The sequence below is a fragment of the Crinia signifera genome, chromosome 9 (genome assembly GCF_055691185.1).
Source record: "Crinia signifera chromosome 9, ASM5569118v1, whole genome shotgun sequence".
NCBI classification, from domain to species: Eukaryota; Metazoa; Chordata; class Amphibia; order Anura; family Myobatrachidae; genus Crinia; species Crinia signifera.
Window position 1 is genome coordinate 134,224,549 of NC_139225.1, and position 220,941 is coordinate 134,445,489.

Here is a 220,941-nt window from a genome sequence, read left to right on the forward strand (position 1 = left end):
TTTTTTTTTGAATTTCGACACAGTCGACATGGACACTGAAACATAGCACCGTGTCCCCTCGCATTCGGGCACACTATGCACCTTTTGACTTCCCCACGTCGACCTTCAGTTATGTCGACCTAGTGGTGTCGACCTAATGCTTGTCGACCTAGTTACTGGAATCCTAGTGACCATATCCCATGCTCACATCCATTTGCAAATCCCTAAACATGGAAGAAGCACCTTCCATCTAAGTAAGTGTAATCTGCTACAGAGCCAGGCTGGAAGTGGTCATCGCTGATGTCAGAGACCGACCCTAAAAACAACCTAGGCACGCCTGAAAACGCTATGTCTCCACCCCTAAATGATGGCTTCCCGTCAATCTAACTGTGACTGCTGTGCGTACCAAAATTCTATTGCATATGCACAATGCGCATGAGCCGTTGTTTGTTAATTGGCTGGATGAATTCCCTAAATAGCGCCCCATGATGAATTAGGCCCAATGAGCAGTGTGAAAACTTAAATCCACTCCTGGAACAGGCGTCTGATGGAATGTGGCCGGCCCCTAAGTCTTCATATGCACAAACAGAGATGTGTAAGAAGATGACTCTCTCTGTCTCTCTCTCTGCCTAGTCTTGGAGCTGGTCCCCAGTGTACCACTGTAGGTATCTCTTGGTTTTATGTAAGACTGTATTACACAGAATAGTATTCACACCTACTGTATACGTCTTTGTTTGCTGTCTCCTTAATCTTTTATATTTTATGTGTTTCTATTGTTTGCTGTCTCTTTTCCCCTTTCATTTTACATTAATGTCTATTGACATCTGTTTACTCTTTATGTATGTATATATGTATTATTTATTACTTTATGTAGATTATCTCTTGCCGTCTTTTTATGTCGGTGTCTTGATGCATTGGTACTGTCTCCTATCTGTCCACTCTGTGTTTTCCTCCTGCCCCCTCCTCCAATGTCTGCCTCCCCCTCTCCAGCTCCCATCTCTCCGCCCTCTCATTATCTGTACAGTTCCTCAGCATCCCAGTGACGCAGGAATGAAAGGAGAAAACATCACATTGGTAGGAGCAGCATCAGGACCCTAATCCGACCATAAAGATAAGAGATCAGAGGACCCAGTATCAGGACACAAAGCCTCTGTCACAGAGCATTGTCTAGGAGCTGCATCAGGTAAAATCAGGACCAAGGACAGCATCCTTTATCAGAGCAAGGCCTGGGTGAGTCTGCTCGCTACCTACTGGAGACTGTCCAGGCTATGCCTAGTATGTACATACACAGGTCTGCAGCACCGTCTATGGTAGACACGTTCTATCTATCTATCTATCTATCTATCTATCTATCTATCTATCTATCTATCTATCTATCTATCTATTGTGCATGTTTATTTATACTGTAGCTGTATATACAAGTATCTCACACACACACACACACACACACACACACACACACGTACTACAGCCATAATACAGGAGAAGGTGCAGACAGTTATGCTGACACACCAGATGCACAGAGATTTATACACATGAATGTTTGCATAGGGACATACAGTTATACATATGGTTAGGTATGAATTGTAGTAATCACAGTATGCTATACACATAGATAACTATATATATAGAGGGGTAGGTACTGTGAGATATCTGTGTATACAGAGGGGTAGGTATGCTGAGATATCTGTGTATATAGAGGGGTAGGTATACTGAGATAGCGGTGTATATAGAGGGGTAGGTACGCTGAGATATCTGTGTATATAGAGGGGTAGGTATGCTGAGATAGCGGTGTATATAGAGGGGTAGGTACTCTGAGATATCTGTGTATACAGAGGGGTAGGTACCCAGAGATATATGTGTATAGTGGGGTAGGTACTCTGAGATATCTGTGTATATAGAGGGGTAGGTACTCTGAGGTATCTGTGTATATAGAGGGGTAGGTACTGTGAGAATCTGTGTATACAGAGGGGTAGGTACTGTGAGATATCTGTGTATATAGAGGGGTAGGTACTTAGAGATATCTGTGTATATAGAGGGGTAGGTACTCTGAGATATCTGTGTATATAGAGGGGTAGGTACTGTGAGAAATCTGTGTATACAGAGGGGTAGGTACTGTGAGATATCTGTGTATATAGAGGGGTCGGTACTTAGAGATATCTGTGTATATAGAGGGGTAGGTACTCTGAGATATCTGTGTATATAGAGGGGTAGGTACTGTGAGATATCTGTGTATACAGAGGGGTAGGTACTGTGAGATATCTGTGTATATAGAGGGGTAGGTACTCTGAGATATCTGTGTATACAGAGAGGTAGGTACTCTGAGATATCTGTGTATACAGAGGGGTAGGTACTCTGAGATCTGTGTATATAGAGGGGTAGGTACTCTGAGATATCTGTGTATATAGAGGGGTAGGTACTCTGAGATATCTGTGTATACAGAGGGGTAGGTACTCTGAGATATCTGTGTATATATAGAGGTAGGTACGCTGAGATATCTGTGTATACAGAGGGGTAGGTACTCTGAGATCTGTGTATATAGAGGGGTAGGTACTCTGAGATATCTGTGTATAGAGTGGTAGGTACTCTGAGATATCTGTGTATACAGAGGGGTAGGTACTCTGAGATATCTGTGTATACAGAGAGGTAGGTACCTAGAGATATCTGTGTATACAGAGAGGTAGGTACCTAGAGATATCTGTGTATATAGAGGGTAGGTACTCTAAGATATCTGTGTATACAGAGGGGTAGGTACTCTGAGATATCTGTGTATATAGAGGGGTAGGTACGCTGAGATATCTGTGTATAGAGGGGTAGGTACTCTGGGATATCTGTGTATACAGAGGGGTAGGTACTCTGAGATATATGTGTATTCAGAGGGGTAGGTACTCTGAGATATCTGTGTATATAGAGGGGCAGATACTCTGAGATATCTGTGTATATAGAGGGGTAGGTACTCTGAGATATCTGTGTATACAGAGGGGTAGGTACTCTGAGATATCTGTGTATATAGAGGAGTAGGTACTCTGAGATATCTGTGTATATAGAGGGGTAGATATGCAGAGATATCTGTGTATATAGAGGGGTAGGTACACTGAGATATCTGTGTATACAGAGGGGTAGGTACGCTGGGATATCTGTGTAAAGAGGGGTAGGAACTTTGAGATATCTGTGTATACAGAGGGGTAGGTACTCTGAGATATCTGTGTATACAGAGGGGTAGGTACTCTGAGATATCTGTGTATACAGAGGGGTAGGTACTCTGAGATATCTGTGTATAGTGAAGTAGGTACTCTGAGATATCTGTGTATGGAGGGGTAGGTAGTCTGAGATATCTGTGTATATCGAAGGGTAGGTACTCTGAGATAACTATGTATACAGGGAGGTAGGTACTATGAGATATCTGTGTATAGAGGGGTAGGTACTCTGAGATATCTGTGTATATAGAGGGGTAGGTACACTGAGGTAATTGCAAAAGAGTAGGTACTCTGAGATAACTATGTATACAGGGGTGTAGGTACTCTGAGATATCTGTGTATATAGAGGGGTAGGTATGCTGAGATATCTGTGTATATAGAGAGGTAGGTACACTGAAATATCTGTGTATATAGAGGGGTAGGTACTCTGAGATATCTTTGTATATAGTGAGGTAGGTACACTGAAATATATGTGTATATAGAGGGGTAGGTATGCTAAGATATCTGTGTATACAGAGGGGTAGTTACCTAGAGATATCTGTGTATACAGAGGGCTAAGTACTTAGAGATATCTGTGTATACAGAGGGGTAGGTACTCTGAGATATCTGTGTATATAGAGAGGTAGGTATGCTGAGATAACTGCAAAAGAGTAGGTACTCTGAGATAACTATGTATGTATACAGGGGGGTAGGTACACCAATATAATGGTACACATAGGGTAAGACACATAACTGGCGTTGCAGTGGCTAGGAGTTAGAGGTTTGTATTGTTTCTAATTTACAGTGAGGGAATATAGGGGCCTAATTCAGTATGGACCATTAATCTGAGGAAAAGCACCTGACTGCGGGCAGTACGCCGGCTACAAAGAAAAAAACGCACCGTGCCAAATTGCAAATGCATTGCGAATAGCGATATTTCTGCAGATCCACTCGCAAATCCTGAGATATCAAAGCACACTTTCCATCTGAGGCGCTGACATCAGAGACCCTCCCCCAAACGCCTGGGCACACCTGCATTTTTCCAAACACACCCAAAAAACACCATGTTTCCAGCGAGAAATGCAGAATTCCTGGGAATCAAACTGCAACTACTATGCGATTGGAAGTTTTTTCCCAAATTACGGCAGATGCAGTCGTTGTATAATTGGGCGAACTGCGAATTCAGCTATTAAATGATCCATGCTGGGTAGGCCCAAGGAAACATCCGTTACCACCCACAAACGGCAGCTTCCTGTCAGTCACGTTGCTAAGGGGAATGAAAATAGTTTGATGACTGATTATTGTTCCTGTTTGGCCTTGCGCATGCGCCCAATGATCTGTACACATGTGCAGCAGTGATAAGGTCTGGTATAGGGTCATACTACACAGGCAGACAGGTGTGCGGAGTATTACACAGACAGGCAGGTGTGTGGGGTATTACACAGGTGGGCAGGTGTGTGGAGTATTACACAGACAGGCAGGTGTGTGGGGTATTACACAGACAGGTAGGTGTGTGGGGTATTACACAGGTGGGCAGGTGTGCGGAGTATTACACAGACAGGCAGGTGTGTGGGGTATTACACAGACAGGCAGGTGTGTGGGGTATTACACAGGTGGGCAGGTGTGTGGAGTATTACACAGACAGGCAGGTGTGTGGGGTATTACACAGACGGGCAGGTGTGTGGGGTATTACACAGACAGGCAAGTGTGCGGGGTATTACACAGGCGGGTAGGTGTGTGGAGTATTACACAGACAGGCAGGTGTGCGGAGTATTACACAGACAGGCAGGTGTGTGGGGTATTACACAGACAGGCAGGTGTGTGGGGTATTACACAGGTGGGCAGGTGTGTGGGGTATTACACAGACGAGCAGGTGTGCGGGGTATTACACAGACGGGCAGTTGTACGGGTATTACACAGACGGGCAGGTGTGCGGAGTATTACACAGACAGGCAGGTGTGTGGGGTATTACACAGGTGGGCAGGTGTGTGGAGTATTACACAGACTGGCAGGTGTGTGGGGTATTACACAGACAGGTAGGTGTGCGGAGTATTACACAGACAGGCAGGTGTGTGGGGTATTACACAGACAGGCAGGTGTGTGGGGTATTACACAGGTGGGCAGGTGTGTGGAGTATTACACAGATAGGCAGGTGTGTGGAGTATTACACAGATGGGCAGGTGTGTGGAGTATTACACAGACGGGCATGTGTGTGGAGTATTACACAGGTGGGCAGGTGTGTGGGGTATTACACAGACGGGCAGGTGTGTGGAGTATTACACAGGTGGGCAGGTGTGTGGAGTATTACACAGGTGGGCAGGTGTGTGGAGTATTACACAGGTGGGCAGGTGTGTGGGGTATTACACAGGTGGGCAGGTGTGTGGAGTATTACACAGACAGGCAGGTGTGTGGGGTATTACACAGGTGGGCAGGTGTGTGGAGTATTACACAGACAGGCAAGTGTGCGGGGTATTACACAGGCGGGTAGGTGTGTGGAGTATTACACAGACAGGCAGGTGTGCGGATTATTACACAGACAGGCAGGTGTGTGGGGTATTATACAGGTGGGCAGGTGTGTGGGGTATTACACAGACAGGCAGGTGTGTGGGGTATTACACAGACGGGCAGTTGTACGGGTATTACACAGACGGGCAGGTGTGTGGAGTATTACACAGACGAGCAGGTGTGCCGGGTATTACACAGACGGGCAGTTGTACGGGTATTACACAGACGGGCAGGTGTGCTGAGTATTACACAGACAGGCAGGTGTGTGGGGTATTACACAGGTGGGCAGGTGTGTGGGGTATTACACAGACGGGCAGTTGTGCGGTGTATTACACAGGCGGGCAGGTGTGCGGTGTATTACACAGGCGGGCAGGTGTGTGGGGTATTACACAGACGGGCAGGTGTGCGGGGTATTACACAGACGGGCAGTTGTACGGGTATTACACAGACGGGCAGGTGTGTGGGTTATTACACAGGTGGGCAGGTGTGTGGGGTATTACACAGACGGGCAGGTGTGCGGAGTATTACACAGACAGGCAGGTGTGTGGGGTATTACACAGGTGGGCAGGTGTGTGGGGTATTACACAGACGGGCAGGTGTGCGGTGTATTACACAGGCGGGCAGGTGTGTGGGGTATTACACAGACGGGCAGGTGTGCGGGGTATTACACAGACGGGCAGTTGTACAGGTATTACACAGACGGGCAGGTGTGTGGGGTATTACACAGGTGGGCAGGTGTGTGGGGTATTACACAGACGGGCAGGTGTGCGGGGTATTACACAGACAGGCAGGTGTGTGGGGTATTATACAGGTGGGCAGGTGTGCGGGGTATTACACAGACGGGCAGGTGTGCGGGGTATTACACAGACGGGCAGTTGTACGGGTATTACACAGACGGGCAGGTATGCGGGGTATTACACAGATGGGCAGTTGTACGGGTATTACACAGACGGCAGGTGTGCGGGGGATTACACAGATGGGCAGGTGTGCGGGGGATTACACAGATGGGCAGGTGTGTGGGGTATTACACAGACGGGCAGGTGTGTGGGGTATTACACAGGTGGGCAGGTGTGTGGAGTATTACACAGGCGGGCAGGTGTGTGGAGTTTTACACAGACAGGCAGGTGTGCGGGGTATTACAGAGGTGGGCAGGTGTGCGGGGTATTACACAGGTGGGCAGGTGTGCAGGGTATTACACAGGTGGGCAGGCGTGCGGGGGTTTACACAGATGGGCAGGTGTGTGGGGTATTACACAGACGGGCAGGTGTGTGGGGTATTACACAGGTGGGCAGGTGTGTGGAGTATTACACAGGCGGGCAGGTGTGTGGAGTTTTACACAGACGGGCAGGTGTGCATGGTATTACACAGGTGGGCAGGTGTGCATGGTATTACACAGGTGGGCAGGTGTGCATGGTATTACACAGGTGGGCAGGTGTGCGTGGTATTACACAGGTGGGCAGGTGGGCGGGGTATTACACAGGTGGGCAGGTGTGTGGAGTATTACACAGGTGGGCAGGTATGTGGAGTTTTACACAGACGGGCAGGTGTGTGGAGTTTTACACAGACGGGCAGGTGTGCGTGGTATTACACAGGTGGGCAGGTGTGCGGGGTATTACACAGGTGGGCAGGTGTGCAGAGTATTACACAGGTGGGCAGGTGTGTGGGGTATTACACAGGCGGGTAGGTGTGTGGAGTATTACACAGGTGGGCAGGTGTGTGGGGTATTACACAGGTGGGCAGGTGTGCGGGGTATTACACAGGCGGGCAGGTGTGCGGGGTATTACAGAGGTGGGCAGGTGTGCGGGGTATTACACAGGTGGGCAGGTGTGCAGGGTATTACACAGGTGGGCAGGCGTGCGGGGGTTTACACAGATGGGCAGGTGTGCGGGGTATTACAGAGGTGGGCAGGTGTGTGGGGTATTACAGAGGTGGGCAGGTGTGTGGGGTATTACAGAGGTGGGCAGGTGTATGGGGTATTACACAGGTGGGCAGGTGTGCGGGGTATTACACAGGTGGGCAGGGGTGCGGGGTATTACACAGGCGGGCAGGTGTGCGGTGTATTACACAGGCGGGCAGGTGTGTGGAGTATTACACAGACGGGCAGCTGTGCGGGGTATTACACAGGTGGGCAGGTGTGTGGGGTATTATACAGACCGGCGGGTGTGCGGGGTATTACACAGGCGGGTAGGTGTGCTGGGTATTACACAGACGGGCAGCTGTGCGGGGTATTACACAGGTGGGCAGGTGTGTGGGGTATTATACAGACAGGCGGGTGTGCGGGGTATTACACAGGCGGGTAGGTGTGCGGGGTATTACACAGGCGGGTAGGTGTGTGGGGTATTACACAGGCGGGCAGGTTTGCGGGGTATTACACAGGCGGGTAGGTGTGTGGAGTATTACACAGACAGGCAGGTGTGCGGGGTATTACAGAGGCGGGTAGGTGTGTGGAGTACTACACAGACAGGCAGGTGTGCGGTGTATTACACAGGTGGGCAGGTGTGTGGGGTATTATACAGACAGGCGGGTGTGCGGGGTATTACACAGGTGGGTAGGTGTGTGGAGTATTACACAGACAGGCAGGTGTGCAGGGTATTATACAGGTGGGCAGGTGTGTGGAGCATTACACAGATAGGCAGGTGTGCTGGGTATTACACAGGCGGGTAGGTGTGTGGAGTATTACACAGACAGGCAGGTGTGCAGGGTATTACACAGGCGGGTAGGTGTGCGGGGTATTACACAGATAGGCAGGTGTGCTGGGTATTACACAGACAGGCAGGTGTATGGAGTATTACACAGATAGGCAGGTGTGCTGGGTATTACACAGGCGGGTAGGTGTGTGGAGTATTACACAGATAGGCAGGTGTGCTGGGTATTACACAGGCGGGTAGGTGTGTGGAGTATTACACAGACAGGCAGGTGTGTGGGGTATTACACAGGCGGGTAGGTGTGCGGGGTATTATACAGGTGGGTAGGTGTGTGGAGTATTACACAGACAGGCAGGTGTGCGGGGTATTATACAGGCGGGTAGGTGTGTGGAGTATTACACAGACAGGCAGGTGTGCGGGGTATTACACAGGCTGGTAGGTGTGCGGGGTATTATACAGGTGGGTAGGTGTGTGGAGTATTACACAGACAGGCAGGTGTGCGGGGTATTATACAGGCGGGTAGGTGTGTGGAGTATTACACAGACAGGCAGGTGTGCGGGGTATTACACAGGCTGGTAGGTGTGCGGGGTATTATATAGGCGGGTAGGTGTGTGGAGTATTACACAGACAGGCAGGTGTGCGGGGTATTAGCCAGTCTCTAATTGCCATGTTACTGTATGTCTTTGAAATATAACAGTTATGAGTCAATTGCCTGATTTGGTTGGTACTTTATCACTATCTCCTGTTCTCCATCCTAATCTCTCTGTCTTCCATTACCTGTGTATTCCTCCTCTGTGCTGACCTCCCGGTCTGTGTCTCCTACTCTCTGTCCTCCTCTCTCTCTCCCATCACCTATGTATTCATGTGGCTCTGCCTCTGTGCTGACCTCCCGGTCTGTGTCTCCTACTCTCTGTCCTCCTCTCTCTCTCCCATCACCTATGTATTCCTGTGGCTCTGCCTCTGCGCTGGTCTCCCAGTGTCTCCTATTCGCCATCCTACTCTCTCTGTCTCCCATCTCCTGTGTATTCCTGTGCTTCTGCTTCTGTGCTGCCCTCCCCATCTGTGTCTCCTGTTCTCCGTCCTCCACTCTCTGTCTCCCATCTCCTGTGTATTTCTGTGGCTCTGCCTCTGTGCTGGTCTCCTAGTGTCTCCTTTTATCCATTCTCCTCTATCTCCCATCTCCTGTGTATTCCTGTGGCTCTGCCTCTGTGTTGGCCTTCCTGTCTGTCTCGTGTTCTCTATCCTCCTCTCTCTGTCTCCCATCTCCTGTGTATTCCTGTGCCTCTGCCTCTCTGCTGTTTTCCCAGTGTCTCCTGTTCTACATCCTCCTCTCGCTGTCTCCCATCACCTGTGTATTCCAGTGCATTACTGTGCCTCTGCCTCTGTACTGTGCTGGTCTCCCTGTCTGTGTCTCCTGTTCTCCATCCTCCTCTCTCTGTCTCCCATCACCTGTGTATACCTGTGCATTACTGTGCCTCTGCCTCTGTACTGTGCTGGTCTCCCTGTCTGTGTCTCCTGTTCTCCATCCTCCTCTCTGTCTCCCACCACCTGTGTATTCCCGTGGCTCTGCCTCTCTGCTGTTCTCCCAGTGTCTCCTATTCTCCATCCTACTCTCTCTGGGCCAGATTCTCTAAGCTTCAAAAGTGATAAAATAGAGAGTGATAAACAGCCAGCCAATCAGCTCCTGTCTGACATTTTATCACTTTTGAAGCTTATGCCCCTTTCCCACTGCAGCCTTAAAACGGTATATTGCCGATTTTTTAGGGCAAAATACCGTTTAAGGCTGCAGTGGGAAAGCACCAGAGTTGAAATACCGTTTAAAGTTAAACGGTATTTCAACCCGTTTTCAAAGCAGAGTCCTACACGGTTAAATAACGTTTAAGAGGCAGTGGGAATGCCTCTTAAACGTTATTTAGCCTCCAGGCAGTCCCAGTGCCTGATGAAACCTAGTAGATCGCACTTTGTGCATGTGTAATGATTGCACGTGCATACTAATGAGCCGCTAATTACATATGCGCATATGTAATGAGCGGCTCATTAGTATGCACGTGCACTCATTACATATGCGAAAAGTGAGAACTACTAGGTCTCATCAGGCACTGGGACTGCCTGTACCCCGCATGGACCCTGCAATGACCCCCGCTGCCTCCCCACTGCCCACAGGTAAGTACAAGGGGAGGGGAGGTGGGGGCACAGGGCAGGTACGGGGGGTTAGGCACTATTTACACTGAGGGGGGGGGATTAGGCACTCTTTACACTGGGGGAAGGGGGGGGGGTTAGGCACTGTACATTATACACGTTTCACTGCAATGGGAATGGTACTTAAATGGTATTTAAAACGGTAATCTGCTGCAGTGGGAATGCTAATACCGTTTTAAATACCATTTAAGATTACCAGTACTTTAAACTGGTCTGCAGTGGGAAAGCAGCATCAGAGAATCTGTGCCTCTGCCTTTGTGCTGTGCTGGCCTCCCTGTCTGTATCTCCTGTTCTCCATCCTCCCATCTGTGTCCCTATCCTTTGCATTACTGTGCCTCTGCCTCTGTGCTGTGCTGGCCTCCCTGTCTGTATCTCCTGTTCTCCATCCTCCCATCTGTGTCCCTATCCTGTGCATTACTGTGCCTCTGTGCTGTGCTGTGCTGGCCTCCCTGTCTGTGTCTCCTGTTCTCCATCCTCCTCTCTGTGTCCCTATCCTGTGCATTACTGTGCCTCTGCCTCTGTGCTGGCCTCCCTGTCTGTGTCTCCTGTTCTCCATCCGCCTCTCTGTGTCCCTATCCTGTGCATTACTGTGCCTCTGTGCTGTTCTGGCCTCCCTTTCTGTGTCTCCTGTTCTCTATCCTCCTCTCTCTGTGTCCCTATCCTGTGCATTACTGTGCCTCTGCCTCTGTGCTGGCCTCCCTGTCTTTGTCTCCTGTTCTCCATTCTCCTCTCTGTGTCCCTATCATGTGCATTACTGTGCCTCTGCCTCTGTGCTGGCCTCCCTGTCTGTGTCTCCTGTTCTACATCCTCCTCTCTGTGTCCCAATCCTGTGCATTACTGTGCCTCTGCCTCTGTGCTGGCCTCCCTGTCTTTGCCTCCTGTTCTACACCCTCCTCTCTTTGTCCCTATCCTGTGCATTACTGTGCCTCTGCCTCTGTGCTGGCCTCCCTGTCTGTGTCTCCTGTTCTACATCCTCCTCTCTGTGTCCCTATCCTGTGCATTACTGTGCCTCTGCCTCTGTGCTGTGCTGGCCTCCCTGTCTGTGTCTCCTGTTCTCCATCCTCCTCTCTGTGTCCCTATCCTGTGCAGTACTGTGCCTCTGCCTCTGTGCTGGCCTCCCTGTCTGTGTCTCCTGTTCTACATCCTCCTCTCTGTGTCCCTATCCTGTGCATTACTGTGCCTCTGCCTCTGTGCTGTGCTGGCCTCCCTGCCTGTGTCTCCTGTTCTCCATCCTCCTCTCTGTCTCCGTATCCTGTGCATTAATGTGCCTCTGCCTCTGTGCTGGCCTCCCTGTCTGTGTCTCCTGTTCTCCATCCTCCTCTCTGTGTCCCTATCCTGTGCATTACTGTGCCTCTGCCTCTGTTCTGGCCTCCCTGTCTGTGTCTCCTGTTCTCCATCCTCCTCTCTCTGTGTCCATATCCTGTGCATTACTGTGCCTCTGCCTCTGTGCTGGCCTCCCTGTCTGTGTCTCCTGTTGTCCATCCGCCTCTCTGTGTCCCTATCCTGTGCATTACTGTGCTTCTGCCTCTGTGCTGTGCTGGCCTCCCTGTCTGTGTCTCTTATACTCCAGTTGAATTTTCTCAAATCCTCCATGTTCCAGCTCATCCTCAGCCAATATTTCTCCTATTCTGCATGGTCACTTCTTGTTCCCCTGTTCTCTCTCCTGAGTTGTATTTGTTATTCTCAAGGTCTGCTCTTTACTCGTCTGTCACTTACCAAAGTGCCTGACATCACTTACATCCCCAACACCCATCTTGGCCTTTCCATCTATAGAGCCCCTTCTGTGTCCCTGACCACCCCTGCAGTCCTGGACTGTGGCCTTGGGACATATCCAGGCACAACCTTCCCTGGAATAATCCAGCATTCTGAAAAGAGAATATAATGGACCCTGGCTGGGAGCCCAGCTCAGTCCCACCTCTCCGACAGTAGAGCTTTGTCTGTCTGATAGAATTAACATCTGCAATTCACATTAATTGAGCTTCTCGCTGCAGCATTGCATGTGATGAATTCCTGTCATTGTACCGGTCTGCTGTAGAATTGTGTGTTTATTGCCAGTCATAATAGTGGGTTGTACTGGGACTGGTTCAGAGAGGCCTTTTTTAAATCATCTTGGTCTGTACTGGGATTGTATGACTGTTCCACATGGTGCTTCTTATAGTCATACTGGTCTGTACTGGGATTGTATGACTGTTCCACAGAGTTCTTCTTATAGTCATACTGGTCTGTACTGGGAATGTATGACTGTTCCACATGGTGCTTCTTATAATCATACTGGTCTGTACTGGGATTGTATGACTGTTCCACATGGTGCTTCTTATAATCATACTGGTCTGTACTGGGATTGTATGACTGTTCCACAGAGTTCTTCTTATAATCATACTGGTCTGTACTGGGATTGTATGACTGTTCCACAGGGTGCTTCTTATAATCATACTGGTCTGTACTGGGATTGTATGACCGATCCACATGGTGCTTCTTATAATCATACTGGTCTGTACTGGGATTGTATGACTGTTCCACAGAGTTCTTCTTATAATCATACTGGTCTGTACTGGGATTGTATGACTGTTCCACATGGTGCTTCTTATAATCATACTGGTCTGTACTGGGAATGTATGACCGATCCACATGGTGCTTCTTATAATCATACTGGTCTGTACTGGGATTGTATGACTGTTCCACAGAGTTCTTCTTATAATCATACTGGTCTGTACTGGGAATGTATGACTGTTCCACATGGTGCTTCTCATAATCATACTGGTCTGTACTGGGATTGTATGACTGTTCCACAGAGTTCTTCTTATAATCATACTGGTCTGTACTGGGAATGTATGACTGTTCCACATGGTGCTTCTCATAATCATACTGGTCTGTACTGGGATTGTATGACTGTTCCACAGAGTGCTTCTTATAATCATACTAGTCTGTACTGGGAATGTATGACGGATCCACAGGGTGCTTCTTATAATCATACTGGTCTGTACTGGGATTGTATGACTGTTCCACAGAGTGCTTCTTTTAATCATACTGGTCTGTACTGGGATTGTATGACTGTTCCACATGGTGCTTCTTATAGTCATACTGGTCTGTACTGGGATTATATGACTGTTCCACAGAGTTCTTCTTATAATCATACTGGTCTGTACTGGGATTGTATGACCGTTCCACAGAGTGCTTCTTACAATCATATTGGTCTTTACTGGGAATGTATGACTGATCCACATGGTGCTTCTTATAATCATACTGGTCTGTGCTGGGAATGTATGACTGATCCACAGAGTGTCTTACTGTAATGATACTGGTGTGTACTGGGATTGTATGAATAATCCACAAAGTGCCTTACTATAATAATACTGGTATGCACTGGGATTGTATGAATGATCCACAGAGTGCCTTACTGCAATGATACTGGTCTGTACTGGGATTGTATGAAAGATCCAAAGAGTGTCTTACTACAATGATACTGGTCTGTACTGGGACTGTATGACTGATCCACAGAGTGCCTTACTGTAATGATCCTGGTCTGTACTGGGATTGTATGACTTATCCACAGAGTGCCTTACTGCAATGATCCTGGTATGTAATGGGATTGTATGAATGATCCACAGAGTGCCTTATTGCAATGATCCTGGTATGTAATGGGATTGTATGACTGATCCACAGAGTGCCTTAGTGTAATGATACTTGTCTATACTGGGATTGTATGAATGATCCGGTGTGCCTTACTATAATGATCCTGGTCTGTACTGGGATTGAATGACTGATCCACAGAGTGCCTTACTGCAATGATACTGCCCTATACTGGGACTGTCTGACTGATCCACAGAGTGCCTTACTGCAATGATACTGCCCTATACTGGGACTGTCTGACTGATCCACAGAGTGCCTTACTGTAATGATACAGGTCTGTACTAGGAATGTATGAATGATCCACAGAGTGCCTTACTGCAATGGTCCTGGTATGTACTGGGATTGTATGAATGATCCACAGAGTGCCTTACTGTAATGACCAGAGACAAAAAGGGAAATCAGTCGCACAGGAGCGTATATTTTTTAAACATTAAGGGTGTGGCCCCCATACTCCATATTTATGTTGATATACTATTATCGTGATGGGGGTGTGCTACCACTGGACATTAGATAATACAATTGAAGAGATACTAGAGGAATGTCACTTTTATGGTGCACCAAGAAGAGTAACTAGTTAAAATGTAACCTTTATTGTATTCATTGTTAAAAAATGTTGCGAAATAAAAACACATGAAGACATACAAATGTACACACAGACATGGGAATAAAAAGGATATGAATCCTCACTCAGTGGGGCCCCAGAATTGTAGTATGTAGTTTTGGGGACTTCAATACTTGTCTGTATAAGAGGCCACGCCCACTTTTAAAAGAGGCCATGCCGGTTTTACAAAGCCATGCCCACTTTTCTGGGAGTGCACGCGCCGAAGGTGAGTGGGGGGATCTCCAGGAATCGAAGATGCCTGAGGTGGCAACCCTAGCTGTAGTGCACAAGCAGAAGAGGATTGTTGTATGATCCACATATTACCTTACTGTACTGTGTAGGTCTAGTCCAGAGAGTGTCTTCTAATCATACTGGTCTATATTGGGATTGTATGACTAATCCGCAAAGTGCCATCATATAATCATACTGGTCTGTACTGGGATTATATGACTGATCCACAGAATGCCTAACTCTAATGTTACTGGTCTGTACTGGGAATGTATGATTGATCTGCAGAGTGCCTTATTATAATCATACTGGTCTGTACTGGGATTGTATGACTGATCTGCAGAGAGCCTTCTTATAATCATACTGGTCTGGCATTGCCCTCCGAATCAAGCTCCGATAGTATCGCATTCCGGAGCTTTGTAAATATGGCAATGCAACCAAATCTCCTGAAATTGCAGTTTATGATTTTGGTCTGCATTTTCCTTTTAGTTCATCCCGCGCCATAGAGCGAGAGCCTGAGTTTCAAGAATGATGCTTCGGAACCCATCATTTGAGTAAGAGGAGTCAGAGTAACTGCTGTGAGGGGCATTTATACCCCTTTCACACCAGCCTGAATTCCCAGGTTGCAAGGTTCCTGGGAAAATGTACCGAATTCAGGCCGGTTTGAAAGGTACTTACCCGGCATCCCAACTTGCTTCCATCCAGGCAGCGGGATCCGGGGAGTGGGGATCCGGCAGCGGTGGCTGAGAGCTTGTAGCGCTATTTGCCGGGCAGCAGTCATTTCAAAGTTTTATCAAATTCTCCCGCCCCTTCCGGATCCCTGCAGTCTAGACCCCGAACCCCGCCACCAGGACCCCGCTGCCCCCTCACACCAGAAAATGCAGGGCATAGGCCGGTGTGAAAGGGGCCAACCTGGGAATGTCCCGGCATGATCCAGGGACCATATTCCCAGGTAAATCCCTGCATTTTCTGGTGTGAAAAGGGTATTAGAGATCACAGTGCAGCCAGGCCTGGTGCTGTGTCGGCCTAACATGCCAGTGAGCCAAGAGTTAAACACATTCTCTATCCTCTAAGTGGCATCTCATGGAGGAATGGGTGATAAGAGACTACACCAATGAGTACCAAGTGCTGCAGGCTACTGAGAGTAAGAGGACAGAGATTCCCTGTAAGTGAGGCACTATTGTCTGTTGTAGAAGGATTCTCATAGTTTGGGATTGGGATTGGCGGGATCCTGGGATTTGGCCCCAAAATTGCCATGATTTCAATCCTGGGATTTCAGTAGAAGACTGCGCATGCACCCGCTCAGAAGCTGCCCGGCTACTCCCATCCCTGGCTCTGCGCAGCGTATCATGGTCAGAGGTCACGTTGCACAGCCACACTACCCACCTGTCTCCCGCCCGGCTCCTGGATGCTCTGGGTCGACGGCCGCACCCGCCCGGCTCCTTGCCCCACCTCCATATGTAAGTAAATATGCAGAGTGCAGGGCAGGAGACAGGGGGGGTCAAAGGGGACACCTGTATTGGGCCTCAAGCTTGTGAGGGGCCCCAAGGTTCTGAGGTGCTCATGGGCTGTAAGCATAGCTGCCGCAGTGCAGTGCCTAGCAATGGTTTATAAAAGCACCCCCCTGGTTCCTGTAAGGGTACTTATTCGGACCCTCCTCCGGTATTAGTGGATATTAATTATGTTTCTTTTGTAACAATTATAAAACACATTCAATATGCAGCATACTAAAAATGTTTTTCTCAAGCGGGCAGGGTTAGGAGGGCCCGCCAGAGATATCATTGTACCAGGCCCCAAGATTTCTGTTGCCGGCCCTGGCAGAGTGGCTGGGGATTTTTTTTTTATTGGGGAAGCCAATCCCAGGATCCAGGGAATACTGAGATTTAAAGATATTCAAACCCGTATCCCGGGATTGAACAAATGTCCCAGGATTGGCTTCCCTAGATAATACAACCCCAATTAGAGAGAGTGGCACCTCGGGGCTGTGCTGCAGCTAGTAATGTAATAGTATTGATTCTTCAGCTCATCAGAGAGATGGCCTGTCATCCTGTCATTAATCAAATGCAAATGTTCTGCACTAGGATGCCTGCCAATGCCGTGCCAGCTGTACTGTGTGCCAGCTCCCCATGTCATTTCCTGGCTTATACATCTGCATGTGCTGGAAATCCTGTCTGACTAAGATATCCTGGGGGGTGATTCAGTAGATTGGCCGTAAAAATATAGTCATTCAATAGGACGAGCATAAATGGTCGACATCATTTTTTTTTGTCTGTAATTTAGTATCTTTCACCATATCTAAGGCAGGTTATTGAAAACGTGTACCAGCTCCTTGCCAGCCACGTTCCGGGCAAGCTTGCTATTTCCAACCGTCCATGTAGATGGTAAAAAATGAAAAGGCTAAAATTATTTTTTTTTGTACTAAAAAAACAAAACCTATGTCAACATTTTAACCTGTTGACCTTACCATCGAAGTTTTTTTTTGACTGTGCGGGGGCTTGCGAGCGGATTTATAAGTGTACACCTTCATTCGCACCATAGCGAGGGGATTCAGACGTTCAGAGGGGCGAGTTAACTTGCTCGCTAGGCTCGTAATAAGCACAGCCTAACGAGCAGGTCTAAATAGGGCACAGTATACATGAGGAGAGTAACGTACAATATACATGACGGGAGTACTGTACAGTATACATGATGAGAGTAACGTACAATATACATGACGGGAGTACTGTACAGTATACATGAGGAGAGTAACGTACAATATACATGACGGGAGTACTGTACAGTATACATGAGGAGAGTAACGTACAATATACATGACGGGAGTACTGTACAGTATACATGATGAGAGTAACGTACAATATACATGACGGGAGTACTGTACAGTATACATGAGGAGAGTAACGTACAATATACATGACGGGAGTACTGTACAGTATACATGAGGAGAGTAACGTACAATATACATGACGGGAGTACTGTACAGTATACATGAGGAGAGTAACGTACAGTATACATGATGGGAGTACTGTACAGTATACATGACGGGAGTACTGTACAGTATACATGAGGAGAGTAACGTACAATATACATGACGGGAGTACTGTACAGTATACATGAGGAGAGTAACGTACAATATACATGATGGGAGTACTGTACAGTATACATGACGGGAGTACTGTACAGTATACATGACATGACAAGAGTAACGTAGAATATACATGACAGGATTACAGTACAGTATACATGACGGGAGTACTGTACAGTATACATGATGAGAGTAACATACAAAATACATGACGGGAGTACTGTACAGTATACATGAGGAGAGTAACGTACAATATACATGACGGGAGTACTGTACAGTATACATGAGGAGAGTAACGTACAATATACATGACGGGAGTACTGTACAGTATACATGAGGAGAGTAACGTACAATATACATGATGGGAGTACTGTACAGTATACATGACGGGAGTACTGTACAGTATACATGACATGACAAGAGTAACGTAGAATATACATGACAGGATTACAGTACAGTATACATGATGGGAGTACTGTACAGTATACATGATGGGAGTACTGTACAATATACATGACAGGAGTACTGTACAGTATACATGACGGGAGTACTGTACAGTATACATGACGGTAGTAATGTACAGTATACATGATGGGAGTACTGTACAGTATACATGATGGGAGTACTGTACAATATACATGACGGGAGTACTGTACCGTATACATGACGGGAGTACTGTACAGTATACATGACGGGAGTACTGTACAGTATACATGAGGAGAGTAATGTACAATATACATGACGGGAGTACTGTACAGTATACATGAGGAGAGTAACGTACAATATACATGATGGGAGTACTGTACAGTATACATGACGGGAGTACTGTACAGTATACACGACGGTAGTAATGTACAGTATACATGATGGGAGTACTGTACAGTATACATGATGGGAGTACTGTACAATATACATGACGGGAGTACTGTACAATATACATGACGGGAGTACTGTACAGTATACATGACGGTAGTAATGTACAGTATACATGACGGGAGTACTGTACAGTATACATGACGGGAGAACTGTACAGTATACATGACGGGAGTACTGTACAGTATACATGACAGGAGTACTGTACAGTATACATGACGGGAGTACTGCACAGTACACATGACAGGAGTACTGTACAGTATACATGAAGGGAGTACTGTACAATATACATGACAGGAGTGACTTACAATGGGACTAACTCAGCTCCGATTGCTAATTAGTGAATTTGCAAATTCAGCATTTACTGAAAGAAAGAATAAATGCCCATTGCAAAATTGCGAATGCACCTTGGCATACCTGTGTTTTCATCCACAGAGTGCCTTACTGCGGTGATACTGGTATGTACTGGGACTGTATGACTAATCCACAGAGTCCCTTACTCCAATTATACTGGTCAGTAGTGGGACTGTATGACTGATCCACAGAGTGCCTTACTACGGTGATACTGGTCTGTACTGGGACTGTGTGACTAATCCACAGAGTGCCTTACTGCGGTGATACTGATCTGTACTGGGACTGTATGACTGATCCACAGAGTCCCTTACTCCAATTATACTGGTCAGTACTGGGACTGTATGACTGATCCACAGAGTGCCTTACTGCGGTGATACTGATCTGTACTGGGACTGTATGACTGATCCACAGAGTGCCTTACTGCGGTGATACTGATCTGTACTGGGACTGTATGACTGATCCACAGTGTCCCTTACTGCAATGATACTGGTCAGTACTGGGACTGTATGACTGATCCACAGAGTGCCTTACTGTAATGATACTAGTCTGTACTGGGATTCAATGACTAATCCACAGAGTTCCTTACTGTAATGAGACTGGTATGTTCTGGGACTGTATGACTGATCAGCACTGTGCCTTATTTTAATGATACTGGTCTGTACTGGGATTGAATGACTGATCCGCAGAGTGCTTTACTGTAATGATACTGGTATGCACTGGGACTGTATGACTGATCTGCGGAGAGCCTTACTGGAATGATACTGGTCTGGACTGGGATTAATTGACTGATCCACAGAGTGCCTTACTGTAATGATACTGGTATTTACTGGGACTGTATGACTGAACAGCAGAGTGCCTTATTGTAATGATACTGGTCTGTACTGGGATTGTTTGACTGATCCACAGAGTGCTTTACTGTAATGATACTGGTACTGTATGTACTGGGACTGTATGACTGATCAGCAGAGTGCCTTATTGTAATGATACAGGTCTGTACTGGGATTGTATGACTGATCCACAGAGTGCCTTACTGTAATGATACTGGTATGTACTGGGACTGTATGACTGATCAGCAGAGTGCCTTATTGTAATGATACTGTTCTGTACTGGGCTTGTATGACTGATCCACAGAGTCCCTTACTGCAATGATACTGGTCAGTACTGGGACTGTATGACTGATCCACAGAGTGCCTTACTACAATGATACTGGTCTGTACTGGGACTGTTTGACCGATCCACAGAGTGCCTTACTGTAATGATACTGGTCTGTACTGGGATTGTATGACTAATCTGCATAGTGCCTTACTGTTATGATACTGGTATGTACTGGGATTGTATGACTAATCAGAAGAGTGCCTTATTGTAATGATACTGGTTTGTACTGGGATTGTATGACTGATCCACAGAGTGCTTTACTGCAATGATACTGGTACTGTATGTACTGGGACTTTATGACTTATCCGCAGAGTGCCTTACAATAAAGATACTGGTCTATACTGGGATTGTATGACTGAACCGCAAAGTGCCTTACTGCAATGATACTGGCCTATACTGGGACTGTATGACTGATCCACAGAGTGCCTTACTGTAATGATACTGGTCAGTACTGGGACTGTATGACTGATCCACAGAGTGCCTTACTACAATGATACTGCCCTATACTGGGACTGTCTGACTGATCCACAGAGTGCCTTAATGTAATGATACTGGTCTGTACTGGAAATGTAAGACGGATCCAGAGTGCCTTACTGAAATGATACTGGTCTGTACTGGGATTGTATGACTGAACCGCAAAGTGCCTTACTGCAATGATACTGGCCTATACTGGGACTGTATGACTGATTCACAGAGTGCCTTACTGCAATGATACTGGTCAGTACTTGGATTGTATGACTGATCCACAGAGTGCCTTACTGTAATGATACTGGTGTCTACTGGGACTGTATGACTGATCCACAGAGTGCCTTACTGCTCTGATACTGGTCTGTACTGGGACTGAATGACTGATCCACAGAGTGCCTTACTATTATGATACGGGTCTGTACTGGGACTGTAGTAGTAGTAGTACGTTTATTTATAAGGCACCACAAAGTGTCTGCAGCGCCGTACATAGCAAACAAAAAACAAATTCCAAGGTAACGTACAGGGTATGTTGATAAAATACAGCATAAATAGGGGTATAGCTGGTAGAACTAAAATCAGCATCAGTTCTGAAGTAGGTGTGGAAATTGTCGAGGAGACTGAAGATGAAGTAGAGGAAGGGAAGAACCAGGCAGGAGCACTGGTGAGGTAAAGAGGTAGGGTGAGTACATGAGGAAGGAGGGCCCTACTCATAAGAGTTAACAGACTAAAAGGAGGTGGGTGGACGAACGAAAAACAATAGGATAAGTAGGAACGGATGGAGGAGTAGGGTAGGCAGGATAGGAGGAGAAAAAGAGGTTAGGAGGAGGAGGGATAGGCTAAACGGAAGAAGTGGGTTTTGAGGGAGTGCTTGAAGGAGGTAAGGGAATCAGAAAGCCTGATGGGTGGCGGGGGGTTGTTCCAGTGCAGGGGGCAGCGCGAGAGAAGTCTTGGACATGGGAGTGGGAGGAGGTGATTAGGTGAGAGATCAGTCGGTAGTCGGCGGTGGAGCGAAGAGGACAGTAGGGAGTGTGGATAGTGATCAGTGAAGAGAGGTAAGGAGCGGTGCAGGAGGAGAGAGCCTTGTAGGTCGTGGTGAGCAGTTTAAAGCGAACCCGGAAAGGAATGGGGAGCCAGTGAAGATATAGACAGAGGGGGGAGGTGGAGGTAGAGCGGCGGGAGAGGAAGATGAGCCTAGCAGCAGCGTTAAGAATGGGTTGGAGAGGGGCGAGGCGGGCGAGAGGTAGCTCAGAGAGAAGGAGGTTGCAGTAGTCAAGGCGGGAGATGACTAGAGAGTGAATGAGAATTTTGGTCGCGTCAGTGGAAAGGAATGGTCTGATGCCCAAGATTTTGCAGAGGTTAAAGCAGCAAGACTGTGAGAGAGCACGAATGTGGGGGGGTTAAAGAGAGGGAGGAGTCAATGATGACACCGAGACAGCGCGTTTGGTCGATGGAGGTGATCTCGGTTTCACCAAAGCTGATGGAGATAGTGGGAGAAGAGGGGATGTTCGGGAGATGGAAGATTAGAAGTTCAGTTTTAGCCATGTTTAGTTTCAGGAAGTGTTGGGTCATCCAGGCTGAGATGGCCGTGAGGCATTCAGAGACTTTGGACAGGAGTGATGGGGATAGGTCGGGGGAGGAGAGAAGGATTAGGGTATCATCAGCATAAAGGTGGTAATGGAAGCCATAGGAGCTGATGAGGGTGCCCAGAGAGGTGGTGTAGAAGGAGAAGAGGAGAGGGCCAAGGACTGACCCTTGGGGAACACCGACTGGCTGCGGGGTAGTAGGAGAGGAGATGCTCGGAATGGAGATGGAGAAGGAGCGATGCCAAAGGAGCGGAGGGTGTTGAGCAGGAGAGGGTGGTCAACAATGTCAAAGGCAGCCGACACATCAAGCTGGATGAGGATAGAGAAGAGGCCTTTGGATTTAGCCGATAGTAGATCGTTAGTGACTTGGTCAGGGCAGTTTCAGTGGAATGTAAAGGGCGGAACCTGGATTGGAGGGGGTCTAGAATGGAGTTATCAGTAAGGTGGCTTAGGAGAAGATTATAGGCCAGATGTTCTAGGAGCTTGGAGGCAAAAGGGAGGAGGGAGATGGGCATGTAGTTGGACGGAGAGTTGGGGTCCAGATTTGATTTTTTGAGAATTGGGGAGACAAGAGCGTGTTTGAAGGAGGAGGGGAAGATCCCAGAGGATAGGGAAAGATTAAAGAGGTGAGCCAGGTGAGAGCAGACCGACTGACTGAGACGACGTATAATATTGGAGGGGATAGGATCGAGAGCGGGCAGGTGGAGGGAGAAGCGGATTGAAGGATAGAATGGACTTCAGCGGCAGTGGTGGGGTAAAATGAAGACAGGGGTGGGAAGGAGGGGAGTGGAGATGTAGGAGGGGAGGAGGGAGAGGGTGAGGTCATGGCAGCAGTGATGGCAGTCCTGAGAGAGGAGATTTTGGTTGAAAAGTAGGTAGCAAAATAAGCGGCTACGATGGAGGACGGAAGAGCTGGAGGAGGGGGGAAGAGCAAGGAGTTGAAGGTGGCAAAGAGCCTGCGGGGGTTGGATGATTGGGAAAGGATGAGGGACTTAAAGTAGGATTCATTGGCCAGAGCAAGGGCAGAGCTGAAGGAGGAAAGAATGAATTTGAAATGGAGATAATCTGCGAGGGAGCGTGATTTCTTCCAGAAGCACTCAGCAGTGCGAGAGCACTTTTTAAGGAATCGGGTGATAGGCAAGTGCCATGGTTGGTGGTTGGAGCATCAAAGGGGGATAGAGGAGGGAGGGCAGGCAGAGTCCAATGCCGAAGATACTGTAGGGTGTCATTATAGAGGGAGGCGGCGAGGTTTGGGCATGACATGGCGGCGATTGGGGCGAGAAGAGGACACAGTGTGTCTGAGAAGGCAGCAATATCAAGTGTGTTGACGTTATGCTGTGGGACAATGCGCTTGGGAGGGGGGGTGGGAGAGGGGGAAGCAGTGAGTGAGAAAGAGATGAGGTGATGGTCAGAAAGAGGAAAAGCTAAGATAGTGTAGTCAGTAAGGGAACAAGAGCGTAGTCAGTAAGGGAACAAGAGCGGGAGAAGACGAGATCAAGGTAGTGTCCTTGGATGTGGGTGGGAGAAGTAGTCTACTGAGATAGGCCAAGAGAGGAGCAGAGAGAGAGGAGTTTGGAGGTACTAGGATCGACAGGGTTATCCAAGGGGATATTAAAGTCACTAAGAATGACAGAAGGAAGGTCAGAGGAGAGGAAGTGTGGAAGCCAGGCGGTGAAGTTGTCAAGAAATTGGGAGATAGGGCCAGGGGGACGGTAGATTGCAGCGACACGGAGGTGGTAGGGGTGGTACAGATGGATGGAGTGAGACTCAAAGGAGGAGAAGAGGAGAGAGGGTTCAGGGTGAATGACACTATAGTTGCAGGAGGCTGAGAGGAGAAAACCCACACCGCCACCTTGGCGACCGTCGGGCCTGGGGATGTGAGAGAAAGAGAAGCCACCATGGTAGAGAGCAGTGATAGCAAGGAGGTGGAATGTGCTAGAGATGAAAAGGTCATGGATGGCAGGTAGTTTGTTGCAGATGGATCTGGTGTTCCATAGGGCACAGGAAAGAGGGGGGTGGGTTCTGTATTTATGTGGATAAGGTTTTTGGGATTGCAGGAGCAAGGGGGGGTCCTTGGGAGGGTGGGGGAGCGGGGCCGAGGGGTCAGGATAGGTATGGGATGGGAGGGGGGAGGAGCGGTAGGAGAAAGTGAAGTTGAGAGATTAAAAGCCATAAGGACCAGAGGTTAGTTAAAGCAGACAGAGAGCAGGGATTTGGGAAGACAGACAGCGTCTGTAGTAGATTGCGAGGATATGGTAGATAACAGAGTGAGATAGCTTGGGATATGAAAGAGGAGAGAAGGTAACAGACAAGAAACAGCTGTCAGAGAGGAGACAAGTGGGTAAAATCAGGTTCATTGAGTAATACAATTAAGTATGAAACAACAACAAGTGAGAGGATGAAAGGAACAGAGAAGTGAGACAAATGTGAGCAGGCGTGAAGAGGGAAACAGTGCAATAAATGAATGGCAAAGATAAGAGAAAGTAACAGTGAATGAGAAAAAAGAAATACAATGTTGGATGAAATATAGATAAAATGAATTAAGTGTTAAAATTAAGCAACAGGTTACAATAAGATAAAAGGAAGATACATATTTCACAATAAAATAGAATATGAAAATTTAGACTTTTGTGTGCAAACTCACCTTTTTCTGTATTCTAACTCACCAGCTTCTGTTTCCAACTCACAAGTCACTTATGTATTCAAGCTTCACTTTAGTCTGCAAGCTTCTCTCTCAATGAGACTGTATGACTGATCCACAGAGTCCCTTACTGCAATGATGCTGGTCTGTACTGGGAATGTATGACGGATCCAGAGTGCCTTACTACAATGATACTGGTCTGTTTTGGGACTGTATGACTGATCCACAGAGTGCCTTAATGTAATGATTCAGGTCTGTACTGGGATTGTATGACTGATCAACGGAGACTCTTACTGGAATGATACTGGTCTGGACTGGGATTAATTGACTGATCCACAGAATGCCTTACTGTAATGATACTGGTCTGTACTGGGATTGTATGACTGATCCACAGAGTGCCTTACTGTAATGATACTGGTATGTACTGGGATTGTATGACTAATCTGCAGAGTGCCTTACTGTAATGATACTGGTATGTACTGGGACTGTATGACTGACCAGCAGAATGCCTTATTGTAATGATACTGGTCTGTACTGGGATTGTATGATGGATCCACAGAGTGCTTTACTGTAATGATACTGGTATGTACTGGGATTGTATGATTGATCTACAGAGCGCCTTACTGTAATGATACTGGTATGTACTGGGACTGTATGACTGATCAGCAGAGTGCCTTATTGTAACAATACTGGTCTGTACTGGGATTGTTTGACTGATCCACAGAGTGCTTTACTGTAATTATACTGGTATGTCCCTGGACTGTATGACTGATCAGCAGAGTGCTTTACTGTAATGATACTGGTACTGTATGTACTGGGACTGTGGGCGGGATGTACTAACGGGAAAATGCGGTAAAACACCCGTTTTACCGCATTTTCCTATGTATCAATACCCGTCCACCCGTTTTCGCAAGGGATACCCTATAGAAGCCTATGGGCTTCTTTCGCCGCCCGCCGTCCGCGCGCCCACCCCCTCCCATCCTCCTTTGATCTCCTCCTCCCCTTGGTGTCACAGCCGGCAGGATATCCGGCTTCAGGGGGGAGGAGGAGACACAGGGGGACGCTGGCAGCCGCTGGGAGGTGACAGAGACCCCCGCAGCCCACATCACAGGTATCGCGGGGGTCTCCGTTACCGCAGCCCGATGCTGGCCGCATATATTAGTACATATGCGGTAGCATCGCGGCGGCTGCCGTGCGAAGGGCGGAGATGTATGTTGATACATCCCGCCCTGTATGACTGATCCACAGAGTGCCTTACTGTAATGATACTGGTTTGTACTGGGATTGTTTGACTGATCTACAGAGTGCCTTACGATAATGATACTGGTCTTACTGGGAATGTATGACTGAACCTCAAAGTGCCTTACTGCAATGATACTGGCCTATACTGGGACTGTATGACTGATCCACAGAGTGCCTTACTACAATGATACTGGTCAGTTCTGGGGATGTATGACTGATCCACAGAGTGCCTTACTGCAATGATACTGGTCTGTTCTGGGACTGTATGACTGATCCACAGCGTGCCTTAATGTAATGATACTGGTCTGTACTGGGATTGTGTGATTGATCCACGGAATGCCTTACTGTAATGATACTGATCTGTACTGGGAATGTATGACTAATCAACAGAGTGCCTTACTGCAATGATACTGGTCAGTTCTGGGGATGTATGATTGATCCGCAGAGTGCCTTACTACAATGATACTGGCCTATACTGGGACTTTATGACTGATCCACAGAGTGCCTTAATGTAATGATACTGGTCTGTACTGGGATTGTGTGACTGATCCACAGAGTGCCTTACTGCAATGATACTGGTCTGTTCTGGGACTATACGACTGATCAGCAGAGTGCCTTACTGGAATGATACTGGTCTGGAATGGGATTAATTGACTGATCCACAGAATGACTTACTGTAATGAAACTGGTCTGTACTGGGATTGTATGACTCATCCACAGAGTGCCTTACTGTAATGATGCTGGTCTGTACTGGGATTGTATAACTGATCAACAGAGTGCTTTACTGTAATGATACTGGTATGTACTGGGACTGTATGACTGATCCACAGAGTGCCTTACTACAATGATACTGGTCTGTTCTGGGGATGTATGACTGATCCGCAGAGTGCCTTACTGCAATGATACTGGTGTCTACTGGGACTGTATGACTGATCCACAGAGTGCCCTTCTAAAATGATATGGGTCTGTACTGGGACTGTATGACTGATCCACAGAGTCCCTTACTGTAATGATGCTGGTCTGTATTGGGAATGTATAATGGATCCAGAGTGCCTTACTACAATGATACTGGTCTGTACTGGGATTGTATGACTCATCCACAGAGTGCCTTACTGTAATGATGCTGGTCTGTACTGGGATTGTATGACTGATCAGCAGAGTGCTTTACTGTAATGATACTGGTATGTACTGGGACTGTATGACTGATCCACAGAGTGCCTTACTACAATGATACTGGTCTGTTCTGGGACTATACGACTGATCAGCAGAGTGCCTTATTTTAATGATACTGGTCTGTACTGGGATTGTATGACTGATCAGCAGAGTGCCTTACTGGAATGATACTGGTCTGGAATGGGATTAATTGACTGATCCACAGAATGACTTACTGTAATGAAACTGGTCTGTACTGGGATTGTATGACTCATCCACAGAGTGCCTTACTGTAATGATGCTGGTCTGTACTGGGATTGTATAACTGATCAACAGAGTGCTTTACTGTAATGATACTGGTATGTACTGGGACTGTATGACTGATCCACAGAGTGCCTTACTACAATGATACTGGTCTGTTCTGGGGATGTATGACTGATCCGCAGAGTGCCTTACTGCAATGATACTGGTGTCTACTGGGACTGTATGACTGATCCACAGAGTGCCCTTCTAAAATGATATGGGTCTGTACTGGGACTGTATGACTGATCCACAGAGTCCCTTACTGTAATGATGCTGGTCTGTATTGGGAATGTATAATGGATCCAGAGTGCCTTACTACAATGATACTGGTATGTATTGGGAATGTATGACTGATCCACAGAGTGCCTTACTGTAATGATACTGGTCTGTACTGGGACTGTATGACTGATCCACAGAGTGCCTTAATGTAATGATACTGGTCTGTACTGGGATTGTGTGACTGATCCACAGAATGCCTTACTGCAATGATACTGGTCTGTTCTGGGATAGTATGACTGATCAGCAGAGTTCCTTATTGTAATGATACTGGCCTATACTTGGACTGTATGACTGATCCACAGAGTGCCTTAATGTAATGATACTGGTCTGTACTGGGATTGTGTGACTGATCCACAGAGTGCCTTACTGCAATGATACTGGTCTGTTCTAGGACTGTATGACTGATCAGCAGAGTGCCTTATTGTAATGATACTGGTCTGTACTGGGATTGTATGACTGATCAGCAGAGTGCCTTACTGGAATGATACTGGTCTGGAATGGGATTAATTGACTGATCCACAGAATGACTTACTGTAATGATACTGGTCTGTACTGGGATTGTATGACTCATCCACAGAGTGCCTTACTGTAATGATGCTGGTCTGTACTGGGATTGTATGACTGATCAGCAGAGTGCTTTACTGTAATGATACTGGTATGTACTGGGACTGTATGACTGATCCACAGAGTGCCTTACTACAATGATACTGGTCTGTTCTGGGGATGTATGACTGATCCGCAGAGTGCCTTACTGCAATGCTACTGGTGTCTACTGGGACTCTATGACTGATTCACAGAGTGCCCTACTACAATTATATGGGTCTGTACTGGGACTGTATGACTGATCCACAGAGTCCCTTACTGTAATGATGCTGGTCTGTATTGGGAATGTATGACGGATCCAGAGTGCCTTACTACAATGATACTGGTCTGTATTGGGACTGTATGACTGATCCACAGAGTGCCTTACTGTAATGATACTGGTCTGTACTGGGACTGTATGACTGATCCACAGAGTGCCTTAATGTAATGATACTGGTCTGTACTGGGATTGTGTGACTGATCCACAGAATGCCTTACTGCAATGATACTGGTCTGTTCTGGGACTGTATGACTGATCAGCAGAGTTCCTTATTGTAATGATACTGGCCTATACTTGGACTGTATGACTGATCCACAGAGTGCCTTAATGTAATGATACTGGTCTGTACTGGGATTGTGTGACTGATCCACAGAGTGCCTTACTGCAATGATACTGGTCTGTTCTAGGACTGTATGACTGATCAGCAGAGTGCCTTATTGTAATGATACTGGTCTGTACTGAGATTGTATGACTGATCAGCAGAGTGCCTTACTGGAATGATACTGGTCTGGAATGGGATTAATTGACTGATCCACAGAATGACTTACTGTAATGATACTGGTCTGTACTGGGATTGTATGACTCATCCACAGAGTGCCTTACTGTAATGATGCTGGTCTGTACTGGGATTGTATGACTGATCAGCAGAGTGCTTTACTGTAATGATACTGGTATGTACTGGGACTGTATGACTGATCCACAGAGTGCCTTACTACAATGATACTGTTCTGTTCTGGATATTTATGACTGATCCGCAGAGTGCCTTACTGCAATGCTACTGGTGTCTACTGGGACTGAATGACTGATCCACAGAGTGCCCTACTACAATTATATGGGTCTGTACTGGGACTGTATGACTGATCCACAGAGTCCCTTACTGTAATGATGCTGGTCTGTATTGGGAATGTATGACGGATCCAGAGTGCCTTACTACAATGATACTGGTCTGTATTGGGACTTTATGTCTGATCCACAGAGTGCCTTACTGTAATGATACAGGTCTGTACTGGGATTGTATGACTGATCCACAGATTGCCTTACTGTAATGATACTGGTATGTACTGGGACTGTATGACTGATCGGAAGAATGCTTTACTGTAATGATACTGGTACTGTATGTACTGGGACTGTATGACTGATCCACAGAGTGCCTTACTGTAATGGTACTGGTTTGTACTGGGATTGGTTGACTGATCTGCAGAGTGCCTTACTGTAATGATGCTGGTATGTACTGGGACTGTATGACTGATCAGCAGAATGCTTTACTGCAGAGGTCCTCAAACTTTTTTGCTCTGGGACCCCATCAGACAATAAATATAATTACGGGACCCCAGAAAGTTACTGCAGAATGTCATATAACATGTGTAGTCATCAGAGAGCACCTGCATGGCAGCATTGTGGAGGCATAAAATGATGGGAGGAGTCTAAAATAAACAATTCAACAGATTTTTTAATAATTGCAACCCCATACTGAGAAGGTCGGGACCCACTTGGGGGTCAGGACCCACAGTTTGAGAACCGCTGCTTTACTGTAATGATACTGGTACTGTATGTACTGGGACTGTATGACTGATCCACAGAGTGCCTTACTGTAATGGTACTGGTTTGTACTGGGATTGGTTGACTGATCTGCAGAGTGCCTTACAGTAATGATACTGGTCTATACTGGGAATGTATGACTGAACCTCAAAGTGCCTTACTGAAATGATACTGGTCTATACTGGGACTGTATGACTGATCCACAGGGTGCCTTACTGCAATGATACTGGTCAGTACTTGCACTGTATGACTGAACCACAGAGTGCCTTACTACAATGATACTGGCCTATACTGGGACTGTATGACTGATCCACAGAGTGCCTTAATGTAATGATACTGGTCTGTACTGGGATTGTGTGACGGATCCACAGAGTGCCTTACTGCAATTATACTGGTCTGTTCTTGGACTGTATGACTGATCCACCGAGTGCCTTACTGAAATGATACTGGTCTGTACTGGGATTGTATGACTGATCAACAGAGTGCTTTACTGTAATGATACTGGTATGTACTGGGACTGTATGACTTATCCATAGAGTGCCTTACTACAATGATACTGGTCTGTTCTGGGGATGTATGACTGATCCTCAGAGTGCCTTACTGCAATGATACTGGTGTCTACTGGGACTGTATGACTGATCCACAGAGCACCCTACTACAATGATATGGGTCTGTACTGGGACTGTATGACTGATCCACAGAGTCCCTTACTGTAATGATGCTGGTCTGTATTGGGAATGTATAATGGATCCAGAGTGCCTTACTACAATGATACTGGTCTGTATTGGGACTTTATGACTGATCCACAGAGTGCCTTAATGTAATGATACTGGTCTGTACTGGGATTGTGTGACTGATCCACAGAGTGCCTTACTGCAATGATACTGGTCTGTTCTGGGACTATACGACTGATCAGCAGAGTGCCTTATTTTAATGATACTGGTCTGTACTGGGATTGTATGACTGATCAGCAGAGTGCCTTACTGGAATGATACTGGTCTGGAATGGGATTAATTGACTGATCCACAGAGTGCCTTAATGTAATGATACTGGTCTGTACTGGGATTGTGTGACTGATCCACAGAGTGCCTTACTGCAATGATACTGGTCTGTTCTAGGACTGTATGACTGATCAGCAGAGTGCCTTATTGTAATGATACTGGTCTGTACTGGGATTGTATGACTGATCAGCAGAGTGCCTTACTGGAATGATACTGGTCTGGAATGGGATTAATTGACTGATCCACAGAATGACTTACTGTAATGATACTGGTCTGTACTGGGATTGTATGACTCATCCACAGAGTGCCTTACTGTAATGATGCTGGTCTGTACTGGGATTGTATGACTGATCAGCAGAGTGCTTTACTGTAATGATACTGGTATGTACTGGGACTGTATGACTGATCCACAGAGTGCCTTACTACAATGATACTGGTCTGTTCTGGGGATGTATGACTGATCCGCAGAGTGCCTTACTGCAATGCTACTGGTGTCTACTGGGACTCTATGACTGATTCACAGAGTGCCCTACTACAATTATATGGGTCTGTACTGGGACTGTATGACTGATCCACAGAGTCCCTTACTGTAATGATGCTGGTCTGTATTGGGAATGTATGACGGATCCAGAGTGCCTTACTACAATGATACTGGTCTGTATTGGGACTGTATGACTGATCCACAGAGTGCCTTACTGTAATGATACTGGTCTGTACTGGGACTGTATGACTGATCCACAGAGTGCCTTAATGTAATGATACTGGTCTGTACTGGGATTGTGTGACTGATCCACAGAATGCCTTACTGCAATGATACTGGTCTGTTCTGGGACTGTATGACTGATCAGCAGAGTTCCTTATTGTAATGATACTGGCCTATACTTGGACTGTATGACTGATCCACAGAGTGCCTTAATGTAATGATACTGGTCTGTACTGGGATTGTGTGACTGATCCACAGAGTGCCTTACTGCAATGATACTGGTCTGTTCTAGGACTGTATGACTGATCAGCAGAGTGCCTTATTGTAATGATACTGGTCTGTACTGGGATTGTATGACTGATCAGCAGAGTGCCTTACTGGAATGATACTGGTCTGGAATGGGATTAATTGACTGATCCACAGAATGACTTACTGTAATGATACTGGTCTGTACTGGGATTGTATGACTCATCCAGAGTGCCTTACTGTAATGATGCTGGTCTGTACTGGGATTGTATGACTGATCAGCAGAGTGCTTTACTGTAATGATACTGGTATGTACTGGGACTGTATGACTGATCCACAGAGTGCCTTACTACAATGATACTGTTCTGTTCTGAATATGTATGACTGATCCGCAGAGTGCCTTACTGCAATGCTACTGGTGTCTACTGGGACTGTATGACTGATCCACAGAGTGCCCTACTACAATTATATGGGTCTGTACTGGGACTGTATGACTGATCCACAGAGTCCCTTACTGTAATGATGCTGGTCTGTATTGGGAATGTATGACGGATCCAGAGTGCCTTACTACAATGATACTGGTCTGTATTGGGACTTTATGTCTGATCCACAGAGTGCCTTACTGTAATGATACAGGTCTGTACTGGGATTGTATGACTGATCCACAGATTGCCTTACTGTAATGATACTGGTATGTACTGGGACTGTATGACTGATCGGAAGAATGCTTTACTGTAATGTTACTGGTACTGTATGTACTGGGACTGTATGACTGATCCACAGAGTGCCTTACTGTAATGGTACTGGTTTGTACTGGGATTGGTTGACTGATCTGCAGAGTGCCTTACTGTAATGATGCTGGTATGTACTGGGACTGTATGACTGATCAGCAGAATGCTTTACTGCAGAGGTCCTCAAACTTTTTTGCTCTGGGACCCCATCAGACAATAAATATAATTACGGGACCCCAGAAAGTTACTGCAGAAGGTCATATAACATGTGTAGTCATCAGAGAGCACCTGCATGGCAGCATTGTGGAGGCATAAAATGATGGGAGGAGTCTAAAATAAACAATTCAACAGATTTTTTAATAATTGCAACCCCATACTGAGAAGGTCGGGACCCACTTGGGGGTCAGGACCCACAGTTTGAGAACCGCTGCTTTACTGTAATGATACTGGTACTGTATGTACTGGGACTGTATGACTGATCCACAGAGTGCCTTACTGTAATGGTACTGGTTTGTACTGGGATTGGTTGACTGATCTGCAGAGTGCCTTACAGTAATGATACTGGTCTATACTGGGAATGTATGACTGAACCTCAAAGTGCCTTACTGAAATGATACTGGTCTATACTGGGACTGTATGACTGATCCACAGGGTGCCTTACTGCAATGATACTGGTCAGTACTTGCACTGTATGACTGAACCACAGAGTGCCTTACTACAATGATACTGGCCTATACTGGGACTGTATGACTGATCCACAGAGTGCCTTAATGTAATGATACTGGTCTGTACTGGGATTGTGTGACGGATCCACAGAGTGCCTTACTGCAATTATACTGGTCTGTTCTTGGACTGTATGACTGATCCACCGAGTGCCTTACTGAAATGATACTGGTCTGTACTGGGATTGTATGACTGATCAACAGAGTGCTTTACTGTAATGATACTGGTATGTACTGGGACTGTATGACTTATCCATAGAGTGCCTTACTACAATGATACTGGTCTGTTCTGGGGATGTATGACTGATCCGCAGAGTGCCTTACTGCAATGATACTGGTGTCTACTGGGACTGTATGACTGATCCACAGAGCACCCTACTACAATGATATGGGTCTGTACTGGGACTGTATGACTGATCCACAGAGTCCCTTACTGTAATGATGCTGGTCTGTATTGGGAATGTATGACGGATCCAGAGTGCCTTACTACAATGATACTGGTCTGTATTGGGACTGTCTGACTGATCCACAGAGTGCCTTACTGTATCGATACAGGTCTGTACTGGGATTGTATGACTGATCCACAGAGTGCCTTACTGTAATGATACTGGTATGTACTGGGACTGTATGACTGATCAGCAGAATGCCTTATTGTAATGATACTGGTGTGTACTGGGATTGTATGACTGATCCACAGAGTGCTTTACTGTAATGATACTGGTATGTACTGGGACTGTATGACTGATCCACAGAGTGCCTTACTGGAATGATACTGGTCTGGACTGGGATTAATTGACTGATCCACAGAATGCTTTACTGTAATGATACAGGTCTGTACTGGGATTGTATGAGTGATCAGCAGAGTGCTTTACTGTAATGATACTGGTATGTACTGGGACTAGTATAGGTGGAAAGAGGGTAGGGATTGTCACAGGTGTGGTGCACCAAAGAAGAAATTAATAAATTGACTCTTAAAACATACCTTTTAATAGGTTCATTTAAAACTGCGAAATATACAAACTAACATAGAACATTAAACAGTGAGTACAGTGATTTTAAAAGATGCACGTGCGGTATTTGCCCGCAGTACCTCCTATCTAATGGATCACCTCTCCTAATTAGGAGAGGTGATCCATTAGATAGGAGGTACTGCGGGCAAATACCGCACGTGCATCTTTTAAAATCACTGTACTCACTGTTTAATGTTCTATGTTAGTTTGTATATTTCGCAGTTTTAAATGAACCTATTAAAAGGTATGTTTTAAGAGTCAATTTATTAATTTCTTCTTTGGTGCACCACACCTGTGACAATCCCTACCCTCTTTCCACCTATACTTTGCTCAAAATTGTCCGTGGTTGCACACCCCTGTGTCTATAACTGATACCACTACCAATACTTACAGGGGGCCTATCTCAACATTGTAGATCTATATTTTTAGTCTTGTGCGATTGAACCCCCAAAAAACCCGTTCTCGATGTACTGGGACTAGAAAGACAAGATTTGTAAATTTCCTAAATGAGCCACCTGGTGGGGTGCAGCTCTAATGACACCGAGAAAACTTTCACCAAAGTTTAAGATATACAGAAAAAACAATGATGGTGTCACACTGGGCGATCGCACACACAAATGAAGAAACACTGTCTTACACAAATATTTTCTATGGAAGAGGATTCGGAAATGAGTCCAGATGATATTCTGAAACAACTCAGAAAAAGACAAAAATAGTGCAGACGGTATGGTCACCATAGGTATTTAAATTTTTGGTACTCTTTACCTAGCACGGCGCCCACGATTTTGATCGTGGGCATCGCAGGTAAAAAAATCGCGGGCATCGGGGGCATTGAATGCACTAAAAATCGGGTGCGACGCGACCGACGCGATGCCCGCGATTTCCCATAGGGAACAATGTTAAATTTCTCAAATGACCCGATTTTACTGTTCAATGCCTCAATTGACCCGATTTTTCCATAGGAAACAATGTTAAATGGCCCACAGAGGCCAAATAGCCACCCTGAAGTGTGAAATGGCCACCCGAATTGTTAACGCCACCCCACGATCAACGTCAACCCGAAGCGTGGCGAGCGCAGCGAGGCCGCGAGGGGCGGCGGTACGCGTCCTACGACCTTTTCATACCCCCACTATCCACGTCGGCGTGGAGTTGAGAATAGAACAGTGTGGCGAGCACAGCGTGCCCCGCGAGGGGACGCGGATACCTTCACAGGTAAACGCGTCCCTTCGCGGGCTTCACAGGTATCCGCGTCCCCTCGCGGGGCTCGGTGGCTCGCTGCGCTCGCCACACTATTCTATTCTCGACTCCACGCCGACGTGGATAGTGGGGGTATGAAAAGGTCGTAGAACGCGTACCGCTGCACTCGCCACGCTTCGGGTTCACATTGATCGTGGGGTGGCGTTAACAATTGTGGGGGCCATTTCACACTTTAGGGTGCCTATTTGGCCTCTGTGGGCCATTTAACATTGTTTCCTATGGAAAAATCGGGTCAATTGAGGCATTGAACAGGAAAATCGGGTCAATTGAGACATTTAACATTGTTCCCTATGGGAAATCGCGGGCATCGCGTCAGTCGCGTCGCACCCGATTTTTTAGTGCATTCAATGCCCGCGATGGGCGCCGTGCTAGGTAAAGAGTACCAAATTTTTTTTAGCCCACTTACATAGTTGTAGGTTTTATTTAGGCACAATGGGGACACTGAGGTTCTGCATAGATCCCTCTGATACTGATGGTAGGGTTCAGGAGTTACCTAGAACTTAGAAGGCATATATAGTGCAACACTGTATAGTTAAAAATATACACTTTTATTACAGGTTTACACTCACATTAACAAACTAAAGATAGGCATATAACACCACAGCGGGTGTATCACACAGGAAGGTGGATATCAGCCACGGATAATACTTGCTGCTAGCTTGATCTGGGGATGCCGGCTCCTCCAAGACAGGAGATGATAAAGACAGCCAAACTGGATCCAAAGCTTCTTCCACAGGGTCCAGTAAGGTGGTGTCTTAAGCTTGTACTGGGACTGTATGACTGATCAGCAGAGTGCCTTATTGTAATGATACTGGTCTGTACTGGGACTGTATGACTGATCCACAGAGTGCCTTACAATAATGATACTGGTCTATACTGGGATTGTATGACTGAACCGCAAAGTGCCTTAATGTAATGATTCTGGTCTGTACTGGGATTGTGTGACTGATCCGCAGAGTGCTTTACTACAATGATACTGGTCAGTACTGGGACTGTATGACTGATCCACAGAGTGCCTTTGTATAATGGTACTGGTTTGTACTGGGACTGTATGACTTATCCAGAGTGCTTTCCTACAATGATACTGGTCTGTATTGGGACTGTATGACTAATCCACAAAGTGCCTTACTGCAATTATACTGGTCTGTGTAACAAGGCGGGTACGTGCGTATGGTGGTGGGGGGCTGAACTCTCAGGCGGGACCGTTGTTTACGATGGCCACGGCGCACCCTACACTGACTCTATTGACCTTCTCGGGCAGGTGACCTTAGACTGTGGGTTGTTAGGCTTCTCCTGTAGTCACTGCGTTAAAGGAGCGAGTTAAGCCTGCTCCAACCCCGATGCAACCAGATTTTACATGATGACAAGTTTACGGGGACCGCCAGATATAGTGCCAAGAGGAGATCTAACTAACTGGCACTATCTGGGAGGAAAACCCTACCTGGCCGCACCAGGCCAAGGACAGGGAGTGTGAACCAGTCACAGACACCAGGTTCGGATGGCCCGGGATGCCACCAAACAAAATACGCCAAAGTAAATACTGGATCCTCAATAACCTGCGGTACCCCAAAACACGCGTATACCCACAACTGTGGGCCTCTCCACACCTGGGGGAGCTGGACCAAAAGTAGACACGAAGTAACAAAGTAAACAGGGCAACTTGCCCACAGTAATAAAGAGAGAACTATTGAAGCTTGCCAGAACTAAGTATATAAATAAGGAACAGATCCAGGCTCCACTGGAGCACTTACGTGACCTGAACTGGACTCTGAGCTGCACCAGATGGACAAATTCAGGCTTGGAAGGACTGACAGGACCGGACAGGACAGCGACGTAGATAAGGACAGGATCAGACTAGAACAGACCAAGACAGAACCAATACTGCAGCAAGGCCAGGACACACTGCAGAATGCAATATCACCGATGGGGCTTATCTGGGCCAGATTCCTTAAAAGACATACTCTGGCCAATCAGAGCCCTTACTGCAATGTTTACGGTCTCCAATCAGCCCCGCCGGGAAGTCGCCCCCCTATAATTAATACTATCCTGGCCAAGCACCACCTGGCATCCCCTGGTGTGGCTGGAAAGCTCAGCACACGTGGTTAACGGCAGCCACGGCACTGAAGGGGTTAACCCTCTGTGCTGCCGCGCCATCATGGACAAAGGGCGCTTGGCACCAAATTCAAATGTGCTAGGCGCTGCTGGTTTAAAACATATGCCTCTTTAGTCGCTGTATATGTTACATGGCCGCCGCGGCACCGGTTCCCCTCCAGGGGTCGCGGACAGGCCTATGTGCCCACCTCTGGGACCACCTGGGAGCAGGAGGCTGCTGGACCCCGGAAGCCACGGCGGGCAGGGAGGGTCTCGGAAGATGCTGCCCGGCTTACCTATATGCCGCAGCTCCGGGCCATCTACAGGGAGCTGCTGCAGGACAGGGAGCCGGGGGTGGACGGGTGCTGCCGCTGGGAGTTCGGGCCCTCTGGCTCCCGGCATGCGGTGTCAGCAGGGGGGTGCGGTGGCATCAGTGTGCTGCAGCCCCGGGTCAACTCCAGCGGCTGCAGCAAGAGGGACTGTTAACCCCTGGTGTGCTGGGGGCAGGAGGCGGTGGTAGTGCCCCGCTGCTTCCAGGTGATGGGGGGGGGGGGCTGGGGAGGGAGAGAAGCCCCAGGTGCTGGGGGGGGGGACGACCTGTGTGCAGGCTGGGAGCATGGGATAGCCAGCTTCCAGCGCGGAGAAAGGAGCCCCTGCAGCCAAGATGGCTTTAATTGGGCTGCAGGATTAAGGGAGCCCAGTGCTGAGCACTGGACACAGTGTAAAACAAATATATGGTAAATGTACTTAAAATGTGCTGTGTGGCTTTTGGAGCCTGTGCAGTGCACAGGCTCAGTGTGTACAATGTAACACACGTGTGCTTTAAATGTATTTAAAGGAAAAGTGCACTTACTGTAACTGCTGTGTCCCAGGGGGATCCAGAATCCTGTGTGGGCTGCTGGGTTCCCCCCAGTCTTTACCCCAAACACGGAATGCTTTCCCAGACAGCCTCCAAGCTGGGAGCTGCAGGGAAGGTAGCAGGGAACATCAGCTTTCTAACAAGCTGAGTGATTCCCTGGAGCTCCATGGGGCTCTCCTTCAGCGGGCAGGAGACCCGGACAGGGGATCAGGGCTGCCCATCTCTGGAGCTCACATCTGGGCTAGAGTTGTTCAGCTGGTCCCCTGGCAGGCTCCTGGAAGTATGTTTTGGAGGGAAACCTTCCCCCTAGCCAGACAGACCGGCACCTGGGTGGTACCTGGCCCCCCAGGTGGGCTGTGGCGCAGAGGAGTAATCACTCCCCTCTGTCCATAGGGGTGAATCCAGAGTGTGCATGTGCCCAGCACATGCATGTCTCTGGCACCTAAGCTGATTGGTTGAAGACCACACGGTGGGCCTACCCCCTGTGATAATGTGTATTGGAGTAGCATAAAAAAGGGGCTGCTGCCCTGTGTAGAATTGTACTTCTGCCTGACTTCAATGCTGTAACATCTGTATGCTGTGCCTCCTATGGATAGGAGAGGGCTGTTTTAAGAGCTTATATTTGAGCAAATAATCCATCTATTGCCTCAAGATGACCACTTTCATCTTGCGACCAACAGAATTACTGCAATAATTCCATTCTCCAGCTGTTCAGGGTACAAGGGTCCAGCATCCTCCCAGTTCCTCTCTGCCAGCTACCGATGCAGAGGTCTGGTCCGTGACCAGTGGGGAACCAACTGATGCCAGTCGGGGGGGGGGGATGTGTGTAAGCAGCGTGTCGACGCACACACTCCTGCAGGTAGTACTCAGGTGCCAGCGTTTGGGCCTGGGGAGGTATCCGTGGTCCCAGATGCCACATAGTAGGAGTCTGGTGGTTGCAGCGATATCACCGCACACTGCGTAGTGGGCGTAGTCAGTATCAGGCGGTTACTGATGGTAACAGGGAATCCCCTATTGGCCAGGTCCCGAGAGACCAGGAACCGCTATCTGTGGACCCGAAGGGCGTAGCCAGAGTGTAAGGGCAGGCGTCCGGTCACACCAGGTTGCTAGGCAACCGCCGGGTGACATGGCCTGAGTATTCACAGAGTCCCCTGGCCGGGCGGAAGTGATGCAATCCAGCCGGGCGGACGTGACATTCCCAGAGTTGGCACTGCCGGGCGGAAGTCCCCGGGCCACCCTGCTCAGGGCACCGGGACTCTGCTGCGGCGGTGCCACAGCAGCTCTACTGACAATCTGTACTGGGAATGAATGACTGATCCACAGAGTGCCTTACTGTAATGATACTGGTTTGACTGGGAATGTATGACTGATCCGCAGAGTGCCTTACAATAATGATACTGGTCTATACTGGGAATGTATGACTGATCCACAGAGTGCCTTACTATAATAATACTGGTCTGGACTGGGATTACTTGACAGATCCACAGAGAACCTTACTTACTTACTAATATGGGACCCGATATTTGGGTTTAAAGAGCTTCCTATACAATTTTAAAATCGCGTCGAATCGCATGCCATTACAATGGCATGCGATGCGACGTGATGACACCCGATTTCATATTGTGCAGCCACCCTGATGGCTGATTACTATGTAAAATGCACCCAAACACCCGATTTTTAATAGTGCACCCATCCTGATGGGTAATTATTATGTCAAAAGCCCTCCCATCGTTAACGCCACCCCACTATCAACGCCAACCCGAAGCGTGGCGAGTGCAGCGAGCCCGCAAGGGGCGGCGGTACGCGTCCTCCGATCTTTTCATACCCCCACTATCCACATCGTCGTGGAGTTGACTTTAGATAGTGTGGCGAGCCTGAAGCGTCGCGAGCGGACGCTGAATACATGTGAAGTAATAAGTGTCCCCTCGCGGGGCTCGCTGCGCTCGCCACACTTCGGGCTCGGTGGCTCGCTGCGCTCACTACACTATATAAAATCAACTCCACACTGACGTGTATAGTGCGGGTATGAAAAGGTCGGAGGACACGTACCGCCACCCCTCGCGGGCTCGCTGCGCTCGCCACGCTTCGGGTTGGCATTGATAGTGGGGTGGCGTTAAGAATGGGGGGGCATTTGACATAATAATTGCCCATCAGGGTGGGTGTACAATTAAAAATCGGGTGTTTGGGTGCATTTAACATAGTAATCAGCCATCAGGGTGGCTGTACAATAAAAAATTGGGTCAGATCGCATCGCATGCGATCTGGTCGCATGCGATGCGACACGATCTGATAGACCCGATTACATAAGATTAAAATCGGTGGCGCCGTGCTAGGAAACAAGTACCTACTGGTCTGTTCTGTGGATGTAGACTGATCCACAGAATGCCTTACTACAATGATAGTCTACTGGGACTGTATGACTGGTTCACATAGTGCCTTATTGTAATGGTACTGGTCTGTACTGGGATTGTATGACTGATCCACAGAGTATCTTACTAAAATGATACTGGTCTTGGACTGTATGACTGATCCAAAGAATGCCTTACTGGTCTTTACTGTGAATGCATGACTAGGGTGGCCAATCCCGGGATCGGGAATATCCAGAGATTTGGCCTAAAAAACACCGGGATTTGAATCCCGGGATTGGACCTTCCAATCCTGGGATTCCGGGATTAGATGCGCATGCGCATATCTGATGCCGGGCAGCGCCTGAGCGAGTGCTCAGATGCTGCCCAGGAGTTCCCGATCCCCGGCCTGAAGTCTGAAGCGGGTATTGGCAGTCCCACCTGCACAGCGTGACTTCTGACCGTCACTGGGATTGTGTGACTGATCCACATAGTGCCTTACTGCAATGATACTGGTCAGTACTGGGACTGTATGACTGATCCACAGAGTGCCTTACTACAATGACACTGGCCTATACTCGAACTGTATGACTGATCCACAGAGTGCCTTAATGTTATGATACTGCTCTGTACTGTGCATGCATTACTGATCCATAGAGTCCCTTACTGCAATGATACTGGTCTGTCCTGGGACTGTATGACAGATCCACCGTTTGCCTTACTGTTAGGATACTGGTATGTACTGGGACTTTATACAGTAACTGATCCACAGAGTGCCTTACTGTAATGATGCTGGTCTGTACTGGGAATGTATGACTGATCCGGTGTGCCTTATTACAATGATACTGGTTTGTACTGGGACTGTATAACTGATCCACAGAGTGCCTTGCTGCAATGATACTGGTCAGTACTGGGACTGTATGATTAATCCACAGAGTGCCTTACTGCAATGATTCTGGTCTATATTGGGACTGTATGACTGATCCATGGAGTGCCTTACCTCAATGATACTGGTCTGTATGACTGATCCACAGAGTGCCTTACTGTAATGATACTGGTCTGTACTGTGAATGCATTACTGATCCATAGAGTCCCTTACTGCAATGATACTGGTCTGTCCTAGGACTGTATGACTGATCCACAGATTGCCTTACTGTTATGATTCTGGTCTGTACTGGGACTTTATACAGTAACTAATCCACAGATTGCCTTACTATAATGATACTGGTCTATACTGGGATTGTGTGACTGATCCACAGAGTGCCTTACTGCAATGATACTGGTCAGTACTGGGACTGTATGACTGATCCACAGAGTGCCTTACTACAATGATACTGGCCTATACTGGAACTGTATGACTGATCCACAGAGTTCCTTAATGTAATGATACTGCTCTGTACTGTGAATGCATTACTGATCCATAGAGTCCCTTACTGCAATGATACTGGTCTGTCCTGGGACTGTATGACTGATCCACAGATTGCCTTACTGTTAGGATACTGGTAAGTACTGGGACTTTATACAGTAACTGATCCACAGAGTGCCTTACTGTAATGATGCTGGTCTGTACTGGGAATGTATGACTGATCCAGTGTGCCTTATTACAATGATACTGGTTTGTACTGGGACTGTATGACTGATCCACAGAGTGCCTTACTGTAATGATACTGGTCTGTACTGGGAATGTATGACTAATCCACAGAGTCCCTTACTGCAATGATACTGGTCAGTACTGGGACTGTATGACTAATCCACAGAGTGCCTTACTGCAATGATTCTGGTCTATATTGGGACTGTATTACTGATCCATGGAGTGCCTTACCTCAATGATACTGGTCTGTATGACTGATCCACAGTGTGCCTTACTACAATGATACTGGCCTATACTGGGACTGTATGACTGATCCACAGAGTGCCTTAATGTAATGAAACTGCTCTGTACTGTGAATGCATTACTGATCCATAGAGTCCCTTACTGCAATGATACTGGTCTGTCCTGGGACTGTTTAACTGATCCACAGATTGCCTTACTGTTATGATACTGGTATGTACTGGGACTTTATACAGTAACTGATCCACAGAGTGCCTTACTGTAATGATGCTGGTCTGTACTGGGAATGTATGACTGATCCAGTGTGCCTTATTACAATGATACTGGTGGTTTGTACTGGGACTGTATAACTGATCCACAGAGTGCCTTACTGTTATGATACTGGTCTGTACTGGGATTGTATGACTGATCCACAAAGTGCCTTTATGATACTGTTATGACTCATGTGTGAACCCTAAGCCCTAACCGCTTTTTAGAAAGGTCATGACAGACCCTACACTGACCCTGTTAAATTCCCCAGAGATGACTGACACTTGCTATGCTATGTTTCACCTTTAATAGCCATGTCGGAGGGGCGATTTATGTCCACCCCAACTCCAGTGCCACCAGGTCTTACATTAGACAAGGTGCCAGAAATCTCTGGAGAAGAACAAGAGGAGAAACTAACTAAAGGTAACCTAACCAAGGTAAATAATAGCAAGAAGTAATGGCACCACTGCCACAAACAAGAAAGAAAGTAATTTAGTTGCAAAAGTGATTCATTCACAACACATAGGCAACCCAGTCGCACAAGTAGGAAACGAAAGCAACCTAGTTGCATACACCTTAAATATATCTCCACACAAAAGCATGATATAACAACACACGAAATGCATAATATAACACCACACGAAAAGAACAATGAGATAATGCCCAAACGGGACTCACGGGTATACCCAGATAAACAGACTGGAACTGATGAAGGGGACAAACTGAGAACAAGACCAGACACTGGCCAGTATTCAATGAGAAATTTTCTCCGTGCATGGCGAGAGATTTTTTCTCTCGCCATGCACTCTCCGTGTTCCGGAGCCTCCTGCTCCCCCTATTCAACGTGTTAAAGACTCGCCGCCACTCGCGGCGAGTCTTAACCCCTGCAGCGGACGAGCGTCCGCGGCAGGGAGCTGTCAGGGAGCCGGGGGACGTAGCAGCCAAGAGAGATTAAAGTCTCTCTTGGCTGCTGCAGGGGATATGGGGAGGGGAGCAGGGCTCCCCTGGACCCAGGCAGCACAGGCTGCCCCCCCTATAGCCAGCGGGGGACCCAGTATTCACTGTACCCGAACGTGCATCGGGTGCAGTGAATATATGAATATCTAATGAGCGGCTCGAGCGCTCCGGCCCCCTGCTGGCTGCACTGTGTAAAAAAAAAAAAAAAAAAAATGTAAAAAAATATTTTTTTTAAAATTAAATATATATTCATGTGCTATAGGCACATGAATAAAAATAACATGGCCCTTCACAGAAAAAAAAACCTGATTTTTTGACACCAAAATTAAAAAAAACACCCTTTTAGTTTAAAAGTTCACATTCCTGCTCTCCATCAAAAGATGGAGAATTTCTACACGGAGAGAGACGGCGAGAATCACTTAGAAAGACGGAGAATATTTCACATTGAATAGGGTGGCTCGCCTTTGGAGAAAAAAAACCTCTCTCCACCGCGTGAAAAGCACAAACTCTCCAGAAATCACAGCGAATTTTTCTCATTGAATACTGGCCACTGTCAGAATCCACACTGGAACAGGCAAGAGGCCAGTGATCTAGCGAACAAGAAGCTGGAAGCTGCCTGCATGAACAGGGTAACCGGCCTAGGACATAGGACACAGGCAAGGACACAGGATCCTGATGGAAGCTGTAAACTAGAAGCTATAACTGGCATCAGGGTATGGGTCTGCTGTTAGTATCATGGGAGCAAGAACCAATCAGAATTGCTGGAGAGGAACAAGCCTCCTGAAGCACAGATTCCCTGCAGGTGAGCTGCAAGGACCTAAGGAGATGAGCTAATTATGCAACAGTCTTGTGCACAGAGCAATACCCATACAAGAACATGAGAGCCCTGGAATGTTCACAGAAATACAACATATAAATATAACACAGGAATGAGCCACAGCGGTGGATCATAACAGATACTATGATGTCTGTACTGGAATTAAATGACTGATCCACAGAGTGCCTTACTATAATGATACTGGGATTGTGTGACTGATACACAGAGTGCCTTACTGCAATGATACTGGCCTATACTGGGACTGTATGACTAATCCACATAGTGCCTTAATGTAATGATACTGGTCTGTACTGGGATTGATACTGGTCTGTACTGGGATTGTGTGACTGATCTACAGAGTGCCTTACTGCATTGATATTGGTCTGTACTGGGATTGTATTACCGACCCACAGAGTGCCTACTGTAATGATATTGGTCTGTACTGGGATTGTGTGACTGATCCACAGAGTACCTTGCTGCAATGATATTGGTCTGTACTGGGATTGTATGACTGATCCACAGAGTACCTTGCTGCAATGATATTGGTCTGTACTGAGACTGTATGACTGATCCACAGAGTGCCTTACTACAATGATAGTGGTCTGTACTGGGAATGTATGACTGATCCACAGAGTGCCTTACTACATTGATACTGGTCTGTACTGGGACTGTATGACTGATCCACAGAGTGCCTTACAACAATGATATTGGTCTATACTGGCATTGTGTGACTGATACACAAAGTCCCTTACTGCAATGATACTGGTCCACAAAGTGCATTACTGAAATGATACTGGTCTGTACTGGGATTTTGTGACTGATCCACAAAGTGCCTTAAAGAGATGATAATGGTCAGTACTGGGACTGTATAACTCAACCGCAGAGTTCATTAATATAATGATACTGGTCTGTACTGGTATTGCATGACTAATCCACAAAGTGCGTTACTGTAATGACACTGGTCTGTACAGGATTGTGTGACTGATACATAGAGTGCATTACTGGAATGATACTGGTTTGGCTGGAAATATATAACCAATCCACAAAGTGCCATACTGCAATGATACTGGTCTGTACTGAAATTGTATGACTGATCCACAGAGGCAGTGCCTTAATGTGATGATACTGGTCTGTACTGGGATTGAGTGACTGATCCATAGGGGTGCCGGACGGGGTCCCGACAGTCGGGATCCCGACAGGCATTTACCCGACGTCGGGATCCCAACTGTCAAAACACAGATAGCCGGGTTCCCGACGGCCACCTGCTATTTTGCCTTGTGGGGGTCCACGACCCCCATAGAGGGAGAATAGAGTAGGTGGCTCGCATCGTGTAGCGAACCACCGTGCCCGCAGCGTGGTGAGTGCAGCACGGGGCTTAGTTGGGCTCACCATGCTGTCTGGGTCCGGCCAGTCGGGAACCCGACGTTGGGCTAATGACTGTCGGGATCCCGACTGTCGGACCCTGTACCACACCCGATCCATAGAGTGCCTTATTTCAATGTTACTGGTCTGTATTGGGACTGTATGACTCATCAACAGAGTGCCTTCTGCAATGATACTGGTCTGTACTGGGAATGTATGACTGATCCACTGAGTGCCTTATTGTAATGATACTGGTCTGTACTGGGAATGTATGACTGATCCACATAGTGCCTTATTGTAATGATACTGGTCTGTACTGGGACTGTATGACTCATCAACAGAGTGCCTTCTGCAATGATACTGGTCTGTACTGGGAATGTATGACTGATCCACAGAGTGCCTTACTGTAATGATACTGGTCTGTACTGGGATTGTATGACTCATCAACAGAGTGCCTTCTGCAATGATACTGGTCTGTACTGGGAATGTATGACTGATCCACTGAGTGCCTTATTGTAATGATACTGGTCTGTACTGGGAATGTATGACTGATCCACAGAGTGCCTTACTGTAATAATACTGGTTTATACTGGACATGTATGACTGATCCACAGAGTGCCTTATTGTAATGATACTGGTCTGTACTGGGACTGTATGACTCATCAACAGAGTGCCTTCTGCAATGATACTGGTCTGTACTGGGAATGTATGACTGAACCACTGAGTGCCTTATTGTAATGATACTGGTCTGTACTGGGAATGTATGACTGATCCACATAGTGCCTTATTGTAATGATACTGGTCTGTACTGGGACTGTATGACTCATCAACAAAGTGCCTTCTGCAATGATACTGGTCTGTACTGGGAATGTATGACTGATCCACAGAGTGCCTTACTGTAATGATACTGGTCTGTACTGGGATTGTATGACTCATCAACAGAGTGCCTTCTGCAATGATACTGGTCTGTACTGGGAATGTATGACTGATCCACATAGTGCCTTATTGTAATGATACTGGTCTGTACTGGGACTGTATGACTCATCAACAGAGTGCCTTCTGCAATGATACTGGTCTGTACTGGGAATGTATGACTGATCCACTGAGTGCCTTATTGTAATGATACTGGTCTGTACTGGGAATGTATGACTGATCCACATAGTGCCTTATTGTAATGATACTGGTCTGTACTGGGACTGTATGACTCATCAACAGAGTGCCTTCTGCAATGATACTGGTCTGTACTGGGAATGTATGACTGATCCATAGAGTGCCTTACTGTAATGATACTGGTCTGTACTGGGATTGTATGACTCATCAACAGAGTGCCTTCTGCAATGATACTGGTCTGTACTGGGAATGTATGACTGATCCACATAGTGCCTTATTGTAATGATACTGGTCTGTACTGGGACTGTATGACTCATCAACAGAGTGCCTTCTGCAATGATACTGGTCTGTACTGGGAATGTATGACTGATCCACTGAGTGCCTTATTGTAATGATACTGGTCTGTACTGGGAATGTATGACTGATCCACATAGTGCCTTATTGTAATGATACTGGTCTGTACTGGGACTGTATGACTCATCAACAGAGTGCCTTCTGCAATGATCCTGGTCTGTACTGGGAATGTATGACTGATCCACAGAGTGCCTTACTGTAATGATACTGGTCTGTACTGGGAATGTATGACTGATCCACATAGTGCCTTATTGTAATGATACTGGTCTGTACTGGGACTGTATGACTGATCAACAGATTGCCTTCTGCAATGATACTGGTCTGTACTGGGAATGTATGACTGATCCACAGAGTGCCTTATTGTAATGATACTGGTCTGTACTGGGACTGTATGACTCATCAACAGAGTGCCTTCTGCAATGATACTGGTCTGTACTGGGAATGTATGACTGATCCACTGAGTGCCTTATTGTAATGATACTGGTCTGTACTGGGAATGTATGACTGATCCACATAGTGCCTTATTGTAATGATACTGGTCTGTACTGGGACTGTATGACTCATCAACAGAGTGCCTTCTGCAATGATACTGGTCTGTACTGGGAATGTATGACTGATCCACAGAGTGCCTTACTGTAATGATACTGGTCTGTACTGGGATTGTATGACTCATCAACAGAGTGCCTTCTGCAATGATACTGGTCTGTACTGGGAATGTATGACTGATCCACATAGTGCCTTATTGTAATGATACTGGTCTGTACTGGGAATGTATGACTGATCCACAGAGTGCCTTATTGTAATGATACTGGTCTGTACTGGGACTGTATGACTCATCAACAGAGTGCCTTCTGCAATGATACTGGTCTGTACTGGGAATGTATGACTGATCCACTGAGTGCCTTATTGTAATGATACTGGTCTGTACTGGGAATGTATGACTGATCCACATAGTGCCTTATTGTAATGATACTGGTCTGTACTGGGACTGTATGACTCATCAACAGAGTGCCTTCTGCAATGATACTGGTCTGTACTGGGAATGTATGACTGATCCACAGAGTGCCTTACTGTAATGATACTGGTCTGTACTGGGAATGTATGACTGATCCACAGAGTGCCTTATTGTAATGATACTGGTCTGTACTGGGACTGTATGACTGATCAACAGATTGCCTTCTGCAATGATACTGGTCTGTACTGGGAATGTATGACTGATCCACAGAGTGCCTTATTGTAATGATACTGGTCTGTACTGGGAATGTATGACTGATCCACAGAGTGCCTTATTGTAATGATACTGGTCTGTACTGGGACTGTATGACTGATCAACAGATTGCCTTCTGCAATGATACTGGTCTGTACTGGGAATGTATGACTGATCCACAGAGTGCCTTATTGTAATGATACTGGTCTGTACTGGGACTGTATGACTGATCAACAGAGTGCCTTACTGTAATGATACTTGTTTATACTGGACATGTATGACTGATGCACAGAGTGCCTTACTGTCATGATACTGGTCTGTAATGGGATTGTATGATGGATCCCCAGAGTGCCTTATTGCAATGTTTCTGGTCTATACTGGGACTGTATGACTGATCCACAGGGTACCTTACTGTAATGATACTGGTTTACACTGGACATGTATGACTGATCTACAGAGTGCCTTACTGTAATGATACTGGTCTGTACTGGGGTTATATTACTGATCTGCAGATTGCCTCATTGTAATGTTAGTTACTGGTCTGTGTTGGGACTTGGTTTGACTGATCCACAGAGTGCCTCATTTTACTGTTACTGGTCTGTACTGGGATCATTTGACTGATGCACAGAGTGCCTTACTGTCATGATACTGGTCTGTAATGGGATTGTATGATGGATCCCCAGAGTGCCTTATTGCAATGTTTCTGGTCTATACTGGGACTGTATGACTGATCCACAGGGTGCCTTACTGTAATGATACTGGTCTGTACTGGGGTTATATTACTGATCTGCAGATTGCCTCATTGTAATGTTAGTTACTGGTCTGTGTTGGGACTGTTTGACTGATCCACAGAGTGCCTCATTTTACTGTTACTGGTCTGTACTGGGATCATATGACTGATGCACAGAGTGCCTTAGTGTAATGACTTGTAATGGTATTATTCTGTGCTGGCATTGATGCTGGTCTTTAATGGGATTCCACAGATTGCTTTTTTGTATCTATACTGGTCTGCACAGGAATTATATGACCGCACCACAGAGCTATGTATTGGACTGGTACTGTCCAGAACACAGAATATAGGACTCATCAGTAGAATGGCTTATTATGGTATTATTCTATGCTGGCACTGATATTGGCCTGTACTGGGATTGTATGATCTGTACTGGCCTGCCCAGGGACTATAACACTGAACACCATTGTACAGTACCTTACTGCACTGATAGTCCATAATGGTAAGTTTTGGGCTCACCGATGTTCTTTTCTGTGCTCTCCATTATGTCTTATTTTTTTTTTTTTCATTCGGTTGATTAAAACAGAATTATGACCAGGGAGGATACTCCCGATTGTGCCCCGGAGGAGAACCAGCATCCCCTTGAGTTCCAAAGTCCCATCCTAGAGAAACGGAAAAGGCCAGTGGTTCACCCCTCAGCCCCGGCTCCGCTTCCTAAGGATTATGGTAAAACCATGTGAAACACAAGAAAATTGACATTCCGCCTGCTGTGAATCACGCTGACAGCTACGTCAGATATCGATTGTTTCTCTGTGACAGCTATTAATCCCGTTTCTTTCTCTCCTACCCTCCTATCCCCACTGCAGCGTTCACATTCTTTGACCCCAATGACCCTGCGTGCCAGGAAATCTTATTTGATCCCCAAACTAGCGTTCCGGAACTGTTTGCAATCATCAGACAATGGGTTCCACAAGTCCAGCACAAGATCGATGTTATCGGCAGCGAGGTATGTTCTGTGCGATCATTGGCTAAGGTTGGGTGTGGAGAAAGCCCTCTCTTAATTAGCAGTAGTTAGTACATTGAGCTTCACACTGTATGTACAGGGACAGGCAGGATGGTGCTCCTGGCTCATAATGGGGCGTGCTCCCTTAGTTGCGCCATATTCTAAAATGGACAGGGAGCTAAATTTGAATCTCCTGCCCAAGGACAGGGCTTTTGCAGATGCTGATGGCAGTGATGTTGGCTTCTCTTGTGCAGAGGGCATAGGAAGTGGGACGTCCCATATGTGCGCCGGTCTCAGAACGCCAAAGGCGTTCTCATAGCAGGAATCAGTCAGAATTGCAGCGAATTAGATGAACAAATGGTTCAGAACCTGGAATTGTGGAGTGTGTAGGGAATTATGGGCCGCATCTTTGGTTACAGTGGATCTGAGAAGATATGCTAGAGCCAGAGGAGCCGTCTTACGTAAAGAGACGTCCACTGGTGACTTCTCAGATTCGGCGTTTGCTTCCAGTGCAGCATTGGTTGTACATTGGGAATATTGGTCTCTCCATCAGTCCTGTGACCAACCCTATGGTTGCTTAGAATGACCGCCTTCCCTGAGATGCCGGGGCTGGAAGCACTGCACCGTGGACTGACATAGGGGTGTATTTTGGTCCAGGGAGGTATGAAAATTGTTTCAAATTAACTGGAACAATGTTGAGACAGTGCTGTAGTTTGGGGATGGAGTAAATATGGACTAATGTTAGTATATATTGTATTTGTAGCTTGGTAACAGATAGGAGCTTGGTAAAACTTACACTATTAACACCATCTAATGGAAAGGGGCCTACAAAGGCTTTAAGTATTGGGTATCTTTGGTGGGACCCAGGACCCATATGTTTGGGGTCTGGGTAGAAATATGATGTATGTTTTTAACGTTACTTCAGTCTCCAAACCCGGTGCACCATCAGACTTTTTTCCCCACTCAGTATGTGCCTCCGATAAGCAGAAGTAAAACATCTACAATTGACAACGTGGTGTTGCTAGGTTACTGCGACATTTGTACATCGGAGGGCCTGATTCAGAGTTAATTGCAAGAGGAGCAAAATCTTTCACGGATGGGCAAAATCATGGGCCTGATTCAGACCTAGGGACAAATGTAATAGGGTGTGAGAATCACATAGTGAGAGATTTTTCAATTTTTTTTAAAGTGGCAATCAATTACATGGCAAAATCAACCTGGTTTTTCAGTGTAAATGATTGCCGCTTTAAAAAGAATGAAAAGACTCTCCCAAAATCTCTCACTTTCTGATTCTCACGCCTGATCACTGCTGGGTGGTTTTGCAGCGCCCTGCAATCAGCTAGCCATCGCCCATACAGAAATATACTGAGGTTCTCCTTATGCAAAAACAAGGTAATTAAGTTGTACTTTACAGATCACCTTGGACCTTATTCTGGTTCACTCTCAGATGCAAATTCTCAGATGGACAAAACCATGTGCGCTGCAGGTGGGGCAGATGTAACATGTGCAGGGAGAATTAGATTTGGGTGAATTATTTTGTTTCTGTGCAGGGAAAATACTGACTGCTTTATTTCTACACTGCAATATAGATCTCACTTTGAAAAAAAAAAACGCCCAAATCTAATTCTCTTTGCCCATGTTATATCTGCCCCACCTGCAGTGCACATGGTTTTGTCCATTTGAGAAAGAATTTGCCTCTGAGAGTGAAGAAGAACAAGGCCCCTTATGAGGTTAACACATAATCTCTATGCTTACATCAATCTTACAGAAAATGTACTTAATTTATGTCCATAAAGGTATCTTTGGGCACCCAGGACACCTCCTGTGTTCAATTATTCCATATTCATCAAGTGCTTACATACAGTATGTACTTACTTACATGGATTTGCTGAGTATCCTCCTATAAAGGTTTCTTTTCAGTGTGGTTTCCTCAATGGTAAAGAAACATCACTACCACACGTTGTGGACAACTCAGATAATTATAGTATGCTGTAAGCAGGTATTTGCTGCGTCTGTGACGCAACTAAGATGCAAAGTTTAAAAATAAATATGGTATTCTATTCCTCCCGGAGTATCTACGGTAGCGCCACATGGCATAAAGAAGCCCAATATGTGAGGACATATCTGGAGAAGGATGTGGATAAGGCCTGTACATTTTGACTTTATAAAGATATTAGTTGATGCTGATACAACTGTATATCGGAGTTCATATGTTAGCATAACATATACAGTATATGAGCTATTAGATAAACGGGTACTTAGTCTGCTGAAGACCTGGTGGGATTATTATCCTAGTGACCTCCATTTCTCTGACAGATCTTGAACAGGGGCGGTCACGTGAATGACAGGGATGGACTTACAGATATGACCCTTTTACACTACGCGTGCAAAGCTGGAGCACATGGTGTGGGTAATGTATCAGCCATCTGTGTACTCTGTGCTCTAGGGCCTGAGTTTGCTGGAGGTGGGGGATGCCGGACGATCCCAGGTGTTTTTGTTAAAGCGGCAATCACTTCCAAGCCAAAACCATGCCATGTAAATGAGTGACGCTTTAAAAAAAAAAAAAAAAAAATCTGAGATCGTCCAACAATCCCTCCAGCAAACCCAGACCCTAGTACATATGCCCCACAGTATGTAATGTATGAGTAGATTGGGTTCCGGATGATCGGTCAACCGTTAATAGATCGACCCATGTGGTCGTCATGCCTTAGATCGACAGATAGGAAAGGTTGACATGGTCAAAAGGTTGACATGTAAAAGTTCCACAGGGGTTAAGGTTTACAAGCGCTAATGGTCAGCTGGACAATAGTCGACCTATACATATGTTTTTGTTTGTTTCATTTATTTCACCTTTGTCATCATTTACCATCCATGGTCTACAATTGGTAACGGTGTGCGGTTGTTAGGTCGACAGTCATTACGTTGACCGCTATTGGTTGACACATGAAAAAGGTCAACATACATTAGGTCAGCATGGGTTTTTCGGTACTCTTTACCTAGAAGGGCGCCCATCGCGGCCATCGCATGCACTAAAAAATCGCATGCGATGCGACCAACGCAATGCCCGCGATTTCCCATAGGGAACAATGTTAAATGTCCCAATTGACCCGATTTTCCTGTTCAATGTCCCAATTGACCCGATTTTCCATTGGAAACAATGTTAAATGGCCCACAGAGCCCAAATAGGCACCCTGAAGTGTGAAATGGCCCCCACAATTGTTAACGCCACCCCACGATCAACGTCAACCCGAAGCGTGGCGAGCGCAGCGAGCCCGCGAGGGGCGCCGGTACGCGTCCTACGACCTTTTCATACCCCCACTATCCACGTCGGCGTGGAGTTGAGAATAGAAAGTGTGGCGAGCGCAGCGAGCCACCGAGCCTGAAGCGTGGCGAGCGCAGCGAGCCCCGCGAGGGGACGCGAACACCTTCACAGGTATACGCGTCCCCTTGCGGGCTTCACAGCTGTCCGCGTCCCCTCGCGGGGCTCACTGCGCTTGCCACGCTTCGGGCACGGTGGCTCGCTGCGCTCGCCACACTTTCTATTCTCAACTCCACGCCGACGTGGATAGTGGGGGTATGAAAAGGTCGTAGGACGCGTACAGCCGCCCCTCGCGGGCTCGCTGCGCTCGCCACGCTTCGGGTTGACGTTGATCGTGGGGTGGCGTTAACAATTGTGGGGGCCATTTCACACTTCAGGGTGCCTATTTGGGCTCTGTGGGCCATTTAACATTGTTTCCTATGGAAAATCGGGTCAATTGGGACATTGAACAGGAAAATCGGGTCAATTGGGACATTTAACATTGTTCCCTATGGGAAATCGTGGTCATCGCGTCGGTCGCATCGCATGCAATTTTTTGGTCGCATGCGATGCGACCGACGCGATTTTTTTTTCCTAACGATGCCCATGATAAAAATCGTGGGCGCCCTTCTAGGTAAAGAGTACCGGTTTTTCATGTTTTTTTTTTTTTTTAAAGGACTTGTTCATACTTTACCATCGCAGCGGACATGGATGGGGAATATAATAGAGTGCCGAGCGCAGTGAAGCACTATGCCCAAAGCATGGCAAGTGCACTTATACGGTGTCCACGTCGATCTACGTCATCATAGACACAAAAACATGTAAACATGTTTTTTGACACATTCCCCAAAAACGGGACGTTCCCGCGCTTAGTGGGACAGTTGGGAGGTATGCCTTTTGGCATGTCTACCTTTTTCATGTCAACCCATTGACCCTGTCAACCTTTTTTCCAGTCGACTTACTGCATGTTGGCCTTATGACGTCAACCTATAGATGGGTGACCTATTTCTGGTTATCCTAATGATCCACAACCAGTATATTTTTCCCTATCCGCATGAGCAAAGCCTGCTGTTACAGTATATAACATGGCATTCTGTGATATATTGGGGGACAAAGATTGGAGAAAGTGTCCGTACCAGCCAATCAGCTTCTGCCATTTTACAGGAAGTGCTTGAAATATGAGAGTTACAGTAGGGGATGACTGGTTGGTAAATCTCTCCTATTGGGCCAGATGTATCAAGCTTCAAAAAATGATACAATGGAGAGTTATAAACAGCCAGACAATCAGCTCCTAACTGTCATGCTACAGGCTGGGTTTGAAATATGACAGGTAGGAGCTGATTGGTTGGTTGTTTATCACTCTCCACTTTATCACTTCTTGGAGCTTGATACATCTGCAGCCAAGAACCAAGCAAGTTTAGAGAATTTTTTTTTTTTTTAATAATTGGATACGAAAACATTGAAAGTTTTTAGAGCACCGTGCGATGTGTGCTCCCGCGGGCATCACATTGCACAGTACAAAAAATATGTGCTGCACATACTTTTGTACTGCCCTCGCATTGCATGCAAAACGTATGCCTTGCGATGCGATCCAGACCATAACGGGTGCGATCATCGCATTGTGTATGGGCACCTTAAGTTTCATTTGTTCAGGTGGCGCATGGTCCCTCACACTGCTGTAATCTCTGCACTCAGGGGACCCTGCGGCTGCCGTCCGTCTGACCAATCAGCTTCTCCTACTGGGGGCAGATGTTACTCTGCGCAGCCGCTGGACCAACATGAACGCCCTGCACTACGCGGCCTATTTTGATGTCCCCGAACTTTTACGCATCTTACTCAAAGCATCAAAACCTAAAGGTGAGAAAATGGTGCAGGTAATTTACAGTATCCATTATAATGGGAAGGCGCCTACAGATGCAGGAGAAATAATTGGGAGCAGTATAATTTTACTGATATTCGTAGAGGAGGGAGCAGGGCTGTTATATGGGATGCTGCAAGGACTTATACTACCAAGATGCTAAATATGATAGATGGGGGAGCGTGTAAGGACTTACAATTAGATGCAGAGAGTAATTACATCTTACCCCTATATTTTCTCTTCTTTTTAGTGCTAAATTCCACCTGCGGTGATTTCAACCATGGTACAGCTCTGCACATTGCTGCCTCTAATCTCTGTCTGGGATCTGTGAAATGTCTGCTGGAACATGGAGCCAATCCGTCCGTCAGGGTGAGACACCTCTGACTGTCTCCTCTTCTGCTACCGTAAACCAGATCCGGATTAAGCCTTCGGGGGACCCGGGGCACTTTAGAAAGGGAGGCCCCCTCCTACCTACTTGTCATTACTGGCCGCAAACTCCATGGGAGAATATTACACTGTCAAAACGCGCAGTATAAACTTGGTCAATGGTCAACTGCAGGGGGGGGTATTAATGTGTGTATGTATATATATATATATATACATATATCTCCTATATATTTGGCTACATCTGTCACTCAAAGTGGGTGTCTGTGTCTATAACGCTCTGTTCCTGGACTTTCCTCTTAATGTGTGATTGCCTTCATCTGTGCTGAACACCTTTCTGAGAAATTAACCTGTTTAAAACAGGTGATGGCAATCATACATTAAGGGGAAGTCTAGAAACAGAGCATTGTGTCCCTCCTGGAGAGGGTCATGTTGGGAGGTATGTGACAGCCTTCATCTGTGCTGAACACCTTTCTGAGAAATTAACCTGTTTAAAACAGGTGATGGCAATCATACATTAAGGGGAAGTCTAGAAACAGAGCATTGTGTCCCTCCTGGAGAGGGTCATGTTGGGAGGTATGTGACAGAGAACCAGCCCAGGAGCCCACAGACAGTGCCAGACACCCACTGCCTTCCCATGTTGCCCAGCACTGCTACTCCACAGCCAACAGGTGAGCGACCCCCTCCCGCGATTTGCGGCAAAACCTCCCCCCCCGCGCGCCCCCCCCTCCCGCGATTCGCGGCAAAAACACCCGCTCCCCCGCGACCCCCCCTACCGCGATTCGCAGCAAAAACACCCCCGCGACCCGCCCTCCCGCAATTCGCGGCACCCAACCCCGCGACCCCCCCCCCCTCCCGCAATTCGCGGCACCCCCCGTGATTCGCGGCAGCTCCAGAATTAAATTGCACATGGAAAACACTGACATGGCTATGGTCGACAATGAAAAAGGTTGACATGAGTTTTTTCATTTTTTTTTTCATTTTTTTAATATTTTCATATTCATTCTCATGTGTCGACATGGACACCAATGAAGTGCCACACTTATGTCAACATTTACATGTGTTGACCTTTCTGTGTTGATTTTTTTTTGTGGCGATTTGCGTCACCCCCCCCCCACCCCCACAACCCCCACAACCCCCACTCCCGCGATTCACGGCACACACACACACCTCCCCCGCGATTCTCGGCACCCCACCCCGTGACCCCCCCTCCCGTGATTCACGGCACACCGCCGCGACCCCCCCTCCCATGATTCGCCGCAACCCCCGCCCCGTAACCCCCCCTCCCGCGATTCGCGGCACCCACCCCCGCGACCCCCCCTCCCACAATTCGCGGCACCCCCCCGCGATTCGCGGCAGCTCCAGAATTAAATTGCACATGGAAAACACTGACATGGCTATGGTCGACAATGAAAAAGGTTGACATGAGTTTTTGAAGTTTTTTTTTTTCATTTTTTAAATGTTTTTATATTCATTCTCATGTGTCGACATGGACACCAATGAAGTGCCACACTTATGTCAACATTTACATGTGTTGACCTTTCTGTGTTGATTTTTTCTTGTGGCGATTCGCGTCACCCCCCCCCCACCCCCCCGCAACCCCCACTCCCGCGATTCACGGCACACACACACCGCCCCGCGATTCTTGGCACCCCACCCCGTGACCCCCCCTCCCGTGATTCACGGCACACCCCCTGCGACCCCCCTACCATGATTCGCCGCAACCCCCGCCCCCATAACCCCCCTCCCGCGATTTGCGGCAACCCACCCCGCGACCCCCCTCCCGCGATTCTCTGCAATCCCTCCCCTCCCGCGATTCGCAGCATCCACCCCCCCACAACCCCCCTCCTGCAATTCGCGGCACCCCCCGCGACCCCCCCTCCTGCAATTCGCGGCACCCTCCGCGACCCCCCCTCCCGCGATTCGCGGACACCTAAGTTGCAATACAGGGCATCTTTCATACAATTCTAACCATATTTCTCATATACAAACGTTCACAAATTAAGGGGGCGCAGCCCCTTACGACGGTGTGAAGAGCGCCCGTAGGGCGCGATGAATCACCTAGTACATACATATACACTTACCACTTGAAAAGCCTGTGTTTGTCCCTCTGTACCTTACTCTGTAGGAGCCCTGACAGGCTCAGCGCTGCCTCTGTTTAAAAACCCTCCCATGACAAGGCAGCTGCTGCTGCTGCTCTCCTTTATGGGCCTGAGAAGCAAATGATGAGCTCCACCAAGCAGAGCTCAGCACAAGCCTCTGACCTCTTGTGTGCAAAGTCTTATGGGACTTAGTCAACTCCCAGTAATGCAGTGCACACTTGTGCAGTCAGTGTGCCTTGGCTCCTGCTGCTCAACACCATTAATCATTGTCACATTGGCAGATAGGTGAAGCTGCAGCACTACCCCCACTCCATGCACAAAACCCACTATAATCTGGCCCTGCTGTAAACGCATTTGCTGAATCATGGGAAATGGGGCTACCATAGCGAGTGACATGACCCTGGCTAGTACTCAGGGGCCTATCCAGACCCGTTTGTTAGGGTCCGAATTCAACCCCTTCCCGATGCTCGCGGTATGTGTGTTAGCCAACCTCGGGAGCGATTGGCTTGCTCGAGAAGGGGAAGAAAGTGGGCGGCAGCAGGCTAGCAACCAGGTTTGAATCAGGCCCTCAGTTACCATAAGGTGCAGGAACTGTTCTGTGTCAGTGTTACATAAAAGTGGTCATGTCACTATATCCTGGCATCGCATAGCGACAGCGAGGGAGCGTACAGCGAGGGAGCGTGCAGCTTGCCCCTATCCTCCGGGCACGGACGTGTGATTGGTGCTCTACATAAAGGCGTGACATCCCGCTCTCTTCCCTTTACAGAACAGTAAGGGCCAGGTCCCAGCGGAGGTGGTTCCCGACCCCATGGATATGGGTCTAGACAAGGCCGAGTCTGCCATGGTTGCTAAGGAACTGAAGCAGCTGCTGCAAGATGCCGTGCCCTTGACTTGCAACCTGCCCAAGGTCACTCTGCCAAACTACGACAACATCCCTGGTAACTTAATGCTGGCATCGCTGGGGCTGCGGCTTGGTGACCGGGTGCTGCTGGATGCAGAAAAGGTACACATCTCGGCTACTGCGATACATAGTGATATACTGTATGGCAGCTTAGATTTCTCCTGATACAAGTACAGTATTAATCTATTCACCTCTATTCCCTGTACATAGGCTGGCACACTACGCTTTTGTGGCACCACCGAATTTGCCAGTGGGCAGTGGGTTGGTGTGGAGATGGATGAGCCAGAAGGGAAGAATGACGGCAGCGTTGGAGGTGTCCATTACTTTATCTGTCCCCCCAAACATGGTGAGTAATACCCCTTTTACACCAAAATCCCTGGTCAGACCCTGGTCTTTGAACACGGGAGTTTCCAGGGTTGGACCCAGCTTCCTACCCCATTTACACAGCACTGTGACCCAGGTCAGACCCAGGTCTGCGCCGTTTACACTGAACCTGGGTCAGCCATGCTTTTCTCTATGGATGACATTAAAAATGTCCATTTTAGGACTGATAAACTGCCATCCAACCTTCCTTCAATGATTTAAAATTAAAAGACATGACTAGTTAGCATTGAAAAAAGTTGGTTTGTTTACATAAAATATTTTTCAAAAAGTTTTATTCAGTGCTTAAGCCCACATAGTGGTATAAAAGTGCAACATCACCCATGTACTCCACCCCCCGCCCCCCCCCCCCCCCCCACCCCCCAAAAAAAATAACATAGATGATACTGCATCCAATTATGATTTCTGTGTGCACTGCCTGTATCCTTCCTGGCTGCTGTCTTTTGACACTGCAGCGCACTGTGGAAAGGCGTCCAGCACTTCTGGTATCCTTTCAGCACTACCCGGATGTCCCAACCTGGGTTGGGACCATTTACACCGCCCACGACCCAGGTCCAACCAGTGTTCAACCCTGGTCAGGACCTGTGTAGGAGACCAGTGTTACTGGACCTGGGTTGGCCCCTTTTACACCAACGCTGACCTGGGTCCGACCTTGGTTTTGCCTTGGTGTAAAAGTGGTATAACCAATACAACCCATCCTGGGTGTGCGACTAATCAGGGCCATCATGTAACTTTATATAGGAGAAGTCTTTAGCAGAATATGAGCGGCCCACGGATACCGCCCAGTCAGAGAGGCTCCAGAGGTGGGGCTGGTAGGCTATTTGGCTCCCAACAAATTAACCCTAGAATGTCTGTGTGTGCGTGTACATGTGGTAGGGAATATAGATTGTAAGCTCCACTGGGACAGGGACTGATGTGTGCTGTGGAATATATGTGAATAACTGGTAATAATAATAGATAACTAATAAATGTACACGCTGCTTTCCCACAATCCATAATCTTCTCCTGTCCCCAAACACTGTATGGATCTGTTCTAGGCACGTTCTTTCTTATTCAAAATACTTTTTTAAATCCTCTTTTTTTCTTCTTGCTCATGTATTGCAGTATACATCCTTCATTAGAACATACCTTATTAGCATACATCCTTCATTAGAACATACCTTATTAGCATACATCCTTCATTAGAACATACCTTATTAGCATACATCCTTCATTAGAACATACCTTATTAGGATGTTTTACATTAAATCAGTTTAAAGGTGCCCACACACGCACCGATCCCGGCGGTGCGATGCTATACGATGGGGTGCGCGCTCCCGCGGCACCCCATCGCACAGTACAAAAAGTATGTGCTGCACATACTTTTTGTACTAGCTTTTTCTAGCATAGCATCGCATGCACATCGTATGCACAAGGCATACGATGCGATGCTATGTGTGCTAGTTAAGCCCACAACGCACGCCGGGATCGGTGCGTGTGTGAGCACCTTAACGCAGTCTATAAAAGAGTGAACACCGTTTGGATTGTTCCGATGCTGATTGATTGTGTCACTGTGTATGGTTTGTATTTCTCATCCTCAGTGTTGCGGTAACTTTCTCCTTTATGACTTTACTTTCTGTCATTTCTAGGAGTATTTGCTTCTGTGTCCAAGATCAGTAAAGCTCCAGGTCAGACCCCGTCCTCTGTAACTTCCACCCCAAACACCCCACGTATGGACTTCTCCAGAGTAACTGGCAAAGGGAGAAAGGAGAAAAAAGGTGTGTTCATGCTACTACAGCCCCGCCAATGCGAATCCCACCCTATGTAACAAAATCAAATAAACATTACAGATGTGTCCACATACACCGATCCTCTATGTGCTACAATAGGAAGCACAAGCAGCTTCTGCTGATTAAAGTGATATGCAGCTTTGATGACTGCCACTATATCTGCATAAGAAATGGAATGTTACATTTGTATGCAGATACTCTGCAGTCCCACACAGAATATAGGCATGCCACATATCATTTTAATCAGCAGAAGGTGCTCTGTTTTCTCTGTTTTCTGATAGAATGCCTGGCGCTACCAAATCACTCCACTAGAAGGGCTGCTTGATGGAAAAGGAGGTTAGATGTATGTGGACACATCTGTATACTGGAAAATTAAAATAATCACTGCTAGCAGTTTCTTATTTTCCTATATATTGCTGTACCATTAGTGGCTGGCAGCACTTGCTGTACCCTTGGCGGACGGCAGCACTTGCTGTACCCTTTGCAGCAGCAATTGCTGTACCATTGGTGGTGGGCAGCACTTCCTGTACCATTGGTGGTGGGCAGCACTTACTGTACAGTTGGTGGTGGGCAGCACTTACTGTACAGTTGGTGGTGGGCAGCACTTCCTGTACCGTTGGCGGTGGGCAGCACTTCCTGTACCATTGGTGGTGGGCAGCATTTTCTGTACTCTTGGCGGTGGGCAGCACTTCCTGTACCGTTGGCGGTGGGCAGCACTTCCTGTACCGTTGGCGGTGGGCAGCACTTCCTGTACCATTGGCGGTGGGCAGCACTTTCTGTACCATTGGTGGTGGGCAGCATTTCCTGTACTGTTGGCGGTGGGCAGCGCTTCTTGTACTGTTGGCGGTGGGCAGCACTTATTTCTCTCTGTTTTATGTGGTCACTAGCAGCAATGCAAAAGAAGTCTGTGAATGCGAGAAGCCTGGACAGAGATGGTCTGAATATTGACCTGGGGGACCAAGTGCTTGTGGCTGGGCAGAAACAGGGGATTGTACGGTTCTATGGCAAGACAGACTTTGCTCCAGGTAAGTTCTATATTGTACTATTGTAATTCCTACACCGTTCACCTGATTTGGATGTAAATCCCCTCAAATTAAATCTGAAAGTCTGCAGTTAAAGCACATCTTGTTTGGTTCATTTCATATCCATTGTGGTGGTGTATAGAGCCCAAAATATGAGAATTGTGTCGATGTCCCAAGATTTATGGACCTGACTGTAAATGGCCTTCTCTTTATTGTCTTTATTTGATCACCTATTTCTGTTGGTCAGGATACTGGTTTGGAATTGAACTTGAAAAAAACACAGGAAAACATGACGGTTCTGTGTTCGGTGTCCGGTATTTCACCTGCTCCCCAAAATATGGAGTATTTGCTCCGCCCTCCAGGGTTCAGAGGTGAGATAGTTTGTACAGTTATCAGATCAACATAAAACGTCCAATGACTCTAAAGGTGCCCATACACGTTACAATTATTGTATACAATATTGTACACTATATTGCATCTCATCGCATCTCGGTTTTGCGATAAGATCTAGTACAAAAAGTATGTGCTGCACATACTTTTTGTACTAGATCTCATCGCAAAACCGAGATTCGATGAGAGGCGATATTGTATACAATATTGTATCCAATAATTGTAACGTGTATGGGCACCTTTAAGCCCTGTACACAATGAGTTTTTAAAAGGCATAGTTTAAAAACTCATCTAGTGCGTATGCTCAATATCGTTAATGATGCATGCTCCCATCCATTGTTAACGACCCCCCCTTGTCTATGCATCCAGCACAATTTGACAATTTTGTCAGCAACTGCAGGCACTGCAGGGGGATCCGTGGTGACGTCACATAACAATGTTGTTAAACGGTATCGTTCAGTGCGTATGCGCTATATCGTTTGCCCAGCGGTGCCACTAATTGGTTAGAGGATTGCCACATTGGAATGATAGTCATCACTAAGAAGTCTGATAAGAGAACTATTGTGTGATAAGTACACCATTCCTTCTGTTGCAGGCTCGGGGGTCCAAAAGAGCCACAAGTGGACAGCAGTGGTGTGAAAAAAGTGCACCAAGTTACTAGTAGGTATACCGTTTTTGAATCTCTAGTGTGTGGTTTGTACAACAAGTGTCTGCACATATACAGGAATATGGATAACCTGTGCTGGGCAGGGTGAGACGATGGCATAGACACTAAGGACCTTATTCTGGTTCAGGCGGCCAAACGTACGTACGTTCCGTATCAGCGTACGTTTCCCGTACGTGGAAAGTCCACCCACAAAACATCCGCATACGGACGGCCACAAAGACCGACAAAGGAGAGTGGCGTACACATGAGCGTACGCTACCGCACACGGACGGATCTCCTCTTAGGCACCGACAACTGGCGTACAACAGAGCGTACGCCACCGTTTACGGACGTCTCTCGTCCGTTTTCCCCACCGACATCTTTCGGCAATCTGAGGGTACGCCACCGTGCACGCTGGCATACCCTTCACATATTTGTCCCTCATAATCTAGCCTTTCAACTATAATTAAGGCAATTAAATGATTTATTCTAATTGTTATTCAATTATTGTTTTATGTTACCTCAATTGTCTACCTTAATGAACACCCTAATAAAAATACATCCTTGTAGCTGTTAGATGTGGTTTATGTATTTTTATCATAAATACAAAAACTATGTTTGTATTAGAGTGAAAAGGTTGACACATGTCGACTTGTGTAGATTGAGTGTGCTGCTGTTTAAAGTATATGAAAACACTAACTGAATGTGTGTAAATGGTTTCCAAATAACTACCTTAGCATATATAAGCAGGTCTTAAAAAGCATCTTAACTAAAATGAAACCAACCTTTAAATGTAGAGAAGTGTAGAAAGATATGCTTCCAATGTGTTTGAGGGCTGTGTGTGGCTTGCAGGTAGTGAAATAATGGTTTGGACTTAATAGGCTGCAGCATTGCTTATTACATTCAGGTGTATGTGTTTGAGTAGTAATCAGCGTTAATTAGCAGACCTAGGCGTCCGCTCTCATGCGTTATCTGTAGGGGTGGTCTGAGGTGGCGGTTGGCGGCTGCCTGTTTTGTGTCCGAAATGAATGGTGCTTTCGCCGATCGAGCGGTAGTAGCACCGTACATTTTTTGTGCACACCCCCATGTACGCCCATGTTTACGCCCAGTTTCCCTCATTATTTCGGCCGCTCCCCTCAACACGCCCATATGCCACCCACAATGACCGTACTCTTGCGGACAGGTTTTTTCGCACGGAAAGACCCGTCCGTGAGCATTGTGGAGTCGTCGCGCCTGCGCATTACGGAAGGTACGTATGCGCAGATAAAAAAAAAAACAGGAACGTACGCTTACGGCCCAGCCGCCCGAACCAGAATAAACCCCTAAGGGAGGCCACAGAGGTTTATAAAACATATATAACAGAGGTGGAAGAGAAAGGATACTTACAGAACCGGAGGAGACTGTAAGATCATAGAGATTGGGTAGGCAGGCTGATTGCACAAATACGTCCGGAGCAGGGGCGCGCCGAAATTTTCGGGGGGGGGGGGGGGGGGGCGTGGCCTATACTCGCGGCTCCCCCGCGAGGCCACGCCCCCATTTTGCCGCTATGGGGGCATGACCCAGAGGCTCTGTGAGCCTCTAGCCATGCCCCCAGCCCCCTGGCTGCGGGAATAGACGCTGTGCGCATGCGCACAGCGTTTATTCCCCGCTGCTTAGCAGCTGACAGGGGGGACTCCCAACAGCCCCCCCACACCGCGGGACACTGCCGCCCGCGGGTGGGACAGCGGGACAGGCCCTGACAATCGGGACTGTCCCGATAAAATCAGGACTGTTGGGAGGTATGCAGCATGTGCTGGGCTAGAGAGAGGCTGTGCTGCGGGGCAGCCTGTCCCCTCTCTTCTAACTGCCCGGCTCCCTGAAACGGCAGCAGGCCCGGGTAAAAGTACCCGCCCCCCTCCCTCTCAATGCCATTGTGTATGTACAACAAAGATACTGTAATATGTGCTATATTTAATCTCAAAATCATTTCTATACATAGTGACGCAACCAAAGCGTAACTTCAACACCGTACGGACACCGAAAGAGATGGCTTCGGAAAATTCTATCTCCAGGTATTGTTCGGCCAATAAGTTATTATATACTGTATACAGCTTCCCAATATTAGGCCTCATTCATCTAGAGATGCAAATAGCCGTAGGTCGCGATTAGGGTATTTCCATCAGACTGCGATTGTGCGCACATGCCAGTGCTCATGGCCACAGGGCGGCAATGCTGCGTTTTTAGGGCAGACTTGTCACGCACAGCTGCTGCTACCCAAAAGATGGTGCCACTACCTTTATTATTCCAGCGCATTGCTGAATAGCAAAGTGTTCGCATATTACGGAAGTGTTCGTATATCAGGGAAGTGTTCGCATATCAGGGAAGTGTTCGCATATCAGGGAAGTGTTCGCATATCAGGGAAGCGTTCGCATATCAGGGAAGCGTTCGCATATCAGGGAAGCGTTCGCATATCAGGGAAGCGTTCGCATATCAGGGAAGTGTTCGCATATCAGGGGGAAGCGTTCGCATATCAGGGAAGTGTTCGCATATCAGGGAAGTGTTCGCATATCAGGAAAGTGTTCGCATATCAGGGAAGTGTTCGCATATCAGGAAAGTGTTCGCATATCAGGGAAGTGTTCGCATATCAGGGAAGTGTTCGCATATCAGGGAAGTGTTCGCATATCAGGGAAGTGTTCGCATATCAGGGAAGTGTTCGCATATTAGGGAAGCGTTCGCATATCAGGGAAGCGTTCGCATATCAGGGAAGTGTTCGCATATCAGGGAAGTGTTCGCATATCAGGGAAGTGTTCGCATATCAGGGAAGTGTTCGCATATCAGGGAAGTGTTCGCATATCAGGGAAGTGTTCGCATATCAGGGAAGTGTTCGCATATTAGGGAAGCGTTCGCATATCAGGGAAGCGTTCGCATATCAGGGAAGTGTTCGCATATCAGGGAAGTGTTCGCATATTAGGGAAGTGTTCGCATATCAGGGAAGTGTTCGCATATCAGGGAAGTGTTCGCATATCAGGGAAGTGTTCGCATATCAGGGATGCGTTCGCATATTAGGGAAGCGTTCGCATATCAGGGAAGTGTTCGCATATCAGGGAAGTGTTCGCATATCAGGGAAGTGTTCGCATATCAGGGAAGTGTTCGCATATTAGGGATGCGTTCGCATATTAGGGAAGCGTTCGCATATTAGGGAAGTGTTCGCATATCAGGGAAGTGTTCGTATATCAGGGAAGTGTTCGCATATTAGGGAAGCGTTCGCATATCAGGGAAGTGTTCGCATATCAGGGAAGTGTTCGCATATCAGGGAAGTGTTCGCATATTAGGGATGCGTTCGCATATTAGGGAAGCGTTCGCATATTAGGGAAGTGTTCGCATATCAGGGAAGTGTTCGCATATCAGGGAAGTGTTCGCATATCAGGGAAGTGTTCGCATATCAGGGAAGTGTTCGCATATTAGGGATGCGTTCGCATATTAGGGAAGCGTTCGCATATTAGGGAAGTGTTCGCATATCAGGGAAGTGTTCGTATATCAGGGAAGTGTTCGCATATTAGGGAAGCGTTCGCATATCAGGGAAGCGTTCGCATATCAGGGAAGTGTTCGCATATCAGGGAAGTGTTCGCATATTAGGGATGCGTTCGCATATTAGGGAAGCGTTCGCATATTAGGGAAGTGTTCGCATATCAGGGAAGTGTTCGTATATCAGGGAAGTGTTCGCATATTAGGGAAGCGTTCGCATATCAGGGAAGTGTTCGCATATCAGGGAATCGTTCACATATCAGGGAATCGTTCGCATATCAGGGAAGTGTTCGCATATCAGGAAAGTGTTTGCATATTAGGGAAGTGTTTGCATATTAGGGAAGTGTTCGCATATCAGGGAAGTGTTCGCATATCAGGAAAGTGTTTGCATATTAGGGAAGTGTTCGCATATTAGGGAAGTGTTCGCATATCAGGGAAGTGTTTGCATATCAGGAAAGTGTTCGCATATCAGGGAAGTGTTCGCATATCAGGGAAGTGTTCGCATATCAGGGAAGTGTTCGCATATTAGGAAAGCGTTCGCATATTAGGAAAGCGTTCGCATATCAGGGAAGTGTTCGCATATCAGGGAAGTGTTCGCATATTAGGGAAGTGTTCGCATATTAGGGAAGCGTTTGCAAATTAGGGAAGCGTTCGCATATTAGCAATGTGATTGCAGGTTTTTGCATTCACATTGCAGGCACCGTGTCTATTCCCAATCCCAGTCAACGTGGATGGTAAATCAAGCAAAAGTTGAAAAAAGTGAAAGAAAACAAAAAAACTTGCGTTGACCATCGCCATGTTCACCTTTGACCCTTGATCAGGGAAGTGTTCGCATATTAGGGAAGCGTTCGCATATCAGGGAAGTGTTCGCATATCAGGGAAGCGTTCACATATTAGGGAAGTGTTCGCATATCAGGAAAGTGTTTGCATATTAGGGAAGTGTTCGCATATCAGGGAAGTGTTCGCATATCAGGGAAGTGTTCGCATATCAGGAAAGTGTTTGCATATTAGGGAAGTGTTCGCATATCAGGGAAGTGTTCGTATATCAGGGAAGTGTTCGCATATTAGGGAAGCGTTCGCATATCAGGGAAGTGTTCGCATATCAGGGAAGCGTTCACATATTAGGGAAGTGTTCGCATATCAGGAAAGTGTTTGCATATTAGGGAAGTGTTCGCATATCAGGGAAGTGTTCGCATATCAGGGAAGTGTTCGCATATCAGGAAAGTGTTCGCATATTAGGGAAGCGTTCGCATATCAGGGAAGTGTTCGCATATCAGGGAAGCGTTCACATATTAGGGAAGTGTTCGCATATCAGGGAAGTGTTTGCATATCAGGAAAGTGTTCACATATCAGGGAAGTGTTCGCATATCAGGGAAGTGTTCGCATATCAGGGAAGTGTTCGCATATTTGGAAAGCGTTCGCATATCAGGGAAGTGTTCGCATATCAGGGAAGTGTTCGCATATCAGGGAAGTGTTCGCATATTAGGGAAGTGTTCGCATATTAGGGAAGCGTTCGCAAATTAGGGAAGCGTTCGCATATTAGCAATGTGATTGCAGGTTTTTGCATTCACATTGCAGGCACCGTGTCTATTCCCAATCCCAGTCAACGTGGATGGTAAATCAAGCAAAAGTTGAAAAAAGTGAAAGAAAACAAAAAAACTTGCGTTGACTATCGCCATGTTCACCTTTGACCCTGATGACCTTTTGAGTCTGGGACCTAATGCCGACATAAACTCAGCCTTCCCATTGTTGACCTAATGCTTGTGTCGACTTTTCAACCCTGTGGACCTTAGCCACGTCGACGTATTTCATGTGTGTCCCGTCGACCTTTAGTGGTTGACCTAATGCATGCACCTAGTGACCCGTTTGGTTTGAATTCAATTAGCATTATTGGCCAACCTGGGACCCAGTTTTTTTTTCTTTTACGACCATGTCAGTTCCACATTTAGATGGTTGTAGAACCAAAAGTCCTATTATATAAATGTCCTATTCTGGTTCCTAATGATGATACTTATTAAAGGCTGAGACAAACAGACACGGGAAGCTGTATTATAGAAAACTAGTAAATCTTTCAACCTAAACTGAAATGTGTTGACTAAGTGATGTCCACTGTTCTGCTCTGTTCTCTCTCAATGGTGTGTGCTCTCTCTCTCTGTAATCCTTCATTTCCATCTCTGCTCTCCCCCCCAGGTTGCTGTTCTGCTGTTGGTTTCCTTGGCTGCTCCGGGCTGAGATGCAATCTTAACCCTCTCTTCCACCAGCCCTGCAACTTCGAAACCCTGTCATTTGGAGCCACAGACTGCCTCCTCCTTCTGTCTGTGTCCCGACTCCCCAGTGCCTTGTCCAATGTTCCTCTGATACAGAGTCCCCTCTGTGTGTCACTGTCCCATTCAGTGCAGAAGATATTCCCGGAGGAGGGGGTGAGAACTGTCCTGCTTCATTCTGGTGAACGTTCTTTACTTCTTACTCACTTCTCTGCCAGAACCTTCTACTGAACAGATGGCGCTGGCACCACCAGTACCCTCTCTAACTGCCATTTATTCTCTTTTAACTTACAAGGGACTACACCCACAAAATCTTGCTCCTGCCGCTCCACAACATCGATCAAACCCCTACTGATAGACAGTTCCACTAAGTATGTGATGGAACCATCGACTCATACTCTTAAGTCCACCTAGCTGAAACTAGATCATAGAGGCCTGGCCAAACCTCAGAATCTAGTTTGATCTATCCCCTGGCACCGCACATGTGCCAAATACATGCGTCCTCTTTTACAATCGTGTGGATGTGTTCAGAACAATGTCCACGGTCCTCTAAGGGTATCGTTCGTTTTTTTTTTCAGTTAGAACAGAAACTAAGAACATATAAAAGACCAGGGTTGGGAAAGAATGATAGGAAGACGATAGATAAATTGTGCGACTGGCGGAATCCTCTGCACACAGCGACGCTGCCACTTTGTGAGCTGAACCTGTGTGTGTCCGAGCATGAGATCCGGCTACTAAGAATTAGCAACATCCCTACTGAGAAGAATGGGCCACTATGATCTTAGGGAATGTACAGTAACACACCATTCCCTATGTCACCTATCAGTACTGAGCCTGACCTCTTATGTGATTATATCTGGGGAAGTTGTAGAACATGCCAGATATATAGATAAACCTGGAACTGTGCCTGAGTGGGATGACGGTCCAAATGCAGGCACATTCCGTTGAGGTCAGCAGACTTTGCAAGCGCGGTAGAAAACAATAGCAGGCGCTAGCAGGCCTATGCACACTGATGGATACTGAGAGAGCAGATGGATGAATCCATCCGTGGTGATGATATCAAGAAGGTGGCTGGTGCCCCCAAACTCAGAATAAGGTCCTCTACTTCTAAATAACATGTTGTGTTTGCACAATCGCTATGTAATACAGGTCTTTCCATTGAAGACTCCCACATCTGTTTAGGACTCCATTATCCATATGCACAGGCTGTGGCCTTTAATATACAGGGTTACAGTCGGTTGGTCGACCAAAAGATGGTCGACAGTCATTAGGTCAACACCACTAGGTCGACATACTGCAAGGTTGACAGGGGTCTAGGTCGACATGGGACAAGGTCAACAGGTCATTAGGTTGACACAAGCATTAGGTCGACATGGTCTAGGTCGACAGTCACAAGGTCGATGTGGGGTTTTTCACTGTTTTTTTGAGCCGACATATGCCGACAGGCGGTATTTCATGCCCTACCATCCACTAGTGTGTAGTGGGAGAATAAAATAGTGTGCTGAGCGCAGCAAGGCACTGTGCCAGAAGCATGGCGAGTGCAGCACGGTGCACTTAAAACTGTGTCCATGTCAACGGTGTCAACATAAAAAATAGTGAAAAACCCGGTACTTGTTTCCTAGCACAGCCACAATCGTGGGGATCGTGTACCTTTAAGTTAAGGTACACGATCCCCACGATGGACCCGATTTCCTTTGAAATCAGGTCCATTTTGCCGGCAAAGGTACAAAATCGGGGGCATCGCGTCGGTTGGGACCATTAACATTGGTCCCGACGCGACCGACGCGATGCCCCCGATTTTGTCATAGGCTTCAATGTTAAAATATTTTTTAACATTGAAATCGTGAGCATCGCGTCGGTCTTGTGCCATTATAATGGCACAAGATGAGATGGACTTGATTAAGTCCATCTCACATTGAAAAAAATTTGAAAAATGTGAAATGGGCCAATATGACCCATTTCACATTATATATGGCCCCGTCGTCACCCCACGATAGACGCCAACCCGAAGCGTGGCGAGCGCAGCGAGCCCGCGAGGGGCGGTGGTGCGCGTCCTCCGACCTTTTCATTCCCCTACTATCCACGTCGGCGTGGAGTTGAGAATATATAGTGTGGCGAGCGCAGCGAGCCACCGAGCCCGAAGCGTGGCGAGCGGACGCGTATACCTGTGAAGTTATACGCGTCGCCACGCTTCGGGCTCGGTGGCTCACTGCGCTCGCCACACTATATATTCTCAACTCCACGCCGACGTGGATAGTAGGGGAATGAAAAGGTCGGAGGACGCGCACCGCCGCCCCTCGCTGCGCTCGCCACGCTTCGGGTTGGCGTATATCGTGGTGGGGTTTACGTAGTAAAATTTGGGGGTCTAGGGAATATTTTACATTGAATTCAATGTAAAATCGGGTCCCAGGGACCCGATTTACATTTGATTCAATCAAAAAATCGGGTCGGTCGCGTCGATCGCATCGCATGCGACCAAATCGCATGCAATGCGATCAACGCGATTTTTCCGACATGGCCACCCCGATGTAAATCGGTGTGACCGTGCTAGGAAACAAGTACCAAAAACCCCATGTCAAACTTTTTACTGTTGACCTAGGACCATGTTGACCAAGACCATGTCCACCTAATGACCTGTCAACCTTGTCCAATGTCGACCTAAACCCCTGTTGATCGTGCAGTATGTCGACCTAGTGGTGTCAACCTAATGACTGCCGACCATCTTTAAGTCCACCATACATTCCATACCCTAATATTATGTGACTTTACAGAGACATAAGACTCCTAATGGATGGTGAGGGATATTAATCACAGAATCACAAGTCACCTGAATGTTATTTTGTTCTTTCTCTATCATCTTCTATGTAATCTGTGATGTCTCACCCGGTCTCTAGTAATCTATGATGTCATTATGTTTCTCAGTTATTCCATAATCTTGTGCATTATGTCTCAGTATCCCTCTATTCTATCTCTAGTCTGTGACGTCTTGATGTGTTTTTTTGTTGTTTTTTTTTGTGTCTAGCCATGTGTGTCACATTCTCTTCTGGTCATCGTGTTTCTAGTCACTGTTGTCTCAGTCTCTTCCCATTGTTCTGCTGTACATCTTCATACCTACAGTCTATTCTTTCTGCCTCTCTTCCTAGAATTCTGTCCTGCACCTGTGATCTCTCTCTCGTGTGTACAGTGGCACTGGCTAGATATCCATCTCTGTAGCCTTCCTGTCCATTGTCTGTCTCAGTTTATAACATCCTTTCTCTATTATCTCTATTATTGGTGTCCTGTCCTTTATTTAGTCAGTGGCTTTCCTAAGCATCCAGTCTGTAATGTCTCATTGTCTCTCCATCATAATGGTTCGATATATCACAGGCATCTTATACCTAGTCAGTGAATATTTTGATTTCTTCCCATAATCTCTTTGATGTTTCTATCACCCTGTGTCTTCTCTGTGATGTTCCTATCACCCTGTGTCTTCTCTTTGATGATCCTATCATCCTGTGTCTTCTCTGTGATTTTCCTATCATCCTGTGTCTTTTTGTGACATTCCCATCATCCTGTGTCTTCTCTTTGATGTTCCTATCATCCTGTGTCTTCTCTGTGATGTTTCTATCATCCTGTGTCTTCTCTGTAATGTTCCTATCATCCTGTGTCTTCTCTGTAATGTTCCTATCATCCTGTGTCTTCTCTGTGATGTTCCTATTATCCAGTATCTTCTCTGTGATGTTCCTTTCATCCTGTGTCTTCTCTGTGATGTTCCTTTCATCCTGTGTCTTTTTGTGACATTCCCATCATCCTGTGTCTTCTCTGTGATGTTCCTTTCATCCTGTGTCTTCTCTGTGATGTTCCTATTATCCAGTGTCTTCTCTGTGATGTTCCTTTCATCCCGTGTCTTCTCTGTGATGTTCCTATTATCCTGTGTCTTCTCTGTGATGTTCCTTTCATCCTGTGTTTTCTCTGTGATGTTCCTTTCATCCTGTGTTTTCTCTGTGATGTTCCTTTCATCCTGTGTTTTCTTTGCGATGTTCCTATCATCCTGTGTCTTCTCTGTGATGTTCCTATCACCCTGTGTCTTCTCTTTGATGTTCCTATCATCCTGTGTCTTCTCTGTGATTTTCCTATCACCCTGTGTCTTCTCTGTGATGTTCCTATCATCCTGTGTCTTCTCTGTGATGTTCCTATCATCCTGTGTCTTGTCTGTGATGTTCCTATCACCCTGTGTTTTCTCTGATGTTCCTATCATCCTGTGTCTTCTCTGTGATGTTCCTATCACCCTGTGTCTTCTCTGTGATGTTCCTATCACCCTGTGTCTTCTCTGTGATGTTCCTATCATCCTGTGTCTTCTCTGTGATGTTCCTATCACCCTGTGTCTTCTCTGTGATGTTCCTATCATCCTGTGTCTTCTCTGAGATGTTCCTATCACCCTGTGTCTTCTCTGAGATGTTCCTATCATCCTGTGTCTTCTCTGTGATGTTTCTATCATCCTGTGTCTTCTCTGAGATGTTCCTATCACCCTGTGTCTTCTCTGAGATGTTCCTATCATCCTGTGTCTACTCTGTTATGTTCCTATCATCCTGTGTCTTCTCTGTGATGTTCCTATCATCCTGTGTCTTCTCTGTGATGTTTCCATCATCCTGTGTCTTGTCTCTAAGGTCCATATCACCATGTTTTATCTGTGATGTCCCTATCACCCTGTGCCTTATCTATCATATTTCTATAATTCTCTAGCTACTCTGTCATATTCCGATTATTCCGATTCTACTCTGAGATGTTTTTGTTCACCCTATGCCCTGAGATATCCCCATAATCTTGGATCTACTCTGAGATGTTTTTGTGCACCCTATCCCCTTAGATACCCCTATAATCCTGGTTCTACGCTGAGATGATACCATCATCCTTTGTCTATTCTGTGATGTTCATATCATTCTGTGTCTACTCTGAAATGTTTCTGTATCTTCTGTGTGATGCCCACTGTGAGATGTTCTTATCATCCTGTATCCTCTCCGTGTTTTTATCACCATCACTTGTATTCTCTGCCAAAGTGTGTGATAGCTTGGTATCTCTGTATAATTCTGTATCTAGTGTGTGATAGCTTGGTATCTTCCTATCATCCTGCCTCTAGTTAATGATAGTTCAGTATCTTTATATCATCCTGGACCTAGTGTGTGATAGCTTGGTATCTTCGCATAATTCTGTATCTAGTGTGTAATAGCTAAGTATCTTCTTACCATCCTGACCCTAGTGTGTGTTAGCTTGGTATCTTCTGATCATCCTGTATCTAGTCTGTGATAGCTCAATATCTTTCTATCATGCTGACCCTACTGTGTGATCATATGGTATTTCCCAGCACCCTATACAGTATCTAGTCTGTGATAGCTCAGTATCTTTTATTAGTCTGTCCCAACTATGTGATGGCTCAGTATCTTCTAACAGCCTGTCCCTACTATGTGATAGCTCAGTATCTTTCTATCAGACTGTCCCTACTATGTGATAGCTCAGTATCTTCTATCAGTCTGTGCCTACTATGAGATAGCTCAGTATCTTCTATCAGTCTGCCCCTACTATGTGATAGCTCAGAGTCTTCTATCAGTCTCTCCCTACTATGTGATGGCTCGGTATCTTCTAACAGCCTGTCCCTACTATGTGATGGCTCAGTATCTTCTATCAGCCTGTCCCTACTATGTGATAGCTCAGTATCTTCTATCAACCTGTCCCTACTATGTGATAGCTCAGTATCTTCTATCAGACTGTCCCTACTATGTGATAGCTCAGTATCTTCTATCAGTCTGTCCCTACTATGGGATAGCTCAGTATCTTCTATCAGCCTGTCCCTACTATGTGATAGCTCAGTATCTTCTATCAACCTGTCCCTACTATGTGATAGCTCAGTTTCTTCTATCAGTCTGTCCCTACTATGTGATAGCTCAGTATCTCCTATCAGCCTGTCCATACTATGTTATAACTCAGTATCTTTTATCAACCTGTTCCTACTATGTGATAGCTCAGTATCTTCTATCAGCCTGTCCCTACTATGTGATAGTTCATTATCTTTCTATCAGCCTGTCCCTATGTGATAGCTCAGTATCTTCTATCAGTCTGTCCCTACTATGTGATGGCTCAGTATCTTCTATCAGTCTGTCCCTACTATGTGATAGCTCAGTATCTTCTATCAGCCTGTCCCTACTATGTGATAGCTTAGTATCTTCTATCAACCTGTCCCTACTATGTGGTAGTTCATTATCTTTCTATCAGCCTGTCCCTACTATGTGATAGCTCAGTATCTTCTATCAGCCTGTCCCTACTATGTGATAGCTCAGTATCTTCTATCAGTCTGTCCCTACTATGTGATAGCTCAGTAGCTTCTATCAGCCTGTCCCTACTATGTGATAGCTCAGTATCTTCTATCAACCTGTCCCTACTATGTGATAGCTTAGTATCTTCTATCAACCTGTCCCTACTATGTGATACCTCAGTATCTTCTATCAGCCTGTCCTTACTATGTGATAGTTCATTATCTTTCTATCAGCCTGTGTCTATTATGTGATAGCTCAGTATCTTCTATCAGTCTGTACCTACTATGTGATAGCTCAGTATCTTCTATCAGTCTGTCCCTACTATGTGATAGCTCAGTAACTTCTATCAGTCTGTCCCTACTATGTGATAGCTCAGAGTCTTCTATCAGTCTGTCCCTACTTTGTGATACCTCAGTATCTTCTATCAGCCTGTCCCTACTATGTGATAGTTCATTATCTTTCTATTAGCCTGTCCCTACTATGTGATAGCTCAGTAACTTCTATCAGTCTGTCCCTACTATGTGATGGCTTAGTATCTTCTATCAGCCTGTCCCTATGTGATAGCTCAGTATCTTCTATCAGACTGTCCCTACTATGTGATAGCTCAGTATCTTCTATCAGCCTGTCCCTACTATGTGATAGCTCAGTATCTTCCTATCAGCCTCTCCCTACTATGTGATAGCTCAGTATCTTTAGATCAGCCTGTCCCTACTATGTGATAGCTCAGTATCTTCTATCAACCTGTCCCTACTATGTTATAGCTCAGTATCTTCTATCAACCTGTCCCTACTATGTGATCGCTCAATATCTTCTATCAACCTGTCCCTGCTATGTGATAGCTCAGTATCTTCTATCAGTCTGTCCCTGCTATGTGATAGCTCAGTATCTTCTATCAGCCTGTCCCTACTATGTGATAGCTCAGTTTCTTCTGTCAGCCTGTGTCTATTATGTGATAGCTCAGTATCTTCTATCAGCCTGTGTCTACTATGTGATAGCTCAGTAACTTCCTATCATTTTGTATCTCTTCTGTAATAGCTTGGTATCTTCCTATCAGTATATAACCCTAGTCCGTGATAGTTCAGTATCTTTCTACCAGTCTAACTCTAGTGTGGTATAGCTTGGTATCTTCCTATCATACTGATCCTAGTCTGTGATAGCTCTGTATATTGTGATAATTTTGGTCCTAGTCTGCGAAAGTCGGTATCTTTTTTTTATCATGCTGGCCTACTGTGTGATAGGTTGGTATCTTGCTAACATCCTGTAACTAGTTTGTGATAGCTCAGTATTTTCCTATAATCCTGGCCCTAGTCTGTGATAGCTCAATGTCCTCCTATCATATGGAAGCTAGTATGTGATAGCTCAGTACCTTCCTATCATGCTGGCCCTATTCTGTGATAACTCAGTATACTTCTATCATTCAGGTCCTAGTCTGTGATAGCTCAGTATCCTTCTATCATACAGGCCCTAGTCTGTGATAGCTCAGTACCTTTCTATCCTACAGGCCCTAGTCTGTGATAGCGCAGTATCCTTCTATCATACAGTCCCTAGTCCAAAGGTTCACAAACTGTGTGACTAGGCACCCTGGGGTGCCTCAGGACACTTGCAGGGGTGCCTTGGGTTGGTGGTCCAGGATCAATTCATATTATTAATGGTCAATGTAACAGGCAAAACCAGTGCTGGTGGCTGCCAATCATAATATATGTGGACAAACAGGAGCAAATCCTGTCCCTCACCACATAACTGTGACATATAAACACAATGCACTTCATTTAATATTTTTTTCTAAATTTCTCAATAAGAAACATTTGGCCTAGGGGTGCCTTGAAAACATTTCTATGCTCTAGGGCGCCATGATTCAAAAAAGTGTGGGAACTACTGCCCTAGTCTGTGATAGCTCAGTATCCTTCTATCATACTGGCCCTACTCTGTGATAGCTCAGTATCCTTCTATCATACAGTCCCTAGTCTGTGATAGCTCACTATCCTTCTATCATACAGTCCCTAGTCTGTGATAGCTCAGTATCCTTCTATCATACAGTCCCTAGTCTGTGATAGCTCAGTATCCTTCTATCATACAGGCCCTAGTGTGTGATAGCGCAGTATCCTATGATACAGGACCTAGTCTGTGATAGCTCAGTATCCTTCTATCATACAGGCCCTAGTCTGTGATAGCTCAGTATCCTTCTATCATACAGTCCCTAGTCTGTGATAGCTCAGTATCCTTATATCATACAATCCCTAGTCTGTGATAGCTCAGTATCCTTCTATCATACAGGCCCTAGTCCGTGATAGCTCAGTATCCTTCTATCATACAGTCCCTAATCTGTGATAGCTCAGTATCCTTCTATCATACAGGCCCTAGTCTGTGATAGCTCAGTATCCTTCTATCATACAGTCCCTAGTCTGTGATAGCTCAGTATCCTTCTATCATACAGTCCCTAGTCTGTGAAAGCTCAGTATCCTTCTATCAAACAGTACTCAGTCTGTGATAGCTCAGTGTCCTTCTATCATACAGGCCCTAGTCTATAGCTCAGTATCCTTCTATCATACAGGCCCTAGTCTGTGATAGCTCATTATCCTTCTATCATAGAGGCACTAGTCTATAGCTCAGTATCCTTCTATCATACAGGCCCTAGTCTGTGATAGCTCAGTATCCTTCTATCATACAGGCCCTAGTCTATGGCTCAGTATCCTTCTATCGTACAGGCCCTAGTCTGTGATAGCTAAGTATCTTACTAGCATCCTGACTCAAGTCTTCCTATCATCCTTTTTCTCATTTCTGTTTTTGTGTCTTAGTTGCAATAACTCCACCCCCTAGTACGTGAGTGGGGCAATGCCCTGAGTCCTGCGCAGCGTGTGTTGTTCTGAAGACACTCCGCACTGAACTGGCCTAAATGACCCTATGTCCCCATACATAACTTACTGGCTACTGCATGCAGCCCCATCCCCTGTACATAGACCGGGGTATTCTGTATGCGGTGAGTGATGAGTATCTCTTTACATTATGCTAAGTATCAGCTAGCACAACCCGTCTGGGGTTCAGTGGGTTATTCCGAATGCAGGGAGGATCTTACACAGCCAACAGATGGCAACTTATATGACATGCAATATATGGTTACTTTGGGAATATAAGGACCTACATACAGTAAACATTACATACACAGTGGTAGTGATCTGTATAGTTATATATATATATTCATGCAGTTAGAGTGACTACCTGTGTACAGATATGGAATCAGTTACGTATATAGGTATATAGGACACCTTTGTGTATTTATATATAACCCCCCCCCCCCCCCCCAGGGCATACGTCACTAATCCGTCATATAGCAGATCCCACATATTCTCTATACTGGAGCCTGATCCTGTAATCCTGTGTAACATTGTGTGATCTGCCTGTAACTTGTGCTCTTACTAACCCTGTATATGGGACATGTGGATGTATGTCAGATAATAAACTGATTGAAATATTCATCTTTGTCACAAGTTTTTATTTTACAAGTTACAAATTAATTTGTATTTTTATTTCTCACAGTTATAGAACCGTGGTTCGTACGGGTCCGAATTAGGCCCTTTCCCCGATGTTCGGGGTCTGCGAATACGCAAACCCCCAGGAGCGAACGGCTCACAATCGCTGAGCCGTTTGCGCGAGGAGGGAAGGAAGGGGAGTGAACAGGAGCCGGCAGCAGGAGAACACCCACCGTTTTTTGGGGGTCCCCATTAAAATGCTGGGGGTTCCCCTGGGAATACAGGCATGACGATGCCTGTGTGTGGCAGGCAGCTGATGTCATCATGTCACATGACGTCAGTACCCGCTCCCAGTTCGGACTACTGCAGGCATCTGAAAAGTAAGTAAGCTTTTCAGAGCGTCAGTAATACATTGTGGTGATACTAAATTTATGTTGTTACCATCGGAAATCTGGTGGCTTTGGGGAGTAAATTGCAAATATTTTGGGATAAATGAGCCCCGAAGAGAAACTGACCCTCTAATTGGGACAGAGGGTTTTACACCATCCGCCCCCTGCTGGCAGCATTGTGGTTTTCCCTGTTCTTTTCAGCAGTGTCATCTGCTACCACCTACTGGCTGCAAGAAATATCACAGCTGTAATTATATCACAGCGACAGAATATGGTTCGCTTATGTCAGTCATATCCAAACTACGGGCCTCCAGCTGTTGTGAAACTACAAGTCCCATCATGCCTTGCCACAGTTTTGCTATTAGGGAATGATACAACTATGGCAAGGCATGCTGGGATGTTTAGTTTCACAAAAGCTGGAGGGCCACAGTGTGGCTTATGTGACTGTGAGCACAGACGGAGCGGCCAATCCAGGTAAGCATTAAAGGGGCATACACACGGAGCAATTTTGAGCTGTTTTTTAAGCAATCTGACTAGATTGCTTAGAACAGATCTCTCTGTGTGTATGCCCCTGAGAGGTGATGATGAGCTTGCTTGTTAAGTCAATGCATGCAGTCAAAATGTAGTCAGGTGACTGCAAATCTCTCTGTGTGAACAGAATGAGAGATAGTGATTGCAAAAACTACTTAGCAAAATTGCCTAGCACACATCTCTACATGTGTATGTGCCTATACACTTGCCAATCAGCTGTTTCATATATACGTGCCCTGTCATACAACAGGGCAGCAGCAGGCTCTATAATACCAGGCCCCTCAGTGAGGTATTAATCTCCTTACTAAACTACTGACATTTCTCAGTTATAAAGGAAATGTGGTGCTTGTATAAAAATAGGCTCCAATGTATAAATAATATGCAGAAGTCAGAGTTACCCGGAATCGCAGAAATAGTGGCACATATGTCTCTGGCCGCATCGCCAGACCTCAGCACCACTGATATGATGTGGCAGGACTTTACCACAGCACTGATTAAACTCTCTGACCTCCTATATCAGTGACATATAGAAGTGATGTAAGAGAGCCAAACTTCCTCTAGTCAACACAATGTCATAAAAAAACATCACTTACTTATTATAGGGATGGCCATTGACCATTGTTGGCTATCAAGGTGCACAGCGCTTCGTCTGGGATGTGAGCTAGGCCACAGTAGCTAATGGCATCTTCCAATGGCATTGATTAGCCCACAGTAGTCTAAAGCTGGGTACACATATGTACAATTTCATTTTTCTTGCGACCGTTCGATCGACCGAATACACGTTCGGCCGTCCAAAACATACGACCGATCTGCGCGTACACATATGTACAATTTTACTTGCGACGTCCGATGTACTCCCGTCCAAACAATCGCAAGAAAAAGATTGTACCACCGTACACACTCTCCCGATCTGGCTATTTGCACGATAAAAATGTACACAACATTATCATAATGGGCTGGATTAAAAGAGCATACCATCTATCTATCTATCTATCTATCTATCTATCTATCTATCTATCTATCTATCTATCTATCTATCTATCTTCTATAACTATATCTGTCAGGAATGCACACACAACGATTATTTATTTCAAAAGGAATGCACACACAACGAATATTCTTTAACAGCATGGCGCGGAAAGTACGGGGGAGAAGACTTCCTGTTGTTTACATGCTGCGCTGATGGAGGGATGACGCAGCTAGTCAACACCCACATGGGCGTGCTGCTTTTGGGAGGAATGATCGCAGGAACGGGCTGCATATCGATCGAACGTGCGTACACATGTCACTTTTCTTTCGATATGGAGCCGTCCTGTCGGAAGAATATTAAGCAGCAAAGAACCTGCGACCGACCGACCGTGGACGGCCAAGAGCGTTTTTGGCCGTTTATCGATCGCAACGAAGGGATCGGGACTGCGTACACATATATACAATCGAACGGCCGTTCGTCCGCAGATTGGAAGAACGGCCCGACGATTGTACATATGTGTACCCAGCTTAAGAGTTACTGCGGTGGTTCCCATATTAAGTGTCTCAGGACATATGCAGGGGTGCGAGCGGTTGATTATCCAGTACCAAATTGTTTTTATGGCATAGTTGCCATTCTGCAGGAGTCTCCCTGCAATAACAACAATCTCCCTCTCTCCCTCATTAGTCTAGCAATCTCCCTCATGTCACCTAGCCCACAATACACTGTTACATTTTTGAGGGAAAAAGGAATGAGAGATAGAAAAATTTACATTGAATCATCAGCACCATTTCCCAGCACTTTACCAAGTATAGTATCTCTTACTAACTGCTTTGGGGCTCATCTACATTTGTATATACTGTAAGTCATTTTAAAAGATTCCCCTCAGATGTAGCAGTACACACCCACGCTGCTAGGTGCCACGTTCACAATCTCTTTTCACAATCTCTCCATATATGGAACTAGCCACGCCCTTTGGGTGGATCATGACACGCCCCCTCAATGGGGTGCTTTGCAAAATTCTACTACCAACTATAATCTCCTTGAAACTAGTGCTCAAAAGTAGGTAAGTATGATTTATGGTCAATGTGATTGGCAGGTTTTGCTTTGTCATATAATATATGGACAAGCAGAAGCACAACCCTGTGCCCCGCCGCAGCACTGAATGACAGGTAAGCACAATTTACTTCATTGACTAATCTTTGCTGAAGTTCTCAATAAGAGATTATAATACTTTAATGTGCTGCGATTTAACCCCTTGATTGCCAATATCATACCTCCCAACTGTCCCGTTCACGGGATCGTCACGGTTTTTGGGGACTTTCCCGCATCCCTCCCGGGGCTGGCATTCTCCCGCCGTGGGGGGCAGTTGGGAGTCCCGCAGGGGCGTAACTAGACCTTTCTTGGCCCCATAGCAAAATTTAGAATGGGGCCCCCCCTCGTTATTGCAGATATGCTTCCGAGTAGTGTACAAAATGGGAATTTAGAAGTGGGGAAATGAAAATAGGATCATCCTAGGTATCCCTTTTACGTGCTCTCCTTTGTGTCTGGTTACATGTGTCTCTCTCCTTTAAATTACCCATATGCAACTCGCTCCCTACCACCCTTTCAGCCCCTTCTTGCCTCTCAACTCCTCCACTTCTCACTAAGGGCCAGATGAATCAAGCTTCAAAAAGTGATAAAATGGAGAGTGATAAACAGCCAGCCAATCCGCTCCTACCTGTCATGTTACAGACTGGGTTTGAAAAATAACAGGTAGGAACTGATTGGCTGGTTGTTTATCACTCTCCATTTTGAAGCTTGATAAATCTGGCCGTAAATACCTCCACCCCTTCACCCCCTACTTAATTCTTCCTCTCTAACCCCTAGTCTTATCCTCAGCGCTTTTCTCACCCACTTCTTTTGAAATAGTGTGCAATACCAGGACAGATACACACTGCGTTACACAATGTCACACCCACTGTCACACATGGCATGCACCAACTGTCACACACACTGTCAGTCACACATACAAGTTACTTTTACTGTCACACACTGAATGCACCTACTGTCACACACACATACACACAATGTGCTCACTGCAGGTCCCCAGCGTTGTATCCGGACACATCTTGCGGAAGCTATGCAGATGTCAGGGTGGCCGGGGTCTCTAAGCACGGCTCCGCTCCTCTGTGTGTGCAGCTCCAGGTGCAGCTTCCGTTGGCTGTCAGCGGCAGAGCCGGCAGTCACTGCTACATCAGGGGGGTGATGGTGGATATCGCACTGGGTTCCAGTGCTGCTGGTGCGGTTGAACTAAGTGGGGAACGGCGCATGTGGGAAGTGTGACTATGCCCTGCCCCACTTCCAGCGTTGCTTCTGTTCTACACTACAGAATCAGATTAATCTGCAGCGCAGCCGCACAGAAGCTAGGCACCCTGCAGCATTTGAAACATGGTGTTTAAAAAAATGGAAGAGGGTGCAGGGGATGATCTGCTTGACCGGGCCCCCCCAAGATGCCCGGCAGGCGGACCCCATAGCAGTTGCATCCCCTGCACCCTCTGTAGATATGCCACTGGAGTTCCGTCCCCCCGTCCCCTGTGAATAGATGCTGTGTGCATGCGCACAGCGTCTATCCTTGCCAGTGGCGTAACTACCTTTTATGCGCCCCCCCGCCGCTAAAATATCGGCGCCCCCCCTTGCCCTCCCCCTCCCCTCGGCGCACCCCCCCCCCCCGATGCTCTTACCTGCCCGGCCAAATCTGCAGTCACGGTCCCGTCGCCTGCTGCTGCTATAATGAAAACGGACTCTTAGAAAATGGCTGCCCCATACTGCAGACAGAAAACTGTCTGCAGTATGGGGGCAGCCATTTTCTAAGAGTCCGTTTTCATTATAGCAGCAGGAGCCGGTGCCGGGAGACGGAGAGACGGCGACGGGACCATGAAGGCAGGCAAGACAGCAGCGGGTAACTATAGCCCCGCAGACCCCGGCGCCCACATGTTCTCTGCGCCTCCCCGCCACCGCGGGGGCTGCGGAGCTATAGCTACGCCACTGATCCTTGCAGCCTGACGGGCTGGGAACATAGCTAGTAGCTCCCAAAGCCGCTAGCCATGCCCCCAAAGTGGAGAAAACTGGGGGTGTGACCTCGCGACAATAGGCCACGCCCCCTGCCTCCGGCGCGCTCAGCATCCCTCCTGGCTCGGACAGAATGTTGGGAGGAATGCCAATATCTCTGTGAGAGATGAGCAAAATATCCACTAAAAATGCCAGCGTCGCTACTTTACATATTTGATTCTGTGTGTGTGTGTGTGTGTGTGTATATATGTGTATATATATATATATTTATTTTATACACACACACATATATATATATATATATATATATATATATATATATATATATATATATATAGGCACGCCATACTTGCATTCCCTTTTTTTTTTTTTTTTTAATGGAAGGGGGCACCAAACTCCAACTTTCCTCCATGGGACTTCAATGAAGTAACTTATTCCCCTGAACCGGAGGATCACTCAGACAGCCGATGCTCAGGCTACGTCTCCCAATATGCTAAAATAGAATATTTTGTTTGTATTTTGTGTGTTATTCCTGCACTTTCCCATGACACATAACACTGTGATTACATCTCTGCACATCAGCTTGTTACTTCCCTGTTCTGACCCCACACACTATCGTTACTCCTCCGTCCTGTCCTACAACTCTCTCTCTTTCTGCTGTGAAGTCAGTGATGTGTTCTGGAGAGTACCAGTAACCGGTACCGTTGCGTCTGTCTGGGAAACAGATGGTAACACAAGACTGAGCTTTCAGGAAACTGTGAAGGGCTTTTGATCTACCAATCAGAGCGCAGAGCTTGCAGTCTCACCGACTGCCTGTGAAACTTGCTTACGTGCACTGTGTACGATGGATGTTCAGGGGAGGCTGGATATCTCCAACCGAGACCCCCAGGATGTGTATGAGCTGATACACCGACTGGGCAGTGGGAGCTATGGGGAAGTGTTTAAGGTAAGAATATCAGGCTCTTACTGTATACTGTGTTTCTGAGCAAATATCCCTTTTCTCATTGAGTATGGAGGATGTAAGCCTTCATCTTATTTAGCATCAGTAACTGCACGGTACCATCTGCTGCATGCAGTGCAGCCATCAGGGGGGGACTGTGGGGACTCCAGGCCCAGGCCCAGACAGAAAGGGGGCCCAGGACTAGAGTTTATAAAGTTTCATCAACAACATTCACATTTCCCTTGAAGCAATGTAGAGGTTGAGTAGGTCGGCCAGTGCTGCAGACACAGGTCTCACCAGCCATTCTAGGTGTTCGAGAAAGGGAAGGGCCCGGGGGGTCCTGCTTGTTTTGTCAGTTCCGGGCCCCACAATTTCTGGTGGCAGCCCTGGATGCATGCATTGGTGATTTCGCTGTCTTGAGCTTAAGTGCTTTCTCGTGTTCTGGGGAACTTCACTGTTGTAGAACGTGCTATGGTTCTAGGCTCCCCTCACCCTCATTCTCCCAGGAAGCCGTCTTATACCCTGACTGGGAATTACTCTCATCATGATGCATAAAAGGCATCTATAGACACACAACTATTGGGTATAATATGACCAATACCCCACAGTGTCCGCAATGCTGCCCCTACAACCTGAAGCCAATCGCCGCTCATGGGCGCCATATGCATGGGGTGCTCGCAGTGAGACAACAAGGGGAGAGCCATAGGCGAGCTGGAAGGGACACCCTTTCCTGGCAATAAGAGCCCCTGACTAGAAGTTCTGTGATCGCACTTTCCTTTCTTTGCAGGGCCTGAGCTGCACTTGTGGTTACTAGTTGAGCTCTTTGCAGCCTCAGTCTCTGCTAGGATGTTATTATCTTATCAGTAGATTATCTTATAAATGCCTGTATCCGGACTGGCTATTGGGCTGATTCAGAGTTGTACATAAACCCCCTGGCTTACGCAATGCTGATGTTTACCGATTGGTGAATACACACTGGATCCGACCTGGGCATGTGCCAATCTCTGTCTGTGATCTCGCTCGCGGTGCCCCAAAGTGAAGCGTGATTGATAATCTGCAACCGTTTGGGGTTATGGCGGCAGGGACCGTTATACAAAAGGAGGCGGGTCATCCCATTTTGTAGGCGTGCTGCGTTCAGGGCCTGTGTCTTCCAATCCAGATATCCTGGCCCAGCAAGCCTGGAGCTCACAACTATCTTAAGTAACCTGAAGGATTCTCAGATGGATGATGGGCACTGAGCCCTCTGTGCATTCACGATGTAGTTATGCCGCCAGAGAGAGACGATACTGCATCCTGCCAGCCCCGGGAGCTGCAGCCAAATAGACCGTGCAGGTGGAGAATAGTGAGCACTTTCTTGCCTGCATAGTCCATTCGGCCGGGCGATAGTGACACTGCGGGACCGTGCATCGCTATACACTGCTGTGTACATGGGGCAATTCAGTCATACCTTCTAGGCAATTTTGATGATCTAGTCAAAATTGCCTGGAAGAATCAGGCTTAGGTACCGACGGTAAGTCAGTATCTCCTAGCATACCTCCCAACAGTCCCGATTTTAGCGGGACAGTCCCGATTATCAGGGCCTGTCCCGCTGTCCCACCCACGGGCGGCAGTGTCCCGCGGTGTGGGGGGGCTGTTGGGAGTCCCCCCTGTCAGCTGCTAAGCAGCGGGGAATAAACGCTGTGCACACGTGCACAGCGTCTATTCCTGCAGCCAGGGGGCTGGGGGCATGGCTAGAGGCTCACAAAGCCTCTGGGTCATGCCCCCATAGCGGCAAAATGGGGGCGTGGCCTCGCGTGAGAGCCGCGCGTATAGGCCACGCCCCCAAATAAGGCCACACCTCCGAAAATTTAGGCGCGCCTGCGGCGCACAGCAGAAGCATCCCACCTGCTGAACTGGCAAAGTTGGGAGGTATGTCCTAGCATAGATAGACTGTGCAGGCAAGGCAATATAGACTAGACAAGGGGTAGCCAACTCCAGTCCTCGAAAGCTAGCAACAGTTCACATTTTCCAGACAACCAAGCTGCTGCACAGGTGCACTCATTACTGACTGACACATTTTAAAAGATCCACAGGTGGAACTAATTACTTCACTTGTGATTCTGTGAGGAGATCTGGAAAACATTAACTGTTGGTAGCTCTCAAGGACTGGAGTTGGCTACCTCGGGAATAGATCATAGACCAGTGTTTCCCAATGCTGGTGCCCAAGTATCCCCCAACAGGGCATGTTTTCCAGGTCACCCGGCAGGTGCACAGGTGCACTCATTATTCAGACACATTTTAGAAGAGACACTGGTGCATCTAATTATTTCACGTGTGATTCTGTGAGGAGACCTGGAAAACGTGCACTGTTGGGGGTCCCTGAGGACCAGCGTTGGGAACCACTGTCATAAACTATCAATAGTTAGACAAAATCTCTTAGTCAAAATTGGCCATTAGCCAATATCTCACCGTGTGTACAGGGGCCTACACACGAGGCAACACTGCTGAGCAATCTGAGAAATGTAGATCGCTCAATGAGTATGCACACATAGAATAGTGCGGATCTCTGCAGGTGTCAGATGGTTGCAGTAAGTGGGGTCCACAAGATCACAGCATAATTACACCTTGATGCAGATGGGGATGTTATATTAGGTTTCATGGCTCTTGCAGGTGCTGGTCTGACATCCACAGGGACCCGCATAGGTTTGTGGATATATATAATATGTATATATATATATATTGAAAACATATTGTGGTTAGCAGGCCACAGAGAACATATCTTATTGGCCAGGCTGAGGTAAGGTCACCCATCTGGAGAGCTGTGTGAGTAGTCTGGCCACCTGCCGGCTGCGAGCTGCCTGCCCCCGTCCACGCTGTGCTCTGTGGCTTCCTGTGCTTGTACATGTCACAGGTGCGTGCAGCATCCTCTGGGCTTCCTGTAAGAGTGCTCGCTCTGCACGCCCTTTCTCATAGTAACTACTGCAATGCTGGCTTGTGTGGAAGGTCCAGCGCTGGCCCTGCTCTCTGTGCTATGGGGCCGAATCAGTCCCATTCGGCTGGGGCTGAATTCGGCCCCTATCAGACGGTGGTGGGTCTGTGCATGCGCGTATATGCACACGTGCAGCCCCCTGCGAGGGTCACACTCACTGAGGCATTTGTACACTAAGGGGAGGGCCAGGGGTAAGCCGCAGGGAAACGGCCAGCATTTAACGGGCGCCCACATGAAACTGCTGGGGGTTATCCGCTGGGAACGCAGGGTGGTGATGCCTGCATGACATCACATGATCACATGATGTCAGCGCACGCCCCTTTTCGGCAGATAGCGACTATTATTAACGAAGGCAGGATAAATCATACAATGGGGAGTGACTATTGAATGATTTCTCCATGCTAGCAAAGGGATTCGGGTGCAGGGAGGGGGGGGGGGGGGGGGGGGGGGGGCAATCGTCCTGCCGGTGCTCGCTTGCCAAGCGAGCCAACTTGAATCAGGCCCTATGTTTGTCTCATATAGCAATGACTAACCACAATGGAGGGGCATTACTTATCTTCCCATACCAAGACGCTCATCCTGAGTGGGCCGCAGCCACGTCTTTATGCTAATGATGATCTTCCTATTGGGACCCCCATCGACAGTGGCACTAATGTCTCTCCGTATTTAGATGCACCATGGCTTGCAGCTTATACTAGCCCTGTGGGTGGTCAGTTTCTCAGTCTTGTGTCAATGCCACTAAGTCTTTTGACGCAACTGCTGTCAATGACATGCCCATGTCTGGATAGACCCCACCCCCACCATTACCACTACCACCGCCGCCGCCACACCCGTTACCTCCCAGGAACGGACACTGAGATACACTCTCCCTGCATCCAAATACGTTCTGCATCCCTGAGTGGTAAATATAGGGGTACAAGCGCAGCGCTACTGGGACACGTGCAGAATTAAAGCACCGTCCATTTGTGTGTGACATCACCACTGCATCCACCTCTGAATCAGGCACATTGTATTTCCAGAACATCAAATGGAATTTCTCTAGTTGTTTATTTATTTGACCAAAGCTTAGGTGTCCGGAGCCATCTTTCTATAGGTACCGGAAAGAGGAGCAAGAGGCCGGCATCCCCCCTCCCCACACCTACCCAAATTGTATGAGAGGCGCCAATCAATGTATGAACCAGAATCCGTGGTTGGAGGAAAAGCGGTCAGCTGATCACTGGGAACATTGCTGTGCTCAGTAGCCAGATATGGAGGATGTGTTGTTCACAGAGGGTACACTTTGGCACAGCAACCTCTAATGCTGGGTACACACTGGCTGAAACACTGTATAGGCCTTTCAACTGATCACCCTATATATCGCTCGTCCTTCCGCCAGTGTGTCCAGCAACATGTCTGTGTGAACAACCTCGTTCGCTGACATATTGCATCTGTTGTGTAGCACCGCCATTGGCTGACATATGTAAATATATATGGGTGCATCGTGCTGTGTGTATGGGCGTATGGGCGATCCGCCGTCTGACCGTACACCCACAGCTCAACTGGGCACAGAGATGGGGTGTGCCAGCGCTGGCTGAATAATTAGAAAGACCAGACGGTATCTCAAAAATATAACAAATTTAATTTACATATATAAAAAATATAGCGCACCACTCACTCCCTTTTCTTGTTATTCAACTGGGCACAGGGCCGTCTTAACAGCAGTGTGGGCCCCTGGATAAAAGCGAAGCACTGGGGCCCTTACCCATTCTCCCCTCCTAGGGGTGGGGGTGCTATCAGCAGCAGCTTTGATGTCCCACGGGTGGCAGGGGGTGCTCTATCTTCCACTCAACATGTAGGACCTGGAGCCGTAACTTCTGCTAATTACTCCTTTACTGCACAGGTGGTGGGAGGGAGAACACTAACGTGTGGAAGGGGGCACTGAGCTGAATGAAGGGTCCCTTGTAAATGACTTCCAGGGAGGTAGGAAGTGTTTTATAATGGAGTGGGCTTAATATTCGTCATTTTCCGGTGGAAGGGCAGCTTGTTTGACTGCAGATATTGCCATTATCTGGAAATAGATTTCTTAGCCTTTAATACTATAAAAACCTAGAGTCCCAACTTTCAGGAGGTGCTGGGAACCTGGGGAACAGAGATCAGGAGCCAGAGCAATCCATTGACAAAAATATAAAACTGTACACCAGACGTTTGGAGCTGGAGCAGGGACCGGCTGCTGGAAGGCTGATATCTCTGGTTCTGGGCATGATAGAGACATGCCGCTAGTGTCGACAGAAAGGGAAGAGTCCCAGCTTTTGGAATATACTCTCAGAAAAACTCTAAGTCAGAGAGAACCTGAGAAATAGGACTGGGAATTGCAATTAACAGGTCGGATGTGGATTGCTGCTTTGAAGTTGGATATCTCCAGTTCCCCCCGGCCGAATTTCAAAATTCTGGTATCCTTGGAAAAAGGGGATCCTCATCTATCAGCATAGTGCCCTTATACACCTGGGGCCTCTGGGCAAGTGCCCATTAAGCCCATAGGAAAAGACGGCCCTGACTGGGCATGACATCACAACTGATTAGGCAGTGTGAATGCAAACAACACTGCCCGATCCGTCTGCAGATTCAGGGCGGTATTCAATGTGAATACCTGCAAGGTGCAGCGAATCCTTTTTAGGATTCGCTGCACATTCGCCACGTTCCGGAGCCAGCGGGCTCCGGTATTCAACGTGTCAGGGGCTCGCTGCCCCTGACAGGCGAATATGAGCTCCTGCGGCGAATGCCGCAGGGAGCCTGAGGACGGTGGCAGGCAGAGAGATGGAAGTCTCTCTGCCTGCCCCTGAACGTTTGTGGGGGGCAGGTGGGCTCCCCGGGTGCCAGGCAGCACAGGCTACCCCCCGGGGGTGCCAGCAGGGGAGCGTATATTTACTACACACGATCGTAACGATCGAGTGCAGTGAATATATGAATATGTAATGAGCGGCTCGGCTCCGGCGCCCCCTGCTGGCTGCTGTGTAAAAAAATATATATATTTTTTTAAATTAAATATATATTCATGTGCTTACAGCACATGAATAAAAAAAGCATGCCCCTCCTCAGAATAAAATTCCTGATTTTTAGACACCAAATGTAAAAAACAAAACACTTTATTTTAAAAGTTCACATTCCACTTCTCCATAAAAGGATAGCGATTGCTACTCGGTGAATCATGGCGAAAAAAACCTTCAAATGTATTCGCCATGTGGTCATTGAATAGGGTGATTCACCGTTTTTGTCAAAAATTCGCCAAACAGCACAAATTCGCCATAAAAACATGGCGAATCAGGCTCATTGAATACCGCCCACAGTATCTATATGTGTATTCCCAGACTCACGGTATCAATCCTTTTACTTCTTGCACATTTCGCCCTTCTGCACGATTCATTCCACCAGCTGTAGACTGTGATGACCACAACCTTGTACTTTTCCTCCATGGTAGTTTCCAATAACCAGCAGCCTAGAGGTATATCATGGGTCATTTCTTGCTGTCAGGTGAACCCTTGTCCAGTTATGTGTATACATTGTTGAAGCACAGGCACTCTGTGCTGCTTCTATCGTTATAATAGAATATGGTGGGCACGAAGAGCCAGAGTCTGCATAAAGTGCAACCTCCTACCTTATGTGCTTCTACTGTAGCCATATTTACTGTGTTACAGAACTGCACACACATTATGCCATACTTAGCTCCCGATGTGAGACACCCAGATGCCTGCACGATACTACTGTGCTACTGCACTAACATCAGTGAGTTTCCAATACTGCTGTGTGCATTACACTGTGTTTCTGCTGATAACAGTAAAGCCAGTTACTTGATTAAAGACTTAGGGGGATATTTAGCATACTTACTACGGCTCCTGGAATGGCCGGGAGTCTCCTGAAAATTGGGTGGCTGCAGAAATATGTAGCCTAGCGAACCGGTCTGAATGAGGCCCTAATGCTTATTAAATATCCCCCACACTGTGTAATCTAACAGTCAATTTTACAACCACTGTTGTGACCAACAACCCGATAGATACATGCCAAGCATGACCCATTCCAGGAGGCACACAATGCTCTGCTCCTGCACTTCCCTCTTAGGGGGTATTCAATCCCACCAGTAACAGTCTGAAATGTCGAGCATTTGTTTTTCTTGTTTTGCTTGACTGAAAATTTAGCTTGACAAGTCGAGTTCTCCCCTAGAGAGGAGAGTGGCAATTGTGTCAGAGATAGGCTCCATTTTTTTAGTCAATGTTGTTAAAAACCCAAATTCTCCTATAAAAACCATTTCCATATCGGCAGACTGCACAATGCTGGCATCTCCCTGAAGTCTCAGTACAGGAGTGAGAGCGCTGAGGTAAACAGAGTGCATTGTGGGAGAAGTAAACAAAAGTATGGCAACAAAAACATTGAATCCTGGGTAGTTCTACCCCAGCATGGATACAAGAGACCTAAACATAGGTGTTTGGTCAAACCAGAAGTAGGCACAAATAGACATGTATACAGAAGACTTTCAATGGGCAAAATCCAGCACAGTAAACATGAAAGGTGAGCAGAAAAAAGTGTTTTATGGCAAATGGAATAATTTAAACAAATGCGTAATAATACAAGTTGAAAACTGATTCTGACAACGGAATAAAGCATACCATATAAACATGCAGCAAATGGAAAATGAAACAAAAGAGGAATAGGTACTTGTTTCCTAGCACGGTGCCAATCGTGGTTCATCACATGCCTTAAGTTAAGGTACTTAAGGCATGCGATGGACGCGATGGACCCGATTTTCTTACATTTACAATCGCGTTGATAGTGTCCTTCGCGGACCCTAAATAGGGAACAATGTTAAAATAATTTGAAAGTCAAAAACGGGTTGATCGCGTCGGGCCCGCAATGTGATCAACGCGATCAACCCGATTTTACATAGGTGACAATGTAAAATGGGCCAATATGGCCCATTTCACATTGAATATGTGTAAAAAGTATGGGTAAGGCCCCCCAATTTTAACGCCACCCCGGTATTGACGCAAACCCGAAGCGTGGCGAGCGGCGGCGGTACACGTCCTCCAACCTTTTCATACCCCTACTATCCATGTCGGCGTGGAGTTGTGAATAGAAAGTGTGGCGAGCGCAGCGAGCCACCGAGCCCGAAGCATGGCGAGCGCAGTGAACGCCGCGAGGGGACGTGGACACCTGTGAAGCCCGCGATGGGATGCGTATACCTGTAAAGGTATCCGCGTCCCCTCGAGGGGCTCACTGCGCTCACCATGCTTCGGGCTCGGTGGCTCGCTGCGCTCGCCACACTTTCTATTCTCAAATCCACGCCGACGTGGATAGTAGGGGTATGAAAAGGTCGGAGGACGCGTACCGCCGCCCCTCGTGGGCTCGCTGCGCTCGCCACGCTTCGGGTTGGCGTCAATACCGGGGTGGCGTTAACAATGGGGGGCATTTGAAACATGAGGGGGGGGGTTTCTATGGAAATGGGGTGTTTTGGGGCATTTTACATTAAAATCAATGCAAAATCTGGTCGCAGGGACCATTTTACATTGATTACAATGACACGATTTTTCCGACCCGATGCTTACAATCAAAATCGGTGGCGCCGTTCTAGGAAACAAGTACCGAGGAGTATTTAGCAAAATATCACAAAGACAGAAGTCAAGATAAGCACTACAAACATTAGGATATGCAACAAGATAAAATCCCCTGTCACGACAGAAAAAAATGTCGAGTTAATTTTGAGGGAAGAGTGATTTCATTCGAGGTCAGGTGTACTCTTTGAGATTGAATAGGCTGCAGGAATTATTTTAACAGATTTTACCCAAAATAATCAGAATCATCTTTATTGGCCAGGTATACTTGCGTATGCTTGGAGTTTTTTTGTGGTAACAGTGCAGCATCAAGCAGGGAACACAAGGGGGGGTGGGAAGAGAGGCATAAACATACATCACATACATTTCACATATATCTAGAACAGTTCGAGTTAGTATTTAGTATTTGGTACGTTCAATACGGTTTAGTTGGTGGACAGCTATTGGGAAGAAGCCTTTTGTAGTTCTTGTCGTCTTTGCTGGGATGGACCTAAAACGTCTGCCTGACGGAAGGGGTTCAAACAGGTTGTGGCCAGGGTGTAGCTTGTCCGCCAAGATCTTTCCTGCACGCTTATTGACCCTGGCTAGGTATAGTTCTTGGACAGTGGGGAGCTCCGCCCCAATGATCTTTTCTGCCATCCTCACCACTCTTTGCAACCTTCGTCTGTCATTCTCGTTTGCTCCTCCGAACCAGATTGTGATCGAGGAGCAAAGGACAGACTCTACTATGGCGGTGTAGAAGATGAGCAGCTGCTCCTGCGGGCAGGGGCGAATTTAGGGGTCAGGCCGCCCCTAGGCACAACATTTTTGTGTCCCCCCCCCTATTTTAATGTAATCATATATGTATATACATTGTTATTTATATATTTCATAAAAATGTAACTGTAGCCCACCTTAATATTTTTTTAAGCACTCTGGACTGCTCACTGTACGGAGGACCCGGAGGGAGGGAGGCACTTATTAGTACAGTGATTAGCACAGTGTCTCTGTCAGTCTCTCTCCGGCTCACACACTGTGACTGACTGACTGCAGGGAGGATCTGCGCGCCGCTCAGCTGCTGGATACACAGCAGCCAATAGACTGTGTGTGTGTGTAGAGTAGCCAATGGGCGGGAGCCGGCAGCAGTGAGCCTGAGCCATTTCTGGACGTGCAGGGGGACCGTCAGACCCAGCCACTAAGCGGTGATGTAATGTGCATGGCAGAGTGGGTGGGCAGTGGTGGGTGACAAGCGGCGCTGCCAGCGACATATGATAATTCATTTCTGCGGTGCTCGTCACTCGCCGCTGCCCACATGCTGTGCCATGCTGCTATTTAACAGAATGTCAGCCTGCCTGCCGCCCCTTAATTGGTGCCGCCCTGAGGCCGGTGCCTCACTGGCCTAGGCACAAATCCGGCCCTGCCTGCGGGATATTGAATTTCTTGAGTTGCCTCAGGAAGAACAACCGCTGCTGAGCCTTCTTGACAGTTGTAATGATGATAACTCGACAAGTCGAGAAATGTTCAACTTGACAGTCGAGGAAACCAAAAACCAAATCAGGAGAGCTCTGCTTGACAAGTCGAGAAAACTAGACAATGAATAGGCGACCTCATAAAAAACCATCCTCTCGTCGAGAAAACAACAAAGCTCGTCAAAAATAACAAGCTCAACAGACATTGAATACCCCCCTTAATGTATGATTGCCATCACCTGTGTTGAACTGGTTAATTGATAAGAAAAGTGCTTCAACACAGGTGACGGCAATCATACATTAGAAAGGGAAGTGCAGGAGCAGAGCATTGTGTCCCTCCTGGAGAGGGTCATCTTGGGAGGTATGATTAAATATAAACCAATGGAGTATATTAGATTTAAACTACTAGTGTAATAATAATGTCTGGGTACTGATTACAGCTCCACCTAATTGAAATAAAACTATTTTATAAAGCTTTCTTATTGTGGAACAAAGACAACTTAAACCAGTGGTTCCTTACACAGAATCACAGGTGACATAATTAGCTCCACCTGTGATATTTTAAAATGTGTCAGTGAATAATGAGTGCACCTGCCGGGTGTCATGGAAAAGGTGCACTGTTGGGGGTACTTGAGGGCCGAGGTTGATAACCACTGACTTAAACAACCTTAGGAAACACCCAGAGAAAAATGGAATCTAGAAATTAGCTTATCCCATGCAGGAAAAGCAGCAGACTGCGTACTACTTACACACTGGGATAGGACTCCGGAGGACTCTGTGTATTAGAGGCCCATCTATGACGGATCGCATGTTCAATGCAATATGGGCGGGGTCATACTGCCAAGGATCGCATTGTAATATGCAATCCTATTGGCGGCAGTCATAAAGCTGGGATCTGTTTCTGCCGGCTGCCAGGGGCTCTGTGTATACGTGGTCAGCTAGGCCACGCTCCACAGTGGCAACATCCGGCAAAGTTTCTGGGGAACCTTTCTGCCTGGCCTTAAGGGGAGTAGTCCATAGGCGGTAGCTGCGGGTAAGGCAGGGTTGGGGGATGGCGGGCTTTATTTTACCGGGGGGGGGGGGGGGGGGGGGGGGCGCTGTTTATAGTTACGCCACTGCCTACAAAGTACATTTCTTTGCTCTTGTGCACGACTGCATCAGATAAGTCTGCACAATCTGACCCTGCTTGGGGAAAGGGTGGAGGTATCGATGGCCTCTGTTTCTCAGCACTGAGGCATATCATTGTGAAGGAGGGATGAAGCCAGGATCTATGTCCAACAGAAGAGATTTCCTGGTTTTTTTGTTGTTGCTGCGATGGTCAATTTACACAACCCCACGAGTTATGCAAATTGATGCTGGCTTTGCATGTCCCGTGCTGCTGCTGCAGTGATCTCCTGTGTCCTGTGCTGCTGATGCTGGAATCTCGTGTCCTGTGCTGCTGATGCCGGGATATTCTGACCTGTGCAGCTTATGCTGGGATAGCCTGTCCTGTGTTGCTGATGCTGGGATCTCCTGTCCTGTGCTGCTGATGCTGGGATCTCGTGTCCCGTGTTGATGATGCCGGGATCTCCTGACCTGTGCAGCTTATGCTGGGATCGCCTGTCCTGTGCTGCTGATGCTGGGATCTCCTGTCCCGTGCTGTGGATGCTGGGATCCTGTGTCCTGTGCAGCTGATGGCGGGTTCTCCTGTCCCGTGTTGCTGATGGCAGGTTCTTCTGTCCTGTACAGCTGTTGTTGGGATCTCTTGTCCTGTGCTGCTGATGGCGGGTTCTCGTGTCCCGTGCTGCTGATGGCGTGTTCTCCTGTCCCGTGCTGCTGATGGCGTGTTCTCCTGTCCCGTGCTGCTGACGGCGTGTTCTTCTGTCCAGTGCTGCTGATGGTGTGTTCTCCTGTCCCGTGCTGCTGATGGCGTGTTCTCCTGTCCCATGCTGCTGATGGCGTGTTCTCTTGTCCAGTGCAGCTGATGGTGTGTTCTCCTGTCCTGTGTTGCTGATGGCGGGTTCTCCTGTCCCATGCTGCTGATGGTGTGTTCTCCTGACCCGTGCTGCTGATGGTGTGTTCTCCTGTCCTGTGCTGCTGATGGTGGGTTCTCCTGTCCCGTGCTGCTGATGGCGTGTTCTCTTGTCCCGTGCTGCTTATGGCGTGTTCTCCTGTCTCGTGCTGCTGATGGCGTGTTCTCCTGTCCTGTGCTGCTGATGGCGTGTTCTCTTGTCCCGTGCTGCTGATGGCATGTTCTCCTGTCCCGTGCTGCTGATGGCGTGTTCTTCTGTCCCGTGCTGCTGATGGTGTGTTCTCCTGTCCCATGCTGCTGATGGCGTGTTCTCCTGTCCCGTGCTGCTGATGGCGTGTTCTCTTGTCCTGTGCAGCTGATGGCGGGTTCTTCTGTCCAGTGCTGCTGATGGCGTGTTCTCTTGTCCTGTGCAGCTGATGGTGTGTTCTCCTGTCCTGTGCTGCTGATGCTGGGATCTCCTGTCCCGTGCTGCTGATGGCGTGTTCTCCTGTCCTGTGCTGCTGATGGCGTGTTCTCTTCTCCCGTGCTGCTGATGGCGTGTTCTCCTGTCCCGTGCTGCTGATGGCGTGTTCTCCTGACCCGTGCTGCTGATGGCGTGTTCTTCTGTCCCGTGCTGCTGATGGTGTGTTCTCCTGTCCCGTGCTGCTGATGGCGTGTTCTCCTGTCCCGTGCTGCTGATGGCGTGTTCTCTTGTCCTGTGCAGCTGATGTCGGGTTCTCCTGTCCCGTGCTGCTGATGCTGGGATCTCCTGTCCCATGCAGCTGATGGCGAGTTCTCCTGTCCCGTGCTGCTGATGGTGTGTTCTTCTGTCCGTGCTGCTGATGGCGTGTTCTCTTGTCCCGTGCTGCTGATAGTGTGTTCTTCTGTCCCGTGCTGCTGATGGCGTGTTCTCTTGTCTCGTGCAGCTGATGGCGGGTTCTCTTGTTCCGTGCTGCTGATGCTGGGATCTCCTGTCCTGTGCAGCTGATGGTGGGTTCTCTTGTCCCGTGCTGCTGATGGTGTGTTCTCCTGTCCTGTGCTGCTGATGGTGTGTTCTTCTGTCCCGTGCTGCTGATAGCGGGTTCTCTTGTTCCGTGCTGCTGATGGCGTGTTCTCCTGTCCCGTGCTGCTGATGGCATGTTCTCCTGTCCCGTGCTGCTGATGGCTGATTCTAGTGTCCCGTGCTGCTGATGGCGGGTTCTCCTGTCCTGTGTTGCTGATGGCGTGTTTTCCTGTCCCGTGCTGCTGATGGTGGTTTCTCGTGTCCCGTGCTGCTGATGGTGGTTTCTCGTGTCCCGTGCTGCTGATGGTGGTTTCTCGTGTCCCTTGCTGCTGATGGTGTGTTCTTCTGTCCCGTGCTGCTGATTGTGGACTCTCGTGTCCCGTGCTGCTGATGGTGTGTTCTCCTGTCCTGTGTTGCTGATGGTGGGTTCTCCTGTCCCATGCTGCTGATGGTGTGTTCTCCTGTCCTGTGTTGCTGATGGCGTGTTCTCCTGACCCGTGCTGCTGATGGCGGGTTCTCCTGTCCCGTGCTGCTGATGGCGTGTTCTCCTGTCTCGTGCTGCTGATGGTGTGTTCTCCTGACCCGTGCTGCTGATGGTGTGTTCTCCTGTCTCGTGCTGCTGATGGTGTGTTCTCCTGTCCTGTGCTGCTGATGCTGGGATCTCCTGTCCTGTGCTGCTGATGGTGTGTTCTGCTGTCCTGTGCTGCTGATGGCGGGTTCTTCTGTCCCGTGCTGCTGATGGGGGGTCTCCTGTCCCGTGCTGCTGATGGCGTGTTCTTCTGTCCCGTGCTGCTGATGGCTGGTTCTCCTGTCCCGTGTTGCTGCTGATGACCATGCAGGTTTACTAGATTCTAATTCTCTCTATCTTGTTATATCTGGTTCTTTGCTGTATATTGGGGCTAATTATAAGCCAGCTAAGAGCATTGTGGATGACTTGTCCGGACAGGATTCTATTACGGGATTGACCCAGGTTGTTAATGTTAGGTACGGCAAAAATATGCAGGGGGGGGGTGCACACACGGGGCACTAGCTGGGAGATTTTGACTAAGCGATTTTGGTTAGTCAATATCGGGATGTCACTGCCACAGACAAGCCAGGGGACATTCCCAGCAGCAGCCCGTGCGTACAGCCGAATAGACACTGCAGTGTCTATTTGGGTGGGTGATAGTGACGCTGGGGTGCCGCACATCACTATCGCCCATGTGTACACAAGGGGCGATTCAGGCAAACCTTCTAAGCAATTTTGACAATGTAGTAAAGTTCGCTTAGCAGAATCACCCCGTGTGTACACCCCTTAACTTGGTGTTTGCTTGACATGAATTGCCGGACACAGACCTGGGTGATATTAGATAAACCCCATAGATGGGGCTGTACTCTCCTTAGTGTGCTGACAAATCTGTACTGTAGTTAAATATGGGCTAATGCCATCTACAAGCCAAGCTTTTTAGAAAGGAATTAATGTAAGAAAGCCCTGTATCACTGTTCCATAGAACACTATATGGACAGTGGTCTTCTAAGGTACTTGGTGGAGATATCCCTGATATCAGGCATTCAGGGCATAATAAATGCCAGTGTAACTTCAATTTGCCAGCATTATGGGAAAACGAGTACTTTCACAGGACCTGGAAAGGCTACTTGTAGCTGGTAGATGTCTGTATGCCAGCAGAAGGGCAATTAAGTGACTGGTGAGGAAGGCGGCATACAACAATACAGCATAATAATAGGGGGGGTTTACCCACAGAGGAAGGAGACCCGTGCCAGCAGGATTCACTGCCACCCTGTGCCAGCCCTACCCATCGCATGTAATGTTATGCCAGGGGGCTGCCAGCATGAGAATACAGAGTTGCCCAGACACTCAGAGCACGGCTGCAGTAGTGCCATTGGCTACAGGGTTCTGTTCCAAGCACCATGCCGGCCAGATGTAGGGACTATGATGGAGCGGGGAACCCGCCCTACGGCCCTGCACCTGGGTATAGGTAAGAAAGCTTGGAGTCTCACCATCCAGGGTGTGCCAGTGCCCCCTAATGGTCGGCAACGTCAGGAGAGGTCGGCCTGGACAAATAACTGCATTGGATGTTACTGTATATTACATTGTGTTATAGGCCTGCATGTGTTCTATGCACAGCAATATATTTATAACCGTTCTGCAGAAATGATTCCGACCCTGCAGCATGTTCATCAGAACCCACAGGTCACCCCTCCTACACATAGGGTTCCCCATATGCGGTTTGTAAAAAGCAGAGGCGGTTTCACTTCTTCCATTTGGTAATTACATACAGAAGCTGACATTTAAATGTTGCTGCCGTTATCTTGAAATTCAGATTTACATGCATGATTTTACATCTCACAAAACAGGCAGAACTAAATTTAGAGAGCTATATATATATATATATATATATATATATATATATATATATATATATATATATATATATATATATATATTTAGCAACAATACCCCTAATTTGCGCTCAAAATTACTGTATGAGCAAGGCCACCTTATTCACTAAGGACCCTGTAAGGGAGGGACCCACAGACATTAAAATGGCAACAGTAGTGATGGGGAGAGTATAAGTGACCTTATAGTATGTTCCCCACTTAGATCATATGATACAAATTTCAAATAAAATATGTCACATCAATATATTTATTAAAAACAATAAAATTCATCTGGATGCTGGTAAACAATTTCAGCTTCAGAGTGATTGTTGTTCATATTTGACAACATTGAAAGCACAAAATATAATGCGTTTCGTCCCAAAGAGACGTCATCAGGGGTAAATCTAAAATCATAGAGTACATAGTTTAAAATATACAATACAACTTAAAATACAAAAAAAAAAGTTTGTGACATTTCTTTACAGAAAGTAGGAACAAGCTGAGAAACATTACAGAACTTGTATATATACTGTATTGCATATTCATCATGTCTAGGAAGGAAAGAGAATCAGAATACACAATTGACGCTTGTTCCTTTACTTTGTCATCCTCAACTCGTACAACTTATCTGTTGGCACAATTCTAATTCTCCCTATTTGTAACCTTGAACTTATGAAGGAAACTGATGTTTATACAACCTGTCTGTGTGGATTAGACATAAACCTAAGAATTACCCCCAAAGAAGTATCTTAAAGATGAAACGCGTAGGATACATAAACGATTCATTAGGAGAACCTGTGAATCGAGAAAATACTTCTCTTCCAATAAGGGTGATATTTAGATTTACTGAAGTAATGTATTGTATGACAAAATGTCTGTTGCTGTTTAAATTTAGCATTTTTATAAATTCTGAATGATTTTTTTAAAATCATTTATAATTTTGTAGGAAATATATTGAGACCAATCTATCGAAGCACGTCCTTTTAGACAACTAAACACTATGTATATGATCCAGGACCACCACAAAGGGAAGTAAACTCAGCACTGCAGCTGAAGCAAAAATGGACTTTAATGCTCCCACAATGTTTTGGGGCTACAAGCACCCTGTCATCAGGAGGACAAAGAACGTTATACATATTAAAAGAAAAAACTCATTCAATTCATTTTTTTAAAGTGGCAATAATCTAAAATGTAAAAAACATACTTACCTGGCAGGAGAGATACCATGATCATGAAGGTAGTTCTCCCAGGGTTCTGTGCTAACCCCTGCAATTTTCCCAAATGCGGGAAACTCAACTGTCTAATTAGGGATAGTGAGGGACTGCATTCGTGCTTTTCCCTGAAAAAAAAAAAAGTAGAAACCAACCGGGAATCACACCACTGCCCAAGGGTAGATTTCCTACTAAATCCACGAGGCACATTCCTAAAAGTGGCACTTGCTGGGGATGGCACAGCAGGCTGATGAGGCCAGATGATTCTTTTCTTGTTATTACAATTATTTTATATATATATTTTATTTGCAACTGACAGGAGTAGGCTGCAAATTGTGGTGCAGGTGGTGGCGAGATGAGGTTGGGGCTCATTGGCGGACAGAAAGCATTGGGACTGACATGATGGGGGGTGACCAATAATGTGCCTGGGGGTGGCCTAACCTCTAAGTTCAAAGTTGTATTTCCCCTACATATGCACAGTTCATTATTAATGTCAATGAATGATCCATAAGTGATTAATACCCAAGTGATTAATACTTACATTACTCATTCATCGCAGTTGCATAGGAAAAAAATTGCACCTTACATGGCTGCCAACAGTAAAACTGATTAGTCAGTAATGTGACTGACTTTTTAAGAAATGTTGCCACTTCAATTGAGGGACTTTTACATCATTCTCTGCCCTAGAGAACACATTTAAAGTTCAGTTCTATGGTACATTGATCCTGATTCAGACCTGTTCGCTAGGCTGCATGTAATCGCACCCTAGTGAACAGGTAAATGCCGTCCCCCTGCCATGCGAATCCCCAAAAGTTTTTATGGGGACACCCATAAAATGCTGTGCATTCCCGTGCTGCCACCCCCTGCCTGCCCTCTTCCCTCCCTTTACTGAGCGAACACCTTGCCGAGTGTGATATTCGCCAAAGGCCTTCACAAAGATGTTCACCATCGAAAACGGGGCCAAATTCAGTCTTGAATAGACTGAAGGAGGGAAGTATAGAGGAGGGAAGTATGTTACCCGGCCATGTTGTGGTCTGCAAAACTATTGTCTTCTTTCTTGTTCACTCTATTGTGTGACAGGACTTTGGTATAATTTGCCTACATTCATAATGTTGACATGGTCGTAATCTCATACCTACTTTTATCGTTAGCCCGGAGAGGAAACACTTATCTCCACTTTGGGGGACAGGGACAGAGCCCAACGTCACCAATGGGAAAAATTCAGCAAAATTATGTGATTTGCATAATTTTAGCCCCGCCCCTTCCCCAAAGAGCCCCAATTGCCAGTGTTTGACCAGTGGAGGAGGGGAATGCGGGTGTGTTTGGGGGCAAGTGGGATACTAGCCCACATTTACAGGGAGCCAGAGGGGCCTCTGATTTTCAGGAGCCTCCTGGCCATTCCAGGATGGTAGGCATAATGTTGACGACTTTAGAATTGATAAACCTGGTGCAGATGGAAAACAGCCATTTCCACATGTTCTAAAGACAGAATTAATTTGGTAAGTTGATGACATTTTCATATGTCAACTATTTACTTGTGTAGAACTTTTATCACTTTCGCACTAATGCACGTCCAACTTATTTGGTTGAGATATATTTATCATCTCATGTCTCTGATTATTTCCCTTACCTGACTGCGCATCATTCTGCACTCTTACATCTGCAGGCCAGGAACAAGGCGACCGGGGAATTGGCCGCAGTGAAAATTGTCAAAGAGGAGTCCGGTAAGTCCCATCCTTTCCGATCGAATAAATACAACGTGTCTCTAACACTTACACACAGACACTGTCACTTTAATAAGCAGATGTAGGGGTCTATTTATGAAATGCTGATAATGTCTGGGGTTTTTTTTGCCGGATAAAGGCTCTACCACCGCATTGTAGCTCTTATCAAGAGGTTGACCAGTTTGCGATGCTTACTGACATCACCATAGCTTACTGACATCACCATAGCCTAAATGAGGATGGCTACCTTAGTCAATTAACCCAAGCTGTGACAACAAGCTGAACCCCAAACTAACGTCATCTCAGAATTAAGCTTTCGTATATTCTTTATGTCAATAGGAAAAGCGGCCTAACTGGCCAGCTGGCTCTCCTGGCAAATGCCAGAAGGGGCAATGACCCGATCCAGGCACATGATGGCCTAGCCAAGTAGCTCTGCCACACCTCTGTGACTCCAAGCACGCCACCCACCGTGATCAGGGTTGCCAGATCATCCCTTTAATAAGTGCACATATGAATTGTACAGGTTCCTGACTGCTCATCAGAGGTAATTACAGCTGGTATTGTTGGGAGGTGTCAGAGTAAATTAATGTCAGGATGCCAGCGCCTGTCTCCTGGGGTCAGTGAACTTGAGCAATCCTCCTGGTGTAGTACATACACTGCACTTTGCCTGCGGTACACTGTAGCTTGTTATATGCTAATGATGTGTGCACTAAAATCAGTATTCATGCTATTATCAGATGTGTAAAACCTACAGCCCACATCTTTTAATGAGTTTATTCATTTCTTCACAGGAAACTAGTAGATGTAAGAGGATATCACTATAGATGTACTTACAAGTATGTGATCTGCTGATTTGTGATGATGTAGGCAGATAACCAGGAGAACCTTTCCCAGTGACCTGAAAGAAGTGATTATTGCTGGGTTTAGTCTCTGGCTAGAAAACTCCACATAAGCGTCTATCTAGCTGCTGAATCACGCAACTGACAAAGCGCAGCCCCAACCCAACAATTAGGGATTGCAAGTAGGGAAGCCAATCCCGGGGCATTTTTCCAATCCCGGGGCATTTTTTCAATCCCGGGTTTCAGGTTTGAAAAATGCTCAATCCCGGGATTCCTGGGATCCCGGGATTTTCTTCCCTAGTTAAAAAAAAAAACGGCACGACTGCCCCGCATATTCACTTACATGGGCAGGTGTGGCCGGGAGCTGGGCGGGCGAATGAGTGGGCAGTGCCTCCATGAAGAGTGCAGGTGGTGACAGTGAGGAGGGCAGACAGTGTGGCTGGGGAGCGGAGTGGCATGCGGCTGACAACTTGGAGAGCGAGCAATTCGGGAGGAGGGGGCTGAGCAATGGAGGACGGAAAATGCGGCGGGGGTCTGAGCGGCCTGTGCAGCATGACCTCTTACACGTCACCTTCCGCAGAGCCACACAGTTGTGCACAGGGGAAGCCAGGAATCGCTGCCCGGCATAAAGACTGAAAGTCCAATCCCGGGATTGAAATCCCAGCAATTTTGGCCCCAAATCCCAGGATCCCGACGATCCTGGACACCCTAATTGCAAGATCCCTCTCAGGCAGTTAGCCCATATATTGAAGGTTTGTAAACTACGACTGCAGATCTTGCTTCATTCCATCCACGTAAAAAACTATGGAGATGGCTGCTATGAGGGCTGGTGATCAGGAAGCAGGAGATATCCTTTCCATAGTGATACGTTTATTAAAAATACAAAAACAACAGGTTCTGTATATGCAAAGGACAGAATTATGTGATGCACAAGCCCATTGGCAACATTCAGTTGAGCGCCCTTGTTGCACCAAGAGAGTTTGGCTTTACCCGCGCAAAACAGCTGAAACCAACTACAGCAATGGGTGCAACGCAAAAATATGCATTCAGTGCACAGACAGGTCACTTTTTACTCATTTAAGCTCGACTTACCCATAAGCTTATAACCCAAAACTTATTTTTAATACATTTAAATCCCTTCTCAACCCTTCCTCACCCAAGCCACCAGCCACTATCCATGCACAAGATCTTGCTTCCTACTTCAGGGACAAGATTGACAAGATCCGAGACAAATTGGTATGTTCCAACTCAGTCAGTGATCTGTTCAATTACCCTCTGGCACATTTACTTAATTTGATCCCACAAATGAAGATGAAGTATCTGCACTTTTCTCTTCCTCCCACTCTACTACCTCTCCTCTTGACCCTATAACCTCACAAATAAGTAAATCCTTGTCTCCTATACTCATCCCAACCTTAACTAAAATCTGTAACCTCTCTCTACTGGTATCTTCCTTTGTTGTTCATACATGCAGTTATTACTCAGATTCTGAAGAAACACTATTCTGACCCAAGCTCTCTCTCAAAATATCGTCCCATCTGTCAGCTTCCATGGACCTCCAAACTACTTGAAAGACTTGCCTACTCTCACCTCACACACTTTCTTAACTCGCACAACTTCTTGGACCCACTTCAGTCAGGCTTTCGTTCCCAACACTCCACAGAGACAGCACTGACTGAAGTTGTGAATGATCTGGTCACTGCTAAGTCTAAAAGCCATTACTCACTAGTTATTCTCCTAGATCTCTCTGCTGCTTTTGACACCTGTTGACCACTCTCTTCTCATACAAACACTACAATCCCTAGGTCTTAAAGACACAGCTCTCTCTATCTAATCGCTCCTGTAGTGATTCCACCTCCTCTTCGCTATCATTTGGAGTACCTCAGGGTTCAGTCTTAGGTCCTATGCGTTTCTCAATCTATACATCATCTCTTCACAATCAAGCTCACTGCCTGGGTGTCATCCTTGACTCTGAACTTTACTTTGTTCCTCATATTGTTCCTCATATTCAATCTGTCAATCTGTCTCAAAATCATGTCACGTGCACCTAAAAAACATATTAAAAATTCACCCTTACCTTACACAAGACACTGCAAAAACTCGAATCTATGCTCTCATCATCTCACACATTAATTATTGCAATAGTCTCCTTATTGGCCTTCCCCAATACAGGCTCTCACCACTACAATCCATCATGAATGTAGCTGCGAGGCTAATCTACCTAGCTAGACGTTCATCGTCTCCAAAGCTACTCTGTCAGTCACTTCATTGGTTACCTGTATTCTACCTTGTTCAATACAAAATCTTTTACTTACACACAAAGCCATAAACCAAAGCCATAAACCAAACTGCACCAACAAACATCTCTTCCATTATCTCAAAACATTTTCCAACCTGACCTCTTCGCTCCTCACAAGATCTGCGTCTCTCATCCACACTCGTTACTCACTCTCATTCCCGATTGCAGGACTTTCTTCGGGCTGCACCCACTCTGTGTAATGCTCTCCCAAGCACAATAAGACTCTCCTCCCAGCTCCAAACCTATAAGCGTTCCCTGAAAACTCACCTCTTCAGGCAAGATTATCAAATTCCAGAACCAGCCACTTAACCTTCATATACCATTCCAATCCAATCACATCCCCACTGTACAGGCCACACATATCCTCTCACATTTTCCATCCTCCTGACCCCTGGCCAAACTGCTGGGTCACCGTATCTTACAGCACACCAGGAACCTTTGCATTCTGGTGGACTTTATGCAATAAAGAATATCTATCCTTGTGTATCAATGCCTATTTTCCTATAGATTGTAAGCTTGCGAGCAGGGCCCTACCTTTTGAATGTCTGCAAATACAATAAAGCGCAACGGAATATGCTGCGCTATATAAGAAACTGTTAATAAGTAAATAATGTACAGTAACTTCCATCGCTGAAGGTGGTAATGACATATACCCCATTCACATCGCAAGTGCCTGGTCGCACCCATGATTTGGGCATGTGTCCGTCCACGGAGCGACCCGGCATTTGTGCTGTCTGTTGCTCAGAGGGGTCAGTAATGTAGTGTAAGGTATAGACAGGACAGTAGTGTAGTGGTGGGTAATTTTACATATATATTAGGCAGGGGCCCCACTGCACTGCTTTGCCCGGGGGCTCGTAATGCGGTTAAGATGGCCCTGTTTCCCGGGGGGCTGGATTTTTACGGGAGGGATGGCAAGGATGGGTAATAGGTACTGGGTCTGCCGGAATAATGTTACACACTCTAGAGCTCAAAATGTCTCTGTGGTTCAGATGACTTCCTTATTAAATGCTGTTCCTCTGCGCTCCACCCTATAATGTCAGTGCCCAGGCATTACCTCGGCCCGAATCTAATACAGTTCTACAATAAACAGGAACAAGACTGCCTATATATTGCACTGTATGACTCAGGATACAGATCACAGATTTATCAGTAATTATCGTCACACATCTCTATAATAAAATTATATATTTATACATCTGTTCTCTTCTTTTCCCACATATCTGCTGCAGACCTGACAACATAAATATCTGGGGGTCCCACGCGGATATGAGTCTTATACGGAATATTCACAAATATGTAGTTTATGATCACTGAGTGCCCCTCACATTCCACAATAACACCTAATATTCACATTTTGAGAGGTTCATAGTATAAAAAATTATTTAGGTATTAACGACTATGTAAATAAATAATAGCAGTGGTGTTACTATACATATAGCCGACAGCCGACCCCCAACCCCCTTCATGATACCCGCTTGTTGGGGTGACCAACTCATCCCTTTAATCCGGGACACATATTAATTACACAGGTTCTGTGGCTGGCTTTCACCTGGTTTTAAACTGCCACACCTCAAGGCTCCATTTCACCTGGTTTTAAACTGCCAAAGAACCAGTGTAATTAATATGTGTCCCTAGGGTGACCAACTCATCCCTTTAATCCGGGACACATATTAATTACACAGGTTCTGTGGCAGTTTAAAACCAGGTGAAATGGAGTCTTGAGGTGTGGCAGTTTAAAACCAGGTGAAAGCCAGCCACAGAACCTGTGTAATTAATATGTGTCCCGGATTAAAGGGATGAGTTGGTCACCCTACCACTACCGCTTGTTGTCATGGGGATTCCTCCGGCTGCTGGTTTCTCCCTTCCATCCTGGTTCAAAATGTTACTATTATTTTATAGACTGTACATGATAAATGCTACCTCAAAACTGATTGGTTGCTAGGGGCAATTTCTCCACTTTCACTGCTTGATATATCAACCCTATAATCACTTACACTTACTGCTTTTTGAGGCCTGGCACAATGATCAGACTATAAGTTTACTACGAACTAAAGATGTCTCTGATCTCTATCTATAATGGGTGCAGTGGGCACAGTGTACAGGGGGGCCCACACCGAGCATGCTGCACCCATTTTTCTAATACTTACCCTACAGAGTTAGTAGTGCTGCCAAAGTATCTGGAAAAATGGTGCAGCAACCATTTTTCTGGCCATCTGCGCAATGCTGCGCTGCTGCTGGTTGCAGCGACAATAGGAAAATCACCAGAAAAATGTCCGACATGCTATTTTTCTGGAGGTATGCGCAAGTGCAGTAGGGTCTGTGCACTCTAGTGCTCAAACCCTACTACACAGTGCTGCTCCTGGCATAGAGGAGGGGGTCCAGCCGGAGGAGGCTGCACATGGGCCGGAGGAGGCTGCACATGGGCCTCCTCCTCTTATAACTCCTGTGCCTCTATGAATGAGGCACAAAGTAATGCCAGGTCACGGTCACTGTGTGAATATTGTTGGAGCTGACAAAATGGCTGCCTGCACTCCATGTAAGGGACAGGAGCACTTTGACAGGAATGATTTTCTGACCATCAGTTCCCTAGCTTGGCACACTGGGACATGAGTGGGAGGAATAGGATTAGACTACTGTTAGAGAGTAAATGGGTCACAGGAAAGCATATAATATTTCATGTGGTGTGGTAACCAGGGTGAGAACTAGGGACACTTTATCACAGCAAAACAAGAAAACAAATCAGACAGACTTTTTATTCAGGGTTTATGAAGACGATGCTTGGAAATAAGCATGTTTGGCATGGAGATATGATGTGTAGTGGATCATGGAGGTGATTTGGGGGCATTTGTAACAGGGCTGAAGGTGCGGTGTACCAGCTGAAATTGGACTTTTTTTATAAAACAAATTACAAAACAAACTGACAAGTTGGTGACCAACTCATCCCTTTAATCCGGGACACATATTAATTACACAGGTTCTGTGGCAGTTTAAAACCAGGTGAAAGCCAGCCACAGAACCTGTGTAATTAATATGTGTCCCGGATTAAAGGGATGAGTTGGTCACCCTACTGACAACGGGCTGCTCTTTACCCCATCGCTATCAATATCAAATAAATCTTCCATGATGAACTCATGGCTAATACATTGAATGGTTGTTTCAATCTACGACCCACTAATCAGTGAAATATACTTTTCTTAAACTCTCGTATTTCTTTCACTAGTGTGACTGAGAAGACCTGCTATATAAAGTATTAAGGTGCCGATTCATTGGGTCAGCGACTATCGAATGATTTTTCCCCCTTGCGGGTGAAAGCGTACACATCCCCTTGCATGCTAGTGAGGGAATACGCGCAATGGGCACCAGCTGCGTTTACCTGTTCACTAGGCTGGGAACATAAGCAGCCCAGAGTGTATCTTGTTAGACAGAGTGTATCTTGTTAGACAGAAGGAGGCTAAGAAGGTAATCAAATGTGCAAAAGCACAGGCTGAAGAGAAAATGGCCCAGTCAGTGGGTAAAGGGGGGAAAACTTTTTTTAGGTATATAAGTGAAAGGAGAAAAACAAAAAGTGGAATAATTAGACTGAAGACAGAGAGTGGAAGTTTTCTTGAGGGGGACAATGTAATAGCAGATAATATTAATAATTATTTCTACTCAGTATTCACTGCTGAAAGAGAGGGGAAGGGGCCACAGTTAAGTTGCAAGTATAGTCAGAAAACTGAGGGAGAGACAAGTACATTTACAGAGGAGAAAGTCCTCACAGAACTCTCAAAACTGAAAGTGGATAAATCAATGGGGCCAGATGGGATACATCCAAGGATACTAAAAGAGCTTAAAGGGGAGCTGGTAAAACCAATAACAGAATTATTCAACCAGTCACTAGCTACTGGAGTAATCCCAGAGGACTGGAAAACAGCGAATGTAGTCCCACTGCACAAAAGTGGAAGCAAGGAAGAGGTAAGCAACTATCGACCAGTGAGCCTTACATCAGTAGTAGGGAAAGTGATGGAAACACTCTTAAAACAAAGAGTTGTAGAATATCTCAAAACCAGCAATTTACAGGATCCAAAACAGCATGGGTTTACTGGGGGAAGATCATGTCAAACAAATCTTATTGACTTTTTTGACTGGGTGACTAAAGTAATAGATCAAGGTGGGGCTGTAGATGTAGCTTATCTAGACTTTAGTAAAGCCTTCGACACTGTCCCACATTGCAGACTGTTAAATAAACTTGAAAGCTTGGGATTGGATTCTAAGATAGTTGTATGGATAAGAGCGTGGTTGCAGGACAGAAAACAGAGAGTTGTAGTAAACGGAGTACAGTCAAAGGAGGGAAAGGTTACAAGTGGAGTACCCCAGGGATCTGTACTTAGACCGGTGCTTTTTAATATCTTTATTGGTGATATTGCAAATGGAATTGAGGGTAAAATGTGCCTTTTTGCAGATGACACAAAGGTATGCAACAGGGTAGACACACCAGGAGGGGTAAAACAAATGATTGAGGATCTAGGTAGATTAGAGAAATGGTCAAGAGAATGGCAACTACAGTTTAATGCCAAAAAATGCTAAATCATGCACTTGGGTCTCAGAAATCCAAAGACTCAATATAGTATAAATGGCACTATAATGGAAACTACTGAGGAAGAGAGGGATCTAGGTGTTATTATTTCAGGGGACTTAAAAGCAGGTAGGCAATGTAACAAAGCAATGAAGAAGGCAAGTCAGATGCTTGATTGCATAGGGAGAGGTATCAGCAGTAGAAAGAAAGAAGTAATAATGCCACTGTATAGGTCATTGGTACGACCTCACCTAGAGTATTGTGTTCAGTTCTGGAGGCCATATCTCCAGAAGGATATAAATACATTAGAGACTGTACAAAGAAGAGCAACTAAAATAGTGCATGGCCTAGAGTATTGTGTTCAGTTCTGGAGGCCATATCTCCAGAAGGATATAAATACATTAGAGACTGTACAAAGAAGAGCAACTAAAATGGTGCATGGCCTACATCACAAAACGTACCAGGAAAGACTAAAATATCTTAATATGTATACTTTAGAGCAGAGAAGGGAAAGGGGGGACATGATAGAAACTTTCAAATATATCAAGGGTTTTAACAAGGTACAGGTGGGAGACATTCTTCACAGGAAGAGGAGCAACAGAACACGAGGACATGCACTGAAACTAGAGGGAGGAAGATTCAGGGGAAATGTGAGGAAGAATTTTTTCACAGAAAGAGTAGTAGATAAGTGGAATAGCCCACCATCAGAGGTGGTAGATGCAAATACAGTAGTACAATTTAAACATGCTTGGGATAAGCATATTGATATCCTTACAAAAAAATAAGGATCAAATATGGTTTGAGGTAACATGTTTAAAAAAAGGGGCAGACTAGATGGGCCAAGTGGTTCTTATCTGCCGTCAAATTCTATGTTTTTATGTTTCTATAAACTGGTCTGAATAAGGCCCTTACTGCTTTAACTTTAAGCTGAATTAATTCTAACCTAACAGTCGTGTCCCATATCTGTACTGTTTTACTGTCTACCTATCTGGCTGTTGCAATCACCAAGTGGCGCCACTGAATGGCTGCCTGGGTGCTGTGCAGCTCAATAACTATATATCCCCATGTCTGTGTCTCTCATCAGGATACATCTAGTGCATATCTGTATGTGTCCTATATCTGTACTGTTACTGGCTACCTATCTGGCTGGTGCAATCACCAAGTGGCGCCACTGAATGGTTGCCTGGGTGCTGCGCAGCTCAGTAAATGTATGTTCCTCATGTGTCCGTGTCCTTCATCAGGATCGTTTCTAGTGCATATCTGTATGTGTTATATTCATCTGTACTGTGACACAGCAATCCAAACCAAATACCTAGTATACATAAGTATACCTGGCCAATAAAGCTGATTCTGATTCAGATGCCGCTCTGATTAACCTCTTGTATTGATGCTAATTACTATTATTGCTTTACTTAGAAATTGTTTGTTTTTTCATTATTATGTGATTTATGTGTTTTTAGATTTAGTATTTTATACATTGTACCATTTTTAATTATTTTCTTGAGTCTTGTGAAATCTTTGATAAGAATATATATAGATGTATTAAAAGACCAGGTAAACTCACCAGCACACTAGCACAGTGATACATATATATTTAATATGAACTAGGGTGTTACAAGGGAGCATACACCTAAGGTGTTCGGGTCAAAAATGACCCATGGTCTAAAAATCAATGTTATGGAATTGAAGTCACATTGTACAGGTTGAGTATCCCTTATCCAAATATCCATTATCAGTGGCGTAACTATAGCTCTGCAGCCCCCGAGGTGGCGGGGAGGCGCAGAGAAAGTTTGGGCGCCGGGGGTCTGCGGGGCTATAGTTACCCGCTGCTGTCTCTGCCGGTACCTGCCTGCCGTGCCCGGTGCCGTCACGGTCCCGTCTCTCCCAGCGCTGGCTAGTGGCTCCTGCTGCTATAATGAAAATGGACACTTAGAAAATGGCTGCCCCCATACTGCAGACAGCTTTCTGGCTGCAGTATGGGGGCAGCCATTTTCTAAGAGACTTTTCATTATAGCAGCAGGAGCCACTAGCCAGCGCTGGGAGAGACGGGACCGTGACGGCACCGGGCACGGCAAGAGACAGCAGCGGGGGGTGCCGAGGGGAGGGGGAGTGGGGGCGCCCAAAAAAATTTGCGGCGGGGGGGGGGGGGGGGGCGCAAAATAGGTAGTTACGCCACTGTCCGTTATCCATATTATTCCGAAAACCATAGTCTCCAAAGTGTACTTTTATTTTTAATATTTTGCTAAAAACCTACTGGCTTCATCTGTGTCTGGCACTACTGGGGAAATAACATGTAACTGGCACTATTGGGGACATCTGTACCTGGCACTACTGGGGACATCTTTAACTGGCACTAAATATGTGCAAGGACTTAATTGCTTGGCATTCAAAGTCAGTGTCTGAGATTGTACACAAACTTTGTATCATGTTTTAAAACCTTGTTTCATGCACAAATAAAATATATTTGTGTGTATTTCATGTGTTTTTTATGTTCTCATACAACATAAATGCAAGATACCTCAAGTTCTCATTCAAATATAAAAATATTCCAAAATACGGAATAATCCGTTATCCAAAATTCTTCTGGTCCAGAGCATCTTGGATAAGGGATACTCAACCTGTATTTAATATTAGTAATTTAATTATTTCGAACCACTCTGTATTTATGGAATACAAATGCTGTAATTCTATCATTTACCCCTGAAAATTACTGTAACCTTTCGAACATTACAATGTATGACATATTTTTCTTGTATTTAGTACATATAGTTATTTTGACATTCATTTGATAGAACAAGAAAATTCGTACTTGTGTATATTATTCATTTATTTTCTATAGTAAAATGACACAATGCAGACAAAATATTTGTGAAATATTTCGCTTTCATCCATCAATTCAATTTTAGACTTTTGTACAAACATTTAAAGGTCAGTCATAGAAAATTTGTAAATTCGTTAGTCGGTACGTTGTTCCGTTATATACAACAAGGGGAAAAAAATCATATACGGAAAGGAACAAGAGCACAAATGCATTGTCACAGCAATTATAATTGATTAATATATTGAAAATTGTGGTACTCATACATCCTATGCACTGAAAATTCAACACGGGTCAAAACTGACCCAAACGACTTATTGTACAAAAACTACCATTTAAAATAAAAAGTTACACATAATTGAATATTTACTATGACTATGGAAACAAAAAAATTCCAAGAAACATAATAGATCTAAAGGAAATAAATTTGATTGTTGACCTATCATCTGGATAACTTATGGTGGCCATTTATGGTCATAAATCAGGACACTGACGAATGTTGACCAGCCAATGAAACCTCTGAACTTGTACAATCTTTCTGCTTATTTAACAGATGAAGACTTCTCAGTAATCCAGAAAGAGGTCCTTATACTGAAGAGCTGCGCTCACAAAAACATAGTGGCTTATTATGGAAGCTACCTGCGGTGAGGACAAGTCTTTCCTAGTAATGTTGCCTTCCCGGGTTCTGTCGGGGCAGCATCAGGCAGAGCTGATAATCTGTATGTAAAGGTGTCCTGGCTGACCACTACAGGAGACCTGTCACCCTGTCACCACTCTATAGTGCAGGCTGATACAGCCGCTCACCCCTGGTCAGATGTATTGGCCACTGAGTTGGATGTCCATGTGGGATGTTTTCTTTAAAGGGGCAATCATTTACAAGGCAAAACAATGCCTTGTAAATGATTGAACCATTAAAAAAAAGTCAAGGTTCGTCAGGCATCTCGAACAGCAGCCAAACTCTGATGCTATTACATCTGCCCCCCTCGTTTAACAATACATAGATGCTGGCAAGGAGGGAGGGTGCCAGGCTGCCAGCATGCTAAGCTACTGTAGAATAATGGAGTGAATATCAGTCACAATAGAGCACAATGTCTACGTCACTGGCCAAACCCAGGGAGCGTTGACAAAGAGGGTAGAGGAAGTGGCAAGCAAAACTCTGCTATCTAAAGCAATTGAATCAGCTTCTACTTAGAAATGTCCAGGTTATGTATCCACCTTATTATCTGGAACACTTATCACTGTAATATTACCTGGCTGGACCACAGGGCCCAATTCAGACTTGACTGCACAACTGCGATTTCTTAGCAGCCAGCGTTCAGTGTAAGCCAACGCCCCGCTAGAGTGAAATCCCGCCTTGCAAACCAATGTACTCACTGTGCTAATGGAGGTGTGCGGCTACACATCCCTTTGCAGCCATACGCAAATGCCCAAAACCCATAGTAACAGGCTCACCATCAAATGCTTTCTACACTGCTCACAACTCATCACAGGCGCTGATGTCACAGACATTCCCCTAAGTGTAGCTTTTTCCCTGACATTCCCCAGCGGTTTTTCAGACACTCCCACAAAACGGCCGGTTCCACCGCCACACACTTACTTCCTGTCAATCATCTTGTGACCGCCATGCGCTTAGAAAAAGTTGCAGGATTTTGTCGCAGGATGGCCTCGCGCATGCATACAAAGAACGTGCGCATGCGCAGTGTGTTGATAAATCGCCCGCTGAGCAAAATCGCAGTTGCGAGTTCAGGCCTGAATCGGGCCAGGATCACAGATCACTGTGTGTCCAGCTGATGTTTTTTGTCCTTTTCTTCTGCATCATTCTGTACCTACAGAGCCAACAAGCTGTGGATCTGTATGGAGTTCTGTGGCGGCGGGTCTCTGCAAGACATATACCAAGGTAGAGACCTTTTCAGTTTGGGTACAGGAACGTTTCATTCATTCATAGTATTGCAATATCATTTATTTCCCAGTATAAGAGCCAGGATTCGGCCGATAATGAAATGTTATTTATTTTTGTCTTTACCAGTCACAGGAGCACTGTCAGAGCTACAGGTGGCGTATGTGTGCAGAGAAACCCTTTATGTGAGTAATGGCAATGAGTGACCTTGGGTACGACCTAGATAGTATAGCACTGCGCTGTGCTGCTGTGTATAAGGTGGATTGGGATGTGTACTAGTTGGTGGTACAATGAAGAGGTGTATTGCAGACAGGCAGCAAATGCATTTTATATTGAGCAACTTCCCACAACCAACGGGCCTAATTCAACACCGCTCACTCAGCAGCGGTCACTCACTAAGCAGCAGCTACCACATCCCCTCACATGCGTCCTCTACGCCCAAACATCGGAACGGGCCCGAACGTCCCTGTCCGAATGAACTAGAATCAACCCCACAGACATCTGCCTTCTGAATAAGAAGCAGTTCACAGGTGCAATCAGTGGTGTGCTTTGTTATCCTTGGCCTAGGACTTTACTAGGTGCTGTATATTCATAGTTGCCTCCCCGCCTGCATTCTGCAGCAATCTCCCTGAAATAGCAGCAATCTCCCTCTCTCCCTCATTAGTCTAGCAATCTCCCCATTTTTGGGGGAAAAAGGTATAAGAGATAGATACATTTACATTGAGTCATCAGCACCATTTCCCAGCACTTTACCAAGTATAGTATCTCTTACTAACTGCTTGGGGGATCATCTACATTTGTATATAAGTCATTTTACAAGATTCCTCTCAGATGTAGCAGAGCAGACCCACACTTCTAGACCCACGATTTCTTTTCACAATCTCTCCATATATGGAACTAGCCACGCCCTTTGGGAGGAGCATGACATGCCCCCTCAACGGGGTGCTATGCAAAATTCTACTACCAACTATAATCTCCCTGAAACTAGTTTTCAAAAGTAGGCAAGTATGTGTATATTCCTAATGGTGACCCTGTATACGGCTACCTTTCTGTAGATACATAGGTATGCACATACTGTATTCAAATGTCTAACACTGTTCTTCTATTGCACAGGGCCTGTCTTACCTTCATAGCCAGGGGAAGATGCATAGAGACATTAAGGTGGGTGATGACCCCACACAACGCAATCTCTTTTCTCCAAATGGCAGTATAACGCTATACAGGAGAACTCTACTTTTCTACAGGAACTCTCTTATTGCCTTCTACTCTATAAGCTCATTAATGTACTGGGCGTATTCAGCTCTGAGTATTCTGTGCTGGCGTGTGAAGGACTGCGAAGGTCCCTAGATTCCACATATAAGTCTCATTTTGTAACCTATTAGGGATGGCCATCGTTGCCTTTGCCATCGATGGCAAAAGTGCAAATGACCATCGATGGTGTATAAGTATGCCATGGATGACCATCGATATTTTTACATATCATTGGTCATCCATTTGCTTTGAAAGATTGGGCTCTGGGCCAATAAAAATACAGGGGCAGGGCTTCACGGGTGTCGGGGGCGGAGCTATGCTCAGTGTCCCGGCCCCTAGATTAAACTATTCAGTTAAGCCTAACATCTATGGTGGGAAACTATCTGGTTCTCCCCCATCGATGTCAAAACTATTCGACATCGGCCATAAACCATCAATGTTTTCTCATCATCGATGGTCGATGGCCATCCCTATATCCTATGACATTATATGGGTGTCTTCCCGTCATTAAATCACAACGTCTTGGGAACATCGTGATTCTGCTGGGTCTGGGCAGTGGGCTGTATTATACAGGATCCTTATGATATTCTCCAATTTAGTTGTAGACCTATCTGTGGTCACAAGCTGCCCCCAAAAAGACCGGCTTGGAGAACATCTGGCCTGGTCTGTATAAGATGGTGATAAGATGTCAGTAACCCTGTTTGGACCTAGTCCCTGTTCATATAAATCTATTCTCCTCCAATACCAACATGCTGCTACTTCCAGGTTTGGCGCCACATGTGAGAGACTGGCCAGTGTGTCTGAGGTCAGGCTGTTGTGCTGAGCGTCCATTTGGCTTCACCCCTTCATGTAATAGCACATTTCTCTCCCCCCCCCTGAAAATAAGATGGTCAACTTAGTATCAAATGAATTATGTACATGAGGGGGCAGCAGGACATCTGCCATTATAGCTCTTTTAAAAAATATATTATTATATGTTGCTTGAAAGCCTCAAAATTGACTTTCTGCTGGAGTTGGGACTTATTCTGAACCAGACACAGATTTGGCAGTGACTGCATCTTGCTGTCGTACTTGTGTCTGCATCTTTGTGCATTGTCTTTCCCACTGCTTCTTGCACCAGCCCTGTGGCCACCTGAGTGGTTCTGCATCTTGACTGCAACCGCTTTTAGTGGCAAACCTGTGCCACACTTCTGAAATGAATGACGGATGACTCAAGGACAGTCTGGATTCCGAAGGTCGCTTCTCTGACACAGGAATCCAGAATGTCAGGAGCCCAACAGTCGGTTTCCCGACTTACACAGACTATTTTCCCATGTGGGGGTCCATGACCACCATAGAATGAGAACAGAATAGGTGGCGAGCTGGCAGTGTGGCGAGTGAAGTGAGCAAGTGAGTGAAGTGACAGGATTCCGATGTCGGAGAAACGACCGTCAAGATCCCGACTGTTGGTAAGTTATACCATACCCTCTGGAACTCCCATACAGAGTTGGCCTCACAAATTATGGGTCCAGGACTAACAGAATAGGTAGCTCTCCCTTGAGGTTAAAGAGACTATGGTGGCTCTACATCCCCCCTTTCTGGACAGCACATGTGCACACAGCTAGTGGTGACAAACGAGTTAGTAATATGCCAGGTGAGAAAAATTTACAGCCATGTTCCCTCAGTTCTCTTTAGCCTCATTCCCCATGTTTCTGCAGCTCCAGACTCGCAGTGTCTCTCCAGTTTCTTTCTTTCTCTCCAGCCCCCTAGGAGTCTCTCCAGCCTTCTTCTTCCTCTCCAACCCCCCAGTGTCTCTCCAGCCTTTTTCTTTCTCTCCGGCCCCCAGTGTCTCTCCAGCCTCCTGCTTTCTCTCCAGTCCTCCAGTGTCTCTCCAGACTCCTTCTTTCTCTCCAGCCTTCTTCTTTCTCTCCAGTCCCCCAGTGTCTCTCCAGCCTCCTACTTACTCTCCAGGCCCCAAGTGTCTCTCCAGCCTCCTTCATTCTCTCCAGCCCACTAGTGTCTCTCCAGTCCCCCAGTGTCTCTCCAGCCTCCTTCTGACTCTCCAGGCCCCCAGTGTCTCTCTAGCCTCCTTCTTACTCTCCAGGCCCCAAGTGTCTCTCCAGCCTCCTTCATTCTCTCCAGCCCACTAGTGTCTCTCAAACTCCAGCAAGCATCCGTTCTTTCTCAACTGCCAACACCTGTTCTATCCCACCTACCAGCACCCTTCTGTCTCACCTGACAACCCTGTTGCCTGCTATTGGCCGTGCTGGGCCTGCATTTCATACCTATTATACTGTACATTTCACCTTGACTATACAATTATTTATTTGATCTCAATTCCAGGGAGCCAACATTCTTCTAACTGACAATGGAGATGTTAAAGTAGGTGAGTGCCCATTTTTGTGTGGCAGAGAAGTGTCTAATCAATGGTCTCCTCCACTGCTAACTTATTTTACCAGAACAAAAACTTTTTATGGAGAAATAATAAAGCATGACCGTAGGGGACAAGGATGGCAATGTGGAGGAGGAAGTCAACAATGGCTTTTTTTTTTAGGGAAAAATGTGGTATAGGCCTGGAAGGAGGAAAAATAATAGTTCTAGTGGTCTGTGGTGATAGAGACCTGGGTGCAGGTACATAGGAGGTGGAGAAGATGGTAGAGGTGTGATTGGGGAATATTTTGTATGGAACAGTAGGGACTGTAGACTACTGTATATCAGTATAATTCTACTAGGAAAGAAGTCATCTGAGTCTAATACCCTTTATTATTTATGCAGCTGACTTTGGAATATCTGCACAATTCACAGCAACTTTTGCCAGGAGGAATTCCTTCATTGGGACCCCTTATTGGTAATGTACACTGCGATATCTACAGAGATACAAGAGCTGGTAAAATGCTATGAATTTCCCACACTGGCTTGTAGATTTACTAAAGCTTTTTAAAATGGAGGTGTTGTCCAAACCACCCTATCAGATTCTAGCTATCATCTCCTAGATTACAATAGAGAAATGATAGCTGATATATGGCTGGTTGCTATGGGTAACACCACCACTTCATTTTTAGATGGTTTAGTAAATCTACTTCTGGGTGTGTCCTCATGTTGAATATCCCATGGTCCAGCTTTACCAGCCGTGAACAAGGTGGCCCGATTCTGGGAGCTTTCCCTAAATTTGCTCTAAACTGGTCCTAAGTCCATGATGAATAAGGCAGCAGAGCTTGCACTCTATAAATAAATCTAACACCACACAGATCAGTTAATAAAGAACCTGCGCACACAATTTATATTTATGATCCCTGGTTACTGTATTATGGACTTTGTGTATTTTCCATAAATGCCGGTATTTGAGTTATTCCTTGTATTTTTTCTGTCCCCTCATCCTATTCTGGATTTACATCAGGGGACTAGTTATTAATGATCGTTCGCTCATTCAAAGGCATAATGATATCATTTACACCAGAACAAAGAAGCAAATTAACATAATATGGAAAACTCCCTAGGTCGGCCCTTATTCCTGTAACCCCATTATTAGCTATAGAATGTACAAACTTTATACAGTGAGCACCATGTTGTAACCAAGGTTAATACATTTAAGGCAAAGCATGAAAAAGTTTTGGCTGCAGAGCTTACATTTGTTTTCTTGTAGGATGGCGCCAGAAGTGGCTGCGGTGGAGCTCAAGGGGGGGTACACGGAACTATGTGATGTGTGGTCTCTGGGAATCACTGCCATTGAACTCATTGAGCTGCAGCCGCCTATGTTTCATGTGCACCCCTTGAGGTAAGTGATACGTAATAAATAGGGGGGCCTCCTATTAGTGGCGATAACATGTATACAGATGGCGCCATCCTCATCTAGCCCTTTAATAGTAATAAGTGAGTAATGGGATTACCTACTCTATTGTTCTATGTACAGACATAAACAAAATATACATTCAGCAATCCGTGATGGATTTGTATCATTAATCCAGCACAGTGTAATATACTGTAATCAAATAAATCATACGATTCGCCCAATTTATGTTGCCAGGCAATCCTACTGCAAAATGTGGTTGACTGTACAAAATGCAATCTAATATATACATACATTACCATTGTATTTTGCACTGTCAACCACATGTCAGTTTTGCATTATGATATCCTGGCAGTATAAATCGGATGAATTTTAGGATTTATTTGATTACAGTGGATTACACTGTGCTGGATTAATGATACAAATCCATCACAGATTATCAAATGTATATTTTGCATTTATATGTGTTTGTCTGTCTGGTGTGGTTTAGGTGGTTTTATTCAATCTGAATAAAGGATTTTTATTTATTTCATGAGAGAGTGCCCCAGAACAAAAACATTTCTTTTTCTCTTCCTTGTATCGGTTTATAGCTTGGGTATTGTATTGACATTCCTAATTAATCAGGTTTTCTCCTGATTTCCTTGCTTTTCATGGTCATCTTATTGTGTCTGTCAAGGGTTCTCTTTCTAATGTCCAAAAGTGGTTACCAGCCCCCTAAACTGAAGGACAAGGCAAAATGGTGAGTAGCATTATTGTATTGGGAGGCCGATATTAGCTATAAGCACATACAGTATGCATGTATCGGGAGTGAGCTAGAGTCTTTGATATGTGTAATTTTCTGGGGTGTGGAATTGGGATCCGACAGTCAGGATTCTGATGGTCATCAGACCCAAATCAGAATCCCAACTGCTAGGACTCCGATAGCAGGGTGAGCGCAAAGACGCCCCTTGCGGGCTCGCTGCATTTGCCACAGGTTCCATTCTCCCTCTATAGGGATCGTGGACCCCATGAGGGAGAATAGCCCTTGTCAGTCGGGATTCAGACAACGGCCTACTGAACATTGGAATCCCAACATTGTGTAGGTCATCCGGCCCCAAGGTTTCTGCACGACCCAGTGTGTACACTTAGGTGTATCATCAAACTCATTTAAAATTGCTACTGAAACGGGTTCTAAAGTTTGTAAATATGTGGGAAATTCTCAATCTAGGTATAAAGAATCAAGCTAAATAACAGCAAGGGGAGCGGTAACACCAGGTTCATGCAAACTGCAAATTCCACCACAGCTGTGTCATGTTCGGATTTTAAAAAGTTATACCATATAGCCGTGGTTCCCAAACTTTTTTGAAGCATGGTTCCCTAGAGAATCAGAATTTGTTTCTCGCCAACCCTAGGCCAAAAGTTTATTGTGCTTATATGGCCATCCTTAAGTTGTGTACACACGGTGCAAATTTGGATATCGATTTTGACTATCTAATCAAAATTGCATATCATGTTCTTCAAAATGGCATAATTGCATAATATTCAGCCACATGCGATCCGGATGGTGAGGAACAGAATTCGCTTCTGGCTGTCCACATATTTATGATTAGAAGCCACAAGCACTGGACTTGCCTACTACATTGATCATAATTTGAGTTGGTCTTGGACTATGCTAAGCCGCACAGCTTGGGAACCACTGCCATAGTGTCGCCCTAAAGTGGAAGTAGCACTTTTTTTAGTTTTATTTTAAGATTTTTGAGAACTGTCACCAGAAACTGCAGACTGGAGCCAGGGTTCAGATAACCTGAGCGTCTCTAGTTGTCTGCCGGATCTAGACTTCAACTTAAATACAGTGCATAGGCACATAGCTACACCCTTTATACATTGCCCATCTTTGCATGAGACACGTAACCTGTGCACCAGTATGCAGCTGAGTAAGGCACCAGAGTAATCAGGGTGTTGACAGTGTCTTCTTCATTGCTGTCAGTGCCCTGATTACTATGGCGCCTCACTCAGCTGCCGCTCGCGATAACAAGGACAGCCGCCAGCCGGTCAGAATGAAAAGCGGTGTCAGCCGTGCAGAGAGCAGTGGACTGCCCAGCTGTATTCAGCTTTCAATTCTGCCTGGCTGGTGGCTGTCCTGGTTACTGCGAGCGGCAGCATTATACTCCCCCTTGGCAAAAAGTATTTCACTCCCCCTTGGCAAGGAGTATTTCACTCCCCCTTGGCAATGAGCATTTCACTCCCCCTTGGAAACGAGCATTTCACTCCCCCTTGGCAACAAGCATTTCACTCTCCCTTTGCAACAAGCATTTCACTCCCCCTTGGCAAAAAGCATTCACTCCCCCTTGGCACGAGCATTTAACTCCCCATTTCCAATGAGCATTTAACTCCCCTTTGGCATCAAGCATTTAACTCCCCTATTGCAACAAGCATGTAACCCCCTTGGCAATGAGCATGAAACCCCATTGGCAATGAGCATGAAACCTCCTTGACATCAAGCATGAAGCCCCTGGCATCAAGCATGAAGCCCCTGGCATCAAGCATGAAGCCTTGACCCTTGACATTGAGCAAGAAACCCCTAGCAATAAGCATGGGAGAGAGAGAAAGAAAAAGAAAGTGAGAAAAGATGGACAGAATGAAAGAGAAAGAGGGCCAGATGTATCAAGCTTCCAACAGTAATAAAATTGTGAGTGATAAACAGCCAGCCAATAAGCTCCTAGCTGTCATGTTCCAGGATGGGTTTGAAAATGGCAGGAAGAAGCTGATTGGCTGGTTGTTTATCACTCTCCACTTTATCACTTTTTGAAGCTTGATACATCTGACCTGCTCTCTCTCTCTCTCATTATGTCCATCTTTTCTCTCTTTCTGTTTTTATTACGCCTTTATTTTTCTTTCTTTCTTTCTCTCTCTTTCTCTCTTTCTGTCCCTCTTATTCCCACCCTATCTCTCTTTCCTTTACCTCTCTCCTTTTTCTCTCTGAGGGCGAGATGTACCAAGTGATCAAATGGATGGTGATAAACAGCCAGCCAATCAGCTCTTAACTTTAATTTTTCAAACACAACCTCATTCTCTCCCTCCCGAATGTTCTCTTTCCTTTCATTCTCCTATTCCCTCCCTCTCTTTCTGTCTCTCCGACTCCCTCTTCTTTCTCTCTCTCTCTCTCTCTCTCTCTCTCTCTCTCTCTCTCTCTCTCACCAGATGCACTAAGCTTCAAAAGTGATCAAATAGAGAGTGATAAACAACCAGCCAATCAGCTCTTGTCTGACATTTTTCAAAAACAGTCTGTGACATGACAGGTAGGAGCTGATTGGCTGGCTGTTTATCACTCTACATTTTATCACTTTTGAAGCTTAGTGCATCTGGCCCTCTCTCCCTCCCTTTTTATCGCCCCCTTTCTCTTTCTCCATCTCTGTCCCTATGGGATATATTTACTTAAGGTCGACTTCTTTTTTCAGTCAATGTTTTATTGATTTTTATATGATTTTATGTGTCAGATACTTACTAAAGTCAAAATCAACTAAAACAGAACTATGCACCTCAATAGAACTACAATGGAACCACTTCAAAACCTTCAGTACTTTAACGTAGCATTCCTTTCCTAACCCATATTTCCGAAGAGTTGATTTGAACATCAGCCAAAAAAAAACAAATCTATAGAATATCATCCAAAAATGAAAATTTTCAATAGAACCAGTTCTATATGATTTGTTTTCATGTGGAATCATCTGAAACATCAAAATGATGGGGGGAAAAAATGAGGGAGAAACATGTGCCCCACATGTTTCTCCCTAATTTTTTTTCCCATCTGGCTGCATAAATCATAGCTTAATCACAGCAATGCCTGGCATATTAACCGATGTTATGTTATACAGTGCATGTGACCTGTTTTGGCCAATAGGAATGCTTTTGTATCCTTTTGCTCATTTGAGTCCATTTTGAGAAGAAATTTGGTTCTATTCTAAAATCAACTTTTAGCAAAAATACCCCTATGACTCTGGGGACCTCCCTGTCTCTTTCCCAGGTCTGCTGCATTCTACAACTTTATCAAGGTGGCATTGACCAAAAATCCAAAGAAGAGACCAAGTGCCTCCAAGCTGCTGACGGTGAGTGCCGGCTGAAGTGCTAATGCTTGGGATAAGAGTTCTGCGGCAGAGCCAGATTCTGCGTAAGGTCTATTCCACTGACTCTCTGCTCAAGTACAAAAGTGATCGCTTACATGACCATTATCTAATGTACATAAGGTACCCCCAAAGAGAGGTCCTCAGAATCAAAGACGGAAAAAAAAGTAAGGTCTTCTTTATAGGCTTCATTGCTCATGTCTTCTACAGATGAAGTTTGCTATCTTGGCTAACCCCAAAAAGCTAAGCCCAATTGTCTATTTCCCATTCCACAGTCCTTGGGAACCCTCACTGCTTTGTGCAATAAGAAGGCCATAGGCTGTTATACGGGGCATTTCCTACTGAGCAGAAGATCTGGTCTCTCTCGTTCCCTCCGCTGAGATTTACCCCCATCTCTTTCTCCATCCTCCCATCACCTGTATTTTACCTGTATGCTATCAGTTTGTATCTCTCACTGGCACCCCTGTGACCCATCGCCTATCTCTCCCACTTGTTTGCAGCACCAGTTTGTTGCCCAGGCTGGACTTGGTCCTTCGTTCACTCAGGAGTTACTGGAAAAGCTGAGAAACCCTGACAAGCACAATGAAGCCCCCAACACTGAAGAAGATGAGGACATGGAGGTGGGGGAATGATAATGGAAAAAACTGTATTTCCATTCTTTGTGCAAATATTAACAGTGCCACATTTTCTTAAGGGACAAGAAGCTAGAAATTTTTCTCCCCCCCCTGCCAAAACAATTCTGGTGCCCCCCAAGAAGGGGTGAGGCGATTGACTATGGGCACCGCTGGCTGAGTTGACAGGCGACCCAGGCAGCAGTGAGCGCTGAGCATATGCACAGGGCAGGGACCCACTCATTAAATATACACTGCGCTGGGTCCCTGCTCATTAAATATGCACGGAGCGGGACCAGCTCAGCACTCACTGCTGCCTAGGTCGTCTGTCAGTTCAGCCAGTGGCGCCCACCACAGACCCTGCTGGCGCCGCTTCCCCAAGCCACCGCAGGGTCTGCCACATATGTAGCTACGCCACTGACAAGACATGACCTTAATAACCATCAGCAAACCCTTTATTTAATAAAGAGCCTTGACTTAACATTGATACCCCTTGCCAGATCCACATAACAGTCATACACCACTTGTACATAACATTAATACATACAAATAGACCTACATAACATAAATGGCCCCACCAACCACTACATAACCAGCCTGGGAAATCTCTGGAAGCAGCCCTATTTGGGGGTAGGGGATGTCAGGGCCGCCAAAAGCGGACACTGGCCTTGGTATTGGTGAGATGTGGTCAAATCTGGGGAGATATGGCCACACCCACTTTTTTAAAATTTTAAAAACGACTTTTGATTTGCCCACCTCAGCAGAGCTGTAAAGAAGGACAATGTCCCCCATCAGCAACTGACACCTATCACCATGCTGAGCAATGCACACTGCAACTGACCTGGAGCCTTTTCCTGCTACTGTGTCTTATTAGTGAAGTGATCGCTAAATCATGTCACTTCTACTGCTCGCGCAGTGGGGGCTTTTTTAGGCAAAAACTGGGACTGCAGCAGATATCTCCAATAAATTTGAAACATCTAGTGAATGAATACCTAATATTTCCAGGTACTCCTTGAAAATGGTTGTGTTGGGGAATATTCTACATATTTTAGGGACGATTCAGACCCATTCGGCCGGGTATGACTTTGGCACCGTGGCCGAATTCAGCCCTGTGTCTGATGGTGGGGGGTCGCCCCTATGATGATGAAAATGATTGGTTTGTTAAACTGTGCATGTCCTGTTTAGTATGTATACAACATAAGGGTGATCTGATGTTTCTATCTCTCATTGCTTTTTTCCCAAAAATGTAACAGTGTAATGTGGGCTTGGTGAAATGAGGGAGATTGCTAGACTAATGAGGGAGAGAGGGAGATTGCTGTTATTACAGGGAGTCTCCTGCAGAATGCAGGAGGGGTGGTAACTATGCCTCAGGCCCGCACTAGAGTACAGGGCCAGGCAGAGCCGGCCCTAGCCTAAATTACGCCCTAGGCAAGATTTTGACTGTTGCCCCCTAGCACCGCCACTAGTTCCGTCTCTGACCCTGCTCCCCTTTCCCAAGATCATCAACCCTCATCATAGCAGTCATCATTTTGGTGTTCCTACCCGCAATATTTTAAATAGAAACAGCGCACCCATTCGGTGCGGAGCCCAAACAGGGGTCTGTTCTTGCTGGGAAGAGGCATGGCCATACAATAGTACCCCCAATTCAAATTATGCCACACAGTAGTGCAACTTTATTCACATTATATCATGCGATGGTGTCCCTTATTCACGTTACATCACACAGTAGTACCACTTTACCTTATGTAAATTACTCCTCATATTATTCACATTATACCATTATGGATTTTTGGTTTGTAACCTGCGCTCTGAATCTTCTTGTGTCAGGTTAGCAGCCGCACTAAACGGATGACTGTTTCCGTTTTAAGTCGTACAGAATTCTATTGGGGTTTGTGCTGCGCTCTACCTCTAATGTATTTGCCTCTGCAAATGATTAATGCGAATATGTGTCTTTAAGAACTTCAAATTTATTTATACATCAGTCATAAATTGGTCATATATCATGCCAGTCATAATACTGAATAAATAGATAACTGATTAATTGATTGATTCAAAGAAATATATTAAAAAGTGAAAAAAATGAAAAAATGAATGAATAAATGAAAAAAATGAGAAAAAATGGAAATATGGAAAGAAACGTTGAACAAAAGAAATAAAAGTTTTTTTGGGGTTTGCTGTGCGCAAAATTTCGTCTGTTCAGAGTGAACAAAATAAAGTCTTTCAGTCCAAATGAAACAATAGCGGCGTCCCGCTGTTTGATTAATTTGCAATGTCCTTAATTGTGGATCAGCCTTCAGGTACCTCTTTGCCTTCAGGTATTCCGGGTCTGGTACTCGTGGGGGTCAGTGTACACCCGGGGTCCCGGACTCCTGGGACTGCGCGCGCCTTCTGCCTGTTCCGGGGAGCTGCGTGTATCACGCTGTTCTCCGTTTCAGACAGGATTGGCCGGACGCTGCCCCTTGTCTGCGGCGGTTACTTGGTACACCTTTCCGGGTTTGCAAATTACCCGTCCAGGTGACTGTTCTCCGCTCTACGGGTCCCCTGGCTCACAACCTCCCTTTCCCTTCTCCGTACTCACCTCTTTCTTTGGCGATCTCCTTGCCGCCGTCGTCCAGTGTGTGCACACGCTGGCTTCCGCTTCTCTGTACCGTACTCTCCGTCTGTTCCGCAAGTAGATGGGGTTGAGCTGTGTGTCTCTCCTTGTTTTAACGCGTTTCGGCGTAAGCCTTCTTCTAGGGAGCTGTCTGTTAGTCTGTCTTGGCCATTTTTAAATAGCCCTCCGTCCTGATATCGTGTGTTTCTCATTGGTTCCATTGAACCTTCTTTGATTGGTTACTCTGTCTGTCTATCACCGCGGCTGATTATCAGTTAGAGAGACACACAGCTCAACCCCATCTACTTGCGGAACAGACGGAGAGTACGGTACAGAGAAGCGGAAGCCAGCGTGTGCACACACTGGACGACGGCGGCAAGGAGATCGCCAAAGAAAGAGGTGAGTACGGAGAAGGGAAAGGGAGGTTGTGAGCCAGGGGACCCGTAGAGCGGAGAACAGTCACCTGGACGGGTAATTTGCAAACCCGGAAAGGTGTACCAAGTAACCGCCGCAGACAAGGGGCAGCGTCCGGCCAATCCTGTCTGAAACGGAGAACAGCGTGATACACGCAGCTCCCCGGAACAGGCAGAAGGCGCGCGCAGTCCCAGGAGTCCGGGACCCCGGGTGTACACTGACCCCCACGAGTACCAGACCCGGAATACCTGAAGGCAAAGAGGTACCTGAAGGCTGATCCACAATTAAGGACATTGCAAATTAATCAAACAGCGGGACGCCGCTATTGTTTCATTTGGACTGAAAGACTTTATTTTGTTCACTCTGAACAGACGAAATTTTGCGCACAGCAAACCCCAAAAAAACTTTTATTTCTTTTGTTCAACGTTTCTTTCCATATTTCCATTTTTTCTCATTTTTTTCATTTATTCATTCATTTTTTCATTTTTTTCACTTTTTAATATATTTCTTTGAATCAATCAATTAATCAGTTATCTATTTATTCAGTATTATGACTGGCATGATATATGACCAATTTATGACTGATGTATAAATAAATTTGAAGTTCTTAAAGACACATATTCGCATTAATCATTTGCAGAGGCAAATACATTAGAGGTAGAGCGCAGCACAAACCCCAATAGAATTCTGTACGACATTATACCATTAGAAATTCCTGAGAATATATTGTATTTTAAGCACCTCCATTGCCACACTGCAACCCAGCATAAAGCAGGGTGTGCTGGGCAGAGGAGAAGAGCTGCAGCTGCTGCTGTCACTTAAGGGGACGGGGCCCGGTGCCCCCACTGGGCCCTTCCATCAGACTTTGGCCTGGGTAATTTGTACCCCCTACCCCTTTTTCTCGGCACCCCTGATAATACCACACAGTAATGCCCCTTACACATGACACACCTTATTAATGTCCTTATAACCATAATGCCCCTTACACATTATGCCAACCTTTATTAATGCCCTTCATACACATAATGACACACATAATGCCCCTTACAGATATGTCACACATTATTAATGCCCTTATACACATGACACACATTATGCCCCTTACACATATGTCACACATTATTAATGCATTTATACATGACACACATAATGCCCCTTACACATATGCCGAACACTATTACACAACCAACCCACCCACAGACAGGACTCGCACAGCCGCTAACAGCCTCACTCACACACAAAAAAGGCATGCTGCATATCATTTTAATCAGCAGAAGCTGCTGATGCCCCTAGGCATTCCAAATGCCCTAGGCATTTGCCTAGTTGGCCTATGCCTAAGGCCGGCTCTGGGGCCAGGTGCTGATATTTCTGTGTTTTCTATGTAAAGAAGGGTTATTTCTTTATTCCCCTTTTATTAAGCCATCTGTCCTGTTTTACTATGTACCTGCAGTTTGCAATGCAATTTGTCAACTGCCAAATGAGAATCTTTGTATTCCAGCAAGCAGTCCACAAATGCAGATTGAGAACCTCTGTTTCTGGTTCCTGGAAATCGATGTGTTCTGAAGGAAATATTTAGCTTTTATATATTTCATAAAAAAAATAAAACATTATGTCCGACAGCTCCTGTCAACGTTTTCCCGCATCCTCTCAAAGAAGCATCACCCCAGAGCCAGCCGCTCCGCATCGGACATCCATTGTAAGTAGTGGTGGTGAGAACCGGGATCAGGAAGTGGAATATCATGTGACATTTGTCTTCTCTCCTGTTCAGTGAATCCAATCAATTTAAACTGCCGGCCTGTGATGAATAAGCAAGAGGCCAGTGTAGCAAAGGTAACGGGCAACATAAACGTAGTTTTTCCTATTACGTATCTGTATTTTTTCATTATATTATTTTTGTTAAATATGTGTGCAATATAAATATATAATAATAATAATAATAATAATACTAAAGAGAAAGGGAAAGTAGCCTGTATAAGTCAGGATTCCTACTGTTGGGGAGTCAATCAGCGACGGTACCAAGCTGAGTGGTCTGGCTGATATACAATGAATCCTTGTCTCACACATACAGTTGTGCTCATAAGCAGGGCCGGTGCAAGGCACCGGAGCGCCCCAGGCGAGTCGGGGTGGGGGCGCCCCGGTGCCGGGGGGGGGGGGGGGAGAAGGTTGGTACCTGTGTAAAAAAACTTCCGTCCCCGGCGTCCCTGCTGAGTGCTGGTGCGTGTAGGGGTGTCCGTGCCGCCGGGGGCATGCACCAGCACTCAGCAGGGACGCCGGGGACGGAAGTTTTTTTTACACAGGTACCACAGTGCTGGGGGTGAGGGGCGAACTGCCGCCCTCCAGGTGCCGGCGCCCTAGGCAAATGCCTAGAGCTGCCTAGTGGTGGCGCCGGCCCTGCTTATAAGTTTACATACCCTAGCAGAATTTGTGATTTTCTGGCCATTTGTCAGAGACTATGAATGATAACTCACAAACTTTTCTTTCACTCATGGTCAGTGGTTGGGTGAAGCCGTTTATTGTCAGACAACTGGGTTTACTCTTTTTAAATCATAATGACAACAGAAACTACCCAAATGACCCTGACCAAAAGTTTACACACTGTACACTGGAGTCCATAGCTCAGAAGCCCTCTGCCATCTCTGGAGCTTACTTGGTACTTGGAGATTTATTGCTGCGCTGCGTTCTGTGAATCAGATCTGTGAGCTGCATCTTACGAGAGTAGGCTTACACTTAAATACCGCTGGTGGTAACATCATGGAGAACCCATGTAAAGCCAAGACATGGTGTGCTGCTCCTCAGGGGCACTTTGTAAATACGCTCCTCTGCTGGTATTTTCTATTTGCACAGTATTTATAATGCAGTATTTTGTTATATATTTAATTAGGGACTGGACACCAATAGAATGACTCGTTACACCCAGTCTATAATACTTACATGACATAGATTCCATCCCTCCTGGTTATTGGTTGTGTCAGACCTGTCTTTTCTATCTCTAAGGCTGAGCAAGAATTCACCCCATCTCTGGCCCCCTACAGCCCGGCCCCCTATATCAGGTGAGTGAGAAAAGGTTCTATTTGTCATTGAACCGATGAAGAGTAAATAAGAAGAAGTCACACTATATATGTTTATTAATAGTTATTTATATAGTGCACATATACCACAGAGTTTGCCAATGTGTTCATTTAGAATGCAGTTAATCATTTGCCATTTGCAGTGTCATGTGATTGCCATGAATCCCACAAACATGTGACCTATGATTTAATAATCAGAGAGGCTTAGGAACACCCAGCATATGCACATTAGGACTTAGGAACACCCAGCATATGCACAAGTGCGGAAATGCATCTGCGCATGAGCAAAACATTGAGCTTGCATGCAAATTCGCATGCAAGCGTACAGACCTGAATAAGGCCCTATATGTGTGTGATTGGAGCTTTTAATATTCTATTCTGAGTTTTCACAGCTAAACTAATTTGAGAGTTGTCACCCTGTAGCGCAGATTGACCACTGTACCTACAGTATGTAACCTGCTTGTCCCAGTGGGGGCGGGGCTGCAAGGGGCCCTTTAATTCACCAGCCCTTTGTTATAATAACACATTTATATTACAGCTTCTGTTCCGATGAAGATGATGATGACTACGACGATGTTGATATGTAAGTTTTAGCTTCAGATTGGAGACGTGATAGATAAAACCCAGAGAAGGCTGTTTTCATTGCAATCTAAGCATTCTGTACTGTACTGTATGTACTTGGAAGGGCCATTTCTAGGCAAACTGTGTCCCAGACTACTGTGTCTGCGGATATCCTCTATTATGGTCACATGTGTCTCTTCCAAATACCATAACTTGGATGGCAGTAAAAATGTCATGGTTATGTAGTGGTGGTACAGTGGGTGTGGCTATAGACTGTGGGTGTGGTTTATGATGAGCCTTGTCCACCACAGCCAGCATACTGGAGATGGGCAAAACGGGTCACTAACGAGAGCTGGGATCCCGCAGATCAGTCAGTGAAAAGATCCGTATCTTTTGGGCAGGGCAACGGTTCACTTTGAAAGAAGGGGTAATTAGAGAATAGCGAAGCATAATTTGTTTTACAATCATTTATTGCCATTTTTTTTTACTTTTTTTTTTAAAAACAGTGAGCTGAACAAGTAAGAACATACATAACCGAGTAAAACACTGATCGATGGCTGGGTGCAGAATCGCCATCGATGGCGTCTGCACTGATGGCCATCCCTAGCAGCAGCAGCCTTGTTATTCTTTCTTTTACTTGCAGTCGCAGCACTGAACTCAGTCTCTGGAGTCAGTACATCTTAGCTGCCACAGGTGGCAGTGCTGAGATCAGGCAAATGCACTGTAATCAAAAACAAAACTCAAAGTAAAAGAACGACTGATCACCTTTTTGGGATCGGCGGCTCAGTCGTTCTTGAATGGGATCCGTCTCAAAGATTTGCGAACGACCCATCTCTACAGCATACAGTGGGGTAGATGTATTAACCAGCCTTAAGTGCATATGCTGGACTTATTGCTAGTTGACTGGGGGGGGGGGGGTAAAAAATTTTTTTAAATGTGTGATCAGTGCACACAACGTGCACTAGGGATAGCCTGCCACTTAACACTCGGCGCGTCTGTCCTCTTGAACTCCCCTGCTGTTTACAGTTCGGGCGATGTATGACTGCCTGTCATGCATACTGTACATCACTGGTAAAAGCCACTGTATCTGCTTTGCAAGCCCCGGGCTGGTGTTGTCCACTTTCAACATCTAGGACAATGCTGCACCACGCACACTGCTCCCGTTATAAAGACGCCACTGGTGCACATGTGCACTCCGACAACAGAACACAATTGTGTCGTCTTCAGTTCTCACCAATTCAGTGATTGCAGCTCGCTACAGACAAGGCCATGGCGCAGTTACTAAGTGGGTAGCTGCTAGAGGACCTGTTCCTAGGGTATAACATACAGCATCTACGGGGCACTGGGTGTATATCGATGGCTGTCCCACACGTAAGCTTTACATTGGGAAGCAGCTGGGCACGCGGGCGGGTTGTTTACCTGTTCGCTAGCCTGAACCAGTTCACTACTAACACAGACTTTGACGGCAGATAAGAACCACTAATCTTGAATAATAAGTCATTGCCTGAAGATTACTTATGCCTATTATTTATTATGATAGTTCAGTGTTCTATCTCTCCCTGATTTATGTCTTCTTCCAAAGACCTGGAAGCTTAGACCTCAACAGTGACACATCGGCTGATGAATCTCCCCCTCCGTTACCCCCTAAGGTGAGAGCATTCTGTTGCCCTTAGATCTGAATGTACTTTTCATACCTGTAACGTTGTCCCTTTGCCTCTGTTCCTCCGTCCCTTACAGCCCAGGTTCCGCACCTCTTCTGAAGATATAAAAAGGCAACAGGACAGGCTGCACGCGCCCTCCACCCTGGTGCGGTGCTACAGTGGGCCGAGTGTCCATAGGAATCCAGCACCTGCCTCACTAGAGAGTGTGAAGTGCCAGCTGCCTGCTGCTAACTCAGGTGAGGTGACTACCTGAGAACAGGGCCGGCTCTACCATTAGGCAGCTTTAGGCAACTGGAAAAAGAGGGGGGTTTCTTGCGATAAGATGCAAGAATAAGACTGATTTAGTCTTACCTGGGGCACACTTTAATTTGATGTATGTTGTATTATTTAAATGTTTTAAAACATAACTTTTAATTCTTGTTACTTAAAAGGAGGGGTGACAATTGTCACTTTTATTGGGGATGTTGAGTTTAAGTAGTATTGGTATCCCCAAAGTCTGTTCTGCACCTTATAAATTTAGATGCAAGTCCACAATTAAAATAAAGAATTACACACAGATATTTGCATATTTTACAACTTTTGCTGGGACCATCGTGTAATAATCTGCAACCAGCAAGACAATTGGTCAAGAATGTTCTTGTTATCAACCACCTGACAGGTGGTTGATAACAAGAACATTCTTGACCAATTGTCTTGCTGCAAATATCTGTGTGTAATTCTTTATTTCAATTGTGGACTTGCATCTAAATTTATAAGGTGCAGAACAGACTTTGGGGAAACCAATACTACTTAAACTCAACATCCCCAATAAAAGTGACAATTGTCACCCCTCCTTTTAAGTAACAAGAATTAAAAGTTATGTTTTAAAACATTTAAATAATACAACATACATCAAATTAAAGTGTGCCCCAGGTAAGACTAAATCAGTCTTATTCTTGCATCTTATCGCAAGAAACCCCCCTCTTTTTCCAGTAAAGTTCTCTGAAACTTGTTCTGGGAGCACCACCAACAGATTATATCATAGATCATCTTTTGATGATAACTATGTTGGTTTAACTAATACCAAATACCCTCATGATATTATGTGCGGATTCAAAAAAACCCTTAGCTTTAGGCAACTGCCTAGGGCGCCGGGATCTGGGGGGGCGCCACCAAGTGTGCAAATCAAAAAATCAAGGCTGTCTATGAGAATCCTTGTACTCAATGCAGATGGCGACTGTGGAACTTCCAATACCTCACCTTCATATTTTCCCTTGAGACATACTTCCCTACATTACTGCCCCCTCCTCCTTGTACTCTGTTTGGGTGGCAAAGGGGAGGGTGCAGAGGATCTCCGGGGGCCTGGGAGGACCACATGATTTTTTTGGCCGCCACCCATTCACAAGGGCGAGTCCCTCACAGGGCCTGCGAATGGATGTTCCCATTTGTGAATCCGCCCATATAATGGTCAGCAACCATCGAATGATGGCGAAGGTACACGCATATAAAAGTGACTCTGAAGTCACTAATATATTCGTGGACGCTTGGAAGGAAGTGGGCGCCCACACCCCCCCTCACCCCCGTCATCGTGGCATTTGCATGAGAAGCCCAGCGTTCTAATGGAAACGCCCATGAAACGCTGGACATTCCCATATGTAAATGGCACGGGCCGCTGCCCCCCGCCCCTCCCCGCAATGTTGAGTGCGTGCACCCAGCGAAACGTTTGTTCGCCGCTGACGCGCGCACCTGGTGTACGCACATGTGCAGAAATGCGGTTGCTCATACGCAAAACATCGAGATTTCTTGCGAATTTGCATGCGAACGTAAGTACCTGAATAAGGTCCAAAGATCTCGGAGGGCTCTGTTTGAAGCTTGCAGCCTGCAGATACAGGGATACATCTACTAAAGCTTCTTAAAATAAAGAGATGATGTTGTCCACAGCAACCAATCAGATTCTATCATTTTCTAAGATGCAACAATGATAAACAGAATCTGATTGGTTGTTATAGGAAACATTACCACTCAAAGGGGAGGCGATTCAGACCTGTTCGCACATGCGCAGGTGCAGACCTCCACAATGAGCACATGTATGTATACAGGGAATTTCATTCGCTGGGGTGCACGCTACCTGAATGACAGGCAGGGGTGGTTCCAGAGGGGGCACCTGGCATTTCATGGGTACGCCCACATAAAAACGGTGGGCCTGTCTGTAGAAACGATGGGTGGACCCCTGCAAATGCTGGTGTGCCCCTGCCTGCTTGGGGTGGGCGGATGAAATCACATGACATCAGTGCCCACCCCCAGTCATCAGCGCCCACCTCCAGTCCTGGCTTAATTTAAGCTGCATACAGAGGAAATACCATTCAGTGGTGAGTGACCGTAGAATGATTTCTCCTCTGTGTGGGCACATGTGAGCAGATATATATACGCAGCCCAGCGAGCAGGTCTGAATCGCCCCAAAGTCTGTAGAATTGTGGATGTAAGATGTGTGTAAGGGCCGGATAAAATCAGGCAGTCGTAGAAGGCAAATGAAACTTCGGAAAACGAGAAAAGAAAACTTCCAGGCGTAATCTTCCTTAAAAAAATGTTTTTCCCATTTTAGAGCCATCTCTCTTATCAAGCAATTATTCCTGGGGACCACCCCCTTCCTTGCCCCCAAAGAAAGGAAGAACACAAGCAAAACAGGTAAAACATTTCTATGTCTATCAGGTACCTAGGTACTTGTACACACTAGACACTGGGCGGGACGTTCTAACACAAAAATGCAGAAAAAAACTTGCATTTCCGTATGCACTAAAACCCGCATGCCAGGTTACCGCTGAAAAGAAGTCCAAAAGCTTCTAGGGGTGTTGCCAGCTTTTGGTGGCAATACCCCTAGAAGCTTATGGGTTTCTTTTCCTGACCCCCGCTGCCCTGCACTGCCCGCGCTACTTTCCCTCTCACCTGATGTCCGGACAGCCTCCTGCAGTGCTGCCCGGAACAGTGACCTCCTCCTCCCTAGCACCGCACTTCCCCTTTCAGGTGCAGGGAGGAGGAGGAGCCGGTGGAGTCCCTGCAAGCAGCCAGGCAGGAGGAGGGGGAGAGCTTCTGGGGACCTGCTGTCACATCACTGACTGCTTTGCAAAGGGCATAGAAAAAGAAGAAAAAAGAGTGTCCTTGTGTGGGTGCACCACAGAGAATAAATCATACAATAAAAATTAACTTTTATTATTATACCTTTAAAAGGCTGCGAAAATTAGTTAAAAGACATATATAATGTACAGGGGTGGGATAACACACTTTTATTAAAACAAAGGTGGCAGGCAGGTGTGGCTGTACACTTGTAATGAGTAACGTGTAGTGATTCACGGTGTGTAGATGCCTCAGTTTGAGCCGTGGGTCTACAATGTCCACAGCGAACAGTAGTATTGGGCTGCCAGGGGAGCTGGGTCAACTGACCTCTGATAACTCCACTCTTATGGCATGAATTAATAAACACACATGTGTGCCGTCTCTGACAGTAAATTGACTGGTGCTATCTGTATATTATAGCACAAAGGCCACAAAGCTGTATGTGACAAAGATCAGCTACTGGGGTGTCCTGTCTGTCATAAATAGCAGAGAGAACTCTTCCCCAGGGTGCCTGATATTGTCGTCTGTGGCAGACGCGAGTGAGGGTTCTGAGGTGGGATGTGCCCCTATAAACAGGGGGAGGCAACGTCACCACTAATAATTCACTCTTGTGCCTCATAGGACCCAAATGCTGTAATAGGTCACCTGGCACAGGTACCAAACATCTCTTACCCTGGAGTCTCAGATGGGGTGTCACATCTGTGTCAATGACAGAGAGACCTCAACCCCAGAGAACCCCTAGATATAAGGGGAGGGTAAGTTAGTTATAGGTAAGGCTTGAGAGGTGAACTATGTCCATGGACCAGGGGAAACACAGTCACCACTATTGGCTCTCAAATGGAGAGGGGTCAGAGAGAGTGAGAACTCCCAAGGTGGGGTGTATCTCACTACGGCACAGGTGTGAGTTGTAGCCCTTACAAGGGATTACAGGGCAACACACTGTAATACATAAATCAAAATGCAATTTACAAAGAAAATAACAAAACAGCACACAACTGCCTGCGCAACGCTAGCCGGCACGCGCTTCGCAGTGTAGCTTCTTCAGGGCCAACTTGCCTGTAGGTAAGTAAGGGTTTAAATACCCCTTGGTCACATCTCTAAACCAATCACCAATCAGCGCGTTTTCCCGCCTTGAATCCCCATGGGTCTGTCCACCCAATCACTGACTGCATTATACCAAATGGGTATGGGGCTGTGTGTCAGGGTTTGGGCTAGACCCCCTCATCTCCAGTGCTTCAGCATACCAGGACATTTTGAACAATGCTACACTTTCAACTTTGTGGCAACTTGTTTGAGGAAGGACATTTCTATGCCAACATGACTGTTCCCCAGTGCACAAACCAAGGACTATTAAGGCATGGAGGCCCTTTTACTATTAAATATTTGCGGCTAATTCCCCCCAAAAACACCCATTTTAGGGGGGTTAGCCACAAATATTTAGTACCCCTGCATGTATCACGGAGGGACCCGCAGCGGGAATCTCCAATACCTGCTGTAGACACCGGGCGACCGCCGGCAGCACCGTCGGAAGGGGACGCGCGCGCACAGATGGCGCAGGGCAGGGGATGGCAGCTGGCGTCGCCATCGCCATCCACTGGATAGATAAATCCCGCTCCATCTGTAATATGTGTGCGCTATATAAGGAACTGTTAATAAATAATAATAAATAATTGCTGTGAGCTGCTCACCACTTGTACTGTACATTGGCGGTGTGGAGTTTGTCCTTTTGGCACAGTTTTAGTTCTGCTTTATGAGCCTAACCACAGACATTTGCAGATTGCTTGGAAACTGATACCATAGCAACAACTACAGTAACTTCCTATTTCCTTCCTGTTGGGCACAGGTGCCATAGAGCATTCATCTATCTTGACCATTGTTTACTTTCAACCACTAGAACCACTGTTGGTATATTTAGTTGTTTTGTGGTTTTTTTGTTTTTTGTCAATTCTTAGTGTGCCTATATAACAATGATATTTGCAGAGTTATATAGGCACACACCAGAGGTTACTTAACCAATGTTGTTGGTTTATTAATAGATAGTTGTACTCACTGTTACATGCATTTTGATGGTGAAGCATAACTTAAGCAGAGCAGGGTTACATATAGCCAGTGAGTGTATACTGCAAACGGGTAGCAGTGCAGGCATGCTGAAACAGCTTTATATGCAAGTATTATCCAGGCCTCTCATTGGAACTAAGCAGGAGATATCTGTCTCCCACAGAGTCACACAACACAGGCTCTCACAGTCAAGATCAAGATGGTTTTTGCACATGCTCAGTAGAGATCTCGTGGCCATTTTGGAGTAGGGCTTGAAGCCTCCCTGGTGAACAGGAAGACTCCAGTATACGCAGTAGCACGTTCCATTTTTAAATCAAATGATCTTAAATGTCTCCTTACGTACAGGCAGAGTTCCAGCTAAAGAAGATATTTAATGGTTGTCCTCTGAAAATCCATTCTGCCACAACTTGGAGACATCCCACAACAAATGGTGGGTGTGTATTTCTTCTTCCTGCAGTATCTATATGCTACTGCCTCTGCAAGCTCCAGTTCCCATATGTTGTATGTATATATTACAGATATGCATGTTATCCTGGGAGCCGAGGAGGGGATCTTCACGTTGAACCGCTCCGAGGCTCAGGCATCTCTGGATTTGGTGAGAAGAGACAGCCTGTGCATGGATGATGATGTTACACTAGGTGTCCTTTTTACTCACACAAAAATAGACATCAGAGAAAACTCACACAGAGGAATGGCTACTAGGCATCTGTCTGTAGGCTCTAGTTCCCTCCAAGGTCAAGGAAAAAGCATGGGTGTTCATTGGTTTCTGTCTAACTTGTCCCTGTGGGCTCATGGGCAGAATCCCAATGGCTTCTGGGTTAGGATTTCGCCCGGGCTAAGAGTCCCTCTCCTGCAGCCTAACCCTAACCTCCCCTTACTGCAATCCCCCTACTGCCTAACCTTATCCCCAGCCCTGGACTTGCATCCAGGATGTGTCAGAATTCTGACCATTGGGATCCTGACTGATAGTATTTTGACTGCATCCCGAAGAAAGGTCTCATAATTAAAATAATTATTTTCCATTCTGAATACCTAGCATTTGGCAAACTTCCCCAAAGCAGGCAAATTAGTCCTATTTAAAAAAAAATATATATATTTTCTGCAGAGCCTACAAAATTACAATTTTTAGACCACTAATCAGCATATGATCAGGATTTGTGACGTATTGTATCACGACTGGCAGAACATTGGACAATTAGTACTGTTAAGGTGCCCATACGCTGCATGTCTCGCAGCAGTGTACGGACACCCGATACTTTGCGAGCCGCCGGGACCCATGCGATCCATTGTGATGGATCAAATGCGTTCCTGCTTCCCACCCGCCTCGCCGCCTGGAGGAACGGGTGGTCATGCCGTCGGGTCCGATGCGCGGTCCCGTGCGCATCGGACCCAACGGCATGTCAGGGAGAGGCGATTTGGTCCGATTTAACGGGACGATTGGTCGCATCGCCTCGATGTATGGGGCCTTAAGAGTAGTACACGTCCTTTCCATGTTCCATCGAGAAGCTGCGCACAAATACTAAGCCTTTGGATGAAATCTATGGACCTCATTCAGTATGGATCACATAAGCAATCCCCTGCACATTTTCCAGATTATCAGGAACCTGCTCATGCATGGGACCCATTCTGCGCATGTGTAAAACGGCTCCTGCGACTGCAGCGCACAAATGCAATCGCGGGGGATGCAGCGGTTGGTAGGCGATTCCGGAAACATAATAAAACATCATTTTGTACTACATTATTGGCAGATGACTGTAGAACACAGCAGGACTCCAGACTGTTTTGTATTCATGTGGTCATCACAAGACTGTATGTGTGACGAGATGGTAACACTATAACTAATGCTGGGTACACACCACAACGATTTGGCCTCAATTCCCCCAATTTTGATACAATCTCGACCGATTGTATGTAAATTGGGCATGTTTTTGATCCGATCTGTGCCCCCGCTGGTCGTTTGGTCATTTTGTAGCTCCTACTTGCTGCAGTCAGGATTTGAAAATGATCAGAACCGGATCGGATACAGATCGTGAGCAGATCGTGTTCTGCAACAGATCGTGCGACCATCGTATTGTTGTCTCACGATCATGATCATTCTGGTCTGTACCCCACATAAGCCACACACCTAAAAATGCATTTTACGTTTCCCAAAATAATTCTTTGGACTTATTTTTTTCAAGCTATTCCCAGGCCGGACAACATGGGTATATTCTATCAACAATGTGCTAATGTCCATAACCGGTAAGAGGAAGGAGATGGGGTCACAGAGGGGCAGTAGACCACAAACAGCATGATCTCTCAATGTCTGTCTGCTATGTGCCCTCAGGCAAGGTCTCCCAGCTCTACTCTCACAGTCTCGTGGTTCTACATGAGCAGGTTCGGAGAGAATCCCGTTTGGTTCACATCCCTACACACAGACTGCTGCCCAGGTATTTTTGGCAATAGGAGGCGATTTAGGTAACATGAAAGTATGCATAGCCATTTATCATTGTCAAAGAGCAATGTATCTATAGACACAGTGCTGTCCCACCAGGCATGCGAGGCACTAGCACAGTAGTCCCCTTACATCAGAACATTCCAGTGCCCCAATTCAGCCGCTGCCTTTTGGCCTCAGAACAAAGACTGCATTCCTTGTGATGCATCATGGGAAGTTTCATGAGTGGGAGCATTAGGTTCATATCAGGGGAGTCTGGGAGCAATTCGCATATGCAGTTTCCATGGGTGTGGAATTAGTGGGTACCTAATATTGTGCCCAGTGGCAGAATGACCCCTAAATCTGCCCCTATATACCGGACATCTATGATGCTTGGGGGCATTTAATGAGGTCAAATATCTAGCAAAAAGCAATTGAGAAATGTCTAGATGTCTAGGTCATTTATGGGCAGAGGAATCCATGAAAGATGACAGCTGTGCATTACCTGTAGGAATGAGAACATTTTCATAAGGCTCAGTGGGAAAGTTGAAGCAAGGTTGGGTAGGTTGTGGCAGTCAAGGTGGAATCCCAACATATAATACAGAAGGTGGTACTAATGCAGATGAAGGTTTGTGGAATGAATGCCTGAGCTGGCCTGGATGGAGGGTGTGCACATGAGGTGGCCAGAAGGTTCGTTAAGGTGAAGGAGATGGTTGGAGCAACATTCATAAATTTAAGAGTGGGAAATGTCCGATCCAGAGAGTCAATCTTGGGCACAGAGCAACATAATACAATGACCTGAGCTGAGGACATGCGATCATACTGAGAAATGGTGTTAAGTACCATTCCAACTTCCAAATCTCTATATATTACAGTATTTCAGCTTCATACTCATTATTACAGGAAGAAATCAACCTCAACCAAAGTGCCGGACACTAAGGGCTGCAAGGGCTGTTGTGTGGGTAAGTTGTTATCAGCGTCTATAGTGTTCAGTGGTCTAGTTCTGTTATTCTTCTCTTGGATTCTCAAATCTGCTGTCACTCCAGAAGTTCTCTTACTTCCACTGTTTCCCACTTTTACCTTTCCTGTTCCCCCGTGCACCTTGTACTTATTCATTTATCCTTCTCCTTGTTCTCAGTCCACAATGACACATGTGACAGCTGGTTCCTATGCTTAGCCCTGGAGAGCACCGTACTTTTGCTAGAATGGTATCAGCCTCTCGAAAAGTTTATGTTGATCAAGGTAACAGTGCCTACACATCGTCCACGTCTTTTACTTCTTATTGTTAATATTGTGTAGGTTCCACATCACTATCTCCATTCACCTTCTCAATGTACATTAAACAAAAGAAGAAGAAGAATGTCCTGGTGTGGTGCACCTTATAAAGACTTCAAACTAATAAAAATTAACTTTTATTGACAATTTTAAGAGAGCGAAATATAAAAAAACACAAACAAGACATAAATGTGTTTTAAAAAACGGCGGCTCCCTGACTCCACACGGTTTTTGACTGTATATCAATGAAGAAGTTTACAGGTATTGTTAGCCGACACTCCTAATAGTAATGGGTCTATATTAGAATCTCCTGGTGTCTTAATGGCTTGGTACCCCCTATGCGTAGATGCAGGAACTTGACAGAAGTGTGGTATTTTTGTATGATTGACACTTTGTGTATTAGTAGTGTACCGGCAGACAAATATTAGAATCCACGAGTGGTATCTCGATAATTGTCTGGATGTCTGCCAGAAAATGCCACCAATTTCTTATATGTGTAGGATTCTAACTGGATTGAGTTGACACTGGTGTCGACTGATGTCACTGGTTTCTCACCAGACTAAAGTACTGCTGGCTATCCTTGTTTCCAGGGTCAGATATCTCAGTGTCACTCGCCAGAGATCTACACATTCATAAATATTGGTGACCAAGCAAGGTCAATACAGATGTCGACCCAATGTGTCGACAGGTGCTGATAAATATTTACGAAAAAGCCCTGCAAGTTTTATTCCTTTTTGTATACGAGATCGTCCTATATAATTTTCAGGGTATCTCAGGAACTTGGTCCAAAGCTTATTCAGTGATATCAGTGTTATGTACCATGTATCCAGTTATATAACCAGTTTTATATACAATGTATCCAGTTGTATCAGATGCGAAGTAATTCGTGTTTGTTGAGACTACAGCTACACCTTTAACTCCACAGCGGTCAACACAGATGTCGACCCAATGTGTCGACAGGTGCTGATAAATATTCACTGAAAAGCCCTGCAAATTTTATTCCTTTTGTATAAGAGATCGTCCTATATAATTTTCAGGGTATCTCAGGAACTAGGTCCAAAGCTTATTCAGTGATATCAGCTGTTTGCATAACCAATGTTATGTACCATGTATCCAGCTGTATAGCCAGTTTTATATACAATGCTTTTGTACAAAGACCCTGACTCAATATTATTATAGTGCACAAACCACCAAATACATGTTATAGTAATGATTGACACTATAGTCGACATGATAAGGTGACTACTTACTTATGACCAGTGAACCATACCAGTTGTAACAGGTAGCTGTGGAGTTAACACATTTATATAAGGTGTAGCTGAAGTCTCAACAAATACGAGCTACTTCACATTCTGATACAACTGGATACATTGTATATAAAACTGGCTATACAGCTGGATACATGGTACATAACATTGGTTATGCAAACAGCTGATATCACTGAATAAGCTTTGGACCTAGTTCCTGAGATACCCTGAAAATTATATAGGACGATCTCTTATACAAAAGGAATAAAATTTGCAGGGCTTTTCAGTGAATATTTATCAGCACCTGTCGACACATTGGGTCGACATCTGTGTTGACCGCTGTGGAGTTAAAGGTGTAGCTGTAGTCTCAACAAACACGAATTACTTCGCATCTGATACAACTGGATACATTGTATATAAAACTGGTTATATAACTGGATACATGGTACATAACACTGATATCACTGAATAAGCTTTGGACCAAGTTCCTGAGATACCCTGAAAATTATATAGGACGATCTCGTATACAAAAAGGAATAAAACTTGCAGGGCTTTTTCGTAAATATTTATCAGCACCTGTCGACACATTGGGTCGACATCTGTATTGACCTTGCTTGGTCACCAATATTTATGAATGTGTAGATCTCTGGCGAGTGACACTGAGATATCTGACCCTGGAAACAAGGATAGCCAGCAGTACTTTAGTCTGGTGAGAAACCAGTGACATCAGTCGACACCAGTGTCAACTCAATCCAGTTAGAATCCTACACATATAAGAAATTGGTGGCATTTTCTGGCAGACATCCAGACAATTATCGAGATACCACTCGTGGATTCTAATATTTGTCTGCCGGTACACTACTAATACACAAAGTGTCAATCATACAAAAATACCACACTTCTGTCAAGTTCCTGCATCTACGCATAGGGGTACCAAGCCATTAAGACACCAGGAGATTCGGTACTTGTGAGTTATCTGGGCTGCCGATTTTTTGATTGTATGCCTTAAGTTAAGGCATACAATCAGATCCGATGCGATGCGATATCGCATCGCATCGCATCGCATGCGACCATCGGATGCGATGACCCGATTTTTCCATAGGAATCAATGTTAAAATGGACTGAGTCCATTTTAACATGGAATTCAATGGGAAAAAGGGGTCCTTTTCATACCCCTACTATCCAAGTGGGCATGGAGTTGGATATAAACCTGTGGCGAGCGTAGCGAGCCACCGAGCCCGAAGCGTGGCGAGCGAAGCGAGCCCCGCGAGGGGACGGTATTCTGTGTCCCCTCGCGGGGCTCGCTACGCTCGCCACGCTTCGGGCTCGGTGGCTCGCTACGCTCGCCACAGGTTTATATCCAACTCCATGCCCACTTGGATAGTAGGGGTATGAAAAGGACCCCTTTTTCCCATTGAATTCCATGTTAAAATGGACTCAGTCCATTTTAACATTGATTCCTGAGGAAAAATCGGGTCATCGCATCGCATCGCATCGCATCCGATGGTCGCATGCGATGCGATGCGATGTGCCCGATCCGACCCGATTTAGAAATCGGCAGCCCGGATAACTCACAAGTACCGGAGATTCTAATATAGACCCATTACTATTAGGAGTGTCGGCTAACAATACCTGTAAACTTCTTCATTGATATACAGTCAAAAACCGTGTGGAGTCAGGGAGCCGCCGTTTTTTAAAACACATTTATGTCTTGTTTGTGTTTTTTTATATTTCGCTCTCTTAAAATTGTCAATAAAAGTTAATTTTTATTAGTTTGAAGTCTTTATAAGGTGCACCACACCAGGACATTCTTCTTCTTCTTTTGTTTAATGTGTATTCTTATGTCCAGTGGTAGCACACCCCTAACAAGCCCTACTTGGGTCTACAGTATACATTACCTGGGGGTCCACCCGCCGTCCTCAGCATTCACGAGGGTCCTGTGCGAGTAGCAAACCTCCTTCTTGTCACCTTCTCAATGTATGTTGCATGCTTGGCCCACTCTTGTATCAGACAAAGTTATTTCTGGTCCCTTAATGCTTCAACTATCGTTGGGCACCTGATCACTAGCACTGAACAGGTCTGGTCTCTCCACCTATGGTTATACTGTATGATATATCTCAAGACCTCATCGGCCTCATCAGGCTCTTTCCGCTCTTGAATGTCCTCATCCCCCAATATTCTCGTCACAGTATTTTACTTGTTCTCATTCAAGCACATTGACTTCCCCCTACCATGCCCTCTGCGGATATTTGAAATGCTGCTGGTGCCAAGAGAGAAGTACCCATTAGTGTGTATTGGGGTCAGCAACGGATCCTCCTGCCCGGACAACATCCAGTTCCAGACCATCAATCTCAACTCTGTGACCTCTTGGTTTACGGACTATACAGATGGTGAGAGATGACTGTACTTCTGTCTGTGTTCCCACAAAGACGCCGCCTCTTACCGTTCCGCTTAGATTCTAGATTGATGGTAGATCAGTCTGGGGAGGGAGATTGAAATGTAGACAGTTTCATCTGTGAAATAGATTGGCATCTGTAAGAACATCTAGGCAGTGTGTGCTGTTCTATTGGGTAATTCACAAAGATGGGAGTTCTATTGAAGAAGGGATGTGGCACGTAGAAACCAACCAGATTATATCTTCTAGAAGGTGCTATATAAATAAGAAGTAGACTCTGATTGGTTGCTATGGGCAACATCCCATCTTCAATAGGGCTTCCACCATAGTAAATGTACCCCTATATGTCCATTACATTCTTTCTCCTGGTCATCTGTCACCAAGAATTTCTCTGCATAGATATAATTGTGATCAGAAGTGCTCTCAATGTGGGATTCATTGTATATCTAATATATTACATTATATCATCTCAATGTTCATCAATTATGTCCTTTTTTTCTTACCAGATGGCTCTTGGTCTGGGCCAGTACAGGTGACACAGATTGGCTGTGACCAAGTCTTGGTACTCATAAACAGTAAGGATGAGTTTGTTTCCCCCTCCCCTCCTTCCTTACTCTCTCCCACCTTCTCTCTCATTTGTCGACATTCCTCTCTATCGCTCTCTGTCTCTCCCTCTCTCCCTCTCTCTCTCTCTCTCTCTCCCTCTCTGGCATCTGACTAATAACACATATTAACATCATGCCCACACTGTTTCAGTCAGGGGGTGAGAGAAAGCAAGTCTGTGCTCTTTTTGATTTATTGTTTGTATGGTGGGGGTGCTATCACGACAACCATTGGAATACAATAGAACAAGAGAAAGGAAGCGGTTGCAGGATTGGATGCACACCTATGATATAATTTGTGTATTTTTAATTAATTTTTATAACGCTGAAACACGGGGCCATATAACATATGTTAGACAAGAGGAAAATGAGAGGTTAAAATCACATATACTTATAACAAAACAACATGTAATGTGCATGAGGGTAAAGTAAGAAAAAATCATGCGGTACTTGTGTAGTTTCACGGCGCCAGCTCGCTTCGCTCGCCCACGCTGCGGGCTCGGTGGCTCGCTACACTATCTAAAATCAACTCCATGCCAACGTGGATAGTGGGGGTATGAACTATCCACGTTGGCAAGGAGTTAAGTTACTTTATTTTAGATAGTTTTGCCGAGCGTAGAACCCAGCGTGAAACTACACAAGTACCAATTGTGCAAAGAATAGCATTTAAAAATACAGAGCCTTTGTTATACCGTGTATTTTTTCCTCAACTGAGGACTAAAGCACTGGTTTTACAATGTATTTAGCTATGTTGCTAATGTATAACTCTGTTTTTTTTGGCACAGAGCCCAGGCTTTTGTTTGTAAATTATGTAACACTGTTGCAAGCATGAGTGTTTATATTGCCTTAATTGCAATGTAATATGTTGCAATTTTACAGAGACCTGGTCTAGTGAAAAATCTGTGTTTATTGGTAGAGGTAATTATAGGTGTCTTATTTCCAGTGCGCACTTTATCACAACACCAATCCACTTTATCCACTGCCTTTCTTTCCAGGTTTGTGGATAGTTAATTAATACCTCTTTCACATCGCACTTTTAAAACGGTATATTGCCGTTTTTTTTTTCCATTTTAAAACGTTTAAGGCTGCAATGTGAAAGTGCCAGAGTTGATTTACCGGTTAAAGTTAACCGGTATTTCAACACGGTTAAAAAGCAGAGTCCTACACGTTTTAAAGCCGTTTTTTTTGGCAGTTTGAACAGCTCTATTTCAATGGCTTGAAACGTGTCCCTTGGGGGTTAAACGGGTTGAATGTTTGAATGGTATTAAATGATTTTTTAAACGGTTTTCACCTGCAATGTGAAAGGTCTCAAGGCTCAGACCCGTTTTAAAGTCCCATTTAAGAATACCGTGTCATTACCCATTTCTGCAATGTGAAAGCAGTATAATGCTGCTTTCAGACCGCATAATTGGCTTTGACCCTGTATTTGAAAACGTTTCCAAAAACGGGTCTGCCAGGTAAAACCCCTTTCACATCGCAACTCTTAAGCGGTATATTACCGTTTAAGTGCCGTTTTTTTGACACTGGCAGACCCGTTTTTGGAAACTTTCCAAATACAGGGTCAAAGCCAGTGCAGTGTTCAGCGCGACCCCCCCCCCAGGGGTTAACATCACCACCCCCACCCCCAGGGCTAACATCGCCCCCCCCCCCTAAAGTTAACATCACCTCCCCTCCCCCCCCCGCGTGTTAACATCCCCACCCCCCTAGGGCTAACATCACCCACCCCCCCAATGTGTCTAAGAACCCCCCCTCCCCCCACTCCGTGCAGCCGGTACCTTCCGTTGCAGATCCCGGCATTACTGTATGGACGGAGGCACTTATGAAAAAAGTGTCTTTCTTAAAATGGCTGCCGCATAAGAAAACCAGTTTTAAAAAACTGTCTTTCGTATGGGGGCAGCCATTTTCCGAAAGTCACTTTTCTTATAAGAAAAGTGACTTTTGGAAAATGGCTGCCCCCATACGAAAGACAGTTTTTTAAAAAAAGTGACTTTCGGAAAATGGCTGCCCCCATACGAAAGACAGTTTTTGAAAACTGGTTTTCCTATGCGGCAGCCATTTTAAGAAAGACACTTTTTTTCATAAGTGCCTCCGTCCATACAGTAATGCCGGGATCTGCAACGGAAGGTACCGGCTGCACGGAGGGGGGTGGGGGGGAGTGTGTGTTTCTTAAACACATTGCGGGGGGTCGGGGAAGTTAACCTGCGCACGCGGGGGCGGCGGGGGTGTCCAGTGCTATGAATATTTAATGAGCGCTCATTAAATATTCACTGCGCTGAATTTAGGACCCAGCTCATTGGCTGGGTCCTAAATACCGTTTCAGACCCGATTTTGATCCCAAAATACCGGGTCTGAAATGGGTAGGACCCTGCATTTTAACCGGTTTGAGAAAATGGTATTTTCAAACCGGTTAATTGGATCTGCACCATTCAGACCGCACAGATTACCGTTTTAAAACGGTAAAAAAAACGGCAATATAACGTTTCCAAAGTGCGGTCTGAAAGGGGCATAACCTACTGTATGCAGTATATTTTATGTCCCTTATTCGGAGTTCTTTATCTGCATTCACAGTCAGGTAATTCTAATAGGTCTCTGATAACATCCTAAATCAAACATTGGTTAATCATATTAAAGCATAATTATGCATTTAGCGGCATTTAACGCGGGCTCTGAATGGTCCGACACGTGTTTCCCCTGTCTAAGCCAGCTTTATCAAAGCACACTGTTTCAGCAAATGTCCATAACTTTTCTTATTATTGTTATTATTAATTTCATTATTACAGATGCACTAAATTTGGTGGACCACCGTGGAGAACCACAGCAAATGTCTCATGTTCCAAACACAGGTTTTCCTTTCCCAGTGGCCTCTGTAGGTGAGATCTTGTGGCGCCACATGTCTATGTCCCAGGTTGTGATGTCCTTACAGTATGTGTACTTAGTCATCTCATTCCCTACCTGATGCTTTTTAGGTGATTTCATTCTCCCGTTGAAACGTCAATGAACAGAAGCTGCATTCTCATTACTGCTTCTTATTTCCCCAGCTCTATCTGGAGAATACATCCTTGTTTTAAGGAGCAAAGGGTTCCAGGTGTTGAAATTACAATCAGCAGAGGTAAGATGGTTCTCCTGATTATGTATAGAAAATGGACATTTAGGAGGCAAGCTGTAATAAATAAATCAAACTATAATTTATGAAGTCTGCAACACAAAATGTGCTTGGATCCCATACTGTAACCTCATGACCTAACAAATAGGAGACCTCTTGTTGGTGGGGAAGTAGGTGATGCCAAGGGGGTGACAGTGGGTGACGCAGAGGATGACAGGTAGAGGCAGTGGGTGACAGGGAGAGGGTGACAGAGGAGAGGCAGTGGGTGACAGAAGATGATGGGGAGAGGCAGTAAATGATAGGGAGGGTGACAGGGAGAGGTTGATGCCTTAGAAAGACAAAGCGTGATGGGAAGATAGTGATGGATGGGAGAGGCAGATGGTGTTGGGAGAGTTAGTGGAAGAAGGATAGGCAGTGGGTGACAGAAGGTGATGGGGAGAGGCAGTAAATAACAGAGAGGATGACAGGGAGAGGTTGATGCCTTCAAAAGGCAGAGGGTGACAAGAGAAAGAGGGTGATAGGAAGAGGGTGATGGACGGTAGAGGCAGTGGGTGGTGGGGAGAGGTAGTGAGAGACAGAGAGGCAGCAAATGAAAAAGAAAGGCTGACAGTGAGAGGCAGTGGGTGATGCAATTAAATGGGTGACAGAGGAAGTGGGTGATACCAGAGCTATGTGCATGTATGAGCCAGGATGCGTGCCAGGTATACATGTGATGTAGATGTGATGACATCATCAGTAGTAGGTTTTAAATTATTTTGTGCCACTCAACAACTTTCCATCCACTACCCACCCCTTTTTATACTTAGTGAGTTTGATGGTACACCGCTTGCTTGCTATATCAGTGGCTGCCTCTCAACATAGACAAGTAAGAATATTATGGGCTGATGCTGGGGTGCACAGAGGTCGTGCTGCCTCCAGGGTCCTGCTTCATGCTATTGTTATTGGTGGATAGACAGCACTATCCACCAATCAGAATGCAAGTATCCGGGTATGGCAGAACACAGACCAAACATCTGTCACCTGATCCCTAACCCAGGCTGGCTGTATAAAACTAGTTCCTAGTTCTTTCATTACAGTCTGTGACCAGCATGGACGTGACTGGTATGAAGGCAGTGAATGCACCAGAGTGGCTGGGGAGCATTCCCAGCCTGCATCCTGCAGCCATCTGTGGATCTTCAGAGCGTAGGTAGAGAAGCAGCCGACATGTGCCGACGGGCGGTATTTCATGCCCTACTATCCACTATGGCGTAGTGGGAAAATAAAATAGTGTCTGAGTACAGCAAGGCACAGTGCCCGGAGCATGGCGAGCACAGCGAGCCATTCGAAGGGACGCGGTACACTTTGACGGTGTCCATGACGACATTCGTGACAAAAAACTCATGTCGACATTTTGACTGTCAACCTTTTCATTGTCGACCTAATGCTTGTGTCAACCTTCCAACCCTGTTGCAAATATGGGAGGGTACTATAAGGAACTACTGTAAAAGAAAATATTGTTTTATATTGAATATTAATCCATATGTAATATATTATATATAATCACTTATGTAATTTATCTTTGGAATGTTTGGAAATATTTGAAATTATATTTAAAAAGAATATGGTTAATGTGTTGAGAATCCATTGCAAGGGCGACATTTTTCATTGCCAAAATACAACAATGAGTTTGTGAGCTGACCCCTATAGGTGCCTTATTCTGGTTCACTCCTTCTGGCAAATTCCTTCTTAAATGGACAAAACCATGTGCACTGAAGGGGGGCAGATGTAACATGTGCAGAGAGAATTAGATTTGGATGAGTTATTTTGTTTCTGTGCAGGGTAAATACGGACTGCTTTATTTTTACACTGAAATATAGATCTCACTTTGAAGTAAAGCCCCACCCAAATCTAACTCTCTCTGCACAAGGAACATCTGCCCCACCTGCAGTGCACATGGTTTTGTCCATTTGAGAAGGAATTTGTCAGAAGGAGTGAACCAGAATAACCCCCTTAGTGAGGCCTATTCTCTGGCCAGATCTCCTGACTCTACCCAAACCCAAGGGTAATATAATAAGATGAGAGTTCCGTCTTTGCGCCACAAATTACACTTCTCAGTCCAGAACAATGACACTTGTGTTGGCCACCACTCATTTTCTGGAGAGCCAATTAATGGGAGAGAGATCAAGTAAAAAGCCACGAACAGGTGGATACAATGGGTGAAATGTAACAGGATGAGAGATTCAGAAAGTTAGAGATCTGGCAAGAAATCTTCAGGTTAATTTAAAGTGGCAATCATTTACGCTGCAACATCAAACCTCATCCAGTTATGTGTAATATGTGTTATGGTTTCAGGTGCTGGTTGATTGCAGAGATCGCAGTTTACGGTTGTTGTCCTCAGACAGGTGCGTGCGCTCAGACTGCTTACCGCAGCTCTACAAATCCTCTGCACAGACCATTTCTCTCATTGGGGCAGATGTATGATCCGTCGTTATGGGGGAGAAGGGGTATCAGCGCACGTTATGTGCACTGATACCGCTTCTCCCCCATGTATGAAGCGGCCGGGATGCGCCCCTGTCCATATCGGCGCTGCAATCAAAATGATAGCAGGCCGAATGTATGAACGGTCAGCATCGCTGACCGTTCTGCACGAAGCCGGGGTTGGCTTCGCCAGCATCAGGCTGGCGAAGCCCTATCTAAACAGCAGGGACAGCGCTGTCCCTGCTGTTAGGTCTGGGCTGCGCTGTGGATCTCGCGTGAACAGCGAGATCCCGCGCATGCCCAGTACTGCCGGCCGGGGGACAGGAGATAGCGCATCAGTATTAACTGATGCGCTATCTCCAGAAAGGGACATCGCCGGAGGGGGGAGTTAACGCTCCCCCGCTTCGGCAGACAAGATGTTAATACATCTTGTCGATGTACCTTCCTGCTTCGCCTCGCTATTGAGGCGAAGCAGGAAGTATCATAGCGGCGCGATAAGCGCTGCTATGATACATCTGCCCCATTGGACCTTCTGCCCTCCTTCAAGTCTTTAGCATGTTTCATCTATTCTGTTCAGATTAAGGGGCAGATGTATCATAGCAGCGCTTTTCGCGCCGCTATGATACTTCCTGCTTCGCCTCAATAGCGAGGCGAAGCAGGAAGGGACATCGACAAGATGTATTAACATCTTGTCTGCCGAAGCGGGGGAGCGTTAACTCCCCCCTCCGGCGATGTCCCTTTCTGGAGATAGCGCATCAGTTAATACTGATGCGCTATCTCCTGTCCCCCGCCGGCCGCACTGGGCATGCGCGGGATCTCGCTGTTCACGCGAGATCCACAGCGCAGCCCAGACCTAACAGCAGGGACAGCGCTGTCCCTGCTGTTTAGATAGGGCTTCGCAAGCCTGATGCTGGCGAAGCCAAACCCGTTCTGACCGTTCATACATTCGGCCTGCTATCATTTTGATAGCAGCGCCGATATGGACAGGGGCGCATAGCGCCCCTGTCCATTACCGCATTCCCGGCTCTATCATACATGGGGGAGAAGCGGTATCAGTGCACATAACGTGCGCTGATACCCCTTCTCCCCCATAACGACACATCATACATCTGCCCCAGTGTTTCTCATTGGTCATTGCTGCCTCTTGTATCTTTCAATGCTTTTTTCTACATACAGATGGAGCGCCTCTCATACAGCTCCAGCGCTCGCCAGATCCCCTCCGCTGGAGAGAAATGACGGAGAGGCTCTCCATCTGATGGGTCTCACACGCACGAATGTCCCCGTCGCTCTCCGGTGGAATCTCTGCCTTTCTCTGGTTCAGGGAGGCGGGAAGGGTTAGGGGGTGTGCGGGGAGGCGGTGGGGACCAGCGGGTACTGATGGGAAGTGGCAGAGAGCTCTCGTACATGCGCAACCCCTTCCTGTGGACGACGAGGGCTGCCGGATTTGATCGCCAGCCCCCGGGTGAATGAGCTGCACTACATCTGTATATAGTAATTGTACTACCTGTATCTTCTGCCACCGTGCCTCTAACCTAATTCTGATATCTCACCATGTTGATAATGGTCTCAGGTGTCTGTAGTTCTGAGTCAGATGTATCAGCGATGTTAGACGCTGTGGAGTGTTGGTTTCTGGCTGCGCGTGTGCGTCCACATTATGGACCTTATTCTGATCCACATGCAACACTGTAAACGGTGCAGCTGTGTGGATTAAACGCCGCCCACACAGACGCCACCCCCCCCCTCGTTTGCCCGCACGGCTGCGAATGTATGTTTTCCCATAAACATCCATTCACAGCCTTGGGTGCAGGGATCAAATAATTTGATGGTCACCGACCATCGGATGATTTGGAATGAGTATGCAAGACATTCTCAGGTGTGTCCCTGTACGGGAAGAGGGTGGCGAGCTCACATCCGATGATGTCAGCAGCCTGCCCTCAACAGCCGCATCACTGCCTAATTTGCATGGGAAGGCCCAGCGTTTTAATGGGAACACCCATTAAAACGCTGGGCCTTCCCATGGGTGGATTTTGAGACCACTTGGCCCTTCTAATCTAGTCTTTCCTGCCTGTCTCCATTCCGCCCACCTTCTGTTCTGCCTTCATGTCTTATAGCTGTTTTCCTATCCGCCACACAGGAAGAAGATCATTGTAGAAGCCCTGCAGACTAATAACAGCAACACAAACTTGTACATCCATGAAGGATAACCAGACATTTCCTGTGTTTGGACAGTGAGTATAAGAATTGGACGTTCGAGTGGGATTCGGGCCCACCCAAGTTACAGGCGATGACTCTGGATCTTCTGCAATGAAAGCCCTTGCACTGCGTGACCTCTGGGATAGACATTACTTGTGACACCCTGGGACTTATGTCTTCATTACTGTGTAAGCTTCATGGCGTGGCGCTGCTGTGCGCAGTATTATGGGAGATGATGTCTGTGCAGTAAAACAGTTCAGTAACTTTTACTGGTGGTTTGATCTACTTGTTGTCCATCTCATAGTGCAGGTAACAATCCTTGTACACATGAATGATGACTATGAATTGCTGTTGTACTCCATGAAACTCAGCCAGACCATAGGTGCCGATTCTGTGGGTGCTCAAGGGCCCGAGCACCCACGGAAATTGATGAGCACCCACGGGCCCGAGTCCCGCTGCTGGGCTGCCATATTAACTTGCTAATTTGCGGCTGCAGCACCCACATCGCCGGACCCGCCACCTGGGAAACAGTATGCCGGGAAGAGTGTATTCTGTCCGTGGAGTACCTGCACTGTGGGGGCATTTATGTACCTGCACTGTGGGGGCATTTATGTACCTGCACTGTGGGGGCATTTATGTACCTGCACTGTGGCGGCATTTATGTACCTGCACTGTGGGGGCATTTATGTACCTGCACTGTGGGGGCATTTATGTACCTGCACTGTGGCGGCATTTATGTACCTGCACTGTGGGGGCATTTATGTATGTGGAACTCTGTTGCCGTAATTTGATTATTGGAGACAACTGTGCTCCATAATATAAATTGGTATTATTTTGTGGCCACACCCCTTCCCCATGAAGCCACTCCTCTATATTTTTGGCTTGAGCACCCACCAGCAAAAACATAAATCGGCACCTATGAGCCAGACGATAAACTATTGCAGGAACATGCGGCTCTATTTCATTGGACCCCCTTGAAAATTACCATGGACAGCTTCTGTGTGATGCTTATATAGGTGAACTCCCTCTAAGAGGCAATTCTCTATGTAACTGGTGCAGTGACTGACATTCAGCGTTGCAGAACCATGGATTGGGGCATCGTGATGTCACAGCAATGCACAGGTGTACACTCAGTGTACCAGTGGGATCCGGTGTACAGTAAGTCATGTTGCAGCTGCCTGTCATAGAATTGGAAAGTGAGTGAAAGATGTCCTGATGCTGAAAAAAAGCGTTTCACCTACAGTACTAGTTAAAAGCCCATCAAAATGAAGGCTTCTGCGATGTACTTTCACTTTGAGCTGTGACCGTTTTTACTTTTAACTTTGAGCTGTGACAGTTTTTAGCCCACACTCTCTCCACCCCACCCCCAGTCCCTATCTGCTCCTACCTCCAATCTCTCTCTTCACAGCTCCCTCTCTCCATATGCAGCAAATTTAAAACAGTGTCCCTGCAAAAATTGCTTTCACTTTGTTATGACATTTCCTTTAACAAACAATGGAGTAATCCTTCCATCTAGTGGCCTCTACTGGTCATTGGGGTACTTCACATCATACAGCTGCATAGCTAAACAGCTCTAATTTGAAGCTTTGTAATAGCTACATACATTTTATAACATAATACGTGTATTTTCCAATGACCTAATATATCACATTTCTCCTGGCAGCTTATACCCCTTTCCCACCGCACTTTTAAAACGGTATATTGCCATTTTTTTTTTTTTTTCATTTTAAAACGGTGAAGGCTGCAGTGGGAAAGCGCCAGAGTTGATTTACCGGTTAAAGTTAACCGGTATTTCAACACGGTTAAAAAGCAGAGTCCTACACGGTTCAAAGCCGTTTTTTGTGCAATGCGAATGGCACTGAAACGGTATTTAGCAAAAAACAACAGATTACAGACCTGTGATAGGCTGTCCTCTGCATTCTGCCCTGGGAGGTGTAATCTAAATGAGTGCCTGTACCCAAAGCTATGCGATTAAATTAATTAATATGTATTGCGGGTCTACAGATGTGGTTACGGATCAATATTGTAAAATAACTGTGGTTTTATTCATATGAACAAGTGATAAAAAAGCGCTGTATCATACAATGAAAAGGAGTCAAAGTCTTTGAACCGGTGATGTTAAAGTGGAAGGGAGTTGTAGGGAGCTGGCGTCCCTACTCCCTAAAGTGCACAGTACTCCCTGATACCTTAAGTACAGTCCAAAGTCTTAGCGCTGGTCCCTCGCCGAAATTTCCGTCCCTCGGTGCCGCTTCCTGACTAATATGCGGGGTGCCGTGGAGTCAGTCAGTAGAGATTCGGCGAAGTTGCGATGCTTCGCTGATCTCCCAGAGGAGCGGGCGCCTGACTACTGCCCGGAGCTTCTAAACAGCCTCCACTAGTTCCCGGGACGCCAGATGATGACGGCACCCGGAGCGTATTCGGTTGTGGAGCTCCGGTCCGTGTACAGGTTTTTCAGAGGAAGACAGGGATATTAGCCAGGAAGCGGCACTGAGGGGCGGCAATTTCGGCGAGGGACCAGCGCTAAGACTTTGGACTGTACTTAAGGTATCAGGGAGTACTGTGCACTGTAGGGAGTAGGGACGCCAGCTCCCTACAACTCCCTTCCACTTTAACATCACCGGTTCAAAGACTTTGACTCCTTTTCATTGTATGATACAGCGCTTTTTGATAACTTGTTCATATGAATAAAACCACTGTTATTTTACAATATTGATCAGTTACCACATCTGTAGACCCACAATACATATTAATTAATTTAATCGCATAGCTTTGGGTACAGGCACTCATTTAGATTACACCTCCCAGGGCAGCGCCAATCTAACCTTTATATTAATAGATTATAGAGGATTGGGGAATCCTCAGTTTTGGCTGCGCCACATTTAGAAGGTGAAGCGCAGTCCTCTGCATTCGGCCTTGAAACGTGTTGACTGATGTGAATGGTATTTAAAACGGTAATCTACTAGTGCAATGTCAAGGCTCAGACCCGTTTTAAAATACCATTTTTTTAAACGTTTAGGCAGTGTGAAAGTGGTATTAGTCTCAAATAAACTAAATCTGGCAACCAACAAATGAAGAATCATTGATAATCATTGATTGAAAAACGGTTTTAAAATGATTTTTTTTTTAAATGTGCCCACCTCTTCAAAAAAAAGTGCAGGTCTTGGTACATGTATAAAAACAGAAAAAGAGTTGCGTCAATCGCACAGAAAGTGATAAGTTGTGTAGATAGGTGGACCCTCACTATTATTTATAATCTACAATTCATATTAAACACATGAGGGTGTGCTACCAATGACACTTACAAGATACAGTTTTGGGGGGACAGAAAAGAGTGTCTTGTGCTGGTGCACCTAAAGAGAAATTGACTAATAAAACATAATTTTTAAATAATTAATTTTAAAATAAGTTGCGAAATAAAACCAAACATACAGACATATAACAACATAGTTTAAAAAGGATGATTCCTCACTTAGTGGAACCCCACTATGCGATTCCCTCTTTCTAGTGTGTTTTAGTGCAGTGCAAATTTTGGGTACATCAGGGAATCTGACAATTCCTCCCTGTTGTGATCATATACCCTGGAGCCAATATGATGCTTAATTGACCTTTAGAAAGTTGCAGGTACTCAATTAACGTGACACAATATCAATTATAAGGTCAGAGGCTTCACACACAGCAGCGGTCTGCGCCGGGCACGGGTAGTGGTCCCATCTCAGCGTGACCGTGGACTGCAGGAGACGCTGGTTGCCAAGTACAATTACAAGGTCAGAGATTGACCATAGGCTTCACACGCAGCAACGGTCTGTGCTGGGCACTGGTAGCGGTCCCGTCTCAGCGCGACCGTAGACTGCAGGAGCCGCTGGTTGCCTAGACTGCGTGCCGCCCGTGAACCATATGCGAGGTGTGCAGGAGTGCACCTGCCTCGTTCACTGGGGTAGGTAGAGGCAGAAGGACGCTGGATCTGGCGCCAGATACCGCGTCTCTCACACTGGGTCACCGTGGTGGCCAGAGACCAATGTTTGCGCTGCTAAATTAATTACAAATCAAAATGACATTGTATGTGGGGAGGAGATAGTGGGGTTACAACACACTAAGTGTGTGGTCAGCGTACGCTTCGCCAAACGCTTCCTCAGGACCAGAGGCAGACGGTGGCACTTTAACCCCTTGGTCTGCATCGGCGGTAGTTCTGCCCCTAGCTGACTGTCAGGATGCCATCAACATCCCACATTAGGTGGCACCTGGCAGAGTATTGTAAGCATCATAAAACGGTTATTATAAGCATTACACATTACAGTTCTATCGCACCACAAAGTTGTAACAACTTTAAGAACCGGCTTGTTACCATGCTGCTGATCATCGCTGGCTACAGATATAGAGACTAAAATCGGTCTACCATTTGTTCTATTGCCATTTTAAATCACTTTGAAAACGCTCAGGTTAATGAAGCACAAAACATTTTTATTGCTATAAAAATCTATTTTATTCTCATAAAACATTTCCTGAAAACTCCAGGACTAGAAGGAGAGGGGCAGCTGCTTAGAATACATTTCTGCAGTTACTGACTTGATCGTGTTGTCAGTTTTTGACAGATGATTGAATACAAATTGCATAAGAGTTCAATGCTCTGCCTCGTATATAAAAGTTATAGCCGAGGATCTGACATAATGACTTGAAGTTAAAAAGGAATTAATTCATCTGGTATAGTTATTTCCCAGATGTCTCTAGCCCCTCTGGCAGGGATTGGTTGCAGTAGCCACCTGGCATTAGAAACATGAGTGAGATATTTGCCTTGTAGCCCGGTCAGCAGTGCTTTATCTTCCAGTTGTAGAGTTTCCTCAGCAGACACCTCATCTGTACATTGCCAGGTATCGCCAATGTCGATGAGGCCTGTGTAGAAGACAGATAAAGTCACAAACGGTGATGGCAAAAGTTGCACCAATAAATTAACACTTCATTTTTTTTTTCTCTCCATATTTATAGATTACTAAGCGCCGGGGCAGTCCTTGTGGCAAGGGGCTGTGCCAATGAGCAGATTTCAAACATCTTTTGAATTTGGGAAACATGTGCATGGTTTACCAATGTGCCAACCAGCATCGGTGACGTTGGATTGTAGAAGCAGCATGGGAGAGCAGAGAAGAGGAAACTGAGTGGGGGGGGGGGGGGAGGAGCCACAGAGATGACCAAAGGGCAGTTGTATAATGTCTGCTGAAGTGATAAAGTGGAAGGTGATAATACACCAGACAATCAGCTCCTGTCAAGTTAGGATGTTTGAAAAATTACAGGAACGGATTGGTTGATGTGCTCCTTCCACTTTATCACTTCACCAGGTATAATACATCTGCTCCCGAATTGGCTGGGGGCAGCGGAGAAAGGCAGAAGAACACCTGTTTCCTGTTTGTGTAAAGAAGGGACACCCTAGTGCAGGCATGTCCAAACTATAGTCCTCCAGCTGTTGTTAAACTACAAGTCCCATCATGCCTTGCCACAGTTTTGCAATTAGGGAATGCTAAAACTATGGCAAAGCATGCTGGGATGTGCAGTTTCACAACAGCTGGAGGGCCACAGTTTGAACATGCCTGCCATAGTGGTATCATAAAAGATGAGAACAGCATCGCTCCTCTCATGTATATACAAAATTCCAATACAGACACTTTATATCCAGGCCTGATCCATTAGGAGTCTTTGAGTTTGGCCAACTCCTATACAGACAATGGGATATATTTATCAATATGTCCCTTAACCCTTTGAGTGCCAGCATCTCTGTGAGATGTTCAAAATATCGGCAAAAAATACCAGCGTCACTCACATTTGTTATATAAATTCAAAAAAAAAAATGCTGTGTAAAAAAAGATTATGTTTCCTATATAAGGTAACATTACAGGTCATTACGAGGAATACAAATGTCTGCTTGGCAATTTTCACACCTATTTTTAATCACTTGGCACTCGAAGGGCTAAGTGGCCGATCCTGTGGTATTTGTCCCGAGCCAATGGGCACCATATTACTGGAGCAGCTCTGACAATAGGCCCTAAAGGTAGAATCTGCGTTCGCTGTGTGCACCCATCAGCCAAACTCTTACATTTCATATTTTAGTATGCACCCCTACAGCATCCCTCCCAACATTGGTGGCAGTGGAGGAGGGACACGGATGTGTGGGCTCCCGGGCAGGGGGTGTGGCCTAAGCCTGCGGCGCTTGCGCGAGGCCACAAACCCATTTTCGTCGCTGTTGGAGGCATGAGCAGCGCTGTGAGAGCTACTGGCCTTGTCTCTATCCTCTTTCTGCAGCGATCAGATACTGTGCACATGCGCACAGCAGGTAGCAGGGGGTCTAACAATTGCCACACCACCCCTACCCATGGCACACAGTCGGCCTCAGATGGGACTGACCCAAAAAAACAGGACCCCCCCAATTGTATTGACCCTATGGTGTGTTTACAACAGTGATGTTTTAAAAGTGACTAAATTATTTTTTCAATGTAAAAAATATTGGTACTTGTTTCCTAGCTCGGCGCCAGCAATTAAAATTGTATCCATCGCATCCCAAAAAATTGCGTTGATCGCATCGCATGCAACCAAATCGCATGCGATGGACGCGATTTTTACATTGGAACCAATGTAAATTGTTCCCTGAGACCAATGTTAAATGCCCGCCAGACCCCAATTTTCATTGTATACCCACCCTGATGGGTCAAATGCCCCCCCATTGTTAACGCCACCCTACGATGAACGCCAACCTGAAGAGTGGCGAGCGCAGCGAGCGGCAGTGGTACACGTCCTCCGACCTTTTCATATCCCCACTATCCACGTTGGCGTGGAGTTGATTTTATATAATGTGGCGAGCCACTGAGCCCGAAGCGTGGGGACGCGCATTACTTCACAGGTATTACATCGCCATGCTTCGGGCTCGGTGGCTCGCTGCGCTCGCAAAACTATATATAATCAACTCCACGCCAACGTGGATAGTGGGGGGTATGAAAAGGTCGGAGGACGCGTACCGCTTCGCTCGCCACGCTTTGGGTTGCCGTTCATCATGGGGTGGCGTTAACAATGGGGGGGCATTTCACTTACAAATTACCCATCAGGATGGGTATACAAACAAAAATCGGGTCTATTGGGCCATTTGACATTGTTCCCTATGTAAAATCGGGTCCATCACATCGGTCGCATTGTATGCCATTATAATACAATGGACCTGATTTTACATAGGAATTTAACATTGAATACAATGCAGTCAATTTTAAATTGCGTCGGTCGCATCGCATCCCATTAAAATGGCATGCGATGGACCCGATTTTCTAATTGTCGGTAAAAAGGCTAAAAATAGCCAAAAATCGCGTTGGTTACGTCCATCGATGGGCGCCGTGCTAGGAAACAAATACCAAAATATTTATGGTGTATAATCTACAATATGTTTACAACTTACCTGCAATGACTCCCCTACCAAACCGTTCCCCTTCTTCTAGAAGCTGCTGCACCTGCTCAGCAGACTTCCCAAATCGGTTCTGCAGAATTTCTCTCCAGTCCTGACCCTCCCAGTCCTGCACTGCAATGTGTATAGCAATGGTGCTGTTCTTGTGATCGGCCAGCAGAGGGCGCCAACGCGTTTCCACGGTTTTCACTCCATTCAGGATTAGGCCGGCATAGGGCTGACGGAAGGAAAGGCATCCGATGTGCATGGCTCTGGCAACCGATAACTGCACTCACTGTGTATGTAGATGTGTACATCACTTGTCCATAGCTGCCACCACCTGCAGGTCAAAGTAACGCATCGTCACGCCTACGAAGACATCAGTCACATTTATATTCATATGTAAGAATGTAGAATTATACATACATACACACACACACACACACATACATCATAGTTACCTCCCCTCCTGGCATTCTGCAGGAGACTCCCTGAAATAGCAGCAATCTCCCTCTCTCCCTCATTAGTCTAGCAATCTCCCTCATGTTACCTAGCTCACATTACACTGTTACATCACAGTTGCCTACCCTCCTTCATTTTGCAGGAGACTACCTGAAATAGCAGCAATCTTCCTCTCTCCCTCATTAGTCTAACAATCTCCATCATGTCACCTAGCCCACATTACACTGTTACATCACAGTTGACTACCCTCCTTCATTTTGCAGGAGACTCCCTGAAATAGTAGCAATCTCCCTCTCTCCCTCATTAGTCTAACAATCTCCCTCATGTCCCCTAGCCCACATTACACTGTTACATTTTTTGGTGAAAAAAGGAATGAGAGTTAGATACATTTACATTGAATCATCAGCACCATTTCCCATTTGGTTATAAGTCATTTTAAAGGATTCCACTAAGACGTAGCAGTACATACCCACGCACTAGGTGCCACGTTTACACTCTTTACACAATCTCTCCATATATGGAACTAAACACGCTGTTTAAGTGAGGCATGACACACCCCCTCAATGAGGCGTTGTGCAAAATTCTGCTACTAACTAAAATCTCCCTGAAACTAGTTTTCAAATGTAGGCAAGTATGACATATACCGTGGTGCAAAGGAAAAAGCCTGCCGGTGTTTATCAAGGCAGCAAAGTAGACAGTGGGTACAGCAAAAGTCAAAGTGTAGGGTAGGGAACTAGGGTAGGGCCCCAGTTCCCTGTACCCACTGTCTACTGCCTCCTGAGATCACGCACATGCTGGCGTCTGCAATGCAATTTTATAATGTATGTTAAAACACACATAAAATGCATATACTGTATGTTAAATGGTACTTAAACCGCTTCATCATAGTGGAAGATGCACATGTGGACTATTAGAGGCAGAGGCGGTTTAGCAGAAGATCCGCCCATGACCGCAACTCAATCGCAAACGCAGCCTATACACGGGAAATATCAACTGCTCAAGTATGTCTTTGGCTACACAGAACGTCTACAAGCAAACGCCGTGTTTTTGTGTGCTAGGATTCGCAGCCGACATCCAATGCACACCCTTAAAACAGTTGCATTTTTAGAACCACTAACCGCTAACACCATGTTATCACCCCCAAAAGGTCACTTCCTGTCAATCACTGTGCTGAGGCGTCCTTACAATTTGCGGGTGTGCAGCAAAACCTTGACGTAAGCGCAATGCGAACGTGCAGTCAGATGATAAACGATCAGCTCAGTAAAACATCTCTGCATCAGGACTCCTCTCTACTGCACATACTCAGGTCTCCGGAAAAATGGCACCCACCATATTCCGGCGACTAATCTCTATTTCACATGCAAGATGGCCATTTTCCTGTTGGTTTCTGCTGCAGCACCGACGCGGGGCTCCCATTAAAGATACGCCAATGATTACAGGTCAGAATTCTCCATTCAATGGTGTATTGAGTTTACACAGTAATATTACAAAAGGGGAATGGGAGCCTAAGACTATTTAACGAGTGCACAAGCCTTGCGTTGTCACCACTAGTAACCCCCTGCCAATGCCTGATTGGCAGGTAGCTGCAATGAGGGGGTGGGGAGGGAAGGCCGCTTTCCTATAAATTGGATTGTGTCACCCCCATTTTTGAGGAGGGGAAAGCCAAGTGTCTGCGTGGCACCATACAGATTTCCTGGCCACGCAGACCTCACTCCCATTGGCCAGCGCACAAGCTGAGGCTCTCTGCTGGCCTTCTACAGGGAACATCGTGACCATCATCCCAGCTTGTGAGGTCTTCTACTGAAACGTCTCCTGCATGCTTGCATTTACGTTCCGTCCATTTCCTAATCAATCCTAGGGGTCTCTGTGGGGCAATGGTAGGTGTAATTATTTAAATGCCCTGAATCCTATTAGAGAACGAGCATTACTAAAATTATTATTATTTACAGCATGTAATAAGTGTTACAGATAATAGGGCGTGCATGGTACATGTGCACAGGTGTGAGAGCTATGGGTGGGGTATTACAGAGAATGTACAGGCATGGGAGGGTATTTGGGGTTATATGATAAAGCACAGGTTCTCAAAGTCGGTCCTCGGGGCCTCACACAGGACATGTTTTGCGGGTCTCCTCGCAGAAGCAAGTGAAATAATTTGCTCCACCTGTGGATCTTTTGAAATGCGTCAGTCAGTAATAAGTGCACCTGTCGGGTGACCTGGGAAACATGAACTGTGTGGGGCCCTGAGGACCGAGTTTGAGAACCACTGTGATAAAGTGATACATGATAACTGACCACATGCACCAGGCTGGACTTTGCCAAAATTTCAATATCTTTTATAAAAGCCATTCAGATGTTTTACCTTATTATCCCTTTAAATTGGGACACTTATGAATTATACAGGTTCTGTGGCTGATTAAACCCACTGAAATTCCAGCCTGGAGACTGCCAGCCACAGAACCTGTGTAATTCATTAGCATCCCAGTTTAAAGGTACAGTATGGTAAGCTAGAGGGGCATACACACAGTGAGATATTGGCTATGGTGATTTTCACTATGCAATTTCCCCTTGAAGTGCATGGAGACGATTTTGACTATGTACGATGTGGGCTATGGCCAAATACACTGTATGCTACATTGTCAAAATTGCCTTAGCTGCACAGTCTTTTTTTTTTACCGATCTCGCAGGGCCGCGCATCGTATCGCAAGCAGGGTAAACACAGTGTGCGATTTTTGGCAAATTTTTCTTATGATTTTAACTGTATAGTGAAAATTGTAAGGCAAAATTGCCCCATGTGTACACACCTTTGTAGATAGATCACACACAAACCATGCTGACTTCTGGATCCCAGCTATCGATTGTCCAGAGAATATTGCAGAGCTGTACAATGGGATCACTGGATTCCCCGTCGGTTAGCTCTCTCCTATGCTGCCTGCTCCTCCTGCCCTAAACTACAAACATGCAATAACAGTTCAGCTTTCACTTTGTGCTCGGTATACTAGGGCTGACTTCTGGCATATGAGACAGCACATATGGAGATGGGGGCATCTAGTGGCCCCTGACAGTACTGCACCCAGCAGTGACAGGGAGGGGTAGTTTACACTGTCACTATCCGGTTCAGGCTGGACAGCAAAAAAGCTGCCTGTGATGGGCTTTTAATGTATAATATGGGGTGTAGGGTCCTTTAACAAGGACTGGCCATGGCACACCCTCCAGGTATCAGCCAAATGTATCCAAACAAAAGGCTGGCTGCCAAACTGTGGCCAACAAGCAGACTGCTCTGGCTTCACTGTGACTAGCAGTGACTTCCTTTTGGAAGTACGACCTGCCAGTCACTCAAGGCAATTCCACTGAGAGGTGTTTCCTCCCTCTGGGATGCCTCTCTATGAGGGGCAGCCCCAAAACCGGGTTCTGCGCATGTGCAGTACCACGGATGGTCCCTGAATATGCCTCCGGGGGATACTGCAAAGGCAGGCAACGGAGGCTGCGGCCAGCGCATGCGCATTATGTAAGCTGGCCCCGTGCAAGGTACCGGCGGCTGGGAGCACAGCAGCGGAGCATACATATAATGTATGTGTAACCTGTCACTGCTATCACAGGCAGCACTGTGCATAGCGTATAGCAGCTGCCAGTACTCGTGTACATGTATACAACTCCAGCAGAGGCTGCCCTGCGCTCCATGTCAGTGATACAGCTGTGCAGCAATCTGGAAGCCCTCATTCCCTTTGAAGTTCGGCTTTGTGTCATCTACTGTACAAGTGTCTACTGTCTAGTCAGAGGTGGATCGTGGCTCTGAATTTTCGGCAAATCAATGGGACCTCTCTGATAGTGGGCCTTATTCTAGTTCACTCTATCTGAAAAAATCCTTCTTAGATGGACAAAACCATGTGCACTGCAGGTGGAGCAGATGTAACATGTGCAGAGAGAATTAGATTTGGGTGAGTTATTTTGTTTCTGTGCAGGGTAAATACTGGCTGCTTTATTTTTACACTGCAATATAGATCTCACTTTGAAGTAAATCCCCACCCAAATCTAATTATCTCTTCACAAGTAACATCTGCCCCACTGCAGTGCACATGGTTTTCTCCATCTAAGCTCGTGAGTTCCTCCCCTCCTGACCATGTTTAAGGGCCACACACAACACCACTTAGTGGGGTGCCACAGATGGACCTCAGCTCAGTGGGATCACCTACGGCAGCGGTGGTTGGTGCCTGGTGTTACTTTGCTTGCCCTGCTGCGCATGCACCTATAGCTAACTGAGCTAACAGTATGTCAGTGTCACCTGTTCTGTCTGTACTGTGCTGTGTGAACCTGTCCTGTCTAATATTTGAAGTACACAATGGCCCTTATTCAGATCTGATCGCAGTTACATCTTCCCCACCAGTTACATCACATGTTACATCTGCCCCACCTGCAGTGCACATGGTTTTGTCCATTTTGAGAACAAATTTGTACTGCGATCAGATCTGAATAAGGGCCATTGTATATATACATACATACATAGTGCAGACAGCCACTGAGCAGCTGAGGGAGGAGATAGAGGGTGGGATGTTGAAAATGCGGTTAAAACCCCTGTTTTTGTTTTTTTCACCCACTTGTACAAAGAGAGTTATTCAGAGCTGATCACTGTTTTGTGAATTTGCACGGACATCGATTATCGAATGATGCACACGCGTTTGGATCGCAGTACACATGCGCAACCCCAAACTGCAACAAAAGTCAGCGATTTCTTTTCTCTTGTAACCGCCCACAGTTTGATTGACAGGAAGTTGCCATTAGTGTATGGTAGCCGTCCGCATTCTGGGCATGTGACATCAGCTCCGGGCTCTCTCAGCCTGATTCTATAGCAGAGCTGCGGAAGGGTCAGGGTTAGGCACAGACTGCACACACAAGAAAAATCATTCAATGGCGAGTGAGCTACATTTTCACAAGCCATTTGCAGACTTGTACAGGGTGGGATTCCACTTTGGTGGGCGGTGGCTTCCTGATGACAGGGTTCTGCAAAATCGTACAGCAGCGATCGATTACCTCCCAACTTCTTGAGAGCCTGAAGCGGGGGATGGGGGGGCGTGTCCTTTGCAAATGAGGGCATGTTGTATGCAAATCATGCCCCTGGTCACGCCCCCTTTTTCGCCCTCTGCGTTGCTGCATAGACGCTGTGCCCATGCGCACAGCGTCTATTCCTTCATGCTGGGGCAACTGGCCCCCCACCACTGTGGGACACTGCCGGCCCCGGGACCGTCCCAAAAAACCAGGCCAGTCCCGCGAAAAACTGGACTGTTGGGAGGTATGCAATTGGGTCTGAATAAGGCACTAAGGCAAGCAATGCCAGGCTTCAGAGTGGTGGGTACCACCAGTGGGTACGCCATTGCTGGTCTTACCCTATAGAAGCATATGGGCTTTTTTCTGCATCCTTACTGTGGTGGATCCCTCCCAGCATCCCTGTAACATGGCAGTTAGGAGCTGATTGGCTGGTATTTTATATCTCTCCAAGGCTTAGTACAGAGACCACTATATCAATGGAGCAGGAAGAGTACTTGCTGGACCAGGTATGATGTAATCAGTATAGGTACTGCTCCACCCGCTGAGAGATGTATTGGGCTGTAGCTGCGTATTACTATCGCACGCATCTCTGAAGAATAAAGAACAGCCTTTACTAAGTCTTTCCAGCTCTTAAATCTTGTCTGCAACTTGGGATTACACCCCCCAGGGCAGTACAGATGGAACAAGGTTCTCCTAGAGGAGCGCCTTGCTCCGGCACTTGTCCAATTCCCCTAATGTTTTATGTGAGTGTGGTATGGCTAGAGGCAGTCATGCTATCTCTTGTCTAAACCTGCTCCATCTTTAGATTAATTAAAAATAAACAAATACAAAATAGGCTTACATTGCGTTTTACATAATGGGGTATTGAAGGAAAGTGTTGCCCATACACCCATAGTAACCACCCATTGTTCTTGTAGTGTGTAGAGAAACATTAGTTACTACTGTCATCATTTTTTGAGCAATGACTATCATAAATATCACTAATTATAACTCCCTAATTATAGATTTTATTAATGATCGGGCACAAGCCATGCACAACCTATCATTTCACTAGAAATAAGTGACGTCAGTGGTTGACGCCATAACCGGAGCGCATTCAGGTCCCAGGGAACCGGTAGATGGAATGTTCCGAATTATTAGCTCAGATCACAGAACTGGGCTGAACTGTGAGGTCTTTACAAACAGAACCACAAATCTGCATTAAAGTGTACCTGGCAGCAACACCCAGTGACATCATCTAGTCTGACCTCATGAATAATGCAGTGTGTAAGTGATGTCACTATTTCCTAGCAGCTTGATAGGTTGCTTAATGCCATCAGACCTCCCCCCCCCCCCCCACCCCCCCACATACACACACATTGGAGTGCTATATTAATGAAAGTTAACCCGAGAATGCCTTGATATTAAGAATTGCTGTGAACATTGCATACATTCCCTCTAGGATCATCTTACAGGAGATCATTTACTGAAAAAAAAAATGGTGAGTTATAAACCACCAGCCAATCAGCTCCTAAATACCATGCTACAGGCTGTGTTTGAAAAATGACAGGTAGGAGCTGATTGGCTGGTGGTTTATCACTCTCCATTTTATCACTTTTTAAGCTTAGTACATCTGGCCCTAAGACAGAAATTATACAGAACCAGGGGTGCAGCCAAAACTGGGTGGGCCTGTAGCAACCGTCAGAAAGGGCCCAACGCTTCTTGAGAGATACCTCCCTGTAGTAGTTGTCAATGATATGCCCCATATGGTACCCTAGTCCACATGATGTCACACTGTAGGGCTGCCAGTACACATTATGCCACATCGTACCCAAATTCACATTCTGATATACAGTGCCCCAATTTAAAGTATGCCACACTATAGTGCCTCAACTTTATATTATGCCACATTACTGTGCCCTGGTTCATATTATACCACACTCTGATGCCTCCACTTCATATTGTGCCACATTACCGTGCCCCAGTTATTATTATGAAGCATTATAATGCCCCTAATTCATTTTATACCACATTGCAATGAGCATGTCTATGGGCCAAAACTAGGTATAATGTAGGCCCAAGACAAAGGCTTTTAGAGTCCTCTATAGGGATATATATACGGATGACTAGCGGTGGGGATTGCGGTTGTTGGAATACAAATTCCGGCATCCCGATGGAGGGAATCCTGACTATGGTGAGGTAAATATACTTACCCATCCCCCTATCACTCCTGCCTTGCAGTCTAACCCTAAAACTGATGTGCAGAGACTGTAGTAGTAGGTATATGACAGATTGCTCAGTTCCCTCCATGTCTCTGTGTTTCCTCATTGCTCAGCACCTGTCTTACAACCTCATGAAGATGGGCCCTTGTACTATCATACTGTCACCACCAGCATCAGCTCGGGTTGCACACAGTTCGAGATTTCCATTTAGCACTCAGTCAATGGTTAAAGAGAATGACCAGGTAAATGTCTAAAGGCCCCCATACACTATACGATTTTGGGACGATTTCATCCGATTTCGGCACTTTGGGCCGATAACCGGATGAAATCGCCCCAAAATCGCAGGTGTGTGATGTATGATCCGATGCGCGGTCCCGTGCGCATCGGACCGGATCAGGGAGGTCGGACGGTCAGCACATAAGATCATCCGACCTCCCTGTATGCTATGCATATGCCTGCCCACCTGTCAGGCATATGCATGCAGACACCGGGGGGCGGGGGAGCACGGCGGGCAGACACACTGACCTGGCTGGGCAGCTGTGATCACAAATAGCAGCGCTGCCGCTGCGGGACGGGACGCACAGTGGCGGCTATTAGATTTTTAAAATCCCTGTCAAATGACCGGCCGTTCTGTGATTGGCTGAGAGCTCTCTCAGCCAATCACAGAATGGCCGGTCATTTGACAGGTATTTTGAAAATCTAATAGCCGCCACTGTGCGTCCCGTCCCGTCCCGCAGCGCTGCTATTTGTGATCACAGCTGCCCAGCCAGGTCAGCATCACTCGCCGCCGCCCGCCCCCACTACTGCCGCCGCCCGCCCCCACTACTGCCGCCGCCCGCCCCCACTACTGCCGCTGCCCGCCCCCACTACTGCCGCCGCCCGCCCCCACTGCTCCTCACCGCCCTGCAGCTCCCCATTTGTTTTACATGTGATAAATCGCAAGCGATTTATCACATGTAAAAACTGGCTCATCAAGTGCCAAATTGTATGTGAGCCTCCCGGGGAGCTGCCGGGCGGCTCACAGGAGAATTGGGTCCGACTTGTCCTAAGGACAAGTCGGCCTAATGTATGGGGGCCTTAAGAAGTTTTAAACCATCAAATCTGACCTCAAAAGACAAACCTTCCTTTCCATTCCAGATCCTTCCAGGACGAACTCTGTTATCTCAGTGATGTAGTGTATCCTCATAGACATGTGTCCACTTAGTGTGGTACCACAGATGCCTGGTACTGTGCTGCGTCACTATATACTGGTTTGTATAGCTGGGACAATGAACAATTTCCAGTTACCCCAGCCCTATCTTGTGGGTACAAGTACAAGAACACACATTGACTGATGAGTGTCATCTTTTGAACTAGCCTATGCTATCATGTCTAAGAGTGATCTTCTGTAATACTTGGGCCCCTATACTTGGGCCCTGTAAATCTAGTCTGTGTTTTAGGTCTCTAAAGGTGCCCATACACGCTGCGATAAGGCGCCTATTGAATTATTGTGCTAGACTTTTTCTTCTAACTTAAACATTGGTTACCCCTAGAAATAATCACACGGACACATGACCTGAAATAACTCACACGGACACGTGACCTGAAATAACCACACGGACAACCACTGCGTAAGTTTAAAAAGGTCAACAGTATTTATTGTTGGTATGACCCTATTGAAAGGGATGGCTTGGAGAGCGCTTGGAGACCAGCTACGTCACAAACGTTAACAATGGCGGCGACTACAACGCCCCAACTTGTAACCAGGGCGATGAGCCGCCCCCATTGGATTCAAGGCACAGCCCGCACTGTGACGGTCTTATCGGGCCTCCTATTGCATGGTGAGGACAGTTCTAGTAAGTGGCCATCGTCCCCCCTCGGGGGCAGGACTCTCCAGCCGTCCTGGCAGAGGGTGGAAATACCGCACAGTGACCTCCCGTACCTCAAACTTGACCGCTGGTCGAGAGCGCCCTCCCGCCAATTATAATTACATTTTTGTGAAGCCAAATTTGGGTGAAGGCCGAAAGGCCGGGTGGTAGGTGAAGAAAGCAAGGGAGAGAGGGTGGGAATCCAGACTCAAGAGGAAGAGGAATCACCTGACTACCCCTTAAATACCCCTGCCTAAGCTACTGCCCCTGTTCACCTGATTGGCTACCTAACAGCCCTGGATTCTATGGGGTAAGAGAAATTCTTCAACTAGCTTTATTATACCAATCACAAAATTCTCAGGATCTTATATGCCCTCATGCCTATGCAGCCCTTGCTTTATCTTATCGCATGCGTTTTGAACTTTTAAAGTTCAAAACGCATCGCATTGGATAGAATCGCACCGTGTACCTGCGGGGATGCGATGCGATGCATGTCCCCATGGGTACAATATTGTATAGCACAAAAAGTATCTGCAGGCAGTACTTATTGTGCTACATTGCATCGCATCGCATCACTTTTGTAGTACATGCGATGCAATGCAATGTACATTACTTAACTATAAACAAAAGGCTAAAATCGCATCGCACCCGCACAGTACAGTAGATCGCATTGCATCCCCCTTCAAGTGCCAAAATCGCACGGCACACATATCGGCACGTGTATGGGCACCTTAAGACAGAGGAGCAGCACCATGTTTTCTCCTGCTGGAGCCTTGCCTTTTTTCACCGTTTTGCACAAATTAGAAAACTGTATGAAAATGACATTCAATGGTATCCATCCACTGACACACTAATCCACGGAGTGGTCAATTTACACCGGTGGATCGAGACACTTATAATGAGGACATGAGTTTCCCTAGCCATCAGATATGTTTTAAAAAATGCTTCGTTTCTAGTGAAGAGAAACTTATATTATGTTCAGACTAAATAGTCTGACAAATCTGGCTTTTACCTGGTATTTTCCCACGTCTTTCCCCCTGTTCACACTGCAAAGCAAATTACTGGGTCAAGCATTTCAACATGGGTCCTCTTTTAGTGTGAAAGGGTCAAGCTGGGTAGAAATTATTGGGTCATTGACTCTGGTTTATTCCCAGGCCAGGTTCGACCCTGCTTTATTCCTAAGCACAGGTGACCCTTTCACACTAGAAAGTCAATGTTAACTAATACCCCGTTCTCACTGCCGCAAAAACCCGGGTATTTCCCGTGGCAAGCTGAAAATTCCTGTGTCCGGTCTCAGTGTGAAAGGGTCTTTGTGAAATTCCCGGGTGTTATGCCCCTGGAATTACACCCGGGTTATTGCAGGGTTTTTCCTGGGTAATACACGGGTGTATGGTAGTGTGAACAGCACAGACCCGGGTTTTTCACACAAGAACGAGCTAATTGGGGGATGTAATCATGTGATATGTGACATCATCTTTAGCCAGCCAATAAAAGCTGCTTTTAAACAGCCTATCACAGCAATTTGTACAAATTTCCCAACACCCAATCAAAGCTGCTATTACATTCCACACACTTATTGGAAGGCAGACCATGGAAAGCAGTGTGAAAGGGGCAGACAAGGGAAATTCCCAGGTCTGAGGTGCAGTGTGAAGGGGGTCTGTTGAACTGACAAGCTCTGTGCCCCCCCAAAAATCCGGCAAGAAAAACCCGGGATTTTGCAGGGGCGGCAATGAGAACGCAGCATTACAATCTAAATGGCTGTGTTATGGGCAGGTAAATGTCACCGCTGGCCTTTTCCTTTCTACATATGATATTATCAGGCAAGAGCAGCTTAAGGGGTTATTCAGACCTGATCACACAGCTGTGAAGTAGCAGGCCGGGTAAAAAAACATGTTGCTAATGTTTTGAACGCTAGCCATACTCAAGTTGATTAATAGGAAGCTGGAGTTTTTGGCTGGTAACTGAACGTTTTCTAGGAGTGTCTCCAGCATGCCCAAGCGTTTGAGGAGAAGGCCATCAGCTCCGGCCCCGATCCGACTGCTTCTATCTATCGCATGTGTAATACCTCCCCTATGATGGTGTAGTGTCATACCTGGTTTCGGCTGGTTCCTGCTGGTTCCGGCTGGACCAGTTCACAGACTCAATGGCCTCTTCTTCCTGATGGTAACCTGTAGCAGAAGGATGAACACCCCGAGCAATGCACACAATAACCAAAATACACCATGACGGTGACAATGGTATTTATTAACCAGGAAACTGGTCACCGCTGCAATCAATTAGGATTAATGGTAGATAAATGCAACAAGCATCACATTACAGGTTATGCAATTAGAAGGCAATGCAATCAATAAGGCTTCAGTGGTGAATATCAAAACAATTAGTCATTCAAGTTTTTCAGAGCATGAACTGTCCCGCTCCTAAATGTCCTCCAAGGATACTGAAGAGTTAAATTTGAAATGTGCACAGTTGTTTGTAATCCACAAATAGGGGGCGCTGTAGATCATGCATGTCATATCAGAGTCACCAATAGAGGGCGCATTTGATGTAGGCAATGACCGTTCCTACCAATTGAGGGCGCTTTGCAATAACAGCTCTCACCAATGTTTGTAGAAAGTGGCTGAAGAATATATATATATATATATATATATATATATATATATATATATATATATATATATATATATATATATATATATACAAAGTTTAAGGTCACATGTAGAAATAAACACAATGGCAGTGACAATCTTGGGCAATAATCACACACTTCTCTCTGAAGGGCAATCCCCCCTCCACAAACTTGGGCAAGTGTTCTTCTAGTTGGAGGAGATAGGTTGGTAGCTGGCTTTAAATGGCTTGATCAGGGATCACAGACGTCTATTGTACAATAGATAGTACCCACTCAGTCTCTCACACAAAACTGTGTCCAGCGGCAGGATTCCTCTCTCTGACCAGGACTTCCCACTCTGTACTAGCTGTTAGACACACGCTGTGACAGGGGTTTCTCCTGAACTGCTTTCCATGCTTCTTTAGGACTGTAAGCAGATGGCTGCATTGACAGTGCTATCAGCACTCTGTCTGGTGATGTCTCAACACTGACCCCACATGCATCACCAGTCCTGGCTTCTGTGATCCTTCCAGTATCTCACATGGGCTCTCTCACACTTCAGTTCCATCCAGCTCACACACCATGCTGCTGCTTCTCTCTCTCTCTCCTACATGTGCTTCTTCCTGCTTCACCCCTTGACCCCACACTCTGTTAGCCAATCCAGCTCCCTTTTCTTTAAAGCTGTCAGTCATCTTGCTGGGTTTATCCCGCCCCTGCTGGGAGCATAAAAGGGGCCTGCACTCAATTAACCCTCAGTGGTCCATACCTTAGGCAGGTACTCACAATGTCAGTTTATAGTGATTAGCAACCCACAGGCTTCACACACTGGAAAAATCGTTCCATGTTGGGCGGCTTGCGAATGGATTTGCAGCTAATTGACATTCCATCAAATTTTCACAAACCGTGCTAAGCAATTCGCAGACTTGCTCTGGGCGGGATTTCACTCTGGCAGGGGCGGCGTATACCTGATTGCAGGGTCCTGCAATGTAGCAGAGCAGCGATCAAGTCTGAATAACCCCCTTCTTCTATTATAGAACTTATAGTCTTCTATTATAGAACTTTTTTGCCCTGTCCCAATTCTCAGTGACACAGGGCCTTATTCTAGTTCACTCTTTCTGACAAAATCCTTCTTAGATGGACAAAACCATGTGCAATGCAGGTGGGGCAGATGTTACTTGTGCAGAGAGAGTTAGATTTGGGTGGGGTTTTACTTCAAATTGAGATCAACATTGCAGTGTAAAAATAAAGCAGCCAGTATTTACCCTGCACAGAAACAAAATAACTCACCCAAATCTAATTCTCTCTCTGCACATTTTACATCTGCCCCCCTGCAGTGCACATGGTTTTGTCCATCTAAGAAGGATTTTGTCAGAAAGAGCGAACTAGAATAAGGCCCATAGTGCTGAGATTGCAGAACTTCTGTGTAATATCACTTTCACACATGAAGAATACATTGTATTGTTGTATCTATTGAATGTTCATACATCAGAGAGAAGGTGTTTGATCTGAGACCTGCCACGTCTCACTTGCTGAGATAACAAAATAAAAAATAATAAATATCACTATAACAACCTGGAGATCAATAGGGCGGATTGATAGCACTGTATAAGGGCAGCTGTTCAGAGGTACATTCCATGTATCTCTCTACACCTGTCCAAGTGCTAATTCAACTTACCACGGGGGTCTCTGAAAATCGCTACTTGGCGATTTCCGTATACATCTGTTTATGCGCTCACGTGCAAGTAAATTGTTTAAGAAGTGGTGGGGTGGAGGCTTCAGGGAAGCGGCCGAGCATTTGTGGGGCGGGAATACGTTTTTTGTGGGAGCGGATTGGACAATGCAAGCATGTACAGACCTTGGGGAGGGAAGGGCCATAGGGAAAAAATCCCCGGTAGGCCGACAAATATCTGGTGTCTGTTTAGTTTGCTGACACGTGGCCCCACTCAATTGTGAAACTTGTGGGTGGTGAGCCCAGGAGAAATTACATGATTTGAACCCCAGCTCTACCCCAACCCAAGTTCACAATATGCAACATGGCAGTGGGTAACAGGGAGATGCCGAGGGTTACAGGGGAAGGCAGGGCATGACAGGAAAAAGAGGTGCGTGACAGGAAGAGGGTGACAGGGGCAGCAATGGGCCCCTTAGTCCTCAGGGCCACTGTCAGTTTCCAATCCGCATGCTTGCAGTGTCTATTCTCCGCACTGGGGGACTCACAACTGCCCCCCCTCAATGTGGCACACTGTCAACCAAGGTAGGACGTGGGACAGTACCCAAAAGACTGGGCTGTCCTGGGAAAGTCAGGACAGTTGGGATGTATACGTAGGCGCTACCTGAATACTTACCCTTTGCAGAACTAGCAGTCGGGATTCCAGTGCCAGCATCCTAATTGATGTCAGGCATCCTACCCTGGTCTCCCGGCGGTAGTCACATGGCGGCGGTGATATACTGGACACCGGCATCCAGAATCAGACTTGTGTCTCAGGGCCATTAGTGTATTGTGCTTTTTTTGCAGCCACTGTATACTTCCTTATTCGGGATCATTTTACAAACCTGTTTACTGTGTTTTGTATTTTATTCACCCCGTGTTTGCCTGAAACCGTATTGTGTGTGACTCATTGCTCTGTGCGGTGCTCACAGCCTCTAGCGCTGACCTCTAGGGATATATCTGATGCTCTATGTAGGCCATAGACGTATGCTGGGTCCTTGGCTCTGTAACATGTTGTGTATTCGATTACAGCACCCTGATCTGTGCTGTACCCAGAACGATACAAGTATAAGCCTGCACACTGCTGGTAAAGTAGGGCAATGCTGCCTGCGGGAATGGGTTAAGTTCTGTGTTTGTATGAGCTGCGGTCTGAGAGCAGCAGAGCAATGTGTGAGAGACTGAGGCTTCCTCTTACCTGGGGTCAGGTAACCTGATTCTGTACCTATGGGCGTATCTGTCTCTGTTCCTCCCTGTGGGTGAGACGGCATTTGTAATGTCAACAGGACAGTCCCCTGAAAGCATCTCACGCTGAGGATCCCCACAGGACACTGCTTTAAGGTAGGGTTATATGTAGGACTGTGAATATGCTGTAATAGCTTCTAATAGAGAAAACGGACCTGGTGATTAATGTAGCACAATTCAGTTGAATGATGTCTGTTTAAAGATAAGTGGTAATATCTTATGTGGACTGCAGCATTCATTCGTATGCAGCAGTTCACCAGGACATATGGAGGTAGTAATATCACTATATACATCACTGGTAACATCTAACCTAGGGCAGGGCTGCCGACTCTCCCGGAATGTCCGTGAGACTCCCGGAATCATGGGACATCTCACGGACTCCCGGAAGAGGGCCCCTTTCTCCCGCAGCAGCTGCCTCGCTTGCGCGATGCTAAGTGCGCATGCGCTAGATGCCGCCAGCGGCAGCAGCAGTCAGGCCAGCTCTTCTGGGATCCTGCTGCTACATACGCCTTCCGGGTCCGGCCCCCTGTCCCTGCTGCTGCCGACTGGGCCTTTACGGTGCCTGTCCTGTCCCCGAACAGGAAGGAGCAGGACTCAGGATAGGAGCAGCGCTGAGCGCAGGCGGCGGCTGGGAGCTGAGCAGCAGCGGTGGCAGCAGGAGGAGAGGATGGCCGGTCTCCTGTGTCTGCCGGAGCCCCTGACGGCTCTGCAGCCGCGGCGGCTGGACGAGCTCAAGTACAGCGTGTCCGGCTGCTCACTATTGGAAGGTGCAGATCTACTGGAACTGGCTGGTGACGAAGGTGCCACTATGGATGGCCCCCAACCTATCACCACCCTCATACTAATCTACTACTGCCCCACAGCCACTGAGGAGGTATGTGCCTGCATGTTGGGTATGGCTGGCAGTGGGTGTCGATGCAGGTGTGTGTGTGTGTGTATAGGGAGGGAATAGGGTCTCCTGGTCAGTATCCAATCATTGCAGTGTTTGCCCTCCCTGTTGTGTCACCTGATAGTGCACCTTTTCAGCATCCATCTGACATGCCACATGCCCTGGTGTCCTGAGTGTCCTGCTAGCTCTATAGTTATATATATATATATAGCTATTTTTAATCACTGCTGCATTGGGGGGGGGCTTCTTTGTGCTGCCACCTGCGCTGAAAGTTGCCAGCCAGCCCATGCCTTTGCCTGCTCTCCCAGCACTAGTCTGTCCCTACTACTCATTCCTTGCCCTCCCCCTGACTCCACTCTGCCTGGTCTCCCAGCACCATCCCCACTACACTACCCATTCCTTGCCCTGTCCCCTGACTCCCCTCTGCCTGATCTCCCAGCACCGTCCCCACTACACTACTCATTTCTTGCATTCCCCTGACTCGACCGCTGCCTGTTCTCCCAGCACTGCCCCCACTACTCATTCCTTGCCCTCCCCCTCATTCCCCTCTGCCTGGTCTCCCAGAACTGTCCCCACTACACTACCCATTCCTTGCCCTCCCCCTCTGCCTGGTTTCCCAGCACTGTCCCCACTACCAATCTGGCTCCATGCTTATCAAAATACTGTAGGGGCTCCCTAGCGATGCAAGGCCCGCCCCCTGGTGACGCAAAGGCCCGCCCCTGGCGACGCAAGCCCCCCCTAGCGACGCAAGGCCCGCCCCCTGGCTTTTATATTTCTCCCTGAAATGATTTTTCAAAAGTAGGCAACCCTGACCTAGGGTATAGTGATCAGTCCTATACACCAGATCACCAGGACACACGGAGATAGTGATGTCACTGTATACATCACTGGTAACATCTCACCTAGGGTATAGTGATCAGTGCTATACACCAGATCACCAGGACACACGGAGATAGTGATGTCACTGTATACATCACTGGTAACATCTCACCTAGGGTATAGTGATCAGTCCTATACACCAGATCACCAGGACACAGAGAGGTAGTGATGTCACTGTATACATCACTGGTAACATCTCACCTAGGGTATAGTGATCAGTGCTATACACCAGATCACCAGGACACACGGAGATAGTGATGTCACTGTATACATCACTGGTAACATCTCACCTAGGGTATAGTGATCAGTCCTATACACCAGATCACCAGGACACAGAGAGGTAGTGATGTCACTGTATACATCACTGGTAACATCTCACCTAGGGTATAGTGATCAGTCCAATACACCAGATCACCAGGACACAGAGAGGTAGTGATGTCACTGTATACATCACTGGTAACATCTCACCTAGGGTATAGTGATCAGTGCTATACACCAGATCACTAGTACACAGAGAGGTAGTGATGTCACTGTATACATCACTGGTAACATCTCACCTAGGGTATAGTGATCAGTCCTATACACCAGATCACCAGGACACAGAGAGGTAGTGATGTCACTGTATACATCACTGGTAACATCTCACCTAGGGTATAGTGATCAGTGCTATACACCAGATCACCAGGACACAGAGAGGTAGTGATGTCACTGTATACATCACTGGTAACATCTCACCTAGGGTATAGTGATCAGTCCTATACACCAGATCACCAGGACACAGAGAGGTAGTGATGTCACTGTATACATCACTGGTAACATCTCACCTAGGGTATAGTGATCAGTGCTATACACCAGATCACCAGGACACAGAGAGGTAGTGATGTCACTGTACACATCACTGGTAACATCTCACCTAGGGTATAGTGATCAGTCCTATACACCAGATCACCAGGACACAGAGAGGTAGTGATGTCACTGTATACATCACTGGTAACATCTCACCTAGGGTATAGTGATCAGTGCTATACACCAGATCACCAGTACACAGAGAGGTAGTGATGTCACTGTATACATCACTGGTCACAGATCTAACTCTCTCTGCACATGTTACATCTGCCCCACCTGCAGTGCACATGGTTTTGCCCATTTTGAGAACAAATTTGTACTGTGATCAGATCTAAATAAGGGATTGACCATAATTATTTAGAATTTGTCCTGTGACAGACAGTTTGGGAACCACTGCTAGAGTGTGTACCACAATCTGCCATGGTAATGGTATTGGGTGAATTGCCCCAATTGTCAGTAGTCCTAGGGGTTTATTTACTAAGATGAGAGTTGTATTTCAGATGGATTATTGCTATGGGAAACCAATCAGATTCTACTTCTGCTTTCTGTCAGTCAACCTCCAGCTGCTTTGAGTTTATGCTCCGTATGCCTTTTCTGTCACTATTTGGGCCTGCGCATGCTTGATGTGTGCTGCACACATGCGCATTCATTCAATAATTGCTCAATTTGCAAATTCGCTGATTAGCGCTCAACTCTGAATCAGGCCCATCCTGTGTAACTTGAGGGTTCCTCAGACGAACAAAGTTTTTTCAGATGAATTGTTGCTCCATCCTCAGATTCCACAGAAACTGTCAGCAGCAGGCGGCTATTCACACAAGCCGCCTCCTGCAGATTTAGCATATGTATACCCAGCTACTGCAACTGAATCAGTCCCGTGATCTGTATGAAAAGAAGTTTCAGTCAACAATAGGGGTCCTTAAGTGCCAACAAGCCGCCTTTAGCATACGGTTACAATTCCCATTTCCTGCGGATGTTTAGCACACAGTGGTTCGTCTCGCAAGGTATTGATCTGTAATGACTTGTATAATCATTTCTAAACAGGTGCTGGTTGGTCTGATGACGGACTGACGCACTAATTGTTTATGTGTGAGTGATACCAGTCATTACACTGTTCCTTTATCTACAATTCTACATTCAAAGATCAGACTGATAGGGCTGACAGAAGCTGTGATGTATGGATGTATAATGAGGCTCAGTGTGTACATCCTGCCGCCCTAACTTCCCCCGTCTGCAGCAGCTGACGCGGAATGCAAATATTTACCTGTGGCTCTGATATCAAACAGTGATAGAAGCCCCGGCCAGTCTATTGACTCAGCATTAAGCTGTGCACAGAGGTGTATAACGCTCAGACACTAGGGATACATTTTTTATCCAATCATCAGATCTTTCTGAAATCTACAGGACCTGTTGTTAAAGCAGTGGGCCTTCAGTGATGTGAGTATATAACCGTCACATGGGTGTGTCGGCATATATACACATAAAAGCAGATTTTCCCCGCTCAGTCCTAGTAGTGAATAAATGTTAGGCGGTATTTGGCGGACGTTTGATGTTATTTGGATTGATATTTAGATATACGCTTTGTGAAACACTTGCTAAATCTCCCACATTGTCAAGGAGACTCCCTGAAATAGTAGCAATCTCCCTAACTCCCAGAAGAGTGTAGCAATCTCCCTTATTGCAGCTTACTCCATTTTGTAACTGTTATATAGCATTGGGTCAATGCCATTGTGTTGACGCAACCATTAGATAGACATTGGCACACTGGTATTCTTCATGTGGTCTATGAGGAAATGCTGAAATCTCATTCCTGTTGGCCCAGAAGTCACTTACCCGCACCTGACAGCTGCAGCGGCTCCGGTGATGTCTTTCAGGTCCCGGGGACCAACCTATGACCTCAAATACCTCACGTGCCTAACCTTGACTTTTACCCCGCAGCCTAACACTAACCCTCCCCTCTAGTGCCACACCCTAACCCTCCCATCCCACAGGTAACCCTGAAGTCAACATTCTAATAATGTCAGCATTTCAGGTCAACAATCTGTAACAATGTCGACATCAACTGTCAACATAATGAATGTCGCCATTGTAAATGTTAACCTAATGATAATAGACACATCCAATTTAAAAGAGCACCAGTAACCTTCACAAATTTCCATACCATGGCAGAATTTAGGATGTTGGACAATGTTTGCTGAGCAAGAGAGAACAAATGATTCTTCTGTTATGGGGGTTTTTGGTGAAAGGTGTCTGACTGCAGTGTTGTTATTGGGATTACTGATAGGAAGTGCGCTGGGTGCGCCACAAACCAACACAACATTCCCATGGCCCTCATTCACAGGACTTAGGTCCAGTCATTAGGTCGACATAAAAAAGGTCTATATGAATTTTTTCTTTTTTGTTTGTGGCTATGTCGATTCAGATCGACATGGACTCCGTATAAGTGTACCGCTTCACTCGCTAATATATTCTCACTCTTTGCCCACTTGGATAGTAAAGTATGAAAAACCACCTTTTTGTAAATGGAAAAAAAACAAAACCATAAAAAACTCATGTCGCCCTTTTCCATGTCGATATAATGCTTGTGTCGACCTAATGACTGTTGACCTATAGTTGTCTACCTGAAGAGTGTCGACCTAATGCTTGTAGACCTAATGACCACTTTCCGTGGGTGCAGACAGAGGGTGGTGTGCAGGAAGCGGGTGGTGTGCAGGCAGGGGGTGGTGTGCAGGCAGGGGGTGGTGTGCAGGTAGGGGGTGGTGTGCAGGCAGCGGGTGGTGTGCAGGCAGGGGTGGTGTGCAGGCAGGGGGTGGTGTGCAGGCAGCGGGTGGTTTGCAGGCAGGGGGTGGTGTGCAGGCAGCGGGTGGTGTGCAGGCAGGGGGTGGTGTGCAGGCAGCGGGTGGTGTGCAGGCAGGGGGTGGTGTGCAGGCAGGGGGTGGTGTGCAGGCAGGGGGTGGTGTGCAGGCAGGGGGTGGTGTGCAGGCAGGGGGTGGTGTGCAGGCAGCGGGTGGTGTGCAGGCAGGGGGTGGTGTGCAGGCAGCGGGTGGTGTGCAGGCAGGGGGTGGTGTGCAGGCAGCGGGTGGTGTGCAGGCAGGGGGTGGTGTGCAGGCAGCGGGTGGTGTGCAGGCAGCGGGTGGTGTGCAGGCAGCGGGTGGTGTGCAGGCAGGGGGTGGTGTGCAGGCAGGGGGTGGTGTGCAGGCAGGGGGTGGTGTGCAGGCAGCGGGTGGTGTGCAGGCAGGGGGTGGTGTGCAGGCAGGGGGTGGTGTGCAGGCAGCGGGTGGTGTGCAGGCAGCGGGTGGTGTGCAGGCAGGGGGTGGTGTGCAGGCAGGGGGTGGTGTGCAGGCAGCGGGTGGTGTGCAGGCAGCGGGTGGTGTGCAGACAAGGGGTGGTATGCAGGCAGCGGGTGGTATGCAGGTGTTAAATATCTTTGTTCATGCTGTACATATCCCCAGGGGTACCATAGGAATGGACTCTGGCAATATTTGAATGCATTTGGGCTGCCCCGTTTTATTCTTATTTCATATATTTGATATACATAATGTTAAATCTGCTTTATTAAATCTATGATCAAGATCATCCAATCTATTCAAATGTTTTCATTGATTTTCAAAACTTGTGCGCTGCTTTAATCCCTTGTGTTCTTTAGTCCCATTGGGGCAGATGTATTAAGCCTTAACAAGAGATAAATGCAAGGGTGTTAAGGAGAGATAAACGTCCAGCCAATCAGCTCCTTACTGACTTTTTTCAAACACAGCCTGTAACATGGCAGTTATCAGGTGATTGGCTGGACATTTATCTCTCTTTATCACCCTGGCATTTATCTCTTGTTAAGGCTTAATACATCTGCCCCATTGTTTCTTCATGGGACTAACTATCCCGCCTACTAATACCACTTTTACACCAGAATACCGGATAGGACCCGGGAAATCGAACACGGGAAATTGCCAGGGCATGCCCTGCCTCAGACCCCATTTACACTGCACTTCAATCCGGGTTATTCCCGGGTAAGGCCCTTTCACACTGAAAACGGATCAGCTCTGTCTTTTCTTGCTGGTGTCATTAAAAATGGACCTTTGGGCTGTTTGAGATGAGGTCACAAGAAAGGGAAAAGGGAGGGGGTGGGTTCTGCTCCCAGCATTGCAGCAAAGATGGCAGACGGAGTAGCTGTGTTGCAGTTGCAGACATGATGGTGCAGATCAGGTTTGGGGTCAGCCAAAGTGGAACACACTGTGTGACAGCCAGTGTGTGCTGCAGCAGATGAGGCTGTAAACACAGTGTGGAGTGTGCTTGCAGCACAGAGCGTGGTAACGCTGCTGCTGTGCTGCTACATGTGCCCTGTGCGGGTCTCCAGCAGATTACATAATCTGCCAGAGCTGCAGAAGCACCAATCAGCTCTTTGCGCCCCTCTACCCACCAAATAACCCGGATAATGGCCATTTACACTACCCTGAGCCCCGGATAAGCCCCGTGTCCGACCCTGAACATTTGCCGGGTCAGATTCCCGGGGAACAGTACCCGTGTTATTTTTTTAAGCCCATTTACACCATGCCCTGCCCCGGACTGGAGCGGCAATATCCCGGGTCCAAACTCTGGTGTAAAAGGGGTATAAGCAGCTGCAGGAAAATTCACTCCTGGTGAGCGCCCCCCTGTTCTGCCCCTGTGGGTTAGTTCTAGTTCTATACCTTTAACTTATACAGGGTGACTGTATATATATATATATGGAGTAGGTGCCGGATGACGCCCTGACAGTCGGAATCTGACATTGGAATCCCGGCAGTCAGCATACCGACTGACAGGAGTCATTCTCCCTCGTGGGATTCCACGACCCCCATAGAGGGAGAATAAAACCTGTGGGGTGCACAGCGAGCCCGTATGGGGCTTTGCAGAGCTAGTGACCCTGTTGCAGTCCCGGCGATCAAACTGTTTCTACCTACAAAGAAATAAAATGCCCCCCCCAAATACATATGCAAACACCAAACCATTGAACAGTTTGTTCGCCAGTCTAGGGCTTCCACTAATGTGCTAAAGAACCAGACTAGAAGTGGTCATCACCTGGAAACCGCCTGGGCACGCCTGCATTTTCACAAACACCACCAGAAAACACCATGTGTCCACCCCGAAACGCTGACTTCCTGTCAATGAAACTGCGCATACTACTCTGCGCCATCTATGCATACGTATATTTATTCACAATATGCGGACAAGCATGCTGTAGATGTGTTGCAACAGGAACCAGGACAACACGTGCAGCATAAATCAGTGGCGTAAGTTCATCCCAGTTGCCCGGAGGCAAGATGAATATTGGTGCCGCCCCCCCCCCCCCCCCCCCCAACACACACAATGTTATTCAAAATATATATATATATACTGTATATATATATATATATATATATAATCTTTTGTGTTGTTCGGCACTCCGGACGATGTAGTCACTTACCGCGGTGCCCTTAATATCGTTTGATCCCATCCTGGGATCAGGCACAGGGGAAGGAAAACGGCACTCGCGGATTTTTGTAATTATATTTTATAAATTTATGGTGACATCAGATACAGCATACCGACGTTTCAAGGCTTGTCAGCCTTTTCTTCAGGATGCGCTGTAAAGTGCATATAGTGCTAGTGCAGTGAAAAAACTGCACTGCACTAGCACTATATATGCACTTTACAGCGCATCCTGAAGAAAAGGCTGACAAGCCTTGAAACGTCGGTATGCTGTATCTGATGTCACCATAAATTTATAAAATATAATTACAAAAATCCGTGAGTGCCGTTTTCCTTCCCCTGTGCCTGATCCCAGGACGGGGATTGCACCATATATATATATATATATATATATATATATATATATATATATATGTAGTCTGTTATGAATATATAATATAGAGAGAGAGAGAGAGAGAGAGAACATATATATATTTCATAACTCAGCCACAGAAGCGTATTTGATTGCTTTCAATTAATGAATTTAAACTGGCAGAGGTGAAGAGGTGCCCCCTTGAGAGCAGGAGCCCGGCGGCAGATGACTCCATTGCCTCCCAGAGTTCTGCCTCTGGCATGAATGTAACACAGGTCTTTACTCAGACACAAAGTGAAAGTGACAGGAGATAAACAGGAAGTGAGTCCCATACCTCCCTTCTGTCCCGTTTTTCGTGGGACCGTCCCACTTTTTTGGGACGTCCCGCGTCCCTCCCGAGGCCGGCAGTGTCCCGCAGCGAGGGGGGGGGCAGTTGGGAGTCCCCCCAGCCTAATGAATAGACGCTGTGTGCATGTGTACAGCGTCTATTCAGTGCTGCAGATGGAGAAAACAGGGCGTGGCCTAATCACGGCTAATTTGCATATGCCGCTCGCTCATTATCATAGGCCTTTTCGGCCGCGCGACTGTACCTTCTTTAGAGGTATGGAGTCCATCTGGTTCTCCCCCATCCATGGCAAAAGTCTTCAACATCAGCCATGAACCATCGATGATTTCGAATCATCGATGGTCGATGGCCGTCCCTACTTTTTACACGATTTATCACTACAATCGCATAAAAAGTGACCAATGTTTCATGTTTTGCTAAGGACCTGTTTATTATATGATGCTGGGTTACTACTGTATATACAAGGAATCAGCTTGTTCATTTTGCTAGGAATCAGTTTATGAAATGAGTCATGTCCGGCACAGACATTTCTCTGCGGCACTTCAGTGTTGTGCACGGCCAAGTGTAACAGCGCTGTGTTTTCTGTTAGTAAATACAGCCACCTGTCACCTCTGCACCAGTTGCTTTAAAAAATAAAATCCACATTAGCCCTTTACGCTGGATTTATATGCAACAGAGAGGAGTGCCAAATGCTTACTCCCTTGTGCCACTTGTACTTTTCCTGCCACTGTAACTAGCAGAACTGCTGTGGACAGACCGTGAGTGGGGAGATGTCTGGCAGCAGGGAGTGGGGTATACTGGGGGTAAGTCACATGATCACGTTATACAAGACATCCCCTATATATGCCATTTATGAGCTGGCTTCCTATCATGAGCAGTGATCACCCTGAGGCGGCCATTGTACTGTACAGTAGCTTGAAGTTTTGCCTAGGGTGCCAAGAAGCTTATGCTGCCCATACACTACGGCGATATTGCATACAATCCTTCGATTTTGACCACATCTATGCGATAAATCGAATGGGTCCCCCGACCAGATGTGCGGCCCGCCGGTCGTATGATGCATCGAAAAATATTATGCGCTGCACATAATATTTATCAATTCTTTTGATTTTGATTTGATTTTGATGGAGTTCTGGCAGCAAGTTCGGGAAGCGGTGGCTTGCAGTAGAGCGCAGCACATTTCTGTGCAGGAGGGCTGACGGCCGTGGAGCGCAGCGCTGTGAAGGAGCATTGGCAGCATCAGAGTTTAGCGGCGGCAGCAGAATTTAAAAAAAAACTATTTTAAACACTGGGCAGCTCTGGCTGAAAGAGAGCGCTCTCAGCCAATCAGACGCCTCACATTCAGGCAGTCGCTGATTGGCTGAAAGAGCTCTCTCTCAGCCAATCAGAGGGCCTCCCAGTGTTTTAAATAGTTTTTTCAAGTTCTGTCGACACCGCTGAGTCCCGCCACCACCAGCGCTCCTTCACAGCGCTGCGCTCCACCGCCACCCACTTCTAGCACCCGATGTGGCATCACAGATGACATGCAACATCAGGTGCAGGAATAAAACACACTTGGGCACCACAATCGGATGAGATGGGACATAGCATTGCAATGCCCCATCACATCCAATAGCATATGCGCATGAGTACCATTACACCGGTACTGGAACTGAAAAACCACTGGCATAGACCTATGGTCTCTGATCAGTTATATCTTAGAACGTTGCCCTCACACTTGGCCTTTTACACACCCATTTAAAGCCTATGACCGTTCTCCATGCTCTCAGGAGAATATCTAGGGGTGGTTGTTAGGTATGGACTTTAGAGCCTTGTCAGCTGCTTTTGTTCATCCATATGAAAGATAAGACATCTTCCCAGCAGGCAGTCTTACATATAATTAATAAGTGCACTGGTTTTGTATGGGAGACTGCAGGATGTTTTCCCTTGTTGAATGCATTACTTGTCATCTTCGATGCTCTCAACCATGTTTGCTGACACCACACTGCACTCATCTGTTCAATAGTTTTATTAGCTGTCTGATTAGTGTTACATTTGCCAAATGTACCTTAAGGTGCATACACACAGTGAGATTTTGTCTATGCGATTTCCCATGAACTTCCCAGAGCATACCCCACATTGCGCCAGTCTTCCACAACACCCCCCTCCCCCGATGCATTGCAGTAGTGTGTATGACCACCTCTAAACTTAAGCCCCATACACATTGCAGGTAATTTGAAAAGGTATCCCCAAGGAAGGGGTCCTCCCTCTCCAGAATTAACCCTTTAATACATCCTGAGCCCACTCATACTGATACTCACCTACCTTGATACAAATGATCAGTCCCCTTGTCCAGTAGTATACACGGTGAACCTGGAAATTTTCAGAAACTCGGCTCCTGATTGGCCTTTGGCTGCTTCACTGCAGCCTGCATGGATCTGACTGATCCATGCAGGCTGCCGATTACTATTTGTATTTAGCGGCCATATATATGGCTGCCATGTACGAATACGAAGGTAAACGGCCACCTACTGTATGCCATCGGGGAAATATGAACCCATAAATACGGCATATTAGTAAATCTGCCCTATTTACGAATTGTATTTTCCAGAAAATACAGCCAATGCCAGTTGTATGAAGTCGTACCCGGCACCCGCCGTATTTCAAGGTCTTAGTAAAATCTTCTGTATGTCGTCTGACTGTGGTTGCCATGGTAGTCTCATAACACTGTGCAGAATTAGAAAAGCATTGGAATTAACTATCCAAGGCCAATCGTAAATACCAAGATTTTTTTTAATATCCTGCCACAGTTATTTATGTTCTAAAAAAACACGCAGTTCATTTTCAGATGGTGTTGCCGCTTTTGTTTTGTTGGTTTTTCTGTACAGAGGGTAATTTGTCGAGCGCTCACCTAGAACTACCTTGTTTATACTGGGTGTAGGTTAAATGAGGGTGCCAACTAGAATGTGATGCACAAAGATTTGTTTATTGTTATTAAACAATGAATAACGTTAACAATGTACAAGTGGGGGGGGGGGGGGCAGCTGGACCTTGATTGAGCCCTTAGGGGATGAGGGTGTCAACGGACCCCCTTTTTACCATAAATCCCTGGGGATTTATGTCTCAATAAGGTGGCTGCAATGGGGGTAACAATGGTGTGGATTGGTGGATGCTACCTGGTATGAGCCCTGTGTGGGTATCAGGGAATGGGCAGATCCCTTTACACCATAAACCCCTCGGGCTTATGTCTCATTCAGGTGCTGAGAAGTCCGGGGGGCGGGTACCCGAGGGTACTTTAGTCAATAGAAGGGGTGCAGAGTCCACCTCGTGAGGTGTAAAATGTCACGTGTGGAGAGAGGTGTCTGACAAGGAGCGGCGTCCCACTCACTTGCCTCTTACCCTATCCAAGTCAGCAGAGTTGTACAGCGGTGCTGGTTTTTCTGTACGTTTGTCTGCTTTTAGGTTTATATTTACTAAAGAGCAGGTTTGTAGAAGTGGTGATATTGCCCATAGTGACCGATCAAATTCTACCTAATATTTATCTCGCACCTTCTAGAATCTAAAGCTACAATCTTATTGGTTTGGCTACAATCTCCACAATCTATAATTGGCTACAACCTGTGATTTAGTACAGTCTACTCTGTCGGCTTATTCCACTCATTTCTTAATTATACTTGTAAAAGAACCAACTGTGAAGTTGTTGTGTACAAAGTCCTATTCGTATATCTGTCTTTGGGCCAGATGCACTAAGCTTCAAAAGTGATACAATGGAGAGTGATAAACAGCCAGCCAATCAGCTCCTACCTGTCATTTTTCAAACACAGTCTGACATGGCAGGTAGGAGCTGATTGGCTGGCTGTTTTATCACTTTTGAAGCTTAGTGCATCTAGCCCTTTACCTTTGGAGTATTGATGTAGTTGTATTACTATTAGTTGCCATTGATTAGAAGAGACTGTCCCTGCAGAAGCTGCAATATACAGTACATGACCTTAAGGCATGTAGATTAGGTCCGAAGGACAAGTCGGACCTAATCTACTGACAACTCCCCTGGGGGGGGTCACATACGATTTGGCACTTGATGTGCCAGGTTTTGCATGTGATAAATCGCATGCGATTTATCACATGCAGTCCCCCCTGGGGAGCTGCTGTCAGCGGGAGCCGGGAGCTGAGCAGGGCATGGGGGCTGCAAGCAGGCAGCGGACGCAGCCTGTAGTTCCTGCGGTAGAGGGAGCCAGATGCCGAGCTGGGGACTGCAAGCAGGGAGCCAGGCAGGGGAGGCAGTGGGCGCATTCAGAAATGAATTAACAGTCAGTGATTGGCTGAGAGCTCTCTCAGTCAGAAAGCTCTCAGCCAATTACTGGCTGTCCATTCATTTCTATGTGCCCGGCTTCCCTTACGCTACCCGGTCTCTGTCTCTGATCCCCTTGCGGCGTTCACCGCCTGGAACTGGAAGTATCTATTTGCGGCATCCCCCCCCCCCCCCCCGCCCAGGATAGTGCGCCCACTGCCTCCCTGCTTACAGTCCCCCGCTCGGCTCCCTCCACCGCACGTACTATACGCTGCGTCCCCTGCCCGCCTTGGGCTGCACATAAGATTTAACAAATCTTATGTGCAGCCCGTCCGGCCTCCCGAATCCGACCCGATGCGCATGGGACCGCGCATCGGGTCGGATGGGATGTCTGCACATGCGATTTGGCCCGATTTCACGGCCCGATTCCTCCGAATCGGGTCAAATCGGGCCCAAATCGCATAGTGTATGGCGGCCTTTACTCTTTTAATGTATTTCTATTCTACACAATGTCATTATTAGTAGCTACTGTAGCTGGTTTGCTTCTCTATGGTTCTCTATGGATGCATCCCCCCGCTTTGCTATAACCCAGAGATTAATATCTAGCATGCAGGATAATAATTGGTCCGGGTCAGTGTTCTCATAGGAGAACACTGACCCTAACAGATTGCTCAGCACACATCGCTGACACATCGCTGTGTGCTGAGCAATCTAGAATTGCTCAGAATCACTCTGGGGTGTATTCAATGCTCCGGCGAGTAGGGCACAGCATTCTCCATTTTCCGTTCTCTGTGCATTCTCCATTTTTCTACCCCTCGCCATGCCTCCTGCTCACCCTATTCAACCTGTCAGCTGCTCGCTGCCCCCCCCCCCCCCATCTGACAGAATGCGCACAGTGTCTATTCAGTGGCGCAGTGGCAGAAAACGGGGGCACGGCCTAATTTGCATAAGCCGCGTCCTCATTTTCATACGTCACGCCCCCTTTTCGGGCGCTACTCTTCAACTGAAACACTTGGGAGGTATGCATCCATGTCATGTACATATGCAGAAAATGTGCCCATATGTTATTCTGAATATTTAATAAGAAACTAAAGCAATCGGCTCTGACTTTAAAAATATACTTTACATTGTGCTGCACTGTCCATATCTATCAGGGAGGGGTGGTGTGATTTCAAGGAGGGGTTCCTCCGAGCCCCCTTTGTCTGTATGATTATACTAGCTATTATTAGTAAGGAGAATGACAGGCAATTACTTGTGGATTAGAGCAGGCTCTGACTCACCGAGCAGACAGCTCCTTCTCTTATATAACAATATGCAGTGTTGAACCGGCAGACCAAAGGCTGCGTGGAGAGAGAGAGAGAGAGAGAGAGAGAGAGAGAGAGAACAGGTGGCGCACAGGTTTGGACCACGCGTCTTTCGTCACTGCAACAGGATCACGCCCAACATGTTCCATCATGGGATGGTCTTCATCAGGGGGTATGTCAAAGGGAGTACACATTGGGTTTAAATACCCATTCATAATTAACTTAATCACTTAAGATTTCCTTATATTTTATTTCATTTAAATCATACATCTCATAAACATTAAAAAATTACAACTCATACACCCCATATATCAATTATAGAACCCGATTAGTTACTGTGGGCAACATCTCATCTTTAATAGAACTCCCATCGTAGTAAATTTACCCCCAGGTGTCCTTATCTGTGTTGCTGTGCACTCATCCATAGCATGCTGCTGCTGCTAGTGAGTTGTGAACTAGGGTAAGAAATGTTATTAGTAACCTGTCTGTAGTAGGTAACACATTTGTTTAATTAGAGCATCTGGTGTCCATACTGATTTGGCTAATGCTATAATGGGATGGAAAACAGAACATCCAATAAATATAGGTAGTGCCTACAAGATGTAGAGGCCCATTTATTAACATTATTTGTACATACAAAAATGGTCCAAAGCCTTCAATTCAATTCACATTTTTTTGTCACTAGATCACATTTCCCATACTTATAATGGGAAATGCGATCTGCCCGAATTTCCTTAAAAAAATATGTGAGAAAAGGTTGCATTTAGGGTTTGATTTATACCTGCTCATCTGCAAATTTGCAATGGACTGTAGGCCTGATTCAGACCCCTTCGCTGGGCTGCGGATTGGCATCTCAAGCAATTATTGAACGACCGTGCACGCGCACATTACACAGTGTGCATTCGAAAGCCATCCAACCGAACGCCGGTAGCTGGTTGCTTGCGGGGTGTGCAGGCATTTGGGGAGGGAGGGGGGGGGGGTAATGCTGCATTTTCTGGGAGTGCCCTAGAATAAGCAGGCATTCCCCAGCCATTGGGAAGGAGGTCTGTTTTTCATTTTCATATGCTTTAAACACATTTCGTTGGTGAAGCACTGCGGAGCTTTTGCTGGTGATACCTTGCATGGGCTTCTCTCAGCAGCGCTGTGCGAAGGATCCTTCACTTATCCCTCCCAGCATGCCCGGTGGCCGGGCAATCACTCTCAGACCTGAAAGTCTTGGGACAGCTCTGCATCGCAAAGAATATCTCTTATGGCAAGAGCTGCCCTTTGCATTAGTAATCGTATATGTTAGAACATAGGAGGGGCGCGATGTAGGGCGGTGGATGTTACCTCATATGCCATAAGTAATGGTCGAGGGGGGCGGTGAATGATAGATTATCCCGCCCATAGTCCGTCCCTATACATGGTGCCATTTATTCCATCCTGAAGAGTAGAATATAAAAAGGGGACTATAGCAGTGGAGATAATATATATAAGGCATACGGGGGGGGGGGGGGGGGCTAGGATTAGGCACTAGTGGGGAGGGTACCGGAATCCCAAATGCCGGGATGCCGAAAGTAAGTATGCCGGGTAGGTTAGGGTTAGGCCTGGGGAGGGGGGTAGATTAAGGCACTAGGGGGGTAATGTTAGGCTGCAGGGAGGGAGGGTTTATTGTCAGGTAGCGGGTTATAGATGTAAGGCTTAGGCCAATGGTTCCCAAACTGTGTGCCGTGGCTCCCTGGGGTGCCTCCGTACACATGCAGGGGTGCCCTGGGTTGGTGGTCCAGGACCAATTCAAATTATTAATGGCTAATTATTTATGAGTAAAACAAGTGCTGGTGGCTGCCAATTATAAAATGTGTATAAACAGAAGCAAAGCCTGCCCTTTACCACATAACTGACCCTAAGAATTGCATATAAACCCAATCTAATAAAAAAAATTGGCCTAGGGGTGCCGTGAAATTTTTTTTGATACTCTAGGGTGCCGTGAATCAAAAAAGATTGGGAACCCCTGGCTTAGGCACTAGAGGGGAGCATCAGGGTTAGGCAGTGCGGTATGGGGGTTAGGGTTACGCACTAGCGGGGAGGGTTAGGCTGGGATAGGTTAGGTTAAGGCAGCGCGGTTCAAGGTTTAGGGTTAGGCTGCGGGTCAGGTTGGTTTAGTCAGCGGAGAATGGGGGTGAGGGTTAGGCACTTAGGGGAGGGTTAATATTTGTCTGTGGGTCAAGGTGGTTTAGGTTAAGACAGCGAGGATCAAGGTTTAGGGATAGGCACTAGCAGGTAGGGTTAGGCTGATGGACAGGGGGTTTTAGGTGGCGGGGTTAGGCAATAGCGGGGTGGTTAGGATTAGGCTGCGGGTTGGGCTGGGTTAGGTTTACCCGGTAGGGTATGAGGGTGATGGTTAGGCACTAGCAGGTAGGGTTAGGCTGCTTGGAGGGAGGGTTGGGGAGGGGGAGGGGCAGGAAGAAGGTAGGTATAATGACCTCCATCAGGATGCCAGCGTCGGCATACTGATCGCCGACATCCCCACTGCCGGTCATCCGTATCCCCCCCCCACCTCCCTCATATATTTTATACAATGCTGCCATTTGTCTGCATTACTCTTTGTGTACATTAATCATCTCCGCCTTTGTCGTGTTTTTGTTTGATGTCATTTTGAAACAAAAAGTACAAATAAATAAATAGAAATCGGCGTATGTGATCGCTCGTCTTGCGGGTATGGTTTGTGTTGTTTGTTTTGGCGCGGTGTCAGGGAGACGTTACTTTGGACTTTGGACCCTTTCTAACTGAAACCTAACAACACATCACACTGTGTCCATGTGGAGTTTCTGTGATGCTGCATTAATGACAGGCACCGCTCAGGGTAGGTTATCCTTACACCATGAAGCAATGCAGGTAGGTGGTAGGGGGGCACTAGCAGTGGAACAGTCCCCTACCTGTGGAACAAGCTACATTTGGTACTGGGTTATGCTGTCATGTTACACTTAGCTGAAAGGTGCATTTGTACACGTACCTGGTGCACTGTAATAACAAGCTGCACACACAGTATGGTGCTACGTGCAGACTGACAGGGGGCCTGCAATGTGATTTGAATTGCTGTGTGCGTGTGTGTGCGCGTGTGTGTGTGTGTACCAGAGTGGTAAGAGGGAGGACCTTTGTATGTACAGTATTTATTTCTGCACTTGCATCTGTTCTTCGCTGCATAAATGTGGCCGGTTCTAAATATGGTGGATGTCTGAGCTACTTTTAAGTGTGGAATACATTCGGCTTTGAATCTGAGCCCCAGCATGACCATGGGGTGTGGATTATTAGGTTGACCTCTTCATGTGTCCACCATTACCATGTTAACCTTTGGCTCTGGTAGACTTATTTTGTCAATGGCGACATAGGGCATGTCGACTTTTTTGTATTTCTCGTCCTATTGGCTGTCGACCAATAGTGATCAAACTATTGACTGTTGACCTAGACACTATCGACCTATCAACCAGTACCACATGGCATTAGGCAGGGCTGGGCAACACTGGCCCTCCAGATGTTGATGAACTACACATCCCAGCATGCCTTGCATCAGTTTCATCATGGCCACATAGCAAAACTAATGCAAAGCATCCTGGGATGTGTAGTTCATTAACATCTGGAGGGCCGGTGTTGCCCAGCCCTGGCATTAGGCGATTTGCCACCTTGCAGGTAGACAAGCATTTATGTGGTAGGACGGTCATCTCCTTTGGGCAAATATATTTGCTTCAGGTCGTTCCTTTCCCAGAGTGCAAACTAAACTTATTATCCCTTCTGGTAAAGTTGTCTGGCATGCAACTCTTTGTCAGTAGCACTCTTTTTGGAAACACCAGAGGACTTTTGACCAAAACCCGTTTTGAACCAGCTCAGACTTTTATCATCATCGGCAAATTTATTCCCCTACCCATTGCCCCTTATTCACTCTACCAGCCCAGACTGGATCCACCCACTCGCATACTAGTGAGCAGTGGCGGAATTCTGGGAGGCAATGGAGGCTCCCTCCGCTGGGCCATTCCGCTCTGCTACAGCCAGAGCTGGGCCTGGGGGGCAAGTATCCCAGGCTCCCCTTGAGAACTCACGCCACGCCCTTCACTTACGGCTGCGGATCGGCTCTTTATTTCCGATCTGCAGCGCCGCTGACTGCGCAAACACAGGCAGTGACTGCCCTAGAGCAGAGCTGAACTTCCTGCGGCTGTCCAATGTAATTCGATCCTGCAGCCTGCAGCTTGGTGACAGGACAGCCCGCAGGCTGCTGGGAGGTAGTGCGCAGGAGGATGGGAAACACACACAGCAACGCACGTGAAGAGGAAGATGCTGCTCAGCAGCTGCAGCACTCTTCTCTAAAATCTATCTTGCCTCCGGGCAAATTCAATAAAGTTGAGGCTACATGCTGCTACTTCCAACTTACCTCCAGGGCTGCTGAAAGCGCCACCGTCCCCAATAATAAGGGTGCATGGTCAGTGGGAGTGGCATGACCAATGGGAGGGGCATGACCAACCTGTTAAAATGGTAGATTGTAATTTGTTCCTAGAAATTTCCAGATTTTCATTCCAACCAGCCAGATTGGAAAGATAATCTTCTAGTGTGTATGCGCCGTTATACTCCTATCATAATGATGTCCGTTCCAAAGACCTCTCTATGAAGGATTGCAATCCTCAGCTCCCCTCCCTCACAGGCCCTTACAGAACATTTCTCATAGACAACTAAAAATGTCAATATTTGGGGATTATAAAATTGTCCTTGCTAAAGTGTCATTAAAAAAAATGGGGAATTAACATGATTTTTGCCAGAAGGTCGTTATCATGCACAAATATTCCTGGATCTGGGATGTTACCAGAATAATGTGTTTCCTTGAAAAATACATTTGTAGAGTGTTCCCAGGACTGGATTCTCTTCCCCATAATGACATTATTATGTATTAGTTGGACAAAAGTGATTTTAGGCATTTGTGCTGACATGTATGTGATGTCTCCTACTCCCTCTCTCCCCTCATGTGTACTAGAGATTACAATGGATCTGAGAGGGTTGAACAGGTAATCCTGTCCTACAGTGTATAATAGTACAATATATGCTCAGAGCTCTGAGTATTCTGTCAGAGATAATTGATCTCATTCAGACCAGGATTAGTTGTTATTCTGCAAGCAGCCGAAGTTCCTCATCTAGCACCTATATGGTGCGTCTAGTTCTCTTTTCTTTATATACTTACTATATACTGTGTGATGTCTGAATGGAGGCTTATTCTGATCATCTCTCTTTCATTACACAGGAAGATCACATGTCACGGAGTCATGAGAAAGGAGGATATCTTCACGACTTGCTGCACTTTCCCCTGAGCTAATTGCCTCTCATATTCCACTACCGCCTGCTCCTCGTTCCCTGTAACACACAGAACCTCTGTTTCTTCTCATGAATCCTCAATATCCCAACCTTAATGTATCTCTCCACCGCAGCTCAGCCTGATTGCTCCTCTACTGATCATTCATCTACTCCATATCCCACACTGGTCATTCCTCTACTGATCACCTCAGAGATGCTCCTCCATATTCCAAACTGATCATTTCTCTACATCACCTCAAAATGTTCCTCCATATCATAGGTGGACTGTTCCTCCATTATCCCTAGCTGATCATTACTCCTCCATGTCACAACATCACTTCGCTTCCATATCACCTCTAGATTGTTCCTATATATCACAAATTGAACCTTCATCTCTAAACTGCTCCTCGTCTCAGACTCCCTGCTCCTCCGGATTGCCTATAGATTGTTCCTCCATATCACTTGTTAACCGCTCCTCCAAATCTCAAACTGATCACTCTTTTACTACATCTCTGACTTGCTCCTCCATATCCCAAGCTAACCAGTCTTTTAGTTCATATCCAAAATACTCCACCAAACTCCAAACTAACTGGTCTGCTGTGCCACCTCAGGAATGCACCTTCCCTAATTCCTCCATATCCCCTAAGAATGGCCCATCCATTCAACAGCTTCAGTGTTCTAGATCTTCTAGGAACTATTCCTCTGTAGGTCAGCCTAACTACCACTCTGTACCAACCACAACATTCTCTACTGATTGTCCATCTACATCCCCATCTGCCAAGTCCATGCTATCTCTGCATGGCTGTTCTTCTGTACCACCACCTAACTACTCTACTAGCCAACCGAACCAGTACTTTACAACTGCTCCAAAATGCCGCACTAGATCCCAACCTGACTATTCCCCCTTTTCCCTCCCTAACAGTTTCCAAGCATGTGAGCGGGTGATTAGCTTCTCACCAGACATCTCCATATCACATATTGATTCTCATTTCCAATGTGCCTCTATGGGCCAAAATAATAACATTTCTACTTCCACTGTGGAATATTCATCTCTCGTCCCTCCTGAATTAAACAGTGTCCCACCAGGCGACCATTGCTGTGTACCCCAACCCTGTCACCCTATAAGCTCATACATTTCCCAAGCTCAGGATCATTCACATTTCACTTCTTCAGGAATATCCCCACCAGACTCCTCTAATTTTGCATCTTCTAATCCTCATACGGCTTCCCTTGATCCACCAGACAACTCTACTCATACTAACAGTGACACTCCATCACAAATCATTGCCACTCACTATTCCTGCGACATAACACACATTTGTAGTGACTTTTCTTCCTCCAATAACATGCAGTCTAACACTGTCACTCTAGGTTCCACGAAGTGCCTTCAGTCTCAAGCATCTCTAGTGGTTGATATCTCCAACTGTGCCGATCCATCTCCTGCCACATACCACTCATATCTCAGTAGGCATCATTCCCCTCCCCTGTCTGCTAATCTCTGCACCTGTCCATATGTCTGCCACTGCTTCCTTACGGAGTCAATTCACCCAACACCAACTAGCACAGTTCTAGATCCTACTACTTGTTCTCCTTTCCCACTGTCTGCCTGTCTTACTTCTCCTGACCATGCCATGCCCACCCACTCACTGGTATGTGCCCAAGAAACCAACTCTTGCTGCCACTATGCCGTCATTTCTGGAGCATCATCAAGGTATGGTTCTCCTGAAGAACAGAATGAGGTCAAGAAATGTGAGATCTGCAAAGCTTCAGTGGAGAACAAAGTCCGGTGAGGATTATGTACATTTAATTATCTGTCTGGTGGAACTTTGTGGAGAAACACTATACATGGGTATAAAAAAATCTATCAGACATTTATTTGTTCATTGGAGCTCAAATAATGACTACAGAATCCTTGTTTTATACAGTAGCTGGCATTACCATAAACCCCAAAATAAAAATGTTCATGTCTACATCAAGAAATGAGAATACCGTACATACTTCAGTTAACCTTTACATTCAACTGTACACCCAGTAATACTGGAATAAGGCACAGGCCCAAGAATCTCAGCCTTCAGCTATTCTAATTATGTTCTATTCTAAACGTAAAGCATAAGTTAAAGTATTTCCTCAACATTGCATCACAAATTGCTGTATCCAAACTATCAACTTTACAGACAAACATTAATGGTGCTGCTATTGGACAAAAGCCTAAAAACACAAAGCTAATCATATCAGTTATAATAACTTTGCAGTTAATGCCCTTGATTAGACTTAACCATTCTGTGATATGTGCATGGCATATTCTGCCACTTAGATAGCAGAGAGCCAATCAGCCAATCACTGGCTTCTGTACTGTCCCAGAGCGACACAAGATAGAAACCAGGGGGGTTTGTTGTGTCACTGCACTTTATTGGTCACAGAATATTTATTTTAATTGAAAGGATATACAAAACCAACCTAATGGATTAGGCCAGATTCGGCGGATGTTCTGGTTGGTCTTTTAAGACTCAAAAAAGGGTTCAAATTAAGAGGAAAGAGAAAATAGACTCTGTTCTGGGGCACTCTTGATTGGGTTATAAAATATAACTTTATATTTTATTTTATAACACAATCAAGAGTGCCCCAAAACCAGAGTCTACTTTTCTCTTTCCTCTTAACTCGATACAAGACAGAACTAACCTGGGGACCTAGGAGCGTGCTGACCATGGCTGGGAGCATGATGACCGGGCCAGGGAATGTGCTGACCCGGACTGCTGAAAGTGTGCTGACCTGGACTGCTGGGAGTGTGCTGCCCGGGACTGCTGGGAGTGTGCTGCCCGGGACTGCTGGGAATGTGCTGCCCGGGACTGCTGGGAGTCTACTTACCGGGACTGCTGGGACTGTGCTAACCAGGACTGCTGGGAGTGTGCTGACCAGAACAGCTAGGAGTATGCTAACTGGTGCTAGGAGTATGCTGACTGGTCCTAGGAGTGTGCTGACTGAGAAGTGGAGGGTGCAAATGGAGACTGGGAGTGTGCTGACCCGGACTGCTGGGAGTGTGCTGACCTGGACTGCTGTGAGTGTGATGACCTTGGGCTGCTGGGAGTGTGCTGAACAGGACTACTACAAGTATGCTAACAGGTGTTAGGAGTGTGCTGACTGGTCCTAGGAGTGTGCTTACTGGGAATTGGAGGGTGCAAATGGAGACTGGGAGTATGCTGACCGGGACTGCTGGGAGTGTGCTGACCTGGACTGCTGTGAGTGTGCTGACCTGGACTGCTGTGAGTGTGATGACCTTGGGCTGCTGGGAGTGTGCTGACCAGGACTACTACAAGTATGCTAACAGGTGTTAGGAGTGTGCTGACTGGTCCTAGGAGTGTGCTGACTGGGAATTGGAGGGTGCAAATGGAGACTGGGAGTATGCTGACCGGGACTGCGAGTATACTGACGGGGTATGGGAGTGTGTATACGGGGCTTGGTTGTGTGCACACGGGACTAGGAGTGTGATATAGGGGCTGGGAGTAGGTCGACAGGGGCTATCCAGGGGACAACCAGTAAAACCATACCTCCCAACATGGCCCTTTCCAGGAGGGACACAATGCTCTGCTCCTCATAGGTGTGCGCAGCACATTTTTTTGGGGGGTGCACCTTCAAATAAACATGGTGAGATTCCCTTGCTATTCGTCTTAAGATTCGACTGCTATACAATCTTTGCTAACTCTGTACTATTTACATACAATTCATACAATCTGCCTTAGATATGCACTATGTAGTCATTGCTGCGCTGTCTATCTAGGTTTCTATTTGTGCTGTAATGGGAGTGCGCATTGGGATCACAAGGTAAAAAAACCTATGCAGATCGCACATGATTTTGACTATATAGTCCAAATCTAATGTCAAATCTCACCGTGTGTACACAGCATTACACTGCTCATTGGGTGTGTCTACCATCATCTCTTGGCACACATTACAATATAAAACGTCTCTCAGCCACACCATAATCTCCTGCCTATTTCAGTTTTAATCTTTTAATTACTCAGTGTAAAGGTATATGCAAATAAAGTCAAAAACCTATATGGATGACACAGGTATGTAGTGATATGACAATGGTCTAGTACAATTAAAAATGCAAAACACACACAATTGATGGTCCGAGGGCCGCCAGAGGCCCTGTAGCTGAAGTGCCGTAGTGGCGGGGAGGTGTTTTAATAGGATGTGCGCAGCATTAGGGGGTGTCTGTGCACACCTAACACTCAATGTGCGCACACCTATGCTGCTCCTGGACTTCCCTCTTGGTTACTCTCACCTGTGGTGAAACACCTTTCTTATCAATTAACCTGTTCAACACAGGTGGCGGCAATCATACATTCAGAGGGTAGTCCAGGATCAGAGGGCATTGTGTACCTAATGGAGAGGGTCATGTTGGGAGGTATGGTAAAACACAACGTTTCACCCACACAGGGCTCATCATATGTATGCATTAACAATATACAGTACTGACAAGATCTCTAGGAATGGGACCATTTTTAATTCACATGCATTTTGTTTACATGATTGTTCTCCATCCTCTTCTTATGCCTTGTAGATGCCCACTAATTATTTCTCATTCCTTCCCACTGGCTTTAATCATCCTATATCTGCCTACAGTACCTCTCCTTTCACATCCCTCCTTTCACGTCCCTCCTTTGACATCCCTCCTTTCACGACCCTCCTCTCATGCCCCTCCTTTGACATCCCTCCTTTCACGTCCCTCCTTGGACGTCCCTCCTTTGACTTCTCTCCTTTGACTTCTCTCCTTTCAAGTTCCTCCTTTCATGTCTCTCCTTTGACTTCTCTCCTTTCACGTCTCACTGTATTTTTCTTTTCCCCTATTTCCCCCTAGTTTGGAACAGGACAGACAACTGTGTGAACAGTTCCTCAATTCCCTGTCACGGTTTGAGGATTGGCTACAGGCTGCCCAAATAACAGCGTCTCTCCGGAACCCATTCCAGACCCTTCATAAAGAGTCTAAGCTGGCATTGAGAAAGTATGAGGTAATAAAACAATTTTTTAGCCTTCCACCATTAGATACAGTACAACCCTTTTCTAACCATTCTTCGATCCATCTCTTCCCATCCCGCTACAGGTTCTCCTGGGGGAGATGCAGGAGAAGCTGTTGGACCTGGAGTCTCTGAATACACAGTACTGGCGGCTCACACAGACACGTCACCAGATGCTGCTTCCCAGTGTCCTCCGGAGTAGGATGCAGGAAGTAAACATGTTCTGGTACCATCTGCAGAGGGAGACGGAGAATGTTCACCAGAATCTGAAGGTAGCTTACTGGTTCCATTTAGGATCAAGACAACAATATAAATATATATATATATGTGGAGAAAGCCTAATATGACTCTTCTTCTTATAGTCTAGGGTCAAGCAGAGGGAAGAGTTTGACACTGACCAGGAGGACATAAAGCTCTGCCTGACGGAGATGGATCTAGAACTGTCCAGTGTAGAGTATATCTATGGAGGCAACTCAACTGAGAAAATACAACAACTAAAGGTGCATAGTTACCTTTAGTGATGAATGCTGTTTAATAATAGGTCTAATTAAGTAATTCCTGTTCCTTTGCTCATTCATTAATTCCGAGAATGATGAAGTCATATCATGGCACCACTGATGACCTCAAAGAATTTCATCAAGAGTAAAAACAAACTTGCAGTGTGCACTAATTATCATAGACAGATATAAAGTATTAGGACGACATTATTACCATGTTCATATCCAGCACTGTTACGGATGAGGTGTCCTCATACACTGGGCCTCTGTCTATTAGCTATACAGCAACAGGAGCCTGGCGCGAATGAGACGCTCGGAAACAAGTAGTATCATAACAAAACCAACAAAGAACAATTTGATACGGAGCGATGATTGTGCTCTATTCTGCACTGCAGCTGTTACCAATAGGGGGATTACCTAAACCCCTTAGCAATCTAGACAAAAGTGGAACAGCGCTGTGCTGAATAGTATTAATATTTATTAAAATTATAGAATATTGTGGACAACAATATGACAGACAAGACTTACAAACATGAATTAAGAAAAACTTTTTTGCTCAACATCTCTTTCATAGAAGTATTATTGATTAGTAGAAGCATGCATTTAAAAACGGATTGTCCCTTGTTATAACCGGTTAGTATAGTTCAGACAAAAGATTTTTATACAGGTAGACTGCGCCAAACCTGGCTGCTGCACCGCGCACACCCCTGGGAATACCAACCCCACTTTCAATACAACCAAAGAACAAAGAGGGTGTACAGTGATGCGCTGTCAGACAATGAGGTAGATGTAGTCTTCCTCCTTCTTTAGGTGGAACGTATTCACCCAGGATATAAGCTCCAAAAAATAGAAAATATAGCATATTTCTGCTATATTTTCTATTTTTTGGAGCTTATATCCTGGGTGAATACGTTCCACCTAAAGAAGGAGGAAGACTACATCTACCTCATTGTCTGACAGCGCATCACTGTACACCCTCTTTGTTCTTTGGTTAGTATAGTTCGTTTTGCAATTTATAGTTAGCAGTTCCCACTTTATGTGCACATTATAAGTGGTACATACATAAGTGATGTCCAGGAATAACAAAAGGATCCGGCTTGCAGTCACCAACGAGATTCTCCAACCGCTGCTACAGGAGGTGTGATGGAAGCCGCTGAAGGAGAGAAAGGCGGAGAAACGCGTAGAGGATACAGGGATAGAGTGGGCTGCTTTTAGGACCGAGCCAACGATCCAATCTCGGATAATACCGCAAATAGGACTGTACCAGCGGTCGGAGAATCTCGCTGTTGATTGCAAGCCGGATCCCTTTTGTTATTCCTGGACATCACTTAAGTAGAGTGACATCACTTAAGCTTAGAGAAAGACAATACACTGACCGCTGCATCAGAGCCCATCTTGCACAGATTCAGAGTCGATCAAGCGCAGATATAGGATTGTCGCACAACAAATAGATCAGCACAATCTAGCAATGTAGTTTTATAATTTTCAGTTGTTTCTCTGGACCTGATCCTAATGACAACTGTACGTTTTCATTATAATATACAATTTATTACTAACAAATAGCATTTTCCAGAATTAATACAACTCTAATGCTGTTGATGGGTCATTGTCAGGCCTTCCAGGAGGATGTGTGGAGCAACATGAAGCGAGTGGAATGTCTCCTAGAGCGAGGGGACCTGCTAATAGGAGACAGTGACCCCCGAGATGCTGAGACTCTGGAGGAGGAGATGACGGAGCTGGGCTCATATTGCCAGGAGATATTCATCCGTCTCTCCCGCTTACAGAAACGCCTTGTGAGCACCAGGCTGGTAAGTATATGTGCCGTGGTTCGCTATAGAAAATATAATATATTAGGGGGTTTGAGGCAAAGGGGCATGAGCAATACAGCTCGCAGTATTGAAGGCACTGTAATTACTACTGATGAAACCACAATTCAATGGTCCATGCCTGTAATGAATGCACTCACACAATGACCATTTCAAATGCACATTTGTTCGTTAAAGTGTACCACTTAATTGTTTGGGATTTATGGTTCCCCATTAAACCGCTACCATATATTCTGTTCTCTACTATCTTTACTATGCCATCCTTAAGCAATTGCAGTAGGATATGTTGTTACTATCGGCCATATGAATGACCAAGTCAATATATATTTTCCTTGAAGGTTTTTGAGGATGACTTTCTCAATGGTAGCTTTGAGAATGCCTCATCTGGATCTTCAGATGTCTTCCTAGACCTGGACATTGACCAAGGAGAAGCTCCAAACACACTTGGTGTTCCTCCTGCCAATATAGCATTGGCTGCTGACCTAGAATGGGACCCATTGGGTGATGTTGGAAGATCTAGTTCTCACGACGGACAGGAGTCCTTCTACACAGCCACTTCAGGTGGGTGAGGGGTTGTCTATCTCATGTTCCTACCATTTTCTATCTTCCACACATGGTCACATCTATCCTTTATTAATGGGTATAAACTCATTGGGAAGCCTAACCAATGTATGTACCTTTCTCCCAACAGCCCCTTGGAATGCTTTTCAGAGGAGTGAGGGGTCCCAGAGCAGTTTAATTTCAGATTCTGGGGTCACTTCTTCAAAACTCATAAGCCAAGAGGACCAGGAAACTTCTGCAGATATCCTAACCAGCCATTCTCCACCTTGGGAATCTTGCAACCTTAAGGTGACCCAAGAACGGATGCACCATCAAAGGCAGAGTGAAGATACATCAGTAAACGTATATTGATTTCTCCTCACTGTCTTACTGCGGGGTGTGGTATGGCAGTCCGACAATCGGGATACCGATGGTTATTATCCCGACATCTGAATCCCGACTGCTGGTGATCCGACCGGCGAGCAAGTGCAAAGTAGCCCCTTGCAGGCTCAGTGGCTTGCTTTACTTGCCACCGATTCTATTCTCCCTCTATGGGGGTTGTGGACCCCCACAGGGGAGAATAGCCCCTGTCAGTCGGGATCTGCCTGTTGGGCATTTAAACAGTCAGGATTCTGCTGTCGGAGTACTGACTGTCGTAATCCCGACTATCGGGCAGTCATTCGTCACCCCTTACTGTGCGAGCGCTTTAGAGCACCAGTCCGTGCTTATGAGTGTCTGTAGCTTTGTGGTATGGTTTGTCTGTCATCCATTATAAACCCTCTGTTGCTAGCTGCCTACCAAGTCAAACAGTACATGAGCATTTCTGCACTGGAGTCTTGGGTAGAGACATTCCAGTAGCCATGTGGTTCCATCTAACAGTCATTGGTGGACATGTAAGATAAAGGTGTCTGAGGCAGAGCTGAACTTTTGCTATATTGTATACAATTTGGACTAGATCGCATTGCATAGGTTTTGCAATGCAATGAGAGGCAATGAGATGAGATCTAGTACAAAAAGTATATGCAGCACATACTTTTTGACCTGTGCGATGAGATGTGTGACGGGAGCACGCATCTCATCGCACCCAACAATTGTACCGTGTATGGGCACCTTAAGATGGGAATTCTTTTTTTTTTTTATTTATTTAATCTTTATTATACTTTTCCTTGAATAATTTTACAAACATTTAAGAAGAGATCCAATCGGAATCCAATTATTTATTGAGGACTTTCTAGATAGAATATAATATATAGTATCTGATTGGTTGCCCATAGCAACAGCCCATGTGAAATAAAACTCTTATCTTAGTAAATTTCCCCCATATTGTCAACTAAAGTACCGTTTGAATGCTAAGTCGCACCCCAGGGATCATGGATGTCAGGAATGATGGATGTCACTTAACTTTGTATTACTTGGATAACTATTAACGTGTGTCACTGCCTAGCACTCTGCTATCTCCTTCATTTCCCCATTATGTTCCTGTGTGCATATCTGTGTGCCTGGGCCTCATCTTAGAGGTTTCCTGAAGGCTTTGTGTTGTCCCTCTGTGTTCCTGTCTGCTAGATGTGTAATGAGGGATCTCATCCTTGTAGGCTCTGTACAACTCCGTGGCTGGAATGGAGGCAGGACTAGGAGAAGACCCTATTTGTCTTGGTGAGTGTATTATCTGTCACGCCAAGCATAAAATGCACAGAATATATAGAATACGTCCTATGATGCCGCGCAATGAGAGATTGGGTGGATTAAAGACAGTGTAGTACCATAGGGTTCCATTCATGAAGCAATGAAAAGGGGGCAGAAGTAAGCCAATGCAGAAGTTGTCCTTGGCAACCAATCAACTTTGAAGTAACATTTAAATGCACTCTATAAAACCATACATACAGTAGCAGCTGATTGATTGGTTGCCATGGGCAATTTCTCCATTGGATAACTCTTTTTTTTTTTACTGTTTCATGAATAGACTCCATAGACTGGTATTGTGTTTCGCTCACAGTGTCTGGATGGTGAGATGATACACAGTTATGTTTTGTCTTAGTTACCATCCCTATAGAAGAGACAGATTCGGTGTTCAGGATGGACAATCCACTCCCTGCCAATGGGCATTGCTGGCATAACACTGCTGAGGATGCACCGGTGGTTTCTGATGTACAGGTGATTGGTGGTCAGTCACACCATAACTGTCTTGGTCATAGGAGACGGCAGGGAAAGAAGAAGGTAAGTGACACATTGACATATAACTGAGTTGTAGTGAAACAGCCTCTTACATAGAGACACCTGAGAAATATTACCTTTATATTTACTATGCTAGCGATGTCACAATGAGCAAAATAAATGAAAAGGGTGAGTGGTACGTAGGCATCTCCGGTGTGATTTAGGTGATAGAGGGGTAGACATGTCTCCTACACTCATGAGTTTGGAAGAAGACAACGTGTGGATTTCTCATCACCTGTAAAGCTCGCCAGGGAGTAATCTGGTTTCACACCAGTTTGTTGATTGGAAACATGTTTTGGATTATAATGTAGTAGTATGAGGAAGGGATTCAAAGATGCTCTCCTGAACTAAAGAGAAGTTTGGACCATTATGTGCCTAATGCTCAGAGGCTTCCAGCCAGCCCTCTGTGACCTCATTAGGACAAGGAGTAGGAGCAATGCCTTTAGAGCTTACTTCAGCCAATGTTATTGGCTTTGGACAAGGTTCTGATGTTGGCTAACACCACCAATGCCAGTGAGTAGGAGGCTAGTCCTTATGGAATTAGAATTTCCACCTATTTTCCTACTTGTGCCACACTGGTTATGAGGATATCAATAAGGGATAGAACCTTTGTTTTAATATGTGGTTAGCATATGCTTGTCCTTTATATAGAGGCAAATTGACACTTGGTAATATAGACGACATTGGGGGTTATTCTAGTCCATTCTTTCTGACAAAATCCTTCTTAGATGGACAAAACCATGTGCACTGCGGGTGAGGCAGGTGTTACTTGTGCAGAGAGAATTAGATTTGGGTGGGGTTTTTCTTCAAAGTGAGACCTATATTGAAGTGTAAAATCATGCAGTCAGTATTTTCCCTGCACAGAAACAAAATAACTTACCCAAATCTAATTCTCTCTGCACATGTTACATCTGCCCCCCTGCAGTGCACATGGTTTTGTCCATCTAAGAAGGATTTTGTCAGAAAGAATTATTTATTTATTTATTTGCAGTTTCTTATATAGCGCAGCAGATTCCGTTGCGCTAGAATAAACCCCATTGTTATAGATGATGTTTGGAAATGTTCTACTAAATATTATAAAGATGGGATCACTATTTACTTGAAGTTGTGATGAAAGGATTTGCATTTACTCAGTTCTTAATGCCAAAATTAAAACATTTGGATTTATCTGGATTTTTGGTATTGGCTACCCAAAAACACATGACTTCCGAGAGCCAATAAGATGCTGTTTTACGATGTGAGTAAATTCCGGATAAGTTTGAACCCACACATGTGCGGCTGACAGTGCGTCTCCAGTTTCTGGTGATCTATTAGGCTGCTTCCACATGTGATTCGGCTGCATTTTAAAGTGATTTATCACTGCAATCGCATCAAAAGTACCGCTGTCACGGTACGCCTACTCAAACTAGAAACACATCATATTGAAAATATAAATGCCGTATAAAAGTCCACCCTCCACTGCTAGGCCACCTTTCATTACATTCACCTTTTCTGTTTTTCTGCAAACAGGGCCTCATTCAGTGCATTTACTGTGTTGCCCTTTGTAAAGCCCGCCATGGTTTGTGGAGGACAGAGACACTTTACTACTGGCAGAATTACTAATCTTATACTGTATATGTTCTTTGTGTTGCAGAGTGTAAAACGGAAGCTCCAGCCTGCAAAGCAAGAGGTCTCAGTTCTCATGGAGAACGGGTAAAGATTTCGCTTTCTTGTTGAATTACCCACAGGTGTTAAAATGTGCGATTCTGGAAGTATCATTAGATCAACATAAATTAATATATAGAGTTAGATGTATATTTAGGGCCTGATTCTGAGACTCAGGGAAATGTCCCATCAAGGTAAAAAGTTAAACTAAAGAATGACCTGGGGCTGCACCATTTGTGTAACTGCCCAGACTAGAGACAGTCAGGGAACCCATACCTCTTCCATGTCCTCTTACATGAAGCAATGCACACTCGGACCATCGGTCGCGATTCACATTGTTTGTAGGCCACGGCCAGCTTGAGTAAGCAGAAGCTTGTACAGACTGTCCATCAGGTTTCTGGACACCAGGGTCCAGTAAGTCTGCATCCAATAGGTTTATATAGAGTACAAATTCGGCCTTATGTCTGCCCACAGTTCGTTCATTACAAAATGACAAATCGGTAAATGCATGTAGCGTTAAGTTAGCAAGAGACCTCAAATCCACCAAACCTTTTTTTTTGTACATAAGTAAAACTGGTTTGAGCATCTAAAGGCAGATAGGCAAAACCAAATGCTTGATTTATGTCAGCCAATCAGATTTCAGTTATCAATTTATGGAATGCACACTGATAGATTTGAGGCTGGATTGAAGTAATGCCTCCATGGCTATAAGTTTTGTATTTGTGAACCCATTTGAACACTTTTTTTTGTACATAATAACTCAGTTTATCCTCTATGTCAGTGGTTCCCAAACTGTGTGCCTAGGCACCCTGGGGTGCCTCAGGACACTTGCAGGGGTGCCTTGGGTTGGTGGACCAAGATCAATTCATATTATTTATGGTCAATGTACCAGGCAAAACCAGTGCTTGTGGCTGCCAATCATAATATATGTGGACAAACAGAAGCAAATCCTGTCCCTCACCAGATAACTGCGACATATAAACACAATGCACTTCATTTAATGTTTTTTTTTCTGAATTTCTCGATAAGAAGAATTTGGCCTAGGGGTGCCTTGAAAATATTTAGATGCTCTAGGGTGCCGTGATTCAAAAAAGTTTGGTAACCACTGCTCTATGTAATGCACTATTCACTTTTCAAGATAGTCCTCATCCCTGTCGACACCGGGACCGAACAGCAGCTTTCACCTCGTCGTCAGAGTTGAATTGTTGACCCTTAAGGTGCTTTTTCATCTTTGGAAAGAGGTGAAAGTCACAGGGCGCAAGGTCTAGGCTGTACGACGGGTTTGGCAGAAACTCCTTGAACTGTAGGTGCTGCAACCCTCTTCCCAAAGATGAAAGAGCTCCTTAAGGGTCAACACTTCAACTCTGACGACGAGGTGAAAGCTGCCATTCGGTCCTGGTGTCGACAACAACCACCAGATTTCTTCTCCGACGGGTTTGCCTAACTCATCAAGCATTGGCGCACATGTGTGGAAAGGGATAGGGACTTGAAAAGTAAATAGTGCATTACATAGAGGATAAACTGAGTTATCATGTACAAAACAAGTGTTCAAGTGTGTTCACAAATAAAAAACTTATAACCATGGCGGCATTACTATTCAATCCAGCCTTGTAGAAACTAATTTGTTGCTATTAGAAACACATTCCGTTTTTTTTTTTTTTTTTTGAAAGTTTGATCAATTAGTTACACTTCTGTTATTTGGTTTCATCCTGAGCATACATTATAGGAAAAAAATATTTTCTTATATTAAAGGGTCTGTCCCATGTATCCTACCAATGGGATCCCTCTTTATGCCACATTGAAAGTAGGCTGGTGCCATCTGTGTACACAGTCAGTAATTGCCTGGTCTCTTCTCTTGGCAGGGACCTCATGTCACACCTCAGGCCTCACAAAGACTCCCACGGTGCACCAGGCTGCCTGTGGCTCTGGATCAAGCGTTTGGCCTCCTTCTTAGTCCTGTTCCTGCTCCTCGGTGGCTCACTCCTCATCTTTCCACTGGGTCGATCCAGCTGCTCTTCCCAACGATTTGCCTGGTCTCTGATGCTCACCTATGTCAATGGGCCACCACCAACGTAAACCACTTATGTGCTGAACAGGAGACTACATGGACTGATATATCAGAGTGAGTTTCTGAGGAGTCAGCGCTTGCCCTCACTGACCCGCAGCTTTGCACAACACAGAGAATGAAACTGAGACATGGAGTGAATCAGCGATTAGTAGGGTGGCTCAGTGAGTAATAGCCAGCAATGGACACAAAATGGAACCTTTTGTGTAAGTGAGAGATACCAAGAACATTAAAAGCAAAGGATTCCATGGCGGTTGGCTTATGAGTTACGTAGGCAAATGAAAACACAGATTGGTCAGAATCATGTATAAAAATGCCCAACTACACCAGGTGACTATAGTTATGCCTGCAAAAAAGAAGCCTGAGAGGCTTTGAAAGTGAGGTCCTAGTTGGGGCATGTGTGGTAGGAGCTTCAGTGACAGTAAACCTGCTGAAGACTGACCAGCAGAGATGGACCGCCAAAGACAAAAACATCCTCAACAAAAGACAACACTGGGGGAAGTTCTTATTGTAATATCTGTACCAAGCAACACAGGTGATCAACGCCAACATCAACCAACTCCAACAGCAGCCTGCATCTTCTGGAAGGTCAATGCGCCCATCCACAGAAGATGTAGGGTCACCAAATATTAAGCTTGACATTGATGTTCTTTGTACTTTATGTCCTTCTCAGTCACCAGATGTGAATCCAAACTTTTCCACAACTATCAGTCAGGCGTCAGTGGAGTGAGATTCTTCTGGATGATTGTGTTGTCTCCCATCACCCCCCATGTGGGTAGACCCATTCTGGCAGTGTGTAAATGCATTGTACTAGTGGTGACCTATAATACCCCGACCTATAATACCCTATTAGGTGGCCATCCAATGTTCTGTCCATTGTGTGCAGATGTACAAATGAGCATGTGTTGTATAAAGTATATTTATTAAATGACAATTGATATACTGAGAGTCTATTGTTTAGTCCATAGGTAAAAATCGCCACTGATGAGGGCGTGGCCACGGCAGGACGTGAGTGAGGGAGTGCGTCCGATCTCCCCCCTGCACACCGCTGCTATGAAGCTGGTTTCCATGTTATTATCCCAGCGTTGGTGAGCCTATGCCGGCGTTCAAAGCCTGACTCCTGCCCCCACCGATAAAACCTTAAAAAACGTACCCGCTGAGTGCCTGAGACGTGTCCCGGAGGGGTCGAGTGAGAGTCGGCTCCTTACGCCATCCGTGTGCAGCAAGGGGTCCTTCCTGAGCCGACCGCGGCTGGTGCCTGTCTGGAGAGAGGCAGGGACGCCGGCAAGACGCCCGCATACGCCTGCACTGACTCGTTACAAGCGGCGGGTGAGAGACGCCGCACACGCCTGCACTGATCCCTGAATCCCGGTAAGCGGCGGGTGTGAGACGCTGCATATACCAGCTTTGAGCCTCTGCAAGCGGCGGGTGAGAGACGCTGCATATACCAGCTTTGAGCCTCTGCAAGCGGCGGGTGAGAGACGCCGCAAGCCAGGCAATACTCAGCAGCCGGAGACAGGACGCTGTGGCAGGGGTCCTCTCAGGGTCTGTCCCTGTAAGTGCCTGCCCGGAGAGGAGGCAACTCGGTGAAGCCTCGGAGAAGCCGGTCTGGAGTCCCTGCCTGCGGTGGGTGAGAGACGCCGTGGCTGGGCTAAACTAAGCTCTCTCTGCTACAGCTGACAGGGCAGAAGTCGTCTGCTGAAAAAGTGGTGGAGTTCCAGCTGGTGCCCAAACGGGTGCTGTGCAGCATAAAGAACACAGTGTGCCCGGGCCTGGTGGGTGAGTCGTGCTGGGCACAAGCTACTCTCAGACCCCCTTGGGGCAGTGGATAATTTGTGATGTGTTGTTGCTGGCTGATTAAAAAAAAAAACTGTCTTTGCTAACCTGTGGGCTGTGTGCAAAGAACTGCAGGCACTGGGCAGTGGGGTATCTATAGCGGTGCTTCGAGTATTTCCCCAGTAGCTGGACTGGCCCGTAATACAGGCAAATAGCAAAGGAGGAAGAGTCTGTACAACTTACAGCCTGTGCCCGGGTGGGAGACGGGACTTAGGCTGGACATTACACTCCGAGAGGTGCCTGAAATCACATTTATTTGGGCCATCTGTGAGAGGCTGGGACTGCGCAAAGTGTGTTCTGACATAAATAATCAGTCTTCCTTTGGGACTGTGAAACCCCAAACATGGGTAAAACAGGCCAAACCACGGCAGCAGCCAGACTGGAAAAATATGCCAGGTCTCAGGCTGGCAGCAGCTCCCAGGTAAATACACCGCTGTCCACCCCCACTAAGGAAAATAAAAACCCCTCAACCCCTGAGGTAACATTACAGCAAGTCCTAGAAGCAATCAATACTTGTGAGACTCGCCTTCTAGAACAAATTAACAAAGTACAGTCGGATATTACTTTGTTGAGGAATGACGCTCAAATAATTCGAGAGAGAGTCACGGAGGCTGAGACCCGAATAGGCGTAGTAGAGGATATGATCGGCCCCTTGCAGTCCCAGGTCAAATCCCTGGGTGGTCATATGATTGAAATACGCCAAAAAATGTCCGATATGGAGGGCAGACTAAGACGGAACAATATTCGTTTTATTGGTTTTGAGGAACGTGCAGAGGGCAATGCCCCGGAAAAATTCCTGGAAGAATGGCTGATCCAGTTGTTTGGCAGCAAAGCCTTCTCTGCACAATTCGCTATTGAGAGAGCCCATCGTATCCCAGGCCGGGCTCCCCCTCCGGGTGGCCCCTCTCGTACATTGATAGCCAAGTTCCTAAATTTCAAAGATCGGGACAGTGTGCTAAGACTGGCTAGGGATAAGGTGGACTTTGCCTATAATGGAAGAAAGATCTCTGCCTTTCCGGACTTTCCATTGGATGTCCAGAAGGACCGTGCGAAATTCAAAGAAATTAAAGGCCGCCTTAGGGAGCTGGAATTAAAATATTCTATGCTCTACCCGTCCAAACTGAGAGTGGTGGCGGATGGGGCTACGAAGTTTTTTTTCACTCCCGGGGAGGCGGCAAATTGGCTTGATGCCACATACCCTGGAAGGAAGCAGGTGTTGGCATAGAAAGGGGTTGAGTAACAGACACGGCTCCGCTGTGTCAGATATCTAGGGCTACTTACTGGATCGGGGCATAAGGAGTTATAGCGTGCTGTGCCCAGGTTGAGTGGGGAGGTGCTCAGTATATGTACATTAATCTTGGTGGGTTGGGTGAAATGTTTTACAAGTAGTGGTGGGAAACGAGCGGCTTATATTTTTTGTCTATTTTGGATCCGTTGTAAGGCAGCATGAGGTGTGGGGGGGGACCGGGGGTAGGCCTCTATTGGTGGTCATTAGTTAATTGTCCTCAGGGGGATATAGTGTAAGGGAAGGGAGGGTTGATGTGGGGAGGTAGGGATTTAGGTATGCCATGGGGTGTGGTTATACAGGGTGGGGGAGGGGGGGCGGGGTGTCTTTGTGGATATATGTTTTTGTATTTGTATATGTGTGTTCACAGCAACAAGTCGAGAGTCCCCGTTAGATGGCCCATGAGGGGCCGTGAATATCTGGGGAGCATGACTCTCCCCCTGTACTCATCCCATAGAGTATGGGATAGAGGTAAAACCCAATATATCTTTTTGATAACTGTAAATGGTTAAGCTGGTTACCTGGAATGTTAGAGGCCTGAATTGCAGGATAAAAAGAGCGTTGGTCTTGCAACAATGTAGAAATATGGACTCTGACATTATATGTTTGCAAGAGACCCATCTTTCCGCGGAGCGCCTGGGCGCGCTAAAAAGGCCTTGGATTGGTCACAGCTTCCATGCTCCATTCTCTACCTCTTCGCGGGGGGTTGCAATGTTGGTTAAGAAGACTGTGGTGTTTGAAGTAGGAATGGTGAAGACTGACCCTGGGGGTAGATATATATTTGTGGAATGTGCTATCGATCATATAAGATTCTGCATCCTCACAGTGTATGTTCCACCCCCATTCTCATACGATGTTGTGAGGTTGGCGGTGGAATTTGCTGCTTCATACCCCGATAATTTGATAATATGCCTGGGGGATTTTAACAAAGTTTTGCAGCCTCATGTTGATAGATGGAGGAGGGCGGCAAAAGAAAATACAAATGAGGGTAATAAATTTGCGGAATTTGTTGAGGAAATAGGCTGGAAAGATCCCTGGCGAATGAGAAACCCGGATATGCAGCAGTTCTCCTGCTATTCCGCTTCCCATAAAGTGTTCTCGAGGATAGATATGATTCTGGTCTCTGAAAGGGTCCTTAGCATTATTAAAAACGTACAATATAGGGCGCGAGGGATCTCGGACCACTCCCCTGTTAGCATTGAGATAGATCTAGAGCCCCAAATAGGGTTTAAATATTGGAAACTGCAAGCATTTTGGTTACTCCAAATGGGGGAGCAGGAAGAAATGGAGGGATGGATAAATACTTTTTTTGAGGAGAATAATGGGTCATCCCCAAATATCGTGGTGTGGGACGCCTTCAAGGCCTATCTTCGTGGGGTATTCATTAAGAGGATAGCCTATCTGAAGTTAACAAATCGGAAGAGGGCAAGTGAACTAGAAGCCCGGATGGTCCAGTATGAAAACATCTTTCTGGCCAGTAAAACTGATCCAGATAGGTTAACTTGGGAGGCAGCTCAAAAAGAATGGGTAGAGTACCTTCAGGAGGCCACTTGTCGGAGACTAGCCTCGGGGTCGCATAGGTGGTATGCCAATTCCGATCGCACTGGGAAATTTCTGGCCCATATAATGAGACAGGAGAGTCCGCCTAATATTATCCCTATGATTAAATCGGACTCCGGGGTAGTGGTAACCAAAACCCCTGAGATAAGTGAGCTCTTTTCAAAACATTTTGAAGAAGTTTATAAATCTAAATTAACCTGCAGTGAGGCGCTAATTGGGGAGTACTTGGCAGGGTTGGAGCTTCCAAAACTGCCCCCCGTATCAAGGGATATGATGGAGGATCCCCTGACAATAGAGGAGGTGACTGCGGCTATCAACTCCTTTCCAGGGGGTAAAGCCCCTGGACTGGACGGGATACCCGGTGAGGTTTATCAAAAATACTCTAACAGATTGGGTCCACAGTTGTTGAGGGTTTTTCAGAACATGGAGGTAGAGGATTGTATCCCACAGTCTATGACAGAAGCGGCAATTATTGTGATCCCTAAGAGTGGTAAAGACCCAACCAGTGTTGATTCCTATAGGCCTATATCGCTAATAACATCTGATGCCAAGATATATGCGAAAATATTAGCAACCCGACTTCAAAAGGTGATAGATCAGGTGGTCCACCCCGACCAAACGGGTTTCATGGTGGGGAAGTCCACCATGATCAACTTACGAAGAGCTTATACCTACCTACAGCGGGCGGAGATGAGGGAGTCGGATGCAGTGCTCGCGTCTTTTGACGCGAGTAAGGCATTCGACTCGGTCGAATGGCCTTTCCTCTGGATGGTTCTTCGGGCCTTTGGATTTGGGGATAGGTTCATTGGACGGGTGTCAGTTCTCTATCAGAAACCAAGAGCTAGATTAACTATTAATGGGTTTACGTCCCCATCCTTCGCTCTTTCCAGGGGTACCCGTCAGGGGTGTCCTCTTTCCCCCTTGCTGTTTGCAATGGTGGTGGAGCCCCTGGCGTGTGCATTGAGAACTGCCCTGGGGAGAGCGGGAGGGGTCCCTGGTAGAAATCTAGTGGCGTTATATGCGGACGACTTGCTGGTGGGTCTAGAGGAGCCTGGAGGGCTTCCCGAGGTCCTGGAGATTATCCGGGAGTTCGGGGTGTACTCCGGTCTTATAATGAACTGGGACAAGTCCAATTATATCCAGTTGGGGAAGGAGGGGAGACGCCATCAAGGGATCATGGTACAACTCAATAGGGTGGATAAATTTAGATACCTAGGCATTTGTTTTACTAGGAACTCTTCAGCGTTTATAAGTGAGAATTTGAGCCCATTCATTAAGGAGCTTAAATCTAGATGTCGGAGCTGGACCAAACTTCAGTTGTCACAATTAGGTCGTGTTAATTTGATAAAGATGGCAATCCTGCCCAAGTTTCTATACATAGTGCAACACTCTCCAGTTTTTATTAAGGACGACTATTTTAGGAAAATAAAGAGCATTGTATCGTCCTTTATCTGGAGGGATAAACAGCCCAGGGTCAGAATGGATATTTTGACCCGAGACAGAGAAAGAGGGGGTTTGGCTCTCCCAGATTTTAAAACATATTATATGGCCGCACAGATGGTTCATATTTGTTCATGGGTAAAGCGGGGGGAGGAAACTCCAGAGTTGCGAGATCTTATGGAGTGTGTGGATCCAGACTATACCCCTCTTCAGAGATTACTTGTGGGGGGGCTGCGGAGGGACATACCTCCAATAGTCTGCCAGGCCGTTAAAGTTTGGAGATGGGCTTGTAGACTTACTAAATCAGCTGGCCTGGATCCCGACACTCCTATTCTATCCCTGCCTGGAATGCGGGCTCTTAAAGAACAACAAGGGGGGACAGTTTGGAAAATTTATGGTATCGGTTCAATAGGCCAATGGTGTGAAGACGGGGTGTTGAAGTCATTTTCCCAGCTTCAAGTAGAGTTTGGTATACGGAATGAATTCTTTTTCAGATACCTGCAAGTAAGAAGCGCGTTGACTCAAGCAGGGAGTATTAATACCTGGAGGGTGGAGGAGGCTCCGTGTAAAAAATTTCTAAAACAACTCCCGAAGGGTAAACGCCTGGCCAAACTGTATAATTTCCTGCATTCATTTATCCAAGCCGATGATCTTGTGGCTTTACGGGCAAAATGGGTGGATGATATCCCTCAATTGGAGGAAAATAGCTGGTCAGTGGCCCTGGCTGGCCCTCGGCAAGCTACCAATCTAATGAGGACCCAGCAAGTCCAATTCAATATCTTACATAGGACTTACATAACGCCGGTAAAAATGAAAAAATACGCGGGGTCAGCGGCGGATAATTGCCCAAAGTGCGGTGAGGGGGGGGCCACATTTGATCACTTGCTGTGGAGCTGTCGTATGGTCAGTAGGTTCTGGGAGGATGTTGTTAATTCCCTAGTTCAGATAGGCCTTCCACGTGGTGCCCTCAACAAGTTGAATCTAGTCTTGGGGACATGGGAAGAGCGTGAGGTGAAATGGGAACTGAGGCAATTGGCTAAGAGCCTCACAGCACTGGCAAAGGTAATAGTAGCTCGTCGGTGGATGTCTCCTCTTAGTCCGCTTTTAGGTGATTGGATATTTTTGGTAAATCAGACTAGTGAGCATGAGAAATTTGTTTATGCTTCCCGGGGGGTGTCAATAAAGTACCGGGCTATATGGGGTTATTGGAATAGGTCAATTAACCACAGAGTTATAAACGGGGAGAGAGTGAATAGTTAAATTGGGGTTACTATTATTAACATAGAGGAAGTAAGTTTAAAGGATATATATTTAGTTTGGTTGTATAATTTTTAGGCCACACGGTTGGGTTACTCAGCACACAGAGAGTAAAATGAGACTGCCTCCTGAGAGGCCATATATTAATCACTCCCGAGCGTAAAGGGATTGGATCTCACTTAAGAATCACGATTTGTTAGACACGAGGTATTAAAATAACTTTAACTCAGGTCTTATACTGGATTTGCAACAATTTGTAGTCACAAAGAAGGGTAGAAAGGTGGAAGGGGGATAAGGAGAAACTTTACATATCCATATTTTATTTTTATTTTTTTTTTTTTTTTCACTGTGTGTGTATGAGGTAACTCTGTGGTTGATGAAAGTAATGGAATCAGATTGGTCTGGGGTATGGGAAAAAGTCAGGTACTAACATGACAAAGGGGGTATATATTAAACAAGCGGAAGGGGTTAGACAACGACTGGGGAGAGTAAAATGGTGGCGAGGAGCCAGGAGGGTTGTTAACTGTTGCTAGGGCAGGCTAGACCGGGGTAAAATGGAACGGTTGGGGACAGGGGTAGAGATAAATAGTCAAAAATGCTGCTGTGAATTTGTTTTCATGTCTATGTTTTTGTATTAGTTGATTTCCTTTTTTTTTTTTTTTTTTTTTTTTTTTTTTTTTTTTTTTTTTTTGGTTGGTATATAATAATGAATGGTAACATGTTGCTGTGAAATTTGACCAAATTCTTGATGTATAATGGCTAGATATTTTTTTTTTTTTTTTGCGTTTTGGTGTATGTTGGGATAAGGTTATGTCTAAATGTTTCTTTTTTATATGGAAAAAATTAAAATAAAGACTCAATTTAAAAAAAAAAATCGCCACTGATAATAACAATCAAACGCTCTGCTGTGAGTGAGACAGTATAGTAACAGTATAGTCTCTGACAAAATGTGAAACATTTACTGGCTGAAAATGTGCATTTAAACTTCGTAGCTAAGCGTCTCTTTTACTCTGTGAGGGTGTTTTCACTGTGAGATTAAAATAGCAAAAATGAAAGAAAAATATATTACACCACACCTCCTCCTGGAGCATCTCAGACGTGGCTAGAAGTATGACCACACAGGTGGATGACTCTTTATATTATGCTTGGCACAACATATGGTTCTGCATGGTGGCTTGGCAAGTATAGCTGTGTATTTTAATATGGTTCTGGCACTAATCCAGATAGCCATGGTTACAATATACATAATATGTGATGGTTGCATTGCATTCAATGGCGCCATCAGCTAGTAAAGTGGCAATAAGTGGCAATAGTAAGTGGCAATAGTGACGGAGCGGTTATGTTTCCTTACCCTGCACTAACAGCACTTGTCTTATTCATTGGATGCCATAGCAACTCTGAGTGACTGTCTTCCTTACCACCTCTCGGAGATCTATATACAGCGGTAGCCCCATCCTGCTCGCCCGCCTAGTAGCGGCTGTGCTAGTCTCCTACTACACCAACTGCGAGACTCTTTTGCGCATTTGCAACTATTGATGAAAATGACCATGAAATGGTTCCTGAGCTGTGGGAATACGCCATTGGTGGATTATGTCATGGCAGAAAGCCTGGAAACCATTCATATCCATAATCACCAAACCATTGTTCTGCTCTATGACTCTGGCCTAATTCAGTAGGGATCTGTGCACTCACAGGACCCGGGCTGCACACGTAGGGATGGGTGCTGCAATCACATCGCTATAATGTGAACTCCATTGCCTGATTGACCGGCAGAGGCATTCGCGTTTGGGAAAATGGGGGCGTGTCGACCATGTTTACAAGGAGTGATGAGGCCCATGACCGCATCACAAAAGCATTTTCCTTGGCCTTGCAAAGCCCCCATGCGACTGCAAATCTGAGGTCATACTTACTCAGGGCCAGATGTACGAAGCGATAAGGAGTGATAATCAGCCAGCCAATCAGCACCTCCCTGCCATGTCACAGGCTGTGTTTGAAAAATGTCAGACAGGAGCTGATTGGCTGGTTGTTTATCAATCTCTATTTTATCACTTTTGAAGCTTAGTGCATCTGGCCCTCAGACTGAAGTTGCAGAGTGGCATTGCAACCAATAGGAAGTTCCCCTAAAACTGCAGTTTTAAGCAATCACAAATGAGGTAGGCAGGAGGTGTGCACACAGGAGGTATTGTGCAAGCAGGGGATGGTATGCAGGCAGTAGGTGGTATGAAGGCAGGCAGGCATGGGGTGGTATGCAGGCAGTGGGTGGTATGCAGGCAGTGGGTGGTATGAAGGCATGAGGTGATATGCAGGCAGGGGGTGGTATGCAGGCAGTGGGTGGTATGCAGGCAGTGGGTGGTATGAAGGCAGCAGGTGGTATGCAGGCAGGAGATGGTATTCAGGCAGGGGGTGGTATGCTGGCAGGGGATGGTATTCAGGCAGGGGATGGTATTCAGGCAAGAGATGGCATGCAGGCAGGAGATGGTATGCAGCCAGGAGGTGGCATGCAGGCAGGGGGTGGTATGCAGGCAGGGGGTGGTATGCAGATAGGTGATGAGCAGGAGGGGGTGGTAATCAGGCAGGAGATGGTATGCAGCCAGGAGGTGGTATACAGGCAGGGCGTGGTATGCAGATAGGTGATGTGCAGGAGGGGTGGTGTGCAGATAGGTGATGTGCAGGAGGGGGGTGGTGTGCAGGAGGGGGGTGGTGTGCAGGAGGGGGGTGGTGTGCAGATAGGTGATGAGCAGGAGGGGGTGATGTGCAGGAGGGGGGTGGTGTGCAGATAGGTGATGAGCAGGAGGGGGTGGTATGCAGATAGGTGATGTA

The 220,941-nt window shown here is 46.2% G+C and overlaps 4 protein-coding genes, 1 long non-coding RNA gene and 1 pseudogene across 21 annotated transcripts; 5 read left to right on the plus strand and 1 right to left on the minus strand.

Annotated features, from left to right (window-relative positions):
• Positions 1–622: 622 nt before the first annotated feature.
• Positions 623–71,256, plus strand: CLIP3 (CAP-Gly domain containing linker protein 3). 5 transcript variants are annotated; one of them, XM_083159903.1, is made up of 15 exons: positions 623–640; positions 1,004–1,209; positions 50,665–50,804; positions 50,945–51,084; positions 53,398–53,491; positions 56,075–56,236; positions 56,488–56,606; positions 59,490–59,726; positions 59,835–59,970; positions 61,634–61,762; positions 62,662–62,799; positions 63,044–63,167; positions 63,782–63,846; positions 65,811–65,883; positions 69,527–71,256. In XM_083159903.1, exons 3-15 carry the CDS (start codon positions 50,669–50,671, stop codon positions 69,579–69,581), a joined length of 1,608 nt encoding a protein of 535 aa, XP_083016029.1. In that variant the 5' UTR covers positions 623–640; positions 1,004–1,209; positions 50,665–50,668; the 3' UTR covers positions 69,582–71,256. The 5 variants fall into 5 exon arrangements, with proteins under 5 accessions (XP_083016029.1, XP_083016032.1, XP_083016028.1 ...); XM_083159906.1 differs by lacking the exon at positions 623–640 and having other exon boundaries at positions 953–1,209; positions 53,398–53,485; XM_083159902.1 differs by lacking the exon at positions 623–640 and having other exon boundaries at positions 955–1,209.
• Positions 71,257–71,865: 609 nt separating this feature from the next.
• Positions 71,866–79,358, plus strand: LOC146036101 (uncharacterized). Its single transcript, XR_014460774.1, has 2 exons — positions 71,866–78,555; positions 78,593–79,358. It is a non-coding gene; the product is annotated as an uncharacterized LOC146036101 (long non-coding RNA).
• Positions 79,359–85,058: 5,700 nt separating this feature from the next.
• On the plus strand, positions 85,059–155,069 carry MAP4K1 (mitogen-activated protein kinase kinase kinase kinase 1). 6 transcript variants are annotated; one of them, XM_083159907.1, is made up of 31 exons: positions 85,059–85,238; positions 103,477–103,534; positions 114,599–114,689; positions 115,878–115,942; positions 116,072–116,127; positions 117,056–117,103; positions 119,516–119,558; positions 119,948–120,020; positions 120,816–120,947; positions 121,636–121,698; positions 124,963–125,044; positions 125,560–125,679; positions 130,298–130,373; positions 130,446–130,507; positions 131,672–131,727; positions 132,284–132,328; positions 133,889–133,955; positions 134,044–134,203; positions 136,549–136,631; positions 139,461–139,545; positions 139,634–139,710; positions 141,296–141,356; positions 141,442–141,544; positions 142,432–142,490; positions 142,667–142,770; positions 146,263–146,440; positions 146,952–147,020; positions 149,828–149,917; positions 150,086–150,156; positions 152,482–152,531; positions 154,742–155,069. In XM_083159907.1, the coding sequence occupies exons 1-31, from the start codon at positions 85,137–85,139 to the stop codon at positions 154,809–154,811; spliced, it is 2,499 nt and encodes an 832-aa protein (XP_083016033.1). In that variant the 5' UTR covers positions 85,059–85,136; the 3' UTR covers positions 154,812–155,069. The 6 variants fall into 6 exon arrangements, with proteins under 6 accessions (XP_083016033.1, XP_083016038.1, XP_083016034.1 ...); XM_083159912.1 differs by lacking the exon at positions 85,059–85,238 and adding an exon at positions 96,122–96,260; XM_083159908.1 differs by lacking the exon at positions 85,059–85,238 and adding an exon at positions 96,339–99,059.
• Positions 101,800–101,941, plus strand: LOC146039960 (U1 spliceosomal RNA; annotated as a pseudogene).
• Positions 155,070–159,237: 4,168 nt separating the features above from the next.
• Positions 159,238–165,654, minus strand: LOC146036716 (EOLA-like protein). 2 transcript variants are annotated; one of them, XM_083160614.1, is made up of 3 exons: positions 165,472–165,654; positions 162,224–162,577; positions 159,238–159,687 (listed from the first exon to the last, which is right to left on the minus strand). In XM_083160614.1, exons 2-3 carry the CDS (start codon positions 162,474–162,476, stop codon positions 159,476–159,478), a joined length of 465 nt encoding a protein of 154 aa, XP_083016740.1. In that variant the 5' UTR covers positions 162,477–162,577; positions 165,472–165,654; the 3' UTR covers positions 159,238–159,475. The 2 variants fall into 2 exon arrangements, with proteins under 2 accessions (XP_083016740.1, XP_083016739.1); XM_083160613.1 differs by having other exon boundaries at positions 162,224–162,548; positions 165,472–165,652.
• Positions 165,655–177,078: 11,424 nt separating this feature from the next.
• Positions 177,079–214,038, plus strand: LOC146036103 (uncharacterized). 7 transcript variants are annotated; one of them, XM_083159918.1, is made up of 13 exons: positions 177,081–177,406; positions 196,893–198,728; positions 201,804–201,954; positions 202,047–202,232; positions 202,323–202,460; positions 204,071–204,265; positions 204,622–204,844; positions 204,975–205,186; positions 206,416–206,476; positions 206,859–207,037; positions 208,668–208,726; positions 210,541–210,800; positions 211,705–214,038. In XM_083159918.1, exons 2-12 carry the CDS (start codon positions 197,266–197,268, stop codon positions 210,752–210,754), a joined length of 3,081 nt encoding a protein of 1,026 aa, XP_083016044.1. In that variant the 5' UTR covers positions 177,081–177,406; positions 196,893–197,265; the 3' UTR covers positions 210,755–210,800; positions 211,705–214,038. The 7 variants fall into 7 exon arrangements, with proteins under 7 accessions (XP_083016045.1, XP_083016044.1, XP_083016039.1 ...); XM_083159919.1 differs by lacking the exon at positions 211,705–214,038 and having other exon boundaries at positions 177,079–177,406; positions 204,975–205,132; positions 210,541–211,684; XM_083159913.1 differs by lacking the exon at positions 211,705–214,038 and having other exon boundaries at positions 177,082–177,406; positions 210,541–211,684.
• The last annotated feature ends 6,903 nt before the right edge of the window (positions 214,039–220,941 follow it).

Coding starts and splice junctions, on each gene's coding strand:
- CLIP3 (XM_083159903.1), top strand. CDS start 50,669: ATGACCAGGGAGGATACTCCCGATTGTGCCCCGGAGGAGAACCAGCAT. Junction 50,805..50,944: donor TCCGCTTCCTAAGGATTATG/GTAAAACCATGT, acceptor TCCCCACTGCAG/CGTTCACATTCTTTGACCCC. Junction 59,727..59,834: donor TGCTGCTGGATGCAGAAAAG/GTACACATCTCG, acceptor CCCTGTACATAG/GCTGGCACACTACGCTTTTG.
- MAP4K1 (XM_083159907.1), top strand. CDS start 85,137: ATGGATGTTCAGGGGAGGCTGGATATCTCCAACCGAGACCCCCAGGAT. Junction 117,104..119,515: donor AGATGCATAGAGACATTAAG/GTGGGTGATGAC, acceptor TCTCAATTCCAG/GGAGCCAACATTCTTCTAAC. Junction 142,771..146,262: donor AAAAGTTTATGTTGATCAAG/GTAACAGTGCCT, acceptor TTCTCATTCAAG/CACATTGACTTCCCCCTACC.
- LOC146036716 (XM_083160614.1), bottom strand. CDS start 162,476: ATGCACATCGGATGCCTTTCCTTCCGTCAGCCCTATGCCGGCCTAATC. Junction 159,688..162,223: donor TGGTAGGGGAGTCATTGCAG/GTAAGTTGTAAA, acceptor TCTTCTACACAG/GCCTCATCGACATTGGCGAT.
- LOC146036103 (XM_083159918.1), top strand. CDS start 197,266: ATGTCACAACATCACTTCGCTTCCATATCACCTCTAGATTGTTCCTAT. Junction 204,266..204,621: donor GCCTTGTGAGCACCAGGCTG/GTAAGTATATGT, acceptor TTTTCCTTGAAG/GTTTTTGAGGATGACTTTCT. Junction 206,477..206,858: donor AGAAGACCCTATTTGTCTTG/GTGAGTGTATTA, acceptor GTTTTGTCTTAG/TTACCATCCCTATAGAAGAG.